At 43.7% G+C, this 251,287-nt stretch overlaps 1 protein-coding gene, 5 long non-coding RNA genes and 1 pseudogene across 16 annotated transcripts, besides 31 other annotated features; 4 read left to right on the plus strand and 3 right to left on the minus strand.

Annotated features, from left to right (window-relative positions):
* Window positions 1-5,130: 5,130 nt before the first annotated feature.
* PRECSIT (p53 regulated carcinoma associated Stat3 activating long intergenic non-protein coding transcript) lies at window positions 5,131-11,452 on the minus strand. Its single transcript, NR_027701.1, has one exon. It is a non-coding gene; the product is annotated as a p53 regulated carcinoma associated Stat3 activating long intergenic non-protein coding transcript (long non-coding RNA).
* Window positions 10,509-11,195: an enhancer, noted in NCBI's record as "H3K27ac-H3K4me1 hESC enhancer chr13:111521712-111522398 (GRCh37/hg19 assembly coordinates)". NCBI's record gives its function as "activates a minimal SCP1, AML or CMV promoter by ChIP-STARR-seq in primed H9 embryonic stem cells {active_cell/tissue: H9 hESC(primed)}" and the evidence as "EXISTENCE:reporter gene assay evidence [ECO:0000049][PMID:30033119]".
* Window positions 10,509-11,752: a biological region, named in NCBI's record as "BRD4-independent group 4 enhancer GRCh37_chr13:111521756-111522955".
* Window positions 10,553-11,752: an enhancer, noted in NCBI's record as "BRD4-independent group 4 enhancer chr13:111521756-111522955 (GRCh37/hg19 assembly coordinates)". NCBI's record gives its function as "activates an origin of replication core promoter dependent on BRD2, P300/CBP, MED14 and CDK7 cofactors, and independent of BRD4, by STARR-seq in HCT116 cells {active_cell/tissue: HCT116}" and the evidence as "EXISTENCE:reporter gene assay evidence [ECO:0000049][PMID:35650434]".
* Window positions 13,998-14,875: an enhancer, noted in NCBI's record as "H3K4me1 hESC enhancer chr13:111525201-111526078 (GRCh37/hg19 assembly coordinates)". NCBI's record gives its function as "activates a minimal SCP1, AML or CMV promoter by ChIP-STARR-seq in primed H9 embryonic stem cells {active_cell/tissue: H9 hESC(primed)}" and the evidence as "EXISTENCE:reporter gene assay evidence [ECO:0000049][PMID:30033119]".
* Window positions 15,813-16,032: a silencer, noted in NCBI's record as "silent region_5520". NCBI's record gives its function as "represses an Ori minimal core promoter by ATAC-STARR-seq in GM12878 lymphoblastoid cells {active_cell/tissue: GM12878}" and the evidence as "EXISTENCE:reporter gene assay evidence [ECO:0000049][PMID:35858748]".
* Window positions 19,684-56,213, minus strand: ANKRD10 (ankyrin repeat domain 10). Of its 9 annotated transcripts, NR_104587.2 has the most exons (7): window positions 55,869-56,213; window positions 51,762-51,914; window positions 47,177-47,268; window positions 35,253-35,346; window positions 34,172-34,407; window positions 24,874-24,937; window positions 19,684-21,256 (listed from the first exon to the last, which is right to left on the minus strand). NR_104587.2 is itself a non-coding variant. In NM_017664.4 (6 exons), the coding sequence occupies exons 1-6, from the start codon at window positions 56,076-56,078 to the stop codon at window positions 20,781-20,783; spliced, it is 1,263 nt and encodes a 420-aa protein (NP_060134.2). In that variant the 5' UTR covers window positions 56,079-56,213; the 3' UTR covers window positions 19,684-20,780. The 9 variants fall into 9 exon arrangements, 6 of the variants coding, with proteins under 6 accessions (NP_060134.2, XP_024305148.1, NP_001273650.1 ...); NM_017664.4 differs by lacking the exon at window positions 35,253-35,346 and having other exon boundaries at window positions 24,842-24,937; XM_024449380.2 differs by lacking the exon at window positions 35,253-35,346 and having other exon boundaries at window positions 24,697-24,937.
* Window positions 47,572-48,073: an enhancer, noted in NCBI's record as "H3K27ac hESC enhancer chr13:111558775-111559276 (GRCh37/hg19 assembly coordinates)". NCBI's record gives its function as "activates a minimal SCP1, AML or CMV promoter by ChIP-STARR-seq in naive H9 embryonic stem cells {active_cell/tissue: H9 hESC(naive)}" and the evidence as "EXISTENCE:reporter gene assay evidence [ECO:0000049][PMID:30033119]".
* Window positions 49,392-50,009: an enhancer, noted in NCBI's record as "OCT4-NANOG-H3K27ac hESC enhancer chr13:111560595-111561212 (GRCh37/hg19 assembly coordinates)". NCBI's record gives its function as "activates a minimal SCP1, AML or CMV promoter by ChIP-STARR-seq in naive and primed H9 embryonic stem cells {active_cell/tissue: H9 hESC(naive and primed)}" and the evidence as "EXISTENCE:reporter gene assay evidence [ECO:0000049][PMID:30033119]".
* Window positions 54,825-55,501: an enhancer, noted in NCBI's record as "NANOG-H3K27ac-H3K4me1 hESC enhancer chr13:111566028-111566704 (GRCh37/hg19 assembly coordinates)". NCBI's record gives its function as "activates a minimal SCP1, AML or CMV promoter by ChIP-STARR-seq in primed H9 embryonic stem cells {active_cell/tissue: H9 hESC(primed)}" and the evidence as "EXISTENCE:reporter gene assay evidence [ECO:0000049][PMID:30033119]".
* Window positions 55,225-55,354: an enhancer, noted in NCBI's record as "active region_8016". NCBI's record gives its function as "activates an Ori minimal core promoter by ATAC-STARR-seq in GM12878 lymphoblastoid cells {active_cell/tissue: GM12878}" and the evidence as "EXISTENCE:reporter gene assay evidence [ECO:0000049][PMID:35858748]".
* Window positions 55,465-55,834: a silencer, noted in NCBI's record as "silent region_5521". NCBI's record gives its function as "represses an Ori minimal core promoter by ATAC-STARR-seq in GM12878 lymphoblastoid cells {active_cell/tissue: GM12878}" and the evidence as "EXISTENCE:reporter gene assay evidence [ECO:0000049][PMID:35858748]".
* Window positions 56,105-56,764: a silencer, noted in NCBI's record as "silent region_5522". NCBI's record gives its function as "represses an Ori minimal core promoter by ATAC-STARR-seq in GM12878 lymphoblastoid cells {active_cell/tissue: GM12878}" and the evidence as "EXISTENCE:reporter gene assay evidence [ECO:0000049][PMID:35858748]".
* Window positions 56,853-57,527: an enhancer, noted in NCBI's record as "H3K27ac hESC enhancer chr13:111568056-111568730 (GRCh37/hg19 assembly coordinates)". NCBI's record gives its function as "activates a minimal SCP1, AML or CMV promoter by ChIP-STARR-seq in naive H9 embryonic stem cells {active_cell/tissue: H9 hESC(naive)}" and the evidence as "EXISTENCE:reporter gene assay evidence [ECO:0000049][PMID:30033119]".
* Window positions 56,895-57,054: a silencer, noted in NCBI's record as "silent region_5523". NCBI's record gives its function as "represses an Ori minimal core promoter by ATAC-STARR-seq in GM12878 lymphoblastoid cells {active_cell/tissue: GM12878}" and the evidence as "EXISTENCE:reporter gene assay evidence [ECO:0000049][PMID:35858748]".
* Window positions 61,312-61,461: an enhancer, noted in NCBI's record as "active region_8017". NCBI's record gives its function as "activates an Ori minimal core promoter by ATAC-STARR-seq in GM12878 lymphoblastoid cells {active_cell/tissue: GM12878}" and the evidence as "EXISTENCE:reporter gene assay evidence [ECO:0000049][PMID:35858748]".
* Window positions 62,535-62,594: an enhancer, noted in NCBI's record as "active region_8018". NCBI's record gives its function as "activates an Ori minimal core promoter by ATAC-STARR-seq in GM12878 lymphoblastoid cells {active_cell/tissue: GM12878}" and the evidence as "EXISTENCE:reporter gene assay evidence [ECO:0000049][PMID:35858748]".
* Window positions 70,644-71,143: an enhancer, noted in NCBI's record as "H3K4me1 hESC enhancer chr13:111581847-111582346 (GRCh37/hg19 assembly coordinates)". NCBI's record gives its function as "activates a minimal SCP1, AML or CMV promoter by ChIP-STARR-seq in naive H9 embryonic stem cells {active_cell/tissue: H9 hESC(naive)}" and the evidence as "EXISTENCE:reporter gene assay evidence [ECO:0000049][PMID:30033119]".
* Window positions 77,768-81,376, plus strand: PARP1P1 (poly(ADP-ribose) polymerase 1 pseudogene 1; annotated as a pseudogene).
* Window positions 83,476-83,725: an enhancer, noted in NCBI's record as "active region_8019". NCBI's record gives its function as "activates an Ori minimal core promoter by ATAC-STARR-seq in GM12878 lymphoblastoid cells {active_cell/tissue: GM12878}" and the evidence as "EXISTENCE:reporter gene assay evidence [ECO:0000049][PMID:35858748]".
* LOC105370364 (uncharacterized) lies at window positions 86,600-112,809 on the minus strand. Of its 3 annotated transcripts, none has more exons than XR_931732.3 (3): window positions 112,655-112,809; window positions 98,324-98,395; window positions 86,600-86,693 (listed from the first exon to the last, which is right to left on the minus strand). It is a non-coding gene; the product is annotated as an uncharacterized LOC105370364 (long non-coding RNA). The 3 variants fall into 3 exon arrangements; XR_931731.3 differs by lacking the exon at window positions 86,600-86,693 and adding an exon at window positions 97,640-97,785; XR_001750030.2 differs by lacking the exons at window positions 86,600-86,693; window positions 112,655-112,809 and adding exons at window positions 97,640-97,785; window positions 101,014-101,176.
* Window positions 93,342-93,391: a silencer, noted in NCBI's record as "silent region_5524". NCBI's record gives its function as "represses an Ori minimal core promoter by ATAC-STARR-seq in GM12878 lymphoblastoid cells {active_cell/tissue: GM12878}" and the evidence as "EXISTENCE:reporter gene assay evidence [ECO:0000049][PMID:35858748]".
* Window positions 97,064-97,865: an enhancer, noted in NCBI's record as "H3K4me1 hESC enhancer chr13:111608267-111609068 (GRCh37/hg19 assembly coordinates)". NCBI's record gives its function as "activates a minimal SCP1, AML or CMV promoter by ChIP-STARR-seq in naive H9 embryonic stem cells {active_cell/tissue: H9 hESC(naive)}" and the evidence as "EXISTENCE:reporter gene assay evidence [ECO:0000049][PMID:30033119]".
* Window positions 98,131-99,330: an enhancer, noted in NCBI's record as "CDK7 strongly-dependent group 2 enhancer GRCh37_chr13:111609334-111610533". NCBI's record gives its function as "activates an origin of replication core promoter dependent on BRD2, BRD4, P300/CBP, MED14 and CDK7 cofactors, with strong dependence on CDK7, by STARR-seq in HCT116 cells {active_cell/tissue: HCT116}" and the evidence as "EXISTENCE:reporter gene assay evidence [ECO:0000049][PMID:35650434]".
* Window positions 98,410-98,973: a transcriptional cis regulatory region, noted in NCBI's record as "candidate enhancer chr13.1281 targeted for multiplex CRISPR interference". NCBI's record gives its function as "positively regulates ANKRD10 gene expression in K562 cells {active_cell/tissue: K562}" and the evidence as "EXISTENCE:mutant phenotype evidence [ECO:0000015][PMID:30612741]".
* Window positions 106,123-107,322: an enhancer, noted in NCBI's record as "P300/CBP strongly-dependent group 1 enhancer chr13:111617326-111618525 (GRCh37/hg19 assembly coordinates)". NCBI's record gives its function as "activates an origin of replication core promoter dependent on BRD2, BRD4, P300/CBP, MED14 and CDK7 cofactors, with strong dependence on P300/CBP, by STARR-seq in HCT116 cells {active_cell/tissue: HCT116}" and the evidence as "EXISTENCE:reporter gene assay evidence [ECO:0000049][PMID:35650434]".
* LINC00431 (long intergenic non-protein coding RNA 431) lies at window positions 107,171-131,746 on the plus strand. The gene is made up of 2 exons (NR_126378.1): window positions 107,171-107,263; window positions 131,124-131,746. It is a non-coding gene; the product is annotated as a long intergenic non-protein coding RNA 431 (long non-coding RNA).
* On the plus strand, window positions 117,355-118,384 carry LOC124903213 (uncharacterized). Its single transcript, XR_007063875.1, has 2 exons — window positions 117,355-117,776; window positions 118,071-118,384. It is a non-coding gene; the product is annotated as an uncharacterized LOC124903213 (long non-coding RNA).
* Window positions 148,457-148,586: a silencer, noted in NCBI's record as "silent region_5525". NCBI's record gives its function as "represses an Ori minimal core promoter by ATAC-STARR-seq in GM12878 lymphoblastoid cells {active_cell/tissue: GM12878}" and the evidence as "EXISTENCE:reporter gene assay evidence [ECO:0000049][PMID:35858748]".
* Window positions 153,360-153,409: an enhancer, noted in NCBI's record as "active region_8020". NCBI's record gives its function as "activates an Ori minimal core promoter by ATAC-STARR-seq in GM12878 lymphoblastoid cells {active_cell/tissue: GM12878}" and the evidence as "EXISTENCE:reporter gene assay evidence [ECO:0000049][PMID:35858748]".
* Window positions 188,006-188,300: an enhancer, noted in NCBI's record as "tiled region #12105; HepG2 Activating DNase unmatched - State 6:EnhF. and K562 Activating DNase matched - State 5:Enh". NCBI's record gives its function as "activates a minimal TATA promoter and a strong SV40 promoter by Sharpr-MPRA in HepG2 and K562 cells {active_cell/tissue: HepG2 | K562}" and the evidence as "EXISTENCE:reporter gene assay evidence [ECO:0000049][PMID:27701403]".
* Window positions 188,006-188,333: a biological region, named in NCBI's record as "Sharpr-MPRA regulatory region 12287".
* Window positions 188,084-188,253: an enhancer, noted in NCBI's record as "active region_8021". NCBI's record gives its function as "activates an Ori minimal core promoter by ATAC-STARR-seq in GM12878 lymphoblastoid cells {active_cell/tissue: GM12878}" and the evidence as "EXISTENCE:reporter gene assay evidence [ECO:0000049][PMID:35858748]".
* Window positions 188,274-188,333: an enhancer, noted in NCBI's record as "active region_8022". NCBI's record gives its function as "activates an Ori minimal core promoter by ATAC-STARR-seq in GM12878 lymphoblastoid cells {active_cell/tissue: GM12878}" and the evidence as "EXISTENCE:reporter gene assay evidence [ECO:0000049][PMID:35858748]".
* Window positions 193,086-193,585: an enhancer, noted in NCBI's record as "H3K4me1 hESC enhancer chr13:111704289-111704788 (GRCh37/hg19 assembly coordinates)". NCBI's record gives its function as "activates a minimal SCP1, AML or CMV promoter by ChIP-STARR-seq in naive H9 embryonic stem cells {active_cell/tissue: H9 hESC(naive)}" and the evidence as "EXISTENCE:reporter gene assay evidence [ECO:0000049][PMID:30033119]".
* Window positions 205,193-205,723: an enhancer, noted in NCBI's record as "NANOG hESC enhancer chr13:111716396-111716926 (GRCh37/hg19 assembly coordinates)". NCBI's record gives its function as "activates a minimal SCP1, AML or CMV promoter by ChIP-STARR-seq in primed H9 embryonic stem cells {active_cell/tissue: H9 hESC(primed)}" and the evidence as "EXISTENCE:reporter gene assay evidence [ECO:0000049][PMID:30033119]".
* Window positions 208,425-208,484: an enhancer, noted in NCBI's record as "active region_8023". NCBI's record gives its function as "activates an Ori minimal core promoter by ATAC-STARR-seq in GM12878 lymphoblastoid cells {active_cell/tissue: GM12878}" and the evidence as "EXISTENCE:reporter gene assay evidence [ECO:0000049][PMID:35858748]".
* Window positions 236,982-247,046, plus strand: LINC00368 (long intergenic non-protein coding RNA 368). Its single transcript, NR_120415.1, has 3 exons — window positions 236,982-237,038; window positions 237,814-238,006; window positions 243,842-247,046. It is a non-coding gene; the product is annotated as a long intergenic non-protein coding RNA 368 (long non-coding RNA).
* Window positions 247,047-251,287: the final 4,241 nt, after the last annotated feature.

Below are 251,287 nucleotides of genomic sequence, written 5' to 3' on the forward strand. Positions count from 1 at the left end.
GCTGAAGGAACTAGGTCACTTGTTCCATAAGTTACTCTAGGTTGGATCTGTGCTGTCCAAGAGCAAGTGTTTTCATCAACCCAGGACCAACCTCAAGCCCTGGACTCACACCCAGGCAGTCAGGGGACTGTCTGGTTGAGGCAGCAGAGACTCCAGGTGGGGCCTCTGTATCCCCTGCCCGCATGCTGCTTGTGCTGAGCCCAGAGCATCCCCTTCTTCTCACTACATGCTTTAAATGGGAGTAATAAAGTGAAGGGTTCATTTGTCTTCATTTGCTCTGAGGCTGTGTGTTTTGTGGCCTCTGGGATCACCTATCTGAGAGTGACCTTGAGAGCATGCTTGCATGGAGATCATTCCCCACACAACTGCCTGTAAAAATCCATTGATATTTATTTCCATTGCAATTTCAGCTACCTGAGCATCATTCAGGGAGAACTAACTTCTTTATGACATCATCTTTTCAATTCAGTATCTCCTCCATTTATTTAGTATTTATTTCTCACAATAATGCTGTTTCTGCACAGAACTATTGCATACCTTATGTTAAATATATTTGATAGTCGATGTTTTTAAAACTGGCGTTCCTGATTAAACTGAGGTTTCTGTTTGTTACTGGTGTATAGAAATACAACTAAAAAAAAAAAAAGTTGACCCTATAGCTGGGCGTTGTGGTGTGCATCTGTAGTCCCAGCTACTCCAGAGGCTGAGGTAGGAGAATTGCTTGAGCCCCGGAGGTCAAGGCTGCAGTGAGCTCTGGTCACACCATTGCACTCCAGCCTGGGTGACAGAGTGAGGCCCTATCGCAAAAAAAAAATGTTGACCCTGCACCCATAAATGATTTAAACTCACTTATTAATTCTAATTATATTTGAAGTCTTTTAAGCTTTCTACATACAAAATCATATCATCCACTAATAGAATTTTTTTTCCTACCCAATCATTTTTATTTCCTCACCTTATTGCACCAGGAAAAACCTCCAGTAAAAGGTGAACATATGTGGGTAGGTGAGCATTCTTGTTTGTTCCTAATCTCAGAACACTATCAACATTTTGCTATATTCAGTGTGATGCCTGCTGTAAGGTTTTTGTTGTTTCCCTTAATTTGGATAAGAAAGTTCCATTTTCTTATATTACAAATGTGTATTTATTGAACACTTTTCTGCACAGATTAAGATAATCAGATGATTTTTCTTTTTTCTTTCTTGTTAACGTGATGAATTATACTGGTTAATTTCCAAACGTTAACCCATCTTGTATTCCTGGAATAAACCTGACGTGCTCACGGTTTCCATCTAGGCTCGTGAGTGGTTAGTGATGTGGTTTGGATATTCGTCCTGCCAAATCTCATGTTGAGATGTAATCCCAGTATTAGGGGTGGGGCTCGGTGGGAGGCGATGGGATCACAGGGTGGATTTCTCATGAGTAGTTTAGCATCATCCTCTTGGTGCATCCTTAAGATAGTGAATCAGTTCGCCCGAGATCTGGTTGTTTAAAAGTGTGTGGCACCTTCCGTCTCCCTCTCTTTCTCGCTCCTGCTCTCAGTGGGTGACGTGCCTGCTCCCGCTTCACCTTCCGCCATGAGCGAAAGCTCCCTGAGGCCTCCCAGAAGCCGAGCAGACGCTGGAGCCAAGCTTCCTTACAGCCCGCAGAACCAGGAGCCAGTGAAACCTCTTTTCTCTACAAATTACCCAGTCTTAGGTATTTCTTTATAGTGATGCAAAACCGGCCTAACACAGTTGGCTTGCAGTTTTCCTCTCCTGAAATGTCAGGTTTTGGCATCAGTGCTGTTTTCGTGTCATAAAATAAATATGCAGTGCTCCTTCTTTACTTATTCTCTGTAAGAATTTGTGTTTGCCATTTCATTGTTAGACGTTTATAAGAATTTACTGGCGAATTCATTTGGGATTAAAGAGTTCTTTGTGGGAAGATTTTAAATTGTACCTTCAGACAATAAATTTAGAATTAGGACTATACAGATTTCTTTCTGGTGTATATTTTGAAAATTTGCACTTCTTAAAGGAATTTGTCTATTTTATCTAAAATTTCAAGTTTATTGATTAAAAAGTTGCTTATAATATCCTCTTATCATTTTAATGAGGAAGATTCTATATGACCTTTTACAGTCTTGAAATTTTTAATCTTCCCTCTTTTCTTTGATCAGTCTCACCAATGGATGTTTAATTTTTTTAGTTATTTCAAAGAACCAAGTAATGGTTTTAATTGATCTTCTCTATTATACATTTATTTCCTATTTCATTAATTTCTTCTTTTATTTTTATAGTTTCTTTGGGTTTAAAATGCTGCTGTTTTTCTAACTTCTTAAAATGCATACTCAGCTTATTTTGGCTTTTTTCCCCTATAATATATGTTTCTAAATTCATACTTCTCTTCATGCAAGGCTTTAGCTATAACCTGAAAGCTACTGAAATGTAGTACTTTTATTATCATTTAGTTCAAAATACTTTTAAGTTTCCACCATGGTATCTTCTGTGGCTCATGGGTTATTTAGATGTGTATATCTTACTTGCCATACATGAGGATTTTCCGAGTGTCTTTTTATTACTTATTTCTAGTTTAATTCATTGTGGTGAGAGAAAATATCCATGTCCTTCAACTCGAATCATCTTTCATCGTGGGCATCCTAGTGGGTGTGAGATGGTGTCTCACTGTGGTTTTGATTTGCATTTCCCTAATGATTAGTGACGTTGAGCATCTTTTCATGTGCTTCTTGGCCATTTGTAGGTCTTTGGAGAAATGTCTATTTAATTGCTTTGCCCATTTTTGAATGTTTGTTGTTGTTGTTGTTGTTGAGTTGTGGGAATTCTTTATATATTCTAGATATCAACCCTTTATCAAGTATCTGATTCGCACATATTTTCTCACACCCCATGGGTTGCCTTTGATGGCTGTGTCCCTTGTTGCACAGGCTTAAATTTTGATGTGATCAAATTTATGTCTTATTTCCTCTGTTGCCTGTGCTTTCAGTGTCATATCCAATAAATTACTGCCAACTGCAATGTCATGAAGGTGTTGCCGTGTGTTTTCTTCTAAGAGTTTTATAGTTTTAGTCTTACATTTAGTAAGAGCTAAATCTTACAAAATAATACTTAATAAGAGCTAAAACTATAATTAATTAAGTGTATCCATATATGGTAATTAATATTAAGTAATATTTGTATGTGGTGGAAGGTAAGGGTCCAACTTCATTCTTTTGCACGTGAATGTCCAATTTTCTCAACATCACTTGATGGCAAGACTGTCTTTTCCCTCATTGAATGATCTTGGCACCCTTGTTGAAAATCATTTGTCCATATATGCAAGGGTTTATTTCTGGGCTGTGTATTTTATTCCATTAATCTATAGGCATATCTTTATGCCAATACCATATTTTAAAAATTACTTTAGCTTCGAAATGTTTTGAAGTCCGAAAGTGTGAGGCCTCCAACTTTGTTCTTCCTCAAGATTGTTCTGGCAATTCAATGCCCCTTGAGATTTCATATGAATTTTAGGATGGATTTTTCTATTTCTGCAAAAATGCCATTGGGATTTGATAGGCTTTCTGATTCACTTTTGAAGTATTCTCTATATGTGGAAGGACATTAGCCCTTGGTGTAGCTTGTGACATTCATTTTTTTGTTCCATGTGGAATATACCTTGGAGCATGGTGTGAGGTGGTGATTTAAAACTTATTTCCCCCAATGCTAAATCATATTTAATCCTTTCTGTACTGATTTCTGATAACACTATATATAAATTTCCCCTTTTCATTGGTCGGCTTCTGGTTTATTTACTTTGATCTGGCTTTACACATTTTTCTATTCCAAACTATCTGAAGTTCCTGCCCTATCATGCTGCAAAACTTTGGTGTGTGATTCTGAGAAACAAGGACACACTCCTCCATGGTCACCCCTAGCCACCATGCATGACAGCTGTGCTGACCACCATCCCACCCACCCTCAGGCTTTATTCACATGTCTCCAGGTGTCACAATAATGTCCCCTACAGTGAAGAATCCGGTTCACTGTAAAGGACATTATTGCAGCCATAAAAAAGAACGAGATCCTGTCTTTTGTGGGAACACGGATGGAGCTGCAGGCCATTATCCTTGGCAAATGAATGCAGGAACAGAAAACCAAATACCACAAGTTCTCACTTATAAGTGGGAGCTAAACAATGAGAACTCATGAACACAAAGAAGGGAAGAACAGGCACTGCGGTCTAGTTGAGGAAGGAGGGTAGGAGGAGGGAGAGAAGCAGAAAAGAGAACTATTGGGTACTGCGCTTAATACCTGGGTGATGAAATAACACGTACAACAAACCCCTGTGACATGAGTTTACCTACGTAACAAACCTGCACATGCACCCCTGAACCTAAAATAAAATTAATAAAAATAAAAATGAAAGAAAGAACCTGGTTCAGAAGTCAGGGAGCACCATGCTCAGGTCTCTTCGGTCTCCTGCCGCTGGGACGCTCCCCGGGCGCTTTTAACCTTTCTGACCCTGGCACAGGCCCCCAGTTCCTGGGTCAAGGTCGCAGCTTGGGTTTCTCTGGTATTTGCTCTGAGTCAGGGTCAAGGTCTGTGCCTCCGGAAGGAATGTTCTGGAAGGCACATCTCCATGTGCTCCATCGTGTAGGTGAATGTTTGTGTCTGCACATTTACATTCATTATGATGCCTATTTTTATGTATTGGAAACCCTGAGCTCATGCCTGTGCCTCCAGATCCAGTCTAACCCCACAGGCCCACTCTCATTTCCTGCTGTGACCTGAGGTCACCCTTCACACATGCAGGCCTGGTGAGCGGCCTCTCCTCTCCAGGTGGCCATAGCAGCGGGAGTATCACATACCTGGCTTTTTTTCTTTAATGTGGAGTACTCCATATAATGATAGGAAGCTAAAATACTTTTGACAAAGTTCATCTTTGATAGAAAGCATCAGGATCCAATAACACTCTGAGCAATGCTTGTCAAAACCTCCCTCCTACTTTCGTCACCGGGCAGTGCTGTGGCCAGAGCCCCATTGTTCAGTGGGGCCCTACGAGGTCCGTGCCTGCTCTTCCTTCTGCTGCGACCCCTGTGGGGTGAGTGGTCCTCAGCTCCCAGACTGTTTCTCCCAAGCATAAAGTCAGGTAGAAATTTAGCAATTTTCAGAGTTACATTACTGTGTAATTCAGGTGCTCTGTTTACACATTAAAACAGAAACAAATAATATTTATTTGCAAACCAAATCACTTGGTGTAGGGAGCCTGCATTGAGTTAACTGGGTTAGCCCTGACCTGCCCTGCTGCTGAGCTGTTCCCGGCACGCACTGCTGTTGTTACTGGGCTGCCATTGCTGCATCCCATCCCACACACTCACACCCCACTGTCTTTTATGGCTGGGAAGGGTTGTGAGTGTCGAATATACTTTCTATATAAGCTTACACTTTTAAAGAAAATTTCAGAAGGAATATAGGAATCCATGCTCATGGTAAAACTGCCAACAACATAGAAGCTGATTGTCTTAGTCTGTTCTCTCACTGCTGTAAAGATACTACCCGAGACTGGGTAATTTATAAAGAAAAGAGGTTTAATTGACTCATGGCTCTGCATGGCTGGGGAGGCCTCAAGGAACTTACCATTATGGCAGAAGGGGAAGAGGCACGTCTTACAGGGCGGCAGGCAAGACAGAGCGAGCAAGAGCAGGGAAAACTGCCTTATAAAACCATCAGATCTTGTGAGAACTCATTACTATGAGAACAACTGGGGGAAACCACCCCTAAGATCCAGTCACCTCCCAACATGTCCCTCCCTCGATATATGGGGATTATGGGGATTACAATTCAAGATGAGATTTGGGTGGAGAAACAGCCAAACCATTATCATTCTGCCCCTGGCCCCTCCCCAATCTCATGTCCTCCCATTTCAAAACACAATAATGCCCTTCCAACTGTCCCCCAAAGTCTTAACTCAAAAGTCCAAGTCCAAAGTCTCATCTGAGACAAGGCAAGTCCCTTCCACCTATGAGCCTGTAAAATCAAAACCAAGTTAGTTACTTCCAAGATACAATGGGCGTACAGGCATTAGGTAAATGATTCCATTTCAAATGGGAGAAATTGGCCAAAACAAAGGGGCTATAGGCCCCATGTAAGTCCAAAATCCAGTGAGGCAATCATTAAATCTTAAAGCTCCCAAATGATCTCCTTTGACTCCATGTCTCACATCCAGGTCACGCTTATGAAAGAGGTGGGTTCCCATGGTCTTGGGCAGCTCTGCTCCTGTGGCTTTGTAAGGTACAGCCCCCCTCCTGGCTGCTTTCGTGGGCTGGCATTGAGTGTCTGCAGCTTTTCCAGGCCACAGTGCAAGCTGTCAGTGGGACTACATTCTGGGATCTGGAGGATGGTGGCCCTCTTCTTACAGCTCCACTAGGCAGTGACCCAGTGGGTACTCTGTTATGGGGGCTACAGCCCCATATTTCCCTTCCTCACTGCCCTAACGTTCTCCATGAGGGTTCCACCCTTGCAGCAAACTTTTGCCTAGACAGCCAGCTGTTTCCATACTTCCTCTGACATCTAGGCAGAAGTTCCCAAACCTCAATTCTTGAATTCTGTGCAGGCTTCCGGCTTGCACCCGCTGAAGCAGCAGCCTGAGCTGTATGTGGCCCCTTTTAGCCACGACTGGAGTTTGAGTGGCAGCAGCTAGGACAGAAGGCATCCAGTCCAGAGGCTGCACAGAGCAGTGGGGCCCTAGACTTGGCCCATGAAGCCATTTTTCCCTCCTAGACCTGTGCTAAGAGGGGCTGCTGCGAAGCCTCTGACATGCCCTGGAGACATTTTCCCCATTGTCTTGGTGACTAACCTTTGGCTCCTCGTTACTTATGCAAACTTCTGCAGCCAGCTTGAATTTCTCCCCAGAAAATGGGTTTTTCTTTTCTATCATATTGTCAGGCTGCAAATTTTCCAAATGTTAATGCTCTGCTTCTTCGTAAACATGTGTTCCAATTTCAGGTTATCTCTCTCACGTTCAAAGTTCCACAGATCTCAGGGCAGGGGCAAAATGCCACCAGTCTCTGCTAAAGCGTAGCAAGAGTGACCTTTACTCCAGTTCCCAAGAAGTTCCTCATCTCCATCTGAGACCACCGCAGCCTGGACTTTATTGTCCACATCACTATCAGCATTTTGGTCAAAACCATTCAACAAGTCTCTAGGATGTTCCAATCTTCCCCACATCTTCCTGTCTTTTTTCTGAGCCCTCCAAACTGTTCCAATCTCTGTCTGTTACCCAGTTCCATAGTTGCTTCCACATTTTGGGTATCTTTATAGCAATACTCTACTCTCCGCAGTACCAATTTACTGTGTTAGTTCATTCTCATACTGCTATAAAGAACTACCTCAGACTGAGCAATTTATAAAGGAAAGAGGTTAAATTGATTCACAGTTCTGTATGACTGGGGAGGCCTCAGGAAACTTACAATCATGGTGGAAAGGGAAAAGCCATGTCTTATATGGCGGCAGGCAAAAGAGAGCGTGTAAGAGCAGGGAAACTGCCTTATAAAACCATCAGATCTCGTGAGAACTCACTCATTATCATGAGGACAGCATGGGGGAACCACCCCCATGATCTGATCACCTCCCACGGGATCCCTCCCTCGACACGTGGGGATTATGAGGATTACAATTCAAGATGAGATTTGGGTGGGGACACAGGGGCCACAGCCAAACCCTATCACTGATGGACAAACACCTTGTGAGGGCATCAGCTCATTTAATCCTCACCACCACCTTATGAATGAGGAGTGGGCATTGTCACAGACCCCGCTTTAGAGAGGTGGAAATGAAGGCACAGAGAGGTTTAGGTATTTTGCCCAAATTGCACAGCACTAAGTAGGAGCAGGATTTGAACCCAGGCAGTCTAGCACCAGGCAAAAGCCCTTCTTCACCCTCTCCCCACGCACAGCTAACCCCTCCTGTTGTGGGGTGACAGACGCATTACAGATGGATGTACTCATGTCCCCGTGTAAATGCACAGCTTGGGGCTTGTTCTTTTTCTCCTTTGAAAATACAGATAGAGCAATTTTATCCCACTGATGCTTGGAGACGCCTCTCCGTTTCTCACCCGCCCACAGTATCCCACAGCCCCACAGCTCCACCACTAGACCGTTTCCCACAGATGGCACTTAAGTTGCTTCCCATGTTTTGTCACAACAATGTTCAACCCTCGTCATCCTTTGTATATTTTGTGTGCTCTCGTGAATATTTTGTGAAAATGTCCCCTGGAAGTGGATGCTGGATGAAGGTTTGAATGTCGTCACTGGGGGTAGATGTTAACCTACTGTTCTCGAGGTGGCACCACTTTCCAGCCCACCCTGACCTGAGACTGTCCACTTCCCACACCTCCCCATGCCACAGGCTGCCAACTCCTAAGCTCACATCTTAATATATTCAGTTTTCAATAAATTCACATGTGCAACCAGAAACCAAGAGGAGATTCCCCATATTCCCACTTTTCAGAGGCATCTTACGGTCATTCCTCCTCTTTACCACCAGCCTGGTTTGCTTTTGTCTCTACTTCTTGATCTGTCGACCTCAGATATTACCTCTCAGCCTTGATGATCAAAGGTGAGGATCTGGCTCACTCGTGCTGGTGCTGCCGGAGGGAGGCAGCCATGGCATTGGGTTTTGCTTTTCCAGGAGGCACTTGTGGCAGCGAGTGCCCATGTGTTTCCCCAGCATCCCTCTCTGCTTCATGGCAGAAGATCCCAGTGTCTGTCCCTCCCTAGTTCCTGGAGCCCTGGAAGCCACAGGCCGGGAGGACTGGAGGTGCATGGTGGGGTGTGGCAGAGATGCAGGGCCGTGGATCTGATGACACTGCAGCTTTCAGACTTGTTTTACCAGAGAGAAACAACTTCCATTTCATTCCCTGTGGTTTGAGGATTTTCTGTGATGTGCACCCTAATTTAACCCCAAATAAAGTAATGTCATTACAACTGTGTCTGTTGTTTTGTCTTCCGCACTCACTCCATGAGGGCACGGTACCCTGACTCTCCTCCGTGCCTCCTCTCGGCCACCACCAGGTGCTCTTGCCACTGCCACACTCCCCTCACCTGGTACCGGGTGACAGGCCACCCTTTTCTACAGAGACAACTGAGTTCTGTGCTTTGTCCATAGTTTAGTCCCAAAAAAACCCTAAGCTACACGTGCATTACTACAACTGCATGAACACTGGTCTCCTACCAAAGTCTGCAGAGGTGGAGCCCACAGCCTCCCCAGACAGGTGGGAAGCTTTGCCTCCTTCCCTGCATGCCCCACCCAGCTCATGAGGAGCTAGTTGGAGATTCTGGGTACCGCTGTGCACACCCAATGCACCGTTTACACACTCAAGTATTTGGACCGCAAATGGTACTTGTGTCTTTACTCAAACTGTTGCTATTATGGATGTTGCGGGGCAGTGGTGGAGGTGTTTGGCCAAAGAGTGACCATCATCTCAGTCTGACAGAGACTGTCCTAGTGTTAGCATTAAAAGTCCCATGTCCATAAAAACCCCTCAGTAGGCTGGGCACGGTGGCTCATGCCTGTAATCCCAGCACTTTGGGAGCTGAGGCAAGTGGATCACTTGAGGTCAGGAGTTCGAGACCAGCCTGGCCAACATGGTGAAACCCCATCTCTACTAAATATTGAAAAATTAGCCAGCATGGTGGTGGGTTCCTGTAATCCCTGCCACTCAGGGAGGCTGAGACAGGAGAATTGCTTGAACCTGGAAAGTGGAGGTTGTAGTGAGCTAAAATCACGCCATTGCACTCTAGCCTGGGTAACAGAGAGAGACGCTCTGTCTCAAAACAAAGAAACAAAAACAAACAAACCTTCAGTCCCAAGCAAATTGGGACAGTTGGTGACCCTGGTGGAGCACATGCTGTAAGATTATTTCCTAAACTATGAGTGGATAAGAATTGTTCTGAGTCTGTCCCTGTTCAGAGTCCTCATTCTTTTTCCTTTTCCTGTCAAAGCTAGTTTGATTCCTAGCAGGATTCTAGGTTAAACAACGGTTTCTTCTCAGACCTCTGGAATAGGTCCCATTGGCAGGCCACCCACATTGTCCTGAAAGTGTTCCTGACTGTCCACACGCATTAGTCCACAGGACGGAGCCACACAGCCAGGACGGAGCCGCACATCTGTTCTCCTCCACCTTTGGTCAATTCTATGCCCACCTGGTTCTTGGAAATGAACCAGGATATGTAACAAAATCCATTTTTTTCTCCTTAGGATGAAATGATGTTGAAGGAAAGAATGTTATTTGAGGACCTGCTGTCTGTCCTTTTGTTTAAAGTTGCCATTTCCAAGAACCTAATGACGACCTTAAGTGAGGAATTAGTGTGCTCATAAAAAAGTTTTAGACGTTTTACGCTTACAGGAAAATGGTGAGGATAATGCAGAGAGTTCTCATGCAACAGAAATTTCTACTATTATTCATGTCTTACATGAGATGGGCACACCCTGTCCCCGTGTCCGAGGACTGGACAAGCCCACTCTAGCGGTGCACAGCTGGGGCGTGCCCCTCGGCAGTGGGGTGACCTGGCCCTCTCGCCCAGTGATGTCCTCATGCTTTGTGTCACGTGAACCACAAAATCTGAGTGAAAACGAAAGTCCATGAATGTCCAGGGCAGCTACCAGACGTGCGCAAGTAAGTCTCATGAAACAAAAGCTTCCCTGGATGGGGACAAAACACACTTCCTTCCGCTTGTCACCATCCCTGGCTCCTTCAACTCGGTCCGTCTCCATGACGTGTTCCTCTGCTTCTCTTCCTCCGAATAAAAAGGAAACATGCCTCGTAAGGACAGCAGTGCCGGGCTGGAGCCGCCTCTCCCCATCAGCACTAATGGCGTGGTACCTCTCTGCCCGCCCTTCTCTCTCCTCACCTGTGTTTTCCTTTCTTCCCGAACCTCCTCTTGGCTGAGGCCTCATGGGAAAAATAGGGGCACTCGCCCCATGGGCCCCAGGGAAATGCCAGTACCCCGGGCCGGAGAGTAGCCGAGCCCCAGACTGAGTCGTTGCTCCATGGGCCACAAAAGCTGGTTCCCGCACAGCAGCCGCCCTGGGCCCCGGCAGACACGACAGAATGGGTTTCCTTACACAAACCGCGCTTGGCAGATGTTGCCTGAAAGACAGGAACTCCGAAATTCCAACAGAACGGCCAGCGGGTGGCTCTCTGCTCTGGCAGGCTGCAGGCTCTCAGGGACGCCATGTCTCCGGAAGGTCAGCGTCAAATGCTGGTGAGAACTCACTCACTCCTCACCTCCGTGACAGGCACGTGTGTTGGCTCCACCAGGGTGCAGAAGCCACACGAGCTGCTTTAACAGAAGACATTCATGTAAAGCACAGCTCTCGGGCCGTGGGGCTGTTAACCAGGAGGGTGCACAGTGCATGCACCGCCCAGGTTCCGGTCAGTTTTGCTCCCACAGTCATCACCCTGGAGGGCGTTTCATGTTGTTGCTGTGAGAATTTGCCGTTGCTTGAGTGAGTCATGCTGACGTGGCCCCTACTCCAGGGTTTCCAGTCTTTCTGCTCCTAGACTGACTCAGCGCTGGTCATTAGGTGCTGTCCATCAAGGGGAACTTGCCCTGGGCATGGAAAATGCTGACCAGCTCCCTGTTTTGGAAAATGACCTCATCCCCAGGCTGCCCACAGGAGGCGGAGCATGCCAATGCCGTTCCTTACTGGTGTGTATATTACTGTTTTTGTCCTTTTCATGCAGCCTGCGGAGTGTACCTCTATAGCTGTCATTTCACTCCTGTGTTTTCTCGGCCTTGGGCGAGGATCCCATGCTGCTGGTAATGAAAGCTGCCTGTTCCCTCGGTTGTTTTCACAGTCCCTCCTTTCTCTTCCAGAGAGAGGTTTTGTTTTGTTTTGTTTTGTTTGAGACAGGATCTCACTCTGTCACCTAGGCTGGAGTGCAGTGGCATGATCTTGGCTCCCTGCAACCCTGCCTCCCAGGCTCCCATCCTCCCTGCAACCCATCGTCCCACCTGTGAAGGGAAAATAAATCTTGGGCCCCCAAACTCAAGCCAAAGGGAAAAGTCAAGCTGGGAACTGGGTCATGCAAACCTGCCTCCCCTTTTGGTCCCTAAATAAGATGCTGCAAGATGAAAAACTGCACACCTCCCCTATATTTTGTCCACAAGGAAATTCCTAGTGAGCTCCGCAATCTTTACTGTAAGGTGTTTCTGTTAAGATTTCACCACAGCAATGCAAATCGATAGCTCATCTTTACAGGTGCAGTCAACCCCTGCCCGCCAGACACAAATGCAAACCTGATTGTTCCCCTGCCCCCTTTGTCTAAGTCATCTTGTGTAAAAATAATGCAGATTCAATGAGCCAAACGCATGACTATTTTTCTCTACCCGCCTCTTAGATGAAAATTGTGTACTTGTCATTATCTCACCCTTTCCCCTTTAAATTTGGAGCCCTCAAAATCATCTTCGGAGAAAGGTACAGACTGTCTCCCGAGTGTTCGTCCTTAACTTTGGCGAGTAAACCTCCTAAAATGATTGAGACTTGTCTTGTCATTTTTCTCAATTGATACACCTCAGTCTCCCAAGTAGCTGGGACTACAGGCATGCGCCACCAAGCCCAGCTAATTTTTGTATTTTTTGTAGAGACAGGGTCTCACGTTGTTGCCCAGGCTGGTCTTGAACCCCTGAGCTCAAACAACCTGCCCGCCCCGGCCTCCCAAAGTGCTGGGATTACAGGCGTGAGCCACTACGCCTAGCCAAGAGAATTTTAAAACCATTGAGGAAATAGTGCCATTGTTGTGAATCAGAGACTTGATGTGCTATTTCATGTAGTGGTTCCTGTCGTTTTGCTTGCAAAATTGGCTTCAATTATCTTGAATTATATGAACTGTCAGAAAAGCCCTGCGGCAGATGATGGTAACGAAAAGACATCCTTTAGCAGACAGGGAATAGGACTGATTCACTGATGCATCTGAGTTGCAATTTTTTTAGCTGCTTCTAAAAATCTTGTAATTAAATTCACTGGTGAGAGCACAGTAGCCTTCATAAATGGGAAAACAGAAACATCGAAGTTGTTCTCAAACCATCCTGGAATCTTAAAGTTCAGGGGGCACCTGGCAGAGGGGAGCCACAGAAAGACGGCAGGGAAGGGAGGGTTAAGGCGAGGCCGGGATAAGCCAAGCAGGGCTGTTCTGGTTTATCTTTCTTACTTTGTTCTTAAGAAAACTTGCTGAATGTAGTTGGCTTCAGATCTTCCTGTTTTAAAAAAAACGCAGTAAGATGAAAAACCTGATGTGTCCTCTGCCCTTCCCCGTCCCTCCCGCCTCTCCCTGCGGGGGGTGAGCACTCCTCAGAGTGCCTGGTGGAGAGGCCCCTGCCCTCCCCTGCACGGAGCTGGGGTGGCCTTAGGCCAACAACCATCAAAGAACTCAGGCCCTTAGTTCAGCGACCCGGGGGGAACTGGGTCCAGTCACCAGCCATGTGCGTGAGCTTGGATGCAGAGGCTCCAGGGGAGCTTTCAGATGAGACTGCAGCCCTGGCTGACACTGCACTGTGATCTCCTGAGAACGTGAGCCCAAGGAAGGGGCCCCTCCCCGGGTGGGACGTCCTGCCTCACAGCTCAACGCTCTGCTGCTGCTGTCAGTGCTGTGTTTTGAGGGGGATGCCCAGTTCTGCACTGACCAGCTCTAACCCTGGGGACACTGCAGCCCTGGTCATGGCCTGGGGACCCCTTCAAGGTGACCTTCCAGCACAGGTACTGGGCGAGTACCCACCCCTCAGCCTCTGCCAGACTTTGCCCAAGAGGCACATCCCTCTTTGCTGCACTGTGGACCTGCCTGCCCAGGTACTGGGGCACTTGGTCATCTGGTGGCTGTGACCATTACTGGGATGAGGCCTGAACTCCAGGTGGAGACCCCTTTCCCAAGCCTGCACTTCCCGCAGCCCCTCCCTGAGCCCTGGGACCTCCCAGAGTCCTCTTGACCTGTGTGGCTCTGCTTGCACAGGTTAGAAACTTCTAGTTCAGCTTCCCTGGCTGAGCCCTGCCGGTTTTTCTGCTGAATGCCCAGAGAATTGGGGGACCCATGGCCCCCCGCCCCGCCTGGCCACGGGGCTCGACAACACAGCAGCTGTAGGGCTTTTCACCTGGCCCTCACCTGTGGGGCCTCCGCCTCGTCCTCAGCTCTCCCTGCGGATTGACCACAAAGTGGTCACTCAGAGTCCCCTCGGGGATGGTTTCAGAGCTTCACCGGCCTCCCTTCCCCACCCTGCAAACCTTCAAAGCCCGAGCCCACGCCTCGCACGTGCTATTCCCAACAGAGAAAAATGTGACCCCATCCACGTCCTGCCCCAGACACCCAGGAGCTCCAGTCCTCTCCCCTTTCCGCGGACTGGAAGCTTCTCCAGGGCTTGAGATGTCCACCTTCCCAGCGATTCCTGCCCGGGAGACTCCGATTCCGACCCCATTCTGTCCACATGTCCCCTTTCCAGCCCCATCTCCCCCTGCCCATTTCCTGAGACCTCTCTAAGGACCCTAGGCTCCTGAGCGGACCCCAGCAGGGCCCCTGAGCTCCATGATTCTGCACTGCCTGGGCCTTCCCGCCAGAGCCGACCCTGGCCCCCAACAGGAGGCCGAGCTGCCCTCAGGGGCCTCTTCACGGTGGGCAGGCGCCCCCGACCCCGGCCTCTCCTCCCCAGTGGCCTCTCCGCCCCTCCCCTCCCCCATGGCCTCTCCTACGCTCCCTCCGCCCTCTCCCATGGCCTCTGATCCTCCTCCCTCCCCCCTCGCCAAGCGCCTGCTCTTCCATCCATTCTCCACATCGCACATCACACACAAGACATTCACACACATGCATATATTCACACCCACACAAGTCACACATATATTCACACACACACGTCACACGACATTCACACACATGCATACATTCACACACATCCACACCCACACAAGTCACACACACATAACATTCACACACGCACATTCATCCACACATGTACAAGTGACACATTCACACACCTGCATTCACACACATCCAGATACACAAGTCACATTCACACACATGCCCACACCTCGACACAACACCCACATGCAACATTCACACACATCCACACGTGCACAATAGCCACACACGTTCACACATGCACACATATAACATGTTTCACATACACTACCACCCATGCACATCAGCCACACATATAAAACAGTCACACCTGCACACACACAGTCACAAACGTCACACACATATAGCATTCACACATGCACAGCAGCCACATTTACACACATCCACATGCATCACACATTCATACACATCTGCACACACGTCACACAAATCAACATTCATACGTGCGCACACATCATACACATCCACACACATCACGTACATTCACACATAAACATTCACACATTCACACACACCAGATTACCACTCACATCCAATACTCAACGCTTCCCTTCACATTCTCACACATTTGCACACTCACACATTGCCAACGACACACTTCCCTCCACATTCCCCCTACATTCCCACACTGACACGCTCTCACACACTCCCAGTCCTCGCACACATTTGCACACTCACATCCATACATGGACACACATCCTCATGCTCGCTCACTCACATGCATTTGCAAACACTGATACACATCCTCACACGCACACTCGCACACTCAGGGTCTCCCTGGCTGCAGCTGTGCCCGGGCTCACTGTTACCGTTGCTCAGTGCAGACTCTTGGGGTGGTGTCCACCTCCAGCCCCCAGCTCCAGCCGTGCCCTGCCGCAGCCCCCGCTACCCTCCCACCGCCCCGGGACCCCTCACCCGCCCCGGCCCATCCCAACCACGGCCTCGCCCCAACCTTGGCTGCGGTTCCCCAAGCAGAGCCGCGCCAGAACCGCCCGGCTCACCCCCCTCTCCCCGCCCCTGCGCCTCTCTCCCGGTTCCCGCCCTCCTGATGGTTCGTCCCTGCACCCGCGCCGGCGCCCCGCCCCCGGTTCCCGCCCTCCCGAGGGCTCCTCCCTTCCACCCGCTGCCTGTTTCTTGGCTCCCCCTTTCCGGGAAACTCTTCAATGTTTCCCATGTTCTGTCTCCAAATTATTCTCCCGTTTTCTTCTCCTTAATAAAACCCCGAAAATCCAACCTATGGAAAAGTCAAAAAGGGTAATTCAATGAATACCCAGTCTACATTTTCCAGTATTTATCACTAGTTGCTTAGATCTCATCATTCAAAACATTCCAGCAGTTCTCTCACTGTGGCCTGCAGAACCCCAGGGTCCCCAGGACCCCATTTCAGGGGGTCCCCAAAATCAAAACGGTCTCATTACCGAGATGTGATTTGCCTTTTTCAGTGTTGACTTCGGCACTGAGGGTTCAAAAGAAATGGTGGGTAAAGCTACTAGCACCTTAGCAAAAACTGCCCCGGCCTGATCACCTTCATATTCTTCACTGCCGTGCAGTCAAAAAAAAGAAAAAAACCCAATTTCACTTAAGAATGCCCTCAATGCTGTAAACATGAGTAAATTTTGACAGCACACGTTCTCTGTGATGTAAAGGGAAGTGTGCATGAAGGATTTGTTGTGTACAGCTGTCTCCAGGAAAAGCACGGCTCTGGCTGATTGTGCGATAAGTGTATCCAGTGACTTTTTCAGAAACGTCATTTTCATTTGAAATAATGATTGACAAGCTATGTGATTAAAAAAAAAATAACCAGGTTGTAATGCAGTGGCTCAAGCCTGTAATCCCCGCACTTTAGGAGGCCAAAGTGGGCGGATTGCTTGAGGTCAGGAGTTTGAGACAACCTGGGTAAAATAGTGAGACCCCATCCCCCCAAAAAAAAAAAAAATTGCCGGGCATGGTGGTGCACGACTGGAGTCCCAGCTACCTCCAAGGCTGAGTCAGGAGGATCCCTTGAGCCCAGGAAGTCAAGGCTGTAAGGAGCCAAAATCGCATCACTGCACTCCAGCTTGTGCGACAGAGTGAGACCCCGTCTCAATTTAAAAAAACCAAAAAATTAACCAAGTGAGTCTTCTACTTCAAGGAAAACTGACAGTATTTGTGTCCAATGATAAAATTTGAGTTTTTCAGCAAAAATCAGGATGTTGTAAAACTTGTATCCAGTACCATGAGCTTGACAACTTCCAACTTTTGACTTTCATGAGATTATTGGTGATCAATGTTTTATTTTTTTGAGACAGAGTCTTGCTCTGTTGCCCAGGTTGGAATGCAGTGGCGTGATCTCGGCTCACTGCAACCTCTGCCTCCCAGGTTCAAGCGATTCTCCTGCCTCAGCCTCCCAAGTAGCTGGGATTACAGGTGCGTGCCACCACACCCAGCTATTTTTTTTTTTTTGTATTTTTAGTAGAGATGGGGTTTCACCTTGTTAGCCAGCATGGTCTCTATCTCCTGACCTCATGATCCACCTGCCTCGGCCTCCCAAAGTGCTGGGATTACGGGCGTGAGCCACCGCACCTGGCTGGTTATCAATGTTTTAATATTAATGAAAAGTTTCAACATTTGAAAGACTTGCAGAACTCAATTAAAAAATATTTCCCAAGTAATGCATAAAAAATTATGCATGGGTTAAAGGTCCATTCTAAGTGAAAGATGGACTCTACAGGAACGATACAAGAAGCTCACTGATGTGGATCCTGATTCAACATTGCAACTAGCCTTTAAGAAACTACTGTTACTGAATGGAAGGTCTTGACTGCGAGTTGTCCAGGTTCCTGGTGCAGCTGAATAAAGAATGGAACCAAACACACAAAGCAACAAAAGAAGTAAACAACGAAAGAAGCAAAAAAAGCGCAGATTTATTGTAGCAAAAGTACCCTCCAGAGTGGGAGCCAACTTGAGCCAGGGTCAAGAGTGCCCCCTCTAGGGTTTTTACTAAGCTAAAAGAATTTGGTAACACCCCTAGGTGACCTTTAGAGGCCTCCAATTGGCTGCACCCTATGAAAGATTAGCCTGCAACCAATCAGAGGCTGAAGTGGAGACTGTCTTGTTATCACAGGTAGGAGGCTGTGGTCTGAGTGCTGCCTAATCTTGCCTAGAACTGGCTGTACCTGCTGTTCTTTTGCTTATGCCTTAGCCCTTGGTTACCCTAACTTCCTATTCTCCTGCCCCACGACCACTACAGAGTTTGGGCATGGTATCAAGTACTCACAATTAACTGCAAAGACGATTCAAATATCCCTTTTTCCAATTACCTATCTGTGTAAGGCCAGATTTTCTCCACATACTTCAACCAAAAATTTATTTAGGTATTCTATCTCTGAGTAATGTTTTATAGTTTTCAGTGTAGAGGTCTTGAACATCTTTTGTTAAGATATTTTCATAGGTATGCCATGGTTTGGGTGTCACTGTAAATGGGCTTTATTTCATTTTCCAATTGTTTCTACTAGTACAAGAGAATGCATGCATGGGAAAGTATCTGCAGGCCAAAAAGGCTAAGACTCAGTGAGCTATTCTTGCAGTCAGTATAAACGTCAATTCTGGTGGACACAGAAATACCTAAGCTTATTCTCAATGTTAAAATGACAACCATATTTTTTAATAGAGCATTTTTTCTTCAAGTCCTGAAAAAAAAAACCCCAAAAAACTTGTCTCAAATAAATACAAAATACACAGACTAACGCACCTTCACATACCCACCACCCAGATTTAACATCGGCCTGCACCAGTTGTGTTTGATCCTTGTCTCCACTCACCAGGGATCATGGGCTCCACTCATATTTTTATGGTTTGAAGCAAATTCCAGGCATGAAAGCAATTCCATCATCACCATTTCCTTATGTATCACTAAATAAGAACTGAATATACTGGTGTAAATGACTCTAAACTAGAATATGACAAACTACTTCAATCATCCACTCAAGTGTGGATGTTGCCCTACTCTAGGTTCTATGCAACATTTTTGTTCCTAAGCAGTCATCTTCTGTCCAAAAATTCAAGACTAATCAAAAGTATGTTTACTGTGTTTTCAGAGATTCACAACGTTTTTCAGCAAATAATTAAGTCACTATAGAACATCTGGAATACCTTAGAAAACAGTCCAAACGGGATGGCATCAAGTTTCATCTCTCTTAAAAACTCAGTAGTGTGGGTGGCTTCTTGGATCAGTCTGAGGCCAAATCTCAGTTCTAAGCTTGATTACTAGTGTCTGCCATAGGATGGGAGGCGGTGGCCTGGACAGCGCCATGCATTCTCTTCCTGTTCTCACTGTAATTTTTGCAAAACTTCCAAAGCATAATGCTCCCTCATTGTGGTCTATTAAGTTTTTACAAGAATATGCATGATGCAGTGAATGTTTTAAATTGCATATGTAGGCATGCCAGAATGGCTATATTGGTGCTATTTATAACTGTAATTCATATTCCTAAAAGGCTTACATTAATTAACAGTTGCTAAAACCAAAGAAGTTTAGAACATTATGGTTGCTGTCTTTTATGAAAATAAGCACCCAGGCACAATACTGAACTGACATGCAATTCATCCTTCCTCCACAGAGGTTCAGTACCAACGGTGCCCATAAAACTAGAGTAGAAACTCAAAAATAGAAAAAACACCGTATGAAGAGTGTCAGAAGAGTCAAGTAAAATCTTATAAGCAAAATGAAACAATAGTAAACTTCTCTTCCCTTCCCATTCCTTCCACAGATATCCACACCCCGCCGGCCCCCAAGCCCAGAGAGAAACCCCAGGGACACACTGAGTGTGAGAGTTTTTTATTCAATTTGTGAAGGACAGTTTTAGAACAAAATGTTAGTAACACTCTTAGAACACTGGTTTGTTCATTTGACATTTTATCTGCACCAATTTTTATTACAAAAATCAAAAAAGTAAAAATTCATTACAATATTTGCAGAGTATAACCACTAGTTGCCTAGACAAAAGCTAATTTCTACAAAATCAAAAACTTAATGCAGTTTTATTAAGAGAGTCAAAATTCTCTCAGTTAACTGGATATACATAGTGGTATATATCTTAAAGCAGAAAACCCCAAAAAACAAAAACAAGGAAAAAAGAAAATACATGTCAACAGTCAGTTAAATATTTTGACCTGACAGTTTCTACAAATAGTGATTTCCACTACATATAAAGGAATCTGTTACATGTGGTAAAACTTCCAGAGACCAAGTAGGAAGTGTGGAATAAAAACAATAAATCCAAACGCAGCCCCAGGCTGGGCCTGTTTTCCATGAAGCCCAAGGCAGTGATCTTCATCATTAAGGAGGGACCACTGTGTCCACAACTAAAACCTTCAACCACATGGTGATCTGCAAAGCTTCATTGAAAAAGACAAACGTTCTCTTCTTCACACAAATCACTGCAGAAATCTTTGTAAGGCTGTACCTTGCATAGGGAAATAGCTGTGTTCCGTCAAATTCTACAGAAAAGAGTGGAAGCAAGCTTTTTAAAATGATGCCCATGTGCAAAGAGATAAATTACCAGGCACCTGATTTACCACCCCAATTTATCTTGATCATATAATCTTTTAACAAAAAGAAAAATGGCAATATCTGGTGACAGTATTAAAAAGACAATGTTGAGATTGGCATCAGAAAAACTCCAAAAGTGCACCTTATAAAAAGGACACCTCACTGTAGAAACATCTATGCACTTAGTAAGCCCTACTCATGCACAAACAAGCAGTTGCTGGGAACTTGTCGAAGTTTACTTTTTCAGAAAGTTGAAGTATATAAAAAACGTACAAGTTGTGACATTCGTTCAAGTTGCTGCTACATGGGTATTCTGAGCTGGCTACCAGGAAGGACTCCTGCGTTTCCGAGAGCCAGGTCAGCGTCTCTAGGAGCCGTGGTGCAGGTGCATGGTGCCCAGCACGGCACTGTCGTACCGCTCCTGCACCTTCACGGACTTGGAATGCTCGACCACACTGTTCAGTTCTGGGATGCTTTCAGCAGTGTCCCCAAACCCGTGGTAGTGTCCATAGTACAGGTTATCCCCAATGTCTTCCACCCAGGAAGGCCTACTGGCTATGCAGCTACTTGGACTCCCGTTCAGGTGCAGAGAACCGCACAACTCAGGGTTAGCTCTCAGGGTCTTCTCTGGCTCCTCAGTCCCACTAATGCAGAGAGAACCCTGGCTACTCGGAAACGGCTGTCCTGGGGCTAATCCACTGCTAATTCCGTTAGTTCCTGTCAAGCACTGGCCATTCCTGCTTTCCATCCCACTGAGCGGGGTCGTGGAGGGGAAGTCCAAATGTCCATTGATGACACATCCATTTGTCAATGTATTCGATACGGAGCTACTGTTTTTCATATCTGCATTAAGAAATACACCTGTCACCAAAATTCAGAACCAATGAGGGAGGAGAAACTATAAAATGCTTCACTGCCATTACAATTTTAAAGAATTTTAGTTTCTTTTTTTTCCTTTTAAACCAGTTCTTTTTTCAAAGTAAAATCAATGTGCATAAGTAGACTTACTATTAAAACGTTAACAGTAGTATTTGCCTGGTAAGATAGGAAAATCATGTGTGTGTCAGTAGCATCAGGTAGCTCAACTGAAAAATGTAAGCTGACAAATACACTGCATGAAAAATACCAACACAGTCCTGAAAAGCCATCAATAAAGTGCTCTCATTTTAAGACTACTTTCGAGAGCGGTTTTTAAAAAATCGCCCCTGAAAAGGTCCATCAGAACTGAGTGTAAAGTGTTCTACAGAGGGTTCCAACAGAACACAAACTTCTCTAGTTCTCAAGCGAAAATGGAAAAAAAGGTAAATGAAGTGAATTAAGGAAGCTCTTTGAACTATGTATGACAGCATCACATGAGGTTTTTAAAAAATCTTCTCTCCTCATAAATCAGGTAGGGACTCTTGACCCTCTCCTAAGTCTCAAATCAGGGCTATTAAAAGGAACCACTGTTTTTATTTTTTTCAGTAGCACAGAAATCTACGTAGTACTTCTGCCAAATGCCACATGAGAGCAGTGGCAGAATACAGAGAGACCGGCGACCACAGCAAGGAACTGTAACGGCCAACAGTCCTCAGGCATGCAGGCCTGGGCCAACAGCACAACGCAGAGTCGCTTCTTCTCAGTCCAGCAATTAAAATGACCATGGCAGCCAGGGTTTCATTAGGTTACTTTCAAAAACCACCTTTGCTGGAAAAAATGTTGGTAGTTTAATCTGCATATACAGACATCTATCAGGAGGGAGACGTCTTATGGGATAAAACGTCCATCATGGAACATCTGGGTACACCAGGACAGGCAATGACAAGTTATTCTTCTGTATACTGGAACTTGAGAATCAGTAATATTCATGTTCACAGGAATTCACGTAACAGTATAAGGGATGATCTAAAATTATCTCTAACTCGGTAATACTAGATTTTATCTCAATGTTCTTCACTACCAAAGCAAAGCATGTTATTAAATCTAGAAGAGCTCAGTTCTAATAACTTTTAGAATGAGGACGCAGCTTAAATACATCCGATTACCCTAACATGTCACACACCATGGGACTCTTCCCATAGAGGGCTTCCCCTCCATCTCACCTCCTGTAAACCTCTGACAGAGGCTTCTGATATGTCCTGCAAGTCTTCCTGCCAATAAAGGATCACGGCTTCTTCAGTGAATGGAAACATTATCTAAATATTCCATTAATCATCCTTTTTTTTTATATTTAAGCAACATAGTTTAATAATTGCTATAAATTCTTCACAGGACAATAGATTTTTTTTCCCCCAAATTAAATGATAGCTTTTCTATTTGGCTAAAATCCTAGACTAGAAAACAAGTGTTTCAATAGAAAATAAAAACTGAAATAAAACAAGTTATTCCCAGGGGAAATTCATATGAATTTTTTCAAAAACAAAGTATAAACAATGTTTTCCTAGGTGACAAAACTCAAATATGATGGCAACCTTGACAGTTGTTTATTGTGTGTATAGTTTTTACTAAGAGAATAAAGTAGGTAGAATTTTACTTCAGTGCCCAGTTAATCTGTTCAATTATTTAATCTCAAAATCAAGGCTGGTTGGTAAGCTCATGTTGTTACAGAGAATCTAATAAAACTAAGCATAACAACAGTGGGCACCTCAGACCTACTGAGGCAGAGCACGCACATCACGACCTCCAACGCTCTCCCTTCCTCTGCTCCCAGCTGCCAGCCAAGACCCGCACTTCCCTTCTGTCTGCCCGGCCAGCCCTCGGATCCCACGAACATCCAAACACAATGCTGGGGATGAGGTTTCAGACAAGATCCTACTTCTCTTCCAGCCAACCCCATAGAGAAGATCAGGATTTAGAAGCAAGCACCCTCCTATCCGAGCCCTTTCCAGGGGTGGGGACACTTGACCCTCCCGAGTCTCAAACTAGGGGCATTTAAAATGCAAAGATAGCTGTACACAGTTGTTCAAAAATGTAGAATTCTTGGAAATAATTTTGGCAGAACAAAAATTTGAAGTTACTCAAGTGTTTAAAGGAGAGCAGCCTGACTTTTGGTCTGATTCTCAAAGGACTGTGAAGGCAGCTCCCTCAAGCTTCCAGTGGACGTGGAGTGCCATGTCCCACAAGGAAAGCCTCGAGTAATCTCTAGTGATTTAACACATTGCTTACTCAGTCAGAGTGTCATAAATCAAATGATGGGAAACACAGGGTGTATGGACTCGGCATCTGGTAGACGGGATGGGCTGGGTTTTTCAAAAGTATGTTCCAGCTTGGATAAAGTTTAACAAATAACTAATGTCTGAGGAATAAAAGGTGGCCACTTCTGCCTATTCAAAAGAAGGTAGCAAGGTCACTTTTAAAAAAAGCAGGATTTGAGTTTTGTTATGGATCTTTAGCTAAGGTCAAATAGCCCCTGACTACAGAAAACCTATTATTTTAAATATACTAACTGATCTGAATTTCTCTACTGGGAAGAAGGTGACCACAGCAATTCTGTAGCTTCCAGAAAGATGAACACATTTTCTTTTAAGTTTAGTGAACACAAATGATTTTTTTCATGTGGGTTTGGGAAACAATATACATACTCTTCTTTTTTTCATCCCCAGTGAAGAATTTGCATAAAGACATAATAAACTTAAAAAAAATCTACTTCTAAATATTCATACATGTTAAGAGAATGGCTAAAAATGTTTTTGTAGTCACCTGAATAAAAAAGCAATAGCTAAATGGACAAATCATTTTAGATATTCTAAATGCTATAAGAACTGAGCTGCTTCTGCTTCTTAAAAATTGGAAACAGGAATACTGTTTTAATATACTAAAAACATTAATGTATAAAATGTGTGTTGTGAAACACAGTGTTTACCATTTTAACAGACTCAGAATGAAGACCACAGAAACCAGAGCAACCAAGTCCTGGGTAAAAGATTCCATGCTGGAGTGACTGGGCTGAGTCAGAACCACATTTACTAGTTTCTCAGTGTTTACTGCTAGTCGTCCTCTTTGTGGTATATTGGTTTGAAAATATTAACTGTAGCATGTTCGGTATATTCACCCAAAGGCCATATGTCAGAAAATTAAAAATGCAAACCTCATTAAAAATAAGCAAGGCACATTAAGCAATAGCTTCAAATCAGAATAAAGATTGCACTTACATTTTTCATGTCCACAGAATATACCCAAAACACTTCTTGTATCTACAAACTTGCCCAAGATATGCAAATTATAGTATAACATTTTTAAAAAGACACTGGACAACAAAGTGCAAAACATCTGAGAAAAACTTATGTTAGAAATAATATGCATACTGATTCCTGCAACGACAGGGGGTCTGCATTGCTGACACAGTATATATTTCTATTTCTTTTGGTCCAACAGAACCACTCTCCTGCTGTTTGGTGTCTTCAACCATTGGATTGTTGTTGCAGCTAACAGGAAACTGTCCACTCCCACCTGTTACAACAGCAAACTCCCTATCAACGTGCATTTTGTCAGCATCGTCTTCTGTGTCGCCATTCGTGAGTGGCACGGCAGAATCCAAGCTTTGAGCTGCACAGAAAACAAAGACTATTTCAGATTCCTTTGTCTGTAACAAGATAAGTGTTCAGACACACAGTTTACATTATTTTGTGTGAGCACTGAACACTTTAAACAATCACATAAAAAAAAATCGACAGGTCACTAATGAGCTTAGCACACAACTGAAAAACTTTTCCACAATCAAAAAGATTTCTTGACATGTGCAGATTTTAAGGTCATGGAATTTCAGATGCCTATTATAGATTTACTTGATGGCAAAAATTCTAATTTTCTGGACATTTAGAAGACATGAAGTGGTTATATAACCTGGAAACAATTCCAAACTCCATTTTCAAATTCAGCAGATTTTTTTTTAATACTAAGACAATTCTTAAATTTACATACAATTAAAACAATCCTGATTTTTTAAAAAAATCCACTATTTCCATTAACAAAAAAAATAATGTAAAGGCTAAGAGACTCAAGACTAGTCTGTCAGCACTGTCCCAGAGTGGCATTTGATCTGAGCACCAAAATACAGTAAAATAATTACACCAAAATACAGAAAGCGTTAGAAATGTGAAGCTAAAGCTACACGGGCACTTCACTTCCAAGATGACCATTCTCTGTACTGTGGAGATGCGAATGCCCCATGTCATACCCACGCTGCACAAGCACCTCCGCCTCTGAATCCTAGCAAGACTCACTTCTTACAACAAGCAGCTCCATGTGTCTGAACGGCTTCTCGTGTTTAAGAATGTTTTTACCAAAAAGGATTCTAACAAATCACTGTTACACCTTGCTTTATTCATTTACCATGGCATAAATGTCCTATCAGTTAATTTCAAAACAATCTTTCCTCTGCCCTATGGCTGTATTACGATTCGCCTAACCAAATTCCCTGCAGCTGTCTGGGCTGCTTCCCTTTTCCTTCCTATCATGAATACCACAATTAACATACTCATAAATGCATTTTTATGTGTATTTCTGGTTAACTCAGATACTTAGAATTATTTCTGGGCCAAAGAATATACACCACAAATAGCAACTTTCAGTGCTAAATACCTCCTTCATATAAACATTTAAAAATAGGGAGAATGGAACTTTGCAGCTTGAATTAGCTCTAGTTTTAGAGGCCCACGAGTCATTTTTGATTATACTGTATATATGATATCTGGATTATTCTACAAAGATGCTAATGTACAGAATGAGAAACCCGATTTCTGAAATTAGTATGGGGGAGAGAAACAGAACAGTGTGATTTGTGTAGTTGGGGGGATGGGGGGTAGTCAGAAGTCTGATTAGGTAGGAGGCCAAAAGCATTCTTCAAATACAAGTGCTTTAAGACCAGAGGCATTCAATGGTGGATTTTAGTCTTATCCATTCAAAGCTTTAAAAAATCTTCCACAGGCCAGGCTCCACTTTCACTATGACTCAGGCATGCACTTTTAAGAGATCAGTGTGTAAGCAGGGCATCTTTTGAAAAAAAGAGAGAGAAAAAAAAAAGGGCTGGGCATGGTGGCTCATGCCTGTAATCCCAGCACTTTGGGAGGCCGAGGCGGGTGGATCACGAGGTCAAGAGATCGAGACCGTCCTGGCCAACATGCTGAATAAATACTACTAAAAATACAAACATTAGCCAGGCGTGGTGGCGAGTGCCTGTAGTCCCAGCTACTGGGGAGGCTGAGGCAGGAGAATCACTAGAACCCAGGAGGCGGAGGTTGCATTGAACAGAGATTGCGCCACTGCCCTCCAGCCTGGTGACAGAGCGAGACTCCATCTAAAAAAAAAGAAAAAAAGAAAGAAAGAAAAAGAAAAAAGAATGGGAGAGGGGGGTGGTGGAAGAGCAGATCCCCCAAGTGTGCCAAAGTCGTCTCAACCTCCAGGAGCCTTCATGGCACGCAGACACAGAGAACCTGCAGCCAAGAGCGGGTCAACGTTTGCTCCTCCCACAGGCTGCAATCCTGCAAAGCCACACACGAACACGGTTTGTACAAAAGAGTGGACTTTGATGGGAATACAATGCAGACAGCTTAAAATACCTACACACTCAATTGGCGTTCAGATGCCAATGTTCCCCGGATAAAGTGGCAACTAGGGGTTACCTGCAATTTCACACCTCTGAAAAGCAGGTTAGAAAACCGCAACAGAGAAGAGCTTCACGAAAGCTGGGGTGTTTGTCTTCTCCTTCACTAGGCCCAGTACCTAGAATAGTACTCACATCAGCAGATGAAGCCCACCCACTAGCCAGGAGAAACAAAAACACAAGGTAAACAAAAACAAATGATCAGTAGCTGGCATAGCCTGTAATACAACCTGAGGAGTCACAACCATCCAGGCAGGCCTGGCCATGCGAGGTGCAGGGACATGCACCCTGAAGGCAGAGGTGCCACTAGGGGCCGGAAGAGCCGCGTTAAGGGCAGCCCAGGGAAGAGGCAGCGGGAAACACACTAGTCTCCCAGCAACAATTAATCCTGTAACTATAAGGCTCACAGTGACCAGGGACCTCTCAGAAACTGCTCCATTGAGTAGATGCATCTTTTGTTAATGCAGATGGTTTCTCTAATAAAGCAGGATAAGAATGAAAGGCTTCCATATTTTACCAATCAAGATTCTATTGTGGGAATCATTCCAACAGAACCTTAGAATTTCATTCCATCTCCATAGATACAGCCTCTCTATACGGTGTAGTTCCCACAACCAGCTGTCACAGAGCCTTGGATAATGCTGTTTCACGAGTGCCACCTTCTTCATTCCTAGTAGCTATACATAAGTTAATTGGCTGGTAGAGATATTAAGCCCGCAATTATCTCTTTTAATTATGTTGTAAGCCATGAAATTAAAACTGGCCTCTCAAAATTTTAAGAACATTGGATTTGGACCTGTAAGACCCTACCACCTGTGGCATTTTCCCCCACACCTGTTGCCATTGCTGAAGGAATCATTTAATTACACCTTGCATTTGAGAAGGGTGGCCTGTACAGACATTTCAGAAAAACATGTCTTCCAAGGTCATCAGTTTACTCAGTTTGGGAAAGGAAGCACTATACTTTCCTATCTTAATATTGATTCTTAAAGTTACACAATGATTGAATGCTTCTGAAAATGTTAGTATGACCACTTTTTTCAAAGGGTCTTCACCTGCTGACTGTAAAAGCAGGTGTCAGGTGTCTGTTGGGAAGACAGGCTTCTAGTACACCTGAGACACAACGTTCAGGATGGAAACCTATCTAGGACTAGCTCAAAACCTCCAGCCTCCCTGCTCAGAGATACAGCCACAAGCCAGGTGTGGTCACTGCCTGCCCTCCTAAGTGAGAACTAGAGCCAGTAGAGCACGCCTCTGGCTGAGAAACCCACATTCCTGACCCTGGGGGACACACAGAGATGCTCCACTTGGGGCTGATGCCCAGGGCAACTAAACGGTCTGCATTTGTATTTTCATCTGAAATTTGGGGGTTGCACAAAACCCCTAAAGCCAGTTCCCAGTAACTCTGTAACTGTATGAGCTATTCAGGATCAAGCAGCTTGAAACCATGAAAAAAGTCTTAGTTTCAAGTCCGGGAAGGTCTGCTGCATTACAGAAGTAATGCAATTGGACACCAAGGTCGTGCCACTACAGAGGCTTATGGGAGTGCTGACCAGGTGGAGTGAAGACACTCCAGTGCACCACTCATACTGACACACAGGAAAACAGGACTGTAATTGCCAGGCATGCCTGCAGATACATGTAAGGCTTAGGAAAAATGCCTGATCACAACTTTAATCTTTACATAAAAAACCAAAAAGCACTCTATAAAGTCATACTTTGGGATATGAAGTGCTCCAATCAGCCAGCAGGACATTACTCCCAAGACCCAAGCCATACTGGTTATATTCCCCAAGACTAAATCAGGAGACATTTTACAAGTCAGAAACTGCCAAGTAGTTTCACCCAATGAACTTAGGCAAAGCTTGAGATCCTGACCTAGATTAGTCATCTACCTTTTACTGTGCCTCTAGGTGCTGTGTGGAAGGGTCCCAGGTGTTGACCCATAACCCTTGAGAGGTGGCCAAATGGCCCAGGACCCCTCCCGCCTGTGGCCTTTCCACTGAACTGAGTGCATCCTGCTGCTGCTTCCACTGGGGAAGCCTCAATGTCCTCTCATTAAGGCAGCAAGGAAAGACACTCTGCCTTCCTGGTTTCCCACCAGCCATTACCTGGAACTATTCTTTGTTCTGCTGTAGAGCACATTTTACTCAACTTTTTAAGGTCCTGTTAAAACCAAATTGTTTTTCTATTATGAGGTGACCTTTCGCGGGACCCGCCAGGGCCCAGATTCCAGCAGTGCAGAGGGTTGGGATGACTCCAGGCAGCAGGAAGCAGCAGCGACAAAGGACAGAGAAGGGAACTGAGTGCTCTGGAAAGACCGGGGGGGACTGGGGGTTTGGCTCAAATAATACAAAAGCGGCTTGTGATCAAGTGTGCCAGTCTTCGTTTTGCTTCCCACTGGAGTGTCCACAACTGTGCTGAGGACAACTCAGGCCCATGAGGTTTGCTCAAATGGAGACTTTTAACAGTGGAAAACGCAGACACTGTCTGGACTGGAAGTGTAATTCAGACTGTATTTCAAGACGTCACATCTTCAGGGATCAAGAAAAAACAATCACTCCTTATTTGAACACAATTAGGTAGGTGTGTTCTATCATCCTGGCCACATTTTTATAAACAAATATACTGCAAATTTGAAAACAGTGAGGACGTCAGGAGTTAAAGTGCTATAATATGTAACTAAACTAGAAGGAACTAAATTACAAATTTACTCCTGGGAGGCATTTTATTTCCTCTCAAGTTTCAAGCAATAAACATCTATCATTTAACAAACCAGCTGGTCATATCTGCCCTCCTTTACCAAGTCTTTAACCCTGCTCAACACGAACAGCTAAGGACAAAAGGCAGAGATCCTTTATCCAGGTTAAATCCACTCTGGGAAAGTGTTAAAACTTTCCACCGGTAATTTTACCTTTAAATCATCATGTTGTAGATACTTTTTTCTGTAAGGTGTTTTTATATTCAATACCTTCACAGTATGAATGAGATTCTAAGATCAGTAATATGCCTATGTGATTAAGACCGAGCTGTGAAGTCAGTTTGACACTTGAGATCTGCTGTCACCACAGCCTACTTCTGGGGCAAATGTCCCAATTGTGAAATTGAAGTTATTGGGTCAGTTTTTAAACTCACTGTGTTCCCCTGCTTCTTCCCCACGACTCTAGAGCTCCATCCAAAACAATTATCAATCAGCAAAATCAAGTTTTCACTCATGGAAGGGACTGGCATTCTTTTCTAACCAAGATCATTGAAAAACGACCACAGTTTCCAAGGAGTACATATAAAAATAATTGTATTGGGTTATTCCTGAAGATTAACCAAGAACGCTAGCAAACCTGAACTGAGTTTTATACAGTGGTGCAGCTGGAGTCCTGAAGCCCATGCATCATACCATCAGAGCAAATGATTGATAAAAACAACAACAAAAAAATTAAAGACTGATACTTCCTTGCACCATCTAAAATGAACAAAATCCCACACTGAGGAAAGTATTATCCCAAGATACTTTCCATCAAAACAGACTGCTTAAGTAACTGTGGATTTTATTTCACACTCCAGAGTTCATGTCCACACCTATTATGTCTTACGTTCTGACTAAACTGCATTTGACACAGATGCAAATAATTTTATGAAAGTATGACTTCTTGTAGCATAACTTCCTTCCAAGACAGTTAATATTCAAGCAATACAAAAGGCCAAGTCTTTCTTCTTCACTTAAGATCTTTTACATCAACAGCTTCCAAAAGAAAATTCCTCCAATTTAAAATACTTGAAAGTAGTTTACTAAAAGCAGACACTACTTTTTGTGGGGAAGAATGGTTAACATTCAGACTCAGGATTCCAAAGTGTTTTGGCTTTTTCTTTTTCTTTTTTAAAGGGTGAATTTTACAGGGATCTCCTTAAGAGGTGACTTAGCCAGAAAACTTTCTGGAAGTAATTACTTTTGTAAATATAAATTCCACACTAAAAGCATCAATATTTGTAACTCTTAAATTCTAGGAAAACAGAACGCACTAAGTTTTATTGGTAAGATACAAGTTACGCAGCCAAGATATTATCCCTGGCACCTGTAACTTTTTTTGTTTTTAAAGCCAAACAAAACAAAAAACCCAGCTTAAACTCTTCTAAATATTTTTATATGTGAAGTTACTCAAAGTATTTTATATACATGTGTTAAATGAGGAAAAAAGAATTTATCATTTCTTTTACTCTGGCATGAGAACCAAAAACCTAATAAAATAATTCAGATTAAGCAAAACTTAAAACACACATTTAAACAAAATCAAAACAAGATGCCAGAAATTACAACGAAAACTAAAGCAACATATCTTTAATTCAAAACTAAAAAACTGGTCAGTTAATATGGAAATAATTATATATCTATTGAAACCAAGAACAATTTCATGTAGAACATTCAGGTAATTGGCAGAAAAAAAAATCCTGTTTTAATGACCAAGAATGACTCCCAATACCCGACATCAGCACTCTCAGTATGTAATGGTAAAAGGGGGGCAAAAAATCACCTTTTCCCATAGGGAAACGAGTGGTGGGAGTGCAGGTGAGCTAAAGATGCCCATCTATGCTCACACAGACACAAAAAAATATAAACACACTCTTGTGACGAGTGTGGCAAATCTAAGGACTGTCAACTACATAAAAGACAGAACCATCAGAAGTTCCAGGAAATTAGTAAAGTCATGGTCAGTATACAAATTAGGAAAACCAAGGATGAGCAGCTTTGAAGTAATGTGCATCTTGGCTGAAATATTTCAACTGTGATAATCACAGAAACATCAGTCATGTACTGTGTACCTGCAACAGTGGCTCAACCTGTTAGGTCTACGTATTACCTGCAACACTTAAGCAGAAGTGCCGGCTCCAACCATATTTTTGTCTAAATTAGCACCCTCGGGCTTGGGACCAGGAATGTATAGTTTGGGAAGGCTGCATGGTGAGTTTAATGTGCAAAATGTGAACTTCTAATCACTGGTCAACCAAAACAAATCCTCCTTCTAAAGGAAGAAAATAAAACCCCCAAAGTCAGCAGGACTCTTTAAACCAAATTTATGTAGTTAACGAGGATTAGGAAACAAGGAATCCTCAGAAATGCTTTTCAGGGTAATTAAGCAATGTGGTATTGGCCAATTCAACTGACCTTAGAAACTCTGAGACTAGTTTTACGAACTCTTCTAGGTGCATTTTGAGTCCAATTAGCATGTTAAGTGATCTCTTTTTAAAAATACTAAACAGAATTTAAGATTTATCAGCAATAAGAGAAAATGAAGCATAAATCATTTTTCAAGGACATTTAGACTATACAGTGACATACAGGGACAGACATGTACAATTCGTGCATGAGGGCATGAGGCCACTCTACAATACTAACCAGGCTTTAATTAAAGGAAATGACAAAGGATTTTTTTAAAAAGTGGATGCTCTTAAAAAGGCGTTGAAACTACATTAGAAAAAATATATTAAAACATGGTACAAATAAATGACAATGCTGAATACATCACCATTAAAAAAGACCATTTTGAATTTTATGCAGATCTTCATGTCATGCTTATGATTTTAGCATCTTTCCAGAAATGCTTAACTCATAAAAATCTTGAATTTGATAAAACTGTTAAGTTCATACATTACTATAAAAAGTCTTATCACAGGAATTTTTATGGTGACAAGATATAGTTGTGAAGTACATAATACTGACATTTTATCAACTTTATAGGGAAAAAATGTTTCACTTGGACACACTCATTAAATAAGGTAGAAAAGATGATGTTGGTTCATGAAATTTAACCAAAATCTCTAGATTTTTAAGTGATTAACTGATAGTCACTCAGTTTTCCTTATGCTGTAACTTGCACGGTTGATTTTTTTAAACCAACGGGCAAAACTTTGTGCTTATACTCAGCAAATCTGAGCTCATAATCTGCTTCATTACTTCACACTCCCACCTCTCCCCCTAAGTTCACTAAATATGCCTGCCAAGCTATCACATTTACCTTCTTATTAAGACTTTTTTTTTTTTTTTTTTTTAAATAGAGACAAGGTCTCACTATGTTGCCCAGGCTGGTCTCGAACTCCTGAGCTCAAGTAATCCTCCTGCCTCAGCCTCCCAAAGTGCTGGGATTACAGGTATGAGCCATGACAACTGGCCTAAGACATCTTATATATAGATATAGATGATTTTCCTATAGGAAAGGGAGATGTTTTCAACTTCAAGAGTGACTGGCTGACTGCTTATTTGCAAACTCAAACCTACCTTAAAAACAAAAAACAAAAAACCCAAAAAACGGCTAGGCACAGTGGCTCATGCCTGTAATCCCAGCACTTTGGGAGGCCGAGGCAGGTGGCTTACTGGAGGCCAGGAGTTCAAGACCAGCCTGGCCAACATGGTGAAGCCCCTTCTCTACTAAAAATACAAATTAGCCCAGTGTGATAGCATGCACCTGTAATCCCAGCTACTTGGGAGGCTGAGACAGGAGAATTGCTTTAACTTGGGAGCCGGAGGTTGCAGTGAGCCGAGATCACAGCATTGCACTCCAGCCTGGGTGACAGAGCAAAAAAAAAAAAAAAAAAAATGGTGGGAGAATACTTACAACGAAAATAACTTACCTTAGGGACTTAAATCCTCAAGATCAAATTATACACCAGATCTTGCTGTGATAAGTCAACACACATGTGAGGTACAGAGACCACTGAGGTCAAATCATAGTACAGAAATAGTACAGAAAACATTCACCTTCCCGAATGTGAAAATGTTTTACTGCCAGACCATCAGCAATTTTTATAAGCCCAGGAACATTTACAAGAAGCAAATTAAAAAAAAAAAAAAATTCAGGCACAGTGGCAGATTTTCTTTAATAGATATATTTCAAACAGATACAACAAATTAAAAAATCTAATTCATGGCAGGTAAACATGGGTGCTCAAAAAGTTCCACATAGACATTTACACTTGGGCCATCAGTATTTCCCTCACATTCCCTTTTGTTAAGTCCCATCTTCGCAGTGGCAGTACAGGAGAAATCTCCACCGTCACCGCACAATCCACCAGGCGCATTACCACCTGAAGTGAAGGTCTCATCTCGAAGGTGCGCTCAGCCATAAAAAGAAAACATATTACAGAAAGGAAAAATAAGTGTGCTCTTCCCACCCGCAAAGCGGTCTCACCTTCAGTTCTAGCTTTCTTTACTCCAAAGTCTTCTGAGTCTTCCAAGCATCTCTTTCGATTTGTTCCCACACTAATATGATTAGGAAATACATTCTGATGACCCCCATTTAAGATGCCATTGTTATAGAAATGGTTCAGATGACAATTCTGGAGGTTCAAGAGAAACTGGGCACACTCTTGGAAACCCTGGGTTTGTGCAATGTCTGCTGCTGTCAGGCCACTGGCATTTCTCAGGCTGTACAACACAAAAACACTGAATTACACCCCATCCGCGTGCTAACCTGGTCTCTGCTCCTGCTGAACTGACTAGCTATCTGAAGGTGGTATGAAAGAGTAAACAAATTCATAGCAAATCTTCATTAAAGAAGTAGTTAATCAATCTAGCTCTGTAACTAACTTCTCTTATATACATTTGATTTCTAAGCAAGATTTGGGAGATAAACTAAATATGCTAAACTTCTAAAAAAGGCATCTTCCTATTTAACTTCTCAAAATCATGTTTTATGTTAGTCTGAAGAATCTAAATTTACGCTAACTTCAGACTTGAAACTGAATTCTATATTATATGCACTTAATTTTAATACCCATTCCTTTAGCGTGAATAAAATCATAACAAACAACATGTACTGAGATTGTCCATGGCATTCATAACTGTCTTCCTAAAAACAAAGCAATGGCTCACCAACGAGCCAGCCTTCATGCTTACATGTGACACTGTAAGTGGAAGTTTAGAAGGATGTCCTGACATTAAAAAGTAGCCTATCATCAGATTCCAGAGCTGAACAGCTGTGTTTTTCTGTCAGATTTTGATTGTTTTGGCCTTGCTTGGGAAAACCTGCAGGAGTATTGTATTTTTGGCATTGTAGAGCATTTGAGTAGTTGGTTCCTTTAAAAAGGCTTTGAATACTGTCCTAAAAACTCATCCCTACCACTCACAAGAACCAAAGTTTTACCTGGCTAATAGTACTAAAAAGGAAAGGTCTGAGACCTCTACAGTAGCTAAAACTCAGATTCAAGTAGGAAGTGATGGCAGAGTAAGTGAAAGAGCTGAATAAAATAGAGTAAGTTGAACTTGTAAACCTTTAGACACTGAATTAAAACTGAGGGATCAAAAGTAACTCCATGTTGAAGTTCCCCTGGAAGACAAGAATGTACACTGCTCTGTGAAATAAACCTGTAAAAAAGCAGACATCCTGTTAGCTGCAGGTTGATAAACAAACGGGAGAAGTACTTAACAGCAAAGACAGCTTCCATACCTGTTCAGCAAGCTACACTACATCCACAGCAAAAGCATGATGAAATCAAGGCCTTGTGCTGTGTCACTCAAACAACCACTCCAGAACCCTGATGCCTTTCTTGGGGTTACTGTTAATGCAAAAAAAAAAAAAAAAAAAAAAAACCCCGCATTTGAGAGTGAAAACTACAGAATTAGGGACAAATAATATTTTCTTATTTATAAGGACTGACAATAGCCTTGTATTCGTTATTTGCAGACATCATAGAGCTCTGACCTTGGAAATGAGAAGTGTGCATGGACACTAGCTAAGCGTCTCTACTTTTTAAAGCATAAGATAAATGCATTACACCTTTTGAAAAAAGACCCAAATCCTATCTGATCAGAGATAAAAGAGAATTGAGAATCTCAGAAACCAACAAAATTCTTAAAAATATAAGGCGGCTATGTGCAGGACTATTACAGACTAAAGTCACTATTTTTATTAGCCTTATTAAGACTGCATGGCTATGAATGGCCATGAGTATTTTCTAGTATTGCATAATATTTTTATTTTGATATATGAATTAAATGAAAAGGAAGCACCAAAGTTTGGGCAGATTGTATTACATTAATTATACTTTGTACAAAATCAGATCACCTTGTTATTGAAATAGAAAATATACTAATATTACGTGACAGCTTCATCATATAGCTGGACTTTTTTTTAATGGTATATTTCACTTTCAAAAGATATCAGAAGTGCAGATGACCTGGGAGGGTCTATTCTGTCAAGAATGTGAACAGAAAAATAAGTTGCCACATGAAAATTCAAAAACTCTTCAAGGAGAACATAAGTTTACAAACTGATTATTTCTATAGATAAGCATAGACTTGCTCTCCAAAATCAAGAAACAGAGAAATGAGAAGCTACCACTTAGTATTAGGACAAATAAAAATATGAAATAAAGCCCACAGTAAAGATTACTCTTTAGTGGACCAGAGAATAAAAAAGAGCAAACAGATTTTTGAAATGGCACTTAGAATCATAAATACCATGCTGGGCACGGTGGCTCACGCCTGTAATCCCAGCACTTTGGGAGGCCAAAGCGGGTGGATCACCTGAGGTCAGGAGCTTTGAGACCAGCTTGGCTTACATGATGAAACCCTGGCTCTACTAAAAATACAAAAAATTAGCGGAGTGTGGTGGTGGCACATGCCTATAGTCCCTGCTACTTGGGAGGCTGAGGCAGGAGAATCGCTTGAACCTGGGAGGCAGAGGCTGCAGTGAGCCGAGATCACACCACTGCACTCCAGCCTGGGCAACAGAGCAAGATTCTATCTCTAAATAAATAAATAAATACCAATTCGCTGAGGGAAGTTTAGATGCTCAAAGGGCATGCCAACATTCTGAAATTGTTAAAAGAACATCCAAAGCACATTCGATTCCTTTATTCCTTATTCAGAAGCTGAAGACTACACTGAATTTGGGTTAGAACAGCAAGTTTACTGATCTTCCAAAGAAATATAACCTTATAGAAAAATAATCAACAAAATAGTGCCAACATATGGAGATTCCTGGAGACTGAAGTTTCAGAGTGTCAGCCTACACATAGGTAGCACTGGTAAGCTCTCCCACTTCACTTTTTCCCCTGCCAAAGGTAGTTAAATACGTGCTTGTCCTCTACTTAGACCAACCAAATTTCCATGTGGTCTTAGGTATTATCTCAAAACTTACTTTACTAGAAGAGCTCAAAAGACGGATTCTGGCCCAATCATGCTATGTACTCGTACGTAAGGACCAAGGAAGCAAGAACAATCACAGGTCAAACAACTTCTAGCATCTCACATAATTTTGGGGCACTAGAAGGCAGACATGATGGGGAGGTGAAAAAGTTCTAGAAATTGTATTGGACAGGTATCGGAATCTAGGACACATGGTAACTGGAGGAATTACTTAGAGGAGACTGTAATTTTGCTCTACATTTAAGTGGCACTATCTATGCAGCATTATCGGAAACAGAAATATCCAGCACCCTTTCTCTGCTTCTAGTGAGGTACAAGAACATTTCAATTCTATCATTTTCCTTGTTACCAAGGGCTGAATGTATACAACATACAGTTTAATTTGTTAGCATTTATATTCTACTCAGAGGAAATCTGTTGGTACCTGACTCAGGAACACAACACAAAATGACACCACCATCTCTTGCCCCTGAAAGTCCTCATTCTCATTTCCTCTCCTTACCTACATTCATCATCTCTACTATCCCTGCTCACATTAAAAATCTTGCAAGTGGTCACTCAACTGTGTAGTGCACATTATAGAAATTGGCCTGAAATGATCATTAAGGATCATCTAATCCAGAAGGCACTTTTCTAAAAAGGACTATGTAGTAATTATTTTAGACTTTGGAGACCATACATTCTCAGTCCTAACTACTCAATTCTTTTGTTGTAGGCTGAAAGCAGCCTCAAGGCAATTGAGCATGGCTCTCATAAAGCTTTATTTATGAACACTGAAACTGAAATTTCATCTAATTTTATGTATTAGAAAATATTATTCTATTGATTTTTGCTCAACTATTAAAAAATGTAGAAACCATTCTTGGGCCATAGGTTATACAAAAAAAGGCAGCAGGCCAGAACTGCTGAATAACATTTAACCAAATAGATGATACTGTAAATATTCCTCTATCCTTTATTATGGGGTACATTGTAAATTCCAATACAATGTATAGGGATTAAAAAAAACCAGCATAATTGCATATGCATCACCTCAAACACTTTCCATTTGTACTGAATTAGCCATACAAAAAAAATAAAAAATTACTGTTAGTCACCCTACAGTGCAAGGTAACACTAGAATTTATCTTTCCATCTAGTAACCACTGTTTTTTAAAGAGACAGAGTATCTCCCTGTTGCCCCAGCTGGAGTGCAGTGGCACAATCATAGTTCACCACACCCTGGAACTCCTGGGCTAAGGGATCCTCCTTAGCCTCAGCCTCCCAAGTAGCTAGGTATACAGGCATGTGCTACCATGCCTGGCTACTTTTTTTTTTTTTTTTTTAATTTTGAGAGATGTTGCTCAGGCTGGTCTCAAACTCCAGGCCTCAAGTGATCCTCCCACCTCAGACTCCTAAAGCACCGAGATTAGAGGCATGAGCCACTCTCTACTTCTATGAGATCTTTTTTACCTTCCACATAAGTACAGTACATGGAGTATTTATCTTTCTGTGCCTGGCTTACTTAACATAATGTCTTCTAAGATCATACATGTTGCTGAGAATAACAGAATTTTGTTTTTTTAATGGCCAAATAGTATTCCACGGGGTATATATACCACATTTTATCTGTTCATTTGCTGATAGACACAGGTTGATTCCAATCTTGGGTACTGTGAATAGTGCTGGAACGAGCATGGCAGGTGCAGATGTCTCCATATATGGATTTTCTTTTGGATATATACCCAGTAGTGGGACTGCTGAATCATATGGTAGTTCTATTTTTAGTTTGTTCAGGAACCTCCATACTCTTCTCCATAACGGTTGTACAAGTCTACATTCCCACTAACAGTGTTTAAACGTTCCTTTGCCTCTGCATTCTCGTCAGCATTTGTTACTGTCTTTTGGTAACTGTCATTCTAACGGGGGTAAGACAATCTCTCATTGTGGTTTTGATTCTCTTTAGAACGAATATTTCTCCTCATTCCTCTACTCTTAATAATGGATTTTCTGAAAAACATCTATTAATTTTATGCACTATTCAATTCAAACAACTTTTTAAAAGTTGCCAAATCTGTCACAAAATATTAAACAACAAGAAAAATATCTAAAGGTAAACTTGAGAGGGGTGTAAAACAAAAGACTCTGAGAGCGCACTTAGCTGTAAAACAATCATTCCTATTCCTAAATTGAGTGTTTTTGGTTACATGTTCTAAGTGCCTTACAATAAACCAGGCAATGTGCTTTATCTGGAGAAAGGGAGCCCTAACTTCAAAGTTTGAGTTCCTCCAACTTTTTTAATAGTTAAATTTCAAGTACGTTAGACTGAAAATAATTTGGGTTTCCAAGTCAAAGATTAGAACAAATAATCATTAAAGATCATAAAAGAAGTTCAGGTCTTTAAATTCTATTTTCATTTGTTAACCAATATTTCAGTTTTCATGTTTTAATTGCTAAAATTCAGTAGGAGTTGAGCACGTAAATGAAACACTTGATTTACAGGTTCTGTGTTTCCATCCACACTCAACTCTAGTACTTACAGTACTTTGTTCTGTCACAGTACTTTTTAAATACTCCATCCTTTACCCTTCAATCCACAGGTTTTTTTGTCTGTTTGTTTTAAACAGGGTCTCACTCCCATCACCCAGGCTGGAGTGCAGTGGTGCAATCACAGCTCACTGTAGCCTCGTCTACCTCCTGGGCTCAGGTGCTCCTCCCACTTCAGCCTCCTGAGTAGCTGGGACCACAGGTACACAACACCATACCCAACTAGTTTTTCTTTTCTTTTTTTTTTTTTTTTTTTTTTGAGACGGAGTTTCACTCTTGTTGCCTAGGCTGGAGTGCAATGGCGTGATCTCGGCTCACCGCAACCTCTGCCTCCCAGGTTCAAGAGATTCTCCTGCTTCAGCCTCCCGAGTAGCTGGTATTACAAGCGCCCACCACCACACCCAGCTAATTTTTTGTATTTTTAGTAGAGACGGGGTTTCACCATGTTGGCCAGGCTGGTCTTGAACTCCTGACCTCAGATGACCCACCCACCTCAGCCTCCCAAAGTGCTGGGATTACAGGCGAGAGCCACTGCGTCCAGCCATTTTTTTTGTATTTTTTATAGAGACCGGATTTCACTCCACAGGTATTGACTTAGTGTATTACATGACCATAGGCACTAACTGCTGGCCACTCCTGTCAACCTCAAGTGAGGTATCAGTAGTAAAGTTCATCCGGACTGTGTTTACACACTATTCCAAAGGGAAAATTAAAGTATCCAGAAGAGTTTAAAGAGTCTCAAAAACTATTTTGAATGCAAACTGGTAGTAATGAAAGTGTACACATTATTTTCAGATGAAATCTTCAAAACAGACGCACTTTTGAACTTAGCATCCCCAGTTTGATGCACCTGGATACATGGGCTGTGCCTGACCTAAAACGTGTGTCTGTTCGTTTCTGAAAATAGGACTGTGTTGTTCTACAGCTATAGCCTACCTCCTTGGTCCTCTCCTACATCCATTTGAAAAATCTTTGAAAATGGGAAGAGATTTTTAAAACTCAGACAACGGTCAACTTGAGGTTCAAACTGGTTCTAGTTTGAAGTTCTAAAATTAACTTTCTTTAAAAGAAACTCAGCATGATCAGATTTTTAGGCTAGCAAGCTAAATGTGCTGCAATGTACTGTGGAAACTACGATGACTGTGCTTTTATCTATAAATTCAATCTCCTGTAACATTCACCAAGACTACGAAAAGCAATCACTGAGCAGGCCACCCATTTTCTCTCTACTATTCTTTCAAAACAGGAATATTAAAATGTGGTACAACACAGAATCATCTTTACTGTGAATTACATGTTCTGCTAAGTAACTTGCAAAAAAAAAAAATCAAACTGGCAGTAACTTTACTAAAGATACAAATGCTTATATGCTATATTTTCTTATTCTGAATAGAATATTAAAATTTATTACCTCTAAGCCAAGCACAGTGGCTCAACCCTATAATCCTGGCGCTTTGGGAGGCAGAAGCAGGAGGATCACTTGAGGCCAGAAGTTTGAGACCAGCCTAGGCAACACAGGAAGACCCTGTCTCTTCAAACACTCAAATTTATATCTAAGAATTCTCCCCCAAAGAACTTTCACTAAAATTTATATCTAAGAATTCTCCCCTAAAGAACTTTAAAAATTAGGCTCCACTCTGAAGCCAGCCAGGGTCCCACCAGTTTCCACTTATAGTGCCACAATTCCAGAACAAAGGAGAAGCCATTCTGATGAGAACGACTTTGTTTCAATTTTGAAAAACCACGGATCAGGAAATACCTGAAGTATAATTTTTAGAATCCGAGTTGTCACATCACCTTCAGGATGTTTTCTTATTGTTAATGCCATGTGACAATAAAAGATAACAATTTTTATATAAATAATATTTCTGTTAAAATTCTGATCTCAACTTAGCTATTGTTAGTTTACAAATAGAAAGGTAGATATCATAAATTAGGTAAGCAAAGCATGCAAATCTAAAGCATCTCTATCTGAATTCCTAGATTAGCGTTAAAACCAATCACCGCAACAAATACCTCAACAGTATGCCTCGTGTGCAGAAAGGAAGCGATACTGAACATTCAATGCCACAACTGTAAGGTTTTCGGAGAAGCACCTGTGGCAGTTTCAGCAGTTTCTATATGGAATGCTCCCCCTTTCTAGGATTACTTGAAAAAATCAAGTCAATTCGAATTACGTAGCTGTAAAACATTGACATGTGTAGTTTTTACAGATTCAGAATCTTCTGTGTGATTTAAAACGGGCAATGGTTCATAATACAGGAAACTTAAATAATAAGGGATCACATATTTGCAGGCAACATTTGGATTAAAAATACATAGACAACATAAGGTGCAGAAGCACACTGAGCTTAAGCCATTGTCATGTGACCACCTTGACCATGAGCTACTGCTCTAAAACACTGCCTTTTAAATTACCTTTGGTAATTTTTTAGCATGAAGCCAATTTAAATATGTCAATATTTCAACATAAGTTTAACAGTATGGACTAAAAACCATCAACTCACGATTCTGGTTACTTTAAAATTTGGTATGCTGTATCTCAAATACATTAGTAACTATTCCTAGATGGAAATAAGCAAATACATGGAATCATTAAAAAAAGATAAAAAACATTACTAAATTGTCCATTTGTAAAGATAAAACATTAGCAAACATCTAAGATATCTTCAGCAAAAGAAATACATGTGTATTTTTAACCCTTTGGTATCCAAACTCTTATTTAATTATGAAGACTTTCTTAAATATATTCTTCAGTTAATAATAGGAAGAAACTATTTTTAAAGAGTTTCTACCTAAATAAATTTGGTGCCAAGTTTTCAAGTTTAAAGTTACTGAGAATAGTTTTACACTGCAATTGAACCAAAATTATGTTTTCAAACATTAAAATGTAAAACCATCATTCCAGTAGTCTGATGAAATATTTAGCATGCTCCTGCTATAATTTAGCAAGGGAGAAAGACATTTGGATTTAGCAAACACTGGTTTTATTTGAAAGCACTACCTATAAAAGTAGTAAGGAAATTATTAAAATCTGTATTTTAATCAAGCTGCTATGAAAAACAATCAAAATTCTGAACAATTTCTTAACAAGTCTAGAATGATATCAACCCACTTACTGTCCCTTTCTAGCAGGCAGAACTTAATAACTATCTCAGGAACTGATTCCTCCATCCTGAAACACCTTAACAACCGGAAAATAGCCAAGACCAGACAAGTCTGCTGTGGGGACAATTAGATAAAAGGAGGCTGCACAGTGGCTCACACCTGTAAACCCAGTGCTCTGGGAGGCCAAGGTGGAAGGACTGCTTGAGCCCAGGAGTTTGAGACCAGCCTGGGTAACACAGCAAGACCCCATCTCTACTAAACATTTTTAAAAATTAGTTGGGCATGGTGGTATGTGCCTATAGTCCTGGCTACTCAAGAATCTGAGGCAGGAGGATCACTGGAGCCCAGGAGTTTGAAGTTGCAGTGAACTATAATCATGCCACTGTACTTTAGCCTGGACGACAAAGGGAGACTCTGTCTCTTTTTAGAAAAAAAAAAAAAAAAAAAAAAGAGGAGGCAAAAGTAGGATGTGAGGATGACTAGAATTCAGAGGACCTAAAATCAGAAAATATGAATTCAGAGTCATAATTCTGGTAGATTTTGTAACTGAAATATTATTCTGATGGGCAAAAAAATGAACAAATATAAAGAAACCACGAATTTCAAAATGAATAGCTAAAAGTAAATCTAGGTTACATTTTGCTAAGGGCAAAAGTCACAAATGAATTTAACACTAATATTAAATATGCTCATCACCTGTATTTGACCTAATGAAAATCTGGTTTCTAGACAGGGCTCTATGGTAAACAAAGGTGGGTCATAAATGGTCAATTATGATCCAAACTAAGACAATTCCATTTTAATTAAAATTTCTTTTAATTAAAGTGAAGCAGTATTCTTTGTGGCATTAGAATAGTCTACTAACATCACATTCTAGGCTTTGTTATAGCCAACTGTGCCTACTTCCTAAACTAGGCAAGAGAGACTTTTCTAGAGTGAGTCACTGAATTTGCTTATATAAGGCTATCGATGCTTCTCAAGCTATCTGATGATCCCAGTTAAGATAAAAATAATTAAGTTAAAATACATGTAGCCCAGCTGAAAATCTGGTTACCACAGAATAAATGGCTTCTCAAGAAATCCTCTCCTGTAGAAAAGTTCTGAGACTCTGCCATTAAACACTGGCATCCGTATAATGCAGTATTAAAACGGACCTACAAATCTGCCTGAGATGCAAGTCATGCTGGTTTCATTCTAAATCTTTTTATTTCTACTCAGTGGCAAAAAGCTATTTTACTAGCTGGTTGATATGGAAACATCCTCCACTTATCTCTCAAGAAAATAAACACAAATCAGCCAAAAGTAATTGGTACCAAATTACTGAAAGTACAGCTATTCCAAGGCCCGAATTCTATTTACAATGCTAGTAGTGAAAAGGTCTTCTTAATTATCAGCAGACAGCAAGTTTTCAAGTCTTTTTCCAAAATCACATTAAGACTTAATGTTATGCTGTTATTTGTTCCATCGTTCAAAAGAAAAATGAGATGACAATCTTTTTGTAATAGTATATCCTCTTCTTCCAGTCAATACCTGAGTACCAAGCAAGCAGCACTCAAATATTGGGGGCAGTGGAAAAATGGAACTACCATATAAGCAAGATTAAGGATGGTGACAACTTCACGTGCTTGCTGAAAACTCCATACACAGAGATTTAGGTCCTTTAAAGTACACAAACATTTAGTTTGGTCACAAGTTAGATTTAATCCTGTGCGTTTTAATTTTTAGATGTAAACAATGGCAAATAATAATGACCAACATATAAGCCAGAAACAGAGCCTCACACACAGAAAACTTGGCACCAAAACTCAAGATTTAAAATAAGAAAAGAAAAAGAAAGTCCATTAACATACTCACGTGTGGTGCTAGAAAATTTAATACGATGCACAGCAGCTGAAATGCGTTATCTTACAGATGCAACCTACATTAACAAGTAAGTTATATAACAAACCATTCTAGCCACAGACACTTAGTGTACTTGCCCTTATTATTATGTACCTGATGTCCAAAAAAGCACAACAATTTAAGACTTTGGGCACTTTATGTAGCAGATATATAAAAAGCAAAGCAGGAATTAAGAGCAAATGAATTTAATAATACTGATATAAGGCAGCTTTTAATCTATTCACAGGAAAAGGAAAAATTTATATTATCTCCTAAATATTATAGCATGTAATATGAAGAGTTAATAATCTCGTCCATTCTGAATGAAAAAAACTAACTTTAAATAAGTTAATTCTATGCTCCTTGAACGTCTTAAAAAAAAGAAACGGTTATGATTTGCTAGGACTACACTTTACCATATGAGCAGCGTTACAGGGAATAAAATAGACCTAGTACCATTATTTTGGAGATTCAAACTGTTACACGTTGGTGGACTAAATGGGGTAAATTATTAAAATGTGCAGAAATCAAGAAGCAACTTACAAATTAACTTACTGACAAAACTGACATTTTATCTCGATGTTAAAACTAAATAACCACATATACAATAGCAATGAATAATGATTACTTGTGCTCTATCTCCAGGCCAAAGGCTTATAATTGTTTTTGGCTAGGTAGCTCAGGCTAAATACTTCTTCTAAAAAAAATATGAAAGCTCAGTCCAGGGAAGTCACCATAATGCAGGGTCTTGAGTGGTGGCTCTTATACTGAGAAGGAAAAACAGACTGGCACCTGAGCCCATCTCAGCCACACCTGGTGGAAAAGAGACACTTGAGGGCCCTGTAACCAAGGACAGAATTGTAAATAAAAGATTCTCATTTTTTAAAAGACACCTACTAAAAAAAAAGGACATCGTGATATTTATTGGCTGAAAAGATTAAGCTATCCATAAAATGAATAAAACATCTTTGTAATAAAATGTTCAGGACCAATTAGAGTATTATTTAGAAAGTCATTAAAAATATCAACTTCTAATTATCCACTGTTTGAATAAATGACAAGCAATTTAATCATGTTATGACTCCGTATTTTATAATGAAAGTTTGTTATAAAAATTAGAGTTTTAAATCTAACTACAGCTAAGAAAAATGCACAAATAACTTTGCTTTAAAGCAATCCACTGAGAATCATCTCAATGTTCTACTAGTATATAAAACATACTATCAATTGTTTCTACATTACCTTTAGTCACAACTATACATGAAGTCGCGAGAGTCCCTGCAATGTAACAGTAAACAGAGGCCATGTTTATAATACCAGATCACTATATAAGGATCACAGCCCAAACTAATGGCGAATCTTGCCAATAAACTTAACAAAACAGAAGCTAAGCTATTCACAGATGATTGACAGCCTCCGGTACCTACACACGTCGTGCATTAGCCTGTATGGTTTTGCTGTCTAGGATCTATTTTCAATATAATACAGAGTCAAAGCAATGAAATGGAAACCAAAGGGTTAAACTAGTTTTGTGGGTTTTATTTCCTCCGAAGTCTAAATGTTCACATTTCTGATTAGAATAATGTGGTTTATAATTAATTTTCATGAATTATTCATAACACTTAAGGTAAAACAAAAAAGCTGATATTGGTTATTTTGGTTATTATAGCTCTATAGCTTACACTCAACATTTAAGGGTGAAAACCGCATCCATTTTGTTAATGCTGTGAACTGCAGAAGAAAAATTTTTATAATATAAATTTTTAAGAAAAAGTTAATACAAATAAATGTAACAACTAAAATAAATGTATAATGCCATGGCTAATGATTTGCATATAAGATCTCATTTCTAAAAGACTACACGTAAACATTAAGATTGTCCTATCAAAGCATAAATAAGCTAACTGATGTAAGCTGGGCTAAAACGAAAGATATTTAAAAATAATGCCACCAGTACCAGAAGCTTACAGCAAGCTTGAGGTCTTTAATGTAAATAGTCATATTTTACAAGGAACTATCAACCATTAAGTTACAATGGGCTTTAAAACATAACTTTCTCACATCTGCTAAGACGTGGAAATCAAAACCTAGAAAAGTGAATTTTCTTCAGAAACCTTCTGAGCCAGAGAGGTCTGAAAAGATATTTTAATCCAATCCAAGCTTCTTGTTTTGAAATCAAAATTAGGCAAAGAAAAGTTTAAAGACCACAGTGACACAACTAGTTAGTGGCAAAGTAATGGTGGCAAAGTAATGATGCCAAGTTCCAAATCTAATTAGTTAACTGTTCTTTCAGTTCAAATACACTCTCTCGACAAGAATATTGAGGCTGCTGTGAAATTAAACCCCCTCCTCTAGAGATCAATTTAATCCACACAATTTTCCTCACTAACACCAACTGTTCTAAAAGGCAAAATTACATTACTAATTTTGAAAACAAAGTTTTAGGACTTTTGCCTGCTTATGTACTGCCTTTAAACAAAACATCCTCAACTACATCTTTAGCTGGAAAGAATAAACGAAAGACACTTACTCGACGTGAGCCCCATTCGCCACAAGGGCACTGATGCATTCTAGGCTCCCAGAGCGAGCTGCCTTGTGAATGGGAGTTTCACCCTCACAATCCTGAAACAACAAAAAGCAAAATATACACATACTTAGAACAAAACTTCTGACATTTTGGAAGTAATGTCATTAACACAGATCAGAGACCTTCTCATCCTTTTTTGAAGTAAAACATGTTGAGCAAGATCTGAAGCAGAACACAAAGAAATCTATACGTGAATGGAGGATGAGAACGAACCAGGAGGGGCCAAGATATTTGGTCGTTGACCAAATATCTTGGGGCCTCTCCAGTAGTGACAGCGTGATTGCTCTCAACAGTGATTTATAAATCACTTTACACTGGATCTTAGCACGTGTGTTTTATATAAACCCAGAATAAGTAACCAAACAAACAAGCCAACCAACCAACCACACACACACATTAAAACGGTCATCAAGGCCAAGAAATAGCACATAATAGCTGACATATGGTCTCAGCTACCCACTTTCCTCTGTGCCTACCCCAATGCTAACCCGAGTCAACATCATCAATGCCGATCTTGAATCTTCTGCTTTGAACTTGAAGTGGGACCACAACTTAGACAAGATGGCTTGAGGTTCAACAGTTGATCTATTTTTCAGTATTTACTAGAGGGAATATTTACTAAATATTCCCAATCTATTTTCAGTATTTATTAGAGGAAAGGGAGAAGAACACAAAGGTAAAGCAAACCAAGCTTCATAAGAATGAAATTCCTGGTTCAGAAAGTGCAGAGGGGGTGGGGTGGCGGCGGTGGGGAGGTGAAGCACACACAGAGGCAGAGAAAAGTGAGCAGACCCAGGAAAGCCACTGTGAACATCAGCAGTCAACCCAGGTCTACACTGCATGAATGAAACAACCTGAAAGACCATCTTCATAGGCTATCAGCTAAGCAAGAGAGGGGAAAGGCAATCAGACACAGCAATCAAGAGAAGAAAGTGCTTTCCGGTGGAAAATGAAGACTGGGAAATCCTGGGGGCTCCACAGCAACACTTCTTTTTTTTTTTTTTTTTTTTGAGACGGAGTCTCGCTCTGTCGCCCAGGCTGGAGTGCAGTGGCGGGATCTCGGCTCACTGCAAGCTCCGCCTCCCGGGTTCACGCCATTCTCCTGCCTCAGCCTCCCAAGTAGCTGGGACTACAGGCGCCCGCCACTACGCCCGGCTAATTTTTTGTATTTTTAGTAGAGACGGGGTTTCACCGTTTTAGCCAGGATGGTCTCGATCAGCAACACTTCTTGAATACTCACACTGCAACCTCACTGGAAGCTGAACTGCGCAGACTACCACACAATTAAGAGACCAAGATAAAAAGGAGTGCAGCAACTGTGGGTCACTTAGAAAACAGTTCATTCCTAAACTCACTAAATAGCTAAGCTCCTTCACCAACTCATACTCACAGGAATAAACATGAGGTGAGGGCCACCCAAAGTTAAAAAAAACAGTGGTAGATTAATTTACAGAAAAATAAGAGTATGAAAGGCTCGAGTGCTTGGTAGAGGGAAAAGTGTGCACATTTATTTAAACAAAGGTCTAAAGAGACTATAAAGCAATGTAAAGTTCTAAACAGAAAAATCCATTTTTGAAGACAGAAACACAGAAAACCATGCGGCTATAAACTATCCAGTCAACTCGGATTTTTTAAAAAGCGAAAACCTAGCCCTATCCTCCCCAAAAGAGAGGTGAGGAGGGGAGAGAAGTAGTACAAAATAAAGACAAATAAAAATTACATAAAAACATTCCCAGGAAAACTGGAGCTGAGATTTAGATAAAGTTTTGCCAAAAAAGAAAAAGGCTAAAAAGGAAAAAAGGTCTTTAAAGCTATCCTTGGAACAAGACAAAAAAGTAAGGGTCTGTCACGGTGGGATATTAACAGATGACAATGAAAAAGCAAAACTACCAAGCTCTGCAGGGACAATCTTTAGGGGCAGAGCAAACACTAGAGAAAGGCCCGGACATCCTGAGAGAAGGTAGCCAAGAGAAAAGATACGTAAGACTAAAGAGCCAGGTGAAGGTGCCCGGGCCTCCAGCTCAGCCCAGTCACATCGCAGCCACAGCAAATTGAGTGATCTACAGGGAACTGGGAGCAGTGCCAGAATGCTCAAGACAGGCTGGGCACCCTGGGTTTTCATAAAGAAAAATTTCATTTCCAATCTAGATATGAAAAATTAAAGACAACATCAAATGCCAAAATTCTAGAAGAGGCATATGAAAGAGAAGGTTTGCTAATTACGCACCAAGGCTAGTCAATATAGATTCACTAAAAACAAATCACAGGAAAGCTGGCTTCATTTCCTCTTGGGGAAATCGAGAACACAGGCCTCTAGGCAGCATACGAGCTTTGGTAATCTCACCTCAGAGACTGCCAAAAAAGTCTGTGGTATTAACTTTGAGGAAAATGAACTTAGAACTGTTAGTAGCTAACATGCCAAAAGATTAACAGACTAGAAATTGGCTTAAAACACTGCATCAACAGGTTCAAAAAATTAAATGGACACAACAAAGGAGAAAAACCTGGATTGGATTTGGCATCCTGAGTTTATATGAGAAATGAGAGAAACTGTCTACCTGGAGATGAGTCAGCAGGTAGGCGGGGTGGGGAGCTAACAAAAGGGCTATTGTGTCCTCTAGAGTCACTGGGTGCCCATAACAAGAGGTGTTGAAATTCACCCACTACATAATAGAGTGAGATGATGCCTCAGATTCGGATGTAAACTCCACATGCCAGCAGACCACAACTACCTAAGATACACTAAGGAGAAATTCCAGGATGCTTTACAATGCCAAATGATATGCACTAGGCACATGTGAGGACTTGGAAATGTCTACCCGGATACTTCAAATACAGGGAGGGCTGAAAAGAAAAAGATTTTAGGATCCTGCCTGGGAAGAAGCAGAGTGCGGTAGAAGTTTCCAGGAGGTGTTATCTAGAGGCATCTGAGAGGAAGGTGGGAGACCCAGCAGCACACTTTCTGCCTCACTCCCTTTATCTACTGAAAATACTGAACTGCCATAAGACACTTTGAAAAGGGGGCTTCTTGATTTAAAAAGGTCTGGAAAGCAGTGTTAGACAATTTCTCTAGTCCTCTCTAAATAAGATGCTATGTAACAATTTGATGAAAATTAACCTACAAAAATGATATACTTAAATTCCATACTATTAATTACTGCCATTCATGGAATTATTAACTGTATTTTACTGATAAAGAGATTGAGCCACAAAGTTAATGACTTGCCCAAGGAATCAAGCCCACACTGCCCTTTCTACCAGGGGACAGGGGTAGGGAAGAAGGAAAAACACAAGGCGCTGCCCAGCACATAAGGGTATTGAGTAGGTAATTCATAACTCTCGAATTTATGAAGACAAGCAACAGAGCAGCAGAGAAATATACATTATGTAAAGGCACACGTGTGGAGATGGAAGGAGAGAAGTGGCAGCACAACCTTAAAACTTGTCCCATATCCCACATTTCAGTTTAGTAACAAACAGGCCTCAACTCTTGGCCACCTTCCATTTTCTTTTCTACTTCACATCTTTTAAGGGGACAAACTGCCTTATAACTTACCCCACTTTCCCATTGATCCTTGTTTTAAATCATGGCTAAAAACACCTTCTTTCTCAATTACTTACTGCTCAGGTGGGTAGCTGGGTTTTTAGAAGAGGGACTAGCAACAACCTTATGCCTGGTTATCATGAAGGACTGAATCTTGGGAAAGAAAAGTAGAAAGACGACTTTGCATCCAAGACCTTGATGACTATAAAGCATTTAAAGATAGGAGTAAAAAAGGCATAAAAACCAGCTCCCAGAGCCCATGCCCAGGTCTTAAGAGATGAAAATTATCAATTAGTCTAAGGACTAATCCATCTGCAGCAAAGGACGCTGAGTCTAGGGACTGCTCCCAGTCAGACAACCTAATGGTTATTAGATGCTGCTTGTCTCACACAACTAAGTACCTAACAATCTGAATGCGTGTGTGTTTGGTTTAGGTGAAATGATACTGAAAACACACCATGAAGAAAAATCTGGCACGATTATGTTCCTGTCAGTATGTTTAAATACCAAGTCCTCAAGTCACTTACTCTTCCCACTTAGTAAATGATACTTAGCACTTATCTGCATCAAGGCATCAACTTGTATCTGAAGCTCACTTTGGAGCTGACTTAATAGCCATGCTTTTCCCAGGATGAAAATGTTTTCATAATTATCTGTGGAAATGAGGCTAAGGCAGCTATGAGTAGAAAGCCAGGAAACCTGGGCTCAAGGCCAGGCTCCTTTAATTACCAGCTATAACCTTGGGCACATCACCCTGGATCAGTTTATCACACAACAGGTGAAAGCACTCTATGAACAGAAAGCATTCCTATGGAAAGGGCCTACTATCCTCCACAAACAACTGAAGAAACATAAATTCCAGTCTGCCCTCAGGTAAAGATATCAAACTCTAATTAAGGCCTCGATTTAAAGCAATACCGTGTATAATTATAACTGCAAAAAGAAAAAGCAAAAGCAAACCAAGTCCATCACCAGCACTCTTACCGGTTTGTTAATGTTGGCTCCTGCTTGAATCAGCCAGACCAGGCACTGAGGATGTCCCCCAAAGGCTGCAATGTGGGCTGGCGTCTGCGCGTACCGTGTGGTGGAGACGTTGAGTGTGGCTCCCGCTCTCACCAACTGCACTAAGCACTCCAACTTCGAAAACAAGAGGGGTAATGAAAACACGCAGACATGTCAGTACACTATTCAATATTACATGAATAATCGAAATTCTATAATGGTGACAAATGGCATTGTTACCAGTTTTTTAACAGATTAAGTCACTCTTTCCCAATGCCATGCAAATTTTAAAGGACATTTAAGATAACATATTCCCTTGTCCTTATGAAAAAGACGGTAGATAGAAATAGAAAAATGCAAAAAGACGACTAACACTATACAGATTTAAATATTTGTTTCCCTACAATTGAATAAGCCAAAATCAGAAAATATTGGACTGCGCTGTTCCAAGACTTCTATCAAAACTGTTTGTTGCACAGACTATTCTAAACAAAAACGTTAAAGGGATTGGTGGGTTAAAAAACTTTGTGTAGGCCGGGCGCAGTGGCTCATGCCTGTAATCCTAGCACTTTGGGAGGCCAAGGCGGGTGGATCACTTGAGGTCAGGAATTCGAAACCAGCCTGGCCAACATGGTGAAACCCCATCTCTACTAAAAATACAAAAAAATTAGCCGGGCGTGGTGGCGGGCACCTGTAATCCCAGCTACTTGGGAGGCTGAGGCAGGAGAATTGCTTGAACCCAGAAGGCGGAGGTTGCAGAGGGCTGAGATCACGCCACTGCACTCCAACCTGGGCAACAGAGCAAGTCTCCATCTCAAACACCAACACCACCACCACCACTTTGTGTAATGCCAGGCGCAGTGCCTCATGCCTGTAATTCCAGCACTTTGGGAGGCCAAGGCGGGTGGATCACCTGAGGTCAGGGGTTCAAGACCAGCCTGGCCAACACGGCGAAACCCCATACTGGGGTTTCAAAAATACAAAATTACAAAAATTACCTGGGTGTGGTAGTGCATACCTAGAATCCCAGCTACTCAGAAGGCTGAGACAGGAGAATCACTTGAACCTAGGAGGTGGAGGTTGCAGTGAGCAGAGATCACGCCGCTGCACTCCAGCGTGGGCAACAGAGCAAGACCCTGTCTCAAAAAAACAAAAAACAACAACAAAAAACCCCACAAACTTTGTGTAGCCATAGTAAACTCGTCATAGTCAAAGACTATTTTCTATAGTGTGCACAACTGTGCACTTTTACACAAGCCAGCACTGAATACTCATTGAATAATCAATAGAGGCCCCATTCTCCACATTTTTTTACTCTTTTCAAAACCCTATGGGGGAAAAAAGCCTACAGCATAACTGAGCAATGCACCTAGTGGGTGACTAACATGGCAAGTTAAGACTTTGTGGCCAAGCACCAATACCATGATAGCCTCTGGCTAAAATAATTTAGCGCATTCAACAAATTTACCAAGTGCCTACCATGTGCCAAGCAACTGTTCAACCCACGTTCTCTGATCCTGGACTGCTCATTTTCCCTCACTCCAATCACAATGCAGTTAGGGAACAAGCTATGCCTGACTGCAAGCAATTCTCTTCAAGAGGAGAGACCTCACCTGAAGACAAAACACCTGACACTACCATCTCAACTCAAGGTTTCTTTTTCCATTTCTCTTAGCACTTTCAGGCTTTCAGTAAACACTCCTGTGAGATGAAGAGTACACAGATTCAAAACACCCTCTTCAACCAACTTGGACCTGGGAGTAAAGGCTGATGTCTATTTATTGCCTTTATTAATTCACTGGGTGAAAATGAAAGTATTAATTAGCGATAAGATGAACAGGTTGCAAATCCAATAAAAATAAAACGGATGAAAATCACTTGGCGTACCAAAAATCAGCTATTCAGGGCTCGCTGGCTTTAAACCTGTTACCCTTGGGTTCAATTTAGAAACTTGGATTTGGAATTCTGGAAAGATACTGTTCAATATGGTATAAAAGCTACAACAGAGATTTTAAACAACTCGTTTAGTCCTCTGGCAACAAACGAGTCTTACCAACGGTTAGGGGATCTTGTGCACCACTAGCACATTTCTAAGAACACGAGCCTGAAACCTGTGTAAGAGGGCAGCCGTTAGCAGGGCTGGGGAGAAAGCCTGGACTTCGCAAGCGGTAGCCCTGAGTCCTGGCCTGATTTCTGTCCTAACGGCTTCTTCTCAGAAGGGAATGTTTGGACACTGGACAGGGGCTTTCTAAGGCCCCTTCCGTATCTAAGACCAAAGAGCCCTATGATTCAGACAGCTGGAAACAATGAAGTAACTGCTTCTTGTTACAACATTTGATGACCAAGGTAAAGCTACTACTCAAAGTCCCATGGAAGTAGACTTTTGAAAAGTGATTTCAGTCGGTGTTTTTTAAAAAACTGTGATAAAATACACATTAAAAATTACCATTTTAAAGTAACTATTTTAATCCCCAGAGACAAGTGGAGGCACCACTGGATTAAATTTTCTAAGTGACCATCTGTAATGAGGCTTTAAGCATTCTACAGATCGTTGTTCACTGACTATCACCCAGTATTGTGTCGTTCTCAACCAGGGTAGAAAGGACAGAATCCTAAAGTTTAGTGTAAAAATAAACCACAGCAAGAGACACTCTGGAGGGAGGAAATCCTCAGATTACTGACTGCCTCGGGAAATCTATTTAAGGCTGCACGCAGAAGCGCAGGGAGGAGGCTTTATTACTTTTGTTTGTTAAGAAACTCATTTCCCCTGGGCACCTGTTTTCTCCAGCAGGTACTACGGTTGCACAACTTCAGAGACAGTGCCACAGGAACCTAACAGCCCTTGAGGACTGATTAACTTGCTTGTCCCACCCCGATCGTCAAAACTCCTTTTCATTTCTTTTATTGAAAGAAAAGTGACTTTTCCACTTTAAAAGAATCAGAAACTGCTTTCCAAAAGACACAGCTGCTTTGTGAATGTAGCACCAGGGGCAGCAAGGTAAACCGCAACTTCATCAGCTGGTAACGACATTACCAGGGCCAGGCCTTCTTAAAGTAACTTATTTCACATTACCTCTCACATATTTCTGCAAAACCATTTAACCCCATCTCATCACTTACGAGAAAAACACTATACACATCCCTGAATTTCAGTGAATTAAGAAATATTAATTAAAACCAGTCACTTCTGAAATGCACGGTGAAATCTTATTTAAGATTTCTGAGAGCAAGTACCCCAACGACTTCACAGATGAGGAAACGGTAGCTATCCAACCTTTTAAAACCTTAAAGCAGCACTGTGTTCCCCCAGAATTTTCAGTTTAAGAAAAAAGAGGGGAACGTAAAGCCTCCACGGGAAGAGAATTCTGCTTAATTTAACCACTTCTGCAGTAATTTAGATCCAAGATAAACACAGCCGTCACTAATTTTGCTGAAGCGGGGCCAGCTACAAGCCTTAAAGCAAACCCAGAAGCTGGAGAGCCGGCCTCCATCCCACACAGCTGCCGGGGCCTTCCAGTCCCGCCGGGGCGCTTGCTCCTCGGCTGAGCTCGTCCGCAGCGCGGCCCTCGGCTACTGGCGAGGCTGTGCGGAACCAGAAGGTCGACCGCGCCCGGGCATTCCCCGCGCGCCTCTGACCCCAGCTCGGCTCCCCGGAAGCCGCCTGGGCGACTTCGCGGCCTAATACCCGGCTCTGCGAAATCGCTCGCGCCTCCGGCCCGGCCTGGAGGGCCCCGCACCATCCGCGCGCGCGCGCGCTCGCACAGGATCCGGCCAACAGGCGCCGGGACCCTTGGAGCCCGCCTTGTTAGAAACTTGCTACGCGCGCCGCCGCACATGCGCCCTAGGCCCCTCCGGACGCAGGCGCCACCGACCTCGCTTCCGCCCCGCGCCCCCCGGCTGCCCCGCCGCGACTCCGGGCCGCGAGCGCTGCCGCACAGGCGCCCTAGGCCCCTCGGGGCACAGGCGCCGTCGATCCCGCTTCCGCCCCGCGATCCCGGCACGCCCCACGTCCCCCGCACCTCAGACCCGCTTTCCCCGACTCCCACTGGACAGCCGGGGAAAATGGCGCCTTAAAGCGTTCGCACCCACCTTGCCGAAATGCGCGGCCCAGTGCACGGGCGTCCAGCCATAGAAGGAGTCCTCAGAGGCCAGGTGGGCGTGGGGTGTCTGCTGCAGCAGCGAGCAGAGCGTGGCCAGGTCCCCGTCGCGGCAGGCGCGGTGCAGCGGGAAACGGAGCGAGAGCAGCTCCTCGCTGGAGAAGCCCGCCTCTACGCCCGCGCCCGCTCCCGCCGCCGACATGGTCCGTCACCGGAGAGCGCGGGGCTCGCTGGCCTAGAGGACGCGTCGGGGAGGACTCGAGAAGCCGCCGCCGCAGCACAAAGGAACGAGACTAGCGCCGCGGTCGCGTCCCACAGGCTGCCGAGCGGAGCGCGCACAGAGGGGGCGGGGCGGGGCCTGGAGCGGCCGGGCTGGGGGCGGGGCCTGGCCCAGAGGACGCCTTGTGCAGCCGGGCAGGGGTCGGGGCCTGGAGCCGCGGACCTCTGGAGCCGCCGGGCAGGGGGCGGGGCTTGAGCCGGAGGCCGCCTGGAGCAGCCGGGCGGAGGGCGGGGCTTGGAGCTGCGGACGCCTGGAGCGGCCGGTAGGTGGCGGGGTCTAGCCTAGAGGATGCCTGGAGCAGCCGGGTAGGGAGCGGAGCCTGGACCAGAGGACGCCAGCAGCAGCCGATTAGGAGGCGGGGCATGGGGCTGTCGACGTCTGGAGCAGCCGGGCATTGGGCTTGGGCTAGAGGACGCCTGGGGCGGTGGGCGCCTGGAGTAGCCAGGCAGAGGGCGGGGCCTGGCTTGGGTCCACGCCTGGGGCGGCCGGGGGCGGGGCCTGGCTGGAATTGACGCGTGGAGCTCCGGTGGAGGGGGCGGGGCCTGGCTGGGCCGCTGCCTACAGCGGCTTCCGGGGCTTGGAGGTCACGGGGCTCGGAGGTCACGGGGCTCGGAGGTCACGGGGCTGGCTGTGTGGGGGGCTCAGGGGCGTAGAGTGGCCAAGCAGCGGTCTGAGCGGGTCCCGGGGCCTCCGGCGCGGTGGGTCTCGGCTGCGCCCCGGGTGCGGACCATGATGTTTCCAGCCTGGGAGCCGGTCCGGGCGGGGAATCCCGGCTGCCGGGGGCGCGGGTTGAGGCTCTGCGGGCCCGCGCCCAGAGCGGGTGGGAGTCACGGGTCTCCCGGAGGCCCAGTAGCGCGCGGTGAAGTTGTCCAGTAAAAATTTATGGAGCGCCTACGGGGAGCAGGGATTCTCGTTAAAATCTGGGAATCAGCAAGCCCTAGTTCCTTACAGAGCAGGACAGATTCCTCGGTTTTGTCCGAGGGACGCCTTCTTCGGAACCGAGTGCGGTGGGCTAGGACTATACGTTTGCAAGTTTAAGAGATAAGCGAGAAGACCAGACAGAGCAAACAATAAAAGGCTTTTTGTTGAGAACTGTATAAATGTAAGGGAGTACCAAATCCCCTATTTTGAATGACAGTATCACGGACTTTATTACATATGTAATTTTATTCTGATTATGAAAGCATCAGTAATTTCACTATTGAGGAATAACCACAATGTTTATGAATATTTCCTTTGCTTCTAAATATGCGGTCTTTTTAAATCATGTATTTTATTTCATTTGTATATATAGTTTTTCGCTGTGTAAACTTCCTTTTTGCAAAATTCTACGTCACAAATTGAACAAGGCAATTAGATGTCTAGGGAAGTACTGATGCACGAGAAAGCATATTGCAGCATTGGTTAATAAAACGAAAAAATAGAAACCTAAGATTTAACAAAGGGAAGTTGTTAACTAGTGGTGTAAACACTCAACACAGACATGTCTTCATACAGCAAACATTTGTTGAGTACAATGCTGAATGAAACACATTGAGAAACACTCTATAGTGGGGAAGTAGCAAATATTTCAATTCAGTGAGCAATTGCTAATGAATGGAAAATATGACACATAGAATCTATCTTCTCCCAGGGAGTTTGTAATCTGTTAGTGAAGCAGGAAAGAATAATCAAGCAATACTTTTTTGTTTGGACCAAAAGGGTGAGAATAGACTATAAACTCATTTCAGGTTTTGTTTACTCTAGAACGTAATCATTTTTCTTCTCACATGCCATGTTGATTTTAATCTAATCTCTTTAAAATATATCCCCCTGATTTCCATCTTTCTTAGGAGAGAGGTGTCCCATTTTGCGAAAGGACGTGAGTGTATCTTGTCCTCCATGTAATGAAAGGGAGGGATTACTTGCTAGGCTGCATTCTGGGAATGGTGAAACAGAGATGGTGGTAAGTCAAGGAATTTGTCCAAGGGCAAACTGCATGCCTGTGGCAGAGCTTAGAATAATATCCAGACCTAGGTTCCAACCCACTGTTAGATTTTTTTTAACTTTGGAATTTATTTTGCATAGAGTATTAAGGGCTAGGAAGATAAAATAGGTTATAGTGATAGGGTACTTCGTGTACGTCTTTCCTCACTTCAGATGACTGGGTTTTTTAAAGGATTATTTAGACTATATACATATTTATTTAGCTGTACAGGAGTAGACTGACATATATACGTGGTGATGGATCCCCAAGACAGATCCTGTAACTGTGGCAGGAGGATTGTGGATAGGATGGTGTCTACTGACTATTCCCAATGCCAGTGATCTAATTGGTTGGTCACCCAGATTTTGCTCAACTCTGATAATTGTCAGATGCATTCCAACTAGAACTACTCCATCTTAAATGGGGCTGGGTAAGATGAGGCTGAGACCTATTGGGCTGCATTCCCAGATAGTTAAGGCATTCTAAGTCACAGGATGAGATAGGAGGTCAGCACAAGATACAGGTCATGAAGACCTTGCTGATAAACAGGTTGCAGTAAAGAAGCCAGCTAAAACCCACCAAAACCAAGATGGTGACGAGAGTGACCTCTGGTCATCCTCACTGCTACACTCCCACCAGCGCCATGACAGTTTATAAATGCCATGGCAACATCAGGAAGTTACCCTATGTGGTCTAAAAATGGTAGACATGAATAATCCACCCCTTGTTTAGCATATAATCAAGAAATAACCATAAAAATGGGCAACCAGCAGCCCTCGGGGCTGCTCTGCCTAAGGAGTAGCCATTGTTTTATTCCTTTACTTTCCTAATAAACTTGCTTTCACTTTACTCTGTGGCCTCACCCTCAATTCTTTCTTGAGTGAGATCCAAGAACCCTGCCTCTCCTGTGGTCTGGATTGGGACCCCTTTCCTGTAACAATCATTACCAATCTCAGATTTCCTTTGAGACTCTCATTTTTTAAAAGCTCCAAAGAGAAGAAGAGTAGATTCATAACATCTTTTTCATCTGATGAAGCAACCATACACAAGCCAACTTAGGCATTTGAAGATACAATCCAAATCCATGAAAGAAAACAGGAAAACTCAAAACTTAACATATTAAGATTGCCTTTAGACTGGAATTTTTTTTTTTTTCAAAAAAGGATTGCATTGTATGAGAAATTGTGGAAGTGGGGTAGGGCTCAGTTGTGTGAATGGCACAGTGATTCAGTGTCCATACGTGTGACAGACATTGATGGGCATCTCTTGAGTGTCGTTATTACACCAGGAGCAGTGCGCCCTGAGGGACGTGGGGTTGGAGAGCAAGGTAGGCCCCAGTTGATGTTCCATATTAAGCATGCCATGCTAAGGAGTGGCTTTTTACTTTCAAAAAGTTTGGGAACCAATGAGGGGTTTTGTTGTGCCATTTAAGGGAGGGAGTGATGACTTGGGATGGAGGGGTGGGGGGACCCGGGTCAGACTTGCAGCTTGGCTATGAGGATGGAGATCAGGGAGCCCACTGTGACAACACCTTCAGGACTCAACGTGGGCCTGCAAGCCTTGCTGTTTTCTCCTCGGCCCCTTCTCCATTCCTATCCACATCCACTACGCTGGCAAATCCATCTTTTGAGAGGGCAAATCTGCTTAAAAATTGATGTAGGAACAGTTTCCAAAACTTGTCATTCAGATACCACCTGCATGTGGATTTTTTTTTTTTTAGACAGGATCTCACTCTTGTCACCCAGGCTGGAGTACAGTGGTACAGTCATGGCTCACTGCACCCTTGACCTCCTGGGCTCAAGGGATCCTCCTGCTTTGGCCTCCGAAAGCCCAAAGCACTGGGATTACAGGTGTGAGCCATGGCTCCTGGCCATATGTGGACTTTTATATCTACATAGGATTGATATTTTTTTCTTAAAACTGGTTCACTTTTTTAAACTTAGCCACTTCATTCACATCCTCTCATTAATAAACCATTAGTGAGTTTGTGGTGCTGGTTACATTCTCTCCCTACCCATTTAAACAAATAGATATCAAAATAGAGTTTGATCTATAAACCTTCCAAATTGGCTCCTGCCATTCGAGGTTTTCAGACCACACCTGGGAAAATGCTCCCAGCAAGCAAAGTCCAAGATCAGACCCTTGGCTGGGTAATGTCCTTACAGCCAGGGCCGACTGCCTGTCTTTGGACTTCTTGTTATGTCACTGCCCAGGGCTGTCCAGAGCATGTCCTTGACACTGGGGCTACCTCTGCCTTGAAGGCTGCTCCCTGCCCTGTCCCAGAGTCCACTCCTTCTGATCTGGGTTGAATTGTGTCCCCCCCAAATTCATGTGAAGTCCTAACCCCCAGAACTAAGAATGTGGCCTTATTTGGAAATAGGGTCATTGCAGATATAACTAGTTGACATGAGGTCACACTGAAGTAGGGTGGGCCCCCAATCCCATATAACTGGTGTCCTTATAAAAAGGCGACATTTGTCATGCCTGTAATCCCAGCACTTTGGGAGGCCGAGGTGGGCATATCACCTGAGGTCGCGAGTTTGAGACCAGCCTGACCAGCATGGAGAAACCCCGTCTCTACTGAAAAAAAAAAAAAAATACAAAATTAGCCTGGTGTGCTGGCACATGCCTGTAATCCCAGGTACTCGGAAGGCTGGGGCAGGAGAATTGTTTGAACCCGGGAGGCAGAGGTTGCGGTGAGCTGAGATCGCACCACTGCACTCCAGCCTGGGCCACAAGAACAAAACTCTGTCTCAAAAAAAATAAAAAATAAAAATAAAGGGACAGTTGAACACAGACACAGGGGAAGACGACCACGTGAAGATGGAGGCAGAGATGGGGGTGATGCTTCTACAAGCCAAGGAATCCCAAAGACGACGGCAAATCACGAGAAGCCATGGAGAGGCCTGGAGCAGATCCTTCTCTCACAGCCCTGACACCTCCATCTGGGCCTTCCAGCCTGCGGGACTGCAGGACAACACATTTCTGTTGTGAAGCTGTCCAGCTCCAGGAAATAACACACTGGTCCTTGCTGGGTTCCACCTCTCTCGCCCGAGGTGGGGAGGCACCAGCCACCCCCTGGATGCCTCTGTGCACTGGCTTCTCCAGTGCTGTTCACTTCCCTTTCCAAAGCTGTTTCCCATGTTAGGACAGGAGCTTCTGTCCCCTGCAGGCAGGCCCGGGAGGATCCAGGTGTCTAGTCTTGAAAATGTTTTCAACTGATTTCTGAATTTCCCCATGTGGGTACCATAGAGGAAAGTCCCTAGTGAGTCCCTAGCGAGTTATTAAAATGGCTTCTGCTGATCTTCCTGGGAGGGGTGCTGGTGGCCTTGCCATGCTCTCCTCCTCTGGCCGAGTGCCCAGCCACTGACCGGCTCCTGGCTGGACCGGGCCCTGGTACCTGGTGTGACTCAAGGGATTTATATCTTCCTCACCCTTCCTGAAATTGCCACTATTGTATTTATTCCTTAAGAACATTCTAGAAAGAAAAGCATTTACCCTCACAGGATTTCCCGTCACCTCCAAATGAAACAATTTAAAAACCAGACAAGTAAATGTTACTTCTTTTTCTAATCGTGAAAGAGAGAGATTTTTAAAAAAATCCTGACTGTGGAGAGGCGTGCCTGAGACTGCATCCCCCTATTCATATACTCTTGTAATTAGAAACATGCCAGAGATTTGCTTCTGTGGGCTTTAAGTGTGGAAACCAACGATTGTCTTTCCAGCTGCCCCCGCTCTGCTCTGGAGGGGAGCTCTTGGTGAGCCCCTTAAGCAGATAGAGGAGACTGCTCTGAAAATATTAAATACTTCTGGCTGATGCTCCATGTTCTGCTGAGCAGTGTCACAGATGGATCTCTGTCTCTCTCTCTCTCTCTCCATCATTACTGTATCCCTCGAACGTAGGAAGTAGGACAGTGCCCAGCCCATATTAAGTCCTTAATACCTATTTCCTGAATGGCATGAAATTGAAATGGAAGACTGAGCTTCAAATCAGTTGATAGCTCCCTTCAGAAAGAGAGAAAGCACCATGGACCGGGGATCTCAAATACAAAGAACATGAAGATTCTAGAATCTTACTAATCTTCCTGTCTTGCTTTTGTCTTGTTAAAAAAGTGATTAGCAAAATCACTTTAAATTAGCAAAAGTGATTACCCATTAAAAAAAAAAAAAAAAGGAAAAGTCCCCAGTTCTACTCAGAAGCAAGGGCAGGTCTGTCTGCTGGAGACTGACCGTGGCGTGGGGAGGGATGGGTGGGCGACGGTGTTGAAGGAAGGAAAGGGAAACAAGCTGCCAGCTGGTCCCTGCCACCTAAGGAAAGAGCAAGCCACCGGAGGTGCTGCTGGGGGAGGATGACCCGCAGGTGGTTTCCTGACATCTTGACCTTTAATTTAGTAACCCAATGCAGTCCTTGAAAATGTTTTCAACCGATTCCTTAATTTCCCCATGTGGATACCATAGAGGAAAGTCCCTAGTGAGTCATTACGGTTATTAAAATGGCTTCTGCCGATATTCCTGGGAGGGGTGCTGGTGCCCCCGCCACCCCCCACACATGCTCTCCTCCACTAGCCGAGTGCCCAGCCTCGAGTCAGGGCCCACTGACCCGCTTCTGCCTGGACCAGACCCTGGTACCTTATGTGACTCAAGGGATTTACATCTTCCTCACCCCTCCTGAAATTGTCACTATTGTATTATTCCTTAAGAACATTCTAAAAACAAAAGCATTTACCCTGATAGGAATCTTCATGACCTAGGATAAAATAATCCGCCCATCTCATGTTATAAGAGGACGTGGATGTCACCTTAAAACCGCTCATACCTCACAGCACAAGACTGAGTGAATGCAAGTCCCAGCCATGCAGAAGCACCAGGGCGTGGGGAGCCAAAGAGATCAAGTCACAGTGTGGGCTCTGCCTAGCAGAAAGATGGTTGATTGTCTCCCTTTATCCTATAGCGCCTAAAACCTTCCACAACCCTCCAGGCTCTTCCAGACTTGAGCGCTGACTATAAGCTTAGCTAACTGTTTTACAGAGCAGCCAGAAGCAGGGATGGAAGCTGGAGAAAACAGCACAGCTCTGGCCCTGGTGCAGAGCCCGTGGATGACTACCGGGACAGTTCAATTTCTTGTTGTGACAGCCTTCTTTTTCTTTTCCCTGTTTCTGAAGGCTGGGTTGAAAAGAATATTGCAAAGAATATTGCACAGGGGGTTCTTCTGCTGGAGGAAGGGTTTCCTCCCTGCCCTGCCTTAGTTTCCTCATTTGTTAAAGGAAGACAATAATTATCCTGTCCAGGTAAAGGTCATTGTGAGGGTCAGGTGAGCTTTTGGGTGTGGAAGAATCTCTAGACTAGGAAGATGCTGGGTACTAATTGCTCTCCCAAGTGCCTTTATGAATTTACACTGCCAACAGCAATTCACCAAAATCCCAGTTCCCGATTCTTTCTGATACTAGGTATTGCTATTAGATTTTTTTTGTTTTGCTTTTTCATGAAGGCTAAATTGCAGTGGTAATGGCTGCTAGGGGCTTTGTTGTCAGAAACTGGCGCCACTGAGGGCAGGCCAGCTGCTGAGAACATCCCTGGTGCCTCTTGGGCTCCTGTGCCCTGCTCCTTGGACCTGGTGCCCCTGGGGGACTGCTTCACCTGGCACTGTCCTCTACACAGGCTGCTGCGGCTCCAGCATTCTGACCTCTGGCCGGGGGCAGTTCATCCCAACTGTAGGATGGCTGTTTCCTCTTCATTCTCCAAAGTGCGGCAGCACTCAGCCTGTGACTTTTATCCACACTGACTGCAGGTTCGGTGTGCTGGCAAGGACGTGTCACTCTACAGAGAATAACCGGGGCCAGAGACCCAGAGTTGCTCCTGTTTACTTGGACATGCCTTCCCCCTGCTTCACTCCAGCCTGACTCCAAGGAGCAGGGGGCGAGGACAGAGGAACAATTAGAGTTCAAACACACTCAAAAATCTGTTCCAGGTGGATTAGACTTCAATGTGAAAGCAAAATGGAAAAAGATTTAGAAGAAAAGACAGCAGAACATCTTTATGACCTTAGAGGGTTGGAGGATTTCTCAACAAGACACGTAAAGCACAGCCATAGAAATGTCCAGACTTGCCTATAAGTAATAATATAATAATGTCTTTCAGTTGTTATTAATAACTTCTTTCAAAGCAAAAGACAAGCTACAGAACAAGGGAAATTGTTTGCAATTCATTTAACACATACAGTCATGCCTCGCTTAACAGCAGGGATACGTTCTAAGAAATGCGCCATTAGGCGATTTCCTCATTTCAGCATCTTGGAGGGCGCCCCCACAAACTTGGATGGTACCGCCTGTCACACACCGAGGCTAGATGGTGGAGCTTGTTGCTCCTAGGCTACTAACCTGTACAGCATGTTCCCATACAGAATACTGCAGGCAATTGTGACATAATGGTAAGTATTTGCATATTTAACATACCTAAACATAGGAAAGGTACAGTCAAAATATATTAATAGTATTATCATCTCATGGGACCACTATTGTATATGCAGCCTGTCATTGACCAAAAGGTTGTATGAAGGGCGTGACTGTAAAGCATTCGCATTCAGCATATAAAAAGAACTTCTACATATCAAGAAGAGAGAGATGAGCAACAGGGGCAAAGGATATTGACAGGCAATGTACTGGAAACAGACACAAATGTCCAATAAGCAAGATGCTCAGAAATCAGTAATTTATCTGCTCTACTGAATGGATTAGTCCCCTCATCAGGCAAATCTGCTGCGACCACTTACAGTGGTTCTCTACCTTAATATAAGCACACACACTCATCATACCCCCTTCTAGCTCCTGCCCATCCCTCCTCTGTCCTTTCAAAGGATTGTCTGCAGCCATCGTCTCCCAGGCCCTTCTCAACCCTTTCCAACTGGGCATTAGTCCGCAGCACTCCCAGGGATAACCAGTGAAATTCATCATAGTCCTTCAAATCTGCCAAATCAAATGCTCAATTCTCTATTCTTATCTGGCTTTATCTTGCTGGAGCATGCAACAAGTTGCCCATTAGCTCCTTTTTGAAACACTCTGTCCTGGCTTCCATGACACACCAACTCTTGCTGGACCTCCAAATGTTCAAAGACCCCAGGGCTGGGTCCTAGATCCTCCATTCTCTGTATTTTCTTCCTAGGCAATGTCATTTAATCTCACACCTCCAAACACTACTTACAACTGGTGATTTCTGAATTTATGTGTCTAGCCCTGACCTCTCCTCTGAGCTCCAGACTCAGATCCTGTGGCTTAGTAAATATCTCCATTTGGATCTCTGAGGGGCATCTCTAGTCATGCCCCAAATTAAATTCTTGAGTCACCCTCCCCACACCTGCTGCCCATCCCACACATACATAGTGTTCTCTAACTCTGTAAATAACACCACCACCTATCCAGGGGCTTGAGTCCAGCACCTGCAGGTCAATACTTTCCCAACTCCCACGTGCAAACCATCTGCAAGCTCAGGGGGCCCTACCTCCAAATATATCTCAAGTCCACACACCTCTTTCTTTCTCCCCTCCTATCTCTCTGACCCATTCTCTCTCACTTAAACTGACACAGTAACCTCTCAGCTTTTCCTGTCCAGCAGCCAGAGGATCTTTTTATGATATAAATCTAATAATAGCGCCAGCTTAAAACCTTCCAATGCCTTTTCATTGAACTTGGAACAAAATACAAATGGCATAGAGACTTGGTTCCCCTCCAGCCCAGCCTTTTACTGCTGTCTCTTGCCCTCACTGAGGTTATGCAGGCCTCGGGCTTCCTGTTCCTGGACCCAGCTCTGTCTGCTGGGAATGCTGTCACCCAAAACTCACACTGCTGACTCCTTGTCTTTCAGGCCTCCCCTTAAAATGTCATCTTGGAGGAATGGTATGGCCTGAACCCCAGCCCGAGTCGTCTTCCACAGCGCCATCCTGCTTTGCTTTCTTCCCAGCACGTACCTCTGGAATGATCCGATTTCTCACTAACTGTCCTGGCCCCCTTGAATGGATGGCCCAGAGAGACAAGGCCTCCTTCACAGCGGATGCTCAGAATTTAACTAAATGATTTAACGAATAAATTTAGGTAAAACTAAATTTACAGTGGAGTTTTGTCTTTAGGGATTGAGTGACAAATTCGAATCATTCGCTGCTTGTTTCCCAGTCAAAACTGCCCTTGTGTCTGAGGTGTGTGAACCAGGGCAACTCCATCTTGAATAGGGACTGGGTAAAATGAGGCTGAGACCTACTGGGCTGCGTTCCCAGATGGTTAAAGCATTCCAAGTCACAGGATGACATAGGAGGCTGGCACAAGATACAGGTCATGAAAACCTTGCTGATAAAACAGGTTGTAGTAAAGAAGCCAGCTAAAACCCACCAAAACCAAGATAGGGATGAGAGTGACCTCTGGTGGTCCTCACTACTACAGTCCCACCAGCACCATGACGGTTTACAGATGCCATGGCAACGTCAGGAAGTTACCCTATATGGTCTAAAAATGGGAGGCATGTATAATCCACCCCTTGTTTAGCATATAATCAAGAAATAACCATAAAAATGGGCAACCAGCCGCCCTCAGGCCTGCTCTGTCTATGGAGTAGCGGTTCTTTTATTTCTCTACTTTCTTAATAACCATACTTTCACTTTAGGGAGTTGCCCTGAATTCTTTCTTGCAGGAGATCCAAGAACCCTCTCTTGAAGTTGGGGACCCCTTTCCTGTAACACTTGCAAATCTCTTTCAATTGCTTGTAAAGGACAGTAGAAAGCTGTGTGGGCCGTAGCAGCTGCTGGCCAAAGGGTGCTTTTGAGCACTTGAAATGTGGCCCGTCAGACTGAGGAACTAAATTTTAAATTTTATTTAATTTTAATTTATTTAAATGTGAACTTAAAAACTGAAGCCTGATTCAGTTATTGGAAAATTCTTAAGTATGTTTGGAACAACTTAGATCTGTGCATGGAACTCTTTCAAATGTAATGGTCTGGAATCTAAGTAAGGATCAACTGTTCTCAGTGAAACTTCAGTGCCCCATTGAGACGTGCTGTGAAACACACACCGAACTTCCAAGGCTGAGTGAAAGTGAAGGAATATGAAATAGCTCATTAATCATTTTAAATGTTGAATGTATGTTAATATATGTAAATATGTTGATATAATAAATTGATAATACTTAGGATACACTGAGTTAAAGAAAATATATTGTTCAAATTAATTTCACCTGTTTCTCTTTACTTGGGATGTGGTTAGGGAAAGGGTTTAAATAACATATATATCTCAAATTTTATTTTTATTGAGTGGCTGTGATAGTTGAGTGTCAACTTGATTGCATTGAAGGATGCAAAATATTGATCCTGGGTGTGTCTGTGAGGGTGTTGCCAAAGGAGATTAACATTTGAGTCAGTGGACTGGGAGAGGCAGACCCACCCTCAGTCTGGGTGGGCACCATCTCATCAGCTGCCAGTGTGGCCAGAATAAAAGCAGGCAGGAGAACTTGGAAAGACTAGACTGGTTTAGTCTTCTGGCCTCCATCTTTCTCCCATGCTGGATGCTTCCTGCCCTCCAATATCGGACTCCAAGTTCTATAGCTTTGGGACTTGAACTGGCTTCCTTGCTCCTCAGCTTGCAGATGGCCTACTGTGGGACCTCACCTTGTGATGGTGTGAGTCAGTACTCCTTAATAAACTCCCTTTTATATGTACATCTATCCTATTCATTCTGTCCCTCTAGAGAACCCTGACTAATACAGTGGCACTGGGATATTGGAGACTAATATGTACCTCATCTATCAATAAATCACATAACTAGTTGTTTTGTTTCTTCTGCTAGGAGAATACTGTTTCTTTGGTTCAGTACCAGACTTGACCTGGGGCCCATCTTGAAGAAAAAAATAAATGGCTTTAAAGAATGGAACCCCACCCAGGGTGGCAAAATGCCCACAAGAGACTCAGGAGGATGGAGAGCAGCTGAGTGAACAGCAGGGCCAGGTCTTCTAACTCACTGCTGGGCTCCAGGAGCAGAGCCGTATATGACATTATCGTCTGCTCTGTGAATTGTTCTTCTCTCTTTCCCCTCTTCCCTCTCTGTTTACTAAGTATGTACAATTATACTTCTCTCTCCCCATAGAAAGATCTGGAAAATGATTTTCACCTGAGAGTTTTTGAATGGTACATGTTGGGGACATTTCTCTTTGGAACATTTCTATATTGCTTCATTTTTAAAATGAGCATTTTCTTTTGCCAAAAATAATGGTTCTTGTAACAAAGTCTAGACATTACAGAAATATATAAAGTAGAAAATGAACCTAAAGGCAGGAATACCAGTTGACCTAGCAATCCCATTACTGGGTGTATACCCAAAGAAATAGAAGTCATTCTACCATAAAGGCACATGTACTCGTATGTTCATCACAGCACTATTCACAATTGCAAAGACATGGAATCAACCTAAATGCCTATCAATCAGTGATAGGCTGGATAAAGAAAATGTGGCACGTATACACCATGGAATACTATGCAGCCATAAAAAGGAATGAGATTATGTCCTTTGAAGGGACATGGATGGAGTTGGAAGCCATTATTCTCAGCAAACTAACACAGGAACAGAAAACCAAACACCACATGTTCTCACTTATAAGTGGGAGCTGAATGATGAGCACACATGGACACAAAGGGGAACAACAGACACTGGAGCGTGTTGGGGGTGGGATCGAGGGAGGGAGAGCATCAGGAGGAATAGCTGAGGGATGCTGGCTTCATACCTAGGTGATGGGATGATCTGTGCAGCAAACCTCCATGGCACACATTTAACTATGTAACAAACCTGCACACCCTGCACATGTACCCCTGAACTCAAAATAAAAGTTGAAGAAAACAAAAAGAAAGTGAGATGAAAGCCCCTTGTAATTCTATCCTAGAGGTAATTTCATTTGTTGTATACATTTCCACACACACACATAGATATAAATACAGATTGAGCATGCCAAATCAAAAAACCTGAAATCTGAAATAGTCCAAAATTCAAAACATTGAGCACCAGTATAACACTCAGAGGAAATGCTCATTGGAGAATTTTGGACTTTGGATTTCTGGATATGGGATGCTCAACCGGTAAGTATACATAAGGCGAATATTCCAAAAACTCCATATCCAAAACACTTCGGGTCTTAAGCATTTTGGATGTGGGGTACTCAACCTGTATCTTTATATATTAATATACCCATGATTTTTCAAGTAAAATGGAATCATATTACACACACTGTCTGTAACCTGAGTCATTTACTTAACAAATTTCAGGCTTTTCAGGCTGGTAATAGACATCTCTACTATTCTTTTTAATAGCTGTGCAATATCCCAATATGTGCCTGTAGCATAATTTATTTACTCCTCCTTTATTGGTGAATTCATCTCTTTTTGCAATGATAAACAATTTTGAGGTGAATTTATTTGTGTATGGTTCTTTGCTTGTTTGTCTCATTTCCTGAGGTGGAATCTCTGGGCCAGTTTTATGCACATTATAATGGCTTTTCCAGGTCTCATTTCCTGGAAAAGTTTCAGATTTCCTTCCAGAAAATTTTGGCTAATTTATACTTGCACCAACAATGTTTGAGAGTACCTGTTTCCCCACACCCTGGCTAATATTGGGTATTACCCATAGTTTTATGCAAAAATAATTCATTCAACAAGTATTTATTAAGCACCCACCATATGCCACTGTTAATTTGCACTTTAAAAATTGTCAATGAGGCTGCTACCAATGTATTTCTATGTGTTTTATGTTTTCATGTGCTTTGTGTTTCTGCTCTGAGCTGCCCTTGGCATGTTGGGATTATTTGTGTTTTATTAATTTATGAGTCTTTTTCTATTCAAGGGTTGCAGCTCTCTGTTGTATTGCAGAGCTGTCTTGCCTGTTTTCGCAGCACCCTTCACTGTGCAAAGTGTCTCTATTTCAGGTAGTCAAGATTGGCATTATGTTCTCTTTTGAGTTTCTGTGGCTGGAGTTACATTGAGAGACATACCCTGATTATAAAAATATTTCTTTGCCAGTTATTGATTTACTGCCTCCTACCTTCAAACTTGATCTCTACTCTGCCATATGGACTTGTCTTTTCAAGCATTTCTCCTTATCGATGTTAATTTTTCTTTTTTTTTGAGACAGGGTCTCACTCTGTTGCCCAGGCTGGAGTGCAGTGGTGTGATCATAGCTCACTGCAGCTTTGAGCCCCTGGGCTCAAGCCATCCTCCTGCCTCATCCTCCCAAGTAGCTGGGACCACAGGTGGCCACTGTGTGGGCTCACAGTGTTAAGTGTCCCCACCGGAAGATGCTAGAGGATGTGGCAAGAGGAAGGGACTTTTCCCTCCTGGGCCAGCTGTGCTGTGTCTGTTCTCTTCTTTGTTCCTACTGAGGGGTCTCTCTGTGGTGCAGGAAGGTGGGGACATTCCAGGGGGCTCTGCCACAGCCCCTGCTCAGAGGGTGCAGCCCCTCAGCTGCCTGACCCTGGGATCCCTGCCCAGGAGTCTCCTCACATGACCTGTGTGCCCAGACCTCACCTGCCCACCCACTGCCCAGGCCCAGGAGGCTGTGTCCCGTGCCCGGCTAGGGAGCAGCTCTGGCCAGAAAACATCCTCACAACCCCATGGTTGGCAGCCAAACCTGGACAGTGACTCTGGACCCTGGCCTGGGGGACAGGGCTCCTTCCACATTTCTCCTTTTTGGGGCCCTTGCCCTCAGCCCTGGTGTGCCTGTCTTTTCAGTCTTTATAGTTACTAATCTGTCTTTATAGTTACTCCCTAATCACACTTAATAATTCTTTATATTAAAGTTCTGTTTAAGTTACTTACTAGACTCAGAATGGTACAATTCCCTTATATTTCCTTTTAGTCATTCCATGCTTTTATTCTTGATATTTAAATATTTAGCTCATCTCAATTTATTTTATTGTGTGGTATGTGTTAACGTTTGAACTCAGAGTTTTCCCAGTCATTTACCCATTGTTCCCAAATCTTTCACATCCTCATCATATGCTAAACACCAGGACTCTCAGAATTTCTGGACACTTTACTCCATTCCATCGATATTCTGTCTATTCTTGTGCCATACTGTTTCATACCCTGTAGTTTCGTAATATGTTTTGAAATATGGTCTGGCAAATTCCCTTTTATTTTTCAGTTCTAAAATGGAAATTTCAGTAATCATCACTAACCCCCCTTCTCCCAAATACTACACAACCTGTGTCCATAATAAAATTTTAAAAATAGCAATTAAAAAATCCCTAATTTCATGGAAATTAAAAAGTATTTTTCCAGAAGCAAAAAGGAAATAACTAAAATTATGTGGTAGTTGGGGATTAATGACACCAAGAACATGTTGAGGTATTGAACATCTTCCCCAAGAAACTATGCCCACATAGAATGTGTGAAAAAGAAGCCAACATGGAATATGTGATGCAGATGTATTTTAATTTGCAAAACCAAAATGCAGATGCAGCTTCAAACCCTAAAACCCACTCTGCCTGATGTGGAACTAGGGGAGCATCTGCTTACATTTTGCAGGGATGAGGGGACACAAAGGAGCAGCAGGTGCCTCCCTGGAGACCACAGAGTCTCCTCCACCTCCAGAGTCTTACACCTTCATTCTCTCCTCGTTCACGAATTCCTTGGAAGATGGAGTGTCTTCTCACTGCCAAGACTACCCGGTCCTCACTGAGCTCCTGGTCTTGGGCCGCTGCATGTGCTTGCTCAGGATACGTGGCACTGGACAAGAGCATCTGTCCAAAGAGACTCTGTGGGCTGAATCTCAGCCCCCCACCCTGGCTGTCACACCAGCACTGGGTGGCCTCTAGTGGGAGGGAGGGATTCCTTGTTCACTTTTGCTATATCCAGATTATAGCCCAAAGAGGAAAAATGTTGGAAAACGTAGAAAAGTGCATGAGAGTTAAACATTCTATTGCCTTTGCATTGTCCGTGAAGTCGTAAAAGTACCGATGGATTGTAGGTTCTAGTAAGGCAGAGAGTTATGTCATAATAGCTATCATCATTAAAAGAATGTTTAATAATTTAATAGAAGGAAAAAGGAAAACAAAAATACCTAATAAATACAACAGAAGACAAGAAAGGAGAGAAAAGGACTATAGAACAGATGGGACAAATAGAGAACAAATACTGAGGTAGCAGATAGAAGCCAAACTACATCCCCAGTTACATTTCATCGAGTGGAGTAAATACTCCAGTTAAAGGCAAACCAATGGTTGCAGTAGACTTCTAAAATCCTCCTATATGTTGTTTGCAAAAGATATACCTTAAATATAAGGGTGGATATCTTAAATATAAGGGCACAAAAACGTTGAAAATGAAAGAGGAAAATAATATGCAAATACTAGTTAAACGAAAGCATATTCAAATGAATATTGAACAATTGTACTCTTGAGGCAAGAAGATTTTGGGAGATGAGGAACATTTCTCATTCAATTTCAAAGGATTGAAACTATGGAGAAGGGAGGAGTGTCGCTCCAAAATGTCTTCCTTCCCGTCCCACTCACAGCAGGGACGAAGGCTTTCTGTGGCAGCCATGGCCACCCAGAGGCAATCTCCCTTGCTCAGCCGCCACACCTTCTACACCTTCCGGGGGTTCTTCCTTCTCCATGGAGTGCCCGTCAGATTAGATACACAAGGAAGGCTCACTTCCAGCTCAGCAGCAAATCTTCAGTATTTGCTACCTATAAACTGATTTATCAGTGGTTTTTGCTAGCTAATATTAAACATATTTTTATTCATAAAGTTATTTTTGTTCATAAAGTTAGATTGTAAGCCTTCTGAAGCCTGTAATTATGTCTCCTAGGGCATTCAGAAAAATCCCTGGACTTGTGCACACTTCATAACTGCTGAGGACACTGGACTTAACATCTTTAAAACCTTTGAAGTAATTTATAAAATAAATTCTAGCTCCACAGAAGTTGTGAAAAGAGTACATAGGGTCCTGGGTACCTCCTGCTCAGCTTCCTCCAATGATGGTATCTTACCTAACTGTAGTGCAATATGAAAGCCAGGAAAATGACATTTCTACAGTATTATAAGCCCTATGCCATGTGCACCACGTTTGCATGCATGTGTGCATGTTTGTGTGTGTCCTGTGCAATTTTGCCCCTTGTACAGGTTCATGTGACCAACACTACATTCAAGTTACAGAACTATTGAGCCAGCACAAAGAGTTCCTTCATGACTCCTTTATTTATTTATTTTTTCAGTTTTTAGGGTTTTTTTGTTGTTGTTGGTTTTGTTTTTTTTATTTGTTTTGTTTTGTTTTTTTTTGATGGAGTCTCGCTCTGTTGCCCAGGCTGGAGTGCAGTAGTGCAATCTCGGCTCACTGCAACCTCCGCCTCCCAGGTTCTTTTTTGGAGGCAGGGCCTCCCTCTGTTGCCCAGGCTGGAGTGCAGTTGCAAGATCTTGGCTCACTGCTCACTGCAGCCTCGACCTTCTGGGCTCAAGCAATCCTCCCACCTCCCAGCCCTCCAAGTAGCTGGGACTGTAGGCATGCACCACCACACCTGGCTAATTTTTTTTGCATTTTTTTGTAGAGATGGAGTTTCACCATGTTGTGCAGGCTACAATACCCCTTTATATTTGCACCCCCAACTCCCAGTCCCTGGCTCCTGGCACCTACAATGTTTTCCATCTCTCTTGGTTTGTCATTTTGAGAATGTTGTAGAAATCACACAGTATGTAACCTTTTGAGGTGAGCTTTTTCCACTGAGAGTAATGCCCCTATGATTTTTTTACTGAACACAATTGCCTTTGAGATCTACCCAGATTGTTCGTATCACGGATTGTTCCTTTTTCACTGGTGAGTAGTATTTCATTGTTTGGATATACCAAAGTTGAACATTTTGGGGTTATTTCTAGGTTGTTACAATTATGAATAAAAGCACTCTGAATATCTGTGTACAGATTTTGGCGTGAATATAAGTTTTTATTTCTCTGAGATAAATGCCTAAGAGTGTGACTGCTGGGTTGTATGGTATTTTTGTGCTTCATTTTATAAGACATGGCCAAATAATTTCCCAAAGTGTCTGTGCCATTTTACATTCCTACTAGCAATGCATGAGAGGTCCAGCTTCTCTGCCTCCTCACCAGCATTTGGTGTTATCACTGTGTTTTAATTTAGCTGTCTTAATAGGTATTGAAGGAAATAACGTATGTGGTGGTCCATTTCCGAGACAAAGTACCTCGAATAGGCTTGGGTCTGCAAACCACCAAAGAACAGACTACATGAGGCCCCTACTTTGATAGCCAGCACCTGCTTGTTGGGGCCCCTTAGTTGCCCTCACCCAAACCAAAGAAGTTTAGTCTAGAAAAAAAGTTTACTAGCCTCCAAAATAGCTTGCTTTATCTATTCTCATCAACTTGCCTACCTAGGTCATAGGTCAAATATTTAAAAAGCCCCTGAGCTAACTATAACTGCAACACATTGTGGACTGCAACAGAATGCAGTGAGGTGACCCTAAAAATATACCTAAAAGCCCCTATTCAATGACCAATAGGCAATGTCTGGGAAGATTGTGACCCCATAGTACTCATCTTATGAGGAATCAGGGGAGGGACCCGTGCACTAGGGGATAAATTGCTTATGGTAACCGTGTTGAGTGTGCCTGTCCACCAGGCCCCCGATCTTGCAAGACTGTCACTAAAAGTCTCGCTTCTGCTGCTCTCTGTGTCTCTGAGTCCCTTCTTTAGGTTTGAAGGGGTGAGTTTGTTTTTCACAACTTGGGGGCTCATCCGGGATATCTGTGCCTGCATGGAGTGGGACTCCAGCCTAGACGGGAGATGCGTCCCACCCACTTTAGGTGGCCCACTCTGTCTGGGCATAGCAGCTCCTGCAGAAGTCGTAGACAAACCCAAGACTGTTATTCAGGAGGCAGTGGAGACGACACAGGGTCAAAAGCAGGCACTGCAGAAACCAGGCAACCTTTTGCACTAGCCAAGGTCGGAAAATTGGACTGTAAGTATTGCCTGGGTGGTGGGGCATTTTTGGAGGTCAAGTGTGTGTGACTGAGATGTGTCTTAGATACAAGGCAAGTGTGGAGTCCCAATCTGTGGTTCTGTTCTCCCACAAGGGAAACAGCCAGAGATGGAGGAAGCCATTCTCAGCGTGTGCAAGAAAGCTCTTGTAGCAGGGGCTGCATACCAAGGGAAAGCACAGACAAAGAGACGAACTGAAAATTCTAGGCCTAGCGAACAAAGGAAACAGAGAACTAAGGAGACTCCCTCTGACATTCCCACGGATAGTCTGTTGGGGAGAATGCTGCAGGTTTGGAGGGACAACCCTCAAACCAGGGACAAGGAAAAGCAAAAGATGATAAAGATTGCTGTCTTATTGGGCCCAAATATCCCATTTGTAAGCCTTTGGTCTTTTGGCCTAAGTTTGGCTCGGATGAGGATTGGGTGTGCCAAACTTTAATTCCACATATGAATAATAAAACCTCATCCTCACAAGAAAAGATGGGTTATGCTCTCTTTTGGGTCAGGGAATTAGCCCCCATGTTCCTCCTCAAAGAAAAAGAAAAAGAGCATAGTAAAGAGCCCTCACCTGATAAAAAGCCCTGGGATGCCCTAACACACTTGCGTACCCCCCTCTTCCCCCACCATACATCTCACAAAATAAGGAACAGGGAGATCAGGGGACAGCAGGAAGGCTGGAGGAAGAGAAATCTGGGGGCCATGAGGAAACTAAACCCACTGCTCCCTTAAATCCTTATCTGAACTTAAGGAAAGAATTAAAGCAATGTAAGAAGAACATTAAGAATTTCCCTATTCACTCTAAACAGGAGATGTCCAACATGATTCCTCTTAAAGAAGGCCCTGTGGGACTGGGAGAAGTTGGATTTATGAGTGTGCCTTTAACAAGTACTGAGGTTAGGAATTTTAAAAAGGAAATGAGGCCACTTTTAGAAGATCCCCTTGGTTTAGCAGAACAGCTAAATCAATTTTTAGGACCCAATTTTTATACTTGGGCTAAGATAATGTTTATCATGAATATCCTGTTTACTGAAGAAAAGAGGGCAATAATTAGAAGGGCAGCCATGATCATTTGGGTGAGACAGCATCCTCCTGGGCAAGGAGTCCTACTGGCTGAGTGGAAATCCCCAAATGCGAATCCTGAATGGGATAACAATGACCCCAGGCATCAGGCCCAAATGCAAGGCCTTAGGGAACTAATCAGGGGGATTAAAGACTCCGTTCCTGGGACACAAAATGTCTTGAAAGCATTTGAGATTCAACAAGAAAAAGAGGAGACTGCCTCTGCATTTCTGCAGAGGCCCTGGGATCAAATGAAAAAATACTCAGGAAATAGATCCAGAGGACCCAGTAGGGCAAGGCGTTTTAAAGGTTAATTTTGTAACTAAAAGCTGGCCTGATATTACTAAGAAACTACAAAACATTGATGGATGGAATGAGAAACCGATTGAGGAATTACTGAGGGAAGCTCAGAAGGTCTTTGTAAGAAGAGAGGAAGAGAGGAAGAGAAGCAAAACAGAATTCAAAAATCATGTTTTCCACTGTAGAGGAAGTAATCAGAAAGAGATTAGATCAAGACCCCTCTCAGAGGGGACAAGATAATACTAGGTCTCAGCAAAGAGACTGGAGGCAAATACAAGGAAAAACTCCCAAGACTGTAAGTGGATGTTGCAAATGTGGGAAACCAGGACATTTTTTTTTTTTTATTTTGAGATGGAATCTTGCTCTGTTGCCCAGGCTGGAGTGCAGTGGAGCGAACTCTGCTCACTGCAAGCTCCGCCTCCTGGGTTCATGCCATTCTTCTGCCTTAGCCTCCCGAGTAGCTGGGACTACAGTCACCCGCCACCACGCCCGCCTAATTTTTTTGTATTTTTTAGTAGAGACGGGGTTTCACCGTGTTAGCCAGGATGGTCTCGATCTCCTGACCTCGTGATCCACCTGCCTCGGTCTCCCAAAGTGCTGGGATTACAGGCGTGAGCCACCGCACCCAGCTGAAACCAGGGCATTTTAAGAAAGAACGTCCGGAATGGAAAAAGGAAGAAAAGGTAATCCCCATTATGAGTTTTAATGAGGACTGGGAATCAGGGGTTCCTTCTAACCAGGTCCCACAAGGAACCCTTCATAAACTTGAGAGTGGGACCCGAAGGGGAAAAAATGACATTTTTGGTCGACACTGGAGTGGCTTGCTCTTCCTTAATATACCCACCAAGGGGCACATACCCTCTAAGGAAAAGTTAACAGTATCAGAGTAAAAGGGGAGGGATTTCAAGTTCCAATATTCAAGAAAATGTTAATTAGGCAGGAATCAGAACCAATTAAGGAGTCACTCTTACATGTTCCCAAAGCAGGAACTAACCTCCTGGGTTGAGACCTGATTGTAGATTAGATTTAGCTTTAGGATTAGGAGTAGAGGAGGGACAAATAAAACTAATGATGGTTCTCCTAACAGAGGAGGAAGAAGATAAGATTAACTCCCTTTTGTGGGTTAAGGAAGGCAACGGGAGGATTAAAAAATCACACCCTTACAGACCGAATGAAAACATCCAGGAGAAAGAGTTTACAGGAGACAATATCCCATACCCATGAAGGGAGGAAAGGTCTCCAACCGGTAATAGAAGGACAAATTAAAGACGAACTATTGAGCTGGGTACTCGGGAGCCTGCGGCCAGGTGAGTGTGGGCGGGGCGGCAAGGCGGAAGCTCCAGGCGCAGGCGGCGGAAGCGCGTGTCTCCAGGTCGTCGCGTCGGGCTCCTGGGATTTGGCGGCAACTGTGGGAGGATGGCAGAGTCCTCGGATAAGCTCTACTGAGTGGAGTACACCAAGAGCGGGCGCACCTCTTGCAAGAAATGCAGCGAGAGCATCCCCAAGGACTCGCTGCGGATGGCCATCATGGTGCAATAGTCCATGTTTGATGGAGAAGTCCCACACTGGTACCACTTCTCCTGCTTGCGGAAGGTGGGCCACTCCATGCGGCACCCTGACGTTGAGGTGGATGGATTCTCTGAGCTTTGGTGGGATGACCAGCAGAAAGTCAAGAAGACAGCTGACGCTGGAGGAGTGACGGGCAAAGGCCAGAATGGAATTGGTAGCAAGGCAGAGAAGACGCTGGGTGACTTTGCAGCAGAGTAGGCCAAGTCCAGCAGAAGCAAGTGCAAGAGGTGTTATGGAGAAGATAGAAAAGGGCCAGATGCGCCTATCCAAGAAGATGCTGGACCCTGAGAAGCCTCAGCTAGGCATGATTGACCCCTGGTACCACCCAGGCTGCTTTGTCAAGAACAGGGAGGAGCTGGGTTTCCAGCCTGAGTACAGTGCGAGTCAGCTCAAGGGCTTCAGCCTCCTCGCTGCAGAGGATAAAGAAACCCTGAAGAAGCAGCTCCCAGGAGTCAAGAGTGAAGGAAAGAGAGAAGGCGATGAGGTGGATGGAGTGGATGAAGTGGCCAAGAAGAAATCTAAAAAAGAAAAAGACGAGGATGGTAAGCTTGAAAAGGCCCTAAAGGCCCAGAACGACCTGATCTGGAACATCAAGGACGAGCTAATGAAAGTGTGCTCTATTAATGACCTGAAGGAGATGCTCATCTTCAACAGGCAGCAGGTGCCTTCCGGGGAGTCGGCGATCTTGGACCGAGTAGCTGACAGCATGACGTTCGGTGCCCTCCTTCCCTGTGAGGAATGCTCAGGTCAGCTGGTCTTCAAGAGCGACACTTATTACTGCACCGGGGACGTCACGGCCTGGACCAAGTGTATGGTCAAGACATGGACACCCAACCAGAAGGAATAGGTGATCCCACCGAGAAATCTCTTAACTCAAGAAATTTAAGGTTAAAAAGCAGGACCGTATATTCCCCCCAGAAACCAGTGACCCAGTGGCGGCCATGCCCCCACCCTCCACAGCCTCCGAGCCTGCTGCCATGAACGCCTCTGCTCCAGCAGATAAGCCGTTATCCAACATGAAGATCCTTACTCTTGGGAAGCTCTCCCGGAACAAGGATGAAGTGAAGGCCACGATTGAGAAACTCGGGGGAAAGTTGATGGGGACGGCCAACAAGGCTTCTCCGTGCATCAGCACTAAAGAGGAGGTGGAAAAGAAGAAGAAGAAGATGGAGGAAGTGAAAGAAGCCAACATCTGAGCTGTGTCTGAGGACTTCCTCCAGGACTTCTCTGCCTCCACCAAGGGGCTCCAGGAGTTGTTCTCAGCGCACATCTTGTCCCCCTGGGGGGCAGAAGTGAAGGCAGAGCCTGTTGAAGTCGTAGCCCCAAGAGGGAAGTCAGGAGCTGTGCTCTCCAAAAAAAGCAAGGGCCAGGTCAAGGAGGAAGGTATCAACAAATCTGAAAAGAGAATGAAATTAACTCTTAAAGGAGGAGCAGCTGTGGATCCTGACTCTGGTCTGGAACACTCTGCACATGTTCTGGAGAAAGGTGGGAAGGTCTTCAGTGCCACCCTCAGCCTGGTGGACGTCGTTAAAGGAACCAACTCCTATTACAAGCTGAAGTTGCTGAAGGATGACAAGGAAAGCAGGCATTGGATATTCAAGTCCTGGGACCGTGTGGGCACGGTGATCGGTAGCAACAAACTGGAACAGATGCTGTCCAAGGAGGACACCACTGAACACTTCATGAAATTATATGAAGAAAAACTAGGAATGCTTGGCACTCCAAAAATTCACAAAGTATCCCAAAAAGTTCTACCCCCTGGAGATTGACTACGGCCAGGACAAAGAGGCGGTGAAGAAGCCGACAGTAAATCCTGGCACCAAGTCCATGCTCCCCAAGCCAGTTCAGGACCTCATCAAGATGATCTTTGATGTGGAAAGTATGAGCAAAGCCATGGTGGGGTGTGAGATCGACCTTCAGATGCCCTTGGGGAAGCTGAGCAAAAGGCAAATCCAGGCCGCGTACTCCATCCTCAGGTCCAGCAGGTGGTGTCCCAGGGCAGCAGCGACTCTCAGATCCTGGATTTCTCAAATCGCTTTTACATCCTGATCCCCCACGACTTTGGGATGAAGGATCCTCTGCTCCTGAACAATGCAGACAGTGTGCAGGCCAAGGTAGAAATGCTGGACAACCTGCTGGACATTGAGGTAGCCTACGGTCTGCTCAGGGGAGGGTCTCACGATAGCAGGAAGGACTCCATCGATGTCAACTATGAGAAGCTCAAAACTGACATTAAGGTGGTTGACAGAGATTCTGAAGAAGCTGAGATCATCAGGAAGTATGTTAAGAACACTCATGCAACCAACCACACACGATGCATATGACTTGGAAGTCATTGATAGCTTTAAGATAGAGTGTGAAGAGGAGTGCCAGCACTACAAGCCCTTTAAGCAGCTTCATAACTGAAGGTTGCTGTGGCATGGGTCCAGGACCACCAACTTTGCTGGGATCCTGTCCCTGGGTCTTTGGATAGCCCTGCCTGAAGCACCTGTGATGGGCTACATGTTTGGTAAAGTGATCTATTTCGCTGATCTTGTCTCCAAGAGTGCCAACGACTGCCATACATCTTAGGAAGACCCAATAGGGTTAATCCTGTCGGAAGAAGTTGCCCTTGGAAACGTGTGTGAACTGAAGCATGCTTCACATATCAGCAAGTTACCCAAGGGCAAGCACAGTGTCAAAGGTTTGGGCAAAACTACTCCTGACCTTTCAGCTAGTATCCCACTGGATGGTGTAGAGGTTCCTCTTGGGACCAGGGTTTCATCTGGTGTGAATGACACCTGTCTACTGTATAATGAGTACATTGTCTATGATATTGCTCAGGTAAATCTGAAATATCTGCTGAAACTGAAATTCAATTTTAAGACCTCCTTGTGGTAATTGGGAGAGGTGGCTGAGTCACACACGGTGACTCTGGTATTAATTCACCCTAAGCGCTTCTGCACCAACTCACCTGGCTGGCTAAGTTGCTGGTGGGTAGTACCTGTACTAAACCTCCTCAGAAAGGATTTTGCAGAAATGCATTAAAAGCTTTTTCCCAAATTTTTTAGTCTCTTGTTTTGTGTTGTGTTTGTGGGGAGGGGTTGTTTTTGTTTTTTCTTGCCAGGTAGATAAAACTGACAAGCTGGAGAGAGATTCTGTTTGCATGGATTAGTCCTCTGGAAAAAACCAAGCTGTGCTACAATATCTGCCTTAGTGGTTTCCCCAGGGAAGAAAAAATATGTTTCCACCCTTTTTTTTTGTTTGTTTGTCTTTAGTTTTGATTTTGGAAAGATGTTAAGCATTTATTTTTAGTTAAAAATAAAAATTGATTTCATACTAAAAAAAAGATGGGTTATTGAAACCCTGTATGTCACCATACAATACTCCAGTTCTCCCAGTAAAGAAACCAGATGGGTCATACAGATTAGTGCAAAATCTAAGGTCTATACATAAAATTGTCCAAACTTGACATCTTGTGGTGCCTAACCCCTACACCCACCTTAATAAAATACTCTATAAACATAAGTGGTTCAGCATAGTGGATCTGAAAGATGCATTCTGGCCATGTCCCCTAGACTCTAAGAGTAGGGACCTCTTTGCCTTTGAATGAAAAACCTCATAACTGGGAGAAAGCAGAGGTATCACTGGACTGTGCTGCCACAAGTTTTCACGGAAGCCCCAAACTTACTTGGTCAAGTCTTAGAAAAAGTTCTGGAGGAATTCCAACCATCCAAAGAAACCCAGCTGTTACAATATGTGGATGATCTTCTAATTTCTGGGGAAAGGAGGGCCGAGGTATCAGAAGCCACCATAAGCTTACTTAATTTCCTAGGGGAAAAGGGGTTGCGAGTCTCCAAAACCAAATCGCAATTTGTAGGAGAAGTTAAATATTTAGGACACCTAATTAGTGAAGGAAAGCAGAGAATAAACGCAGAGAGAATATCGGGAATAGTGGGTCTGCCCTTGCCTAAGACAAAGAGAGAACTCCAAAACTTTTTAGGTTTAACTGGCTACTGTAGGTTATGGATGGACTCATATGTTCAAAGGACAAAGATTCTGTATTTTAAGTTACTAAAAAGGGAACCCAACCCCTTGCAAAGGTCCCCAGAAGAAATTAAGGCAGTGGAGGATTTAAAGCAAGCCCTCACACAGCCCCAGTCCTGGCCCTCCTATCTTTAAATAAAACGTTTCATCTGTCTGTAACAGACCAGGCCCTTGGGGTGCTCATTCAAACCTGGTGGGGTGGAGGGGGTGGGCGGGAAAGAGGCAACCTGTTGCTTTTATCTCCAAGCTTCTCAATTCTGTCTCAAGAGGGTTTATAATTGCTTATGGAAGTATTTTTAGAATTGTTGCTTTAAAATCATGTCAGATATCATCTCAGTGTTCACATCTGTATTGGTTCCCTAGGGCTGCCATAACAAAGCAACACAAACTGTGTGGCCTAAAACAACATAAATTTATTCTCTCACAGTTTTGGAGGCCAGAAGACAGATCAAGGTGTCAGCAGGGCTATACTCTCTCCAGAGGGTCTTCCATGGAAGATTGCATTCATTGCTTTTTCCTTCTGGTGACTGACAGCATTCCTGGACTTGGGGCTGCATAGGTCCAGTCTCTGCCTCCATCTTCATATGGCCTTCTCCTTTTCTCTGACTCAAATCTCCTTTTGCCTTCCTCTTATGGGGACATGTGTTGGCGAATTTGGAACCCAGGGTTATCAAATCTCAAAAGCCTCAACTTAATTACATCTATGAAGATCTTACTTCCTAGTAAGGCTGTATTTGTAGGTTCCAAAAGGTGGACATAGCTTATCTTTTTGTGGGCCACTGTTTCAACCCACTACAGCATCTGTTTATTGTCTTTTCTTATTCAAGTTGCAATCATCCTAGTTCCTGGTATATTCAGCAGTTTTGAAATCATGCCCCGAACATTTTCAGCATCATGTTGTAAGACTGTGGGTCCTCTTCAGTCTTTTTGGACAGGCACTTACCTGTTTATGCATTGCATGTAGGCATGGGTGGGGGTGGATGTTCAGTTCCCTGCTGGGCCCTGCCAGTATGGGAAGGAGGTGGGGCAGAATTTGGCTGTGACTGGCATTGCCACTAGCATTGCTCCCTCATTGCCACTGGGTGAGGATGAAAATTTGGCTGCCAAGGACCCAACATGTTGATTCAGCTGTTTTTTGATACTGTCACTTAGATTGGAAACATTTTTATGTGACCAAAATATTAAATTATTAAAGTTTTAGTTTTGAAAATTACTGTAATGAGAGATGTTATAAGATTTAGGGGTAGAACAGGAAAGGAAAAGGTCAAGCACACTTGTTCAACCTATAGCGAGATAATGAAAGAGAATTTGTATATTTTGTCTTTTATATGGCTTGGCTGTTTCCCCACCCAAATCTTATCTTGAATTTGTAGCTCTCATAATTCCTATGTGTTGTGGGAGGGACCTGGTGGGAGATAATTGAATCACGGGGGCAGTTTCCCCCACACTGCTCTCAGGGTAGTGAATAAGTCTCATGAGATTTGATGACTTCATAAGGGGTTTTCCCTTTCACTCATTCTCTCATTCTCTCTTGTCTGCAGCCAGGTAGGACATGCCTTTCACTTTCTGCCATGATTTGAGGCCTCCCCAGCCACATGGAGCTGTGAGTCCATTAAACCTCTTTTTCTCTATAAACTATCCACTCTCAGGTATGTCTTTATCAGCAGCATGAAAACGGACTAATACAGTCTTATCTGGGGTCAGTATGGTGTCAGAGCATTCCCTGGGGGAAAATTGATTCCATCAAAATATCCTGATTGGCAAACAATGATGCGGTCATGATTTTAAGAAATTTAGTGGGGAGATTGTGGCTTCTGGATTGGAAGGCCTGGGCTGGAATGTTGATCCCCACTGACCACTGGCCACATGATGGTGTGACGGTGAGTAAGTTGTTGGTTATCTCTGAGTCCTCAGTCTTCCTCATATAAAGTGGAGGTGATGTCTATCTAACAGCACTTTTGTGAGGATTCAGTGATGTAATGTGCATGGGAACAATTCATCAATCACAAAAAATGTTTCTTGGAAGTCAAGTATAAAGCCAAAAGACAAAGAAAATAATTCACATTGAAATAGTCACTTTTTGAAATATCCAGTTGTTGAGGGGAGAGCTGAGGAAAAACTAAAAATTAAAAAAAGAACAACAACAAAAATGAAGTCCAGATGTGGTGGCTCATGCCTGTAATCCCAGCACTTTGGGAGGCCAAGGTGGGTGGATCACCTGAGGTCAGGAGTTCGAGACCAGCCTGGCCAACATGGCAAAAACCTGTCTCTACTAAAAATACAGAAATTAGCTGGGCGTGGTGGCGGGTACCTGTATAGTCCCAGCTACTTGGGAGGCTGAGGCAGGAGAATCGCTTGAAGCTGGGAGGCAGAGGTTGCAGTGAGCCGAGATCACACCACTGCACTCCAGCCTGGGTGACAGAGCAAGACTCCGTCTCAAAAATAAATAAATAAATAACTAAATAAACAGTGAAATATCCATTTGTTGATCCATTTATTGATAAACAATTATGGAATGGTTTAGTAGAAATAGGATAGTGTTGGGCATCAGAAATATTTGCATCCTGCCCTGCTACCGACTTACTGGAAGGGCAAACAAAGGACTGAGGGATTCGAATCAGAGACTGTTTTTACTGGAATAGCCCTTCCAGGCCTTTCATGCAACCCCTTGTGTCCAGATGAGAAAACTGAGGCAGCGACTAGTGACTCACTAGTTACTGAGTAAGTCAGTAGCAGGACATCATGGAAAGAGGTGATGGGACATTTTTGTCTTTTCAGAAGAGAGCACAGCTGGAATTACAAATAAAATGGCATCATTTGATTCCATTTCTAACCGCCTTTGGAATGGTGTTTTGGAAAGAACACCAATCCATTGCTAAGACTGTCCCTAGGGAACAAAAGTTCTCTATCTAGAGATGTTCTAAGATACGATCATGAACTTCTCCTGCCTTTCTGGAGAAATGGGAAAAATCACACACTTTAATGTAAATAACACCCCCCAGCCTGATCATATCAATGTGTTGAACAGAGGTAGGTACAGCTTGTCTACAGCCAGAACCAGTTTGCATACAAAAACTTGCAACAAGCTGACAGTTGCTGAAAGAAAGGTTCTTGTTTCCCAGAGAATGTTGGTGAGTCGAGTCCTTTGCAGGTGAAATACTGATGACAGGGTTTATCTCTACAAGTCTTTGCCAGCTCCCCAACGACCTTCCATTCTCTCTTCACCATAACTTTTTCCCTTTTGATAAACTGGAATTTCAATGCATTGAAAATTTCTTGAAAGTGAGTCATTTCCTGGGAATTGGAAAGCGTTTTGTTTTTTGTTTTGTTTTGTTTTGTTTTCCTCTGTAGAGACTTTGGTTTCCTTCAGGGCTGACATTCAAAATACTGTTAACAACCTTTGAGTTTGGCCCCTGGTCGTGACTAGCCTGACTACACAGAGGCAGAATATGAGCCCTGGCTTTCTGTGACACTCAACCCAGACACTTTGGTAATGCTGTTCCCTCTCCACACCACAAAAGCGCAAAGAGCCCTTGCTGAGCACCAGGAGGCAGTGGTGTTCTCTGTGTGCACACATATTCTGCACCTGTGTATGTGTGTTTTGCAATGTGCTGCAGTAGGAAAGGGTGAGAGGGCAGACTTTCCTAGACTCTGTTCTTAGACATAATCCATCACGGGCTGTGATGGTGAATCTTATGTGTCAACTTGACTGGGCCACAGGGTGCCTGTGATATCCTGAGATATTCAGTCAAACATTCTCCTGGGTGTGTCTGTAAGGGTGTTTTGGGAGAGATTCGCATTTGAGTGTGTAGCTTGATTGTAGCAGACGGGGCTCCCTAGATGGGTGGTGGGTGTCCTCCAACTCTGAAAGCCTGAACAGGACAGAGGCTGGCTCTGCTCTGAATACACGGAACTCCTCCTGCCTGCCTGCAGCTGGGACATGGGCTGTTTCCTGCCTTAAGACTGGAACTGAAACATTAGCTCTTCCTGAGTCTCCAGCTTGTAGACTCTGCAGGTCTTGGGACTTGTCAGCCTCCATAATCACATGAGCCAATTCCATATTATAAATATCTCACACACACGCACATACACACACGCATATATTCACACACACAAATACACATGCACACACACACCACACATACACTCACGCACACACATCCACACACACGCACACACACATGCACACGCACACACACATGCACACGCACACATACACGCACATCCTATTAGTTTCCCTAGAGAACGCTGACAAATACGCAGGCTCTGAGGTTATGTTTCTTCAAAGCTTATGCTATCAGACAATAGCAAGCTTCGAATGCTGTTATTTTCCAGAGTTAATTAGGTTTTCATCTCTTTTTATTAAGGAAAAAAACCATGTTGCCTCTAACTTAATATTTAAATATGTTTATTTTGTTTGTCATCCTTAGAATAAGACAGTTTTCCTTTATACAGAATGTTCCATAATTCGGCGTCTGCCCCAAGGGTGGGAGTGAGTGGAGAGTGCAGGCTCTGCCGGCGGCCCTAGTCCTAGCCTGGCGTGGCGTCCGCCTGTAGTAACTGGCTCTCAGTACACTTTCATGCAGCTTTCTCTTCTGCTTTAGATGATCTCCTGTTGGAAAGAACAGAGTTTCTTGAGAAACTGGGTGTTTCATTAACTGTTCTTAGAGCCTATGTTTCAGACCCACCGTGGCTCACTCCACCAATAAGCATGGGCTGTGAGGCTGACGGGTGTGGCTGGTAGCATTAGACTCCCCTTCTTTGAGTGTCCACGCCCCACACAGATGCCTTCTTAGGGCTGCACAGGGTGGCCTTCCCCAGGTGCAGGGGGTGAGTACCAAGCGCTCCCTGTGTGCCGGGCCCTGCACTCAACCCTCTGCAGACAGCATCTCCTTCCATCTCCTCAACACCCAGTACAGGTGCTGTGATTATCCCACTTTGAAGATGAAGAAGGCTTAGGATGCGCGGTCATTTGCCCAAGGTCTTCCCAAGGTCACACAGCTCATAGGGGCCAAGTTGGGATTGGAACCCAGGTCAGACCGGCTCCAAGCCTGTGCTCCAGCCCCACCCAGCCCCCAACAGAGCCTGATCCTCTGGCTCTATGAGTGGGTGTGGGGCTCAGGGAGCAGAATTCTTGCTTTCAGTTTCCCAGGAAGGCGCTGGGTGACTGGAAGGAGAGACAGGGAGAGGCACCTTGAATGGAATGAGGCCGGTTGGTCATCTGAGTGGGAGGTGCTGGGATGGCCCCTGGGGGTGCTCCGGGTGTGCTAGGATTCAAGAGGCCCAGAGAGGGCCAGGCTGGCATGGGCATGGGGGTGGGGGCTCAGATGAGCCTGGCAGCGTGCAGTGTGAGGGGAGATGGGCACCAGCAGGATTGGGGGGACACCAGGGGACAGGAGGAACTGAGCCCTCAGTTGTGGAGGGAGGGGAGAGCCCTGTGGATGTGTCCGGGGCAGGAGGACGGAGGGGGCGCTGGCTGCGTCAGGCTGCCTTTGGCTCTCCTGTGGGGCCACCCTGTCCAGTGTCATTTCCCCTGCATTCTCCCTCAAAACCCATTGACAACTCCAAGCTTGGCGGAGCTGGGCTGGTCCTCCTCCTCCTCCCCTCACAGCGGCCGGCTGTGGATCTCATTCCTGGGATGTCAGTACCAGGAGGTTGGGGACTCCTGGTTCTTCACTGTCCAACATTGCCAGGGCTCTGGAAGTCCCCACTGTCACCTCCGGGGCTTCTGTTGCCGACGGCCACACCTAGAGGTGCTGGTGACGTACAGGAGCTTCATCAGTGCAGAGGCCCCTGTCTTTTGCTGTTAGAGTTATAGGAGAATTTGTGGTTCTCCCTGCAGAACAGTCAAGTCCCAGGGAACTGGAATCTTGACAAGGTCAATCATGAAATTGTATCTAAAGCAGCAGAGGTTGTCCTGGACAGCAGCACAATCTGGGAAATTGGCTGTAGCTTGAACGACCGCTCACTGCCCTTTCTACACCGCGTGTGTTGGCCTGGTCCCTGCTGCTGGGGCACGAGCAGACCTTGTGGCCTGGGGTTTTGTGGTCCTGGGACTGACACTGGCCTGGCAAAGTCTGAACATGGGGGGCTAGGGGCCCCACTTCAGAGAAGCTCCTGGCCTGTGCTCGATGACAACTGGTGTAGCAGGGAGGTCTCCAGCGACGCTTCCCGGGACCGTCCTCTTCGGCATTTTAACAAAGGACGAGCTGGCCGGCTTCCCACGCTTGTGGACAGTGAGGGGCTGGGAGCAGCAGCCGACAGGCTGGATGGAAAAGTCAGAACCCCAATGCTTTAAGAGGGGACAGGGAGGCCCACCTAACTGTTCTCTAGCAGGTAAGCTCCCAGGCAGGGCTCTCTGTTTTATGTAGAAACCCCAGAGCCTAGGACAGTGCCTGGCACGTGGTGGGTGCTTGGGAAGCACCAGTGGAGGTGAGTGAAGGTGACAGGGTCTCAATGTCTGGCTCTGTGCTCGGGCTATGAAAAGCCAGCCATGTGGCTCGGCAATGGCTCATTTGCCAAAGTCTTTGGAGTTCACAGACAGCAGCTCGGGATTCATGGTGTGACGCGCTCCAGACGGAGGGTCTCAGGCTGCGTGGACGGGCAAGTGCTGCAGGGTATGGGGGGAGGGGCTGGGCACACTGGGCTGCCATGTGACTCAGGGATACCGGGAGGACAAGAGGGCTGTCAGCCTCACCCAGGACTGGCTCCCAGGTGTTCTGGAAAGCTCTGAGAAGCCTGGGGCCAGGGACAGAAGCCACAGGATCTGCATGGCCAACTCTTAGCAGGTGGACAGTGGTGGAGCTGTGTGAACAGGGAGTGGAGAAGGGCTGGACTGGGGGTCCCCACCCCACGAGAGGGTGGGGGGCCTCCTGAAGGGGGTGTGGGGGCCCTTTCTGGGCCTGTCATGGGGGAGAAGGCTCCCGTCATCACATGGTTGAGACCCTTGAGTAGGTGGGTGCTGGCAGCCTTGTGAGTCCTGATTATTCCTGGGCTGAGAAGAGAGAGCGTGCTTTCATTGATGTGGCCTGCGACTCCTTGAATTTGGACTTGTTGGGACAGGTGAATGTCTGGACGGGGCTCCCGTGGAGCTCAGGCGGGTCCACCTGGGGGCTGGACTCACTTGCTCTTCCTGGAGCTGCTCAGAGACACACGTGTCTGCTGAGTGGGAAAAGAAATCCCCTAGCAGCAACCATTCTGGCACTTAACTGTCATCAGAAGGGTCTCACATTCTGTTTACCTAAAGCTCTTGGAAGAGTGTCAATGACCTTTTCCAGAGCTGTGAGGCTTTTCATCTCACACATTGTTTCTCTCTCCTCTTCTGTGGAAAAAATTCAGGACAATGATCAAGATTTGACAAAAAATGATGACTTAACTCCAAGCTCTTGTTTTTCCTTTCAGCCAGGCCATGGGGCTCTAGACCCCAGGCCATTAGCTTCGACCCTGCCCAGTCCCAGAGAGCCACCATAAACCTTGTTCCACGCCCCATCAGCTCCAACAGATGCTGAGAGAATTGGTTGGATCTGAGAGTGTAGACCTACCACCCTCTGTCTCTTCACCGGCAAGTGAAGTGAAGTCACTGCTGTGTGCCACTTTTCCTTTATCTTCTGAGACCATTCTTGGAACGTCCATTAGAATATGATTGATGTCATTAAGAAGCCAAATATAAAAGACTATGCCAAAAAAGATCAGCATCAGAACAAGGAGAAATCACATGATAGGCTCCATCTTCCCTCGTCGTCATGTCTGCAGATTTTCCATTGTGTAAGGAAGCTAGCCTAGCCCCAGGAGCAGAGCCAGTGAGTGTCTGCAGGTTTTCCATTGTGTAAGGAAGCTAGCCTAACCAGGGGATGAAAGGGGTCAGTGTCCACAGGGTTTTCCCTGCTGTAACAACTGAGAGTTTTTCGTTCCTTTGAGCCCCACTTTGAAAACTCTCTGCCTCATAACTGCAGGGTGCGGGGCCCAGGGCCGGTTCTGCAGAGGCTGCACTCTGGAGCAGTCAGTGATGGAGCTCAGGCTGGCCCTAAACAATGAGGACCAGGATCCTTGGGATGGCCCTACCTGTGGAATAAATGGATACAAAACCCACTACTGGGAGCCAGGCCTCATATCAGGTGTTTGTCAGGTGCGTCTGTTTGAAGAGGAGGAGTGGGATTCTGGAAGGGGCAGCCCAGCCAAGGAAATGCCCTGTCTTTGATGCCAGGAGCATTGGGATTTGCATCTGCTCCTGCATAGCTGGGGCGTTTCCAGAATCGAGGGTGGAGAGAAGCAAAATGGACACCAGCCTGGCGGCCTGACCCTTCAGGGAGCCTGGAACACCGCCCAGAGAAGTTCCAAGGGCTGGACAGGCCATAGGGAGTGGTGGGCACCGGGCCGTTCTGACCATGCAAACAGCAACACCTGCGGTCCCACCTGCTGCACGGTCCCCACGGGAAGCGCTCTGATGGGAAGCTGTGATGGGTGCTCCTAGGAAGGCCTCCCCCGTCACGGTGGGCCTGGGCCTAAGGATGTGAGGCCTCTGCCATGTGTCCCCATATGTAAGAGGGGTAAGTGACACCACTAGCCTTGTTCCTGCCCAGGGCCCTCAGCCTGCTTGTCCCCTGGTGACTGTGAGGGTAGAGGAGCCCACCTCAACCAAATATTTGGACAAACAAAAAGTCTGAATATTCAAAGAGCCACTTAACATCTTAAATTTGCCATCAGTTGCCCACTGAGCAGCTATTGCAGACTGGTGGCTTTCTGAGATGCCATGTGATACAGTTTGGCTGTGTCCCCACCCAAACCTCATCTTGAATTGTAGTTCCCATAATCCCCACATGTCATGGGAGGGACCCAGTGGGAGGCAGTTGAATCATAGGGGCGGTTACCCCCATGCTGCTGTTCTCGTGAGAGTGGGTGAATTCTCATGAGATCTGATGGTTTTATAATGGCTTTTGCCACTTTTGCTCAGCACATCTCCTTCCTGCAATCATGCGAAGAAGGACGTTTCCTTCCCCTTCTGCCATTGTAAGTTTTCCTGAGGCCTCCCCAGCCCTGTAGAACTGTGAGTCAGTTGAACCTCTTTCTTTTATAAATTACCCAGTCTTGGGTATGTCCTTACAGCAGCGTGAGAACAGACTGATACACCACGTCACCAAGTATCTGTTGCTCACTGCAGACCCTACGTGGGGACGCTCCTCTCCAATCTCCCCTGCCCTCCCTTTGCTTGGCATCTCTAGGCACCACGCCTTCCCTCTCCCCAGTCTACCAGGCTGTCATGTTAGCCTCTGTGTGTCCTCACATCCCCTTCTAGACTGGCCCTCCCCATTATCCCAAACTCATCACTTACCTTTCTTTTCTCTCAGTCCCTAATGCAGCTGGTCTTGGCTTGGTGGTTAGGGGCAGAACAATTCAATTACATTGATTCATTTACACTAGAGTGTGGCTTTTGGGGCCCAAAGGAGTCTGGTGCTGTCCCGAGCTCAGGAGTTGTGTAGGGAGGAAGGCTCCACCTGGAGGCCTTGAAGCGGCCTCTAGGGCTGAGCAGAGGAGGCAGCAATGACATGGTGGAGGCTCAGGACTGTGTGGGCTGACTTCCTGGGCTGCCCTCATGCCCACCATGCCCTCAGAGGGCGGCTGTGGCCCCAGGGCCCTGGAGGGCTCTTTCTCTGTGGCTTCTCTGACAGCCAGGTGTGCCTTATGCTGTCCCCTCTTCCTCTGCCGCTTCCCCAGACTCAGACCTTCCCCGTTGACTCCATCTCAGCCTCGGCCTCACGGCTTCAGTCTGTTCTTATTTCCTCTCATTCCTTCAGTGCGCTCATGGGTCTGATTCACAGAGCTGGATCCTGAGGTCCCTCCTGTAGACTCACCTGTGACCTCGCCTGCCAAGGAGATGCCCAGTGATATTTAACCCATAACCATCAGGCAATTTGCACAAGCCAATGAGTGGGAAAAATTCAGAGATACTAAGAATGTTAGGTTTAAATAGAATCTTATTCTTGCATAAGCCCAGAACATCTCCAGTTCAATCCTTCCCGGCTCCAGAGGCTGGCTTACTGGGGGACTGTTTGAGGAATGGGTTGGGATGCAGATTCCTGGGACCCAACAGAGATGCTTGACTCAGGGATGGATATTTAATAAGCTCTTCTCCCTGGTGCCTGGAGCATAATTAGGCTCGGGAGCTGTGACCTGGTCCTGGGTGTGGGGTATACCACAGACATCCTGCACATGTGTGCTGGGCAGGTGTCCTTTCTGGATTTGAATCTCTAGGATAAAGAGGAGATATTTCACACCATATGGAGTCTAAGTGCCTCACCCTCTGAGCCTTTGCACACTTGTATTTTTCGCAGCAAACTCATCTGTTGGAGGGAGGCTTTTCCTTACTCCTGAGGGAACCCTCCAGGGGCACTCTGGCTTTCTCTGCGCCTGCCCCGGGGAGGAGAAGTGACATAGCTGAAGCTTTGGGAGAGAGGACCAGGCATTGTGGCAGCACCTGCCTCCCTGTCTTGACATCTGCCTGCCCACGAGACATTTCTGCTGTGCTTCTCTGGGCTGTGGTTTTTCCAGGGTTGGCCCCATGGGAGGGGGTGGGGGGTGCTAGGGGTCCCTCAGTCCTGACAGAGACCGGGAGATCTGCCCAACTGGGGGCAGCGGGCACATTCTTCCACCAAGGGTTTATCCTCCACAAAGGAGATGTTTTTGCCTGCGTCTGCCTGCCTCCTGCCTCTTCCGTTACAGCTGGACTTGGGCAGGGGTAATTGCAAGGCTGAAATTACCATCGAAGGAAAATCTGCCTGTATTCCCAGAAGAGGGTAGCTTTTTCTGATGTTTCTGAGAAGTGCTGTTGTCATAATCCTCTTTAATATGGACTTCTTTGATTAAGAACATGGAAAAAATGGGATGGGGAAAAGTTTTCTTGATTACACATGTATAAACATTTTTGGCCCATGCTTTATTTTAAAATGCAGGGATGGGATGCTAATACGGTTTGCAAGCTCTATTTGGAAATGTGTGTTGGCAAGTGAATGTGTAAACAGAGTCAGGTGTCCTCTGACTCCCTTGAACCAACAGTGTGGACCTTGGCAGATGGCAGGTGAACCAATCCTAGGAACTGGAATTTACATTCTGGGTGCAAGATTTCAAGAGAGTGCTGAACTTTCCTGCTGCCGAATACACTTTCATGCACTGCGTGGGGATTTCTGATTCCCAGTTCTCTCCTTGGCAACTGTTGATTCAGTACTCTGTCTTGGTTCTAAATGTGCTGTTCTATTTCCTTGCATATGTCTTTGACCATGTGAAGCTGCACTTGGGGAAGGCCATTCTTTGTGTTGGTTCATGACTCACTGTGTGGCTTGGGCAAGTCATTTGCTAGACCTTGGTTTTACCTTCTGTCAAATGCGATGATGATAACTGCCCTGCTCTCTCAGAAGCCTTGGGTGAGCGTGAAGTGAGAGCATGGGCGTGTGTGGGAGGAACTGTAAAGTGTTGGTTAGTGCAGGGTTCTCAGGTTCTTGTGCCCTGTGTTCCTGCAGTGGCTCCCGAGGGCGAGAACGTGCCTGAACATGCACTCCAGAGATCCCAGAGTAAAGGGAATTATCCCTGCCAGTCTAGGGTTGACTTCCTCTGTCTCGGGAAGCTGTAGAAATGGTTTTAGATGCCATATTGTTCACATCTCCATGTGCCCTTGCCCCAGAAGTAGCTGGTCTTAATGCTCAAATTATAGGGTCACATATTCCATACCACAGACCTCCAGGAATAAGGGCAATTAGAGGGTTAGAAAGGGGTGTGCTTGCTTTTCTCTTTACGTATCGGTGTTGATAATGTGGATGCTGTACTTGGCATTTTGCTCGGTGTTGTTTTATTCAGATCCAAAATCTCCTGGACCAGAATTTCATCTTGGGGGAAGCACACAAGATCACGTTGGAGTCGGCCCTGCAGGGCTGGCCCTTGGCTCCTGTCCCCTAAGGCCATCTGTACACACAGTGAATGGGAAACAGGAACTCCGGGAACCCAGGGGATGTGGGACTTGACTTTCGAACGAACCTTCTCTGGGTGGGCAGGCCGCTGCCTCCCTCAATAATTTCAGAAAAACTGAGACCATTTGGACGTTTTGGACACTGAACATTGCCCCCCAAAGGTACAAGGCTGGACACTTGGCCCACACGTGGTCCTAAGTCTCCTTCCTGCCCTGGGTCCCTCTGTCCCATCTCTGAGGCTCTCCCAAAGCTGCCCTCTGTGTGTGAGTAAGCGTCGCTCCTGATCTCTGTGTCAACACAGCCTCATTTTCTTCTTTTACGTCCCTATGGGTCCTCCTAGGGAGCTTTTACCATGAGAGCCCTGAGCTTTGTGTCTGAGAGACCCAGAAAAAACACACAGGCTCTGCTCCCACCAGAATGTGATCTTGGACAAGCATCCTCACGGCTCTGAGCTTGGGTTTCCTGTCTGTAAAACGGGGGTATGTATTTGCCTGTGGGCTTTTCTGAGGGTCCAATAAAGCAGTGTATGCAGAAGGCGCTCAGCACGGATCCTGGGCCATGGCCAGGTGTTGTGGCAACCGAGAGTCACCGCTGTCTCTGCAGCACAGTCACCAGGCCAGACTGCAGTGCTGGGCTGAGCAGTGGGTCCTGGTTTGCTGGGGCCCTCTGGGTTTAGCCCAAAAAGTCCCTCAAAGAGGAGCTCCTCAGCCCCAGGCAAAGTGGGTGTCTGGTCTCTCTAGGACCAGCTCGTGCGGAATTCAAAGGTAAAGGGGAAGAGGCTGGAAATGAAGATGCCACCAATACGCCCGAGAAAAATGCTTTGTCCTGGGCTCTTGGTGTCTCGCCCAGCAGCCGCGCTGTCCCTCTTTCTCGCTCACAGAGCTGGGTTTTGGCAATGTGTGCCCCCAGTGAGGCCCTCTGTGGCCAGGTGGGCTACAGCCCTGTAAGGTAGGAGGAGTCTACCAGCTCTGCAAGGAATTTGCTCCTCCTGATAAAAGGGGAACCAGTGTCCAGGCCTGCACCCCCGCCTCCTGCCCTGGGAGTGGACGAGGCGTCTGGCACTGTGGACACCATCCTTGATCATGAGGCAGGAGCTTGAAGAGAGGCCAGGACAACCTCAGGGACATGGCCTCGTATTGCGGAGCTGCCGGACCAGAGCTGCGTGCCACCTGCCTCTTAGCCGCGGGCGCCCCAGGATCCCAGCCAAGGGGCTGGGCGCTGCCACTCAGGCTCTGTCCGCTGGGGCCAGTGATTGGACGGAAGCACCAATCTTAGGAATTCCAAGTTCCTAAACAGTCGTGGTGTCCAGTGAGATGGGGTCTTGGAGAAGAGTGGATATGCATTTGAATGGCAAGCATTTACTGGGCACTCATCTGAACCAGACACTGCCAGGTACTGGGGGCCAAAGACAGCCCAGCCTCAGTCACTGGTCTCTGTCCCACTCCAGCCAGCCATGTCCAGGAGTCAGGATTCTATAGCTGTGAGCAGGCACAGCAGGTCAGCAGTAACAGAGCACCCACCAAGGGCAAATGCCCTGTCCCCAGGGCAGATTGGGGCAGGCAGAGGACAGGATTCAGCTGACCAGCCCTAAGAAGTGAGCCCTCCTGGGGCACTGTCTGAACTTCCTGGCCAACTCTGGCTTCGGTTGCCCCATTGTTACTGGGGATCACCCCCGTCCATGGCGGATGGGCTGTCTCTGCAACTCTCCATCTCTAACAACTGTACCCACAGTCCCTGACCTGTCCCAGTGTGACCCAGTCCACTCCATGCCCGAAGCTGGGAGTGGCCTCCTGGGGACCCAAACTCCTCAAGCTGCAGACACCCTGGGATTCCCTGAGATGGGCGGATGGAGGCCCAGCTGCGGGGAGGCGCGTTCCTGCTCGGAGAGCAGTCAGGGCTTTGGGGGCCAAAGAGAGGCAGGAGGCCGAGCCACCCCGTGGTGAGCTGCCCAGGGCGAAAGGCTGCCTTGACCCTTCCACGGGCCTCCCTACCCTCGGGGAGATTGGTCAGGGCTAGAAAAACGCTTTAGGTAGAGATGAAGCCAGCAAGTGGAACAAGGTTAGGAAGCTCTTTGTTTTAAAACCATGTGTAACTGCTGATGGTTGAATTTTTTGAGATAGGAGAGGCTGAAATACAAACAATGACGAGCACAACCATCAAAACAGAGCCAAGCACACCTGCAGCAGCCAGTCCAGGGGGCTGGCCTGCTCCACAGTCAGACTTGCCAGAAGTCAGACCTCCTCTAGCGACGACTCAGGCAGCCACAACGCAATCCCTGGACCAGCCGGCCCCAGAGGGCCAGGAATGCATCCATCACCGACAGGTCCTATGGCTTTTGTCCTCGCTTCCAACTCAGAGCCAACCAGAGAAAGCCACACATGCTCCCTCACCAACCCCTCACCGCCCGTCTGATGAGCCACCCCCAGCACACCCAGCTGCAGCCTGCACGGGACCTGGGCTTCCTTTGCCTTAGTGAGGCCCCATCCCCTGCCTGACTCAGAGGCTCTGAAATTGCATGTGATGGTGACTCAGAGGCTTTGAGATTGCACGTGATGGTGGTGACTGCCCTCCCACAGCAAGCTCTGGACAGAGAGTCTCGGCCTGGCCTGCCTGGGTGGGCTTCACTGACCTCCACAGGGATTTGAATTCTCACTGTCAATGCTTTCAGCTTTCTACCTAGAAGAAATCTGGGGGTGTGGATGGGGGTAAGAGCTGCTGCTTCCTTCTAGGTTTAGTTGGTCAGGACCCAGGAAAAATATCAGAAATGCCAGCCACTCTTTCCTCTTCCAGAATCCTTTTCTGAGGCCACTGTTTCTCTGGGGGTGGCTGAGACACTGGCTGGAGCAGGTGCTGGTCTCAGGACTAAAACTCTCAGAATCTGGCAACCGCCAGATTCACCAGGAAAGTGAGTCCAGTCACAGCCATTCCTTGACCTTGGGGAGTCTAACTCCTGCCTGGGGCAGTTCGCTTGAGTACCCAGAAAGTGGACGGGGCGGCAGAAGCGAGAATGGGAACACCCATTCATTCACTGGAGCGCTCACTCATCCATCCACCTAACCCATCAAACACGCAGGCAGGCAGAGCTTTTCCCAGGCCTCTCCCACCCAGATGTGGAAAGGGAGCAAAGCCTGACTTCTGACAGCGACAGCTCCTGGAAAGGGCCCAGCACCTGGGGGCCCTGCGTTCCCACGGGAGCCCCTGTTCGAGGCCGTGCAGCCTTCACAGCCGCAGTCCCGGGCCCTGCCGGGTGGAAGGTGGCCCCATCCTCTACCCCGACCCCACTCCACAGGCAATGCTGGCAGAGAGGTCCTGGGAGGTGACTGTTTCCCAAGGGCATCGATGTGAGCAGGGGTCAGGACTGCATGCTCTGAGTCCCAGCATTCTGGGCCTCAGTTTACCCACATGTAAAACGAGAGGTCAGAGCAGAAGTGCAGGCACTGGCTAAGCGCTCACACCCTGGAGCGCGGCTGTCTACGTGGAAATGGCCGTGAAGGCAAAGGACACATGGAACTGTGGAGAGCCAGCGTGATGGAAAGACTGAAACATCTCACTAGTAATTTGACACTGATCCCATGTTGAAATCATCACGTGAAATACAATGTTATTGCAATGAGTTTCATCTGCATCTTTTTAATGTGGCCACTAGACAATGAAAAGCACATCTTCGGCTCATGCTGTGTTTCTATTGGACGGCCCTGGCCCAGGGCAGCAGTTCTCAGCCGGCTGTACTTTAGCATCACCTGCAGAGCCCTAGAGAAGCACAGAGGCACCAGGCTCAGCCAAACCAGCACGGCCTGCATCCCCGGGGTGAGGCCAGGGGGTCTGTAGTTTCCACCATCTTTCCAGGGGGCTGGCAGGGCTGAGGCGGTGGAGGAGGGGACGGCTCAGCCATGGGGCCTCTCAGGTGCACAGGAATCGGTGGCATCAGGTTGAATGCGGTGCTGGTGCTGGAGGGCTGGGCCCGGCTTGCCGCTGGGCGTTTCTAACAAGCTCCCCAAACCAGATGATGCAGACGCTGAGGGTCCTTGGACCTCACTTTGAGAAGCAAGGCTCCCACGCACTTTTTAGGTGTAATGGTCTAAAATTCTGTCTTCCTTAATTTCTTGAGAGTTTGACTCTTAGATGTCAGCAGTAAAGCTATGGGCCATTGGTATATGATTCTAGCCCCAAACCAATCAGTTCCCTCCACTGTCTGCAGTTGGTACCAGGTTATCTGGGAAAAAGCCACAGACAACCATCCAGTCCCCTTCATGTACAGGCCAGAGGTTGATAGGAGGGGCTTCCTTACCAAATACTGTGGTCATATCGTCATCCATATTTTTAAAACTTGACTAACTTGACGGCAGTCCAGAACTTGAACCTAGGGGGAAATAAAAGCCCTATAGTTTAACAATGTTCATTGAATTTGCATTTGCTTCTCTTTAAATGGATACCGTTTTGTGGGTGCCCACCAGCCCCCTCTAGAGGAAGGAGCCTGTCACGCGTATCCATATAGAAGACCACCTAAACAGGCTTTGTGTAAGCAACAAGGCTGTTTATTCACTTGGGTGCAAGTGGGCTGAGTCCGAAAAGAGAGTCAGCGAAGGAAGATAGGAGAGAGGCAGCTTTATAGGACTTGGGTAGGCAGTGGAAAGTTAGAGTTGAAGGTAGTTATCTGTTGTCAGCAGGAGAGGGGGGTCACAAGGTGCATGGTGGGGAGATCATGAGATCCATTGTCCAGGAGAAGAATGTCACAGGGTCGATTGATCAGTTAGGGTAGGGCAGGAACAAGTCATAATGTTGGAATGTCGTAAGGTTGGTTAATCAGTTAAGGCAGAAACTGACTGTTTCACTTCTTTTGTGGTTTCTTGGCTGCTCCAGGCTTCTTGGCTCCTGCTGGGCATCTGGATATATACGTGCAGGTCACAGGGGTTACAATGGCTTAGCTCCAGCTCAGAGGCCTGACAGAGCCCTGCCTGAGTTCCAGTCCCTCCTGCAGGCCATGAGAGATGGCCCTGGGAAAGTTCTTTGGGATTTGGGCTTCTTGTCTGGAAAATGGGGGGAAATGTTCATCCTCGGGGTGGCTGTGAGGATGGAGGACAATTGCCCAGGAGCTCTGAGCTAAGCCTGCCCTCCTGGTCCCTGGTCCCTTGAGAGGCCGAGACAACATCCTGGTCCCAAGGATGTCTAGGCTTACCCAGCTGTTTTGAGGTAAGCAAAGTAAGAGGGCACATCTCCTTTTGTGAAAGCAACACTTTGACCTCTTTCATGACAGCACCCGCAATGCATGCACCTGTGTCAGAGGCGTTTGAACCAGAGCCACTCCATCTTGAGTAGGGGCTCGGTAAAATAAGGCTGAGACCTGCTGGAGTGCATTCCCAGGAGGTTAGACATTCTAAGTCACAGGATGAGGCAGGAGGTCAGCACAAGATACAGGTCATAAAACCTTGCCGATAAAACAGGTTGCAGTAAAGAAGATGGCCAAAACCCACCCAAACCAAGATGGCAACAAGTGTGACCTCTGGACGTCCTCACTGCTACATGCCAACCAGCGCTATGACAGTTTATAAATGCCATGGCAATGTCAGGAAGTTACCCTATATGGTCTAAAAAGGGGAGGCATGAATCATCCACCCCTTCTTCAGCATATCATCAATAAATAACCATAAAAATGGGCAACCAGCAGCCCTTGGGGCTACTTTGTCTATAGAATAGCCATTCTTTTATTCCTGTACTTTCCTAATAAACTTGCTTTCACCTTATGGATTTGCCTTGAATTCTTTCTTGCGTGAGATCCAAGAACCCTCCCTTGGGGTCTGGATTGAGACCACTTTCTTGTAAAATCTTTCCGGTGAACCATGGAAGAGATGATACTAAAGAGACCCCCAACCCAAAGGAAATAGACTGCACACTGATTGGCTGACCTTGTAAGTCATTTGCATTTACCCGGGTGAAGGGTGGGATTGGGTTAGAGGCCCAACTTAAGGGAGTTAGAGTCTCTCCTAAGACAGAGTGGGTTAAAGGCAACTCTTAATAAAAGGCAAGAAAGCTTGACTGAACTTGGGTTCAAGGCCCAACTTAGGAGGGTTAGAGTCCTTCCTAAGATTTAGGGGGTTAGAGGCCCCTCTCAGTAAGGTCCCTCTCAGCTAAGAACATGTTTGGCACTAAGGGATGTTAACTGCTATTCTCTTTGGATTAATCTGCCTTGCACTCTTTGCTGATGGCTATGGGTGACAGAATCATGGGACATGGGGGGCTTTTTGCTCCCTAAAGGGGGAAACTTGAGAGCTGATGGGACTGCTGGAAAAGATCCCTTTGCTACTGACAAGCGGCTGCCCGAACTTTTCAGTGTCACTACAATGGCTGGGTCTTTCTCTGGCCTCCTTGAGCTCTTCACCTTCCCCACCCTGCCACAGGCACTGCTTTCTCTCTCTTTCCTTTTCCTTTCTTATCTTTTCTATTACTCAGGGCGACCATCTTGCCCAGAGACCACAAGTTGAAACTCCCGGTTGGGGGTTGGATTAAAAGTGATGGGGCCCTGAAACCCCGTCTCTACTAAAAATACAAAAAAAAAAAAATTAGCCGGGCGTGATGGCGGGCGCCTGTAGTCCCAGCTACTCTGGAGGCTGAGGCAGGAGAATGGCGTGAACCCGGGAGGCGGAGCTTGCAGTGAGCCGAGATCACACCACTGCACTCCAGTCTGGGCGACAGAGTGAGACTCCGTCTCAAAAAAAACAAAAAACAAAAAACAAAAAAGTGATGGGGCCCAACCGGGGGCAAGCTTGAGCTTTGCCAGTTTGATATTGAGTGCTAAGCATAGTGGCTAATGTCCATGTTTTGTCATGTATTTTGCTCTGGCCAGAACAGAAAAAGATTATTTTCCTTTGTGTCGCGGCTTTGTCCCCAGGGCTGTGGAGCAGCGAGCCAGGTCACTAGGGCCATTCAGGGAAAGGGAACCCACCAGCCTGGCATGCCAGCAAAAGGGAAAGGATTTCTTACCAGTCAGACTTCTGGCCTCTCTCGTTCTCTCTGTGCAAACCATTCTCTCTCTCTGTGCCCGTTGAATGAATGGTAAAAATCAGTTTATCTCTTTCTATAAAGTTTTGATTAATAGGAAAAGGGATTCGTAAGGCTAGTCTTAAGCTGTAGTAAATCTGGTGTGCTTTGCATATTTTTCTGTATTGTTCTGTCATAAAGAGGGGTAACTTAGGATAGAATGCAGGCTTAGGACCCCATAAGCCTGCTGTTCAAAATGGCCTTGCAAACTGGTCAGTAACAAACTTTGCTGCAGGTCCCTGAGGAAAAAAAAAAACTGAATAAAGTTTTCCTCTCATCTTGTTTCATGTCCTTGGGAGCTTGACCTTGTAACCATATGGCGGTACTTTCTCTTGGTCTCTGTCATCTGGAGAATAGGAATTTTGGAGTTCATGTAAGTTAGCCCTAAAAATCATCTCAAGCAGTTAAAAGCCTTCACAAGCTCAAAATCTGCTGCTCTGGGCTCCTTCTGATAAGAGCAATGGAGACTGCCCAAGGCTGTATGTAGGTCAGTAGCTAAGGCTTTCTCTCTTCACAGTGGCGGCCCAGGTTCAGGGCTCAATTCCTGTCTTAAAAAATAAGTCCTTTCTGGTTTAATATCTGTGTAAACATTTGTTAATTCTCTTCCCCTCCACAAATGGTTTTAAATTTTCCTTTCTCTAAGCTCCTGGGAGTTTACCTTTGGTAAAGTTCAAAAGCCAGAAATACTGGCCGTTTGGCCTGGCTAAAGTTGGGTAATAAGAAATTTAAAAGGTTTTTTTTTTTTTTTTGAGCTCAGTTGGGCGTGGTGGCTCACGCCTGTAATCCCAGCACTTTGGGAGGCTGAGGCGGGCGGATCATCTGAGGTCGGGAGTTCAAGACCAGCCTGACCAACATGGTGAAGCCCCTGTCTCTACTAAAAGTACAAAATTAGCCAGGTGTGGTGGTGCATGCCTGTAATCCCAGCTACTCGGGAGGCTGAGGCAGGAGAATTCTTGAACCCAGGAGGCAGAGGTTGCGGTAAGCTGAGATCACGTCATTGCACTCCACCCTGGGCAACAAGAGCGATATGCCATATCAAAAAAAAAAAAAAAAAAAAAAAGAAAGAAAAGAAAAAAAAGAAAAAAAGAAAAATAAAGAGCTCTGTGGTTAAAAATCAGCTTAATTAAAAGCAGATATTCAATTTCTAACCTGCTGGAACTCCTTGGGAAAAACAGAGGAGGCACCACAAACCCCATTTTGGAAAAATTCTGTTTTTCTCATAAAACCCCAGGAATTAAGAATGGATACGTCCCTCTCAAAATCTAAGGCTCTATTCTATTTTACTTTGTGTTATCTGACATTTATGACTTTTGGGGGTATCAAAAATTACTTCACATTATAAAAAAGCTTTGGTGTATAATAACTAGGTAAAAAATGTAATTTTATGAATGGCTAATGGCAGTTATGGGGGGATATGCTGCTCTTTGCACATTTGGATCAGAGAAGCATGCTCTTGGCCACCTAAAAGTTATGGAAATGTGTCCCCTAACACACACACTAAGAGATAAGACTCCCATGGGGGAAACGCTGATCACAGAATGGGCTAATGCTCTCTTTTTAGAATCCAAAATCTGATATAAAAATGAGACCTTTAATTTTGGGGGATTTGTTTTGTCTTCCAGCTGTGCCTGCTTATTAGGCTGTAGAAACTGTTTTCCCAGCCCCATTTCTCCAAGGGCTCCACCCTGAAGCCAGTAATCAAATTAAAAAATTGGCAAATGAAAAATCTTACATGCACTAAATATTGGTATGTGTTCCAAAATTATGGAAAACTCTTATAATTCTAATAGGACTTCGTGTACATTATCAGTAATAATTATAATTGTTGTGTTATTGTGTGACGCTGAGGTAAAAAATTTGTTAATTGTGGTTTTGACCATGGCTACCCTAAGACTTTGCCATCCACAAACAATTGTCTTGTGCTAATCTCCTTCAAAAGGTGGTTTTATAATCAACTATAGGACTTTAACAGGTATGCTTAAATGCAGGTTTCTAATAACTTTGGAGATTGTAACATTAGAATAGAGGAAAAAAATTTTCAGCACTCATGGACAGCTAAAATGTTCATAAATATCAAACCAGAGTTATGCATGGACCAAACTAATAGAAGTCTAAAGTAGTCTTTTATCCCTTGTTTTGTTTTTCGGAGTCAAGGAAACTTTTCTTTTAAGCTATTTACAGCTTTTAACAATTAAGTCTACTCCTGTGAACAAAAGTTGAAGCATATTTGCCTCTCTCTACCTGATTTCTTCAGAATTTGGAAACTATTTGTAAGTATTCTTATGGCAATACAGTTATTTGCATAAGTGAAATAAAAATCTGCTTTCTTTTGCAACAGGACACAATTAAAGAAACTGGTTATTTTACCAAGGATTTCACTGGAGTGATGTGCTTTCCTTTAAGGAATCAAGCTTAATTTACAGAGCCAATGAAAACCCTTTGGGGGCTGGGCACAGTGGCTCATGCCTGTAGTCCCAGCATTTTGGGAGGCTGAGGTGGGCAAATCACATGAGGTCAAGAGTTCAAGACTAGCCTGGCCAACATGGTGAAACCCTGTCTCTACTAAAAATACAAAAATTAGTTGGGTGTGGTGGCATGTGACTGTAATCTCGGCTACTTGGGAGGCTGGGGCATGAGAATCACTTGAACCTGGGAGGTGGAGGCTTCAGTGAGCCAAGATTTTGCCACTGCACACCAGCCTGGGCAACCGAGCAAGACTCTTGTCTTAAAAGAAAAAAAATCCCCTTGGTAAAACTGGCCTCATACCTTGTCTACATAGTCCCTGTACAGGGTTCCTGACCTGTGTTAAGTAAAAAATGTCACTTTCTGACAGGCCCAGGAGCCCCAAGTTATCTTAAAACCTCAAAAGAAAAAAATTCACCCAACTCATATAGGTATTTGAGGATACAAACCCATGTCTGAACTCTGCTTTTAAAAAAACTGTCTTAACTGAGATTCCTTCTATGGAACAAAATTCCATCAAAGCCAATTTTAAAAGCCTGTGTGAATAATAATTATTCTTGCTGCACTTTATACAAATAATCAGGCCAAGTATAATAAAGCAAATCAGTCATACCACAATTTGTCTTTGGTAAAAATGGGAGATGGGAAAGAAAAAACATTATGTTTCAAGAACTATGGTGTACCTGTTATTAAATTCTAGTCTCATCAGTTGTTTTTAAGTTTTTTTCCTGCAATTTAGACTAACTTTTCTTATTCCTGTGAACCAACCAGTGATCTATGACTGCTGCTCAGAAGAAACAAGATGTATGGGTAATGTAAAAGTCTAAATCAATATTCTAATTTTGGGCATGTATTAAAATCAGCTAGCAATCCCATATCAGCTCAGTTTCAACAATTGCCCATTTCATAAAATGCCTTCTAATTTAGTTTACTTGGGATAATTTTACTTATTTTGCTTTACTGTTGTAAAACATATTGCCATTGTACTCTTTGTGTAAAAAGCAGAATAAGCTTACCAAATGTTCTCTTAAATTAAACACTTATTAATCTTCCAGATATCACCTTTTGCTGGAACTCAAAAGTTATGAATGGCCCTTGCCACACCAATGCTTTCTAATTAAACTCCTCTCTACCCTGAATGCAAGAAACTCAATAGTTAGGAATATCATTGCCCCTGTTCAGCCTAAAAAAATTACAAAAGATGGTCTTTGACCCTCTACAACTCTTAGGATTAAGGGTTCTCCTATAAAAGAGAGGGAGGGAAATGTCAGAGGTGTTTGAACCAGAGTAACTCCATCTTGAGTAAGGGCTTGGTAAAATAAGGCTGAGACCTGCTGGAGTGCATTCCCAGTAGATTAGAAATTCTAAGTCACGGGATGAGATAGGAGGTCAGCACAAGATCCAGGTTGTAAGGACATTACTGATAAAACAGGTTGTAGCAAAGAAGATGGCCAAAACCCACCAAAACCAAGATGGTGACGAGTGTGACCTCTGGTCATCCTTACTGCTACACTCCCACCAGCACCATGACAGTTCACGAATGCCATGGCAACATAAGAAAGTTACCACATATGGTCTAAAAAGGGGAGGTTTGAATAATCCACCCCTCCACCCCTTGTTTAGTATATAATCAAGAAATAACCATAAAAATGGGCAACCAGGAGCCCTTGGGGCTGCCCTGTCTATGGAATAGCCATTTGTTTATTCCTTTATTTTCCTAATAAACTTGCTTTCACTTTACTCTACGGATTTGCCTCAAATTCTTTCTTGCATGAGATCCAAGAACTCTCTTGTGGGGTCTGGATTAGGACGCCTTTCCGGTAAGACCTGGAAGCTTAGAAACATGTTCTGGGGAAATGGGAAACAGTTTGCAATGCTATGGCTGCATCATGAAGACCTGGCTTCATGGCTCTGTTTTAGGAGGGGCAGGACTCAGAGAGACGGGCCACCCCCTTTCTCCTCCTTCGTAAGCAAAGTGATTTCAGGGTGGCCCCATTTGCAGATAAGAGGTGGAGTCATGTGGGTGAAATGCTGATGTCTGGAATGTGGGTTATTCACAGGACCTGTGGCCTCCTGACCTGTAGCCTCAGCTGCCTGGCTGATAGCAGCTGACCCTGCTGAGTGACTCCGACAGTGAATGGTGATTCTGAGCACTTCTTTCTCCTTGTTAGCCCCCAAACAATGGTTCCTTCCTTCTGCCATTCACAGTTTTTCTTTATTGGAGGTGTGGTGTCTCAGTGTCCTGGGGCATTGCTTAGGCTCAAGGTCAAGGTCAAGGTCAGTCTCTTCCTCCAGCCCCGAGGTTGGGCTCAGCAGGGCCATGCACCTTCCCTTTCCTAGTGCACAGAGCTTTCCAGTGGTGTCTTCTAGGATCTGAAGTTCCAACACTAAACCAGTGACAAAGCTGATTTCCAAATGGCTTTAATGACAGACAATCTACACACCAATCAACTAGTCTGAGCACATGAAGGCTCAGAACAATGAGGACAAATATGCAAAAAGGTCTGAGATGTGATGACAATTGCTTCCCAGTATGCTGACCTTCAGTAAATGAAACAAAGTATGGTTCTCTTTGGATGAGACATTAATGATCATTAAGAATGGGTACGGCTGCATCGTGCAAGTGCTTTGTTAAAAATATTCTTTTCATTTTGTGTCTGTCCCGTAATTATAATGGAAGTATTGTGCAAGTCAGCCAGTAAGCATGTGCAGTAAAATATTTGGGTTTTATAACATCAGTGTGGTTTTTGAAGTTCATTGTCAAGTGGAGTGGCTTTGCCATATCCTTCATGTGTCACCTCTGACTTCAGCCTCACGGTTTAAGATGAACCATGATGTTCATCTTAATGATGAATGCTGTGTAATCATGATGTTAAATATGAGTTATAAATTTCTCTTCAAAGAATTAATATGACAGTATGTTCAATTCTTTGCCTTCTACTTTTAAACTTAACTTCCTTGTAAAGCAACCTTTTCTGATTATCTACTCCACCCTGACTCATTCTCCACCTTGACTCATTCTGATTACCTACTCCATCCTGACTCATTCTCCACCCTGACTCATTCTGATTACTTACTCCACCCTGACTCATTTTCCACCCTGACTCATTCCGATTACCTGCTCCACCCTGACTCATTCTCCACCTTGACTCATTTCATAACCGTTTTTCCCTCCAAACAACTCACCCTGTCACTCTCTTTAAATTACTCAATCAGAATTAGTTTAGCCTGTACGGTCTAACCCTAGCCAATAGGGGAATGACAAAGCAGTAGGGACCATGTGCATAAGGAAAAATAACCCCTTTCCCTCCTTTGTCCAGGTGTGCACTCACCAGTCCTCCATCTGTAAGGGCATACCCTTCTATAGAAGTACCTTGCCCTGCTGAGAATTAAAAAGAAAATTTTATATTCGAGTGCTATTTCTTTTGTGGCACCGAAACTTTACTTATAACAATTTGGGGGCTCATCCGGGATTACATTCCCCTCCGGGGGTGGTCTCTGGTTCTCTCTTGTGAGGAGGTGCACCCCACCCCACTGTGGCGGCCTCAGGGGTGAGAAATCAAGACCCACCCAGTGTGAAGAATAACCTGAGCTCTCAGCTACATGGAAAGAAACTGGCTAGCAACCTAGCTTAAAGCATCCTCCATAAGGGCCACACAAGTGTGTGCATGGACCGAGGAAAAGACACCATGGGAGCCGGTAAAGTATTTCCTTGGTGGTTGGGAGCAAGGTAAGAAAGCCGTGGCAGGGGGTGGTGAAGTACTCCTTGGTCAGGGTGGCTTAGAGGTTAAAAAGAGGTGAGACATCCCCATTGGCAGGGACTGAACCTCACACAAACCTCCAGTAATAGAAAAGGCAAGTATGTTCCAGTGGTGGAAATTGAACCTCACCCCGAAAGGCAAGAAATTTCCAGTGGGGGGAATTGAGCCTCACCCCAAAAGGTGAGAAATTTCCAGTAAGGGAAATTGAACCTTGAACTCTACCCCAAAACCATCAAGATGGGAAATACCCCAAGCAAGACAGGGAGCAAGAAGGATAAAGATGGTAACAAAGATATCCCCCCAGATAGCCCCCTAGGTCTCATGCTAAAATACTGGAAAGATAATGAAAGGATAATGAAAGGATTAAACATAGGAAAAAGCAACAAATGATAAAATATTGCTGTTTTATTTGGACTCAGGGACCCATCCTCAGACCCTCAATCTTCTGGCCAAGGTTTGGATCAAATGAGGGTGTAATGTGTCAGCTTCTAATCTGATACATTAATGATAAAAGTCCAGTGTCCCAAGAAGAACTAGGCTATGCCCTTTGTTGGAGGGAAGGACCTGCCCTTCTTTTTCCCTTAAAAACAGATAGGGAAGAACCCAATCTAGCACATCAAAATTAAAAGTCAGAGGAGCCAGCTCTCATGCCTAAAGACTCCAGTGCATGGGATCCCCTAGACTATCTTCCCCCATTCAGTGTCCTCAGTCTTTCCCCTCAGACAGCCATTGCCGCCTCAGATCCCTTTCCAAATTTCCCCTCTACTCACGTTGTCCCTCCTCCTTATAACCCTGACTCTTGGGAATTACTGTCCCACCAGCCTGTTCCCTCCCAACCTAAATATCCCTCTCCAAAAGGACTCTAGTGTGAGGTAGAACAATGTAAAAAAGATATTCAGAATTTCCCATTTCTCTCTGTACCTAAGAGGTCAGCCCTGACCCTCTTCCCTTTGAAAGAGGTACCACGAGGTGGGGAGGGCCATTGGCTTTGTAAATGCTCCCTTAACCAGTTCAGAAGTCTGGAATTTTAAAAAGGAGCTTAAACCACTACTAGATGACCCTTATGGAGTGGCAGACCAAACTGACCAATTCTTAGGACCTCAGTTATACACTTGGGTGGAGTTAATGTCCATCTTGGGCATCCTCTTTTCAGGGGAAGAAAGGAGTATGATTCACAGGGCTGCTATGGTAGTTTAGGAATGTGAGCACCCTCCTGGTGAAAACTTTCCTACCGCAGACCAGAAATTCCCTGCCCCTCGAGACCCCCAGTGGGACAATAACGATGCAGGTCACTGGGAAAATATGCAGGAACTAAGGGAGATGATAATAAAAGGAATTTGGGAATCAGTACCCTGAACCCAAAATCTTTCTAAAGCATTTGTTATACAACAGGAAAAGGATGAAGGGCCTATGAGATTCCTAGACAGACTGAGGGAGCAAATGAGGCAATATGCAGGCCTCAATTTGGATGATCCCTTTGGGCAAGGAATGTTGAAATTCCAGTTTGTCACTAAAAGTTGGCCAGACACTTCAAAAAAGTTGCAAAAGATAGACAATTGGGAAGACCGTCTGCTAAGTGAGCTCCTCAGGGAAGCTCAGAAAGTATATGTGAAAAGGGATGAAGAAAAACAGAAACAAAAGACAAAACTTATGTTTTCCACCTTCCAACAGATGGCTCCAAACCCAGGTACTTCTAGACAGAGTTTCCAGGGAGCCAGAAACTATAAAGGGTCTAAACCCTATTTTAAAGGACCCAGCCTCCATCTGGAGGACCAAGGTCCAAGTTTACCAGGCCCCCTAAAGAGTATGGGGGAGCAAAGTTAAAGAATCCCAGAACTAAGAGGAAGGAAGGACAAGATAAGTGCTATAGATGTGGAAGAACAGGCCACTTCAAGAGAGGATGTCCTGAACTAAGAAAGGAGAAAGAAGCCCTTCCACTCATGACTTTCAAGGAAGAATAAGGGAGTCAGGGGCTCTGTCTCTTTTATCTTGAGTCCCACCAGGAGCCCCTGATAAATTTGGAGGTGGGACCTAAACATGAGCTTATCACTTTTTTAGTTGATTCAGGGGCTGCTCACTCCTCTGTTTGTTTCCCCTCGTCTAATGTTGTCTCCTCCTCAGAGGAACTTTTAGTCTCCAGGGTAAAAGGGGAAGGGTTTAGAGCAAACATTTTAGAAAGCACAGAAGTTAGATACGAGGATCACTCAGCTCATATTCAGTTCTTGTTAATCCTTGAAGCAGGAACTAATTTACTGGGGAGGGATTTAATGTTAAAGTTGGGCATAGGTCTACAAGTCAGCCCAAGAGGATTCCTCACTTCATGAAACCTACCCACCAATGCGGATGAAAAATATATTAATCCTAATGTCTGCCCAAAGAAGGAAACTGAGGGAAACTCCAAGTCCCTCTGATCCACATCATGCTAAAAACCCCGGGAGAAGTAGTAAGAAGGAAGCAATACCCTATTCCCCTAGAAGGTAGGATAGGGTTGAAACCTATAATCAAAGGCCTTATTAAGGACAGGTTTCTCAAGCCCCGTATGTCTCCATATAACACCCCAATACTGCCAGTCAAGAACAGACGGGTCATACCGGCTAGTACAGGACCTTAGAGCTATCAACCAAATAGTCCAGACTACCCACCCCATTGTCCCCAGTCCTTACACCATTCTTAGCAAGATTCCATATAATCATCAATGGTTTACTGTAATAGATTTGAAGGATGCTTTTTGGGCATGTCCCCTGGCTGAAGACAGCTGATATATTTTGAATGGGAGGATCCCCACTCAGGGCGGAAACAACAATATCAATGGATGGTCTTGCCTCAAGGGTTCACAGATTCCCCTAATCTTTTTGGCCAAATTTTAGAACAAGTACTAGAAAAAGTTGTCATCCCAGAACAAATATGCCTTCTTCAGTACGTGGATGACATTCTTATACCTGGTGAAGATACAGAGAAGGTAACTGACTTCTCTACACATATTCTTAACCATCTGCAGTTTGAGGGGCTACAAGTCTCAAAAAGAAAGCTTCAGTATGTAGAGCCCGAAGTTAAATATTTAGGCCACTTGGTAAGTGCAGACAAGTGAAGAATAGGGCCTGAATGAATCGAGGGAATCATGTCCCTACCCTTGCCTCAAACTACCAAGAATGAAAAACTTGCCCAGCAGAAGCCTAACCATCTCCTGTGGACTTCTGAGGAAGTTTATCAAGTTGAGGAGCTGAAGAAAAGGCTCATAGCTACCCCTGCTTTAGCCTTACCCTCCCTAGAAAAGCCATTCCACCTTTTTGTTAATGTGGACAGTGGGGTAGCTTTAGGAGGCTGACTCAAGAACACGGAGGCCACCAGCAGCCTGTAGCCTTCCTATCAAAGGTCTTAGACCCAGTCACTTGTGGATGGCCTCAATGCATCCAGTCTGTCATGGTTACAGCAATACTAGTCGAGGAAAGCAGAAAGTTAACCTTTGGAGGAAAATTGACAGTAAGCATGCCTCACCGAGTTAGAACTATCTTAAACCAGAGAGCACGGAGATGGCTTACTGACTCAAGAATCTTAAAGTATGAGGACATTCTGTTAGAAAAGGATGATTTAACATTGACCACTGATAATTCACTCAATCCAGCAGGTTTCCTAACAGGGAATCCAAATCTAAGGAGGGAACACACATGTTTAGATTTTTTAGACCAGACATAGGAGAAACCCCCTTCTGGACTGGACAGCACTTATTCATAGATGGTTCCTCCTGGGTGATTGAGGAAAAAAGACAAAATGGGTATTCAGTGATTGATGGAGAAACTCTTACAGAAATAGAATCAGGAAAATTGCCCAACAGTTGGTCTGCTCAAACGTGTGAGCTGTTTGCACTCAGCCAATCCTTAAAGTAACAGAACCAGGAAGGAACCATCTATACAGATTCCAGGTATGCCTTTGGAGTGGCCCATACATTTGGGAACATTTGGACTGGACGAGGTCTCATTAATAGTAAAGGTCAAGGCCTTGTTCACAAGGAGCTGATCACTCAAGTATTGAATAATCTTCAGTTGCCGGAAGAAATAGCTATTGTCCATGTTCCCAGCCACCAGAAAAGCCTTTCTTCTGAAAGTCGAAGAAATAACCTAGCAGATCAGGTAGCTAAGCAGGCTGCTGTGTCTTCTGAAATGCGTATTTTTCACTTAACTCCCTGTCTCCCTCCTCTTACAGTAATCCCCATTTTCTCTTCCACTGAAAAAGAAAAACTAATAAAAATAGGCGCTAAAGAGAATTCAGAAGGAAAATGGGTACTGCCAGACCAGAGAGAAATGTTGAATAAACCCCTTATGAAGGAAGTCTTACCCCAACTACATCAGGGGATCCATTGGGGGCCCCAAGCCATGTGTGATGCAGTTCTCAGAGTTTATGGTTGTATAGGGACTTTGTATGTCTGCAAGGGGACAGAGATGGGGGAGAAATTAAAATACGGACTGGGTATTAGCTGCTATAAGGATTTTTGTTAATTTTGTTAGTGTGATTATGTCATTGTGGATACATTAAAAACAGTGCTTTAATCTGTTAGCAAGAAAACATTTTACATGAGGTGATAAGACACCTGGGGCAGTGCTAAAATATTCCTGATAATGACAAAAGTGTGTGTGTGTAGAAAAAGCAAGATGGAAAAATGTGCACAATTACTGAAACTGAAGGATGAATATGTGGGTGTTCATGGTATTCTTCCTTGACTTCCTGCAAGTTAGAACATTTCCATAAAGTAACAAAAAGTTAAAATATATAATGTATGTATGGAGTTCTGAAATTATAAATGGCTTCAAATACAGAAAAACTTCTTAAATTCCTCCATTGCCCAAGGAATAAATGTCCAGTGGTAAAAAATTCAGGGAGATAGGCAAGGATGATGTCTTCATCTATTTGTTCTGCTATAACAAAAATACCTGAGACTGGGTAATTTTAAAAGGACATAAATTTATTTCACATACTTCTGGAGGCTGGGAAGTCCAAGATCAAGCCACTGGCTTGTTTGGTGTCTTGCAAAGGCTGCTCTAAGCATCCACGATGGCGCCTTGTTGCTGAGTTCTCTGGAGAGGAGGAACCCTGTGTCCTCACATGGTGAAAGTCAAGAGAGCCAAATGCTGCACAAAGCCTCTTTCATAAGGGCCTTAATCCCATTCATGAGGGAGCACCCTTTTGACCAATCACCTCTTAAAGGTCCCACCTCTTAATGTTATCACTATCAGTTTAAATACCTGAATTTTTGAGGGGACACATTCAAACCACAGCAGAGAAGGACTCATGGGAGAAGAGACTGTCACCTGCCTGATTCAGACCCATGGTTTTCTGTTTGCCCAACCATCTACTTGGGACTCTACCTGAATTCATTCTTATTGGCCAGGTCTTCACTTCTTGCCAGCAGCACAGCAGGAGGACAAAGCAGAGGGTCCCGTCTCCTTGGCTCACTGCTGTGCTCCCTCCAGCTGAGGGAGAAGGACCTTATAAAAGTCTTAAGTGTCCCAGCCTTGGTCTCCAGGACAGTGTGGAATGTCAGGACCTGTGACATCATGACCAGGAAGGGAGCTGCTGGCATCTTGCCTGGGCTGAGCAGAGTTTCTATCCAGTCTATGACTGGGTAGGAGGGAGGAGGTTGGTGGGAGTCTTAAGGTAACAGAGATCCTCTCTCCCATTGCTTTTTATGGTGACTTCCTCCATCCTGAGGACTCTGAAGACTGAAGGGGTAGACACTAATTAGAACTCTAAGTGCCAGTAGCCAAAAGCCAACAAAATCTGCTCCCATGGAAAGAGGTGTATTTGAAGGATGCTGGAGAGGTCATTGAGTTACAGAGCAAGTGCCAGAACCAACAGATCCAGAGGGTCTAATCACCTCTTAAAGGCCCCTTGAGGAACAGAGCCTTGAAGAACAGAGGCCCGTGGCCCCATGTCCCTTTCCACTCTCTCCCACCCTCAAAGTTCCAGGGTGGTGAAGAACAGGAGACAGATGACCCAGGTTTCAGCATCCTTTCCCTCAAACCTTCTTTCTCAGCATCAGTCCCAATCTCCCCTTGGCAGTGAGACTTTCATCACAAGAGGAGAACATGGCTGCATTTCCATGTTATCATCCTCCCAGCTTGATTTCCTAGACTTTCTAGAGCTTTCTTCATCAGCACAGTGACAAACCCCAAAGGAGTCACTCTGGTTGACCCCCCTGGATCCTATCTCACCCCTGGACTGACTCCTATGTCCAGGGCTCAGAGTGGGGCACCTGGTTTAGACTGGGCCAGGAGTGGGGTCCCGGGTGAACAGCCCTCAAATCTCAGCTCCATGGTAGAGAGGGAGAAAGAAGTGGTCCTGAATGTACAACCGTGCCTCCTGAGACCAGGTCAGGACCCTAAGGATGGCTTGACCACCAGGGATCTTTGACCCTATTTTTTTATTGCTGATATGGGGGTTTGAAAAGACTTTCTCACTTTAAACATTATTTTTCACCTCGGAATTCTTGTTTGATTCAATTTCAATTAGCTGGGCTTTATGTTTTATTATTACATTTTCATTTCCCTTAAAATGAATGCATGGATATTATAATCTGTGACTTCACTGTGTATCATTCTAACAATGAAATGATTGGGAATGATACACTTGGCTCAGGCTGTCTTTTCCTCAGAATTTCTTAAAAATAATATTTTATTTTTTGGAGTAGTTTTAAGTTAACAGAAAAATTGAACAAAAAGTTTCCATATACCTCCTTATAAATTTTAGAGAAATACTGAATGTTGCTGTGGAGAAGTCTGAGGCCAATGTGATTACCGTTCTCTGCTGTGTGAGATTTACTTTGCTGTTTGAACACGTGAAGTATTATTTCCTTATCTTGAAGTTCAATAGCATAATTAGGATTTATCTTGATGTTTTTATTCCCCATTAAGTTTCACAGAAAAAAAGGTATGTTTGATATGCAAATTTAAACTTTTAGTTTCAAGAACTTCTCTTATCTTAATCTTTGCATGTACCATCAGGTATCTGTTTGGTTCTTGACTCAGGGACACTGGTTTTTCTTATATTGGACTTTCATTGTCTGTCTTCAATGTCTAATAGCTTTTCACTGACTAATGTTACTCCTTTGTCTTTTTCACTTCTATTCATTTTGTTTTTGTCCATGCAAGTCATTTAATTTCTAGAAATACCTATATTATTTCTTGTTTCTATTCTCTATTGTAATATTGTTAGATCCTCAATTTAATTATGCCCCTCTATATCAATTCTATTGTGTTTTGTTCATCTTTGGGCTTTTTTGTAATGTGTCAGTTTTTCCATCCCATGAAGAATTGAGAGGACTTTCCTCTGTCTTTTGTATTGTGTTTCCTCTGTGTTGTTGTTTTGGTTGGCCTTTTGCCTGGTATTCTTTTTCTTTGATTGCTATTGTTTTAATAAGTTTGTGCTATTCCGTGTATTTCTTTTCACTTTGCTTGTATTTGGGCATGTCTCTCAGATGTTATTATGATACACAGTGAATGACCATTTGGTCCTCTTCCAATCTTCTTTAAGTCATATTTGTTTTCTCCTCACATTCCTGTACCCTATTCTAAGCAAGAGTTTGAGGACTGGGTTGTGTAGGCTGCCTCATTTTCTATGGCCTAAAGAAATGGAGTTGGGGAAAGAGGGTGGAACAAAGAAGGTGCGGTAATAATGTCACATTTTTTGAATTTCTAAGTTCATAGAACAAATTTCTGCTCCCGAAAAACATGATAAGAAAAAATAGAGGTTTCAAACCACTGGGAGGAGATGAGATCATTAGACCGTTCATCTTTATGTAACCAGACTCCTCAGTTAAAGGTCATTTTCAAAGCACACCTGCACTTGTTTTTTTCTTATGAAAATATCCTGTATATCCTTAATTTGGCAATATAAATGTGACCAATTGTTTTAAAAACAGAAGTGATGCTGGATATTAAAATGTAAACTGTTTTCTAAATGAAAAACTTAAAGGAATGTAATTAGAGAAGTATAAACAGTGGTTAATATGCTGCTTCTTGAAAAGACATATTACAACTTACAGTCTTTCTTCATAAGTGTATGTTGTTACTGTTTAATCAGGAGTGTGATTGTATTCAGCTGTTAAGCAATCCTATTAGCTGGGAAATTGCATTATTATTTGCTGGTCTGTTTATGTTATATTGTTGTTGGCACTCTAAGTTTCTCTTTTTTCTCCAAGCCTTTCTTACTCTGGTCTCTGTAATCTGTATAATTGTCTTTTTTAACTTTTATCTTTAGAAAATATTGAATAGAGATACTGGGAGTGATTAACTGTGTCAGAATCACAAAGTTCTAGTGCTTTTCAGATTAATCCTGGAGACATTATGTTGCTGTTTTAAAAGACAGAAGGACCTAGATCCATCATGGAGTGCCACAGCAGGGTTGTGGCCAATGGTCCTTCCTGCCTAGGGAGAATCCACAAATGGTATCTAGGAAGACCTGCTGCTGACCAGACCAAGGCCACTTCAGTGCATGACATCTTCTTGGACTCATCAACCTTGACCTCAATGGTCAGAGATCTCTCTACTAGTAATTCTAAGTGTTGGCAACAAAAATGAAGAGAGCAAAATAGGGAGTGCTCTCTATTCTGGGGAAGCAACAGTGGAAGATTTGCCTGAGTAAGAAAATCTCCTAAAAGTTTTCTGTGTCCATCTAAACATTCATACATTCATACATACTTCATTCCTTTGTTCATTCATTTATTTTCCTTGTCTTCTCATAGAATATGTTTTCTGAGATCAGGTTACTATGTTGCTGTTACAGGAAATCGGATTAATTTTAAATTTCTATATGCAATAAAACAAAAGCCTTTGACATCTCCCTTTTATTTTCAACAGTTAATGAGTTTAGAAGCTCATTGATACGGTTTGGCTGTGTCCCCACCAAAATCTCATATTGAATTCCCACGTGTTGTGGGAGGGACTCAGTGGGAGGTAATCGAATCATGGGGGCAGGTCTTTCCCATGCTGTTCTTGTGGTAGTGAATAAGTCTCATGAGATCTAATGGTTTTATAAAGGGGCGTTTCCCTGCATGAGCTCTCTCTCTTTGCCTGTCACCAGCCATGTAAGACAGGACTTGCTCCTCCTTGCCTTCCACCATCATTGTGAGGCCTCCCAAGCCACATGGAACTGTGAGTCCATTAAACCTCTTTTTGTGTATAAATTACCCAGCTCTGGTATGTCTTTATCAGTAGCATGAAAATGGACTCATACACTCAGTTTTAAAACAAGTTACATGAAGTTGCAGAGCTCTTTAAGAAAGCCATGACTTGCCCAGACAAATCAGTACTAGTGTGTTAACTGAACTCAATTTGATTTTTCTGGGCTTTGCTTTGTATTGGCCCCTTCTTGTTAAATAAAAATAAGAAATTAAATAAAAATGTTAACAAATAGTTTTGACAAAACTGAATATAATACACAAAACATTGTGATGCAGCTTAAAATTTAAAAAGAAAAAAAGAACAGCTTCAAGAGAATTAAGTACTAATTAAGTACTAAGAGAGCAATCATCAGAGCTAGATACAAAACATCTAATATCTTTTGAGAAACATTCCTTATGTTACCCAATTCTTCCTTACACATCTTACTGGCTAATTGAGAAAGCAATGCATTAAAATCACATTGAAATGAATTAATATGATAACTGGAAGCAATGAGAGGTAACTGAGACATAATTGCAAATGCAGAATTTTTTTCAATTTGAAATTGAACATTTAACAACCAATTTGGAATTTTCTATTTTTGAAAATCCAGTAGCTCTTGGAGTGAATAGACCAAATGACTCCATTTTAATAGGTCTCATCATTGATCTCTGCTTATGAAATTTGCTTCATTGCCTTTGTGTACCTGAGACTGAAATGCAGAGCTGTTCTGGAGCCTCCAGGTAGTCCAGGATTTCAGTGCAAACTTGTCTTACACAAAGAGGTCTGTAAAAATAATCTGGCTGCTATGATTTGAATGTCCTCTCCAAAACTCATGTTAAAGTTTAATTGTCTTTGTGATGGTATTAAGAGATGGGACCTTTAAGAGTTAATTAGGTCATGAGGGCTCTGCCTTCCTGAATAAGTTAATGCCATTATCATAGGAGTAAGTTTGTTATCTCGGGAATTCAGCCCCCTTTCTCTCTGTGTCTTGCACCTGCCTCACCATGTGATGCCTTCTGCCATGTTAGGATGTAGCAAGAAGGCCCTCACCACCTGTGGCCGTACAGTCTTGGACCTTCCAGCCTACAGGACCCTGAGACACACAAATCTCTCTTCTTTATAAATTACCTAGTCTATAGTATTCTATTACAGCAGCAAAAACAGACTAAGACACTGGTCTTTTACTTTTGATTTTGTTTCTATTGATTTTTACTAGGTACATCTAATTTCACCTCTTGAAGATGGCTGACATGGTCACTGAACTGAAGCTTTGTGGTGAAGAAACTATTAAGCAAATGGGGAGGAAGAGCCATACAATTTCACTTTAGTGAGGAGCTAAGAACTAATTTTATTCCAAAATCAAACTCATGCCAAAAACGGGCCAATGCAATCATTTAGGGATAAAGAACCTAGAGTTTCAGGCATGAGTGGAAATGTGCTGAGGGGTCCAGAACATGCCACTCCAAAAAAACCCTCCTTGGCATAAGGATTGTTTTGAGCTGAAGGCAATTGAGAATCAACAGATGCAGGAAAAATTCTCTACCCTTTCTTTTGTGCCTAAAAGCAATACATAAACTTGTCTTTGTGAAAATGACATGAGTTTTTCCCTCTCCTGAACCAGGATGAAGAGAGCTACCCTTATCACCACATATGGAGAGCCAGCACCAAGATGAGTCAGTATAAAAAGACCTTACTAAAATAACCCTTACTTTCAGTAGTTTCCTGATATATTTGCTAGTCACTTTCCCACAAGTTATCACCCCTAGAAGCCTAAAACCCTTCTCCTTTGTCTAGTCACTTCTTTAAAATTTATTGCCTTTTGTTAAAATGGTATGTAATCTCTTAAGCCTAACTGCTTCTTTGTTTTTTTTTATTTTTTTACTTCTTTTTTTTTATGAAGCCCTTGTGCACACAAAATTAAAAATATTAATACTATTTTTATGCCTTTTCTCCTGTTAATCTGACTTTTGTCAGTTTTGTTCACAGACTCCAGCCACTGATCAAAAGAGGGTGGAGGAAATGTTTTCCAACCCTACAATGCACACTGTATCTCTGTGCAGCATACACCTCTGTACGACAATTTCCCTTGTTGTTTGCCTGAAGACACATGAGCTGCAACTCTGAATCGGGAAATAGAACTTCAATCACTTTCGTGGAGCAATTGGGGAATGAAACAACCTTGCATGCTCCTCTGAGGAGTATGCCATGAGAGCTCAGAGGCTACTATTATTGGCTGAACATTGGTGTCAAAATCTTGATTGATGTCCAAATGCTTCTGGTCTCATCCTAGACTTGTGAGGTGTGATCTCCATAGGTCTATTCCCATCCCTTTCCCCTCCACCACGCCTAGTCCCACATTCTTTTCTGCATGCAGTGTGCTCTGCTCTATTGATCACCTTAACCCAGCTGTGCGCACTCTTCCACTTGTCCTGAAAACAGCACACCCACGTAGCCTTCTTCGGTGATGTCTGGGCCATGTGTTGGTGTTGTGCACACTCTTATTATGATCATTTGAACTCTTATAACACATTGTTTAACACATGTGAAAACGTAAGACAAACTTGCAGGTTTCAGTTATTTAAAGATAAACCACGATATAAATGTTCATATCTATTCAATATATTTAAGATAAGCACTTCAAATTCTCATTTAAATATCTTAGTCTTGCTTCATCTATAAAGTCATAACTTTATTAGTTAAAATGCTTATTTGGATAATTTCAGACTTTCAAAAAGGTTGTGAAAATTGTACAAAGATTTTCTAAATACTCTTCACTTAGATTCCTGAAATATTCCTACATTAGCATTCTCTCTCTCTCCTCTCCTCTCTGTCTCTCCTCTCCTCTCTTGTCTGTCCTCTCTCTCTCTCTCAAGGTTCTACAATTACTGATCCTGACACTTAGGATGTGAGTTTAGGTAGAGATTTGGGAAGTTCAAGATTGCTCATCATTTTATCTGGTAATGTCTTTTGCTCAAGTGACACCTTTTACTTCAACTGCTATTGTTTGCCTCACTAGTTTCACTTGTGGGATTTTTCAAAAATGCATCATGATTGATAGAGTTAAAATTAATCTTTCTTGATGTAAAGCATATTGTGTTCATTGCTGTGGGCCTGCTATGTTTAGTATTGCAATGCCAGTGGGTTTATATCACCTACCAGTTTATCTTGTTATAACTCATCTGACTGCTTTATCTCTGTGAGGTAGCTGTTTAGAGCTTGGGTTCTGAAGTCAGATGATTTGAGTCTGACTCTTGGCTTTAGTTCCTGAATCCTGGACAAATACCTTCACCTCCCTGGGCCTTCCCTTCCACATCTTCCAGATGTGCACATGGTAGTGCTTATCTCATAGGATTTTGTGTATGTGTGAGGATTGAGTCAGACAAATAGGAAGTGTTCAGTATGTTGTCCATTGTTACATTAATCTAAAAAGAACATTGGATAACATTTGAATATCTTCTGTGCCTAAAATGTCTATAGCCTTTCTCTTATTTATTTGTAATTCTCTGCTGTTTGAGTTTCTGACAGGCTCTATATTTCTAAGCTTTTATTTAGTCTTGATTAATTTTAGTGAAGTTTTTCTTCAATTTAGTCAAAATAATGTATTTACCATAGGAAGTTAATAGTTAAAGATAATTGTTATGTTTGATCTTTACGTAATTAAAACTTGAGAATTTTATCCTTTCAGTTCCTATGTAGGTTAGTTTTTCCTCAATATGGCTAATGTGGGTGGTATCTTGGATTGAAATATCTTATTTCCTCAAGTGTACAATCCATTTTAAATAGCAATTTGTGTGGTTGGTAACCATTAACTTGATAGAAACGTTAGGTCTGAATCTGTCTCTACAAAATTCATGTGTTTGGAACTTAATTTCCAGTGGGGTAGTGTATTAACTCATTTTCATAGTGCTATGAGGAAATACCCAAGACTGGGTAATTTATAAAGAAAAAGAGGTTTAATGGACTCACAGTTCCACATTGCTGGGGAGGCCTCACAATCATTGTGGAGTGTAAAGGAGGAGCAAAGGCACATCTTACATGGTGGCAGGCAAGCGAGCGTGTGGAGGGGAACTGCCCTTTATAAAACCAGCAGATCTCATGAGACTTATTCACTATCACGAGAACAGCATGGGAAAAACTCAACCCTATGATTGAATTACCTCCCACCAGGTCCCTCCCATGACACGTGGGGATTATGGGAGCTAAAATTCAAGGCGAGATTTGGGTAGGGACACAGCAAAAACATATCTGGTAGTATTAAGAGGTGGGATCTTTAGGAGGTGATTAAGTCACGAGCATGGAGCTCTTAAGAATGGAATTAGTGACCTTACAAAAGATGTGTGAGGGAGCTGTTTGCTGCTTCCACCTCTTCTGCCAGGTGAGGATGCAGCAACAGGAAAACATGTTGGAAGCAGAGAGAAGTCCTCACCAGACACTGAATCTGCCAAAACCTTGATCTTGAACTTCCCAGCCTCCAGAACTGTTCAAAATAAATTTCTGTTCTTTCTAAATTATCCAGTCTGTGGCATTCTGTTATAGCAGCAGGAATGGACTAAGACAATTTTATTGAACATCTATCTAAAGAAATGCTACTTCCTTTACTCAAAAATAAAACATGAAGTTTCTGCGGGTCAGGAAGACCTCTTAGACCAAGTCATTGGTCTGACTATGAGATTCAACTTCCAGGATCCTTTTCTGAGTCTTGCTTCTCTCTCTCTGCTAAATTTAAGCGCTCCTGTTCACCGTGGAGTCACTATGTTTAAGTAGAGCCCTGCGGCTCTCACACTGCATGTCTGTTTGGATGCTCTTGGGGGCCTTGCAGGAGTTTTAATGTGGACTGATGTAGGCATGAGGATTCTCAGAGCCCCATGGTATGTTTGCCGTGCAGTGAAACTTGAGGACCACGGCCTACCCAACCTCTGATTCTCTGCAGCAACCCCCAGGGTCACGTGGGGACCTGCAAAGTTTGTTCTAAAATTGAGGTGATGAGAGGGGGCTGAGTTCGGAGTGCTACCTCCTTCCACACCAGCTCTACACACTCATCTCCCCTCCACACTCACACTCCTCTGTGCAGTAGTGCAGGCTCCAAGAAATTCCCTTAGAAAGAACTCCGCTTAACTTTGCTCTATACAGCATTTCCAAACTTAATATCAAATTAGTGCTGTGGTAATACGTGGGCTTATTTTATTAACACATTAAATAAGGATTAGTGGCTATTTCAAAACACCTGCAACAGCTTAACATGTGAAATATATGGTTTCTGTTGGTGACAAAGGTACGGGTACCGTGGTTTGTTAGTTGCATTTATAATTAAAGGAAGAGCTAAATTTCAAATAAAAATTACTGAAAATAAACATGAGATTATTTTTTATCCCAAATTCACAGACCCCCTCCCAACCCCACCTTCCTGCCCCATGCTGCACTCTCTGTCCATGGGCCCTGGTTAAGGGAAACCCAAGTTGGAACAGGACTCAGGGCTTTTCTTTGACCTGGCTTTTTACAAACACAAGAAATGCATGGGCTGGGCATGGCGCTGGTGTGAGAGCTGCACTTTCTGTAGTGACCCGAAGCCTGAATTCACCTCGACCTCCAGTTCCTCCTGCCTGGGAGCTGGTGAATGCCCGTTGGATCCATTGGAAGGGGTGAATCTCCCTCTTGGCTGTCTCTGTCCAGAGCTGTTCCTCAGGGACTTCCTTGCATTGGGCTCCTGCCAGTCTCAGGGACTTCTCAGTCTCTCTGTTGATGGCCCATCAGAGCTCACTCCACTTGTGAAGGCTTTCTCCTGTCATCCTTCCTGGAAGCTCTTTGAATACCGACCACGGCTGAGCACTGCACTGCCTCCCTGCCCAGCTGCCACTGGGCTTGGATGATTTTCAACCTCAACATGAAAGGGAAACTTTCAGATGGCATCTGGGCTTTGCTATTTCTGGTGTGGTGTCATTAAAAGCTGCCTCAGTCTAGCATCTGTGATTTCACTTTTTGATATAAAAAAGATATGAACTGTTAGTGCAATAGTGCAGAGAATGATATCCAACTTTTATTTTATGTATATATTTTATTTGTGTCTCATAAAGGGGTTCAGGACACAATAACCCAAAGCATGGCACTTTGACATTTGAGAAAACAGCAGAAGCAGGAAGGTCTCTCTCATCTTACTCTGCCCTTCTACCCTAAAGCAGGTCATGAGACCCTCATTCAAGAAGTACACACCCTATACCCAAAGAAAAGAAACATTCTTATCTCTGAAGACACAGAGACACACAGAGAATAATCTGAACACACCAGTCTTACTAAGCCACCCTATGCCTCCCAGGTTACCACCGTTCGATCACGCTCCCTTTGTCCAGCCATACTTCCCCGAGACTGTCTACTCTTCATCAAACCTAGCATAAAAAACATGTTTCCCTATTTCTTTGGGTCTTTATTTCTGAAGACTCCCATGTCACATACAAATTATATTAAATACACTTGTCTGCTTTCTTCTTCTTAATCTGTCTTATAGGAGCCTCAGGCATAAACTTAGCAAAGGGTGAGAAAATATGTATCTTTTTATTCCCTACATTTGTATTTATGTTGAAATGCAAAGACAGGCAAAAATAGAGGGCTATACGAATTCAGCAGGATTCTAAATTATTAACTTGGAAAGTACTTTCAAACTCTGGAGGAAAGTTTCTAATTACTTTTGGAAGGAAAGGCAGTATTATGTAAGAAAACCACATTTTCTATCATGCATTACTAAACTAACTACGGAAGTCACATCCTTATGCCTTTTTGTAGCTAACATTGTTTCTGACCCCTAAGAACTGACTGAAGCAAACAGATCAAGTTGATTCAGTGTTAGGTAAATAGGAGGGTGGTGAGATTTTAAGATAAACTTACCAGAGCAAGAAAGGATCAGTGCTTCAAACAGGTGCAAAACAAGTAGGGGAAAGGTAGAATTAAGCACTCTTGTTTTCAAGTTACAAAACGTTCACATTTGTTTCTAATGTTTACTTAAACACTCTAATACCCTAAAAAATCGACATCCTTGAATTTGAAGGTCAGTAAAATATAAATAACACAGTTACTGCTTTTTGGAATATCTCTGTGGATTCATTCAGCACTCTTGCTATTTATTTATTTATTTATTTATTTATTTATTTATTTATTTATTTATTTTGAGATGGAGTCTCGCTCTGTCACCCAGGCTGGAGTGCAGTGGCGCGATCTTGGCTCACTGCAACCTCCGCCTCCTATGTTCAAGTGATTTTCTTGCCTCAGCCTCCCGAGTAGCTGAGACTACAGGCGTGTGCCACCACGCCCAGCTAATTTTTGTATTTTTAGTAGAGATGGGGTTTCACCAGAGTTCCAGGCTGGTCCGGAACTCCTGACCTCGTGATCCACCCGCCTCGGCCTCCCAAAGTGATGGGATTGCAGGTGTGAGCCACCGAGCTTGGCCGCTCTTGCTATTTTATTTCTTTTATTGTTTTGCTAAGAATTTTAAAAATTTAAATGTTTACCATATAAAATATCTTACTGCCTTGGCATTTTTATACCATACATCTCAGAATATTATAATTTGTTAGTTTATCTTGTAAATTATCCCTTGTTATACAGAGAATCTGACCAACTCACCCATTCCCTGGTCCAGTTGCCATTTTATTTTCTCTAGGAGATTTCTCTTTGGAGAAATATCCTGGTAGCTGCCTGCATGATTGGCAAATTGAAGTTGGAATTTTTTATGGTCTGTATTAATTGATCTGATTCTTAGAAATTAATTCCCTTCCTAAGAAAAGTACCCTCTTCATTTCTGCTTTTTGCAAGGAGTCATTGGCATTTGTCCAACAGTTAATGAGAAATTATTATATAATTACATTTAACTTTTTTCTCAATTCTTTCTGTGTTTGACATAATGTTGAAAAAGAAACTTGAATGGAAAATGCATCAATAAAATAAAAGCATATTGCAATTATATTCTGACCTTGGCTTTTCCCTCTATATTTCTCACAGGTTAATTATATTCTAAAGCATACCAAGCTCTTCGTGTTTGCTGCTGGAGTGACTGTGTGTTCCCTTGCCCTTAGATGAAGAAATGCTTTCAAAACCTCTGAAGATGCCTGAATGGTCTGAGGTTCTAATGGTTTACATTTTCTTATCGTTCATATGGATAAAAATATGGCTGCATTCCAACTGTCAAGATACATTTGTGTGTTGCCTATAAAACTAGCTCTTCTGTTTAAATGAAGAGCAGATAAAAAGCATGTATGCAATTAGTCTAATCGGTTCAATGGCAAATTACAGAGCAAAGATTGTGGTAGGATAATCTTTCGGATTATTCATTCTGAGTTTAAAAATGTTTTGGCTTCTAACAGAAATCCTTTAATTATATGCTAAAGTGGTGATAACCTCATTACAATAGTTTTGCTTATTCCTCAAAGCATTTATTAGTTTACTTCTTTAAAATTTGAAAGTGACTATAAAGTTAGGAAGTAAACATTTTTGAAAGGATCAATTAATGATTTAATAATTTGAATTGTTCTCCAAAGATTAGACATGGCAATTGAAAATAAATGTAGAAATCTCTTCCCTATGCTCATCAAAATTTTGACATGTATTCATATGCCTACTTATAAAGGAGATTGGCAGCACATAATTGATACCATCTAGCCTTTATTTACAGCAATCAAACATAAGACCTTGACAACATTAACATGCCCTGTGTGCATGTGTGCACATACTCATATATACACACACTCATATATACACACCCACACATATAACACCCATACACACACATACATATACACACATATACACACAGATACATAAACACACACATACTCTTCACAGTCTTTCTAGGTGAATCCCCCAATCTAAAATGGCCTCCCTCCACACACCCTGTTTGTTTGTATTATCTCTAGCTTGCCTTTGCTTTTTGTCATTGCCCAGGAGTGCCAAATGCACCCAATTTCATCTTCATTTGTTTATGGGCTTGTCTATCTCCCCACTGGAACAGTGCCCAGGGGGGATAGTGGCTGTTTCTGAATTGTTCACTGCTGTATCCTCAGTACCTAGATCAATGCACGGCTCACGATAGGTGCTAAGAATTTGTTCAGTGAATAAGTGACTGTTCCCATTTGGACTTAAGCTTGTGCAGGGAAAAAAACAGACTGCTTTTCCTCTGCTCTCACCCCACAATCAACACAGAAGACTTCTATGGCCAAATGTGTGCATTTTTCCCCCCATATACTAAGCAATCAATCTGTTCCACAGCAGATGCCAGCTGGGAGTCCTCCAGCCCAGGCAGTGCTGAGTCTACTGGAGATAGCGTCAGACCCCACGGAATGAAGGCTCAGTCCCACAAGACTGCCTCCACTTCCGGTGCCAATCGCAAACCCCAGGTTGTTCACTTGTCTTCTGACTGACCAGCTATAAATCAGGGATCCCATGGAGCCGCTCATAGAACTCAGGAAATCTCTTATGTTTGCTAGTTTATTACAAAGGACGTTACAAAGACTGCAGATGAAGAGGTGCACAGGACAGGGCATGGGAGAGGGGTGTGCCACCCTCTAGGCACCTCCACGTGTTCAGCTGTTTAGGAAAATCTCTCAAACCCTGTTCTTCCTCTCCTCTCACACCTCAGCAGCCATCAATGCAGAAGACTTTTGTGACCTAATGTGGTGGGGTTGGTTTCTTCACATAGCAATCAGTGGACACCAGCTGGGTCCCTCTAATTCAGTTCTAACGCTATCTACTTGGAGGTAACCTCAGATCCCACAGGTTGAGGCTTAGTCCCCAAGACAGCCCGCCTCAGACACCAGTGGCAAGTCCAGGCTCTGAAACTTCTGACTGACTGGCTGGCTATAAATTGGGGATACCAGGACCCTCTTTGGGTTTAATTTGTTGGAGTGGCACACAGAACTCAGGGGAACACCAACTTGTGTTTACCAGTTTATTGTAAAGGATATTACAAGGATACATCCATCAAGGATACAGATAATGAGATGCGGAGTGAGGTATTGGGGAGGGCACAGAGCTTCCACGCCCTCCGTGGGTATCACGCTCCAGGACCCTACCCAGGCTCAACCACCCGGAAGCTCTCTGAACCCTGTCCTCTTGAGTTTTTATGGCAGCTTCATTATGTAGGCATGATTGATTAAACCATTGGCCATTGATGATCAACATAACCTCCAGCTTCTTCCCCTCCCTGGAGATTAGGAGGTGGGACTGAAAGTCCTAGCCCTCTAATTGTGCCTTTGTCTTTCTGGTGGCCAACCATATCCTGAAGCTATCAGTAAACATCAGCAAACAAAAAGACAGCACTTCGAAGTTTCCAAGGATTTTAGGAGTTGTATGCCAGGAAAACTGGCGAAGACCAAATATATGTATTTCATAATATCATAGCTTCCTTCTCTGAATTTCTGTAAGACTTTAGCTTCACATGTGAAAATAAGTAATTCAAAATCTAAGCTACTGAAACTTTGAAATATTTCAAGCCTTAAGGAAATGTGATTATGGGATCTGAGTCATGCAAACAGGCAGCTGTAATGTAGGCAGCTGTAATCTTTATTTCTCTGATTATAGATTAGCCTTCTTCCTTACCTACAGTGTTTTGTAAAATGCTGCAAATGACTAAAGAGTGACAAGAAAGACCCCTTCCCTCTTCACTACTGATCTTTGTTATAGATTAACATCCTTCTTACCTTTCTCACACAAAGACTTTGGCTATCACCTTGCCTAAAATAAAATGTTAAATATACACTTTTAAATTGGAAACAAAAACTAGCTGTAAAGAAAAGAAAACGTGTCACATGGAGAAAAAAGCAAACTGCACTAATTAAATTTTTGCAACTAATAAACCAGACTTGCATAGAAAATGTTATAATCCTACTAAACTTCTTTGTTTTCTGCCTAATGAGAAATAAAAAATAAAATCCTAAGCCCCCCATGTGACTAAACAGACTCCCTCTTAGCCAAGAGGACCCTGAAGAAACCTTAAAAAAAACAGCTCTCAGCCATGACAGTATAGGATGTCAGATGGGCCTCATGATAGACCCTCCTTTGCTAAATGCCATTAGACTTTCTTTTCCTAAGCTTTAAACAAAAACCAGCCCTCCTGAAAGACTTACTTGACTGCTGATTTCAACCAATCACCTGACACTACCCCGGTTTGGTGGACAGCAACTGATCAACATTCCTTCCTGGTAAGAGACCACCAACCATGGAGTGGTTTGGATCAGTTTAAAGAGACTGCACAATGAGGGCCTTCAGGTCATCTGCTTTACCTTTTGATGTATAGGATCTAATTATAATACATTTAAATGATAAGTCTCCACCCCAAAGTAAACGTGGGATACATGTTACTTATGTGTTACTCTACTACACATGCCTATGCCTCCCCTTTGTAAAATATTCAGAGCTCCTCTTATAACCTGTAGAATATATATACCTAGCCAATCTGTTCAACATAAGTTCCTGTCTTATCCTTCCCTCCCTTGAAGTGCCTGCTTTCAGCTTCTGAAAGAGGCTATGCTTCCCAGCCTACAGGCAGCAACCCTTTATGAGAAATAAAGCTCTCCTTTCCAAATTTATGAACCTCATGATTCTTCAGATGACACTATATATAAAAGCAAAACAACTTTTAAGTTCAAAGTGCTGACCCTACTTCTCTAGTGTCTTTGTCTTCCAGATGGTCATTCCCAGCTTTTCACCAGAATAAGCTTTTTAAACTGGATTCTGATCATTTCTATTATTTCAGGCTGACACACATAATTCATCACCTCCTTCATCTTACTACAGTCATTCATTCATTTACCATGTCTTCCTGTGAGCTCCCTGAGAGCAGGTTCTGTGGTAGGTAAATTTGTGTTCCCTCTGGCACTCAACTCAGGAACTTGACATTGAAAGGTGCTTAAACATATTATTGAAGAAATGCATTCATCTATTCAAGTCCTGTTTCCTAAGAACATTTCAGTAAAGTCTATTCTGTAAAAATGTTCATCTATGGACATGTATAGATATTTGTTTGATTATAGCTAGGAGCCAGTATTAGCATTGAAGATTTGTTCTTATAGTGCATGTTCTCATAAAACCAAGTCTGGACACGATCAGTTTCTGTCCTTGGCACAATTGGAGAAAGATCTTTGCTGCCACAATTTCCTAAATGCCTGTCTTGTTGTCCAAGCATGAAAGGGTTTCCTTTGCCACATCCTCACTTTGCACTTCTCAGAGTCAGGTTCTCTGTGTCCCTGGTGCTTAAATCATTTTAGGCTAAAGGAAAATGATAATGAAGACACATATTCTCCCTCTCATTCACTGCCTCTCTCTTCTGGTGGTTTCTATCTTAATGGATTGATATAGTTTGGCTCTGTGTCCCCACTCAAATCTCATGTTGAATTATAATTCCCAATGCTGGGGGAAGGACATAGTGGGGGGTGATTGGATCATGGGGGTGAAATTCCCCCCTGCTGTTCTCATGATAGTGAGTGAGTTCACACCAGATCTGATGGTTAAAAGTGTGTGGCACATCCCCATTTGCTGTCTATCTCTCTCTCCTGCCACCATGTAAAGAGGTGCATTAGATTAAATGAAATGAAATAATATTTACTAACTACGTCCTCTTCACCTTTTGCCATGATTGTAAGATTCCTGCGGCCTCCCAGTCATGCTTCCTGTTAAGCCTGTGGAACTGTAGGTCAATTAAACCTCTTTTCTTCATGAATTATCCAGTCTCAGTAGTTCTCTATAGCTGTGTGAGAACAGACTAATACATGGATCTTAATCCTAGAGATGGACTCTTAAGCATTGTCTTTTTTGGGACAGCACTGGAATAAAAATTTTCAGATTTACATGAGCCAAGAGAAGAGAGCAACGCTCTGAATTATCCTTGGGGAAACGGGGGAAGACAAAGTCTGCGGCACCCTGCAACTCACCCCGTAAGCTGTCGGCCTGCTGTAAAGACATGTAGGGTGTTAATTCCTTATATGACAAAACAAATTTTGATAAATTTGATTAGAATTTTATATCTTGTGCTGTTTTCTAGGATGCACATGGGGAAGACGGACATTTTTGTAATTTTAGTAAAGTTCTGTAGGATGATGCACTGTGTAGCTAAAGGTGGTTGTTGTTGTGATCTCATGTTATGGTTCTAGATTTCCAGGTAGTAATTTAAGTGTAGAGTAACATAATGGTGCCAGCCATTCATTTTATGTTAAGTGTGCTTTTCCCACTCTCATACCACAAAGGCAATGTTAAATAATTACAGAGAATTGATTATGAGGCCAAGAAAATGAAAGGCTACTTTTGAATGATGCTTTAATACAACTTAAAAGTTAAATGTGAAGGAAACAGATAGACTTCTAGATTCATTCAGAGCCCAAGGCCCTGTTACTTCTAAAATCACAGAGTTAATAATCTCAACTTGGGGAGACTGATTTGCTGTTAAAGATCATGCAAAGAGTGAGGCTAGTGAATATTAGTGATTCTAGAAAAGTGATTCTCAAATATTTTATTACGTTGCGGCTAACAAAATTGTTAAGGAGAGACCTGAGTAGAGAGACTCCTGAGTGTAACACTTAGTACCCTGAAAGTGTAAGATTTGGACTCCATTTTATGAACATTTTAATCCACGTGATCATTGTTTTGATTGAAATGTCTATATAATTGAGCCTGGTCTTAACATTTCCTTAAATATTCACCATTAGAAGTAATCTTCTGTGAAAAAAAAAAAAAAGGATCTCTTAGTTGGCTGATCTTGGCTTGCTCATTTTAATACTAGGAAAATGATGTTAATTTTTTTAAGAAAGACTTAATGGTGCCATGATTAAGGGTGATGGTTACTGGTGCTTAAAAAAAACTTCCCTCCCCAATTTTATGATATTTGTGCATTTTAGAAATTTTTGGATATCTTTTAAGGAAAGCACTGAGCATGTCACAGATAACCTCTGTTGATATTTTTACGTAAACCTTTCTTTTTACTGTGCTTACGACATTTTTAATAAAATAAGATCACATTGTGCAAAGTAAATATGGAGTCCTTTGTAATCTGTATTATTTTAAAACTGAAGTATTAAAGATTATTCCATTCCACTTAATATTATTTTTCTGCATCAGGCATTTGAACATGTGGTCTGTGACCCCACATAAGGAGGTGATGGCAGTGATGCCACCGCCCATCAGGAAGGCAGCTGCAGCCTCACACCCAACAGCATTGAACCTTAAGGTCATGGCTGGGAATGTAGACCCGTCCAATGTTCTCAATTTGTTTTCCAGTGAGGGCTCTAGGACGAAATCCTCTTTCATGAGTCATGTGAAAGATGAAACGTGTGGCACTGAGTTTTGCATTCAAAATAAAAAGAATAGACTATTCTAACATCTGTTACGTTGCTGTTTTGCTTATTCTTGTGGAACTTAAGAACAAAGTGAAAACACCTATTGGTTAGTTGCTTTCAAATAAAATGTATTCATCGCTAATTTGTCCTTGTGAAAGGGTGCCCATTCCTAATGCAGGTGCACTGGCCGTGTGCACTCCATGGTCCCAGCAGCTCTCGCTCCCTGGACTCCCGCCGTAGTGAGCGTTTACTAAGGACCTGTTGATCTGGAAAGACAAACCCAACCCAAAGGAGATTAAGGTACAGGGAATAAGTTTGTGGATCGTTCTTTTCTGAAACAATATTTTACTCCTTTTGCTTCTTTTTAGGGTATCGTGCAGCAGTTTTTGGTGTTACTGACGACCAGCTCTGACGAGAGTCTTCGGTTTCTTAGCTTCAGGCTGGACTTCAACGAGCATTACAAAGCCAGGGAGCCCAGGCTCCGCGTGTCTCTGGGTACCAGGGGGCGGCGCAGCTCCCACACGTGAAGCTCGCGGTCCTCCCAGGGAGCTGCGGGTGATGTTCGTTGCACTGCTAGACACGAAATTCCCATTGACGTCCTGCAGGAACTGCATGCTGCAGGTGTCCTGCCCTTCCGCCCACGAGTGCGCCATGTTTCAGCGGAGCGGCGTGTGGGAGAAGCCACGTCGTGTTGCACACGTCGGAGTTGAATGCATTTGTAAATCACTAAGTCAAGTAGGCTGGCTGCACTGTTCACATTTGTCTCTAAAAGTCTTCATCCCCAAAAGATACCATAATTTGCTGAGGCTTCTGAATCTTAAGTGCTCTAAGTTATAACTTATATTTGTCACTTTAAAAGAACTGTTTGTTTAGCAAAATCTACAGCAAGGGTATATTTATAAAGTGATAATGTCATTGCTGTTATTTAGCATCCTCTTCAGAAACTTTTTTTTGCAATATTATTAGATTAAACTGAAATACATAGAAAATATAGAGAGCATTTTATTATCTTGGTATTCAAGGTTGTAAAGTGTGAAAATTTTTGTATCTTACATATATCTATTCTTTTCTCTCTCCTTTCAAGGTTTACACTTACAGATTTAATTTACTATTCTAGATAACTTCTAAAATAGTACAGAACACGAGTAGGAGTGTTGTGGAACAAAAACATCCTTAAACTTAAATTTCTTGACGCCACCAGCTGAAGCAGTGTGGCAACAGGAATGACTAGAAAGTTAACAAAGTATTTTATTTTTACAATTTTGATGAGCATTATAAAGAAATCGATTTGGATAATGAAGGTTTCTTTTTTCTTTGACTAATTTTTCCTTGTAAATATTTATATACTATTGACCAGATGCTGGGGAGAACGGTGTCTGTAAAAAGTCACGTCATATCAGCTTGCCTTTATTATGCTGTATAAGTGAAAACTTAGAAAACTGAAAGCAATTATCTTTCAAAGCATTGGCTGTTTTTTGAATAGTCTATTAAGTGACAGTTCATTTGCCAGGGGGGCGGGGATTGACAGGATTTGATTTAATGTAGTACAGCATATGAATTATTTAATCATAATTAGAAACCAAGAAATTAGATTTTGTGTGACTTTCGGTGTAGAAGCAAACGCAATGTCACCACTCAGGTCTCAGGAGCGGTGCTTTAGTTATCTGAATCTGCCTCTGACTCCTTTAGGTGTGGATTCCCTTTAAAACTAAAGGGGCCATCAAGAATCCTGGCCATGCAGAAATGATTCCATGGCAAAGGCCAGAAATTCTTAGGATAAAAACTTAATTTAATTTTAGTTTTCAAGTTCATAAAATCAGAAATTTGAAACAGATTTCTCCACTGCAAGTTGTCCTAGAAATTATGGCGTATTGTGTATCTCCGAGAGAGGTTTACCAAGGTTATTAACCATGCAGCCAGCTTTTATTTTATTTTATTCAGAGAGTTGTTCCAGGGATTAATCCTCGGTAGAAACCACCCTAGCAAAGGCCCACCTCGATTTTAGGGATTACGACTCCATTGGAGTGTAGGAGTCACCAGGACTTAGGTCAGATCTGTGGGCTATGGAGGGCTTCCGGGAGGTGCGGCCCTGGGGGGTGCCTGCGGGTCTGGAGGGTGGGAGCTGGGATGGGGTGAGGCCTCTGAGGAGCTGCGTGAGACCCACTCTCCGTCATTGTGGGTGCACAATCAGGCCCCTTAGGGAGCCAGGGCCCCAAAACCCAGCATCAGCCAAGCATGGATGACTTGGGGGTTCCACACTGGGGTTGTGCGTAAAGGAGAGCTCCTCTCAGGGGTGGGTGCGCCCGGCCCGGGGGTGCCACGTCTTCACCCAGAAAACGAGGCCGAGTCTGCAGGGGCCCTGCTGCATGGATGGAGGTGTGGGTGGTTGGTAGGACCCCAGGCCGGTCTCCAGTAGACCCAGGGGCAGGAGTGCAGGTGCCCTTCCTTCTGGCTTCCACAGTGGGAGGCAGCAGAGCCCGCCGGCTGGAGATGGGGGCCCCCCGCAGTCCAGCCCCCTGCACCTGCAGCACAGGCTCTCGGCGAGGAGGACCAGGCCTGGCTGGAGGCTTCCAGGGCTGCGGGGCCACCCCCAACCCGTCTCTTTTCCTGTGCAGGCCATGCCTGTTTTTAAGGCACCTCCTCCTTCTCCATCGTGGCTTCTGGCCCTACCCTCAACGGCACAGGCCACACACCCGGGCCTGCGAGCCTCCTCCCGCAGCCGCTTGCTCCGGTCCTGGGGTCTTCTGGCTCTGAGGCCAACCCCGCTCCCCCATCCCTGCTCTGCTCTGAGGTGCCAGCCAGAGCCGCTCAGGGTCCTCCGTCCGGTTTCCCGTGGGCCTAACAGCAGGGCCCTGGGGCCACTACCCGCACCTCCCTGCCTCCATCTCAGAAACTGAAGCCTGGGAGCCCCCTGGGCCACCTGAGTCTGGGAGACGCAAGCCAATCCCGGGGACAGGCCCCGGCCCCTTCCTAGTGAGGGGCACGCTCTGGTCAATCGTGGGGCAGAGAAATTTGCTTTTTAACATAAAACGTATCCTTTGTCCCTAGAATGGCAGGCTACCTCCCTGCCTTATTCTGTGAAGATGTAGTTCTTTTATTAGCAGAGCTTACTTTGAAGGTAGAATAACAATAAATATATAAGCAGTTGGAGAGTAAAATCACTACAGTATTCAAGTCTAAATATATTACAAATGCCAAGTTTTATTGGAAAATTATATATAAAATTCTTATATACATTTTAGTAAGCCTCCATCTTAGTATCTAAAACTTCATCCACTTTAATTACCAGAAGGCCATGTATTTGACTTTTAGAATCAGTTACATTTTCTTTTAAAATAAGTTCTGCTGTGGTTTGAATGTATTCCCCAAAGTTCACGTGTTGGAAAATTAATCCCCAATGCAACAGTGTTGAGAGGTGGGGCCTAATAAGAGGTGATTATATCTGAGGGCTCTAATGTCTTTTGGAGTGAGTGAGTTAGTTATTGAGAGGCTGAATTTGTTATAGAAGTGAGTTTGGCTCCTCTTATGCTCTCTCAAGCACTCTCTTGCCCTTGCAACTTCCACTATGGGATGACACAGCAAGAAGGTTCTCACAAGATGCCAGCACCTTAATCTTGGACATCCCAGCCTCCAGAACTTTAAGAAATAATTTTCTTTTCTTTATAAATTATCTAGTCTGTGGCATTCTCTTATAACAACACAAAATGGACCAACACAGGTTCCCTTTCTTCTCTGTTGTAAAAAGGAAACTTACTATATTAGTAAGAATGTCTTATGACAAAAACATTATTTTTTTCATTTTTTAGATTTTAAAATGTATTGTAAATTATAAATAAAAATTGTATATATTTATAGTGTACAACACGATGTATTGAAATATGTGTATATTATGAAATGGCCAATAACATTCTTGATAATTCTATATTAATCTTTCCTTCTTGCTATAAATAGAGGTGTAATCTAACTGTGTTAACAATAGCTTATTAAAATCTAGGGAATGTGCTTAAAAGTGAAAGTAGGAGCTGTGATTTAATCTTTTTTGGGAGTTTCTTTTAGTTAGATTTTTAAATTTTGAGACCATTGTAGAGTCACATGAAGTTATAAGGAAAAATACAGAGAGATTCCGTGTATTCTTTAACCAGATTTATCCATGACAACATTTTGCCAAACTATAGTACAATATCACAGGACATGGACATCAATAGAGTCAAGACGAAGGACATTTCCATTACTACCAGGATCTCTCATGGTGGCTTTTGCAGACATACTCACTTCCCTTCCACCTGTGCGGAGGGGCGGCCATCACCACTGCTGTGGCTGCCTGCTGTCTAAGATGTCTGAGCTCCTTGGGGGAAGGGCAGCAGCCAACACTGCAGCTGCAGGGCCTCCCTGCAGGAACTCCAACTCTAGCCAAGGGCTCAGGGACAGAACTCTGATCTCCCTGGGTCTGATTCCCTAGGGGGAGGGGTGGTTGTAGTCGCTGCGAACCAGCAGACTTAGTCTTTCCTTCTGCTAGCTCTGAGGAATCTGGGCAGCCCAGAAGTGTGGGTTTCCCCCAGCACAGCACACCCCCTCCACCAAGGGACAGCCAAAGTGCCTCATTAAACGAGTACTGTTTCCTGTGCTACCCAACTTGGTGAGACCCTCTGCCCCCAACAGGGGTTGTCAGACATGCTATATACAAGAGCATTCCTACTGGCATCAGGTCGGTGCCGCTCGATGTCAGAGATCCCAGAAGAAGGAGCAGGCACCCATCTTTGCTGTTTTCCAGCCTCTTCGAGTGATATCTCAGGTGCAGGAGTAAACCAGATGAATAGGGCCTGAAGTGAACCCTCAGCAAACTGCAACATCCCTACAGAAACGGGTCCTGACCATTGAAAGAAAAACAAACAAACACAAAACAACAATAGCATCAACAAAAAAAGTCCCCACAAAAACCTCATCCAAGGGTCAGCAGCCTTAAAGATTGAAACTAGACAAACTCATGAAGATGAGAAAGAATCAATGAAAAAAATGCTGAAAACCCAAAAAGCCAGAGTGCCTTGTCTCCTCTAAATGATTGCAACACCTCTGCAGCAAGGGTGCAGAACTGGACGGAGGATGAGATGGCCAAGTTGACAGAAGTAAGCTTCGGAAGGTGAGTAATAACAAACTTCGCTGAGTAAAGAAGCATGTTCCAACCCAATGCGAAGAAGCTAAGAACCTTGATAAAATGTTGAAGGAGCCGTTAACTAGAATAACCAGTTTAGAGAGGAACATAAATGACCTGATGGAGATGAAAAACACAGCTTGAGAACTTCATGGAGCACACACAAGTATCAGTAGCCAAACCAATCAAGAAGAAGAAAGAATATCAGAGATGGAAGACTATATTACTGAAATAAGGCAGGCAGACAAGATTAGAGAAAAAAGAATAAAAAGGAACAAACAAAACCTCTGAGAAATATGGGACTATGTAAAAAGACCGAACCTATGACTGACTGGAGTACCTGAAAGAGATGAGGAGAATGGAACCAAGTTGGAAAACACACTTCAGGATACTATCCAGGAGAACTTCCCCAACCTAGCAAGACAGGCCAACATTCAAATTCAGGAAATACAGAAAACCTCACTAAGATAACCCCACTAAGATACTCCATGACACACAATCATCAGATTCTCCAAGCTCGAAATGAAGGAAAAAATGTTAAGGGCAGCCATAGAGAAAGGCCAGGTCACCTACAAAGGGAAGCCCATTGGACTAACAGTGGATCTTTCAGCAGAAACCCTACAAGCAGAAGAGAGTGGGGGTCAATATTCAGAATTCTTAAAGAAAAGAATTTTCAACCCAGAATTTCATATCTGGCCAAACTAAGCTTCATAAACAAAGGAGAAAGAAAATCCTTTTCAGACAGGCAAATGCTGAGGAAATTTGCCACCACCAGGGCTGCTTTGCAAGAGCTCCTGAAGGAAGCACTAAATATGGAAGGGAAAAACTGGCACCAGCCACTCCAGAACACACAAAAATATAAAGACCAATGATACTATGAAGAAACGGCATCAACTAGTGTGCAAAATAACCAGCTAGCATCATGATGAAAGGATCAAATTCACACATAACAATATTAACCTTAAATATAAACAGGCTAAATGCTCCAATTAAAAGAAACAGATTGGAAAATTGGATAAAGAGTCAAGACCCATCAGTGTGTTGTATTCAAGGGACCCATCTCACATTCAAAGATACACATAGGCTCAAAATAAAGGGATAGAAGAAAATTTACCAAGCAAATGCAAAGCAGAAGAAAAGCAGGGGCTGCAATTCTAGTCTCTGACAAAACAGACTTTAAACAAACAAAGATCAAAACAGACAAAGAAGGGCATTACATAATGGTAAAGGGATCAATTCAACAAGAAGAGCTAACTAAATATATATGCACCCCATACAGGAGCACCCAAATTCATAAAACAAGTTCTTAGAGACCTACAAAGAGACTTAGACTCCCAGCCAATAATAGTGGGAGATTTTAACACCCCACTGTCAATATTAGACAGATCAATGAGACAGAAAATTAACAAGGATATTTAAGACTTGAACTCAGCTCTGGATCGAGTGGACCTAATAGATATCTACAGAACTCTCCACTTCAAAACAACAGAATATACATTCCCCTAGTGTCACATCACACTTACTCTAAAATCAACCACATAATTGGAAGTAAAACACTCCTCAAAAAATGCAAAGGAACTGAAATAATAACAAACAGTCTCTTGGACCACAGTGCAATCAAATTAGAACTCAGGGTTAAGAAGCTCTCTCAAAACCACACAACTACATGGAAATTGAACAACCTGCTCTTGGGTAAATAATGAAATTCAGGCAGAAATCAAGAAGTTCTTTGAAACCAATGAGAACAAAGAGACAATGCACCAGAATCTCTGGGACACAGCTAAAGCAGTGTTAACAGGGAAATGTATAGCATTAAATGTCCACATCAGAAAGCTGGGAAGATCTGAAATCAACATCCTAACATCACAATTAAAAGAACTAGAGAAGCAAGAGCAAACACATTCAAAAGCTTGCAGAAGACAAGAAATAACTAAGATCAGAGCAGAACTGAAGGAGATAGAAACATGAAAAACCCTTCAAAAAATCAATAAATCCAGGAGCTGGTTTTTTGAAAAGATCAACATAATTGATAGACTGCTAGCAAGAAGAATAAAGAAGAAAAGAGAGAAGAATCAAATAGACACAATAAAAGATGATAAAGGGATATCACCATTGACCCCACAGAAATACAAACTACCATCACAGAATGCCATAAACACCTCTATGCAAATAAACTAGAAAGTCTAGAAGAAATGGATAAATTCCTGGACACATACACCCTCCCAAGACTAAACCAGGAAGAAGTCAAATCCCTGAATAGAACAATAACAAGTTCTGAAATTGAGGCAGTAATAAATACCCTACCAACAAAAAAAAGCCCAAGACCAGACGGATTCACAGCCAAGTTCTACCAGAGGTACAAAGAGGAGCTTGTACCATTTCTTCAGAAACTATTCCAAACAATTGAAAAGGAGGGACTCTTTCCTAACACATTTTATGAGGGCAGCATCATCCTGATGCCAAAAGCTGGCAGAGACACGATAAAAAAAGAAAAGTTCAGGCCAATATCCCTGATGAACATCAGGGTAAAAATCCTCAATAAAATACTGGCAAACCAAATCCAGCAGCACATAAAAAAGCTTATCCACCATGATCAAATCGGCTTCATCCTTGAGATGCAAGGCTGGTTCAGTATACACAAATTGATAAACGTAATCCATCACATAAACAGAACCAATGACAAAAATCACATGGTTATCTCAATAGATGCAGAAAAGACCTTTGATAAAATTCAACATCACTTCATGTTAAAAATGATCACTAAACTAGGTACTGTTGGAACATATCTCAAAATAATAAGAGCCATTTATGACAAACCCATAGCCAATATCATACTGAATGGGCAAAAGCTGGAACCATTCCGTTTGAAAACCAGCACAAGACAAGTATGCCCTCTCTCACCACTCCTGTTCAACACAGTATTGGAAGTTCTGGCCAGGGCAATCAAGCAAGAGAAAGAAATAAAGCGTATTCAAATAGGAAGAGAGGAAGTTAAATTGTCTGTTTGCAGATGACATGATCCTATATTTAGAAAACCCCACTGTCTCAGACCAAAAACTCATTAAACTGATAAACAGCTTCAGCAAAGTCTCAGGATACAAAATCAATGTGCAAAAATCACAAGCACTCTTATACACCAACAATAGACAAGCAGAGAGCCAAATCATGAATGAACTCCCATTCAAAATTGCTAAAAAGAGAATAAAATACCTAGGAATACAGCTAAGAAGGGATGTGAAGGACCTCTTCAAGGAGAACTGCACACCACTGCTCAAGGAAATAAGAGAGGACAAAGACAAATGGAAAAACATTCCATTCTCATGGATAGGAAGAATCAGTATTGTGAAAATGGCCATACTGATCAAAATAATTTATAGATTCAATGTTATTTCCATCAAACTGCCATTGACATTCTTCACAGAATTAGAAAAAAAACTACTTTAAAGTTCATATGGAACCAAAAGAGAGCCTGCATAGCCAAGACAATCCTAAGCAAAAAGAACAAAGCTGGAGGCATCACATTACCTAACTTCAAGCTATACTACAAGGCTGCAGTAACCAAAAGAGCATGGTAGTGGTATCAAAATAGACATATAGATCAATGGAACAGAATAGAGACCTCAGAAACAAGACCACACATCTACAACCACCTGATCTTTGATGAACCTGACAAAAACAAGCAATAAGGAAATAATTCCCTATTTAACAAAGGGTGCTGGGAAAACTGGCTAGCCATATGCAGAACACTGAAACTTGTACCCCTTCCTTACACATTATGCAAAAATTAACTAAAGACTTAAATGTAAAACCCAAAGCCATAAAAACACTAGAAGAAATCCTAGGTAATACCATTCAGGACATAGCCATAGGCAAAAATTTTATGATGAAATCGTCAAAAGCAATTGTAACAAAAGCTAAAATTGACAAGTGGGATCCAATTAAACTAAAGAGCTTCTGCACAGCAAAAGAAACTGTCATCAGAGCGAACAGGCAACCTACAGAATGAGACAAAAATTTTGCAATCTATCCATCTGACAAAGGTCTAATATCCAGAATTTACAAGGAACTTAAACAAATTTACAAGAAAAAAAACAAGGAACCTCATCAAAAAGTGGCCAAAGGACAGACACTTCTCAGAAGAAGACATTTATGCAGCCAACAAACATACGAAAGAAAGCTCAACATCACTGATCATTAGAGAAATGCAAATCAAAACCACAGTGAGATACCATCTCATGCCAGTCAGAATGGCAATGGTTAAAAAGTCAAGAAACAACAGGTATTGGTGAGGCTGTGGAGGAATAGAAAGACTTTTACACTGTTTTTGGGAATATAAATTGGTTCAACCATTGTGGAAGACAGTGTGGCGATTTCTCAAGGATCTAGAACCGGAAATACCATTTGACCCAGCAATCCCATTACTGGGTATATACCCAAAGGAATATAAATCATTCTACTATAAAGATATATGCATGCTTATGTTTATTGCAGCACTATTCACAATAGCAAGGATATGGAACCAATCGAAATGCCCATCAATAATAAACTGGATTAAGAAAATGTGGTACATATACATCATGGAATACTATGCAGCCATAAAAAGAAATGAGATCATGTCCTTTGCAGGGACATGGATGAAACTGGAAGATATCATCCTCAGCAAAGTAACACAGAAGCAGAAAACCAAACATCGCATGTTCTTTCATAAGTGGGAGTTGAACAATGAGAACACATGGACAAAGGGAGGGGAACAACACACACCAGGGCCTGTCAGTCGGGGAGGCGAGGGGAGGGAGAGCATCAAGACAAACAGCTAATGCACGTGAGGCTTAAAACCTAGGTGATGGGTTGATAGGTGCAGCAAACCACCATGGCACACGTATACCTATGTAACAAACCTGCATGTTCTGCACTTGTATCCTGGAATTTAAAAAATAAATTAATAAATAAAAACAAATTCAAAAAAACTTCACTCATAGGCTTTTAAAAGTCCTACAAAGCTATTACCAAAGTTTTGAAAAAGCTGTGCTTTGAAGAAAGAAGAATACATAAATTTTAAAAGATGTGTTTTTTACACACTTTTTTGGACAATAAACGTGTACTTCACACTTTATGCTTTCCACCCAATCTGTTCCACACCTATTATTAGTTCCCAACACCTGGTGATATTTGGGAAGAAAAAAAGATTGCACTTTAATTCTGACCTAATCCACATATGGCATTCCAGTTGTTTTAGGAGAGGTAGACCATGACCAGACTGTCCTGAGCTCCCAGGCTAGGAAAAGCAAGTGTTGGCAGGCACACCTAGGACCCATCCTCTGCTGGGGGCGTCCTGCCTTAGGTTTTCCCTAGGGTGCATTCTCGAGGTGGGAGTCACAGCCCGGCATTTGGGAGGATGAGAAGTTGCCTGTCTGTTCCTCACTTTTTCACGCCCTCTCCTCTCTTGGGAGTGCAGACCCATCATTAGCTGTGAAGTCATGCAGCCCTGTGCAGCCCTACTGATCACTTTCCTCTTCCCTGTGCCTTCCTGGCTGTGTGAGGGAGGGTTCCAGGGCATTAAGCCTGTGAAGAAGCCACTGCCCAGCAAGTATAACTGTGCCTTCTGACCAGGGCCCTGACTCAGTGCATCACCAGTCCCTAGCATGAGACCTGGTACTGGTGTGGCAGCTGTCATGTTGGTGTTGGGGAAGAAGTACAGCATGCTGGCCAGAGGCATGGCTCTGACCCCTGCCCAGCCCAGGGTTCACCCCTGGCTCTCCCCTCCAAGGCTGGAACAGATTTTGCTTAACTTCCCTTTGCCTCAACTTTCCTGTCTATACAATGAGGATGTTCCTGCTGCTATGGACTGAATCGTGTCCTACCCAAATTCATGTGTTCAAGCCCTAACCCTTAATGTGACTGCATTTAAAATAGGACTTCCAGGAGGCAATGAAGGTTAAAATGAGGGCCTAAGGATGGGGTCCTAGTCCTACAGGATTGGTGCCGTATAAGAAGAGGAAGGTCTCTTTCCTCTCCATGCTCACACATCAAGGAAAGGCCATGTGAGGACAGTGGGAAGGTGGCCATCTGCAAGCCAGGAAGAGAGCCCTCACCAGGAGCCAACCCTGCTGGGTCTTAGTCTTAGGCTTTCCAGTGTTCAGAACTGTGAGGAAACAAATGTCTGTTGTTTCAGCCACCCAGTCTGTGGTGTTTGTTACTGCAGCCTGAGCTAGGTCACCTGCCCTGTAGAACCACTGGGAGATGTGAGATGAAGGTGGCCTAGCACCTGGCACAGGGTACATCTTGCAGGGTGGCTCTTACCCCCACAAGAGCTAGCTTCAGAGTCTCTAAGTCCACTGTACTCCCAGGATCATTTTCTCATCTGTCCCTTTCACGACAGGTGTGAGGCTAAGAGAAAGCCCTGTGGAGACTGAAAAGCCATGTGCACCTGTAAAGCCCAGGTGAGGCCTGGACTCAGACCCACTACAGTATGCAGAGGTGGATCACTAGTTCTGCCTTTCTATGGACACCCCAGGGGCTCTGAAGTAGACTTTGAAAGGAGTGTTAGGGTAGAGGGACAGCTCTCTAAGCCCTGAGAACTCAGAGAACTGATTTGAAGTAGGGGAGACAGAGGAAGGATGTCCATTATTCTTCAGAACACAAAGGTAGATTAAAAGGGCTACTGGAGTAGCCCCTGTTCCAGCCCTCATGTTAATTCTTTAAAGAACTTGCAGTGAGTTCAGCTTTCAGAAAGCTGTTCACTGTTTGTCTATTTCTTTCTTTTATGTATTAATTTGTGAATATCTGCTATGAACGACTCTAGGTAGATGCTGGGAGTAGAATGTGGAGGAAAAGAGAAATTATCTCTGCCATGTGGAATGCAGAGACTATCAACAATACTGCAAATAAAAATATGATGACAAATTATGATGAGTTCTATGAAGGGGAAAAATAGAACTATGAGTGGGGACTTGAAGGGAAAGCCACTTTAGCTTGGTTGTTCTGGGAAATCGTCTTTGAGGGAACAGAATGTGAGCCAAGGCCTAAAGGACAAAGTGGAGCCGTGAGCACATGTGACATTCTGTGGAGACCATAGGGACATGGTGAGAGAGTCTGAAAAAGACAAATGCAACTAAATAAGCAAAAAACACCTTAGAACTCCAGAAGTTGTAGAAAATGAATAGAAATGCAAATGATCTTGTCCATAGAAATGCAGATTGTGTCCAGTAGAATGCAATTAATTATTGCCCTGTGGATAGTGACCAGTTTTGCATCTATTTATAAATTCATTTCTATATTCTTTGTAGGACCTGAAATGCGGTAGTCATTTATAGTCACAAACAACTGTATAAATATGACTAGAGTCATTCCTTACATGACTATAAAACTTTGAATTCTTCTTTGTAACATCTCTATGTCTGAACATCTGAGCACTATATGTCTTGTGATTGTTTGTGCACAATTCAAAGCAGTCTTTACCTCTTGTGGGAGTGTGTAAATGTTTTCTTATCTCTGGATGGTTGTACAGCAAAATAAACTTTAGATCACAGCCAAATATTGGGAGATCAGGGATTCTCTGGATAGAAGGGAACTCCCAGGCCTCAGCAAATTGTCCTGTTGGTTTGAGCCATAAAGATAGCTTTAAGAGATCGCTCAAATTGAGTTAATTAAGGTATAATTTGTGGACACCTAGATGATTTCTAAGTAAGACAGAATATTGAAACACTGATTACTGAGCATAATTTTAAGTTTATATACTTTTGATTATTTTTATATGCTAGATAGAGGCTACATCTTTGGGTCATGCTAATGAACTAAGCACGGTAGGAGATTTGTCAAAGGTCAGGGGCACTTCCACTCAGAGTCCCTTTGTGGTTGCCCAATTGTAAACCAAGAGGTATCTGAGACAGTTCTCAATCAACTTAGAAAGTGTATTTTGCCAAGGTTAAGGACATGCCCGTGACACAGCCTCAGGAGGTCTTGATGACATTTGCCCAAGGTGGTTGGGGGCACAGCTTGGTTTTATACATTTTAGGGAGACATAAGGCATCAATTAATATACGTAAGGTGTACATTGCTTCGGTCTGGAAAGGCGGGACAGCTCAACTTGGGGAGGAAACATCCAGGTCATAGGTAGTTAAGAGACAAATGATTGCATTCTTTTGAGTTTCTGATTAACCTTTAACTGAATGCACAATTTATAGGAATAGTCATTTATGCCTTAGTCTGGCTTAGTGAAACAAGAGGGCAAAGGAAGCAATCAGATATGCATTTGTTTCACTTGAGCAGAGGGATGACTTTGATTTCTGTGTGCCCTTCATCCACAAAGAATTTCCTTGTGGGCAAACTGTGAGGGAGGTATGTAGCTTTTTTTATCTTGGTACCTGTCTTATTTAGGAATAGAAAGGGCGGCAGGTTTGCAGCTCCCAGCTTGTCTTTTCCCTTTGGCTTAGTGATTTTGGGGTTCCAAGATTTATTTTCTGGCCGGGCGTGGTGGCTCATGACTGTAATCCCAGCACGTTGGGAGGCCGACGTGGGCAGATCATCTGAGGTCGGGAGTTTGAGACTAGCCTGACCAACATGGAGAAACCTCGTCTCTACAAAAAATACAAAATTAGCTGGGTGTGGTGGTGCATGCTTGTAATCCCAGCTACTTGGGAGGCTGAGGCAGGAGAATCGCTGGAACCTGGGGGGCGGAGGTTGTGGTGAGCCGAGAGCACACCATTGCACTCCAGCCTGGGCAACAAGAGCGAAACTCAGTCTCAAAAAAAAAAAAAAAAAAAAAAAGATTTATTTTCCTATCACAGTATTGATAAGTTAAATTATAAAATATCTTAAGTTTAAGGCGGTCTGTCTGGCTTACAGAAATAAATAAGCACTTATATAAAGTGAAAATTTCTAAAACTTCAAAAAAATAAGGAAATTGAACTTCATTAATGAAAGCATGCTTTAAATGTAGTGTGTGTGTGTGTGTGTGTGTGTGTACAAAATCCAATTCAGAAGTGTTCTAAGAATTCAAGTTTAAAGAATAAGCAAAACTTTGGTAAATGAGACTAATTCAATCCAGTCTAAAATCTAGTTTTAAAAGAGCTCTCCCTGATTTATCAGTGTTAAGTAGAATACCTAACTACTTGGGTTTATTCTTCCTAAACTAAAACAAGTTTACTGATCAAATCAGCTAATATTGCTCCCTTGTAATATATAAGATTATAAAAAAAGTAAGTTTTTCGGTAAATGGAATCCTTATTCTGATGAGCTGTTTTCTTCAATGGCTGTTGTGTTGCACCGTCAGCTTGAAAATAGTTTTCAAGATCTTTACATAACCTAAGATCTTAGAGTGATTTCAAACTGAGTTAATTAAGGTGTAATTTGTGAATACCTGGATGATTTCTAAGTAAGATAGAATATTGAAACTCTGATTACTGAGCATAATTTTAAGTTTATATACTTTTGCTTATTTTTATATGCTAGATAGAGGCAATATCTTTGGGTCATGCTAATAAACATGTTCATTTTTGCTACATTGGAAAGGGATGTGTCTGGCTTGTAGAAAGTGGTATGAAGACATTGCTAGGATGCTAACATGTTCACGTATGACAGGCAGTGAAACAGAACTCTCGGGATATTCAGATCTAGAGAGAGAGATTTCGTATAGGGAACTGGCTCCCATGATCACGGAGGTTGACGAGCCCAAGGTCTGCAGTCAACAACCTGGAGACCCAGGAGAGCCCCTCCTGCGGTATAAGTTCCAGGCCAAGCTGTCAGGCTTCAGACCCCAAAAGGGCCGATGTTTCAGTTTGAGTCCAATGGCAGGACAAGACCGATGTTCAGCCCAAGGTAGTGAGGGAAAGGAGTTCCCTCTTAGTTGGCATGGGCAGGAGGCAGTCTTTTTTGTCCCATTCAGGCCTGAACTGGTTGGGTGAGGCCACCCGCATTGTGGAGGGCCATGTGCTTTGGCCAGTCCACAGATTCAAATGTTAGTCTCAACCGGAAACACCTTCACAGACACACCCAGAGTAACATTTGACTAAATACAGGGTAGCCTGCGGCCCAGTCAAGATAGCACACAGAATTCAGCACCACCCTAGCCCCCAGGTTTCTATTCTGAAATATAGGTGAACACACTCGTAGCAGCAACAGCAGGGAGACGCATCCAGGCCTGCCTGTGGTTTTGGTAAGGAGAAAGGTAGTTTTGTCCTCAAATGGTGGTTTTACCTTTTTGATCTCTGGGCACCTTTAACACTCTTAGAACTTAACAAAGACCTCAGCTTCTGTTTATGTAGGTCATAGCCATATTTATTACATTCAACACTGAGGTTGAGAACTTTTAAAAAAATATGTATTGTTTCACTGGAAAGCAGCAATAATAAACACATTGCATGTTAACATAAATGAAATCTCAATATTATTGCAAAATCAATTTTGACCTCGTAGACCCTCTGAGATCTGTTTCAGAATAGGATCATCATGAAGGACAAAAATTGGAAAAAGATTTTTATTTGCCTGATTTTATGATATCTGAATCTGAAAATAAAGGCTTTGAAATGTGTAAAATCTCAGCGAGGGCCACTGAATTTTGATGGGCTTGCCCCGTGGTGACTGTTTCCGACCTTTCCCTACAATATGCAGGGTCATCTTCCCTTCTCAGTCACCCTCGATGTCTGAGTGGGCTTCTCAGCCTCCATGGTCGCCAGGTGACATCCAAGCATCCTGCCTGCCTTCCCCAGGAATCCTGCTAGGTGGATTTGGCCACAATCCCCCATGGCCCTGAGATTTCCGCTTACTCATTTTCCATCCACTGACCCCACCCTACTCCTTAGCTACAAATTCCAAGTGCTTGTGCTGTCATCAGAGCTGAGCTCATCTCCCTCCACTGCGAGACCCACAGCAGCAGTCCCTGAACCTGTGGCCACTGCCCCTTGAGTAAATTCTGCTTTCCCTCTTCAGCAAGTATCATTGGATCATTTTTCTCTTTCGCCGTAGCTTTAGCTGAGTAATTGGAAGTTTCAAGCCTTCAAAAACACAAGAAACGCCTGCTGTACCCTACTTGCAGGGATGTGTAGAATCAGGTGCAATAATGTGAATCAAAGTATATTTAAATATTGTGGAAGTAAAAGGAGACCACTCAGACGAGAAACGCAGAACCTATCATTCGGAGCTTGCTGTAGCGAGGGCATCAGCTGCCGTCTCAAGAGCTTGAGAGGTACTGGAAGGCAGGCAGGGGAGTGGGAGAGATTTATGATGAAGACAAGGGGAGGCTCCTGCAGGCACGCCCTGAAGGTGGCTGTTGGCCTGAGGATGCTGCAGGCTGTGGCTGAATGAGGCACGCCGTGTGACCGGTGAGGGAGCGTGTTTGGCTCTCTATTCTTGCTCCTGAGTTGGAAGTAGGGACAAAAATTTGGGAAATTATTAATCTAGTCTGGACCATCGGGCCGATTGTTCCAGAATTATTGTTTGCAATCTGACTTCCTGCAAGTTTGACCTGCATTAGACGGCTGCCCAGGCTGGGCTTTGTGTCTCCACCCGGAGCTGGCTTCCGGGGCAGCAGCTGCAGGCTGTGTGTCCAAGCTCTGTTTTTATGTCTGCCCTGGCCACTGTCCATGTGTACATTTCGTTTCTCCACATGTATTAAAGTACTAATAATAATTCCTAATATGTGACTAAACTGATTTATGACATTAGTGTCCAATATTTCTGAAAATAGAGTATTTTTAAGCAAAATTCCAAAATATTAATTGAACTAAATAGACACTTTCCCAGAAACTTCCTTCAGAAAGCAACAGCTGCTGCTATTTAAAGATTTCCCTGAAATCAACTGCCCGGAAAGTTGAGCTGGTTTAATTGTGAGGTCCTCCGGGCTCGGGCTCAGCAGAGAGGGTGGGAGTAGGAACAGGTGGCTGGACTCAGTACCCAGGCCACTCTGTGCCCGGTGCCTGATTCTTCTATCAGAAGTCACAGAATTGGGAAGGAGCTCAAAAAGGGGCTTGTCCGGACCTCTCCCTGGAAGAGTACGTCTACATTATTTGTTAAGCAGTTCTACTGAGACCACAATCATCTTACTTGGCAGCTGATTGTGGATTCTAACTTCCAGAAAAGTCAAGTGGGAGGAGAAATTATATGAGGAGCCAAAGGCAGCCATGGGAACAAGGCAAGGAGTCTGTCTGTGGGACTGAAGGCTCCACACGAGGACGTCGCGACTGTTCTGGAGCCTTCGCTGGCTGAGGCTGAGTCATAGGAGACTGTACTGTCAGCGGGAGACCTCCCACCAGGCCTGAATTGGCCGACCTCACAGTAACACACACTCAAAAGCCCTTGGCTAAACACTCTTATTCCTGTCCTCTCTTTAAGACTTCACTTTCTTAGCAGCAGGCGTTGCCAAGGGATTTTGTTATTTTTAATAGCTTTATGGGATATGTAATAGTCTGTTTTCACACCGCTAAAAAGAGCTACCTGAGACTGGGTAATTTATGAAGAAAATACGTTTAATCACCTCAAAGTTCCATAGGCAGTACAGGAAGCATGGCTGGGAGGCCTCAGGAAACTTACAATCATGGTAGAATGCAAATGGGAAGGAAGCAAGTCTTTGTATGGTGGGGCAGGAGACAGAGAGAGAGCAAAAGGGGAAGTGCTACACACTTACAAACCACCAGATCTCGTGAGAACTCACTATCCTGAGAGCAGCACGGAGGAAAGTGCCCCCATGATACAATCACCTCCCACCAGGTCCCTCCCCCAACACTGAGGATTACAATTCAGCATGAGATTTGGGTGGGGACACAGAGCCAAACCATATCAGGGTGCAAGTGCATACATAGCTTGTGTAGTGGTGAAGTCAGGGCATTTAGAGCATCCATTACTAGAATGACATGTTGTACCCATTCAAATATTATTTTTAATGCACTTTAGAAAATCTCAAGCGTATATAAAAATTGTCACTTGCACTACAATAAAATGCTTCCCCTCACCCTAACCATTTGAGAATAAGTTGAGGTCATGATGTTCCATCGCCCCCAAATGGCCTCAGTGTACATTTTTTATGCATTTTTTATGAGGGGTTTCTCTCACACAGTTACAAAATGCCTATCCAAGTCAGGAAAATTACATTGTTACATTATACATTATGTAATAATACATTTCAGAACCATTACCACTATCTTATCCTTAGGCCCAGTTTAGCATTAACCCTTAGCCTCAAGTTTAGCGTGATGATGAATATACTGATTAATAGAATCAAATAAATAGCCTTTCCATATGTCTATGATAACTAACTATAAGATGTAATTTAGAAACATTTCTCACATATGAGAGGACTTTAAAAAGTTTATGAAAAAATGGAATTAAGAGATAAAAGTTTAAAATATGATTTTATTTCTCAACACGAGTTCCATCAAGTTCCAGACACTTTTGTAAGCAATGATACCATTCACTTAGTCCATCCCTAAAGAACTAAGTGTCCTGGGAATTTAACCATGTCAGTGCAGTCTTTTTTACATTATTAACTGGGAAAAAATGGGTGTCTTTTACAGATTTTTTAAATATTAGGAAGTAAAGAAGTCAGAAGGAACCTATCCAGGGTGGATGGTTAAAGATTTCCCATTGAAACTCTCGCAAAATCGCCCTCACTTGATGAGAGGAATGAGCAGAACCTTTGTTGTGGTGGAGGAGGACTCTCTGGTGAAGCTTTCTCAGGTGTCTGTCTGTTAAAGCTTTTGCTAACTTTTTACAAGCACTTTCATAATAAGCAGATGTTATCGTTCTCCGGCCCTTCAAGAAGTCAACAGGCACTATGCCATGAGCATCCCAAAACACTGTTGCCACGACCTTTGCTCTTGGCCAGTCTGCTTGTGCTGTGACGGGGCCACTTCCACCCTCGGTAGCCATTTCTTTGCTTCTGCTTTGTCTTCAGGATGGTAAAGGGAAAGTTCAGCTCCCATGGCAATTCTTTGAAGAAATGCTTCTGGATGTTGATCCCATTTCTTTAAAATTTCCATCAAAAGCTCTGCTCCTGTCTGCAGCTAATCTGGGAACAATAGTTTTGGCACCTGTGGAATAGAAAGTTTGCTCAACGTTATTTTTTCAGTCAGAATTGTGGAGCTCAACCTATTCAGATTTCTATAGTGTTGGCTATTGTTTCTGCTGTTAATCATTGGTCCTGTTTAATTATTAAATGAACACAACTTTTTTTCCTCAAAAATTGATGTAGATGGTCTACTGCAGAGGGCTTCATCTTCAGAATTATCTCATCACTTCTTAAAACAAGGTATCCATTTGTAAACTGCTGATTTCTTTGGGAATAGCATCTCCATAAATCTTTTCATAAAGCATCAGTGGTTTCACCATTCTTCCACCCAAATATTTGAGATCAGGTGCAGTGTTTCACACCTGTAATCCCAACACTTTGGGAGGTCAAGGCAGGAGGATTGCCTAATACCATTTTGAGATCAGCCTAGGCAACATACCAAGAGCTCATCTCTACAAAAAAATTTTTAAAATAGCTGTGTGTGATGGGACACACCTGTCGTTCCAGCTACCGGGGAGGCTGAGGTGGGATGATTACTTGAACCCAGTGGTTTGAGGTTACAGTGAGCTATGATCATGTTATTGCACTCCAGCCTGGGTAACAGACCTGGTAAGACCTTGTCTCTAAAAAAAATAAAAAATTTAAAAAGTTGTTTGTTCTTGCTTCTGTCTTAGCAGAATTCATGTTGTTCTGACAGGTGCTCTTTTCAAACTGATGTCTTATCCTTCTTAGTGCCTCAAACTATATCCTGTCCAGACATGTTATAACAAGTTAGTATGAGTTTATTTTAGTGCAAAAAAATTGAATTCACATATAGTTTTTTTCATAATATGCATTTTTCATGGACTTTTTGAAGACCCCTCATAATGACAAAACTATACTCTACTAGGGATATAACCCTAACACACCCAGTGGAAAATATACAAAAGATGTCTGGTTTTAAGAAAATGTAATAAAGTTGGGCATTTCTTCTTAGAGGCATTTTTCAGAAATGGCCCCAAAGCTGAAAGAATAAGAAACAGAAATGCTTACTGTATTATACAAAATATGAATACATTTGAAGTCCTGATGCTCTGAACAGGAGAAAGAGCTGCTGAAGGCAGTAAATTCCCCTTGTAATGGATGAAGTTGTGAAAGGAAGATACACTGTTTAGTTAAAAAAAAATAAAAACAGACAGTGCAGAATGACTTCTATAAAATCGTTAAATTTATGTGTTAAAGAAACAACACACAAAATCGTAAAATGACACTACATGGTTTGACTACACCGTGTACAGTCACCGACTGCAGAGCAATGTTTGGGTCAATGGCAGACTACATACATGGCAATGGTCCCATAAGGTTATAATGAAGCTGAAACATTCCCGTTGCCTAGTATTTACCATACTGTACATTTTATTATTATCTTGGAGCATACTCCTTCTCCTTATTAAAAAAAAAAGTTAACTGTCAAACAGCCTCATGCAGGTCCTTCAGGAGGTATCCAGAAGGCATTGTTCTCACAGGAGATGACAGCTCCATGCATGTCATTGCCCCTGAAGATCTTGCAGTGGGACAGACCTGGAGATGGGAGACAGTGACAGTAATGATTCTGACCTGTGTAAGCCTGGGCTAATGTGTGTGTTTATGCCAGATTTTTAGCAAAAAAAATGAGAAATAGAAGAAAGCTTATGGAATAAGGATATAGAGAAAGAATATTTTTGTACAGCTGTACAATGTGTTTGTGTTTGAAGCTAAGTATTATCACAACAGTCAAGTTAAAAAATTAAGTTTTTGAAGTAAAAATATTACAGTAAGCAAAGGTTAATTTATCATTGAAAAAAGAAAAGTATTTTAAATAATTTTAGTGTAGCCTAAGTGTACAGTGTTTATGAAGTCTACAGGAGTATACCGTAATGTCTCAGAACTTCATATTCACTCACATGTCACCCAGAGCAACTTCTAGTCCTGCAACCTCCATTCAGGGTAAGTGCCTTATACAGGTGTGCTATTTTTAATCTTTTAGACTGTATTTTTTACTGTACCTTCTCTATGCTTAGATGTACAAATACTATTGTGTTACAATTGCCTACTATATTCAGTATAGTCACATGCTGTACAAGTTTGTAGTCTAGGAGGAATAGGCTGTACCATCTAGCCTAGGTATGTAGTAGCCTGTACCATCTAGGTTTGTGGAAGCATACTCTATGATGCACAAGACAAAATCGACTAACAATGCATTTCTCAGAATATATTCCCACATGACTGTGTTTTCTATGAGAACACAGAATGTAACTGCATAAAAGATCTGAAAAGTCCATACCATTTGATAAGAGGGTACCTGTGGGAAGCAGAGGCAGGCACTGGGAAGACATAGGTATTCAAGGAGAACTTTAGCTTTATCTAGTATGTTTTGGTTTTTTGGAATTACCTTAAAATGCATTTGCAGTGCTTCTGTCATTGAAAAGCTAATTTAATAACAATCTCTCCTTTTGCCAAGCAGTAGAGATCAGAACAGGACAAATTCTTGTCCTTTCATGTACCTCCAACTGACATCAACTTGTAGAAACAGCACTGAAGATGGTCTGAATGGGAACTATTACAACACTGGGAGAAATAGAAGATAATCTTATTATCGGGGAAATAGTTACTACAGCCACACCAGCGTACAATAATCTCAGGACTTCAGTGAAGGTGAGATGCAGACTGGATCCAGAGGAACTTTGTTAAGAACTTAAAACACATGGTGTTCTGAGGACACTGGCACACACTTTCTCAAATGAGGACTTCCATCATTAAAATGAACCTTGAACTATAATCTCTAATCATTCCCAGTCCTATGAGCTCTGTTTTTCTTTATTATTGCTATGTCATGTGTATTTAAAATAGAGGTTTCCTTACACCTAGCTGCTAACCAACCTGCTGCAATCTGACTTCTGCCGTTGGAATTGCTCCTGCCACATCCATCAAAGGCATAGCAGTTGCTGAACTTGAGAGCCATTTTTCAGACCTTTTAAGTATTCTCTTAGACATTGATTCTGCTGAGAGTTCCTCCTGAACTCTCCTCCCTTGCTCTACGAGCCTAGCATCTCTGACTCTCTTCTTATTTCTCTATGAATTCCTTGGCCTCTTTCACCTGCTATTCTTTTCTTCTGCCTATTTCTTAAGTATTGATGTCCCCCGAGCTCAGTTCTGGGTCCCTGTGTGAGTTGCCAAAATGGTCCAAATTCTACCTCCAACCACCCCACCCAAAGCCCTCACAGTGTGACTTTGTAGGGTGGAGTCTGTTTCCTCATTCCTAGAATCAGGGCTGGTGCAGAGGAAGTGATGCTGTACTAGGTCTGGGCCAAGGCCTTGCATGTGTCATCTCTGTCTTAGAGTCTGCCCAGCAGCAATGGAGCAAAAGCCTGAGCTGATTGGCGAGCTGTGCAATTGCAGGGTCAGATCCTATTTGACCTTGCCATCCAAGTCCCAACCAATTGCCAGCAGCCCTAGAAATAGAGTGACCTCGTTGACCAGCAGCTGAACCTAGACCTTTGAGAGAGTCCAGCCAGGACCAATAAAACCATCCAGCTGAGTCCAGCCCAAAGAGCTGACCCACAGATGTATGTGCTAAATCAACGCTTGTTTATTATGCAGCAAAAAGCCAACTGTTACCTCCTCTTCTCAATTTTGGGGGACCTCCTTACAGACAGGCACGACTTCAGCTTCTATGACCTGATGATGATTCTAACACAGTGCAAAAAAATGTTTTGATGGGATGAAGACACAGGCTTTTGAGACAATGCTTTTGAAGAATATTCATTCTCTGGATTTCTTAGCTCCAGTACATTCTCATTTAGGACTTCCTCCTTTTGTTATATTCTGGACTTGATGTTATAGCTATGGTTATTATTTTCAAACTTACAATGACTTATTTGAACAAAATAATTGGGAAGATCAGAAACTGAAAGAAAACACACAGTGCTAGCTTTTACTCCTTATTAATGCATTTGAATAAAACCCCACAGTACACTTGAAAATAAATCCTAATGCAGGTGTTTGGCTAAGGTGCACATGAATGTGGAGCCTGCCCCAGTCACTAGTGGTGCCTAGCAAACCACTCCAACATTTAGTGACTACATAAAACTCCATCTTCTTAGGCTCACAGGGTTGGGGATTTGGAAAGGGCTTGGCAGGGACAGTTTATCTCCACCCCATGATGTCTGGGCCTCAGCTAGGAAGGTGAGAAGGCTGAGGGGTGAGTCAATGGCTCAGGACTGGAATATTCTGGTGGCAACTTCACTAACAAGTCTGTGGCTGAGACTGGCCATTGGTTGAATTTCAGCTGGACGTTGGACGACTCTCCAAGTGCTCTCTCTGCCTTGGGCTGGTTTGGGCTTCCTTACGGCATGGCAGCTGGATTCCCAGAAGAGGCATCCCAAGAAAGCCAGGTTGAAATGCTTGGCATCTTTATAGTGTCGTCCAGTCTCAGAGGTCACATAACATCAGTTTAGCCACACTCTTGGTCAAGGCCATAGTGCAATTTGCTCAAATTCTAGTGCAGGAGGCTGCTTGCTCAATAGAAGGAGTGTCAAGGTCACACTTTTTTTTTTTTTAAAGCACATGGAATGGATGACATTGTCGTGGTCATTCTTGGAAATTACAGTCTGAAACTGAAGCATATGCAAAATGCACCTGAAAATTCAGACATCTGTGCCTTGTAAGGAAAGGAGACACCACAGATCACCCTTTGGGAGGTGAGTTTGAGAAACAAGGAGGCATCTTCATAGACATTTGGTAGCTTGCCAACTTGATAGGCTGTTTAAATAACCTAAAACAGTGTTATCCAATCGAGGGCCCTTCCTCCATGAGAGGTCTTCTATGTCAGTCATAAAGGCATTTTTAATATTTCAAAATATTAGAGAAATTATGCATTGATTGGGCACAAAAGTAAGTGAAATATAACTAAAACTTTTTTCCTACTTTGGGATGGAATGCAGGCTAAATGAAGCTGTGACTCACAGTTACATATGTTTTTATTAAATAAGAAAACAATCACTAAATGAATATATCTTATTTGGTAGATAACTACTTCAAAACATGATAGCCTGCCATAGAAGGACAGGGATTGGAAACAGAAATTTTGTTATAAATTGTTTTGACAGATTGAAAAAAAAGAGCAATAAAAATAGTGGAGCTAAGACCTGGGAGCCTCCCACCCACAACTGGCGACTGATGACATGATGTCAGATTCACTCCATCTTTTAAAATATAAATGAAATAAAACAAATGAAGCTGCCTTTGTATCATCCCTGCTTCTGTCTCCCTTGCCCTCAGAGATAATCATTAAGAATCACAAATATTCTAACACCCAAAAATGCTCCATATGTATTTATATTCATGAATAGTTTCTATTGCATATCTGATGATTGATATAATTTGTCTCATGCTGCAAATGTCTTTTCCATTCAATATGTTTTTGAGTTTTTACATGTTGTTATAGAAAAATAGTTCACCTCTGCTCTATAGGATTCCATGGTGTGAATGCATCATAATTCTTTTTTTTTTTCTTTTGAGACAGGGTCTTGTTCTGACACCCAGGCTGCAGCTCACTACAGCCTTGACATTCCAGGCTCAAGTGATCCTCCCACCTCAGCCTCCCAAGTAGCTGGGACTACAGGCACACACTACCACGCCTAATTTTTGTAATCCCAGCACTTTGGGAGGCCGAGGCTGGAGGATTGCTTCAGCTCAGGAGTGTGAGACCAGCCTGGGCAACATGGTGAGAACACATCTCTACAAAAAACACACGCCTGTCCAATTTTTGTATTTTTTGTAGAGATGAGATCTCACCATGTTGCCCAGGCTGGTCTCAAACTCCTGAGCTCAAGTGATCCTCCTGCCTTGGCCTCTCAAAGTGCTGGGATGAAGGTGTGAGCCACTGCTCCTGGCCTAACTTATCTTAGTCTAACCAGCCGGTGGATGTTTAGGTTATTTCCATTGTTGTGCTATTCTGAAGAATGTTGCAGTGGAGCTCCTTGAATATGTCCTACTGTGTCTACGTGGAAGAGTTTCTCTCTGCAAATATCTAAAGGTAGAATTTTTTAGGTCACAGTATATGTACATTTTCAATTTTACTACATACTCCAAACAAGTTGTATGTATAAATGCCTTGGCAAATTTTATTGAAAATGTACTGTGTGCAAAACATTGTTTTACCACCTGTGAGAATATGCAGGTGAACCACAGTCCCCGACTGAGGACAGAAGTCGCCCAGTGCTCTGACAGCCGACATACCCCTCATCATAGATGTTTACCAGAGGCCAGATAAGAATCAGTCCAGAAACCAAGGCCTCAGAATTAAGGAGAAGATCCAGATGATTCTCTGGATTCAGGTTCATTTAAGATTCAGTGATTGGGCTGGGTGTGGTGGCTCATGCCTGTAATCCTAGCACTTTGGGAGGTTGAGGCTGGCAGATCACTTGAGGTCAGGAGTTTGAGACCAGCCTGACCAACATGGTGAAACCCCGTCTCTACTAAAAATACAAAAATTAGCTGGACATTGTGGTGGGCACCTGTAATCCCAGCTACTTGGGAGGCTGAGGCAGGAGAAGCACTTGTACCTAGGAGGTGGAGATTGCAGTGAGCCGAGATGGCGCCATTGCACTCCAGCCTGGGCGACAGAGTGAGACTCCAAAAAAAAAAAAAAAAAAAAAAAGCAGTGATTGCCTGCAATTCTTATGTTTACCTTCCCCTCCAAAGTGATAAATATTTGTTTACTTTATTTTCTACTTAAATTTTTTTTTGTATTTTGCTTTTGTAAACATAATACATGTTCATTGTAAAAAAAATTAAGAAATTAAAAATAGTACAAGGAAGAATGTATTAAAATCACCCCATATGGCAGTTTCTCAAAAAATTAGAAATAGAAGTATTATATGATCTAGCAATTTTACTTCTGATTATATAACCAAAAGAATGGAAAGCAAGAACTCAGAGATACGTGATATATAAACACTCATGTTCATAACAACATTATTCATAATAATCAAAAAGTGGAAGCCACTCAAGTTTCCATCTACAATGAATGGATCAACAAAATGTGGTGTGTGTGTGTGTGTGTGTGTATATGTGTGTATATACGTATACATATATATGTGTATATATATACATGTTTATATATGTGTATATATGTGTATATGTATATACAAATAATATATATACATATAATTATATATAATTATATGCATATATAAATATATACATATAATATATATAATTATATGCATATATAAATATATACATATAATATATATAATTATATGCATATATAAATATATATTTATATACATTAATACATATAATATATAATACATATATATGTATTTTATATACATACATAAAATAACAGAGTATGATTAATATATAATATATATAACATAACAGAATATGATTGAGCCCTAAACAGGGAGGAAATTCTGACACATGCCACAACATGGATGAACTTGAGGACATTATGCCAAGTGAAATAAGCAATAATAAAATAAAGAAAATAAACAGTAATAACCAAGTGAAGAAATATCTAATTATTCCATTAATGTAAGTTATCTAGAGTAGTCAAATTCATAGAGACAGAAAGTAGAATGGTGGTTGCCAGAGGCTGGGGCAGGGAAATGGGGCATTACTGTTTAATGGGTATGGAGTTTCAGTTTTGCAAGGTGAAGCGTTCTGGAGATGGACAGTGGTGATGGCTGCTGATATGGTGGCTCTGTGTCCCCACTGAAATCTCAGGTCAAATTGTAATCCCTAGTATTGGAGGAGGTTCCTGGTGGGAGGTGATTGAATCATGGGGTGGACTTCACCCTTGCTGTTCTTGTGGTAGAATTCTCAGATCTAGTTGTCTGAAAGTGTGTAGCACCTCCCCCTTTGCTCTGTCTCTCACTCCACCATGGGAAGAAGGTGCTTGCTTACTCCTCACCTTCTGCCATGATTGTAAGTTTCCTGAGGCTTCCTCAAACATGCTTCCTGTACAGCCTGCGGAACTGTGAGTCAATTAAACCTCTTTCTTCCTAAATTATCCGGTCTCAGGTAGTTCTTTATAGCAGTGCGAGAGCGGACTAACACAGTTGCATAACGATGTGAATGTACTTAATGTCACTGAACTGGATGCTTAAACGTGGTTAAGATGGTAAATTTTATGTTATGTGTATTTTGCCACAATTAAAAAGAAATCTTAAAAAGTAAGTGGCAAGAATGAGAAATGTTGTCATCCTCAAGATACTAAAGATCTGTTTCAATGACACGGATAAAGAAATCACCCTAAATATCACCATCTTCAACATCAACATCAAAGATTCTGAAATTTAGTTAAAGAAAAAGAAGTGAAAGTGAATGATTTCTTTACTCAAAGGTTAATAAGAGAGAGTTTTTTTTTTTTTTTTTTTTTTTTAGTTAAGAGGGCAAGTCATAATGGTCTTTTAAACTGTGTTTAAATTTTAAACAGCATTTGACTTCTGGCTCTAAAAAATGAGGATTTTAGCACTTTTACACTTCTTCCCAACTTCTGTCTTCTGACCTCCCAAGTTTTGTGAAGATTTTTACTCTCAAGGCTGAGAAATATACCTTCTATTCTGTAGTCTTAAAGTGACTGGGGCTCTAGCATTAATGCTCCATTTACATGAAGCATTTACTTAATACCATTCCCGTGATGTGCCTTTATTTTCAAGCGTTTTTCTTAAAAAAAAGTATTAATTGACTGTATTTCATTAAGAAAGGGTCAAATGTGTTGAGCTTTCTAACTCTTTATTATGTGGACACTTTTCACGTGGCCTATATACTCGAGCAACACCTTGGCTTGGAATAAGTGCCTTTGGTTGCATTGCATTTCCTTCGGAACTTTGTAGATTGCTACTGTATTTTTTGGGAATAGAGTAAAATACCAACTCAATTTATACCCCTTGTGAAGGATTTGAATTTTTTTTTTTTGCCCCATAGAATGAAGAATTTTTCCCTCATCTTTGAAGTTCAATAATTTAATACATTTTCCAGACCATGAATCATCAGGGAAATGCAACTTAAAAAAAATGAGATGCTCTATGCACACATTGTAGCAGCCAAAATTCAAAAGACGGACAGCACTAAACCCTAGTGAGGATACAGAACAAGGAAAACTCTCATATCCTGTGGTGGGAATGTGCAATGATACGGCTACTTTGGAAAACTGTTTAGCGGTTCTGTGAAAACTTAATCATACACCTGCCATGACTCAGCCTTCCCACTTTCATGTATTTCGCCAAGAGAAGGAAAAACTTACGTCCACAAAAAGACTTGTGATAAAGGCTTATAGCAGCTTCGTTCAAAATAGCCAACACTGGTGGGAGGAAATCAGTGGTAATTGGATAAGCAGGATATATTATCTCCAGGCAATGGAACACAATTTACCAATAAAAATAAATCACTGGAGGGCGATGTCTTCCTGCGTGGGGTGGGTTGATTCCGGAGCTCTCTGAGGTCCCCAGCGCCGCGCCCCTGCCGCTTCATCTCGCAGGGCACACGAGCAGCCCCAGCAGCTCCACGCTCCCCATGCGCCCCAGCAGGTTCTGGTCCTCTCTGCTGGGACAGATTAGGACCCTTGCAGGCCACGGCCCTGATGCGCCAGCCCGGGCTGGCGCTGGAGACCGGGGCGCCCTAGGCAGGACGGGGAGGCGGGTCACGGTTGATTTCTGGTTTCCCTGTGACCTGAGCAGGTTTGCACACAGTGGAAAGCGCTGCGTTTCTTTTCTTTTTTTTTTTTTTTTTTATTATACTTTAAGTTTTAGGGTACATGTGCACATTGTGCAGGTTAGTTACATATGTATACATGTGCCATGCTGGTGCACTGCACCCACTAACTCGTCATCTAGCATTAGGTATATCTCCCAGTGCTATCCCTCCCCCCTCCCCCCACCCCACAGCAGTCCCCAGAGTGTGATATTTCCCTTCCTGTGTCCATGAGATCTCATCGTTCAATTCCCACCTATGAGTGAGAATATGCGGTGTTTGGTTTTTTGTTCTTGCGATAGTTTACTGAGAATGATGTTTTCCAATTTCATCCATGTCCCTACAAAGGACATGAACTCATCATTTTTTATGGCTGCATAGTATTCCATGGTGTATATGTGCCACATTTTCTTAATCCAGTCTATCATTGGTGGACATTTGGGTTGGTTCCAAGTCTTTGCTATTGTGAATAATGCCGCAATAAACATACTTGTGCATGTGTCTTTATAGCAGCATGATTTATAGTCATTTGGGTATATACCCAGTAATGGGATGGCTGGGTCAAATGGTATTTCCAGTTCTAGATCCCTGAGGAATCGCCACACTGACTTCCACAATGGTTGAACTAGTTTACAGTCCCAACAACAGTGTAAAAGTGTTCCTATTTCTCCACATCCTCTCCAGCACCTGTTGTTTCCTGACTTTTTAATGACTGCCATTCTAACTGGTGTGAGATGGTATGTCATTGTGGTTTTGATTTGCATTTCTCTGATGGCCAGTGATGATGAGCATTTTTTCATGTGTTTTTTGGCTGCCTAAATGTCTTCTTTTGAGAAGTGTCTTCATGTCCTTCGCCCACTTTTTGATGGGGTTGTTTGTTTTTTTCTTGTAAATTTGTTTGAGTTCATTGTAGATTCTGGATATTAGCCCTTTGTCAGATGAGTAGGTTGCGAAAATTTTCTCCCATTTTGTAGGTTGCCTGCTCACTCTGATGGTAGTTTCTTTTGCTATGTAGAAGCTCTTTAGTTTAATTAGATGCCATTTGTCAATTTTGGCTTTTGTTGCCATTGATTTTGGTGTTTTAGACATGAAGTCCTTGCCCATGCCTATGTCCTGAATGGTAATGCCTAGGTTTTCTTCTAGGGTTTTTATGGTTTTAGGTCTAACATTTAAGTCTTTAATCCATCTTGAATTGATTTTTGTATAAGGTGTAAGGAAGGGATCCAGTTTCAGCTTTCTACATATGGCTAGCCAGTTTTCCCAGCACCTTTTATTAAATAGGGAATCCTTTCCCCATTGCTTGTTTTTCTCAGATTTGTCAAAGATCAGATAGTTGTAGATATGCGGCGTTATTTCTGAGGGCTCTGTTCTGTTCCATTGATCTATATCTCTGTTTTGGTACCAGTACCATGCTGTTTTGGTTACTGTAGCCTTGTGGTATAGTTTGAAGTCAGGTAGTGTGATGCCTCCAGCTTTGTTCTTTTGGCTTAGGATTGACTTGGCGATGCGGGCGTTTCTTAAGATATTGTGGGTAGCGGCAAATTCATCCGCGAGAAGCGCTGGGAAGCTAAGCGCTCAGGCCCTCTTTCCACTCCATTACCCAAATGGCGCAGACCCCCGCAGGCCACCCACGAGGTCGCCCTACCTGGCAGAGTCAGGAGCCGAGGCACAGCCTGTGCCAGCAGGAGGTCCGGACGTCCTAGGTATCCCAGGTGGGAGTCCACGCAGGGGTAAGGGCACACTCTCCGGGACACCCCTGCCTCCCTCACTTCCACGCGCACGGTGGTGACATCTGGGAGGAAACTCTCCGCGATGCAAGCACCCCGCTCCAGCGCTGCGCCATACCCCACCACTTGGACCTGCACGGGGCTTCCTCCTAGGATGAGCGGCCAGCTGGTACGCACATAGGAACAGCTCCATGGGAGACAGCCCCAGTGACTTCCAGCACCTTCAGGGCAGAGCCCACAGCCTCCTGCCGGGAGACTCCACGAAGAAGCCTCACCGTGGCCAGTGGGCTTCCTGACGTGCATACCATTCCCAAGATTGCTTCCTCAATGATGTGGTGGAGGAGCAGAGGGAGCACACCATGAATGCCGATGACATCGAGCTGGAGAAGGACAGACCCTGGAGGTGGAGACACAGGGCTCCTGAGGGCACAGGCTCAGACCAGGAACTGCAGTCCGTGGTGAGGAAAAGGGCGCAGAGAAAAGCCCAGGCTGGCCACCACCTGCTGGTCCCTGAGTGCCCTCCCTCCTCCTGTCCCCCAGGTGGGAGCTGCCGGGCTCTGCTCACCCGCCCTCTTCCTGTCTCCTAGGTGGGAGGGCAGCCAGCAATGAATCATGGACCACAGCATGTCAGCACCCCAGGGATCTAGTCCAGGGATTCTTTTTTTCAACACCTGTAAACATGGGAAGCTGTTTTTCAAACAAATACAATGTGTGAAACAGATCAAAATGAGAAACTGGAAAAAAAATAAACAAATGACTGATATGCACAGCACCATGGAAAAAATCCCCAAACCATTATACACAGTGAGAAAAGCTACACACAAAAGATATATAACTGAATGTTCCTTTTTGTATAAAATTCTAGGAAAGGCAAACTAATCTATAATGTCAACAAGCAGATCAAGAAAGCTTGGGTCAGAGGGAGGAACAGACTACACAGGAGGAATATCTGCCATTGATGGAGATGTTCTGTTTTCTGGGTATTTGCAGTGGTTTTTGGGTGTCTCTGTCAAACTCAGTGAACCACACACTTTGAATGGGTGCACTTTATTGCACATAAATTAGACCTCAATAAAGTTAAATCTTATCAACAATATAATAATTTAATTAGTGTATCTCTTGGCATTGAGTCCTAGAATTTGATGTGTTCTTTTGGTCTAAAGATTTAATTTATTTTTCATTTAGGATAAATTTTCTTGTAACTCTTCTTAATGTACTGTTTATTCTCTGTTTAGTTTGAAATCTCTAGAACACCAATTATGCATATGTTGGATCATCTTTTTTGTCTTCAATATCAATTAGTTTTACTCTGACCTCTAGGTTTTTATTATCTGCATTCATTGTGATTATGTTAAACCTTTCTTCTATGGCAGTAATTCCCTTTCAGCCACGTCTGTTTTGTATGTAGATTTTTCAAATTTCTTAATTAGTTCTTTAATATTATTTTGTCTCTGGTTTTATGCTTTTCACAAAATTTTTCATATCATGGCAGACACAGAAAATGATAATATTTTTTCAGCATATGGATATAAATGGCTGATGTTCTTTGTGGTCAGAAGATAACTTATCCAATAATCTTCACTATTATAGGCCTTCTTCAGCCTTCCTAAAGGCCAAGAATATCAGTATCTGACACAAGTTGAGCAATTCTGCCCTATTTGTTTCTTTGGGCTGCAATATTTCTTTTAATTTCATTTACTTTTTTAGACATCCTGTCTTTTAACTCTTTTGTTTTATTAAATTTCTGTTGTTAAATAGTTGTTTTATAATCACAGCCAACAGGCATATGAAAATATGCTAAATATCACTAATTATCAGAGAAATGCAAATCAAAACCACAGTGAGATTATCATCCTACTCCAGGTAGAATGGCTATTACTAAAAAGACAAAACCAACCATCCAAACAAACAACCAACCAAACAAAAAATAGATGTTGGAGAGGATGTGGAGAAAAGGAAACTCTTATACACTGCTGGTGGAAACTAGTACAGTCACTATAAATAACAGTATGGAGGTTTCTCAATAAACTAAAAATGGAATTACCATTTAATCCAGCAATCCCACTACTGGGTATCCACCCAGAGGAAAGGAAATCAAAATATCCAACGGTTATCTGCACTCAAGTGTTGATTGTAGCACTATTTACAATAACTAAAATATGGAATCAACCTAAGTGTCCACCAGTGGATGAATGGATAAAGAAAATGTGGTACATATACACAATAGAATACTATACAGCCATGAAAAATAATGAAATCCTGTCATTTGCAGCAACATGGATGGAACTGGAGGTCATTATCTTAAGTGAAATAGGTCAGGCACAGAAAGACAATATCATGTCTTCTCACATGTATGTGGGAGCTAAAAACTTTGAGCATGTGGAGGTACAGAGTGGAATATAGAGAACAAACTGGGAAAAGTGAGTTAGGGAAGACAGGGGGAGGATGAAGAGAAGTGAGTTAAATGGTACAATCATACAATAAGATAAAAGGAATAAAACCAATGTTTGATAGCAGCACAGGGTAACTATGTTTAACAAAAACATTGCACTTGGCAGATGGACACCCTGAGGATCCTGGCTTGAGCACTACACATGATATGCATGTCACACATTTCTTCATGCGCCTCATGAATTTGCACAAAAAAATGTAAAAAAAATTGTTTTATGTATCAAAGCACTTTTGGAGGATTTACTCCATTTTTTGGAGGAAAAGATTGTGTGTACGTGCATGTGTGTGTATTTTACATTACTCTCAAGATATATTTCCATTTGGATGAAGTAATATTGTATAGAGCCAGCATTTAAAAAAAATTCTTGCTCATACTTACGTGGCTTTTTGTGTTGATACAGCGGTTATTTTCTCCATTGTGCTATTGTTTGAGATCCAGGAATTTTGCGTTCCAGACAGTTTTTGGATAGCCTATGAGTAAGGCAGGGAGGAAGGTGTCCAGCTGAGGTGATGCTCAGTCTTCCTTAGACACTTGTACCCTAGTCTCGCTTCTGAGAGTTTGCTATACGTCCATGGCAGTATTGACTCCTCCCACCTGGAATGTATACACCATCACAGTGGTGGGGTCTGACCCTGGCTTCAGGGTACAATTCACTGTATAAGCTTCCCTTTCATGTGATGTCACTAGCCATTGCTGTTTATGCCTCTTGTTTTACGTATTTTTTTCATCTTTGCAGCTCTGCGTATTTTAGAATATGAGTACAAAATTCTCAGATTTTATTTGTTTATCTGACTTTTTTGTTTTAACTTTTATTTTAAGTTCAGGACTACAAGTACAGGTTTGTTATATTAGTAAACTTGTGTCATGGGGATTTGTTGTGCAGATTATTTCATCACCAGGTATGAAGCCCAGTACCCATTAGTAATTTTTCCTAATCCTTTCCCCCTCCCAACCTCCACCCTCCAATAGGCCCCAGTGTTCCCCTCTATGTGTCCATGTGTTCTCATCATTCAGCTCCCACTTATAAGTGAGAACATGAAGTATTTGGTTTTCTGTTCCTATGTTAGTTTGCTAAGGATAATGGCCTCCAACTCCATCTATGTTCCCACAAAAGACATGATCTCATTCTTTTTCATGGCTGAATAATGTCCTTTATAGTGAACCAGATCCCTCACTTTAAAGGACATTATTGTGACACCTGGAGACACATGAATAAAGCCTGAGGTTGGGTGGGGTGGTGGTCAGCAGAGCTGCCCTGCGTGATGGCCAGGGGTAGTCTAGGAGGAGTATGTCCTTGTTTCTCAGAATCACACACCAAAACTTTTGGGCATGATAGGGTAGGAACTTCAGATAGTTTAGAAAAGAAAAAAGTGTAAAGCCAGTTCAAAACAAATAAACCAGAAACTGACTAATGAAAAGAGGAAATTTATATATAATGTTATCAGAAATCAGTAGGGAAGGGATTACATATCATGACTTAGCATTGGGGGAAATAAGTTTTAAATCACCACCTCACACCACTCTCTAAGGTATATTCCACGTGGAATAAAAAGATGAATGTCACAAGCTAGACCAAGGGCTAATGTTCTGCCACATGTAGAGAATACTTTAAAAATACTTATCAAATCCCAATGGTATTTTTGCAGAAATAGTAAAATCCATCCTAAAATTCATATGGAATTCATATGGAATCTCAAGGAACATTGAATTGACAAAACAGTCTTGAAGAACAAAGTTGGAGGTCTCACATTTCCTGACTTCAAAACATACTACAAAGCTATAGTAGTTTTAAAAATGTGGTACTGGTATAAAGATATACCCATAGGCCAATGGAATAAAATACACAGCCCAGAAGTAAACTCTTGCATATATTGACAAATGGTTTTCAACAAGGGTGCCAAGATCATTCAATGCAGGAAAAAGGAGTCTTGCCATGAAGTGATGTTGAGAAAATTAGAGATTCATTCACGTGCAAAAGAATGAAGATGGACGCTTACCTTCTACCACGTATAAATATTACTTAATAGTAATTACCATATATGAATACACTTACATTAGTTATCATTTTAACTCTTATTAAATATTGTTTTGTAAGATTCAACTCTTACTAAACATAAGATTAAAACTATAAGACTCTTAGAAGGAAACACAGGGGAACACCTTCATGACATTGCAGTTGGCAGTAATTTATTGAATATGATACTGAAAGCACGGGCAACAGAGGAAATAAGACATAAATTTGACCACATCAAAATTTAAAACTGCACCACAGGACACAGCCATCAAAGGCAACCCATGGGATGTGAGAAAATATGTGCGAATCAGATACTTGATAAAGGGTTGATATCTAGAATATATAAAGAATTCCCACAACTCAACAACAACAACAACAACAAACATTTTTAAATGGGCAAAGCAATTAAATAGACATTTCTTCAAGGAAGACCTACAAATGGCCAAGAAGCACATGAAAAGATGCTCAACATCACTAATCATTAGGGAAATGCAAATCAAAACCACAGTGAGACACCATCTCACACCCACTAGGATGCCCATGATAAAAGATGATTCGAGTTGAAGGACATGGATATTTTCTCTCACCACAATGAATTAAACTTGAAATAAGTAATAAAAAGATACTCGGAAAATCCTCACATATAGCAAGTAACATATACACATCTAAACAACCCATGAGCCACAGAAAATAACATGGTGGAAATTTAAAAGTATTTTGAATTAAGTGATAATGAAAGTACTACGTTTCAGTAGCTTTTAGGTTACAGCTAAAGCCTTGCATAAAGAGAAGTATGAATTTAGAAACAAATATTATGGGGGAAAAAAGCCAAAATAAGCTGAGTATGCATTTTAAGAAGTTAGAAAAACAGCAGCATTTTAAATCCAAAGAAACTATAAAAATAAGATAAAAGCAAAAATTAATGAAATAGGAAATAAGTGTATAATAGAGAAGATCAATAAAACCATTATTTTATTTGGTTCTTTGAAATAACTAAAAAATCTAATCATCCATTGGTGAGACTGATCAAAAAAAGAGGGAAGGTATAAAAATTTCAAGAATATAAAAGGGCACATCTAATCTTATTAAAATAATAAGAAGATATTATAAGCAACTTTTTATTCAATAAACTTGAAATTTTACATAAGATAGACAAATTCTTTTAAAAAGTACAAATATTTTGGAAATTTGTACAAAGAAAAAATCCTTTATCATCCTAATTCTGAATTTATTGTCTGAAGATGTAACTTAAAACCTTCACGCAAAGAACTCTTTAATCCCAAATGAATTCGCCAGTAAATTCTTATAAACGTCTAACAATGAAATGGCAAACACAAATTCTTACAGAGAATAAGTAAAGAAGGAGCACTGCATATTTATTTTATGACACGAAAACAGCACTGATGCCAAAACCTGACATTTCAGGAGAGGAAAACTGCAAGCCAACTGTGTTAGGCCGGTTTTGCATCACTATAAAGAAATACCTAAGACTGGGTAATTTGTAGAGAAAAGAGGTTTCACTGGCTCCTGGTTCTGCGGGCTGTAAGGAAGCTTGGCTCCAGCGTCTGCTCGGCTTCTGGGAGGCCTCAGGGAGCTTTCGCTCATGGCGGAAGGTGAAGCGGGAGCAGGCACGTCGCCCACTGAGAGCAGGAGCGAGAAAGAGAGGGAGACGGAAGGTGCCACACACTTTTAAACAACCAGATCTCGGGCGGACTGATTCACTATCTTAAGGATGCACCAAGAGGATGATGCTAAACTACTCATGAGAAATCCACCCTGTGATCCCATCGCCTCCCACCGAGCCCCACCCCTAATACTGGGATTACATCTCAACATGAGATTTGGCAGGACGAATATCCAAACCACATCACTAACCACTCACGAGCCTAGATGGAAACCGTGAGCACGTCAGGTTTATTCCAGGAATACAAGATGGGTTAACGTTTGGAAATTAACCAGTATAATTCATCACGTTAACAAGAAAGAAAAAAGAAAAATCATCTGATTATCTTAATCTGTGCAGAAAAGTGTTTAATAAATACACATTTGTAATATAAGAATATGGAACTTTCTTATCCAAATTAAGGGAAACAACAAAAACCTTACAGCAGGCATCACACTGAATATAGCAAAATGTTGATAGTGTTCTGAGATTAGGAACAAACAAGAATGCTCACCTACCCACATATGTTCACCTTTTACTGGAGGTCCTCGCTGGTGCAGTATGGCATAGAAATAAGAAAGATTGGGTAGGGAAAAAATAAGACATTTCTATTAGTGGATGTTATGATTTTATATGTAGAAAGCTTAAAAGATTTCAAATATAATTAGAATTAATAAGTGAGTTTAACTAGTTTATGGGTGCAGGGTCAACATTTTTTTTTAAGACGGGGTCTCATTCTGTCACCCAGGCTGGAGTGCAATGGCATGATCAGAGCTCACTGCAGCCTTGACCTCCAGGGCTCAAGCAATCCTCTTACCTCAGCTTCTGGAGTAGATGGGACTACAGACGCATGCCACAATGCCCGGCTATAGGGTCAATGTTTTTAAAAAAACAGCAGTTGTGCTTCTGTACACGAGTAACAAACAGAAACATGAGTAAAAACATCAGCTGTCAAATGTATTTAACAGGAGGTGTGCAAAGGTTCTGTGCAGAAACAGCATTACTGCGAGAAATAAAGAAATTCTAAATAAATGGAGGGAGATGCTAAATTGGGAAGATGATGTCATAAAGGAGTTAATTCTCTCTAAAATGATGCTTAGATAGCTGAAATTGCAATGCAAATATCAAAAGATTTTTACAGGCTGTTGTGTGGGAATGACCTTGATGCAAGGGTGGTCTCAAGGTCACTGTCAGGCAGGCGTTCCCAGAGGCCTTTGACGTACTGAGTCTCTCACACATCTTTGCCGGTTGAGATGTGTAACTGAAAAATCCCTGCCCAAAACAAGAGTGTTGGGGTCATGTGAAAGGATTCCTTTGTTCATACCCATGGGATCCACGATGTGGCCTCAAGTTACATATAAACCTTTGTGCTGGTAGAAGAATGATGATAGTTAATGCTCGCTGAGTACTTACAAGGATGGCAGTACTTTAATCTTTTCACGTTATGCGTGCCACTCGCATGACATGTACACACACCAGCTCATTTACTCTATGTATACTGCTTTGATTCTGAAATCTTGCTCAATACTGTAACACAAAATGCACCGAGGAGAGGTGCTAGAGAGTTAGGAACTGCATCTTCAAGTGGAAAAATACCAAAACTCCATAAAATATGTCAAAGAGGTTTATTCTGAGCCAACATGAGTGACCGCAGCCTGGGGAAAACACAAACCCAAGAAGCCCTGAGTGGGTGGTTTCGAGGCAGTCGGTATGCAACTCATACATTTCAGGGAGGCAGGAGGTACAGGCAAAGTCATGAATCAATACCTGGAGGTTATACTTTGGCTTGGCACAAAAAGGTGAGATATCTTGAAGTGGCGGCTTACAGATCATAGGCGGGATTAAAGATTCTTTGATGTGCAGTTGATTAAAAGAACAAAGCTTTCTCTGAAAACTCGGAGTCAGCAGAAAGGCATATTTAAGTTGAGATCAGGACTTCTGCTCATCATCATGGGGTACTACGCTGGAGCCAGGTTGCAAGTGCAAACCACAAGACACTGGAAGAAAATGACCTGTTTAGCAAGATTGACAGTCTGCAGAGATGACTCCTCCAGGCCCCTTAGGAAGGAATTTTGAATAAAGAGAAAAAGTTCAGGTCTCAGACTCCTAAGGCAGCATGTGGCTTTAGTCCCAGGGCCAAGAGCAAGGGTGGCCCTTGCTGATGCCTCCGAGGCCCTGTGTGCCCTCTGAGGCTGGTTGAGGGCAGCTTGAGAAGAGTCTGTGCTTTATCTGGATGATGAGGAAGCCTGGCAGCGTCCTCTTTTGGAAGATCCCCACAGAGGCCCTGCAGAGGTATAGTCAGGCCAGCATGCTGGAGAGCCAGGAGAAAAGCCAGCAGGCACTGAGCTAAGGCTGTGTAATAGGCTGGACAGGAGGGGAGAGATTTGGGAGAAATTTAAGAAGCAGGCTGGGCGCGGTGGCTCATGCCTGTAATCCCAGCACTTTGGGAGGCCCAGGAAGGCGGATCACAAAGTCAAGAGATCGAGACCATCCTGGTCAACATGGTGAAACCCTGTCTCTACTAAAAATACAAAAATTAGCTGGGCATGGTGGTGCGCGCCTGTAGTCCCAGTTACTTGGGAGGCTGAGGGAGGAAAATCGCTTGAATCTGGGAGGCGGAGGTTGTAGTAGCCGAGATTGCACCACTGCACTCCAGCCTGGTGACAGAATGAGACTCCGTCAAAAAAGAGAGAGAGAAAGAGAGAGAAAGAAAGAGAGAGAGGGAGGGAGGGAGGAAGGAAGGAAGAAAGGAAGGAAGGAAGGAGGAAAGGAAGAAAGAAATTTAAGAAGCAAAATTCGCAGGACTTGGTGATCTAGTGGGTGTAAACATTGCAAGGAAAAAGCCATTTAAGATGAATTCCAAGTGACCGGCTGAAATGTGCAACGGATATTCACTTTCTAAATAGAGTGCGCAGGAGGGGGTGTTTGGGTGGAGAAAATGGGGAGATGATTGGGTGCCTGTGAGCTGCAGTGTGGAGCACTCACGTGCCATAGAGATGCCGGGCAGGGTCGGGAGACTGGGCTCAGCAGCTCGGGGGTGCCGAGGTGGTAGCATCCAGGAGACCACCTGGGAGCGTGTGTCCAAGGGAAGTGGACTCCTTCCCCCCACCACACTCTTCTCTCTGCTGCAGGGACAGCCCCCAGAACAGTTCTTCTGTGGAAGGTTCTGAAAGACCCAAGACAGGTCAGTTCTCCATGGAACGTGGAAAAGGCTACTAAAAAGTACAGGCGCGTATTACTTAGAATCTGGTTTGGGGGACACGAAGCAGAAGGAAAAGCACGACATTGTAAAACAGATATGACTGTTGCGCCCATTGCTAAATTATACAGTGTGCCACAAGGGTCAAAAGGATGGTCCGTGAACACGCAGGCTCAGGGTCGGACTCCGATGGGGATGCATTTCCAGATACACGCCAGGTCAGTGCTGGGCATTCCTGCCACTCGGGTCCTCTCCCTAACGCCTCTACTGGTCCAACTGCCTTGTAATCACCGCTCTCCACTGGTTCTTTGACAAAGGGTTTTCAACCCCGATCTGCAGGGTTTAAAAGTGTTTTTAACCCCTACCTTGTTGCTGACCTAGGAAAAGGTTGCTGTCCCATTCTGTGCTAGTGATGCTAGCTGAGCACTTTTTTTACAGTGAAATTCTGGCCAGAGCCCAGTGGGACCCGTGACAGGCTGTTTCCGAGTCCTCCCAGGCTCTGCTGGAGGCTGCACACCTACGTTCGGTCTTGTGCCTTTGTCCCACATCGCCACGATGGGCCTCGAGCAGTCCCTGCTGCCCAGCGCTGTGGAACTCCCTGGGTGTGTGGGCACAGCATGGCTGCAGGGCTCACTGCCCTCAGCCGTTGGGACTGCCATCCTGGGTCGCCACTCTCTCCAGAGAGTGCCTACCATCCCCACGCTCCAGCCACGGTTACAGGGCAGAACTCCCTGTCTTCGTGGGCAAAGCATCCGTGGACTCACCGCTTTGTGCCATCGAATTGCAGCAGTGTGGCTGGAGCAGTTGGCGGCCCTGATGCCCAGCGCACAGAGAACGCATCCGGGATGCGCTCAAGGATGCTGCCAACAGGGTTCTCAGCCTGCCCGTGGAGCCTGTCTTCCTAACTTGGCACTCGTGCCATCGTTGGACCAAGATGTCATTGGGCACCGTCCCCTCCGGACAGATGCTTTCCAGCCCAGGCAGCCAGAAGGACACTAAGCTCGTGGCATTTGGGACGGCACTGATAGACATGGCATTAAAGCCGACTTTAACCTCTTCTTCTTCCTCTTTGTCACGGGGTAGAAAAGTGAGCCGCTCCAACACCCAGCTGCACCAATTTAAGGTCTTAACCATAGCCTCTAAAGGAGGTCTAAAGCCCTCCCAAATGTGGTTGCTGTAAAAATTGAGACCGTTTTCCACATGCTGCTCCTAAATCCTTTACCTCTTTCCACCTTTTCTCTCCCCATAGGCAAATGGCAACTATGGCCACAAGAGAAAGCCCAGCTCATTTAAGTAAAGTAATTGATTTTGACATCTGAAAACTAACAGCAGTTAGAAATTTTAGAATGAATCACTGAGTAGACCAAATGAATTTAAATCAATTATCTGAGGTTTAATGTTTAAAGGGGGTTTAATTTTATGTATCTAGTTGCACCTTGATTATTCAGTTTTGAAGTTCCATGCATCAAAGTTTTAATCTCAGAATGAACACTAGACTCCCTGGGCTTCCCCTGCAGACTGGTATGTGCTTAGGGAACGCAGGTGAGCCATGAGGCAGCCAGTCATGAAGTCAACCGAGGCTTCTCAGCTGCCATGCCAGCCGCTGTAGTAGTTCCCGAGCAGAGTTCACCCTCAGCGTCGTCACAGACAACTTTTGTGGAGAGCTCATGTGTGCTTGCCAGTTCTCTGTGCCTCTGTGGCTTTCTCACAACGGGCAACATTGGGTCTAAATCTTAACTTTCTTGCAAAGAAGTCACACTTCTCAAATACAGGCTGTGTTAAGCGAATGATCATTTGGGCAGCCATGTTTAATAGAAATGCTGTTGCTATCCCAGGCTCATTCTTGCTATCTTAAGATAGATTTGTTCATCATTAACAGCTGTTTCACCAATGGGTGTCTGTTTGCTGAATGACAAGTCCTGCAGTCTCATGACTTCATGCTGGATAACGCCAGGCGCAGGTGCATTTAGAAGGGTGAAGTGGCTCTTTCTGTAGGCCCAGGCCAGCTCTGGCCTTTCTCTTGTAGCCAATGAGCTGTGGTAGAGACACCTGTCCCCAGGAAGCAGCTCACTCCTGTCCTACAACCCTGAGGCGGGCAGGGCAGGCACTACCGCCCAGCTGTCCTAGTCCTGATGTGAGTCAGTGACCTAGAATCCGGAGCCTTCCCAACAGCCAGTGGAAACATCCTGTCACATGTGGTTTTTATTTCAGAACTCGGGCTTGTGGTGCTGCCCTGCACCCTGAGACACCCTTGCTGTGGTCGGATTCGTGGAAGCACACTGGCTTACCCAAGTACCTCAGTCGATTGCTCAGCAGCTCTTACTTGTGATCAGAGCTGATGGGGTGAGCAACTTATTCTTGGGGAGAATTAGCTCCTGGAAGGTCTGGCTTGGGGCTGGTGCCGCATCCCATGGCCTCAGCTTGAGGATGGAGGAAGGGGTCAGCTGGGGAGTGTGGAGGGATGGGGAGCTGTTCCCAAGCTTCACACCACTGCTCACCACTGGGCAATCCAGTGAGCTTCCATGGATCTGACCACACTTATGGGGTCTCAGGGCACAGGACTCTGCACCGAAAGCCCAAGGTTTGAAATGAAAATAACATGTCCTCCACTCCTCCAGGGGAATGTGTGTAGAACAACCTGGGACCAGCCAGAGAAACATGGTGGGCGGGTTCCTGGCTTGGTGCCCCTTTCCCACTCCTCTCCCAATAATCTGGTCCTGTGAGGATGCCCCACACTCCTGACCACCTCAGGCCTGCACCCTCGTCTGAGCTAACCCTCATCTGAGCTGTTGGGCCTTGCTGGAGAGATGGGGGCTGAGCAAGCACAGGCCTGCTGGGGCCTCTGGATCCTCTCACTGTGGTGATGGCCAGGCCACCTCCTGCAGGAACTGCTGGTGTCTCCTCCATGACCAGAGGCCACCACTGGGGATGCCCAGGCCTCCCTGTCACATCCTCCCCACTTCTGGTGCAAACTCTCTGAGAGACACATGCAGGACAGTGCTTGGACCCAGGCCCACACTAGCTTCCTACCAGTCACTGCACCCCAAATCAACTCATCCACTCAGCCACAGGTGGGGCAACTGCACCCCAGCCCAGGGGGGTTCCTGACGGGGAGAGTGAGTGCATGTGTGTGAAGAGTGGCAGGTCCTGCAGACCGAGAGAGTCTAGAACATCCTCTTGCGGGAGGAATGGCCTAGAGTCAGGGGAGGTGACAGCATTCCCCTGGTACCTCCTCAAGCCATCATGTCTGCCTTACAAGCTCTGGAGGGTTGAATACTCCTCATGCCCCATGCGCAGGATCATGCAGAAGCTCAGAATGTGCCCTTATTTGGAAATAGGGTCTTATACATGTGCTTAGCTAAGGATCTTGAGATGAAACCATCTTAGATGTAGGGCGGACCCTAGTCTAATGGCTGGTGTTCCCATAAGAAGAGGGGATGACACCACAGGAGGAGGCCATGAAGTCAGAGGCTGAGATTGAAGGGACACAGCCACAGGCCACAGAACTCCTGGGGACACCAGACCCCAGCAGAGGCCAGGAAGGACCATCCCTGGAGCCCGTGGAGGGAGTGCAGCCATGCAATGCCTTCACACAGACTCTGATGTTCAGAATCCTGAGGAAAAAACTGCTTTGTTACAGCAGCTCTGGGACGGTAAAAGACAAGCCAAGGCAGAAACAAGGGGGAAGAGATAGAAACAGAGAGAGAAAGAAAGGAGAGAGAAATGAAGAGAGAAGAGAGAGAGAGAAACAGAGAGAGAGAGGAGAGGGAGGAGAGAGGGTGGGAGAGGGAGGCACAGAGAGAGATACAGAGACAGACACAGAGAAAGAGAGGAGAGAGACAGAGAGAGAGGAGAGGGAGGAGAGAGTAACAGAGAAGAGAGAGAGAGGAAATAGAGAGAGAGAAAGAGAGAGAAGAAAGGATGGGAGAGGAGAGAGGGAAGAGGAGGAGGGAGTCCTCTCTCCCGGCAGTGTGTGTACAGGGCAGGGGGCGGCTGGAATCAGGAGGTGCTCGTGCTCCCTGCTCGTACCTCCATGAGCCAGGGTCCTCACTAAGGTATCTGCATGGGACACGGTGCTGCCTAATCGCGTCCAACAATCTGTTCCATGAAACTGCTTTGCCTCTGAATAGCGAGTCACAATATTGAGTCACAATTTGTATTAAAGTTGTGATATTTGATTTCACAATATTTGAAAGTCTATAAACTCCTCCTTAGAGTTGATTGAGGTTTTCCCCACCGTAAGCCTCTAGCTCCAATGCTGTGCTCATCACATCCTAGAAGTGACTTTATAGGTGGGAAAAGAAAAGAGAAAAACTGGGAAGAATGGCTTTTTCTGGAAGCAGTCCCCGAGCCTGTGCAACCTCCTGTTGCCCTGAGCCAGGAGGAGGCGGGCTCCACCACGTGGGGCGACGTGGACAAGGACTCCTGCTACTGCCAGAGGAGCCCATGAGAGAGGAGCAGCTCTCAGGGTCCAAGGATGGGTTGCAGGGTGTTTAAAGTAATTTTTAAACTGTTGGTTTTATTAATATCAAGTGGCATTTTAATATGACTGAAACCGTTAGTGAAAAGGTACCATGCTTATAATTGATCACAAAATCCCTTGTGTGGGCTATCTCATGCCTTAATTCTTCTCCTGGACAAGCTTGTCGTGGTCTATTCCTCTTTGTCTCTCCCACTTAACTTCAACAAAGGAACCGGAGGTGATCCTTTCCCCTGGAAGTCCTCTCTGTACGCCCAACTCCTGGCTAGACTCAGACGTGGAGTGGAAAAAATATCTGTTAAATTGGATGGAATAAACATCAAAAATCAGACATAAGTCATAATTAAAAAAAACAATATAATACCAGGTGTGGTAGCTCATGCCTATAATCCTAGCACTTTGGGAGGCTGAGGCGGGAGGATCACTAGAGCTCAGGAGTTGGAGGCTGTAGTGAGCTATGATCGTGGCACCGCACTCCAGCCTGGACAACAGAGTGAGATCTCACCTCAAAAAATTAATTAATCAATTAATTAAATTAAAAATAATCTAGTAAAACAATGAGGAATCAATTGCAGAATGTAAAAGGATTATGGTAAAAATTATTAAGAGACTAAGTGGTTCTAAGCATACATGTAAAAATAGACTCCATAAAGGACCAAAGAGACATTAAAGGAAAATTTTAATTGCCTAAATTATATTTATAAACAAACACACTGGAGGAGTAATGACAGATGACAGTATAATAACACATGAAGAATGCTTATGGAGCAACAAAAGACAAATATACTGTAGGAAAATGAGCAAAGGACAGGAACAGATAATACACAAAAAGCATAGAAAATAAATATCCTATAAGCCTATGGAAAACATTTTTTCTCACAAATAATCAAACAAATGAAAATAGTATATCTTCCCCAAATGAGGTACCAAATATCAGACAATTCTCACATGTTGTTGGTGAGAGTACGATTCATGTCCAGGGAATGTGCAACTCACAAGACCTTCTGGAGAACAGTTTGTCAGTATCTCTAAAGTCTGGCTCATGACATCTACTTCTAGGAACTTATCCTAAGGAGTTACATAGATGTTTACACAGATTTGTCTATTGTTATCTCAATAAGATTTTTTAAGTCTGTGAGAAGTTGAAAACAACCTATATATTCACTCATAAAATACATAAAACATAAACGATGGTACCTCCATAAGATGAAGACTGTAACAATTTTAGAAAATCTATATTTTAATCCTTATAAACAGATATTTATTTGTATGGGAAATATTAATAATATGAGTAATAAAAGGCAGATTACAAAACTGTATATAGCATGATTCTATGTTTATGTAGAAATTCTGTACACCTATGCAAAGTATTAACGACCATCTTATCTGTGTAGATAGGGTTATGAATGCTTTTATTTTCTACTTGGGCTTCACTGTATTTTTCACTTTTTAACTTATAAATGGACAAAGACTATTACTTATAAATAGTTCAGAACTATTATTAAAAATTAAGCTGTGATAGTGTAGTGGTAAATGAAATAGTAAATACAGTTACTATATTTTAATGATATTTAGGGAGGTGACTGAACTAATATTGAAAATGTCCAAAAACACTTTTGTTGACACACTAGTGAGCACATATTTTTTGCAAAGCAGCTTCATAGGGTACGCTGTGGTCAGATTCGACTCCCACATTCCCCAGAATGAACAGTGGCCTGGCTTGAACACTCCCCCTGCCATTCTTTCACCTCTCCGCAGAAGACACGCTTATCAGGTGATTTAGAGCTCTGCCAATTTGGGTGATTTTGAACAAAGATTATTCTCTTTGCTTACGTTATTCAGATGATTGATTAACTTCAAATTCTAACATAATTATCTCTCGACTACTTAATTTTCTAGAATAGGGTCTCTCGACGGATGACCTTTCAGCTGGAGAATTCTGTCGTGGGGCCGTCCTGTGCCCTGGCGGGCACTCAGCAGCCTCCCTGGCGTCTATTCGATGTCAGGAGCCCCTCCGCCCTCATTGTGGCAACCAAAGATGCCTGCAGACATTGCCAAAGGTGTCCGGAGGGGAAAATCACACCCAGTTAAGAACCACTGCTCTAAAAGAAGCATTGTTTTTTGCAATTAGAGAAACAGACTTGTCCATTTCTTTACCTAATTTGCACTCCATTTTCAAAATTGCTCCTAATTTTGTAATACTTTTATGTTTAGGCATTTAATACCTGAAGCATTACATCAGTAGAATCAGATGGAGAGCTCCATGACCTCTTTGACAGAGTATTATTAAGAAATAAGTTTCAGCCTGCAATTATAAAATGGGGTAAAATTATTCACTTATGGTATTCAAAATGCAATTTTTTTTTGGTAAAAAGTATTCCAGCTAAATTTTAAAATGGTGACCTGGGTTTTTTTTTGTTTTGTTCTTTTTTTTGTTGTTTGTTTTTTGAGACGGAGTCTCGCTCTGTCACCCAGGCTGGAATGTGGCGGCACAATCTTGGCTCACTGCAAGCCCTGCCTCCCAGGTTCAAGGTATTCTCCTGCCTCAGCCTCCCAAGTAGCTGGGACTTCAGGCATGTGCCACCATACTAGGCTAATTTTTTTTTTTTTTTTTTTAGTAGCGATGGGGTTGCACTATGTTGGCCAGGCTGGTATTGAACTCCTGAGCTCAGGTGGACAACTTGGGTTTTCATACAGCCCAGAGGAACATCTCCTACTCTTGGTCTGAACTTGAACTGCAGCTGAAAGAATGGTTAAAAGAAGAATCTGAGAGTTGAGTAGTGAGGATCCGATGGGCAGCTAAGGACATTTCTGCTGGTGAGCACGAAAGTGCCCAAGGCAGGAGTCAGATAAACATCCTTAAGAGATACCAGATTATTCTTTTCTGTAAAGGTAACCCGCCCTGGTTTTTTTCCTGTCCACCCAATAAATTTGCAGCAGTCAGTGCACATGGAAAGGCCCTGCTGCAGCCTTGGTTCCCGCCTGGGAACACGCTCCTTTGCGGTGTCATGGTTTACTCTGGGTTTTGCTTTAATCGTTATCTTAGTCTATTTGTGTCTCTCTCTGACTTGTAGGTTTTAACATGTGCTGACTTAAAGGAAGACAACAGGCTGTAGACAAGGGGTTGCAGCTCCAGTGCTCTAAGGTCCAGTGAGGTGGGGAAGTGGGGGGAGTGGCCCAGGCGATTGGGAGGGTGGGGACTCATGGGGGCAGCTCTGGGGACAGTGGAATTCATGCACAAGTGCACATCCCATATGGACAGATGGCCCTATTTTTAAAGACAAGTCAGAAATTCATATTTTATGTGAACTTTTCCTATTTTTAAATGTGCCTAACCAATTTAAAAGAGATTTAAACCATTTTGCAGCTCAAACACATTTCTGCAAGCCAGGCACAGCCCCCACACCGGGTCGGAGGACCATCTGTTCATTAGGAAACCTGTGTGGAACCTGTTTCCACACCTGGTAATAACCCTTCAGATGAAAACACTTTGCATTTAGATGTGGTAAGCATCTTGCCAAACCCCACTTCTGAAAATTCTGTAAACTCTTCCCACCTGCCTAAAGATGCCCTGGTGTGGCGCTCACCAGCCTGTCTGGCAGATGAGATAATTAACTCGAGGAAGCCTCTGCATGCAGGTCTCCTGGGCTGAAAGAGCACTGTGGATGGAACGCATGGCCCCTCCCTGCACACATGAAAAGGTAAGCTTGCAGCTCCTGGGAAGCAGGTGGGCCTGGGCCTCATCTCAGCCTCAGGCGGTCCAGCTGGCTCTACTGGACATTGAAATCCCAGGGGCTCTGGGACTGGAGGGATCAGGGCAGATTTTCTGCAGGTGCATGCCAGCGTTCTCTATCTTCGTGTGATAGGAAATGGAAGGAGAAATGGAGGGCGGTTCTAACAACAGGCAGGAAGCCAAGGAAATGCTGCAGCTCAGATGGGATTTTTGCACGTCTCACTCCTCTCTTTACCTCTTTGCATTCGGAATTCCCAGAGACACTTGGCAAGGAAAACGGCACTTTTCAGCTAGCATTGATATCACTGTTGGGTGATTATTGATATTCATATGCAAACCTGGAGATCTTTAGAGAAGGAAACGAGTACATAAAATAATCCACAACTTGGAGCTCAGATGCAGATCAGCGCCAGACCTTGGCTGAGATGCACGGAACCGCATTTAGGTCGTGTTGGTGGTGAAGTGCCTCCATCTCCCGGCAAAACGCGGCTTCACTCTTCACGCTGAGAATTTTTGACTGAAATGTGTGGTCTTAACCAATTCTATTCAGTTTCATTTAACTTACTTTTGTCCATAAATGGGGTAGAAAAGCTCCCCCAAAAATGAATTTATAAAAGCTTCTGAGTATCTGACCTATTACATTTAGAAATAGAGTCACATTCGAAGACACTAAGGACTAAGGACTTCCACACATGAATTGGAGGGAATGCAATTCAACCCATAACAACGGTATAATTATTATTGGCATAGAAGAGAAACCTAATCCTTGCCCCATTGATCAGTCGCTCCAAAAAATTTTTGGAGCAGTGACAATTTGTCATTATTTATTTTTTATTTCCTAGCAACACTTCACAAAACACACCTGCAGGGCAGTTTGACCTATCAATAAAACTAATTGAAATTATCTGTGTCTTAGAAAATTTGCAGTGCTTATTTGAGATGACTTGGAGACAGGAACCACTCCAGCTCACCATGGAAATCCTACTGGATATCACTGGCCTGGAAACAGCTTAATGTTTCTGAGCAAGAAAACGGACGTGAACATTAGGTTTACACAGATTCCTTGAGGCTCCACCTTTGGAGAGGCTTGCATCTATCTAGGTCTAGAGAGAATTAAAATAGAAATGAGCTGAGACAGCCACGGGGCCCCTGTGATCTGGACAGCGCTGTGACTCCCATGTAGACAGCCCTAGGCAACCGTGTCCATACAGAGGAGAGACCCAAGGCTTGGGTCATCCATGAGTGATTGGCACTTCTGGTTTGGACCAAAAGCTGTAAGCACTGCTGCATCTAGGAGATATTCAGGCTGAGGTCTGACCTCCTGGGGCTCTCCCTGCACCCACGGCTGTCTGGTTGCACACTCTACAGATTCAGGGATTTGACGTCCAGAAATGAAGGTGCAGGACAGTGGTGGAGAATGTGGGCTGACTTCCCACATCCGTTTACCCACAGGGAGCCACATAAGCCAGTAGTTTTGGGCCCTGTGTGTGCGTGTGTGTGTGTTTGAGAACTTATGTATTCCTATGATCTTTTGTTTCAAGATAACCAAAGAAAAATGATTCCTTACCTGTTTCTTGTCACCAGCCTGTGGACAATCCATGACATTTTACCCTAGGTAGTTCCTTCTTTGCTAATTCTCCCTATCTTCCTAGAAAGGATAGTTCATTCACTCATTTGTCAAGTATTTATTGAGGTTTTCTGTATGCAAAGCATTATGACAGAAACTATGGATGTGAAAAGGGTGATTAAGTCATAGACCCTGCTTTTAATTAATCGATAATCTCCTAAAGGAAGTTACCCAAAAGACTATGAATACAAGCAAAAATTTACACCAAAAAAGGTGTGTTCTGCAGTTGCGTAAGATTCTATAAATATCAGTTAGATTGAGGTAGCCGATAGCGTTGTCCGGATTTTCCACGTCCTCACTGACTGTTCACCTAGTTGATCTACCAATTACTGTGAAAGAGACGTGAAAATCTCCAACTATAAATGTGAGTTCTTCTATTTCTTCCTTTAATTTTTTTAATGTTTGCTTCATGTATGTGGAAACTCTTCTTAAGCATCCGCACATTTATGACGGTCATGTCTTCTTGATAAGTGACTTTCACTGCTACGAAACATCTCTCTCTACGTCTGACAGTACTCATTGTCTTGTGGTCTATTATCTGAGCCACTGCAGATTTCTACCACCATCTGCAGGGTAGAGCTTTTAATGTCTTGTTACTACCAACCTAGTCATGTTTCTATACCTACAATGCATATATTGCAGACAGTGTGGACTTAGACTGGGCACTGGAAGCACCACTATGGGAATTTGGAAAATTGAAATTAGAGACCCTTTGATGAAAAGGCAGCATTTAAAGTCATTGGGATAGATGGGCTCGTGGCAGGTTGGAGAGTGCAGAAAGAAAAGTATTACAGGAAGGACCCTGGGGAGGTCCCAACATGTAAGAGATGGACGAATGCAGGGAATGCCACTGAAATCAGGGAGGCAAGAACATCAAGAAGAAAGAAGCGACTGATGGTGTAAAATACGTACAAGAGTTTCGGTAGAATGAGGACTTGGGAGAAAGTCAGTTTTGACACAGCTCATTGTTCCTAATCTATCATCTGAGCCACTCCGGATTTCTGATAGCATCCATATGGTCTATTTTTTAATATCTTTTAATTGTTCTACTAAGCTCTTTTTGCATTTTTTCCTGATTGCTATAAAGTTAGCAACATCAGTTTGTAATTTCCCACTGTCTACTTAGTTATTGTCGTGCCACTTTATGTAAAACATAAAACAACTTTACCATCACATATTTTTACTTATTTCTGGCAGTCATCCTATGGCCATGAGATAAATCAACCTTGGATGACATTAACCTTACAAGCAGAGGGAGAAATAGGTCTATCGGGGTCTACAGTAACCTAATGGAATGCTGAACCAACCCGAACTAAGTCTAGGCTTTTTTTTTTTTTAGACAGGGTCTCTCTCTGGGACTACAGGCGCGTGCCACTACACCCCGCTAATTTTTGTATTTTTTGTAGAGACGGGGTTTCACCATGTTGCCGAGGCTGATCTCAAACTCCTGGGCTCTAGCAATCTGCCCACCTTGGCCACCCAAAGTGCTGGGATTACAGGCGTGAGCTACCCCATCCAGCCAGTTTAGACTTCTTGTTGGTAAGATAATGAATATCTTATTGCTTAAACCACTTATAGTCAGGGTTTTTCACGATTTGCAGCCAACCTGCTGTAACTGACAGAAGCAGCCTCTTCTTCACTGCGGAGTCACTCAGTACTGAGAATACTAGACGTGCTGACTCAGACAGAGCAGAGTGAGGGGAGGGGCACATCTCAGGGAAAGCCTTGGGAAGGCAGACCACCGTGCTCAACGTGACCCCTCTTCTGCCTGGGACTCTTAGCACTTTGCACATAACGTTTAAGCATAACAGTATTTTTTCAGAGTATAAGATGCTCTTTTTCACCCTTTTTGCTCTAAATAGTTCAAGAGAAAATAGGCATACTTTTGCCCTGTAACACTTTGCTTCACATGATTTTGGAAGACAGCAGGGTACAAACAAGACTTGTCCTATTTAGTCTTTGTCCTAAAAGCCACAGGTGGGCCGGGCACGGTGGCTCATGCTTGTAACCCCAGCACTTTGGGAGGCCAAGGCGGGCAGATCACTTGAGTCCAGGAGTTCGAGACCAGCCTGGCCAACATGGCGAAACCCTGTCTCTACTAAAAAATACAAAAATTAGCCAGGTGTGGTGGTGGGTGCCTGTAATCCCAGCTACTTGGGAGGCTGAGGTAAGAGAATTGCTTGAACCTGGGAGGCAGAGGTTGCAGTGAGCCAAGATTGCATCACTGCACTCCAGCCTGGGCGACAGAGGGAGACTCCATCTAAGAAAAAAAAAAAAAAGCCACAGGTGAATGACTTTGACTTATTTGTCCTGTTGCTGAGCTCATCTGTTGTCTTGTCTGTGAGCATGCGGTCTGTAAGGTAAGTAAATACACCATCTTGTCTTATGTCTCACAACCCTTTACCAGCCTACGTTAAAAGAAAGGCATACTCCCTCCTCTTCCTCACTTCTCAGTCATGTCTCAACTCCGAGAAGTGTGACTTCTGATGCATCATGGAATGGAAACCACACTCTTTAAGAGCACTAATCACTTCTCAATTCACCAATCCAATTGGCTTCTCTTTCGAGTCCTTGTTCTGCTTAAACTCTTCTCCATATTTTACACCATCAGCCTCTCCTTTCTTCTCGATGTTCTCTCCTCCCTGATTTCCATGACATTCCCTGCGTTCGCCCATCTCTTACATGTTGGACCTCCCCTGGGTCCTTCCTATAATACTTTTCCTTCTGCACTCTCCACATCCCATAAGCCCATCTATCCCAATGACTTGAAATATGAATACCACCTTTTCATCAATGGGTCTCTCATTTCAATTTTCCAAATTCCCATCGTGGCGTTTCCAACTCCCAATCAAACATCTTCGTTTGTTTACCCTGAGAGACTTCAAGCATAATATGTCCCAAGCTGAATGTTTGTTTGGGGACACATTATCTATTCCCTCTCCTGCTCTCCTTCCCAAATCTGTTTTTCCTCCCCAGTTCCCTCTCCTCTTACCTACTTGTCCAAACTCGAAATTCATAACTATAAATGTCTACTCTCTTTATTCCCCAAATCCACCTGCTCACTGAGGCCTTTTGATTCTGTTTATGATATTGTCCCACACTTTGCATCATTGGTCATGGGGCACACGGGGACCTGGGCTGGGCTTGAGGAGAGGAGGGTTAAGCCCTGGGGGTTGGGGCAGTGGCACACTTGCCTCTCTCCACAGTGGCCAGGAGACTTGGTCCCCAGGATGAGAAGGAACCATGTCTGTGCCCAATCCAGGTGGAATATGTCATCTGAGGCTGCCTTTCCACCCAGAGGGTCAGAAGTGGCCTGGGGCTCTGTCACCCGAGGGTGTGGTTGAACACTGAACATCCGGGGGATCAGTCCCTGTTTGCCTGGACACCTGAAGTGGCTGAATCCATTCAGAGTCCAGGTCCACAGGGGAAGTGAGGCTGCGGCTGGGACCCATCCAGCCTGGCGTTAGGCACTCAGCAAACTAGAGGAGGGGCTGGCACTAGCAGGGTTCATCAGGCTTTAGCATCAGTGCCTTTTCCTTTAAAGAAAGGTCACGTGGAACTCACCCTCAGCAGATAAGACAGGCCCCGAGGATGAAATGGGTGTAGAGCTCATGCCCCCTTGGCAATCTGACGCACCCTGACACAGAACAGGCGGTCGGTGAGTGCATGCTAAAGGCCATGACTGAGGGTGGTGTCCTACGCTGCCAATGTGCCTGCAGCCAAACAGTCCCTCCTCTAGTTTCCAGAACTTTCCAGTAAAATATACATGGGCCTCCAAGGAGGCACAGTGGTGAAAATGTTCTCTTACATGACTGCACAGTCAGCAGTGTTCGTGACTGTATACATCTGTTGAAACTCATCAATTTATGTTCTTAAAGTTGGTATGTGTATGTAAATGATATGTCAGTCAAATTGATCCCCCCCAGAATAAAAGAGCCTGGTGTTTATGACATTTGGAAGCTGAAAAGAAGTAAACATTTTAATACTTTTAATTAGCAACAGTAAAAACACGGGAAAAAAAGTCTTAATGGCTGTAAACAAATATGACTGAGTTGTCATGAAGTGTGGGATTCACACCCTATCTCCCTTCCTTCTGCTCCACGTTCAAATGACAGTATTGAACATATTGAAAGTATTGTCACCTAAATCTTGACCAAGTCCGCCCCCTTTGGCATCTCCGCTGTGGCTTCCCTGTGAGGACACAACCCCCTGCGTGGCCTCCCTTGGTCCCTCTCTGTTGCGCTGCTCTCCAGCGCACTGTCCCACGCCCTGAGTGTGTAGCGTCTGGAGGACGCGTGTGTCCCTGGGGTTTCTGTGCTCGTCATGGATGACAGCACAGAGTCCATGTCACGTGAAGACCCATGTTCAGCCTCTTCCTGCCCTCCAGGCCCATCCTCTGCACACACCCTCCCCTGGGGAAGGCCCTGAGGCTCTGGGGCCAGATGGCTGGGCAGTGAATCATCTTGTGGCCTCAATATCTCGTCTGCAAAACGGGTACCATGGTGATAAGTGACAGCAGCAACAACAACAACAAGAAAAACACACCAGGGTTTCAGGAGGGCCACGTGAATTAATATGAGCATGTTCAATTTACAGTAGTGCCTGCATCTTCTATGAGCTCAATATTGTGGGCCAGTGTTGTTTCTCATGATTTCTTGCCTCACAGCTTAAACTTCAGCAATTATAGAAATACTTGTTTGCTCCAGCACACACATACAAACACACATACACACCATGCACACACACACCACACACACACCATACACACATACACACCATGCATGTGGACACGCACACACATGCACATACACATACATGTGCACACACATATGTCACATATACACACATACACAGCACGCAGACGCACACACACCATACACATACACACACATATACATGGCATGCACATAGACACACATGCACATACACCATATACTCGTGTACACATGCAATACATATACACACATACGCAGCACGCACGTGCACACACACCACACACATACACACACATACACATCATGCGCATAGACACACACACATACACCACGTACACATGTACACACACACTACATATACACACATACGCAGCACACACACACACACACCATGAACATACACACACATATACACATCATGTGCATAGACACACACGCACATACACCACATACACGTGTACACATGCACCACATATACACACATATGCAGCATGCACACACACATACCCCCAGCCTCACCTCTGCTCCTCTGTCCCCTGGCCAGATACTGCCCTCTTGGCTGCCTGAGTCCTGGGTGCTCACAGCTCAGGACTCCTTCACAAGATGCTCCTCTGCCTCTCTCCGAGCTGAGTTAGGGACCCCTCTGTGCTCCGGGAATAAAGTGGGTCTGCTCTGCGTGGCCCCCGCACACTGGATAAAATGATGCGTGTTGACGGAATCCTGGCACTTGGAGGGGGGCGTGCATGCAGGTCCTGGAGAGGCAGGGGCACAGTCTGCGTCCTCGGCAGGGGGCCCCTCTATGAACAAACGTGGGCTCTGTTACACTCCCGGGGCCCCCTCTATGAACAAACGTGGGCTCTGTTACACTCCCGGGGCCCCCTCTATGAACAAACGTGGGCTCTGTTACACTCCCGGGGCCCCCTCTATGAACAAACGTGGGCTCTGTTACACTCCCGGGGCCCCCTCTATGAACAAACGTGGGCTCTGTTACACTCCCGGGGCCCCCTCTATGAACAAACGTGGGCTCTGTTACACTCCCGGGGCCCCCACTATGAACAAACGTGGGCTCTGTTACACTCCCGGGGCCCCCTCTATGAACAAACGTGGGCTCTGTTACACTCCCGGGGCCCCCTCTATGAACAAACGTGGGTTCTGTTACACTCCCGGGGTGCCCCAGCACTCCCTGCATCTACATCTGCAGCCAGGCCAACCCCAGTAGGGCCTGCGAGGAGGGGCCATGCCAAAGGGACCATGTGACTCTTCCCATCTGCACGACGGGAGTGGGGAATCTTCATGGGGGTGGACAGTGAGGGCATGGGGTGATGGTGGGTGATGCTGAGCCAGGCTGAACCCATGGGTGTGTGTTCACTATGTGGGGATTGCAGAATCCGTGTTCTAGTTTAAGGCAGAAAGGGCTCTGGGGCTTGCTGGCTAAAACATGGGCCTAGGGGTGCCCCGTCCTAAATGAAGTCAGTGTGTAACCTGTCTTGGGATGCTGTGGAAGAAACTGCAGCTCACAGCAGTGAGGGGAGAGGATGCTGTGAAAGAAGCTGCAGCTCACAGCAGCAAGGGGAGAGTGGACCAGCAGAGAGGATTGCCATGCAAGACTTGCTTATCCTGGGAGAGTCTGGAAACCCTACCTGACTGTGATAGCAAACCTGGGAGGGGATCTACACCCTTGCAGAGCTCTTCTCTGCAGCCCAGACCTCACAGTCAGAGCCACAGCCACCGCCGGAAAGCTAAGGGCAGCGAGAACCATCAGAACATGGTTTCAAGGTGGGGTGGTGCCCACAGGCACAGCAGAGGCCAAGCAGCAGCCAGGGGAGGATGGCTCCCAGGGCCCCGTGGCCTTGGCTGGTGATGGTGGTGTTCCTAGAAGGGAAACGGAGGGAAGCCTACTCAATTCCTTCTTGATCTACATAAACAGAGAAGTTCTAGGCCAAGTGAATGAAAGCCTACTCTGAATCATAAAAGCAGAGTGTTGCTGCCCCTAAAACAATTCCCAAACAGACTTGAGCCAGCTGACAGATCCAGAGCCCTCAAAGAAGAAGCCCAAGGAAGGACCCCACTCTCTTCCCAGAGTTTGTATTGTTACTCTTTCTCCCAGACCCCCCAAAAGGGACAGCCTTTCACCCACGTCACTGTGCACGGGAAAGGAAATAATCAGAACTTTCCAGGGCTATTGGACTCTGGTTCTTAACTGACTCTGATTCCAGAAGGACCAAAATGTCTGTGGCCCCCAATCAGAGTAGGGGCTTATGGAGGTCAGGTGGTCACTGAAGCCTTAGCTCCAGTCTGTCTCCCAGCGGGCCCAGTAGATCCCCATCTTGTGGCTCCTTCCCCAGGTCTGGGGAGCATAAGTGAAACAGACACACTCAGCAGCCAACAGAACCCCCTCCTACCCCTGGCTGTTCCCAGCATAACGTAGTACACAAACTATGCTCTCAGAAGCACTGTGGAATAGAAGAGCCATCTAAAGAGTAATGATATTATTGAACACGGTGCGAGCACCAGGGGTCCGCTCACTGGGTTTGTGTTTGCAGCTGGTGGTGTGGTTCTGACTACCGGCCATGGCTCTGGCCCATCCTGCTGTCCTGCTCTTGCTCAACGGGACCACGTGCAACAGGGGCACCTCCTGGGCCTCTGCAGACTTGGTTCTGGTGGGACAGCTGTCCCATCATAAGCTGCAGCTGTCGCAGCTGCTCTCACTCCCACATCCCTGGCACATGACCCTTCCATTCATGTTTTAGGATTCTTCACTAAGACCCCAAACAGCCCCCGGTTAACTTAGGTCACCTTGGAACACTTGGTGCACTTTCTTCCTCAAGTATGTGTTGAGAGAAGATTCAGAGACATGACTTCATTGGTGCTTCCGTTTTCTCTATTTACTGGGTCTCTTTGTTTTGATGTGGGGGTGTCACCCCATATTTTTAGAACGAAGTCCACATGACAATGACTCACCCCTTTTAAGCTCCCCTTGTGGCAGCACAGGGCTCAGCCATCTTTTACTTCATCTCACTGCCTTAAGAGTAAGCAGAAATTTGAAACTGAAAGATGTTGATTATAACAGTTTATTTGCTATTTCCTTCTTGCTCCATAAAATGGAAACCACTGCATTGAATCTCTTTACTTGTCCAGTCACCTGTATTTATGCAACTGCATTTCATATCAAATATGAAATAAATGATCCAAGATGCCCCTAGATGATTCTACAGTCAAATTCAGAAATTATCTTGCTAACTCTTGCATTAAAATAAACTGAAGACCAGGAAGTAGTGAATTGCCTCAGATTACATAAAATATGACATAATATTATTAATTTTTAAGACACTTAATTTACACGAGAAATAAGAAAAGAAAAGTGAGAACTGAAAAGGGAAGTGCAAGGCACAATGGGAGTAAAACATGGGCTGGTGAGGGCACAGCCAGGCCACCTCGCCCACCCTCTAGTCCACAGCCCCGCAGGCTGGGCCACCTCGCCCACTGTCTTGTCCACAGCTCTGGCTCTGCACTCAGCATGCAGTAGGTCCTCAATCAGGACTCGTTAAATGATCACTAAGTAAACAGACAACAGAACACAAGCCCAGTCACCACTTTGGTTGCTTTTGTTCATGAATTGACTGTACATGAAATAGAAAATAATATCTATTATCTATGTACAGGAAAATACCAATTCATTGTCAAAATCTGGTTGTAAACATAGAAATGAGGTAAGAAAATGCAAAGTATGGCATGATGAATCTAAGCTCTGTGTCTATATCTTCTCTACTTTGTTATTTAAAATATGAGTTTCACCATTTTGGGAGGCTGAGGTGGGCAGATCACCTGAGGTTGGGAGTTCAAGACCAGCCTGACCAACATGGAGAAACCCCGTCTCTACTAAAAATACAAAAAAATTAGCCGGGCGTGGTGGCAAGCACCTGTAATCCCAGCTATTCAGGAGGCCGAGGCAGGAGAATCGCTTGAACCTGGGAAGCAGAGGTTGCAGTGAGCCGAGATCGCGCCATTGCACCCCAGCCTGGGCAACAAGAGCAAAATTCCATCTCAAAAAAAAAAAAGTTTCTGAAAAGTCTTCAGCTTTCCCTCTTTCTTAGGAATAGGATTTGTGTTTCACAATATGTACAGTTAGGGAGACCCAGGTAAACATGCTGATGCTGGAACAAGAACGAGCCTCAGAAAAGTGGAGTCCTGTGGTTCTCTGTCTTCATCAGAAAAAGAGGACAGTGTATTTATTTTTTAAATCAATAAGTTCCTAATAAAATTGAGAGGACTGAGGGTCTTTTTCTTTCCCTTTAGATAAAATTAATTTTAAGGTTCTTTCTAGAATGGCAAAGTCATTGTAGGGGAACAGACTGGCTCCCACGTGAGTCAGGGAGGACAGTAGACAAGGGACCAGGCAGTGCCCTGGGGCAGGTCGGGATGCAGAGAGTCACTCCCTGAAAACCTGGAAAGAGGATCTAGGGCAGAGCTCCTGTGGGCTACCTCTGGTACCGTGGGCTAGCTCTGGCCCCGTGGGCTAGCTCTGGCACCTTGCTACCTCAGCTTGCTCCACGCACACACTCTCAAACAGCAGAAGGCACAGCTAGCCAGGTGGGAGAGATGGCGTGTTTGTGGAAGGCGTCCACATGAAGAGTGGTAGTGATAAGTCGACATGCAGCAATGTCCAGTCCATAAAAAGGATATGCATGTCCATCAGTGAGCACATCCTTGTCAAAACATTTTCAGCAGAAGTAGAAATGATGTAGGTGTAGGGACATACTCCACAATATCAGCTCCTAGAAGCATCATGGAGAAATTTCATTAAATACCACCTACAGAAATATGATGGAAAACAGCTATGGGTCTTTGTAAGCAAATTGACCAGCCCCATGTAAACTTAAGCCTAAGTATTCCAGGGAAGGCAACTGCAGAAAATCCTTTCAAAAGAAAGAAGGCTTCACTGCACAGCCCTGGAGTTTGTCTACCCTGTTCGCCTCCCTCTTGGGGAACTCTCACCAGTGAGGGCCCTGCTGCATGTGGAGGACTTGGGACTTCAACGGCCTCGTTCCTTGAGCTCTGTTCTCTTCTCACATTTCCCATTCCACTTGGTCTCTGTGAGTGGGTTTTTTTGTTTTTTTGTTTTTTTTTCAGATGGAGTCTCGCTCTGTTGGCCATGCTGGAGTGTAGTGGCATGATCTTGGCTCACTGAAACCACCACCTCCCAGGTTCAAGTGATTCTACTGCTCAGCCTCCTGAGAAGCTAGGACTACAGGCGTGCACCACCAAGTCCGGCTAATTTTTGTATTTTTAGTAGAGATGGGGTTTCGCCATGTTGGCCAGGCTGGTCTTGAACTCCTGACCTCAAGTGATCCGCCTGCCTCAGCCTCCCAAAGTGCTGGGATTACAGGCGTGAGCCACCGCGCCTGGCCCTCTGTGAGTGGTTTCACCCACACGTGGCCTGAAGGGTCATCTCTCTGCAACTGACTCCCAGCCCCATGTCACCCCGGGGACAATGCAGCAGCATCCCGGTATTTGCAAGTTTCATGTGTATAGAACAATGCGGTCCCGTCCAGTCACAGTCAGGTTCAGCTGGCCTCAGTGCTGTGACGTGGGCTTCCACAGCAAAAGGGTCCATGTGGAATTACTGGGTGCCAGGCTAGCCATGGGCAAGGATGACAGAGTGTTTGGGGCCAGTCACCATACACATTTCTAAGGCAGGGCTGCATTAGACTTCTCACCAATTTTGAGAAAATTGGCAATTTTAAGCACAGCTCTATGGAACAAATGGAGTTGCAGGTCGTCTTGGTCTCTGCACCTGACTTCAGGCTCGTAGGCTGCCGCATCTTGGTTGATACAGCGGCCCCTACCACTTCTGCAGAGGCTGCGAGGCCCCCGCAGCTTCTCCACATCTTCCTCTTATGACATCAAGCTGCCCGAGGGGACAAGGCTGGGCTGCCTGGTTCTTTGACCCAAAGAGCACTGGTGATGAGGGGACCATGAGAGAAACCGTACTCGCTTTGGTCCTGTCCCCTGGAGATGGAGGCGGAAGGGCAGGATTACAGGGGTGTGTGTGTGCACATGCATGTGTGTGCGTGTGTGTGCAGGTGTGTGCGTTGTGTGCACCTGTTCATGTGTGTGGAGTAGGGGTGGTAGGGTGCAAAGAGGCCGAGGTTGCGGGAAAAACCGAAGGACACTCAGGGGAGGGGTTTTGGAGCTGGGGAGGGGTGTGGAGCTGGGGCGGGGCCGCACCAGCACTGACCTCTAACTGCACATTTGACCAGACCTACCCTTGGCGGGTTGCCAGCCATCCAGTTCAGAATTGGGGTGCGCAGTGGGGAAGGGGGGAGAATTCCTGAGCAATTTAATTATGCCTGGGGTGCCCTCTGGTGGCTCACCTTTTATTCTGACTCCAAGTTCCAGGAACTTGGAAACTCACTCACTTAGAAAACTGGGGCAGTTTGGGGGGACTTGGACATTTGTTGTGGCTATGAATGAATGAAGCCTCTAACAAGATCCTACTCACTGGAAACACAGAACCTACAGAGGAAGCAAACAGGTTTCTGTCTACAACGACGGGAACTGGGGAAGCAAAGTGTGTTCAGTTTGCTAAACATTCCTCAGCCAGCCTGGGTTATAGAACAAGGTCACAGTCCTTTTGTTATTAAATAAGGGTGGCCCTAAGCCCTCATCTCTCGATTCTGGAAATGTCTGACTTTTGTCCTCAGGGTCTACCTTCTGTGATATGTCCAGACACCTCAGGCCAAAAAATCAGCCTCCTGGATAGAAAACCAGGAAACGTTGTCACCCATCAGAGGCCTCATTCTCACGGTCATCGCTCTGTCAGGTCATCTGTCCTGCTGTGCAGGAGCCCTTAAAGACCAGGCACCTCTCTGCCCACTCAGGCCATAAGCAAGGTCACCACAGGGCCCTCCGAGAGGAAGGGAGGCTCTCTCCTAACAGCTTCCATGATGCCAGGGCTCATGGTGGCCCAGTTCTTCTTCATGTATCTATGCAGCAGCTCATGTGTGTGTGCACACATGCATGCATGTGCAAAGGTAGGCACCCACTTACACACATGCTTGCACACACAGGCATATGCACCCACTCGCATGCATGCACACATAGACATAGGCACCCACTCACACACATGCATGCATGTGCAAACCCATGCACCCACTCACACACATGCATGCATGCACACATAGACATATGCACTCACTCACACACATGCATGCATGTGCAAATGTATGCCCCCACTCACACACATCATGCATGCACACATAGACATATGCACCCACTCACACGCATGCATGCACACACAGGCATATGCACACACATTCACACACAGGCATATGCACACATTCATACACGTGTGTGACACACTCCTACATCTCTCTTGCCCACAAGAACAAATTAAGGGAAGAGCATAGAGAGAAGTTTTGAGGATTTCCAACAGAGAGGGGTCGCATCTCTTCCCTGTCTACCCCTTTTGCCTCCAGGAGGTCTCTGCCTGGTGAGACGCCAGGAGGGTGGGGACTGTAGCGCAGCTGGCAGGCAGCTGGTCAGTGCTGCTGGAGTACTTGTTTAGAAAATGTAAGTTTTTCCCAGCACATTTGAAGTATTAGAAAACATTTTGAGCATAATGCAAGATATGCATTTGTTTCTGTGTGATTTCATCCACTAGAAGCACTAGGTGAAAGTGGGAATACAAAACACACACGTGCTCGTACCTCAAGCGTTCGCCAGCCCCCTCAGCCCGCCGCAGGTGTTATGAGCCACCCCGCCCTGTCTGTGTTACAACGGACAGGGTCAGGACACACTACCACACACTGGGGCACCTGGCACACTGGCTATTACTACCCACACACTGGGGTGCCTGGCACACTGGGTATTTCCAGTCGAATATTTTCAGGTGGCAGATGCAGGAAGAATTTTCTGACCTTCCCCAGAAGCAGGTCACGAGACCCTCATGTGAGAGCACGTCACGAGACCTTCATGTGAGAAGCAGGTCACGAGACCCTCACGTGAGAAGCAGGTCACGAGACCCTCACGTGAGAAGCAGGTCACGAGACCCTCACGTGAGAAGCAGGTCACGAGACCCTCATGTGAGAGCAGGTCACGAGACCCTCATGTGAGAAGCAGGTCACGAGACCCTCATGTGAGAAGCAGGTCACGAGACCCTCATGTGAGAAGCAGGTCACGAGACCCTCATGTGAGAAGCAGGTCACGAGACCCTCATGTGAGAAGCAGGTCACGAGACCCTCATGTGAGAAGCAGGTCAGGAGACCCTCATGTGAGAAGCAGGTCACGAGACCCTCATGTGAGAGCAGGTCACGAGACCCTCATGTGAGAAGCAGGTCACGAGACCCTCATGTGAGAAGCAGGTCACGAGACCCTCATGTGAGAAGCAGGTCACGAGACCCTCATGTGAGAAGCAGGTCACGAGACCCTCATGTGAGAGCAGGTCACGAGACCCTCATGTGAGAAGCAGGTCACGAGACCCTCATGTGAGAAGCAGGTCACGAGACCCTCATGTGAGAAGCAGGTCACGAGACCCTCATGTGAGAGGGGCCCTCCCTGTATCTGGAGGGACACCAAGGGAAATCTGAAGAAACAGGCTTTGCTTTCCACAGTTTGCTACACTCAGCTCATACTTTTTTAGTCCTATCACATTTTCCCATGGCTTTCCACTCTTCACGAAAGCTAGGATCTTCAGTTACCTATGAAGGCTCATGAGTCACAAACAGCTTATATGAAACCAGTGTATATGCTGTTCTCTTGGCAATCTGTCTTTTGTTGCAGGGGCCCAGATGATGAACCTAAGACGGTTAGAAGAAACAGGTGTTTTTCTTCCCCTACACGGTTTTCCATGTGATAGCAGGTAACTGCCCCCACACTTCACAATGGTCACAGGCAGCCACCCCTATCACCCACTTCCACAAAAAAACATCAGGGCTTTTTCACGGTAAACTGGTATTTTTTCTGTAGCTCTTATGTATTTCTTAACCATTTAATGTGTGTAAAGCTGTTCATGTTTTTATTGGGCTAATTTTTTTCTATTTATTAATTTTTTACATGAATAAGTTTTTTTAGCGGTGATTTCTTAGATTTTGGTGCAGCCATCACCCGAGCAGTGTGCACTGTACCCAATGTGTAGTCTTGTGTCCCTTACTCTCTTCCTACCTCTTCCCCTGAGCCCCCAAAGTCCATTATATCATTCTTAGGCCTTTGCATCCTCAGAGCTTAGCTCTCACTTATGAGTGAGAACGTATGATGTTTGGTTTTTTATTCCTGAGTTACTTCACTTAGAATAATGGTCTCCAATACCATCCAGGTTGCTGCAAATGCCATTATTTCATTCCTTTCTATGGCTGAGTAGTATTCCATGTTATACATATACCACATTTTCTTTATCCACTCGTTGATTGATGGGTGTTTCAGCTGGTTCCATATTTTTGCAATTAAGAATTGTGCTGCTATAAACATGCATGTGCAAGTATCTTTTTTGTATAATGACTTCTTTCCCTCTGGGTAGATACCCAGGAGTGGGATTGCTGGATCAAATGGTGGATCTACTTTTAGTTCTTTAAGGAATTTCCACACTCTTTTCCATAGTGGTTTTACTAGTTTACATTCCCACCAACAGTGTAAAAGTGTTCCCTTTTACATCCACACCAGCATCTATTTTTTTTTTTTCATGTTTTGATTATATCCATTCTTGCAGGAGTAAGATGGTATCATATTGTGGTTTTGATTTGCATTTCTCTGAAAATTAGTGATGTTGAGCATTTTTTCATATATTTGCTGGTCATTTGTATATCTTCTTTTGAGAATTGTCTATTCACGTCCTTAGCCCACTTTTTGATGGGATTGTTTGTTTTTTCTTGCTAATTTGTTTGAGTTCCTTGTAGATTCTGGATATTAGTCCTTGTCAGAAATATAGATTGCGAAGATTTTTTCCACTCTGGGGGTTGTTTGTTTACTCTGCTGATTATTTATTTTTCTGTGCAGAAGCTTTTTAGTTTAATTAAGTCCCATCTATTTATCTTTGTTTTTGTCGCATTTGCTTTTTGGTTCTTGGTCATAAAGTCTTTGCCTGAGCCAATGTCTAGAATAGTTTTTCCAATGTTATCTTGTAGAATTTTTATGGTTTCAGGTCTTAGATTTAAGTCTTTAATCCATCTTGAGTTGATTTTTATATAACATGAGAGATGAGGATCCAGTTTCATTCTCCTACATGTGGCTAGCCAATTATCCCAGCACCATTTGTTGAATAGGGTGTCCTTTCCCTACTTTATGTTTTTGTTTGTTTTGTTGAAGATAAGTTAGCTGTAAGTATTTGGCTTTATTTCTGTGTTCTCTATCCTGTTCCTTCCATCTATATGCCTATTTTTACACCAGTACCATACTGTTTTGGTGACTATACCCTTATAGTATATTTTGAAGTCAGGTAATGTGATGCCTGCAGATTTGTTCTTTTTGCTTAGTCTTGCTTTGGCTGTGTAGGCTCTTTTTTGTTTCTATATAAATTTTAGGTTTGTTTTTTCTAGTTCTGTGAAGAATGCTGGTGGTATTTTGATGGAAATTGCACTGAATTTGTAGATTGCTTTCGGCAATATGGTCATTTTCACATTGATTCTACACATCCATGAGCATGGGATATGTTTTCATTTGTTTGTGTCATCTGTGATTGCTTTCAGCAGTGTTTTGTAGTTTTCCTTGTAGAAGTCTTTCACCTCCTTGAATAGGTATATTGCTAAGTATTTTGTTTGCAGCTATTGTAAAAGGGGTTGAGTTCTTGATTTAATTCTCAGCTTGGTTGCTGTTGGTGAATAGCAGAGCTACTGATTTGTGTACATTAATTTTGTATCCTAAAGTTTACTGAATTAATTTACCAGTTCTAGGACTTTTTGGATGAGTCTCTAGGGCTTTTTGGATGACCCTAAAGTCAAACAGTGACGGTTTGACTTCTGCTTTACCGATTTGGATGCCCCTTTTTTTTTTCTCTTGTCTGATTGCTCTGGTTAGGGCTTCCAGTACTATGTTGAATAGTAGTGGTGAAAGTGGGCATACTAGTCTTTTTCCAGTTCTCAGGGGGAATGCCTTCAGCTTTTCCCCATTCAGTATAATGCTGCTTGTGGGTTTGTCATAGATGGCTTTTATCACCTTGAGGTATTTCCCCTCTATGCTAATTTTGCTAAGGGTTTTAATCACAAATGGATGCTGGATTTTGTTAAATGCTTTTTCTGTGTTTATTGAGATGATCATGTGATTTTTGTTTTTAATTCTGTTTATGTGGTGTATGGCATTTGACTTGCATATGTTAAACCATCCCTGCATCCCTGGTAGGAAACTCACTTGATCATGGTGGGTTATCTTTTTGATATGCTATTGGATTCAGTTAGCTAGTATTTTATTGAGGATTTTTGCATCTATGTTCATCAGGGATATTGGTCTGTAGTTTTCTATTTTTGTTATGCCCTTTTCTGGTTTTGGTATTAGGGTGATACTGGCTTCATAGAATGACTTACAGAGGATTCCCTCTTTCTCTATCTTTTGGAATAGTGTCAATGGGATTGGTACTAATTCTTCTTTTAATGTCTGATAGAATTCAGCTGTGAATTTGTCTGGTTCTGGACTTTTTTTATTGGTAACTTTTTAATTATCATTTCAATCTCACTGCATGTTATTGGTCTGTTCGGAGTTTCTATTTCTTCCTGGTTTAATCTGGGAGGGTTGTATATTTCCAGGAATTTCTCCATCTCCTCTAGGTTTTGTAGTTTATGTGCATAACGATGTTCATAGTAACCTTGAATGATCTTTTGTATTTCTGTGTTATCACTTGTAACATCTCCCATTTCATTTCTAATTGAGCTTATTTGTATCTTCTCTCTTCTTGGTTAATCTCACTAATGGTCTATAAATTTCATTTATCTTTTTAAAGAATTATCTTTTTGTTTCATTTATCCTTTGTATTTTTTGGTTTCAATTTCATTTAGATCTGCTCCGATCTTCATTATTTCTTTTCTTCTTCTGGGTTTGGGCTTGGTTTGTTCTTGTTTCTCTAGTTCCTTGAGGTGTGACCTTTGATTGTATATTTGTGCTCTTTCAGATTTCTTGATATAGGCATTTAATGCTGTGAACTTTCCTCTTAGTGAGAGACAGGACTAGCTGGATTTCCTAGGCCAGCTAAGAATCCCTAAGCCTAGCTGGGAAGGTGACTGCATCCACCTTTAAACATGGGGCTTGCAACTTAGCTCACACCTGACCAATCAGGTAGGGAAAGAAAGCTCACTAAAATGCTAATTAGGCAAACACAGGAGGTAAAGAAATAGCCAATCATCTATCACCTGAGAGCACAGTGGGAGGGACAATGATCAGGATATAAACCCAGGCATTCAAGCCCGCAATGGCTACCCTCTTGGGTCCCCTCCCTTTGTATGGGAGCTCTGTTTTCACTCTATTAAATCTTGCAACTGCACAGTCTTCTGGTCCGTGCTAGTTACAGCTCAAGCTGAGCTTTCACTTGCCATCCACTGCTGCTATTTGCCACCATCACAGACCCACTGCTGACTTCCATCTCTCCAGATCCGGCAGGGTGTCCGCTGTGCTCCTGATCCAGTGAGGTGCCCATTGCCACTCCCAATTGGGCTAAAGGCTTGCCATTGTTCCTGCATGGCTAAGTGCCCGGGTTCATCCTAATTGAGCTGAACACCTGTCACTGGGTTCCACGGTTCTCTTCCATGACCCACGGCTTCTAATAGAGCTATAACACTCACTGCATGGCCCAAGATTCCATTCCTTGGAATCCGTGAGGCTAAGAACTCCAGGTCAGAGAACAAGAGGCTTGCCACCATCTTGGAAGCAGCTCACCACCGTCTTGGGAGTTCTGGGAGCAAGGACCCCCTGGTAACATTAGCACTGCTTTTGCTGTATCCCAGAGGTTTTGATAGGTTGTGTCACTGTTATTGTACAGTTCAAAGAATTTTTAAATTTCCTTCTTGATTTCATTGTTGACCCAAAGATCATGCAGGGGGTTATTTAATTTCCATGTATTTGCATGGTTTTGAGGGTTCCTTTTGGAGTTGATTTCCAATTTTGTTCCACTGTGGTCTGAGAGAGTACTTGATATAATTTCAGTTTTCTTAAATTTGCTGAGACTTGTTTTGTGGCCTATCATATGGTCTGTCTTGGAGAATGTGCCATGTGCTGATGAATAGAATGTATATTCTACAGTTGTTGGGCAGAATGTTCTGTAAATGTCTGTTAAGTCCATTTGTTCTAGGCTATAGTTTAAGTCCATTGTTTCTTTGTTGACTTTCTGTCTTGATGACTTGTTTAGTGCTGACATTGGAGTATTGAAGTCCCCCACTATTACTGTGTTGCTGTCTCATTTCTTAGGTTTAGTAGTAACTATTTTATAAATTTAGGAGCTCCAGTGTTAGGTGCATATATTTTTAGGATTGTGATATTTTTCTTTTGGTCGAATCCTTTTATCATTATATAATGTCCCTCTTTGTCTTTTTAAACTGCTGTTGCTTTAAAGTTTTGTCTGATATAAGAATAGCTACTCCTGCTTGCTTTTGGTGTCCATTTGCATGGAATATCTTTTTCCACCCCCTCACCTTACATTTATGTGAATCCTTATGGGTTGGGTGAGTCTCTTGAAGACAGCAGATACTTGGTTGGTGAGTTCTTATCCATTCTGCTATTCTGTATCTTTTAAGGGAGTATTTAGGCCATTTACATTCAATGTTAGTACTGAGATGCGAGATACAATTCTACTCATCATGCTAGTTGTTGCCTGAATATCTTTTTTTATTTTTTTGCATTGTGCTATTGTTTTATAGGTCCTGTGAGATTTATGCATTAAGGAGATTATTTTGGTGTATTTCAAGGATTTATTTTGAGATTTAGAGCTCCTTTTAGCAGTTCTTGTAGTGCTGATTTGGTAGTGGTGAATTCTCTCAGCACTTGTTTGTGTGAAAAAGACTGTATCTTTCCTTCATGCATGAAGCTTAGTTTCACTGGATACAAAATTCTTGGCTGATAATTGTTTTGTTTAAGGAGGCTAAAGATAGAACTCCAATTCCTTGTAGTTTGTAGGATTTCTGCTGAGAAATCTGCTGTTAATCTGATAGGTTCAAAGAGAAGATCTGGGACTCAAGGGCTGCTGTTCAGATTCTTTTGTCCCATGGGGGTGCTCCCTTGATGTGCTGCTCTCCCCTTTCCCCTTAGTGATGGGACTTCCTGAGAGTCGAACTGCAGTGATTGTTATTTGTCTTCTGGATCTAGCCACCCAGCTGAGCTACTGGACTCTGGGCTGGTACTGTGGGGTGTCTACAGAGTCCTGTGATGTGCTCCATCTTCAGGTCTCTCAGCTGTGGATACCAGCACCTGCTCTGGTGGAGGGAGCAGGAGACTGAGGTGGACTCTGTGAGGGTCTTTGGTTGTATTTTTGTTAAGTGAGCTGGTTTTGTTTGTTGGCCTCCAGCCAGGAGGTGGTGCTTTCAAGAGTGCATCAGCTGTGATTGTATAGGGAGGATCAGGTGGTGGGTGGAGCCATGGAGCTCTCAAGAGATTATGTCCTTTGTCTTCAGCTACCAGGGTGGGTAGAGAAAGACCATCAGGTGGAGGCAGGGTTAGGCATGTCTGAGCTCAGACTCTCCTTGGGTGGGGCTTGCTGCAGATGCTGTGGGTGATGGTGGTACGGCTCCCAGGCCAATGCAGTTTTGTTCCCAGGGGGATTATGGCTGCCTCTACTGCGTCACACAGGTTGCCAAAGAAGTGGGAGGAAGCCAGCAGCCACAGGACTCACCCAGCTCTCATGCAGCCCACAGCCCAAAAGGCCAGTCTCACTTCCACCATGCCCCAGGGTTGGAGTGTGAGCAGGGCTGAGAACTTGCCCCAGGCTACAAGCCTCCTGCTGAGAAAGCAAGCAGACTCACATTTCCTTGGCTGTCCCAGAGCCTGGAGCAGCAATCCACCTCCTTCAAAGGGTCTGTGGATTCTCTTGGCTTTCCTGGTATGTTCCTGCAGTACTTCCTGGAGCAAAAGTTCACAGTGTGGGTCTCCACATGCTGCTCCGTCCATCCAAGTGGGAGCTGCAAGTTAGTCCTGCCTCCTATCTGCTGTTTTTCCCGTACTCCATTGTCAGGTTCATTTTTTTAATGTCACTGCTCATGCATTTGAGTGCTCTGCCTCTCACCCCACTCTTCCCATAGCCTCTGTGGTTTTTAAGGCATGATCCTGCATAGTGTGGTGGCTTCTAGGAATGCACATGATGTACCACAGTGGAACTGACTAGTATGTACAAGGACAGTTGTTATAAGTAAAGTTTCGGTGCCACAAAAGAAATAGCACTCGAATATCAAATTTTCTTTTTAATTCTCAGCAAGGCAATGTACTTCTGTAGAAGGGTGCACCCTTACAAATGGAGCAATGGTGAGCACATACTTGGACAAGGGAGGGGAAGGGGTTTTATCCCTGACGGACACAGCCCCTGCTGCCGTGTCGTTCCCCTATTGGCTAGGGTTAGACCACACAGGCTATACTAATTCCGACTGGCTAATTTAAAGAGAGTGATGGAATGAGTGGTTTGGTGGGAAAAATTGTTATGGCAGAGCAGGAAATCGGAATGAGTCAGGGTGGAGCAGGTAATCGAAACAGGTTGCTTTACGAGGAAGTTAACTTTAAAAGTAGAAGGCAAAGAATTGAACATAGTGACATATTGTTTCTTTGAAGAGAAATTTAGAACTCATATCGAACACAAAGAATCCAAATCAATATAGCTCTGGAAATTTAAGTTTTGAGACAACTCCTTGGCTCCAAGCACATAGCAAAGATATAAAATATACAAAGAGAATACTGGAAAGACATCGCAAGTTTCAAAATCATGATCATCTCTCCTGGCTCAGAAATAAAGAGCAGAAAGTGGCATCCACAGGGCTGCAGCTGAGATCCCACCATGGAACTGTATGCAGGAACAGTAAAATAATTCTAAAACATTGGTAACAAAATTAAAAGCTTGGAAATTAAAACCATTGTTAGCAGTTTTTCTAACGGAGATACTTGAGAACAATCCGAATTTCCTCAATAAAAGAATAAAAAAATAAGCTGTGAAATATTCATTTACCATTAGACTATAAGTTAAAATAGCAAGAACAGGCCAGGTGTGGCGGCTCATGCCTGTAATTTCAGCACTTTGGGAGGCTGAAGCAGGAGGATCACTTGAGGCCAGAAGTTCAAGACCAGCCTGGGAAACAGGGCAAGCCCCAATCTCTACACACACACACACAAATAAGCCAGGCATGGTGGCTCACACCTTCTAGCTACTTGGGAGGCTGAGATGGGAGGATCAATTGAGCCGAGGAATTTGAGGCTGTAGTGAGCTATGATTGTGCCACTGCACTCCAGCCTTGGTGACAGAGTAAGATCTTATCTCAGAAACAAATAAATAAGTGAAGTAGCAAGAGCCACATCTATCCACATATATAATAAACTCCTGAAATATTACATTGAGTGGGGGGAAACCATTGTAGAATTACATACACAGTGTGACATCATTTATTTGAAAAAATTTTAATGTAAAAAATACTGTATATCAGTGGTTGGCAAACTACTGCCTGAGGGCCAGTGCCTATTTGTGTAAATAAAGTTTTATTGAAACATAGCTGCACATGATCATTTGTTTCTATATTGTCTGTGGCTGCTTTCACACACAGCGGCAGAGTTGAGTTATGACAGAGGCCACGTGCCTACAAAGCTTAAAATATTCATGATCTGATCCTTCACAGAAAAAACTTGCTGACTCCTGTTGTATATTATTTATGGATATATATACACATACATACACACGTGTGCTATCAAACATAAAAGCAAACATTTGCTTGGGGTTAATACACCCAGACTTCAGAATAGTAGCTGTGTCTGGGAGACAGGACGGGAAGAAAATTGGGATCAGAGAAGGGCACTTTAAGGGGCTTCAGCTGTGTGAAGTGTTTTTTTATTTAAAGGAATATCTTAAGTAAACATGGTAAAATATTGATTTGCTTAGATGGGTAACGAGTACACAGTTATTCTTTATGTCCTGTGTACTTTCCAGTGTTTTAAAAATACTTTATAATAGCGAGTATTGAGAGGGAAAAAGATGAATGTGGTTGATCCAAGGGCCTGATGAGGCCCAGTGTCCGCGCTGTGTCTTAGTGGCCAAATCAGGGTGCAGCATGCATGTCCACTGGGCGGTGTTTGTGGAGAAAGAGGGAGGAAGTCCCTCCTTAAAGGAAGAATATACCTTTTTGTGTTTGGGGGAATTTTTTTGCATGTGAATGTACTAATATAACTTAAATATGAAAAAGAATGACTAGGAACGTAGCACTTAATCTCCTCTTGGCCACATGTTATTTTCAGACTTGTCACACCATCTCTGGGTGCTGGCCATCACCAGCCACAATAACACCATGTGGCTGTGTCACTCAGTCAGTCAATGGGCATCTGTCAAGTGTCTGCATATCCAGGCTTGCATGCTGCTCCACCCTTGATTTATGGAAAAATGCATCACAAATCTCATCTCAGAGAACACAGTCATGAAGCAAGAACGTGTCATGCAGACTTGGAAACCCTGTTCCCATTTGCTAGGAATGCCGAAGTTCTAATGCAAGTGAGGAAGTCTATATCCCAGCTTGTGTGCGGGTCCCTGGATTCTGCTGCTGGTCGTGCGGGGCCTGACTCAGAGGTGAAGGCCATGGTGTGAGTGCTCTGGGAACACAGCTCACCCCTCAGAGAAGCCAGGTGGGCTCTTAAATTAGAAAGGCTGGCTGGGTTCATCCTCACCCTGGAACCAAATAAAAGTGGCAGCATTCACTCACTATCCCCAGCCTGCAAGTGGCTGCCCTAGTCTTCCGGTCACTTTGGCACAGAGCTTGCCCCTGTAAGGCACCTCCTTGAACTGCATTGACCCCACAGGCCTACCATACCTGCACTTGTGAGGTTGGGTCACGACTAGTCTGTACCCCACGGTTTAGAGCAGGCGGCGGTCACGGCTCCATCTCTCCCCAAAGTTTAGAGTAGGTGGTGGTCACTACTCCTTCTCTCCCCGAGGTTTAGAGTAGGCTGTGGTCACTGCTCCCTTTCTCCTGGGCTTTAGGGCAGGCGGAGGTCATGCTCCATCTCTTCCCGGGGCTTAGAGCAGGCAGTGGTCACTGTTCCATCTCTCCCCAAGGTTTAGAGTGGGTGGCAGTCATGGCTTCATCTGTCCCCAGGGTTTAGAGCAGGTGGTGGTCACTGCTCCATCTCTCCCCAAGGTTTAGAGCGGGCGGCAATCATGGCTTCATCTCTCTCTGGGGTTAAGAGCAGGTGGTGAACACTGCTCCATCTCTTCCTGGGGCTTAGGGCAGGCAGCGGTCACAGCTCCGTCTCTCCCTGGGGTTTACAGCAGATGGTGGTCACTGCTCCACTCCTCCCCAGGGTTTAGAGCAGGCAGCGGTGGTCACCACCTGGTGGTCCATCTCTCCTCGTTGGTAGGACTTTGCAGGCTGTGGGCTGCCTGTTGTCTGGTTCAGCAGAAGTGTACAAGCATCACTGTTGAGGGTGAAGCTCCGCCCCATCTCTGCTCACTCTCTTTTCCTAAAGATCAAGTTGCCCTACTTTTATTTCTAATTGAGTCAGTTAGAAAACCAACTTGTTTTTCTAGTTGCCTAGATGACCAAGTAGGGTACCTAAGAAGCGAATCTGTAAGTAATAAGCATCTAAAGTTGTGCTTTATAGATGATCTTCAGAGTGACCTGTTTATTACTCTAAATGATGAATCAGATACCAGTCTCCACTGTAGAAACATCCTTCCTATCCTAAACAAAATGGAACTCCTGACTATATTCCTGGTCTTCTACCCAATTGGGGATGTAATTCAAGTGTGTCAGGCCTCTGAGCCCACGCTAAGCCATCATATCCCCTGTGACCTACATGTATACATTCACATGGCCTGAAGCACCTGAAAAACCACAAAAGAAGTGAAAATAGCCAGTTTATGCCTTAACTGATGACATTCCACCATTGTGATTTGTTCCTGCCCCACCCTAACTGATCAATTGACCATGTGACATTCCTTCTCCTGGACAATGAGTCTTAAGAGCTCCCCCACCGAGCACCTTGTGACCCCCACCCTTGCCCACAAGAGAAAAACCTCCTTTAACTGTAAATTTTCCACTACCTACCCAAATCCTGTAAAACTGCCCCTCCCCATCTCCCTTTGCTGACTCCTTTTTCAGACTCAGTCAGCCTGCACCCAGGTGATTAAAAAGCTTTATTGCTCACACAAAGCCTGTTTGGTGGTCTCTTCACACAGATGCACATAACAAAGTGTGGGTGATGCGAACAATGTTTATGTAATCAACTTTTGGTTAAATCCCTTCCTTAAAGATTTGAATCTTGGTCTAGAACATCACTCTGGAATGTCATATTTATTGTATCATGTAAATGTCCAATTTAACATCCTATAACCCCACGGCATATTGGGTACACGTGCGGCACAAGTTACCTTATACTCTGAACAAGAAATGGGTCAGGAAGAATACGAGCCTTGTCCTTGCAGATTTTCTCAATTATTCGTCATCTATAATGCATATGTGTAGGGAAACTGGCAGGATGTAGAAATGAATAAAAAGAGGAAACATCTTTTTTCCTTGCTTTATATGACCAGCAATCAGTGCCACTGATGTAGCAAGTGCCATGTAAACATCAGTTATTTTATTCATGTCAATGATCCTGTGTGCTAGAAATTACCTCATTTTATTTATGGGGTGACAGAGGCTCAGAGAGATTAAATAACATGCTGGAGTCTTACATCTTGCAGGCAGCAGAGCCAGGATTTAAACTCACCCAGAGCCTGTGCTTTTCCCTGTGTGCCACGAAGCCCACACACAGCAGTCCACTCTCCTCCAGGTCCCTCACTGCATCTTCCATTCTTCTGGGCAAGGCCTGAGAGCAGAGGCCCTGAAGCCCAGGGCCCAGGCCCCTCAGGGAAGCTTCTGGTGTAAAGCAAAAATAAAATGCTAAGCCCCCTAACCATCTGAATGAACCCCTCTTCTTGGAATGCCAAGGGCATTCCAAAGTTAATCTGAAAAACGAGTTCAGGCTATGATGGGAAGCAGGGGTTGGACATGCCTCAATATACCTTCCGCCCTTTTGGAATTCAGGCACAGCTGACCAGCATTAACATCAACACAGACTTTAAGTCTGATAAGAAGCATTTACAATCTATTCTCTGTGAAGCCTGCTACCTGGAGGCTTCATCTGCATGACAAAACCTGGCTCTCCACAATCCCTTATTATAACCCAGACACTCCCTTCTATTGATTCCAGGTCTTTAGATAAAAACTCTTTCAACCAATTGCCAATCAGAAATTCTTTGAGTCTACCTGTGACCTGGAAGCCCCTGCTTCAAGTTGTCCCACCTTTCCTGACCCAACGAATGTACACCTTACCTGTATTGATTGATGTCTTAAGTCCCCCTAAAATGTATAAAACCAAGGTGTAGCCTGACTACCTTGGGCACATGTTCTCCTGACCTCCTGAGGTTGTGTCACAAGTCATTGGTCCCTCATATTTGGTCAGAATAAACCTCTTCAAATGTTTTACAGAGCTTGACGCTTTTCGTCCACACTATGCAAAGAGAACAAGACAGGGATGGGAGATTTTGGTTCCACTTGGTGGCCAAGGCTCCTGGTTTCTAACCACATGCAGGACCAAGCTGGCACGGCCTGTCACAGCACCCACATCCCTACTGCCTTCTGGAAGCTGCTCCTTTTCCTTCAGGGCTAAGCAGGGACCCAGACCCCTTCCTTCACTGTCCTGGAGGCTCCAGCACCTGGTCACATTTCTGCTCTCAGCCTTGAAATGTGGAGGGCTCATCTCATCTTCTCAGAAAGTAAAACATGTGGCAGCCTCAGTGAGCCCATACAGTTTTCTTCAGGGCAGCCCACATGGCACCTGGCATGGTCTCCTCTCCCTCAAAGCAGGAAAGAGACCTTCTCATGGGTAAGAGAAGGCCCATGGTGGAAACACAAAGGCAGCCATCTGGCTGAGAAGGAAAAAACACTGATTCTTCCAGATGAGTCTGCAGTGGCGGAAAACAAAGCTGGGGTGGCTTCCCCACTGCAGTGCTTAGTTCTCGGGGGGATCTGCTGCTCATTGATTTCTAACATTGCCTTCCAGTTACATCATGGAAAACAGGAAGAAAGAGGAAAAAATAGGAAAGGAAGAACAAAATGCACTGAAGCAAGAGCAGGAAGAAAGGGTAGAATGAAGCATTTAAACAGAGAGGAAGAGAAAAATAGCAATCACAGAAAGAACCAGGGAGTTTATAAAACAGGCTGCATGAAAATCATTTATCAAAACACTGTCCAGGAATTTTTGTTAAAAATAAACATAAAACAATTAGCTAGTCACAAAAAGACAAGTACTGTGGAACTCCACTCATTGTTAGTCAGTGGCGAGGCAGACATGAGCAGGGCAGGAGAGGGCCCACCCCACCAGGAACCTCTGGAGACCATCAGGTGATACTCAGGCAGTGGTTAAACTGGTTCTCTAAAATAGTAATTGGTTGCAGCTGTGCCAGGGAAAGGCGGGCTCCCAATAGCTGGAAAACACCTGAAACTGATCAGCAGCTTTCTATAAGATCTCAGGAGTGGGGCGAGGTGGCTTAGGCCTGTGCACTAAGAGGTAAAATGTAGTTTAACTGGTGTGTGACCTTCCTCCAGGAACACGAGACAGGTAAGGGCAAAATACTTCAGGTGAGCATGTGCACAACTTCAGTAATACAGCGCGCACGCGGCCCCGCCCAAGCGCTGGCCGGTCACTGCGCATGCGGACAGCCCACCCCAAGGAAAGGTCAAGGAAGGGGAAATGGAAACCCTGAACCATGCCCATGTATAAAACCCAAAGTGGGGGGTTGTACCCTGCACTTGGATCTCTCAAGTCGCCTACTTCACCCTCTCCCAAGTGTACTTTACTTCCCTTAATTCCTGCTCTAAAGCTTTTTAATAAACTCTCAGTCCTGCTCTAAAACTCGCCTTGGCCTCTCACTCTGCACTATGCACCTCGGCCGAATTCTTTCCTCTGAGGAGGCAAGAATCGAGTTGCTGCAGACCCTACGGATTCCCTGCTGCTAACAGTATTAGTCCCTGGACTAATCAAATTCAGACACACAAAGTGGAATGGTGGATGCCAGGGGCTGGGGAGGGCAATGGGGAGTGAGTGCTTATTTAAGGGGGACAGAGTTCGGTCTTGCAAGATGAAGATGTTCTATTGATTGTGAAAAATGTGAATGCACCTAAATGCCTAAAAATGGTTAAAATGGTAATCGTTATGTGTATTTTGCCACAATTTAAAAACATAAAAAATAAGAATGTCTGAGTAAATAAACGTATAACGCGTTCTTTAAGTCCACTGACAGCGGCGTGGCCTTGGCCTCTGTGCTCATCTTTCCAGGACAGAGCCCCGTTTGGTGTTTCTGGTTCTGTGCTGCGTAGAGAACTTGGCACCCTGGTCCTATGCACAGAAGAGGAGCTTTCCGAAGGCTCCGGGAGAGAACGCTGGGGAGTCAAGGCCAGTCCGAGCACAGCAGCTGGGGCCAGATTGGAGACAGGGACTTTTTTATTCGAGAGAAAGCGAACGTAGTATCTAAGCGGAAGAGCCCTTGCAGGCGCGGGAAGGGAGGCCGCGCTTCCCCGGGCCTGCGGGGTCAGAGGAGGAGCTTCTGCGGGAGCTTAAAGGGGCCCCACAGCCCCCTGCACCCCTTCCACGAGCTCTGGGGAAGGCGTTCCTCGTGGGAGACCTGTCTCCCACGTTGTTGCCGGTTAAGAAGTCAGAGCTAGGGGACAGGCCGGGTGCGGTGGCTCACGCCTGTAATCCCAGCACTTTGGGAGGCCGAGGCGGGCGGATCACGAGGTCAGGAGATCAAGACTATCTTGGCTAACACTGTGAAATCCCGTCTCTACTAAAAATACAAAAAATTAGCCGGGCGTGGTGGCACGCGCCTGTAGTCCCAGCTACTCCGGAGGCTGAAGCAGGAGAATTGCGTGAACCCGGGAGGCAGAGCTTGCAGTGAGCAGAGATCGCGTCACTGCACTCCAGCCTGGCGACAGAGCGAGTCTCCGTCTCAAAAAAAAAAAAAAAAAAAAAAAAAAAAAAAAAAAAAAGGAGAGAGGAAAAAAGCAAACTGTGCCTTTAAACCAGGGCGACCTTCATTCCCACAAGAAGGACTCCGCCTTGGTCCCCTTGGGTGAAAGCTGCCGCTGCTGAGCGCCTCTGCGGCCCGGTGAGATCGGGGTTCACAGGCTGACCCAGCGTTAGGAGGTGCCGGGCTGATCACGACCGCCAGAGCTGCTGAGGTCGGAGCCCCGACCCTGGGAACGCAGCACGGAGCCTGGCCGCGGGCCGTGAACAAAGCGGTGTGCAGGGGACCCAGGTTCACAGCGCAGGTGCGCGGCTCCCCGGCGGCTCTGCCGTCCTAGCTCACGCGGTCCCGGGGCAGCTGCTTTGCGCCGAGCCCCAGAGACGTGGCGGCGGGTCCCGACTGCGCTGCCGCCCGTGAGAGGCACCGGACCTGCCCTCCAGGGCGGGGAAAGGGAGGACTCTGATCCCATGAGAACCCAGACAGTTCCATGTCCAAGGAGGCACCCGGAATGTTCTGAAACAAACCTGCGATTATGACAGCTCCGTATCATGTACTAGACGAAATTCTTACAGCTCCAACCTCTTTTTTTACATTTTCTATTAAATTTTAATACCGGTTTCTCGCGCCTATGAGCAAAAAGACAAGTGTTAAAGCTAGCAATCGTTTGTGCAATTTCATCGATTGGTTCCACCGCTGCACTTGCTGCTGGTGACCAATAGGGGGTGTTAATTGTTAATTATAATCAATATTCTGCCCACTGACAACAGCAAATCCTAAAAGCTCAAGTTTCAACTCAATTCTTAAAACGAAGATTTAACTAGCTCCTTGAATCTTATAGGACTTTTATCACTCTCAGTGCTTCCAGTTACAGGTTCTAGTCTCAAAACTAGTTGACCTAAATGTCTTCAAATAAACTTTAAAGGATATGGATGGAGTTTTAAGCCAACTTTTAACTGAAAGTATAGCATATATATAGAAAAGCTCACAAATCATAAATGTTCAGCTGGATATACATTTTTTACAAAGGCTCACACATCCATGGGGCCAGGCCTCGGGTCAGACATAGAATCTCACCAGGGGACTCCCTCACACACTTCCCAGCCCTTATCCCACCTCAGAGAATAGCCATCTTCCGACTTGTTCCAGTGTAGATGACCCTTGCCTGTTCTAAGCTTTATATAAATGAGTTATATAATGTATCTGGATTCTTTTGCTCAGTGTTTGCTCGTGAGACTGTCCCTATTCTGAGTGCAGCCATATTATGGGGGTGTAATGTGTGCGTACTGCCCTGCAATGCAGTACTCCCCTTTATGCACACACCACGAGGGGCATCTCCAAACAGCCGCTCCCAAGCATCGGGGCTGCTTTGGGCTTGGGGCAGTGATGAACGATGCTGTTATAAACCTTCTTGTGCATGTCTTTAGGCACACATATACGCATTTCTGATTGGCATATATTTAGGAGTAGAATTGCTGGGCCATAGAGTGTGCACATACTAAACTCAGAAGATGCTGCCAAACAGGTTTCCAAAACGGTTGTACGAATTTACACTCCCACGGGCTGCATATGAGAGCTCCGTTGCTCACATTTGCTATCATAAATGTATTTTTATTGCATGGAATTATTATAGTACTTGATGTATAGCTTTTCCAGGGTTTTCCAAAGAGTATAATCTTAGCCAGATACTAGCAAAAGAGTAATTAAGATGTAAGAACTATGTAAATTGTAAGCACTCAGAATATGTATTTACCACGCAGGATTCTCACAGATATCTTAAGATGCTGTTCAAATTAGGGAGGTCTATTCTTGATGCATGGAAGGTGTTGTGGATGAAATTCTTTTGCTTTATTTCTGCACAGAGTAATCTCATAGTAAGTTTAAATTACTGCAGGGATTTATCCCCAAGTCCTAACTGAGTGTCAATGTTGGGATGACAAAGACGGTCTAACCTTACACATCTGAACCAAGTCCTCATTTTCTCAGAGCCCAACAGGAGGCTGAACCCAGCGTCCCTGTCATGTCTCACCCTCTCAGAGGTGGCCTATGTAGTACCCACTCCAACATTGTTTCAGTTCTGCCCTCAAATGAAGCCAGAAGGTGATGGAGCTGTGGGAGGGGAGAGTGTAAGGTTGACAGTGTCTAAGCAAGCAGGACTTGACACAGATGACGAGGCTGTCTTTTCTATTCAGGTTCAGCTCATGAGCACTGGAGAGTTATAGAAACTTCTAGAATCAGCAGAATAGTTAAATTCACTCTCCTTTAATGCAAATGAAGAATGTCTTTCCTGGACTTCAGGAGTCACACTTCTCTTATGCCAGCTTCCTCTGAGAATTCCAGATATTCTCTGAGTAGAGGTGAATCTTCTGCCGGGTCTTCTGAAAGAGACCCCACCTCTCATCATGGGCTGCTCCTGACCTCTGCCCCCTGTGATAAATGAGCCAATTAACACTAAACTGGAGATTCCTCAGGGGTTTTAGGCTGGTTTTCCCAAGCCAAGTGTTACTCCTCAAATGTTCTCCATTCATCTTGTAGAAAGGGCCATGTTTGCAGGATTCCCAGCTCGCACGCAGTGGGTGATTGGTGGCTGTGGACAGAGCTTCAGGCCTGCAAAGATCTGATCGAGCAGAGCCAGGTTCTAGCAGGTGCTACCTAAATGAGTTGATTAGAGCACGCTTTCTGGAACCAAAATAAAAAATGAATTGTTCCTATTGTTTTAAAGTTAGTTGTAATGAAGAATTCATTTAATTTTGTTGTGGTAAAATATCCATAATCTGAAATTTACCGCTTAACCATTCTTAGGTGCACAGTTCAGTGGCATTAAGTGCATTTACATTGTTTCTTGTGCAACCATCACTATACTGTCTTCCTTCTCCAGAACTTTTTCTTCTTCCCAGACTAAAACCCTGTCCTCATTCAACACTGACTCCCCCTCCCCCATCTCCCCAACTCCTGGCAGCCCCCATTCTACTTTCTGTCTCTGTGACTTTGAGTCCTCTATGGACCTCATCTGTCTGGAGTCATACAGTATTTGTCCTTTTGTGGCTGGTGTATTTCACTTAGCGTAACATCCTCAAGTTTCATCTGTGCTATGGCACATGTCAGAGCATCTTTGCTTGTTGAGGATGGATAACACCCCATTGTTATCCATGGGGTGGATGACATGAAGGGCCCACATTTTGTTTATTCATTCCTCTGTTGGTGGACATGGGTGGCTTCCACCTCTTGGCTATTTTGAATAATGCTCCTAGGAACATGGGTGTACTGATCTTTTTGAGTCTGCTTTCAGTTTTCTTGGGCATTTAGCCAACAGCAGAATTGCTGAATCCTATGATAATTCTAGGTTTAATTTTTTCAGGAGCTGCTATACTATCTTCCACAGTGGTGAAAAATTCTCCTTGTGTCACTGGGACCTTTCCTTTGCCATGGCTTGTGTACATTCTCAAGTAGCTTTCAGAGTTATTTCAAAAGAAGTCGGGACCAGCGATGCCAGCATGGCTGAGCTTTTCACAAGTTTTACACCTAGAAATGGGTGGTACAGCAAGGTCCAAGGCAAAAAGATGGCTCCTCTGACCTCTAGGACACCCCACACCCCACTCTTTGATCCAGAGGTGTTGGAGCCTGTGAGGAAGGATGAGGTGGCAAGGTGAGAATTGAAAAGCGTGATAGCAGAGATGGGGAGTTCTGCAGAGGTGAACAAAGAATTCAGGAGATTCTGCAGAGGCAAAGAAAGAATCAGCAAACATGAAGATAGGGCCATAGGAGTGACCAAAAGCAAGGCACAAACAGGAACAGGGATTTTTAAAACAAGCACACAAAAAACCCAGAGCATGTAAGAGCTTTGGGAAATTATCGGACATGCTAACAGATGTGTAACTGGAATCCCAGAAGAAAAGAAAATCAGCAGAAGAAATATTTGAAGATATTGGGGGAACCTGCTCCCCATATTTCAACATAGGTTCTTTTTATTTCCCATAAGTGTCAGCCGGCTGAGAAATAAAGAGAAAGAGTACAAAGAGAGGAATTTTACAGCTGGGCCGCCAGGGGGTGACATCACATGTTGGTAGGACCGTGATGCCTGCCTGAGTCTCAGACCAGCAAGTTTTTATTTAGGGTTTCAAAAGGGGAGGAGGTGTAAAACAGAGAGTAGGTACAAAGATCACATGCTTCAAAGGGCAAAAAGCAGAACAAAGATCACATGCTTCTGAGGGAACAGGACAAAAGGCAAAACAGAACTACTGATAAGGATCTATGTTCAGCTGTGCACGTATTGTCTTGATAAACATCTTAAACAACAGAAAACAGGGTTCAAGAGCAGAGAACCAGTCTGACCACAAATTTACCAGGGTGGAGTTTTTCCCCACCCTAATAAGCCTGAGGGTACTGCAGGAGACCAGGGCGTATTTCAGTCCTTATCTCAACTGCATAAGACAGACACTCTCAGAGCGGCCGTTTATAGACCTCCCCCAGGAATGCATTCCTTTCCCAGGGTATTAATATTAATATTCCTGGCGAGGAAAAGAATTTAGCGGTATCTTCCCTACTTGCATGTCTGTTTATAGGCTCTCTGCAAGAAGAAAAATATGGCTCTTTTTGCCCAACCCCGCAGGCAGTCAGACCTTATGGTTGTCTTCCCTTGTTCCCTAAAAATCACTGTTATTCTGTTCTTTTTCAACGTGCACTGATTTCATATTGTTTAAACACACATGTTTTACAATCAATTTGTACAGTTAACACAATTATCACAGTGGTTCTGAGGTGACATACATCCTCAGCTTATGAAGAAAACAGGATTAAGAGATTAAAAGACAGGTATAAGAAATTATAAAAGTATTATTTGGGAACTGATAAATGCCCATATTAAAATGAAATCTTCACAATTTATGTTCCTCTGCCATGGCTCCAGCCGGTCCCTCTGTTCGGGATCCCTGACTTCCCACAACATGAAGAGTTAATGTCCAAGAATATTTAAAATTCATGGAAGACACCAAACCACAATCCAGAGAACACCCAGGAGGACAACCACTGCTAATAATACTAATAACCACAACAATAATAAACACTGGCTAGACCAAGCATAGTACAACTGCTGCTGGAAAAACAGAGAAAACAGGCACTGCAAACAGAGGAACAAAAAGAAAATCACAAACTTTGAATTAGAAACCATCCAAGACAGAAGATAATACAGCGACATTTTAAAGTATTTAAAACAACATGCCTTTAAAGCTAGAATTCTATTTCAGCAAAAATAATCTTTCAAAAATGAAAGGCAAATAGGAGACTTCAACTTCTGACCAAGATGAACTAACAAGAGCAAGATTAACCATCCCATGAGGAAAAAAAACCCAAAAGGAAAAACCAAAACATATGAAACATTTTCAAGATAGTGAGCATCAGGCAAGAAGGCCAGGGACCCAGAGAAATGGGCAACCAGAATTCGAAGCAAAGCAAACCCTAGAGATGTGAAGAGGGCCACACTTCCAAGCACATGTGGAACATTTTAAAAAACAATTCTGCAGTGTGGTGGCTCACGCCTGTAATCCCAGTACTTTGGGAGGCTGAGGCAGGTGAATCATGAGGTCAGGAGTTTGAAACCAGCCTGGCCAACATGGTGAAACCCCGTCTCTACTAAAAATAAAAAAAAATTAGCTAGGCATAGTGGCAGGTGCCTGTAATCCCAGTTATTCAGGAGGCTGAGGCAGGAGAATCACTTGAACCCAGGAGGTGGAGGTTGCAGTGAGCCAAGATTGTGCTACTGTACTCCATCCAGTTGACAGAGTGAGACTCCGTCTCAAAAAAAAAAAAAAAAAAAAAACCATTCTCCACTGGGCCATAAAGGAAGTCTCAGCAAATTCCAATGACTAATATCATACAGACCACATTCTCTGTCCACAATTCAATTAAGTTAGAATTTTTTAAAAAAAGAGATGTATTTTGAAACTGAAACACAATATAGAAGAACTCTTGAGTTGAATTAACAATCATCATGAAAATTTAAGAATATTTAGAACTTACTGTGTATGCATTCCTAAAAAATATAGCTTAATTTTGCCTAAAGAAACTTGCCTAATTTTATATAAATGTAATCATATTGAACTTATTATGTCTTGCTTATTTTGGCCAACATGTTTATAAAGTTTATCCACTTTGTTGCACATAGTTGTCTTTGTTTATTTCAATCAATTATCAAGTCAGGATTCTGATTACTTCTGAGACAGGAAGAAAGGAATTGTGATAGGAGCAGCACATGCGGGCTTATTTTGGGCTAAATTTCTATGGCTTTGGTAAATAAAAGGATTATTTGCCAGATTGATGATTAGATTGAAAATAAATCTAATTGCATTTAGGTGTCCTGACCACATTTTATTCAAGAGATTCACAGTGAAGTCTTTGCAATGTATACAATCATAATATAATGGAAAGGTACATATTTAAAGAACTTCCATTGTAAATTTCTGCAGTGACAGGTCCTTACTGGAAACTAGTAATCACCTCCTTATTTCTGCAATTTAAGAATCTAGAAGTCATGCAAGTTTGCTTGTACTTGTGGCCACTGTAGAGTCTTTTTTGTCTCTTTTTACTGTTTTTGACTTAAAGTCTGTTTTATCTGATTTATATATAGCTATTCCTTCTCACTCTTAGTCTCTGTTTGCATGAAATATCTTTCCATCTCTTTATTTTCAGTCCATGTGTATCTTTACAGGTGAGATGAGTTTCTTGTAGGCAGCATATGGTTGGGTCATTTAAAAAAAATCTATTCAGCCAATCTGTATCTTTTAATTGAAAAGTTTAATTTGCTTACATTCAAGGTTATTTTTGATACCTGAGAGCTTATTCCTGTCATTTTATAATTGATTACTGGCTGTTGTGGATACCTTTTGTTCCTTTCCTTCTCTTTTATTTTTTATTATTATTGTTTGCTGGTTTTCTGTAGTGGTAACATTTGAATCCTTTTGTTCCTTATGTATTTTCTCTACCAGTGGGTTTTATACTTTTGTGTGTTTTCATGATGGTAGATATCGTCCTTTCACTTCCAGGTTTAGGACTTCCTTAAGCATTTTTTTTATGGCTAGTCTAGTGATAATGAATTCTCTCAGTGTTTGCTTGTCAGAGAAAGACTTTATTTTTCCTCCATTTATGAAAGAGAACTTTGCTGAATCTAGTATCCTTGGTTGCCAAGTTTTTTTTTTCTTTTGGCACTTTGAATATATCATCCCATTCTCTCCTGGCCTATAAGGTTTCTGCTGAGAAATCTGCTGTTAGTCTAATGGGAATTCACTTATAAGTGACTAGACACTTTTGCTGTTTTCAGATTTCTCTCTTTGTCTTTGACTTTCACCCTGACCATAATGTGCTGTGGAGCAGACCTTTTTGAATTGTATCTATTTGGAGATCTCTGAGCTTCCTGTATCTGGATGTCTAAATCTTTGGCTAGATTTGGGAAGTTATCAGCTATTATTTTGTTAAATAGATTATCTTTCTGTTTCACTTCCTCTTTGCCTTCTGGAACACTGAAAATTCAAATATTTGGTCACTTTATAGTGTCCCATATGTCATATAGGCTTTATCCATTCTTTTTTTTTTCTTTTTGTATGACTGGGTTATTTCAAAAACTTATCTTCAAGTTCTGAAATTCTTCTGCTTGATCTAGTTTATGTTGATGCTTTCAAATGTATTTTGTATTTCATTCAATAAAGTCTTCAGTTCCAGTTTTATTTTTGTGTGTTGTTGTTATTTGTTTGTTTAGAGACAGGGTTTCGCCCTGTTGCCCAGGATGGAGTGCGGTGGTGTGATCATGGCTCATTGTAACCTTGTACTCCTGGGCTCTAGCAAGCCTCTTGCCTCACCTTCCCGAGTAGCTAGGGCTACAGGCATACATCATCATGACTGGCTAATTTTTTTTTGTTTTATGTAGAGACAAGATCTTGCTATGTTGCCCAGGCTGATCTTGAACTCCTGGCCTCAAGCCATCCTCCTGCCTTGTCCTCACAAAGGAATGGAATTACAGGTATGAGTCATCAGGCCTGGCCCAGAATTTCTGTTTGTTTGGTTTTTTTTTTTAATAATGTATATTTCTTTGATAAATTTTTCATTCATATCCTGAATTGTTTTTCTGATTTCTTTGTATTATTTATCTATGTTCTCTTATATCTCACTGAGCTTCTTTAATATCATTATTGTGAATTCTCTCTCCAGGATTTCATATATTTCTTTTTATTGAAATATGTTGCTGGAGAATTATTGTGTTCTTTGAAGGTGTCATATTTCCTTGCTTTTTCATGTTTCTCGTGTCCTTATGTTGACATCTGCACATCTGGTATAACAGTCACTTCTTCCAATTTTTTGAATTTGCTTTTGTAGGGATGGACTTTTTCCTGAAGATGTATTTATGGTTTGTTGAGTAGGCTGGGATAGGAAGTTTGGTTTTGATTCTGAGTACGTGCAGTAGTGAAGTCTCTGTATGGTTTCTTCAGCTGTAAACAGTGTCATTGGTGTCTCTGATTTCTTCAGTGGCTTAGGGTGTGGTTGTTAGTGGATGCTATGGTTAAGTTTTATTGGGGATGGAGATGCCAGGTTGGCCAGTCCTTGGGACCCAGTGGTGATAGTGATGGACCAAGTGTGTCTGTCCTTGGGCTTGGGTTGTGCATGCTGGCACTATTGTTAGCAGGTCCAGGTGGGCTGATTCTTGGTGTCCTCCAGGTGACTTGCTTGGGTGCCAGCAGTGGGAGAGGTAGGCTGGGCAGGTGGGCAGGTCTTTGGACCCCTTGGCAGTGAGCGTGGTGTTGGTGATGGCAGTAGCAGTGGTGGGACAACCCTCTGGCTCCCAAGTGGTCTGTGCTGCTATTGGCAGTGGCTGAGACAGGAGGGGTGGTTCAGTCCCCAGGCCTTCATGTGGTACATGCAAGAAGGGGTGGTAGTATGTGGTGGTGGTAGTGGGAGTTTGGGTGGGTCCATCCTCAGGCCCTGGGAAGAGTGCTCAGGTGGCAGTGATGGTGAATGGAGCAGGGCGATCCCCAGGCCCCAGCACAGTGTTCTCAGGCACTATCGGAGAGTGGAGCTGGTATCTGCCCTCAGGCCCCCCGGTGGTGCATGTGGGCACTGGCTGTGGTAGGCAGGGACAGGGTGCTCCCCAATCCCCCTGCAGGATGCTAGTGTGGGGTTCGCAGCAGCTGCATTATGGCCCTGCTGCTGGGGAGGGCAGGGTTGCTTTCAGTGGCAGCAGCCCTTGACAAGCAGCTGGGCGTGCGGGCTTCAGCCCCAGGTGTGAGTGAGGTTGTGAGTGGGGAGTCTGTCCTCCTGGTGCTTGTAAATGCACAACAGCCCCGCTACTGGGGGTGGTGGAGTCAGTCACCAGGGCTTGCACTTTGACCCTGGTTGCAGCAAGCAGTAGGAGTGGTGGCCACAGATGGGGGATATCAGTGGGGCTCCAGGAATGTGGAGATACAGGAGCTGTTGGGCCCCCAGTCAGGATGCAGTTTGGTGGGGGCTGAGCTTCTTAAAACAGTGCTGTGCTGTAGCTGCTTATGGCTGTGAAGGTGGGGGGCGTAGGACCCAGCATGACCTTCCTCTCTGGAGCGGGGCAGTCACATGGTCTCTAGCCAGCTCCCTGTGTTAGTGTCATGGCCCAAGAGGGCTGAGAGCGTCTCCCATGCCTAGGATTGCAGGCGTCCATGGGGAGAATGTGGACTGCTGGGGCCTCTCACTTACCCTTTCCCTGCCTGGGGAAGCTCAGCAGAGCAGGCTGCCTCAGTCCCTCTACTCCCTTGCTTTTGGTGCTTCCCGTCACTTCTCTGTTGAATATCAGTGTTCTGGCTTGGGAGATCTATTCTAAGTGTGATTCTATACCCCCTCTTTTTGTTTATTCATGGAGGAGGCAAGTGCCGGGTGCCTCCAGTCAGCCATCTTGAAGCAGCTCTAGAACCTTCTTTAAAAGTCATACTTAAAAAATGTTAGAATGCCAGTGTGGCATTCTTTTTTTTTTTTTTTTTTTGAGACAGAGTCTCACTCTGTCACCCAGGCTTGTGTGCAGTGGCATGATCTCAGCTCGCCGCAACTTCTGTCTCTAGGGTTTAAGCAATTCTTCTGCCTCAGCCTCCTGAGTAGCTAGGACTACAGGCTTGCACCACCACGCCCTGCTAATTTTTTTGTATTTTTAGTAGAGATGGGGTTTCACAATGTTGGCCAAGCTGGTCTCGAACTCCTGACCTCAAATGATCCATCTGCTTCGGCTTTCCAAAGTGCTGGGATTACAGGCATGAGCCACTGCACCCGGCCCTGGCATGGAATTCTTGAACCTCATTTTTACAGACATCTGTTGATGGCATAGTAAAATGCAAGCACACTAAAGTAACTAAATGTAATGATTAAATCAAGTAATAAAACGTGTTTGTCTCTGGCATTTTAGAAACATCCCTACGTTCTGCAAAGAATCCCATTTTTTGTTGACTTTCTTAAGCCAAGGCACAACTCCCTCTGACTCCTCCCGAGTGTGAGCCCGTTCCATCTGCAGCCAACACTTCCGGAAAAAGAGAAGAGAGGGGAGAAACACCATCTCATTGTTGGCATGTGGTGTGACGAGCCAAGTGATGGCCCTTCCCACTCGGTCTTCAGCGCTGAGAGGAGCGTTTCTTCTCCCCAAGAAAACACATCCAGTGATTGACCTCAGCCACTTTATCCTGGGCTGACCATGGGATTAGGACCACAAAGAAAATATGATCAAGGGGTTATGACTCTTAGGCAAAAATAAAGATTCTATTTTATTGTTTTTAAATACAGACATTTTATTAAGAAGTTAAACATTCTATAAATTTCAATCTCACTAACGGATATTAGAAATTTTTAGTTATTAAAGTACTCATGAGATGTTTTAAAATTAAGCATCTATCTTGATAAATGAACTCTAAGTAATACCATCTAAATGCATGGACTTGGGTTTTGGGGGTGAATGCTGGAGCAGTTTGCAAACTTGCAGCTATACAGTGTATCGATTACAGGCATTTTATAGCCACAAACTCAGGTGTGCCAAGATGAAACTTCACTTTTTCATGATTTTTAAATGCTATTGGAGACAAGGTTTCTGTCGCCCAGGCTGAAGTGCAGTGGTGTGATCATAGCACAGTGTACACTTAAACTCCTGGGCTCCTGGGCTCAAGAGATCCTCCCACCGCAGCCTCCCAAGTAGCTGAGACCACAAATGTGAGCCACTAAACCCAGCTAATTTTAAAAAAATTTTGTTTGTAGGGACAAGGGTCTCACTATGTTGCCCAGGCTGGTCTCAAACTCCTGGGCTCAAGTGATCTTCCCACCTTGGCCTCCCAAAATGCATATATTTAAGTTACAGATAATTAGGATACAGAGGAGCCAACAGTCACCATGCAGGTAAAGAGGAGTAAGTCACCAATGCATGGAGCTCCCCATGTGCCCCTCCCTGACCCCATCGCTGCCTTCCTGACCTCACCAGGAGTAACCCTACCCCAAACTGTGGGTTTGTTATTCTCTTCCTTTTTATTTGAGCTTTATTAATATATCTGAAATGCTAACCAGTATATTGTTTATTTTTCCCTAATTTTACCCTACATATAACTGGAATTGTATTGTATTTTTTCAGTGACTTGGTTGTTTCTGCTCATGCCTGAGATTTATACATTCTGCTGGTAGAACTGTGCAGTATTCACATTTCACTGCTTTGCAGTACTCCAGTGTGTGGATATATCACAATTCTTCTAAAATCCGTTCTTTCATATTTTTATCTTGAAAAAATTTCAAAACTAGAGAAAAGTTGAAAGAATTGCACAATGAGCACCATATGCCTTTCACCAAGTTTCCCAAGTCAGTAACATGTTGGCGCATTTGCCTTCTCTCTCTTCAGTAATTTTCTTCTCCCTGAACCACGTGAAATTCTTTGTAGACATCATTACATTTCGCCCCTACATATTTCAGGGATACATTTTCTATGAATGGGGATATTCTCCTACAGAAACACAATGTCATTATTATACACAAGAAAACTAACTTCAACTCAATAATATTATCTAATAGGCAGTCCATGTTCAAATTTTTTGAGCTGTCTGAAAAATGCCTTTATATGGCTGTTTTTCAATTCCGGAGCCACTGAGGACTCCCTCATTGAATGTTGGGTTTGCCTTTCTCAAGTGAGCTCTAAATCCCTCAGGAATTTTATTTTTCGGTTGTGGAATGAAGTAGGGGTTGCATTTTGATTTTTTTCCACATGGACAACCAAGGCCATCACCATCTGCTGAACAGGCCACCGCCCTCTCTGGCCTGGAGTGCCTCATTCACATCAGGGGCCCATCCGCGAGTGTGAGCTGAGACCCCACCAGTCCCCCGGCCTGCGCGGCTGCAATCACACCAGTGCTGCTGTGCTAACCGCTGCAGCTTCACACTCATTCCCCACAGCCCTGGAGGCAAGCGCCCCGCCCTGCCCTCCCTCCCGCACGTCCTGGCTGCTTTCCCCCCTTTCCTTTTCCACCTGACTTTTGGAATCAATTTGCCAACTGGGATTCTTAGTAGAATTACTTTGAATATGTGGATCAATTTGGGGAAAATTATACTTTTATGGCAGGGTATATCTCCATTTAAGCCTTCTTTAATGTCAGCTCATTTTATAGGTTATTCTCCAGAACATTCTTGTACATCTCTTCTTTACATTTAGTCCTAAGTATTTTTTTTTTCTTTTTTGAGATGCAGTCTTGCTCTGTCACCCAGGCTGGAGTACAATGGCACGATCTTGGCTCACTGCAGCCTCTGCCTCCAGGTTTCAAATGACTCTCCTGCCTCAGCCTCCCAAGTAGCTGGAATTACAGGCACCCACCACCAAGCCCAGCTAATTTTTGTATTTTTAGTAGAGACAGGGTTTCACCATGTTGGCCAGGCTGGTCTCAAACTCCTGACCTCAAGTGAACCACCTGCCTCGGCCTCCCAAAGTGCTGGGATTACAGATATGAGCCACTGCGCCCGGCGGTCCTAAGTATCTTTTATCACAATGTAGCTATCTATACCTTTTGATTACACTTAAATCTTTGTTACTGGAATATACGAATAAAATCGACTTTCCTTATGTGATTTTCTATTCAGCAACCTTAGACATTTTATTTACTTTGTTCAGTTATTCCTAGTTTTTTGGGTGGCAGAGAGTTTTTTGAGGGATGGGGAACACTTTTCAAGGTGTTTCGTGTAGATAATCATATCATTTGTAAATGAAACAATTTTATTTATTTCTTTAAAATCTTATGCTTTCTATTTCTTTTTATTTTTGCCTTTTATAATTGGCTATAATCTCTTATATATTGTTGAATAGAATTGGAGACAATGGATATTTCATCGCCCCGTAAATGGGGAAATTTCCACTTTTTTCACAGATATGCATGATTTTGCTGTAGAGTCTTGGTAGATATCTCCTGTGGTTTGAATGTGTCCCCTCCAAAATTCAGCTGTTACCAATATGGTGATACCAAGAAGCAGACCTTTGAGAAGAGATTAGGCCATGAGAATTCCTTCCTCCTGGAAGGGATTAAAACTCTTGAAAAGGAGGCTTCACTCAGCGATTGGCCCCTTGGCCTTGTTCCTCCTGCCCTGCAAGGACACAGCGTTCCTCCTCTCCGGAGAATGCACCCCTCCCCAACACCAAATTCCAGCACCTTGATCATGGATTCGCAGCCTCCAGAGCTGTGAGAAATACATTATCATTCTTTGTAAATGGCCTAGTCTGAGGTGTTCTGTGATAGCAACCACAAGCTGAGGGAGATAATACCCTTTCACATGCTAAGGGAGATTCTTTCCGCTCATAATTTGCAGAGTTCTTATGATGAAAGTTGAATGCTAATGATTTATTTTTCCACCCACTGAAGTTTGTCCTATTAAACTGACCAGGAACTCAAGGGATAAACCTGAATATTTGTGTTTGCTATTTTTGTATACATTGATTTGCAAATGATTTCTGTACAGTTTTGATGCTCACGTTTGGGAGTGACATGGGCCTGCAAATTTCCCTTCTCATACAGTCCTTGCTGGGTGCAGATGCCAAAGTGATGCTAGATCAATCATACGAGTGGGGAGTGTTCCCGTTTTGCACAAGTCCAAGGAGGCCAGACTGCAGAAGTGCAAATCTTGCCACAGACAACTTTCTGTGAGACAGACACATTCCCCCACTCCCTGTGTGAAATGGTCATCTTAATGCCCCTTGATAGTCAGGATCAATCACCCCGGTCATAACAAGAACCCTCTTCTTTCCCATAAGTTCGTTGGCACGAGGAGGCCAAAGTGACCAGGGGCCAGCATCCTCCAATGCCATAACACATGCATGTGTGTCCTCCAGTACAGGATGGGCGTGTCTTCCTTCTGTGACTGGGAACTAAGACCCCAAGTAGCTGGGATTACAAGTATGCACCACCACGCCTGGCTAATTTTGTATTTTTAGTAGAGATGGAGTTTCTCCATGTTGATCAGGCTGGTCTCGAACTCCCGAACTCAGGTGATCCACCCGCCTCGGCCTCCCAAACTGCTGGGATTACAGGTATGAGCCACTATGCCCAGCCCACAAAGGTGTCTTTCCAGTGAGGACAGATCACTGCCCATTCCCTTGTGGACCAGTGTAATCAGGCGGCCACCCAGTCCTCCTAGGGCATGGTGCCCCACAGCATCTGGGCATGAGGCTTCGGTATTGACAGGTAGCCCCCTCCACAGGGGCTGCAGCCAGATGGGCCTTGATGAAGGAAGGCTTGTGGCATTGAGCTGGTGCATAACCACCATCCCTGCTACCACAGGCCTTCTTTTTTGTGAGCCCACTCAACAAGGACCCAGGGGCTAAAGAGAGAGGCTGACACCCACAACATGGATTGCCATGTCCACCTCACCATTGGGCACCTGCCTACTATGGTTGGCTTGGCCTTGGAGACCCTTCCCATGGGACACACATATCTCTTTAACACACCCATTCCATTCTGGAAGTCACCTGCAGTACCTTTATCTTAGACTTCCCTGTCCTCAAAGTCCCAATCTTACTCCTTTCCAGTTCCCAGAATCCACATCAGTCCATATCTCTGCATCTCTCTCTTCCCAGAAGAAGTGAAAAACTAGGTGCACTGCTCCCAAGTATTTCCACAGAGAAGAAAAGCTCCCCCAGCGTCCTCCTGGCTGCCCTGAATGAAGCTGTCCTAATGCTGCAGGCATCCACTTGCGGGGGGTGTCATCTGGCAGCATTGCTGGTTTCCCTGGAGCAGTGTGAGACTTCATGCCCAAATGTGGTATATTGTGTTCCCAGCATCCAGAGAAGCCTGCTGGGCTTCATGCCTCTTCTTGGCGTCAGAACGGACAAGATGTAGCAACCCTTTCTTCACCTTTTGTAGGGTGCCCCAGACCACTGGACCCTTACAAAGTTCATCAGTATCACAGGTCTCTGAAATTTTCGTGGAGTTTATTTCACTTACTCTGGTATGAATGAACATTACCAGTTGGTTTAATGCATTTACTATTTTCTGCTCAAAAGACCCACTCAGTGAGGCCATCAATATAGAGGATCAGCTTGATGTCTTTCAAAACAATGAAGGGCCCCGAGATTAGGTTATGGCCAAGCTAGACAGCTGCCATGGCGCTGAGTGCAAGTGAAGATGCAGTAGTGCTCCTGCTGGGTAAGTAAATAGCTGCCAGAGACCATTTCTAATGTGTGTTAGGAAAAAGGCGGCGGGGCACAGTGGTTCACGCCTGTAATCCCAGCACTTTGGGAGGCTGAAGCAGGAGGATCGCTTGAGTCCAGGAATTCAAGACCAGCCGGAGACCCTATTGTGTCCGGAATTGGTGGGTTCTTGGTCTCACTGACTTCAAGAATGAAGCCGCGAACCCTCGCAGTGTTACAGCTCTTAAGGTGGCGCGTCTGGAGTCTGTCCCTTCTGATGCTCAGATGTGTTCGGAGTTTTTGACTTCTGGTGGGTTCGTGGTCTCGCTGGCTCAGGAGTGAAGCTGCAGACCTTCGCAGTGAGTGTTACAGCTCTTAAGGCAGCGCGTCTGGAGTTGTTCGTTCCTCCCGGTGGGCTCATGGTCTCGGTGGGCTCATGGTCTCGCTGGGCTCAGGAGTGAAGCTGCAAATCTTCGGGGTGAGTGTTACAGCTCATAAAAGCAGCGTGGACCCAAAGAGTGAGCAGTAGCAAGATTTATTGCAAACAGCGAAAGAACAAAGCTTCCACAAAGTGGAAGAGGACCCGAGCGGGTTGCCAATGCTGGCTCGGGCAGCCTGCTTTTATTCTCTTATCTGGCCCCACCCACATCCTGCTGATTGGTAGAGCCCAGTGGCCTGTTTTGTCAGGGTGCTGATTGGTGTGTTTACAATCCCTGAGCTAGATACAAAGGTTCTCCACGTCCCTGTCAGATTAGTTAGATACAGTTTCCACACACTGGTTCTCCAAGGCCCCACCAGAGCAGCTAGATACAGAGTGTCGATTGGTGCACTCACAAACCCTGAGCTAAACACAGGGTGCTGATTGGTGTGTTTACAATCCCTGAGCTAGATATAAAGACTCTCCACGTCCCCAACAGACTCAGGAGCCCAGCTGGCTTCACCTAGTGGGTCCCGCACCGGGGCTGCAGGTGGAGCTGCCTGCCAGTCCTGCGCCGTGCGCTCGCATTCCTCAGCCCTTGGGTGGTCGTTGGGACTGGGCGCCGTGGAGCAGGGGGTGGCGCTCGTCGGGGAGGCTCGGGCCGCACAGGAGCCCACGGAGGGGGTGGGAGGCTCAGGCATGGCGGGCTGCAGGTCCCGAGCCCTGCCCCGCGGGAAGGCAGCTAAGGCTCGGTGAGAAATCGAGCGCAGCGCCGGTGGGCTGGCACTGCTGGGGGACCCAGTACACCCTCCGCAGCCACTGGCCCGGGTGCTAAGTCCCCCATTGCCCGGGGCCAGCAGGGCTGGCTGGCTGCTCCGAGTGCGGGGCCCGCCAAGCCCACGCCCACCCGGAACTCCAGCTGGCCCGCAAGCGCCGCACGCAGCCCGGGTTCCCGCTCGCGCCTCTCCCTCCACACCTCCCTGCAAGCTGAGGGAGTTGGCTCCGGCCTTGGCCAGCCCAGAAAGGGGCTCCCACAGTGCAGTGGTGGGCTGAAGGGCTCCTCAAATGCCACAAAGTGGGAGCCCAGGCAGGGGAGGTGCCGAGAGCAAGCGAGGGCTCTGAGGACTGCCAGCATGCTGTCACCTCTCACTATCTCTACAAAAAAAGAAAAAGAGAAAAAAGAAAAAAATTAGCCAGGCATGGTAGCCTGCACCTGTGGTCCCAGCTACTCAAGAGGCTAAGGTGGGAGGATTGCTTGAGCCAGGGAGGTCAAGGCTTCAGTCAGCTGTGATTGCACCACTGCACTCCAGCCCGGGTGACAGAGCAAGACCCTGTCTCAAAAAGAAAAGAAAAGAAAAAGAAATTTGCAAGATCAATAGCTGCCTACTACGGTCTGTGTTTATATGCTTGAAGAAAGAGACTGTATCTGGAACATTAGGTACCTTTGGGTCAACAGATTATCAATTCAAAATGATCCACTGTCATTTTCTAAGATTCATCTGTCTTTGGCTCAGTCCAGGTAGAAGTGATTAAGGATGTGCTAGGAATCACAGCCCAAGCATACATCAGAGCTTCGATGATGGCATTCATCTTTGACATTCCTGAAGGAATGTGGCATTGTTTTCCTTATTGTTGAAATTCAGGTATAGTTCCCATATAGCAAAGTTCAGCTTTTGTAGTCTAGTCTGAGAATTTTGGCATACGCATACAGGCATTTAGCCATCACTGACATCAAGACATAGGGCAGGCCTCTATAGCCTCTATAGCCTGGTGCCTCTGTAGCTGACCCCTCCCCTCCCTTAGCTCCCCAACACACCTCTGGTTTCTGTTCATATTTTTTTCTCTGTCATATAAATGGAATCATATGGCATGCACTGCTTTTTTGGGGTGAGAGGGGGATCTGGCTTCTATTATTCAGCAAAATGCATTTGAGATTCATGGTTTTGACGTATCAATACTTCGTTATTTCTCATTGCTGGCTAGTATTCCCTTGTAAGGGAAAAACCAAAATTTGTTTATTAGTTCACCAGTTGAAAGGCATTTGGGTTATTTCCAGGTAGGGGTGATTAAAAGCCACTATAAACATTCATGTATGCAGGTAGGCATGGTGGATTATGCCTGTAATCCCAGCACTTTTGGAGGCTGAGGTGGGAGGATGGCTTGAAGCCAGGAGTTCCAAGACCAACCTGAGCAACTTAGCAGGACCCCAACTCTACAAAAATTAAAAAAATTATCTGGGCATAGTTGTGCGTACCTGTAGCCCTAGCTAGCTACCCGGGAGGCTGAGGCAGGAGGATCACTTAAGCGCAAGAGTTTAAAGCCACAGTGAGCTATGGTGGTACCAATGCACTACAGCCTGGGTGACAGAGCAAAAGCCTGTTTCTAAAAAAATAAAAATAAAACAAAAGTAAACCAAAAAACCATTTAGGTATGGGTTTTGTGTAGACTTATATTCATTTCACTGTAAATATACCTATGAGTGAGTTATCTGGGGCTTTCGGGGAATGTATGTTTAACTTTGGAAAAAACTGCCTAAGTGGTTTCCAAAGTGGCAGCACTGTTTTGCATCCCCACCAGCAGCATTTGAGAGCGCCAGTGCACCCAACCCTGCTCAGCACTGACACCGTCTTTTTCAAGCCATTCGTACTCATCACTCATTGTGTTTTCTAATTGACAGCTCATGGTGGGTTTTTTGTGCCAGGTTTGTCGATACGTAATCCATATATGATAGAAGTCACCCTTTTAAAGTACAGGCATATCTCTGTTGTTTTACTGTGCTTCGCATATATCGTGGGGCTTTTGTTCAAAATAATTTCGACTTTTACTTTAGACTCAGGGTACATGTGCAGGTTTATTACATGGGTATATTGTGTGTTGTTGAGGTTTGAGGTATGATTTTTACTGTCACTCAGTGATATGGTTTTGCTGTGTCTTCCCAAATCTCACCTTGAGTGGTAATAACCCCACATGTCAAGGGTGAGGCCAGGTGGAGATAATTGAATCACGGGGGTGGTTTACCCCATACTGTTCTCATCTTAGTGAATAAGTCTCAAGAGATCTGATCGGATGGTTTTACAAATGAGAGTTCCCCTGCACAAGCCCTCTTGCCTGCTGCCATGTAATACATGACTGTGCTCCCCATTCACTTTCCACCATGATTGTGAGGCCTCTCCAGCCAGGTGGAACTGTGAGTCAATTAAACCACTTTATAAATTATCCAGTCTCTGGGATGTTTTTATTAGCAGCGTGAGAACAGACTAATACACCCAGGTAGTAAGAACAGTACACAACAGGTAGTTTTTCAGCACTTGTCTCCCTCCCTTCCTCCCCACCTCTAGTAGTCCCCAGTATCCATTGTTCCTTTCTTTTTTCTTTTTTTTTTTTGAGATGGAGTCTCACTCTGTCGCCCAGGCTGGAGTCCAATGGCACGATCTCAGCTCACTGCAGCCTCCACCTCCCAGGTTCAAGCAATTCTCCCGCCTCAGCCTCCTGAGTAGCTGGGATTACAGGTTCCTGCTACCACACCCAGCTAATTTTTGTATTTTTAGTAGAGACGGGATTTCGCCATGTTGGCCAGGATGGTCTCAAACTCCTGACCTCTTAGTCTGCCCGCCTCAGCCTCCCAAAGTGCTGGGATTACAGGCGTGAGCCACCACACCTGGCCCATTGTTCCTTTCTTTGTGTTCACATGTACCAATGTTTAGCTCTTACTTACAAGTGAGAACACATGGTATTTGGTTTTCTGTTCCTGTGTGAATTTGCTTAGGATAACGGCCTTCAGCTGCACTCATGTTGCTACAAAGGACATAATTTCATTCTATTTTATGGCTGCATCATTGAGGTTTTAGCATGCACTTCCCTTATGACTCTCGATATTGAATACATGCTTATTTGCCACCCACATATCTTCTTTAGTGAAGTGTTTGTTCAAACATTTTGCCCATTTAAAAAAATGGAGTGCTTTTTTGTCATTGATTTTGTAGCGTTCTTTACGTATTCTGGATACAAGTCCTTTATCAAGTGTATAGTTTGCAAATAATAACTCCCAGTGTGTGGCTTGTCTTTTCATTCTCTTACCAGTGTCTTTCAAAGAACAAAGTTTCTAATTTTTCTAAAGGATAATTTATTAATTTTTTCTTTTATTATATTAGTAAGGCTTTTGGTGCCATATCTAAGTAATCTTCACCTAAACCCAAGATCACACAGATTATTTCCCCCAAAGTTTTCTCTGAAAAGTTTTACAGTTTCAGGTTTTCCACTTAGGCCTGTGATCATTTTGAGTTGATGTTTTCATGTAGTATGAGAATATCTCCTCATTAATTTAGGTTTTCTTTTATCCCTTCCATGTTTTATCACTGTTTTGTCATTTTTTTAGCACACAGATCTTACACATATTTTGTAAAATTTATATGTAATGTATTTCATGTATATTTTATCCCCCTAAGTATTTCACAGTTTTTGGTGCTATGATAAATAGCCTTATTTTTTAAGTCTCAATTTCCAATTATTCGTTGGTAGATATAGAAATATAGCTAATGTTTTTGTATTGACCTTTTGTTTGGTATTCTAGCTAAACTCATGTATGAGTTGAAGAGCTGCAAAAGTTGTCAGGATCAAAATGGAGTCACTTGTGTAAAAAAAACCCTGACAAACACAGTTGAGGAAGGCCATGAAGAGAAGGTTCATGCATAAATGACTAATAACAAAAACTATCACAAAAGATTCTACGAAAAACACGACCTTGCACAAAGGCCATCACAACCTTATACAAAAAAAATACTTCTGTGAGGACATCTGTCCAGCAACTGCCTATTCAATCTTGGACTGGAGTCATCCTGTATCCTTACAGCCAAGAACAATAGTCTCAAAACAATTCTGTAGAGCTGAGCACGGTGGCTGCCTATAGTCCCAGCTACTTGGGAGGCTGAGGTGGGAGGATCACTGGAGCCTAGCGGGTCGAGGCTCCGGTGAGCTGTGATTAGGTCACTGCACTCCATCCTGTGCCACAGGGTGAGACTTTGTCTTTAAAAATAAAATAAAATGATGTAACCTTCCTCATTTTTTTCCTTTAAAAATCTTTGTCTTCCTTTACCTCCTTAAATATGCACATAGTTTACTATGATAAGCACACTTACTCCTATTGCAATGTCTATTCCCTAAGAAATATAATTTTCTTTTAAAGAGCCTCTTTATGACAGAGCTTTTTTGGGGACGGGGAGATGGTGGCAAATTTTGTTGGTTTATCTATGCAAACGTCATCTGCAAGTAGAGAGAGTTTTAGTTTTTCTTCCCAATCTATATGCCTTTTATTTCTTTTTCTTTCTTATTCACTGGCTAGGACATCTAGTACTATATATATATATATTTTTTTTTTTAAAGCAACAATAGTCTTTATTTTAGCCTGTATGCCTTTTTTCATTCGGGAAGATACATTTATAATGCTAAAAACAGATAAGTGATATTGGTTGTAACTGGTGTATTCTAGTACATCAGTTGCTTTCAACATTTTCAGATTGTTACATGTTTTCATATTTTTATTCCACATTTATCCTTTATTCTGACTATAGTGAACTATCGCAAGAACAAAAAACCAAACACCGCATGTTCTCACTTATAGGTGGGAATTGAACAATGAGAACACATGGACACAGGAAGGGGAACATCACACACTGGGACCTGTAGTGGGGTGGGGGAAGGCGGGAAGGATAGCATTAGGAGATATACCTAGTGTTAAATGACGAGTTAATGGGTGCAGCACACCAACATGGCACATGTATACATATGTAACTAACCTGCACATTGTGCACATGTACCCTAAAACTTAAAGTATAATTTAAAAAAAAGAACACTTGAGAAAAATCTCAATTTATAATTAAAAAGTTTAAATATTTTTATATATGTATGCAATGAGAAACACTGGAAGAAAACATGCCAAAATCATATCAGTAATTATTCTTGGGGTTTGGGTCATAAATATATATTTTCATCCAGTACTATATTAAAAGAAGTGTTTGTCCTTGACCTTAGGGAAAAAGCAGTTCATTTTTCACCATTCAGTATGACATCAGGTGTAGGTTTGTAGGTAGAAATTCTTTCTTGGATTTAGGAATTACCTTCTAGTTTGTTGAGAGATGGAACGATGAAATTTTGTCAAGTGATTTTCTGTGTCTATTGAGATGGTCGTATGGGTTTTCTCCTTTAGTCTGTTGGTAGAATGGATTGAATGGTTTGATTTTCAAATGCTAAACAGGCCTTGCATTGCAAGCTTTGTGTGAACATAGAAAACAAACTTGGTCATGACATATTGTGGTTTTTTCATATTGCTGGATCTGATTTGCTAATATTTTGGTGATCTATGTTCAGGAAAGGGTATTGGTTTGAAGTTTTCCTTTACTGTAATGTCTTGGTGTGACCTTGGTACCAGGGTAATGGTAGCTTGATATACAATGAGTTGGGAAGTGTTTTCTCCTCTTCCCATATTCTGGAAGAGTGTGTTTAAAAGTGGCATTATTTTTTAAACATTTGCTAGAATTCATCATTGAAACTATCTGGGCCTGAAGTTTTTTTGTTTTGTTTTGTTTTTTGAAAGGCTTTTAATTAGGGATTTAATTTATTTAATGAATATAGGGCTACTCATTGTTTCTTCTAGAATGGGTTTTGTTCATTTGAGTCTTTCAAGTAATTTGTCCATTTAATCTGTTATTTTTGGCACATAACTCCTGTGTTGCTGTTTCTTTCTGTGAACAAGGCTTCTCAGCACTTACATTGATAAAAATTTTAAAAGGGACAAAATTGGTGATTGTAATGTTGCTCAGTGGTCATTTTGGGCTCCAGTAGACATCTAGACTGGTCAGGTGGGCAGCCTTTCCCTCTGGAGGGGGGCACATCTGTTGAGGACTTTGGAGCCCTGTGAGCCTCAGAGATGCTAAGGCAGAGCCTCTCAAGACACACAGGGTGCAGCAGGCTGGGTGGGTGGCTCCCTGCACTGCAGCCTCCGGCATTCACACCTTCCCAATTCAGATGAAGGGAACCAACCAGTGCCACTTTCATCACGGACAACATCACCTCGCGACGACACGGCTGACACACACCTGGATACAGCTTTCAGGGGACAGAGCTGGGGAGTCAGCCCAAGGTCAGGTTTCTGTGGTGAAGAAAAAACTTTAACATAAAAGCTGAACTTTGTTTCACGTCAGCTGTCAGAAATATTTACCCATGGACATATGAACTAATTGAAAAGTAAAAAAGCCCTATCCATCTCATTTTTATTTTTAATACTGTTATAAAATTGGTATGCTACATTGTTTTTATCAGTCAGGAACTGATAAAAATTATAATGATAACAATCTAAAAGAAATGTTTTTGACACTTGGAACTTTATGATCACATTTTAAAAGATATATATTTCTACTTATATATGCATTTTGGCTGCAAAGTATGCTAGACTGATTAATAAAAGTCCTGCAGGTATAAAAGTATATTACATTATGATAAATTTGATGGAGAAAATTAGAAATACAATTTTGGGAAAAAAGGTAAAACGTAAAGTTCAAACTTTTAAAGAACTTGGTGCATTTTAAAATGGATAATGGTGGGGATAAAATTTTTATAGTACAAAAATTCAATACAGTTAAAAGATTGATACATTAATGTTTATAATACACTGAAAGTTAAATCCTTTGCAACTATTTTCACTTATGATGAAATCCTTTAGATGTCAATTTAAAAACTGAAAAGCTATAGTAGTTTTCCATTAGTAAAAATATGAGAGAAAGCTGGGTGTGGTGGCGCACACCTATCCCTGCTACCAGGGAGAATGAGGAAGGAAGATTCCTTGAATCCAGGAGCTTGTGGCCAGCCTAGGCAACATAGCAAGACCTCATCTCTAAGCGCACACACACACACACACACACACACACACACACACACACGGGAAGCACTGCTCTAAGGTCCAGCTTTCATGAGTTTAGTGGTTGTATTTGGGGATGTAACTTGAGTCACCCAGCTAAATATAAGTGCTCCATTTATTCACTGATAACTACCCTGGGCGGCTCTCAGCCTCAGCAAGGTGGCAATGGGCCTGTGTTGACGCTTCTGTTGTTTTTTTAGTAGTAAATTACAGCAAGGTTTTAATACGTTAGCTGGAGGGCAGAACATTAAAAATTATTGAGATGTAAAATATACAGGCATGCCAAAAATAATTGTAAACTGTCAACATAAATAAATTAAAAGTCATATTTTGTGAATCTGCATTTTGGACACGGGTTGCTAGTAAGTTTCTGATATAAAAACCTGTGTACACATCTTAACTTTGCTATATCCTTGTTACGAAAATTGTCCACAAAGCTTGAGCATTTTCTATGTAACAGTAGCATCACGGAATTGACGAGTAAGCCCTCCCAACACTTTTATCCATTCTGTCAGCTTGTCCAGAATGCCGCGGTAATTGTGATATGTGGAATAGAAGAAGAAGTTGATATGTCTGAAAATTGATTTCATCGTGCCTGGGCTTGCCCCGCTCTGCGTCTGCCACCGCACTTTCCCTGAAGCCCTCATCGCCACTGGCCGCTGGCCCTCTGAAATTGCCAGCCTAGAGGTAGGAGAGTGAGAGGCTGCCCCTCTCAGTTCATGGCTACAGATGCTGTGGTCGACTGGAATCAGGGAGAGGCCCATGCCAAGGAAAGAGCTGATCCCTGTCTTGATCTCATTTTTGATCCCTAGCCACAAACATTAGGTTTGGCTTGTAGTTGACCCACAAAAGCCAGGTAAATGAGTTTGTTGGGAGGAGGAACAGGAGGAGGTGGGATGTTTTCAGCCTGAGGTGGGGCAGAGTGTCAGGTGGCATGCTGTTGGGAAGCAGTGTCTCCGAGAGGGTGTCCCCCTAATTCATAGGTTGAAGCCACAACCCCCAGTGTGACTGTATTTGAAAATGGGACTTTTAGGAGGTAATTAAGGTTAAATGAGGTTATAAATGTGGGGTCTTAATTCTATGGGCTTGGTTGCCTTGTAAGAAGAGGCAGAGAGAGAGAGACAGATAGAGAGAAAGTTCCCTCTCTCTTCCTCATCTTATAAGAGGACCGATCTCTCTCTCTCCGTTCCTCTCTCCCCCTCCAGCCCCACCTGCCCCCTCTGTGAGGACACAGTGAGAAGGTGGCTGTCTGCACCTAGGAATAAGCCCTCACCAAAACCCCACCATGCAGACACCCAGATCTAGGACTTCCAGCCTCCACAACTGCGTGAAGTAAATGTGTGTTGTTTAAGGCCATGGTATTTGACTAAGACAGGTGGTAACTTATTTGCAGAAACGTTGTTTCAAAGCCTAGACCTGAATTTTTCAGGACCAGGAGCTACAACCTGGTACTGTGTAGGAAGGTGACGCAAGTGAACCAAACCTCCAACGGACTGATGTATAAATCAGATCGCCAGTTATGAACTAAGTACAGGGGTCTTGGGGACCAGCCAGTGAGGTCTCTTGCCAGCACAGTGACCACCCCTTGCATCAGCACAGGTGTTGCCTCAAGCATTTCTGCAGCACAACGAGTGGTACCTGCATGGGCCCCAGTGGGTGTCAGCAGGCTTTGAGGGCATCAGGTGCCCCCACTCCCATGGGCTGGCCAAGTGGATGGTGGTCTGTGAGCCTGGACATGTCTTCCCCGACCAGTCCTGGCGTCCAAGACGGGTTTTTGCACCTTGCCTCCATTTCCTGCTTCATGCTGACTTCTCCATTTGGTCAGGATGTTCTTTCTACAGAAAAGAGTCTCCAGTTTATTAATAAGCTGCCCTCAATGGGATGAAAACAGAACGTTACTTTATTCTTTCTCTCCAAAGCCCCTTTAAACAGATCTGTCCACTCTTTCTCCGCAGGCGTCCCAGAAACGCTCGGAACAGATCTAGGGCACAAGCCTTGGCCTTCCTGGTCGCTGTCAGGTATGCGCCAAGCATCACAGCGTTTGGGTATGAAACCGCCCAGTCACCCGATGTGAAACCCCCACGACTCCTCTCTCCTCCCCCGCCAGGCTCCGACCTTGACTCCGGACTGACGCAGTGGGGAGGGGGTGCGGCGTGACTGGCCTCTTCAGCCCCATCTTCCACCTCCCCCAGCACACGCCGCCTCTGGCTCCCCCATGGAGGGAGAGGAGGGGAGAGAGGTGAAGGCAGGAAGGTTCTCCCCTGCCGTAGAGTTGGCACCTCGGGCCAGTGCAGAGCTTCTGCAGGTTCTCCTGAGACGTCCCTGCAGGGATCTCCAGGTTGTAGTTCCCTGATGAGGACGGAGCCTCCTCCAAGTAGCCCTGAATGCCCCTGAACCCCTGGGCATCAGGGATGCCCCTACTCTCTTTCTGGAGTTGCTGCATCTCTCCCGATATCCGTTTCAGGAGGACCCGGGTCTGGATCCCTCTTACAGGGTCCACGTCCAGCCCCAGGGAGACATGAGCACACCTCATCCCACCATACTCCTAAGGCAGCCTCATGTCTCCCTGCTACCTGTCCCTGCGCCCCCTGCAGATCTGGGGGATGGCATGATGCTCTGAGGGGTCCCTCAAGCCCCTCTCTTGGCTTGGCGGAGTGAAGCACCCCCTCCTGGTGAGAAGGGAGAGAGCCACAGCGCACCTGCCCTGCCGACCTTGCTCCCCTGACTGTCCCAGCCCCCATGTCGCCTGGAGGTGGGGAAGGAGGGAAGGCTGGCAGACCCTTCTCATGGGGGCACCTCAGCACCTTATTTTAGAATGTGGGGTCCCTGAGCACTTGTTTTTATTCATATAACTCAAGGCAGGAAGAGAGTCCTTTAACCCTGTATGCATGCAGAAAAAGGGTATGGAAGGATAAAGAAAAAAATCTTAGCAGCCATTCTTTCTGGGGAGAAGAGAAGGAAGGGAGGTTTTTAATTGTGCATCTGATTCCTCAGCATGGTTTGAGTCTCTTGCTCTGTGCTTCATGGCATTCTGATCAATTGGAGCAGTTGTGACTGGATAGACTGCTAGCTGATCAATTAGTACAGTCATGATTGGATAGACTGCTAGCTGGTCAATTAGAGCATCCATGACTGCATAGACTGTTAGCTGATCAATTAGCACAGTCGTGACTGGATAGACTGTTTGCTGATCAATTAGTGCAGTTGTGACTGGATAGACTGTTAGCTGATCATTTAGACCAGTCGTGATTGCAAAGACTGCTAGCTGATCAATTAGCACAGTTGTGACCGGACAGACTGTTAGCTGATCAACTGGAGCAGTCGTGACTGGATAGACTGTTAGCTGATCAATTGGAACAGTCCTGATTGCATAGACTGCTAGCTGATCAATTAGGGCAGTCATGACCGGATAGACTGTTAGCTGATCAATTAGTGTAGTTGTGATTGCGTAGACTGCTAGCTGATCAACTAGCACAATCGTGACTGCATAGACTGTTAGCACTCTGCACAGCTCCTGGTCCTCACGCCATCTCTGTGAGCAATTCTACTCCTTTCTCTCCTTTTCTCTTCCTTGCCTAATACTTTTTCTGGCAAACTGATTACCCTGTTCCATATAACACTGACTCCTCGTTTCACTAAACACCGTCCTCAGCTCTTTGTATCTAACCCAGCCCTTGCCTGGCTTCCGTGCGCTGTCCCCTCCTCAATGCCCATGCTGGCTGGGGTCCCCTGGGAAGCGGCATGGTTGTCTGCCAGGTAGGATTGCACCTGAGGGACCGGTTGTTCAATAGAACCCACTGGAGGCCACAGGTGAAGGGGGCTCTGAGCTTCCATGGGGTGACCCGCAGGAGGCCACTGCCTACAGGGCTGGCAGGAGGGAAACGTGACCATCAGAACTGAGAACGGGGGCAGGCCCTGTGGACCTGGAGCCCAGGCTCGACAGGGAGGGACTGCCAGGCTGCTGGAGCCCAGGGGGTGCTGGCCAGTCCACGGGGACAGCCTGGGAGAGGAGGCTGCCGGTTGCTGGTGGGGCCTCCGGAGGCTGCGGAGGGCTGGTGTAGGGGAGTGGGGGAGGAAACTGAAAAGGGGACAGACAGCTCTGCCAGAGTAGGGTGGCAGGGCAGCAAGCCTGGACGAGGAGCGCAGCTTCAGCCCCTCTGGGTGCCACTCTTGGCAGCACTTACAGGGGTGGGGTGGGATTGGCTAGGGTGCAGGGGAACAGAGCTGCGAGGCTCCAGCGCAGTGTGATGCGGCAAAGCACAGGAGGGCGTGTTGGGAGCTGAGAGAGAACAGCACCAGAACAGGTATGACCTGCCTTTTAGGACATTTTGTAATTCAGATCAGTGTTCGTGTTTGAAGAGAGTCACCGTCCTGCCATGGGAAACACTTGCATCGTCTTCCAACCTTGACAGGATTACGCGCGCTCCTGGACCGCATCCAAATAGAACTCTCCCTTATGCCCAGGGCTCGATGTGGCGACCGGCTGTGGGGGTCACGGACCCCTGCTTTTCTGGGGTGTGGCTGTAGTTGTAGTATAAACGGTCGTGCTTATTTTCTATACACTGACCTCACGCTCTTCACGTTCCTGCTGACCTCACAATGGTCTGTGAAGGTTCTACCCTGTTTACCACGCCCTTTCCCAGTGATACGAATATTTCCAGGCTCCTACATGAAGTAATTACACTGCTATGAACACATGTATGTATGCTGCCTTTTCTTCATTTAATGTGTTTCCTTATCCTAATACTTTACTTCTAAGCCACCTTTAGCCTTACATTTGAATTAGCTGGCACCCCACACTCACATTTTATTAGAACCTCCAGTGCTCGCATATTGCCATGAGCCTAGTCTCTTTTTCTTTCTGTCCTTTCTGTGTTTCGTTCTTAACCCCTTTGACCGATGACTTCTTTATTGGGCTGGTTGTTCCACTCCTTATTTTCTTAACTCCTCTGTGAACCCTTCGTTTCGTTTTACTGCCTTCATCTCTAACCAGTTTCCTGAGCTAAGGGAACCCCCTCCACCAGAAGTTGTTTGGTGGGGATGAGGCTTTCTCACCCCGGGCTAATTAGCTCACACTATCTAGGCAGACTCTTAATGAAATGTAGGACCAGGACAAGCTCAAAAATCCCTGTTTCTTAAAGGTCTTCTGTATATTCAATAAGACGCGGCTTCTAAAATTGGGTTCCAATTAATCAAACTCATAATTTAATTGATGTGCCTTTTTTTCCGGGAATAAATAAAAATAAAAACAAAAACAGCAACCAGGGCAATTAAAAATGCTTCCCTCTGGAAGTAAAATTTACATTCAAATGGCCAAAGCCATATAAAGCAAAAAATGTTCATGTAAGATTGATTTACTACCCAGGTACAAAATATGGCAGGGAACTAATTATGCATCAAATATTTATTTGTTGGTATCTGCTTCTGTTCTGCTTCAAAAAGTACTTCTCCAGTATAATTTTTTTTTTTTTAGTTTTGCACAGAATATAGGTAAAGCATGAACGGGCATTTTAACAGAAGAATCACAGTACCGCTCACTTCTAAGGCAGTATTTGTTTCAGGCTTTGCGACCAATCAGCAGTTTTCACACCCAGTCCTGGATTCGGTCTCTGCTATTTTACACCCAGGCAAGGGCACTGAGGACAGCACTTGCAAGCCTCTCTTAGGTAAATTCACCTGGAGAAGAAAACAGCTTTTATTTGTAAAACATTTGGCTTTCCAACAAGCCTTGTCTATCATGGCATCCTGATGATGCATACAAACAAGAGCTCACTGGACTGGCTTAATCTTCCAGTGCCTGCTGCTTTCTCCTGAGTAGGTTTTCTGGGCCGTGGAATCCTTCAGGCTCGTGTGTCCTCCACTGGCATTTGCTCCTGAGCGAGCACACGCTTAATGTGAAGCCCATGGCTACACCCCAGGGCATCCAAGTGCCCTCTGAAATGTTCTGTGTTGGAGGAGAGTTTCCTTAGCTTCCACCAGATTCTCAAGAGGCTTTTTAGCCCCAAGACCATTAAGAAAGAGTGTTATCCTGTTTTGGACCTTCTTGTTCGTGCTCTTTCTGGAAACAAAATGGTGCGAGAGCCTTTCCTACTTAGCCCTGGGGAAGTTCTGGTACCTGCCGGGTAATTATAACTTCCACAAAAAATATGCTTCATTCCTAGTTTTGAGGCTCATTTAGCAAACTAGTGAAGGAGTTTTACTCAACGCAAGTGTGATTGAGGGGTGAGGAACTAGGAAGGGGAGGGAGAATATAGGACAATAACTTGAAGAGAAGATGATAGGGTTGTGGAGAGATTGTTAAAGGTTAGGATTGGAGACAAGGAAGGTGGAGAGAGTAGGGGTGCGGAAGGCGAGGTGGGGAGATCCAGGGAATATTTCTTAGCAGAAGAGGTGAAGGGACCCATCCAAAGGATGGAGAAGACAGAAAAGGGATGGGAAAGTTAGCAGAATACCATCCAGAGGACAGGAGCAAGAGTTCTGGTGTGATAAACATACTCACCAAATTTGGGTTGTATTTTGGAAAGAAGGAAATGAGGAATTGGAGTGTGGGGTCTGGGGAGGGCAGAAATGCTGGGGGCAGCTGTGCTGTGAAACAGGAGAGGGGCTGCCACTTGCTCCAAGCCTCTTGAGCCTTCTTTCCCCCTACTTTGGCCATAAAATAATGGAACAATTGTTTTAACCACCACAAACCCCTGATGGTGAAGGAGAGAATTTTCGTTCTGCAAATATACATTTATTTCTGAAATTATAAACACAAGACAAAAATATGCTTATGGAGTTTTAAGTGCAACACACACACACAACTTTCTGAAGCTAAAATAACAAAATAATTGATGAATTAGAGGAGAAGAACATCCAAATGATTGGACTAGCATCTAAAAGAGAAGACAAATCTCAAAGCACAAATCTCAGGCAGTTTAGGCAATTCATAACAGAATGTGTGCACGTGTGCTCTCTCTCTCTCCCCAATCTACACAGATAACGTGGGTGTGTGTGCGTCCATCTATCATTGCTCACAACCATTTTGTTTTCTTCATCCCTTCATGCAGCGTAAGGCCCCTGTTCTGGTTTGTGTGGTGTTGGTGTGATGTCTGAAGAGATTTACCTCCAGTGGGACATGTGGGTGATAAACGATATAATTTCATCTGTTTGATTCCCCATTTACTTCTTCTCCAAACACACATACCTTGCCCATTTCAAATTTGGTGAATGTGTTTATCATACCAGAACTCTTGCCCCTGTCCTCTGGATGCTATTCTGCTAACTTTCTTATCCCTTTTCTGTTTTCTCTGTCCTCTGGATGGGTCTCTTCACCTCTTCTGCTGACAAATATTCCCTGGTTCTTTGAAAGTGAGTGGAAATAGAAGGAGATGGAAATCATTAGGAAAAATATCAGAGACACTGAAAACACGTAAAGAATTCACAGGAAAATAATAAAAGTTCTAAAATGTTAAAAGAAAGAAGACATGGAGGAAAGGTATTAAACAAATAATCAAAGAAGATACTTCTAAACTGAAAAGAAATTGAGTCAGGAATTTGAAAAGACTCATGAAGTTTCAGGCAAAAATGATGATAAACATGGATATGTGCACACATGCACTCACACACATGTGCACGTGCACGCACATGTAATCATAGCCTCATGAAAGTTCTAATATCTAATGATAAGGAGAGAATATTATAAATTTGTAGACCAAAATAACCAGTTATTCACAAAGAATAAAAGGATCAAACTAGCGTAGGACTCGTTATCTGCAACACCAGAAGCTGTAAGATAATGGAATAATATCCTGCCATTACTGAGAAAGACAGACTGCATCTTAGTCATTCTCTATCCAGCCAAGATAGCAATCACTGGTTGGGTGATAAAAACAGATTTGCAAACATGGATGAAATTAAATAGTTCATCACCCATATGTCCCACTGGAGGTAAATCTCTGAGACATAACACCAACAACACACAAACCAGAACCAGGGCCTTAGGATGTATGAAAGGATGAGGAAGAAGAAATGATGCGAGCAACAGTAGACGGACACCCACCCACCCATGTTATTTACATAGATTAGGGGAGAGAGAGTGCACATTTGATTACATTCCCTGAGCATGTGTAATATAAGAGCTAAATAAAAACTCCTGGAAAAGAAGGGATATTCTACAAGTGAAACTCTAATAATAATTGAAAACTAAAACGACTAAACTGATTGAAAAATATAGGCACTGGAGGCAAAGATGAGTGGAGGCCAGAGCTCTCTAGTGGTTGCTCTGGGATGTGAGTGGGGTGGTGCCAGGAGCACAGCTCAAGGCCCTCTGCATGTCTCTTCCTGCTCATGTGGGTGGTGAGCTGGAAGAAGAAAGAACCTACTGGTGGAAAAGCAGTGCATTATGGTATCCCACTTTTAAAACTAGAGGAATATGTGTCTGACTGTAAGCCAATAAAGGGTAGATAACTATTTTCTAAATGGAAAATTATAATGCTGTTTTTAAGTTTTAACAAAAGGACAAAAACGGAAAAGAAGAGTAATTTGAACAAATGAACTAAAACATGGGAAATGAAAATAGAAAACAACAATGTAAAATAAATAATACTTTATTAAAATAAAGAGAATAAAATGAATGTATCAGTCAGTACAGGATGGACTATTTTTCTTTTAGAAAATACACTGTCAAGTACACAAAATAAGCCTGATTTCATGCTATTTATGCATATTCTCACTTAAAACGAAGTCTTGAAAAAAGCTTGAAAATAAAGATATGGACAAAGAATTATCAGGTAAATACAAGTATAAAGAAAACAAGGATAGAAAAATGCCAGACATGCTAAAATTAGGAACAGAAGAATGAGGAAGGGACATCATGAATTGATTTAAGGCATAACATGAGAAAGATGCAAAAGTTTTCAACCAACCTGTGCATCTAACATCTTATGTAATTTTTAAAATAATTTGGAATTTAGGGAAAATGATTTAAAAATTTATGTCCGTGAGAGGAGGGGCCAAGATGGTGAACTAGAAGCAGCTCATATGCACCACTCTTACTGAGAGGAAACAAAAGGGCTGGTGAACACTGACCCTGCAGGTCGATCATCTGAGAAACCATGTCGGGATCCATCAAGACAGCAGTGGGACACAGAGAGCAGAGAGGAGCAAAGCTGGGCCCCAGCCAGTCTGGGCTTAGTGAGTAGCCAGGAGAACCTCTCCAATATGGGAAAAGATGAGTGAGTGAGTGGAGACCCCTGGGGGATTCACACTCTCCACAGGGACCTGTGTAAGATTGGGAATGGGAGAATCTCCCTGGCACCCCCAAACACCCCCACTGTGCTTCTAGAGTCAGGCAGAGAGCCACCTGGACATTTTGTGGGGGCAACTCTTGAGTCCAAGGGCATCTCTACAAGCATTGGGTCCCAGAGCAGACCAGCACTGGTGCCATAGCTCCAACAGAGCCACAGCTGCAGGACGTGGGAGGAGTAAGATTGCACCACCAGTCCTCACTGGACTGGGCTTGGCACTAGCTTCTGGCTCAGCAGCCCTGCTTTTACCTGAACTCAGCGCAGCAGCAGCCTCCTGCTGTCCTAGAAAGCACCCTGATAGCAGGGTGGGAGACCCCACCCATCCCCACCCATCCCCACCACTGGCAACCACGTAAGCGACACCTGCTAGCGCTTCCAGCCCAGGATTCTCACTTCTGTGTGAACTCAGCCAGAGGATGTAGCCTCCTGTTGTCCCAGGAAATACCCAGACAGCAGGATGGGCAACCCTATCCAACCCCACTGCTGGTAGCCAAGTGGGCAAGTCTTGCTAGAGCTTTCAGCCCAGCAGTCTCTCTTCTGCCTGAACTCTGCTGGCAAGCACAACCTTGTGTTCCTTCAGGAGGCACTCAGACAGCAGATTAAGGCTGACCCAACAAGGGTATGGCCTCTCTGCCAACTGCGGCCCCTGCCTGAGGGAGCCCCATGGACAAGAACACCCAATAAGAGAAGCATAGGCATGGAGACAGTGGTTGAAGGGGCCTCCTCCAAGACCCAATAGTAGACTAGAATCGAGGCCAGTTGACTGAACCCACCTTATACCACAAACGAACCCCCGAGGGCATCAAAGAAACTAAAAACAACCCCATCAAAAGGACACCAGTTTCAAAAATTATAAGAACATCAGCCTACACAAATGAGAAAAAAAAACAAAACAGGGCAAGAGCTCTGGCAACTCAAAAAGCCAGAATGTCTTCTTTCCTGCAAATAACTGCACTAGTTCCCCAACAGTGATTCTTAACCAGGCTGAAATGGCTGAAATGTCAGAAAAAAGAATTCAGAATATGGATAGGAATAAAAAGCATTGACATTCAGGAGGAAGTTGAAAACCAATTCAAGGAATCTAAGGAATACAATAAAATGATACAGAAGATAAAAGACAAAATGGCTGTTTTAAGAAAGAACTGAACTGATAGAGCTAAAAAACTCACTTCAAGAATCACATGGCCGGGTGCTGTGGCTCATGCCTGTAATCCCAGCACTTTGGGAGGCTGAGGCGAGTAGATCACTTGAGGTCAGGAGTTCGAGACCACCCTGGCCAATATGGTGAAACCCCGTTTCTACTGAAAATACAAAAATTAGTCTGGCATGATGGTGCGGGCCTGTAGTCCCAGCTACTCGAGAGGCTGAGGTGGGAGAATCACTTGAACCCAGGAGATGGAGGTTGCAGTGAACTGAGACTGTGCCACTGAACTCCAGCCTGGGCGACAGAGTGAGACACCATCTCAAAAAAAAAAAAATTCATAATACAGGCCAGGCATGGTAGTTCACACCTATAATCCCAGCAGTTTGGGAGGCTGGCACAGGTGGATCACTTGAACCCAGGAGTTCCAGACCAGCCTGGGCAATATGGAGAAACCCCATCTCTACAGAAAATACAAAAATTAGCCAAGTGTGGTAGCACACACCTGTAGCCCCAGCTACTCAAGAGGCTGAGGTAGGAAAATCACTTGAGCCTGGGAGGTGGAGGTTGCAGTGAGCTGAGATCACACCACTGCACTCCAGCCTGAGTGACAGAGTAAGACCTTGTCTCAAAAAAAAAAATTATAATACAATGTAAAGTATTAACAGCAGAATTGACCAAGCTGAGGAAAGAATTTCAGATCTAAAAGACTGGTTCTCTGAAATAACTCAGTCAGACAAAAATAACAACAAAAACAAAACAAAACAAACAAGAATGAACAAAACCTTCAAGAAATATGGGATTATGGAAAGAGACTAAATCTACAACTCACTGGCATCAGTGAAAGAGGGAGAGAAAGCAAGCAACTTGGAAAACTTATTTGAGGATACCATCCATGAAAATTTTTCCAACCTTGCTAGAGAGGCCAACATTCAAATCCAGAAAATGCAGACAACCCCTGTGAGATAGTACACAAGATGACTGTATTGGGTTGTTCTTGCATTGGTATAAAGAAATACCTGAGACTGGGTAATTGATAAGAAAAGAGGACTAATTGGCTCATGTTTCTGCAGGTAGTACAGGAAGCATAACATTGGCATCTGCTTCTAGGGAGGTCTCAGGAAGCTTTTACTCATGGTGAGTAAAATGATCCACCCCCATGATCCAAATACCTCCCACCAGACCCCACCTCCAACACTGGGGATTATATCCTAACATGAGATTTGAGCAGGGACAAATATCTAAATGATATCAATGACCATCCCCAAGACACATAGTCATCAGATTCCCCAGGGTCAAAATGAAAGAAAAAATATTAAAGGCAGCTAGAGAGAAGGGTCAGGTCACCTACAAAGGGAACCACATCAGGCTAACAGCAAACCTTTCAGTAGAAACCTTATAAGCCAGAAGAGATTAGGAGCCTATATTCAGCATTCTTAAAAAACGTAAATTCCAGCTGAGAATTTCATATCCAGCCAAACTAAGCTTCATAAGTAAAGGACAAATAACATCCTTTTCAGACAAGCAAATGCTAGGGGAATTTGCCACCACCAGGCCTGCCTTATAAGAGGTCCTTAAGGGAATGCTAAATGTGGAAAGGGAAGACTGTTACCTGCCACCATGAAAACTGACTTAAGTACATAGACCATTGACATAAAGCAACCACACAATCAAGTCTGCATAATAACCAGCTAACAACATGATGACAGGATCAAACCTGCACATATTAATATTTAATCTTTAAAGTAAATGGACTAAATGCCCCAGTTAAAAGGCACTGAGTGGCAAGTTGAATAAAGAAGCAAGACCCAACTATATGCTGTCTACAAGAGACCTATCTCACTTGCAATGACACCCATAGGCTCAAAGTAAAGGGATGGAGAAAAATCTAGCGAGCAAATGGAAAACAGAAAAAAATCAGGAGTTACAATTCTAATTTCAGACAAAACAAACTTTCAACCAACAACAGTCAACAAAGACAAACAGAGGCATTAGACAATGGCAAAGGATTCAATTCAACAGGAAGACTATCCTAAATATATGCACCCAACATAGGAAGACTCAGATTGATGAAGCAAGTTTTTACAGACCAATGAAGAGACTTAGATGACCACGCAATAATAGTGGGAGACTTCAACACCCCACTGATGGTATTAGACAGATCACTGAGGGAGAAAATTGACAAAGGCATATGGGACCTGAACTTGACATTTGACCAAATAGGCCTAATAGATATCTACCGAACTCTCCACACCAAAACAGCAGAATATACATTCTTCTCATCTGCACATAACACATACTCTAAAATCAGCCACACAATTGGCCACAGAACAATCCTCAGAAATTTTTAAAAAACTGAAATTATATCAAACACACTCTTGGACCACAGTGCAATAAAAATAGAAATAGAAATCAATTCTAAGAACATTACTCAAACTCATATAATTACATGGAAATTAAACAACCTGCTCCTGAATGACTTTTGGGTAAACAATGAAATTAAGGCAGAAATCAAGAAATTATTTGAAACTGATTAGAACAAAGATACAACATACCAGAATATCTGGGACACAGCTAATGCATTAAGGGGGAAGTCAGTAGCATTAGACATCTACCTCGAAAAATTAGAAAGATCTCAAATTAACAACCTAACATCACACCTAGAGAAACTAAAGAAACAAGAACAAATCAACCCCAAAGCTAGCGGAAGACAAGGAAGAGGCAAAATCAGAGCTGAACCGAAGGAAATCAAGATGCGAAAAACCACAGAAAAGATCAATGAATCCATGAACTGGTTTTTTGAAATAATAAATAAGATTAACAGACTGCTAGCTAGACTAATAAATAAAAGGATAAAGAAGATCCAAATAAACACAATGAGAAATGACAAAGGGGACATTGCCACTAAACTCACATAAATACAAAACCCCCTCAGAGACTACAATGAACACCTCTATGCACACAAGCTAGAAAATCTAAAAGAAATGTATACATTCCTGGAAACATACAACCTTCTAAGATTGAACCAGGAAGAAACTGAATCCTTAAACAGACCAATAATGAGTTCTTACTGAATCAATATTAAAAAGGCCACCAACCAGGAAAAGCCCAGGACCAGATGGATGCACAGCCAAATTCTACCAGATGTATAAAGAAGAACTGGTACCATTCCACTGCAACTATTCCAAAAAATTGAGGAGGAGGGACTCCTCCTTCACTCATTCTACAAGCCCGGTGTCATCCTGATATAAAAACCTGGCAGAGACACAACAAAAAAAGAAAACTTCTGGCCAATATCATTGATGAACATAGATGCAGAACTTTTCAACAAAATCCTATCAAACCAAATCCAGTAGTATATTGAAAAGCTAATCCAACACAATCAAGTAGGTTTTCTCACTGGAATGTAAGGTTGGTTCAACATATGCAAATCAATAAAGTGATTTTATTTTTATTTTATTTATTTAAAAAAGCCAAAAACAAAACCACCTGGTCATCTCAATAGAAACAGAAAAGGCTTTTGATAAAATTCAACATCCCTTCACGTTAAAAACCCTCTACAAACTAGGCATTGAAAGAACATACCTCAAAAGAATAAGAGCCATCTGTGACAAACCCACAGCCAATATCATACTTACTGGGCAAAAGCTTGAAGTATTTCCTTTGAGAACCAGAACAAGACAAGGATACCCACTTTCACTATTCCTATTCAACATAGTACTGGAAGTCCTAGCCAGAGGAGTCACGCAAGAGAAAGAAATAAAAGGCATGCAAACGGGAAGAGAGTAAGTCAAACTCTCTCTGTTTGTAGAAAATATGATTATGTACCTAGAAAATCCATAGTCTCTGCCCAAAAGTTCCTAGATCTGCTACACAATTTCAGCAAAGTTTCAGGATATAAAATCAATGTACAAAAATCAGTAGCATTTCTATTCACAAACAATGTCCGAGCTGAGAGCCAAATCAAGAACATGATCTGGCCAGGCGTGGTGGCTCATGCCTGTAATCCCATCACTCTGGAAGGACAAGGTAGGAGGATTGCTTGAGCACAGGAATTCAAGACCAGCCTGGGCAACAGAGGGAGACCCTATCTCTACAAAATTAAAAATTAGCTGAGTGTGGTGGCTTGTGTCTGTAGTCCTAGCTACGTGAGAGGCTGAAATGGGAGAATTGCTTGAGCCCAGGAGGTTGAGGCTGCAGTAAACCATGATCACACCACTGCACTGCAGCCTGGGTGACAGAGTGAAACCATGTCTCAAAAAAGAAAAAAAAAAAAAAGGAAAAAAAAAAAAAAGCAAATGCAATCCCACTCACAATAGCCACAAAAAGAATAAAATACTTAGGAATACAACTAATCCAGGGAGGTGAAAGATCTTTTCAATGAGAATTACAAAACATTGTTCAAAGAAATCAGAGATGACCCAAATGGAAAAACATTCCATGATCATGGGCAGGAAGAATCAATATTGTTAAAATGGCCATATTGCCAAAAGCAATTTATAGATTCAATGCCATTGCTACCAAACTACCAATGATATTCTTCACAGAACAAAGAAAAACTATTTTAAAATTCATATGGATCAAAAAAATGGCTCAAGTAGCCAAGGAAATCCTAAGCATAAAGAACAAAGCTGGAGGAATCACTGTACCCGACTTCAAACTCTACTACAAGGCTACAGTAACCAAAACAGCATGGTACTGTACAAAAACAGTTACCTGGACTAATGGAACAGAATACAGAGCCCAGAAATAACACCACACACCTACAACCATCTTATCTTCAACAAAGTCGACAAAAACAAGCAATGGGGAAGGGACTCCCTATTCAATAAATGGCTAGTCATATGCGAAATATCGAAACTAGAACCCTTCCTTACACCATATACAAAAACCAACTCAAGATGAATTAAAGATTTAAATGTAAAACCTAAAACTAAAAACCCTGGAAGATAACCTAGGAAATACCCTTCTGGACATAGCCCTGCCAAAGATTTCATGATGAATATGCCAAAAACGTTGCAAAAAAACAAAAATTGACAAATAGGACCTAATTAAACTAAAGAGCTTCTGCACAGCAAAAGGAACTCTCAACAGAGTAAAAAGACAACCTACAGAATGGGAAAAAAATAACTGCAAACTATGCATTCGACAAAGGTCTAATATCCAGAATCTACAAGGCACTTAAACAAACTAATAAGCAAAAAACAACCCCATTAAAAAATGGGCAAAGGATGTAAACAGACATTTTTCAAAAGAAGACATACACACGGCCAACAAGGATACAAAACAAATGCTCAACATCATTAATCATTAGAGAAATGCAAATTAAAATCACAATGAAATATCATCTCACACCATTCAGAATGACTATTATTAAAAAATCAGAAAATAACAGATGCTGGCAAGGTTGTGGAGAAAAGGGAGCACTTATACAATGCTGGTGGGAATGCAAATTAGTTCAATCATTGTGGAAAGCAGTTTGATGGTTTCTCAAAGAATTTAAAATAGAAGTACCATTTGATGTAGCAATGCCTTTATTGGGTATACACCCAAAGGAATATAAATCGTTCTCCCACAAAGACACATACACATGCGTGTTCACTGCAGCACTATTCACAAGAGCAAAGACATGGAATCAACATAAATGTCCATCAGTTGTAGCCTGGTTAAAGAAAATGTGGTACATATACACCATGGAATACTATGCAACCATAAAAAGAGGAGATCACATCCTTTGCAGCAACATGGATGGGGCTGGAAGCCATTATCCTAAGGGAACTAATGTGGGAACAGAAAACCAAATACTACACTTGTTCTCACTTGTAAGTGGGAGCTAAACATTGAATACACATGGACACAGAGAATGGAACAGCAGACACTGGGGCCCACTTAAAGTTGGAAGGTGGGAGGAGGAAGAGGATCAAAGGACTGCCTATCAGGTGTTATGCTAATTACCTGAGGGATGAAATAATCTGTACAGCAAACCCCCATGGTATGTAATTTACATATTTACATATGTAACAAACCTGCACATGTACCCCTGAACCTAAAATAAAAGTTAAAAAAAAGTATGTCCATGAGAGTCGACATTTCTAATAGACAAAAAAGGTGGGAACAGGAAAAAATTTAAAAACTCAATTGGCTATTGGGAGGCTAAAATGGTAGGATTGCTTGAGCCCAGGAGTTTGAGACCAGCCTGGGCAATAGAGCAAAAACTGTCTAAACAGAACAAAACAAAACAAAACAAAAAAGCCTCAATGGCGCACAGTGTGAGTCTGAAAAAGTAGCTAAAGGGAAGTTTTTTGTTTTTGTTTTTTGTAGTTTTGGGAAGAATTCTGTGGCCCGATTGTGGCAGTGGTTATAAGAATCTATGCATGTGGTAAAATTTATAGAACTATCTACACACATAGACATACAGTACATGTAAAAACTGGTGAAGTCCAAATAATGTCTATAGTTTAGTTAATAGTATTGTACCCACATCAATTTCCTTATTTTGAAAGCATACTCTGGTTATGTGAGACATTATCATCAAAGGAGCTGGGTGAAGGGCACATGGGAACTCTCTTACTTTTTGAAACCTGTTGTGAATATAAAATTATTTCAGGATAAAAAGTGTTTTAATAAATTACAAAAACTTTTTGTAATATAATTGCATATTCTCTTGAACAGAGTATACACATTTTTTCATAAGTTCATGAAATATTTAAAATCCTAGCAAGTTTTAGAGAGTAGGAATATATAGGCTTGATTGCCTAATCTCAATCAATGGCCGATGAACTCTGAAGTCATTGATAATTAAGAAAACATGTTCCTAGATAAAGATTTGGTCAAAGAGGGGGAACCCTCATACACTGTTGGTGGGAATGTAATTTAGTACCGCCACTGTGGAAAACTGTATGGAAGTTCCTCAAAAAACTAAAAATAGAACTACCATATGATCCAGCGATCCCACTGCTGGGTATATATCCCAAAGAAAGGAAATCGAGCCAAGTACGGTGGCTCATGCCTGTAATCCCAGCACTTTGGGAGGCCAAGGTGGGCAGATGACCTGAGGTCAGGAGTTCCACCAGCATGGCCAACATGGTGAAACCCCATCTTTAATAAAAATACAAAAATTAGTGGGGCATGATGGTGGGCACCTGTAGTCCCGGCTACTCAGGAGGCTGAGGCATAAGAATTGTTTGAACCCGGGAGGCAGAAGTTGCAATGAGCTGAGATCAGACCACTGCACTCCAGCCTGGGTGACAGAGCGAGACTCTGACTCAAGACGAAACAAAACAAAAAAACTAAAAGAAAGGAAATCAATATATCAAAGAGATATCTACACTTCCACGTTTATTGTAGCACTGTTCACAATAGCCAAGGTAATGGAATCAACTTAAATGTCTATCAACAGATGAATAAGATTGGGTGTGGTGGCTTACACCTGTAATCCCAGCACTTTGGGAGGCCAAGGTGGGCAGATTGCTTGAGGCTAGGAGTTCAAGACCAGCCTGGGCAACATGGCAAAAACCCACCTCTACAAAAAATACAAAAAAATTAGCCAGGCATGGTGGCACATTCCTGTAGTCCCAGCTACTTGGGAGGCTAAGGTGGTAAGATCACTTGAGCCAAGGGCATCAAGGCTGCAGTGAGCTGCAGTCACGCCACTGTACTCCAGCCTAGGCAACAGAGTGAGACTTTGTCACAAAACAAAACAAAACAAAACACAGATGAATGAAATTTTTAAAAAGTGGTATATATAAACTATGAAATTTTGTTCATCCATACAAAAGAATGAAATTTTTTTGTAGTAACATGGATTAAACTAGAGGTCGTTTTGTTAAGTAAAATAGGCCAGGCACAAAAAGACAAATATGGCACGCTCTCACTTATATGTGAGAACTAAAAAAGTGGATCTCATGGAGACAGAGAGTAGACCGGTGGTTAGCAGAGGACAGGAAGGGTGGAGGGGAGCGAGGGGTGAAGACAGGTTCCTTAATGCATACCAAAATATAGTTCGATAGGAGAAAGAAGACCTAGTGTTTGATAGATCAGTAGAGTGACTATAATTTACAATAATCTATTACATATTTCAAAATAGCTAGGAGAGAATAATTCAAATGTTTCTAGTATAAAGGAAAGACAAATATTTAAGGTTATGGATATCCCAATTACACTGACTTGATCTTTACAATAAATCTTTATATGAATGTATTAAATTATCACATGTAACCCCCAAATATGTACATCTATTATTTATCTATTTAAAAAATTGAAAGGATTTGGCCAAAGAGGAAATCGAAAGGGAACTTATAAATCCCCTTGGAAGCAATGGAAAAGAATGTACTTTCTAATAAAACTCATGGGACACAGTGAAAGTTATATTTAGAAGGAAAAGGGTAATTGAGCATTCATCTTGAGAAATGAATAAAGGCACTGTGAAGAACTAGAATGGATCTGAGCTTTTACCCAACTTACAAACTAAGACAGTCAGCCACAGTTTCATGGATGCTGGAAGAAGACACGAGACTCCT

This window comes from Homo sapiens, chromosome 13 (assembly GCF_000001405.40).
Source record: "Homo sapiens chromosome 13, GRCh38.p14 Primary Assembly".
NCBI lineage: Eukaryota > Metazoa > Chordata > Mammalia > Primates > Hominidae > Homo > Homo sapiens.

Coding starts and splice junctions, on each gene's coding strand:
- ANKRD10 (NM_017664.4), bottom strand. CDS start 56,078: ATGTCGGCGGCGGGAGCGGGCGCGGGCGTAGAGGCGGGCTTCTCCAGC. Junction 47,269..51,761: donor GAGCCAACATTAACAAACCG/GTAAGAGTGCTG, acceptor TTGTTGTTTCAG/GATTGTGAGGGTGAAACTCC. Junction 24,938..34,171: donor AAAGAAAGCTAGAACTGAAG/GTGAGACCGCTT, acceptor TTTTCTGTGCAG/CTCAAAGCTTGGATTCTGCC.